The 288,358-nt window shown below is 43.5% G+C and overlaps 10 protein-coding genes and 2 pseudogenes across 23 annotated transcripts in view; 9 read left to right on the top strand and 3 right to left on the bottom strand.

Moving 5' to 3' along the window:
* The window catches only part of crbn (cereblon), a 20,547-nt gene extending 14,064 nt beyond the window's left edge, over nt 1–6,483 (top strand). The window contains exons 9-11 of the mRNA XM_045691655.1: nt 1,034–1,098; nt 2,227–2,358; nt 4,773–6,483. Of these exons, the coding sequence (XP_045547611.1) occupies nt 1,034–1,098; nt 2,227–2,358; nt 4,773–4,956 (381 nt within the window). The 3' untranslated portion in view covers nt 4,957–6,483. The remainder of the gene's footprint in view (nt 1–1,033; nt 1,099–2,226; nt 2,359–4,772) is intronic.
* Nucleotides 6,484–26,581: 20,098 nt separating this feature from the next.
* LOC106565540 (oxytocin receptor) lies at nt 26,582–32,349 on the bottom strand. Of its 2 annotated transcripts, XM_014132785.2 has the most exons (3): nt 32,164–32,349; nt 30,953–31,865; nt 26,582–29,133 (listed from the first exon to the last, which is right to left on the bottom strand). In XM_014132785.2, the coding sequence occupies exons 2-3, from the start codon at nt 31,815–31,817 to the stop codon at nt 28,928–28,930; spliced, it is 1,071 nt and encodes a 356-aa protein (XP_013988260.1). In that variant the 5' UTR covers nt 31,818–31,865; nt 32,164–32,349; the 3' UTR covers nt 26,582–28,927. The 2 variants fall into 2 exon arrangements, with proteins under 2 accessions (XP_013988260.1, XP_013988261.1); XM_014132786.2 differs by having other exon boundaries at nt 30,953–32,349.
* Nucleotides 32,350–42,184: 9,835 nt separating this feature from the next.
* Nucleotides 42,185–49,051, top strand: vhl (von Hippel-Lindau tumor suppressor). The gene is given in 3 exon segments (NM_001173591.1): nt 42,185–42,515; nt 46,663–46,785; nt 47,126–49,051. Coding segments are annotated over 3 exon segments (528 nt in total). The 5' UTR covers nt 42,185–42,319; the 3' UTR covers nt 47,335–49,051.
* Nucleotides 49,052–58,014: 8,963 nt separating this feature from the next.
* Nucleotides 58,015–64,511, top strand: tatdn2 (TatD DNase domain containing 2). Of its 8 annotated transcripts, none has more exons than XM_014132790.2 (8): nt 58,015–58,118; nt 58,549–58,608; nt 58,839–59,172; nt 59,351–59,782; nt 59,940–61,049; nt 61,159–61,286; nt 63,283–63,466; nt 63,605–64,511. In XM_014132790.2, exons 3-8 carry the CDS (start codon nt 58,849–58,851, stop codon nt 63,743–63,745), a joined length of 2,319 nt encoding a protein of 772 aa, XP_013988265.1. In that variant the 5' UTR covers nt 58,015–58,118; nt 58,549–58,608; nt 58,839–58,848; the 3' UTR covers nt 63,746–64,511. The 8 variants fall into 8 exon arrangements, with proteins under 8 accessions (XP_013988265.1, XP_013988262.1, XP_013988267.1 ...); XM_014132787.2 differs by having other exon boundaries at nt 58,549–58,661; XM_014132788.2 differs by lacking the exon at nt 58,015–58,118 and adding an exon at nt 58,127–58,219 and having other exon boundaries at nt 58,549–58,661.
* Nucleotides 64,512–65,847: 1,336 nt separating this feature from the next.
* On the bottom strand, nt 65,848–69,066 carry ghrl (ghrelin/obestatin prepropeptide). Of its 2 annotated transcripts, none has more exon segments than NM_001139585.1 (5): nt 65,848–65,996; nt 67,536–67,647; nt 68,483–68,578; nt 68,718–68,863; nt 69,043–69,066. In NM_001139585.1, coding segments are annotated over 4 exon segments (327 nt in total). In that variant the 5' UTR covers nt 68,832–68,863; nt 69,043–69,066; the 3' UTR covers nt 65,848–65,991.
* An 848-nt stretch (nt 69,067–69,914) lies between these two features.
* ccdc174 (coiled-coil domain containing 174) lies at nt 69,915–73,757 on the top strand. The gene is given in 10 exon segments (XM_045691652.1): nt 69,915–70,295; nt 70,383–70,646; nt 70,782–70,877; nt 71,014–71,090; nt 71,198–71,328; nt 71,512–71,571; nt 71,574–71,602; nt 71,764–71,908; nt 72,062–72,160; nt 72,453–73,757. Coding segments are annotated over 7 exon segments (573 nt in total). The 5' UTR covers nt 69,915–70,295; nt 70,383–70,646; nt 70,782–70,826; the 3' UTR covers nt 72,142–72,160; nt 72,453–73,757.
* Nucleotides 73,758–103,179: 29,422 nt separating this feature from the next.
* Nucleotides 103,180–170,054, top strand: fgd5b (FYVE, RhoGEF and PH domain containing 5b). Its single transcript, XM_045691651.1, is given in 22 exon segments — nt 103,180–103,458; nt 113,413–116,167; nt 126,282–126,435; nt 126,521–126,579; nt 126,759–126,789; nt 131,396–131,547; nt 132,389–132,545; nt 144,073–144,163; nt 145,674–145,724; nt 151,305–151,363; nt 151,647–151,718; nt 152,267–152,335; nt 162,317–162,400; nt 162,684–162,763; nt 163,164–163,260; nt 163,500–163,637; nt 163,813–163,915; nt 164,138–164,277; nt 164,634–164,714; nt 164,716–164,760; nt 168,586–168,740; nt 168,967–170,054. Coding segments are annotated over 22 exon segments (4,665 nt in total). The 5' UTR covers nt 103,180–103,403; the 3' UTR covers nt 169,004–170,054.
* A 15,968-nt stretch (nt 170,055–186,022) lies between these two features.
* Nucleotides 186,023–216,255, top strand: prkcda (protein kinase C, delta a). The gene is made up of 18 exons (XM_014132799.2): nt 186,023–186,231; nt 196,264–196,399; nt 196,630–196,829; nt 196,906–196,975; nt 197,380–197,539; nt 199,715–199,746; nt 199,947–200,032; nt 202,664–202,793; nt 202,887–202,987; nt 208,646–208,739; nt 209,131–209,261; nt 209,489–209,662; nt 209,959–210,050; nt 213,801–213,863; nt 214,133–214,271; nt 214,459–214,647; nt 214,767–214,895; nt 215,166–216,255. Exons 2-18 carry the CDS (start codon nt 196,285–196,287, stop codon nt 215,322–215,324), a joined length of 2,064 nt encoding a protein of 687 aa, XP_013988274.1. The 5' UTR covers nt 186,023–186,231; nt 196,264–196,284; the 3' UTR covers nt 215,325–216,255.
* A 2,066-nt stretch (nt 216,256–218,321) lies between these two features.
* LOC106565601 (protein RFT1 homolog) lies at nt 218,322–226,954 on the top strand (annotated as a pseudogene).
* Nucleotides 226,955–230,908: 3,954 nt separating this feature from the next.
* On the top strand, nt 230,909–251,093 carry LOC106565546 (scm-like with four MBT domains protein 1). Of its 5 annotated transcripts, none has more exons than XM_014132801.2 (21): nt 230,910–231,024; nt 234,339–234,434; nt 234,510–234,598; nt 234,745–235,009; nt 236,612–236,700; nt 236,858–237,104; nt 237,291–237,385; nt 237,454–237,555; nt 238,269–238,428; nt 241,832–241,914; nt 242,181–242,307; nt 242,526–242,639; nt 242,751–242,793; nt 242,939–243,000; nt 243,079–243,218; nt 244,774–244,883; nt 245,139–245,314; nt 245,484–245,656; nt 247,184–247,414; nt 249,081–249,209; nt 249,343–251,093. In XM_014132801.2, the coding sequence occupies exons 2-21, from the start codon at nt 234,410–234,412 to the stop codon at nt 249,481–249,483; spliced, it is 2,601 nt and encodes an 866-aa protein (XP_013988276.1). In that variant the 5' UTR covers nt 230,910–231,024; nt 234,339–234,409; the 3' UTR covers nt 249,484–251,093. The 5 variants fall into 5 exon arrangements, with proteins under 5 accessions (XP_045547605.1, XP_013988276.1, XP_045547606.1 ...); XM_014132800.2 differs by having other exon boundaries at nt 230,911–231,024; nt 234,507–234,598; XM_045691649.1 differs by having other exon boundaries at nt 230,909–231,024; nt 234,339–234,598; nt 242,187–242,307.
* A 5,548-nt stretch (nt 251,094–256,641) lies between these two features.
* Nucleotides 256,642–266,329, bottom strand: ruvb1 (RuvB-like 1). The gene is given in 11 exon segments (NM_001140347.1): nt 256,642–257,086; nt 257,179–257,270; nt 257,413–257,515; nt 257,647–257,845; nt 258,038–258,101; nt 258,355–258,504; nt 263,904–263,993; nt 264,224–264,375; nt 265,361–265,493; nt 265,768–265,854; nt 266,029–266,329. Coding segments are annotated over 11 exon segments (1,371 nt in total). The 5' UTR covers nt 266,170–266,329; the 3' UTR covers nt 256,642–256,926.
* Nucleotides 266,330–273,555: 7,226 nt separating this feature from the next.
* Nucleotides 273,556–285,525, top strand: LOC106565549 (selenocysteine-specific elongation factor-like; annotated as a pseudogene).
* The last annotated feature ends 2,833 nt before the right edge of the window (nt 285,526–288,358 follow it).

The raw sequence follows: 288,358 nt of genomic DNA, 5'->3' as shown, positions 1-288,358 counted from the left end.
CCACTTGCGAGCTAGGACCACCCACTGGGGAGCCAGGCTCAGCCAATCAGAATCAGTTTTTCCCCACTAAAGGGCTTTATTACAGACAGAAATACTCCTCAGTTTCATCATCTGTCCGGGTGGCTGGTCTCAGACGATCCTGCAGGCGAAGAATCCGGATGTGGGGGTCCTGGGCTGGTGTGGTTAAACGTGGTCTGCGGTTTTTAGTCCGGTTGGACGTTCTACCAAATTGTCTAAAACAACATTAAATTCTCTGGCAACAGCTCTGGTGGACATTCCTGCAGTCAGCATGCCAATTGCACGCTCCCTCAAAACTTGAGACATCTGTGGCATTGTGTTGTGTGACAAAGTTGCACATTTTAGAGTGACCTTTTATTGTCCCCAGCACAAGGTGCACCTGTGTAATGATCATGTTGTTTAATCAGCTTCTTGGTATGCCACACCTGTCAGGTGGATGGATTATCTTGGCAAAGGAGAAATGCTCACCAACAGGGATGTAGACAAATTTGTGCACCAAATTTGAAAGAAACCAGACTTTTGTGTGTATGGAACTTTTCATGAAACATGTGACCAGCACTTGTTTGGTTTTATATTTTTGTTCAGTATTTTTAGCCACTGCCTATATACTGTATAGTGATGATAATTTCCCCTCTGAGTCGGTGGGTCGGAGATGCTGCCTTCCTTTGTGAACTCTCTGATGCATTGAGAGCTGTTACAGTGCTACTTCCCTAAACCCTACCTCCATCATCACCCTCATCTCCACTCTGACCACTCTGCACCCCCTGCTATGATTTCATCACTCTGACCACTCTGCACCCCCTGCTATGATTTCATCACTCAGAGCCTGCACCACTGCTTGAAGATAATTAGCACTCTCATGCTGCTGCCTGGAGAAAGAGGGTTATAAAGAGAAACACCTGGCCCTTCTGAGGTGCTTGTTAGTACAGGCAATAACTACGGGGATGTTTGCTTCTGCTACAGAAGTCTGGTGGATTGAACATGAAGTCACATTAGTTGTCTTTTTTTCCTACAGTGCACCTCGCTGTGTTGCAAGCAGTGCCAAGATACAGAGATCACCACCAAGAACGAGATCTTCAGGTGAGGGAGAGATGCACCTAGACTCTGAATAGTGTCTGTCGAGTAGTCTAACACTAGTTGTTAGAGTGAGATGGTAGTGTTGCGATAAACAGGCACCCAAAAGCAGAGGCAATGAGCTTCTCCAGACCCATTTCTGGTTCTGTGCAGCCCTACTAGGGAACGGGCAGCTATACACTGAGTATATATAACATTAAGAACATCTTCTCTTTCCATGACATAGGCAGACCAGGTGAAAGCTATGATCCCTTATGTCACTTGTTAAATCCACTTCAATCAGTGTAGATGAAGGGGAGGAGACAGGTTAAAGAAGGATTTTTAACCCTTGAGACAATTGAAAAATGGATTGTGTATATGAACCATTCACAGGGTGATTGGGCAAGACAAAGATTTAAGTGCCTTTGAACAGGGTATGATAATAGGTGCCAGGCGCACTGGTTTGAGTGTGTCAAGAACTGCAACGCTGCTGGGTTTTTCACGCTCAACCGTTTCCGGTGTGTATCATGAATGGTCCACCACCCGAAGGACATCCAGCCAACTTGACACAACTGTGGGAAGCATTGGAGTCAACACAGTCGAGCGTCCCTGTGGAACGCTTTCAACACCTTGTAGAGTCCATGTCCTGACAAATTGATTCTGTTCTCAGGTCAAAAGGGAGGGTGAAACTCAATATTAGGAAGGTGTTCCTAGTGTTTGGTATACTCAGTGTACATAACTGATGACTGATGTGTTTAATACAGTATACGTTTCAAACACACTAGATTAATGATGCTGCAGGTGCGTTTGTACTCTGCTCAAATGAGAGCGATGAAGGAAGGATTAAGCAGAAGTTGTCTCTTGCTTGACATTCATCTAGTTAGGTTTCATAACCATCTTTCTGTCTACTGTCCCATTCAGTTGGGCTAAACTGTCTGACCTGTACCTTACCACAGCCTTAGCCACCTGGCCTGGGGATCATTGTAGTATGTTTGTATAATTTTAGAATATTTGTAGTTTTAGTATATTTCTATACCGGTACTTAAAATGTTTGCATGTCATTTTCTACAGTCAATTCAGCTGCTATTTGTACAATGTGGTTTAGACTAACTTTTTTTTAAATCTCTACCATGTCTCCTCTCTCTTCTCCTGCAGCCTGTCTCTGTACGGCCCCATGGCAGCCTATGTCAACCCCCACGGCTACGTCCATGAGACCCTGACCGTCTACAAAGCCAGCAACCTCAACCTGGTCGGTAGGCCGTCCACGCTCCACAGCTGGTTTCCAGGGTAATGCCTCTCTATACATGACACGCACATATACAGTACCAGTCAAAAGTTTGGACACATCTACTCATTCCATGGTTTTTCTTTATTTTTACAATTTTCTACATTGTAAAATAATAGTGAAGACATCAAAACTATGAAATAACACATATGGAATCATGTAGTAACCAAAATAAGTGTTAAACAAATCAAAATCTATTTTATATTTGAGATTCTTCAAAGTAGTCACCTTTGCCTTGACGACAGCTTTGCACACTCTTGGCATTCTCTCAACCAGCTTCATGAGGAATGCTTTTCCAACAGAGTTCCCACATATGCTCAGCACTTGTTGGCTGCTTTTCCTTCACTCTGCGGTCCAACTCATCCCAAACCATCTCAATTGGGTTGAGGTCGGGTGATTGTTGAGGCCAGGTCATCTGATGTAGCACTCCATCGCTCTCATTGGTCAAATAGCCCTTACACAGCCTGGAGGTGTGTTTTGGGTCACTGTCCTGTTGAAAAACAAATTTTAGTCCCACTAAGCACAAACCAGATGGTATGGTGAAGATGTAACATTCTGAAAGTAGCCAATTGGCTTCAGTTGGCCGGTGTGTGACCATTGCAAAAGTTGTTTGACTTTGGATACCCTATCCTAACTAGCCCCATAGGGATATCCAAAGTTAAATCAAATTTAGCACGGTCAGTGTGCGTTCCAAACCCATGTGTTTAGTGGACATTACGATTGGGTCGTGTGCAGCTGCACTTCAAATTCAGTGTTTCCCCTATATTCATTAAGCAGCTGTGATCCACCACTGCTAAATTGTTGCCGCCGCTGCAAAAAAGTATGTAAAGCATGTAATAAATAAAAAAAAAACATGTCATGTTTGTAAATATATATTTCTGCCGAGACGCGATAGCCGTGGGCTCAATGACTGGAAGTCTATGGGAACAGCTAGAAATAGCAATGCACCCCCGATGCGCTGGATTTGTTTTTATGGGAAACACTTCAATTGATGATTACTTGGGTGCTGCCAGCTGTGGACATGTGGGCAGGATTGAAATAAAAATAAACCCAACCCAAGGAAAGCTTACATCTCGCAAATCTCAGTTTGGGACGATACTGACTTTATGACCAAAATTATCCTACTTACATTTTGTAATCCATTTTGACACTAGAATGCATGTTTCTGACTCATATTATGCACACAGGCCGTTTTCAACCAGAGAAGTATTTTTTTGGTTAATTTGCGCTTTAATACCTTATTTGGTCCAGGAATAATCTAAGCTGCTAAAGACTTGAAAACAAAAGTGTCTGGCCCTTTGGTGTACTGTCATTTATGGTATTGTTTGTCATTTTTGGTATGTCGTCAATATGCTAAATGTATATATATTTTTTGACATAGTTCTCCTTGCGGGGATACCTTACACATACAGCAGCTGTGTGTGCGGGTGCCTGGGTACATAACATCAGGCTTGACCGAGGTATTGACGTAGAACCTGAAGTGTTTGAAGAGAAGTGGAGCGCTCCACGGGCTTCTCAGTGGTTCTGTAACGTAAGGGCCCCTTCAACCAACGCCGCTCCTCATAAATGGTCTCCAGTATGCATTTTCTGCATGAGACAATGCATTTGTGCCGGTGTTAGCCTCCAGTAATAATAATGACAGTAATAACGGCCTCCACTTATTCTCCTCGAGGGCTGGCACTGGTCAAGCTGAGTCTTATTCAAGTCCTCTGAGTGGAGGTATGGAGGGGTAGCGGGAAGAAAGGGCTTTTGCTCCACTCAACCTCTATGTGCCACACTGCTTTTCTGGGGAAGGGTGCTTTTACAGCCTGTTAGCATAAGGTGTTCTGCGAAGACTTGTTGTAGAGAGAGCAACAGACCCACAAGATGGCAGTTTTAGGCTGTATACTGGTGTTTGTCAGTATACAGCCGATTTGAATTGCCAGTGCTGCTGGGTGATACTTGTCATGCAGCCACTTCAAATGGTATGCTATTGCCAAGAAGAGAACACTGGGATACGTCTTCATTTGACAGGTGTCAGATGAGAGCCTGGAGGGGAGTGGTTTGTCTGTGTGCCTTGCTTCCATCTCCTGCCGCCGTTCCCACGTGAAAGCCAACAAAGGCTTTGGTCTGAGGAGGAAATGAGGCTGGAACAAATAGAGAGGAGATGCGAGTGGATTGTATTGATTAGACACACACTCTGTTCTTTCTCAGTGTAATATCTGGGAAGGAGAGCCTCCGAGAGCCTTAGGCCTCTATTAGCTGATGATTAGAACAATACTATCTGGTATGCCATATATGTTGAGGGGGATTTGAAAGACAACCAACTAGGGTATTAGTTTCTGTGTCAGGTGCCTTATGACAACAATAATAAGAAATGTGGCATGCAGCACAAATGCATGAGGACTAATATGTTCTTTCTGTTTTTCCTCTCTAGGTATGCCTGGACAATCGCTCAGTGTCGTACCTGTGCTTCACACATGGGCTGGAAGTTCACAGCCACCAAGAAAGACTTGTCCCCTCCTCGTTTCTGGGGCTTGACCCGCTCGGCCATGCTGCCCCGCATCCCCCAGACTGAGGGTGAGGAGGGGGACGAGGGCTCCCGCCTGCTCTGCCTGTGACAACATGGGGACCTCTCCTCCCCACCCCCCATGTCCTCAACGGGTCTTCGATCGCCCCACCCTGTCCACTGGGCAAGGGTCTCTATTTTAGTCATTGATGTGTCCCGCCCAACCCCCTGACAGCCATGGCAGCACATTCATCATATTAGTGTAAAGGTCATCCTGCTTTAAAATGGCATTTTCTAACATGGGGGGGCGAGAGGGAGCAAGGAGGAGGTGGGAGGGGTGTTTTGTTCCTGACTGCAGGGACACTGGTGATGGAATGCGTTGCACATCGACAGATAGATGTGGGGAATGGATCAAGAGATTAGTTCTGCAACACGGCATATCTTCCCCATAGCATGCTACTCTTGTCCTGTCTGTATGGCTGTCTACTGTGGTCTGTCTATCCAGCTTCTATGCTATTTGCCACAGACATGGCACGCACCAGTGCATTGCCACTTGCTGTTAAACATAGTGGGTGTGACTTTGCATGCGGTATCCAGCTAGGTGTATATAGTGTTATAGACAGCCATCAAGAGGACCTTCAGTCCCCATAATCTATCTCTAAACAAACCAATCAATAGGAAGCCACTTGTGATTCAAGTCCACCGTTTGTCCTTGATGTGTTTCTCAGAGAAGCTCAGTTCTGCTGGATCGGGTCATGGAGAGTTAAACCATGTCAAATCCACGGTTTAGACGGTGTACGTACATATGAAAGTATACTGCTTTTACAAGGATGTATCATGCCTTTGTTTCATATGCCCGTTGAATGCATATGATGGAGGAATTCGGAACATGAACAATGTAAGGAAGCTATTGCTTTATTTTGAAATGCGTGGAAATATATTATTTGATTGGTTTTCATATTTTCACATTGTCTAAAATGTACAGTATATGTAATACACATGTAGAGATAGAGGTTTCTATTTTGAAACGGGTGGAGGCCCATTGAACTGCAAGAGACTGTTCCTCTGAAGACAAGGAGTACCTCTGGTTAGTGAAGACTAGAGTTGGTTTGATGCCTGGTGTAATATAGACTTAGATAGCAGGGCACAAGGCAGTGGAGCCAGAGAGACTAGAATTTCAGGCTTTCGCCATGGTTCTATATGTGATGTTGCTGCACTAAGGGCATGGCTGGATGGCGTGCCTATGGTCCAAATCAATGTCTAATGAGCCACACAATTAAATGGGACATTGTGTTAATTAACCTGTATTGGTTGAAAATGGCAACATCATATCAAGTGTTGTTACCTACATAACTATATTTTTGTTTAGATCAATGTATTTGTTTTAAATTAAGAATTGTATTCCTTGCTGATGTACAAGGTTATTTTGGCTCATGTTTGTAAGTAACCAATAAGAATCAATGATAGCAATTCTGCTCTGATATAACTGATTTATCTATGTAGAACCTCAACACACTTGCCCCTCCCATTGCTGTGTATTTCCATTTTAGAACATGTAATACATGATTGATTTGTTCAGCTCAATTGTCAACATTTGAGTAAAGTAATTCCACGCAATAAGAAATGTTCTACAATACGATTGAGATTGTCTTTTTTCTTTTTTCCCTTGAGTTTTGTTAAGATACATTTTTAAAAAGTGTTTATATGTGATGTCCCAGTGGGTAAACCTTAAAGGTCCAATGCAGCCATTTTTATATCAAAACATTACGACCAGGAATGTGACTTTCCCAAAGCGCATCCTTTGTTGGCACCTCCCAGGGCATTAGAACTGATTCCAGAGGCCGACCCAAAGCAATTCCGCCAGAGGAGAGGGTGCCGGAGCGGTCTTCTAGTGAGGCTTCGAATGCGTGCACATCACCCACCGCTTCTGTGTATATTACTCGCTAATGTTCAGTCCCCAGTTAACAAAGTCAACGAAATCAGGGCAATAGTTGCTTTCCAAAGAGATATCCGGGATTGTAACAGTGTGTTTCACGGAAACATGGCTAGCTTGGGACATGCTGTCGGAGTCAGTACAGCCAACGGGATTTTCAGTGAATCGTGCCAATAGGAATAAACATCTCTCCTGTAAAAAGAAGGGCGGGGGTGTATGTTTCATGATTACTGACTCGTGGCGTAATTGTAACAACATACAGGAACTCAAGTCCTTTTGTTCACCTGACCTAGAATTCCTCACAATCAAAGGCCGACCGTATTATCGCCCAAGAAAACTCTCCTCGGTTGTCACAGCCATGTATATCCCCCGCAAGCGGATACCAAGATGGCCGTCAAGGAACTTCACTGGACTTTATGCAAACTGGAAACCATATATCCTGAGGCTGCATTTATTGTAGCTGGGGATTTTAACAAAGCTAATTTGAGAACAAGGCTACCTAAATTCCATCAGCATATCGATTGCAGTATACGAGCTAGTAACACGCTTGACCATTGCTACTCTAAGGCCCTCCCCCGCCCTCCTTTTGGCAAATCTGACCATGACTCCATCTTGTTGCTTCCCTCCTGTAGCATTCGCGCAAAACTGAAAGCATGAACCACCGCATTTAATCATGGCAAGGCAACTGGGAATATAGCCGAATACAAACAGTGTAGTTATTCCCTCCATAAGGTAATCAAACAAGCAAATTGTCTGTAGAGAGACAAAGTGGAGTCGCAATTCAACGGCTCAAACACGAGACATATGTGTCAGGGTCTACAGACAATCACGGATGACAAAAAGAAAACCAGCCCTGCTGCGGACATCGTCTTGCTTCCAGACAAATTAAACAACTTCTTTGTGCGCTTTGAGGACAATACAGTGCCACCGACTCGTCCCACTACCAAAGACTGTGGGCTCTCCTTCTCCGTGGCTGACGTGAGTAAAACGTTTAAAAGTGTTAACTCTCGCAAGGCTGCCGGCCCAGACGGCATCACTAGCCGCGTCCTCAGAGCATGCGCAGACCAGCTGGCTGGTGTGTTCACGGACATATTCAATCAATCCCTATCCCAGTCTGCTGTCCCCACATGCTTCAAGAGGGCCACCATTGTTCTTGTACCCAAGAAAGCTAAGGTAAATGAGCTAAACGACTATCACCCCATAGCACTCACTTCTGTCATCATGAAGTACTTTGAGAGACTAGTCAAGGATCATATCACCTCCACCCTACCTGTCCACCTAGACCCACTTCAATTTGCTTACTGCCCCAATAGGTCCACAGCCGATGCAATCGCCATCACACTGCACACTGCCCTATCCCATCTGGCCAAGAGGAATACCTATGTAAGAATGCTGTTCATTGACTACAGCTTAGCATTCAACACCATAGTACCCACCAAATTCATCATTAAGCTTGAGTCCCTAGGTCTTGACCCCGCCCTGTGCAACTGGGTCCTGGACTTCCTGACGATCCGGCCCCAGGTGGTGAAGGTAGGAAACAACATCTCCACTCCACTGATCCTCAATACTGGGGCCCCACAAGGGTGCGTTCTCAGCCACCTCCTGTACTCCCTGTTCACCCACAACTGCGTGGCCATGCATGCCTCCAACCCAATCATCAAGTTTGCAGACAACATAACAGTGGTAGGCTTGATTATCGACAACGACGAGACAACCTACAGGGAGGAAGTGAGGGCCCTCGGAGTGTGGTGTCAGGAAAATATCCTCTCACTCAATGTCAGCAAACCAAAAGAGATGATTGTGGACTTCAGGAAACAGCAAAGGGAGCACCCCCCTACCCACATCGACGGGACAGCAGTGGAGAAGGTGGAAAGTCTTTTTAAGTTGCTCCGTGTACATATCCCCGACAAACTGAAATGGTCCACATACACAGACAGTGTGGTGAAGAAGGCGCAAAAGCGCCTCTTCAACCTCAGGATGTTGAAAAAATGTGGCTTGTCACCAAAAACCCTTACTAACTTTTACAGGTGCACAATCGAGAGCATCCTGTATCACCGCCTGGTACAGCAACGGCACCGCCCACAACCGCAGGGCTCTCCAGATGGTGCGGTCTACACAACGCATCACCGGGGGCAAACTACCTGCCCTCCAGGACACTTACAACACCCGATGTCACAGGAAGGCAAAAAGATCATCGAGGACAATAACCACCCGAGCCACTGCCTGTTCACCCTGCTTCCATCCAGAAGGCGAGGTCAGTACAGGTGCATCAAAACTGGGACAGAGGGATTGAAAAACAGCTTCCTTCTCAAGTCCATCAGATTGTTAAACAGCCATCACTAGCACAGAGAGGCGGCTGCCTACCTACAGACTTTATCATTGGACACTTTAAAAACACTAGTCACTTTAATAATGCCACTTTAAGAATGTTTCCATATCTCGCATTACTTATCTCATAGTGTAGGATACAGTATACATATATATTCTATACTATCGATTGCATCAGCCGCTCTGTCACTGCTCATCCATATATTATATATTTATAAATTCTTATCCCATTACTCGATTTGTGTTGTGGAATTTTAAGATATTAGGTTTTGTTGTGGAATTGTTAGATATTACCTGTTAGATAATACTGCACTGTTGGATCTAAAAGCATAAGCCTTTCGCACTACTCGCAATAACATCTGCTAACCATGTGTATGTGACCAATACAATTTAATGTGATTTGAGACTGACCAGGTGAAAGCTATGATCCCATATTGATGTCACCTGTTAAATTCACTTCAATCAGTGTAGATGAAGAGGAGAAGACAGGTTAAAGAAGGATTTTTAAGCTTTAGACAGTTAGACCTGGAGTGTGTATGTATGACATTCAGAGTGAATGGGCAAGACAAAAGATTTAAGTGCCTTTGAACGGGGTATGGTAGTAGGTGCCAGGCACACCAGTTTGAGTGTGTCAAGAACTGCAACGCTGCTGGATTTTTCACACTCAGTAGTTTCCCGTGTGTCTTAATGGTCCACCACCCAAAGGACACCCAGCCAACTTGACACAACTGTGGGAAGCATTGGGGTCAACATGGGCCAGCATCCCTGTGGAACAAAACAAAGTAAGTTTGAATGACACGGAGGGGCAATGCTGTTACATCCAATGCCTGTTTCCCTGAGGCTGATGCCGCGCAGGTGCTTGTACGCGTGTACACATACATATACACACACATACAGTTGATGTCAGAAGTTTACATACACCTTAGCCGAATACGTTTAAACTAAGTTTTTCACAATTCCTGACATTTAATCCGCAGAAAATTCTCCTGTCTTAGGTCAGTTAGGATCACCACTTTATTTTAAGAATGTGAAATGTCAGAATAATAGTATAGAATGATTTATTTCATCTTTTATTTCTTTCATCACATTCCCAGTGGGTCAGAAGTTTACATACACTCAATTAGTATTTGGTAGCATTGCCTTTAAATTGTTTAACTTGGGTCAAATGTTTCGGGTAGCCTTCCACAAGCTTCCCACAGTAAGTTGGGTGAATTTTGGCCCATTCCTCCTGACAGAGCTGGTGTAACTGAGTCAGGTTTGTAGGCCTCCTTGCTCGCACATGCTTTTTCAGTTCTGCCCACAAAGTTTCTATAGGATTGAGGTCAGGACTTTGTGATGGCCACTCCAATACCTTGACTTTGTTGTCCTTAAGCCATTTTGCCACAACTTTGGAAGTATGCTTGGGGTCATTGTCCATTTGGAAGACCCATTTGCGACCAAGCTTTAACTTCCTGACTGATGTCTTGAGATGTTACTTCAATATTTCCACATCATTTTCCTTCCTCATGTAGCCATCTATTTTGTGAAGTGCACCAGTCCCTCCTGCAGCAAAGTACCCCACAACATGATGCTGCCACCCCCATACTTCATGGTTGGGATGGTGTTCTTCAGCTTGCAAGCATCCCCCTTTTTCCTCCAAATATAACGATGGTCATTATGGTCAATTTTTGTTTCATCAGACCAGAGGACATTTCTCCAAAAAGTACGATCTTTGTCCCCATGTGCAGTTGCAAACCGTAGTCTGGTTTTTTTATGGCAGTTTTGGAGCAGTGGCTTCTTCCTTGCTGAGCGGTCTTTCAGGTTGTGTCGATATAGGACTCGTTTTACTGTGGATATAGATACTTTTATACCTGTTTCCTCCAGCATCTTCACAAGGTCCTTTGCTGTTGTTCTGGGATTAATTGCACTTTTCGCACCAAAGTACGTTCATCTCTAGGAGACAGAACGCATCTCCTTCCTGAGCGGTATGACGGCTGCGTGGTCCAATGGTGTTTATACTTGCGTACTATTGTTTGTACAGATGAACGTGGTACCCTTCAGGCGTTTGGAAATTGCTCCCAAGGATGAACCAGACTTGTGGAGTTCTACACTATTCTTCTGAGGTCTCGGCTGATTTCTTTTGATTTTCCCATGATGTCAAGCAGAGGCACTGAGTTTGAAGATAGGCCTTGAAATACATCCACAGGTACACCTCCAATTGACTCAAATGATGTCAATTAGCCTATCAGAGGCTTCTCATGCCATAATTGTGGGGAATTTTCCAAGCTTTTTGAAGCCACAGTCAACTTCGTGTATGTACATTTCTGACCCACTGTAATTGTGATACAGTGAATTCTAAGTGAAATAATCTGTCTGTAAACAGTTGTTGGAAAAATTACTTGTCATGCACAAAGTAGATGTCCTAACCGACTTGCCAAAACTATAGTTTGTTGACAAGAAATTTGTGGAGTGGTTGAAAAATGAGTTTTAATGACTCGACCCTAAGTGTATGTAAACTTCCAACTTCAACTGTACATACACATGTAAATAGTACCACATGCACTCAAACGTATGTACAGTTGGCCTCGCTGTTTTGATTTTTGTTGTCCTTGATGTCTGTTTGTTTTTGCAATGTTTTTATCTCTTGTTCATATTGTTGGTGCATTGGGGGGGGGGTGGCTTGCTGGGGAATGGAGGGAGAGGTATTTTGGGGTGGTCTCAGATGGTTGAGGGTCAGCTCTCGGGGAACTATAGGTGGATCTTGGATGGTTGGTGGCCTGGCGGTTGGGAACTTGGGCCGGTGGCCAATTTTTAAGTAGCTGGTTTGGGTCCCCGTTTTGATTTGGTGGGAGATCTTGACCCTGGGTGCAGCTCAATATTAGGAAGTTGTTCCTAATGTTTTGTACACTCAGTGTAAGCTTTGTGATTACTTTAAATTGAATCAAACAGGCACGCTTTTGAGCTTATTCTATTAGATATGATAAAAACTATTCTTAAGGGTAAAGCTACTCAAATGGCTTTTTCCATTCGTGATCCAGATTTACTCTTGTCATTAATGCATCAGTGTGACCTCAAGTTCCGTTGGCAGTAACGTGACATTTATCTACAAACTCATCTTGACATGTCAATATGCCTTAACGCTGTGTGTGTGTGTGGTTGATTGAATAAAGGCAGCTAGCTACACAACCAGTGGTTGTCATCTGATTTGACCAATATGGAAAAGTTTCTATGAAGGAAATTGCTGTCCCTTTTGTGTGTTTGTTTGTGTCCTCAGTGGCAGACCCCGGGGACAGATTGTTTAAGGTCAATACAGTGTAATCCACCTGACAGAGACAATAACCATCACCATGGGACAGTATCAATAGGACCATGTCTGCTGGACTTACTATGGGGATCCTAGTCTCACAGAGCTGGTGAACACATGATTGGTATTAATTGTGGTTTAATATAGTAGAATGAAACCAATACAGAGGACATGTTTGTAGTGTCTTACCAAAGAAGTTACCCAAGAGATTCAAGATCCAAACACGGAATTCCTTTTGTCAAGTTTGGGGATAAAACTTTATCTTTAGTCAGGAGCAGTGGAGGCTGCTGAGGGGAGGACTCCTCATAATGGCTGGAAAGGAGCGAATGGACTGGCATCAAACACACGCAACCTATGTGTTTGTATTTTAACCATTCCACTCCAGCCATTACCACGAGCCTGTCCTCCCCAATTCACGTGCCACCAACCTCCTGTGGTCAGGAGCCATATTACCCAGCATCCTAGTCCTGGCTTGCCTCTAAAGTTAAGCAGGGTTGGGTTGGTCGAGGCTTGGGAGACCAGATTATGTTGGAGGGCCAGTAGGGGGCACTATTCCCGCTAGTCGAAGGACACTCCAATGCCCTTGAATGTTTTCAGTGTTCTTCTGTAGCTAAAATCAAAATAAGGAGCTGAAAACTCCACAGCGTAAGTGTTTGTTTTTTGGCACATGTGGAGGTGCACTCTCAGCATCAGAAGGGATTTTAGAAGCCAGCAGATACACTTCTCACTTTACTGTTCCAACAAACAAAGGAACACTAGGCACACTCCCTCAGACAGAAACAACACCTATAGAGGGATACAGAATGTAGGAAAAACCTCTTTAGACAGAAGGGGGTAAAAGGGAACAACGGTGAGAATGAAAAGAAGGTGGGAGGAAAAGAGATGGCAGAAACCTGGGCTGAACCTCTGTGTTTGTACTGATTATACATACAAAGTATACAGTAATTTGTGTTTGTGTGTGTGTTATAGGCATACAGGTACACGTGCACTGCTGTGTGCTGGCTTGGTCAGTGCTTTCCTGCAGCCTTCTGCCGCTGTCTCATATGCTGGCCCAGCAAGGGGCTAACCAGAGAGTGGCTACTGGGCGGGAGACTGGCCTCTCTGGGTGCTCTCCGGCACGCACCTCAACCTGCCTTAACACACTCCACGAGAGGGACGTGAGAGGCCCTCATCGTGGAAAAATTGCAGCCAGTGTAATTGTGTTCCTTTTCATGTCCAGTGTGTGACAGCTCATATCTCATAGCACTCAGTTGAGCTTGTTATAGATGCCCCCTGCTACTGTGCCTGGCTTGTCTCTTGTCTCCCTGGCTGTGAACCTGCTCTCTCTGGTCTGCATTGCTTTTATCTTGCTTGGGTTTATCTGTGCAGTTAGCCTACTACGCTCTTTGAAACTAGAAAGGACGACCTTCGTTAGATAATTTCGTGCCCTGGTTTCTTCACAATTAAATTATACATTTTCCATTGGCATGGCCATAATAAATATAATCTATGAACAATCTCTCCATGTCTCACTCTTTCTCCTCTCTTCTTACCCTCAGCCCTCTCTTTCTACCCTCTCTCTCCCTGCCATAACCTGGAGTAATTTATCCTTGAAGACAGGTATACTGTTGTGAACGATATCTTTATTGTAGGTATTTTCATATGGCTGTTAGTTTTGAGGCAGTTGAAAGAGAGAAAGCTGCACAGGTCCAGGATGTCAAAGAAAGAACAAGTAATTGTCAAATAACAATGGTAGGGAACGGTTTTCATACATGCGATTACGCTGTAGCTGAACACTGTAAGTGTTCATCTTTAGACAGACCTCACTCGTTGCGAGTGTCCTGTGTTATTCTCCACATGTGTACCAGTCCATGTGAGCATGTGTCTGCTGAACCTCGGTGAGGAAGGAATGATATCCATATTTATGTGTTTGTAAATACACAGTAATGACTGATGACTATTCATTTGGGTTGTCTACATATTATTATGATAGTCTCATCACTATCAGCACATTAAAGGAACTTGACAAAAAAACAGATGTTCTTGGTATTTCATTACTTTAACAGAAGGTTTCCTAAAGGTTTGAACATTCTTACGTTTAATTTTGATTTTGGTAATGTTCTAGGAACATTCTCCAACTGGTTTGACATTGGGAATGTTCTCATAGTTCAGAGTATTTTAAACAACGTTCTTCTTCTGTGTCACGACTTCTGCCGAAGTCGATGCCCCTCCTTGTTCGGGTGGTGTTCGGCGGTCGACGTCACCGGTCTTCTAGCCATCATTGATCCATTTTTCATTTTCCATTTGTTTTATCTTGTTTTCCTACACACCTGTTTCCAATCCCATTCATTACATGTTGTGTATTTAACCCTCAGGTTCCCCTCATGTCCTTGTCAGTGATTGTTTGTTGTTTTGCACGTGTTGTCATTTTTGGTGCGTAACAGGGTTTTGTACCCATGTTTCTTTTTTTATTGTACTTTGGGTTTGGAGTTTGTTTTACTTTATTAAACTACTCCAGTTCCACCAAGCTTGTTCCTCCTGCGCTTGACTTCTCAGCCACCTACACACACGCCGTGACATTCTGTGGGAATTTCAGTACTTCTGCGTTCTACAGGTTACTTAATGGTTCTATTTGAAGTCATGTTCTCAAAACATCAAGGAAACTTTCTATGAAAACATTTAGAAACTTTTAAAGAACATTCTAAGAATGTTATTTAAAACATATACATTCCATTCTCAGGGTCAACAAAAGGGAGGGATGAATCGGAGAGAGAAAACAAACAAGCTGTTGCGAGTCACCCACTCTGATACACTCCACTTCCATGACATGTGCGCTCAGAGACCACACGTGGACATACAGTATAACAAGCATTTTAAAGAGTGGTGAATTTAAGAAAATTGCAGAGACTGTATTTAATGATTTATGCTGGAATAAGCCAGATGCAACAGGTGAGAATTGGTGGTGTTGTTGGTTTAATGCCAGGCCATTAGTCCAATTATTTTAGTAAACATACAGCATTTGAAACACACACACACACACACACACACACACACACACACACACACACACCTCTGTCCTCCGCCACTGTTCATACAGTAGCTTCCAACAGCTGGTATATTTAGGAGCCTTTTCTTCTCTGCCTGAGATTCTCTTTTAGGATATCAGAAGGTTGTCTTTATGTCTGTACTAATTATTAACTTTCTTCCCTTCAGAAATTGTAATCGTAAGCTGCATCCAAAGAAAAATATGCCCTCTTGACGTAGGAGGCAATTCACAAAAGAACAGAATTAACCTCCAGCTTCATCCAAAACATGGATCCCCCAAAAGTTTTGTGATTGAAGAACTAGATATCAGTTCGCTTTAGTTTCAAAGTTACCGTATATTTGATTTGGCAGGAGTCGGTAATGGCAACCTACTCATTGGGTTCCGGCAGATTGATCACCACCACCCTGACTAAACCATGTTGGTGAACCTGATCCAACAGATTGTTTGCTGTCCAGGCCAGACGACTCTAAGGGGAAAGTGTAGGGAACACTCAGGGGGACCCGTTGATCTGCCGGCCTGGACATTAATCCGATAAGAGCGCTGGGAATGAGACTGCTGTGGACCCGATGTGTTGTTTGATCAAGGATTTAGTATGATGAGCTCCCTATGAGGTTTCATGCCCATCTGACTCTGCCTCCATCTCCTTGTGTCCATTGGTAGTTGTGCAAATAGGTCAAATTCGACTCAATGGGCCAGTTTCCTGGACTAAAAAACTATTTCAATAGTCATCTGTAATCTGTGTCCAGGAAACTGGCCCATTGAGTCGTTACAATAGGCCTACGTTTGATCCACAGCTGGTCACTTTTTCTTAGGAATTAATGGGAAACATATCGAGGAGGTTTTATGACTTCATGAGACTTTGCGTGGTCCTCACAACAGCACTTTTGGTTGTATCGCTCAGCATATGTTTTGTTATGAGAGAGAGTCAGTTACAACTGAATCAAGGTTTGCAGGGCCTCGTTCTCTGGTAAGTTTTAGTCACTCGCCCTTTGTAGCTCAGTTGGTACAACATGGTGCTTGCAATGCCAGGATAGTGGTTCGATTCCTGGGACCACCCATACATAAAATGTATGCATGCATGACTAAGTCGCTTTGGATAAAGCATCTGCTAAATGGCATATGCTATTATAAGGTCTTGTACTTCTCTCTCACAAACTCTGAGTCTTAAGTCTCTCCATGATCTGTAGCACAATTGCAGCTCATTAGCCAAGAGCCTAATTTGTTGCAAGGATCAGAGAGAAGTGAACACACCCTCCTGCTCTAAATCTATTATTCGTTTTGGTGATTTCACTGATTTATAAGAGTGTCGGAGTATGCGTATGTACACCCCGACCTCAGTTCACCGGAGAACTCTTGATGAGATAAGTCACAAGTGTCAGTTATTTAATTACTTTAAACCTTACCCTTGTAGCTCAACTTTGATACAGCAAAATCCACATGAAGATTGTTGTGATTGTAGTTTGCAAGAAAATTGTTAGGCCTATACATGTTTATGTGAAATATGTGAAGCGGTTCTGTTCCCTTGCTTGGATAATCATCGGTACCCACTGCACTGAAAGATGCATGCCCACAGATCCCAGACTATTTATATACTTCAGAGGTAGTTACAGTTCATGATAAGATCTTGTCCAATCACAGGAGCCCTCTCAGTCAAAACAGAACCGGGCATGGTGGCTGCCATAGTGATCTAGACAAAAACAACCTGTCCGTTGTTTCTATAGTTACAATGACATTGGCCTGCTTATGCCAATAATGCTAGAGAATCACAGAGCGATAATGAAGCTGTGTCTGTGGCAGAGATGTTTTGTGTCCACAGTGTTCTGTCATTGCCAGCTAGGTCTGTTATGATAACTGCCTTTCTCCCTGGTAGCCTAATAAGTTGGGTGGGTGCAAAGCAAAGCCACATAATTTGTTTTGGAAGAACAGGACAGTGGGGTGGCTTGAGGTGTGTTTGGTTCAAAATATGTATATGGAGATGAAATGTTATGGATTGATTCTCCATAGTCTAGTGCTCACCCCTCACAAACACATTGCTGGAGGATACATGAATTATCCAGCTCTCGCTTTCATCCCTTTCATCCTTTACTCATTTAAAAAACAAGCCTTTGATGAAGGGGGAAATAAGAGATTTAAAATAGTGGTCCAGGGGTGTAAAAAATACTTGAAAGTACTACGTTTTTGGGGGGGTATCTGTACTTTACTTTACTATTTATTACTTTTACTTTTACTTCAATACATTCCAAAAGAAAATGATGTACTTTTTACTCCATACATTTTCCTTCACACACAAAGTACACAAAAGAACAGGAAAATGATCCAACTCACACACTTAGCAAGAGAGCCTCCCTGGTCATCCCTACTGCTTCTGATCGGGCGTGCTCATTAAACACAAATGCTTCATTTGTAAATTATGAGTGTGCCCCTGGCTATCTGTCAATAAAAAAAAACACAAAAATTCTGCCATTGTCACGTTTTGACCTGTAAGGTGTTATTTGTTAGTGTTTAGTTTGGTCAGGAAGTGGCGGGGTATTTGTGTTATGTGGTTCAGGGTGGTTGTGTGTATGTGTCCATGTAGAGAGGGGTATTTGATTTATTAGTCCAGGGTTTTGGTTATTGTTCTATGTTTGTTTATTTCTATGTTCTGTCTAGTCATTTGTATTTCTATGTTTAGTTAATTGGTGTTGGGGCCTTTAGTTGGAGGGAGCTGTCTATTGTTGCCTCTGATTGAAGGTCCTATAATTAGGGGCGTGTTTGTATTGTGGCTTGTGGGTAGTTGTATTCTGTTTTGTGCTTGTCACATGACAGAACTGTTAGTGTCGTTTCTGTTAATTGTATACGTGGTTCATTTTCTTCTCCTTCTTATATATTAAAAAGAGAAGATGAGTATACACTTCCCTGTTGCGTCTTGGTCCTCCACACACGACACTCGTTACAGAACTACCCACCACAACCGGAACAAGCAACAGAACAGGGAGCAGCCAAGGAAGCAGGAGGACTACAGGGAATCGTGGTCATGGGAGGAAATCCTGGCGGGAGAAGGTCCGTGGCGAAGGAACGGTGAGGACCGGGAGAAGTACGTTGGGATGAGGCTTGCAAGGAAGCCTGAGAGGCAGCCCCAATAACATTTATTGGGGGGGCACACAGGGTGGGTGGCTGGGCAAAGGATGCCCCTGAAGCCAACACCTCGTGCTTATTATGGGGAGCACATGGAGTGGAGAGCGCCGAAGTACGAAGAGGTACGCAAGATCTCGCCCATGTGCACGCATAGTCCGGTGCGTGTGATCTCAGCCCCAATTAAAGGCCGTGCTAGAGTGGGCATCCAGCCTGGAAGGAGGATGCCAGCCCAATACGTCTGGCCACCGGTATGCCTCCGAAGTCCAGGCTACAGGACACCTCTATGCACGGCGACCATCAGGCCCCTGCATAGCCCAGTCCGCCCTGTATCAGCACCCCGAACGTGCAGGGCTACTACTGCCATCCAGCCAGGACGGGTTGTGCAGGAGGTGAGCTCGAGACTTCCAGTACTCACCCAAGGCCCGGTGTATCCTACTCCTGCTCCTCGTAGAAGCCCACAGGTGCATGTCTCCAGTCTGGCTCCTCCGAAGCCAGCACCGCGCACCAGGCTTTCCGAGCGGCAGCTCAGTCCAGCTCGACCTAGCCCTGCTCCCGCACAAGCCTACAGGTGCGTGTCTCTAGTCTGACTCCCCCGAAGCCAGCACCATGCACCAGGCTCCCAGTGCAGCAGCCCAGCCCAACTCGTCCTACTCTTGCCCCTAGCACTAGCCCTGAGGTACGTGGGCCTAGTCCGACGTCCCCTACGCCAGCCCCACGTACCAGGCCTTCAGTGCACACGCCTCGCCCAGATGGCACAGCGCCTCGCCCAGCGACAGCGCCTAACCCGGAGTGCCCGACGACAGTGCCTCAGTCCGAGTGTCCGGCACCTATGCCCGAGAGAGAAGTGTTCCACAGTCCATGGCCAGAGTCGCCCTCCAGTCCGACGCAGCCAGAGTCGCCCTCCAGTCCGACGCAGCCAGAGTCGCCCTCCAGTCCGACGCAGCCAGAGTCGCCCTCCAGTCCGACGCAGCCAGAGTCGCCCGTAGCGAGGATCCCAAGTCCGAGGTCGACAAAGAGGGACCTCGCCCCAGAGTCTGCAAAGAAGAGGGGTGAGCAAGTGGCGGAGCGAGGAATACGTCCCGCTCCAGAGCCACCTCCGTAGGGACTAGTATGCGGGAAGGGGGGAGCGTTGCAGAGGCAACGTTGGTGACGGTGGCCGCCCTCCCTTCCCTCCCATATAAGCTGGGAATTTTTTTGTTTTGGGGTTTATTTTAGTATTTTCTTTTTGTTAGGTGCATCCGGGGTTTGCACCTTTGGGGGGGTACTGTCACGTTCTGACCTGTAAAGGTGTTATTTGTTAGTGTTTAGTTTGGTCAGGACGTGGCGGGGTATTTGTTTTATGTGGTTCAGGGTGGTTGTGTGTATGTGTCCATGTAGGGAGGGGTATTTGATTTATTAGTCCAGGGTTTTGGTTATTGTTCTATGTTTGTTTATTTCTATGTTCTGTCTAGTCATTTGTATTTCTATGTTTAGTTAATTGGTGTTGGGGCCTTCAGTTGGAGGCAGCTGTCTATCGTTGCCTCTGATTGAAGGTCCTATAATTAGGGTTGTGTTTGTATTGTGGATTGTGGGTAGTTGTATTCTGTTTTGTGTTCTTCACCTGACAGAACTGTTAGTGTCGTTTTCGTAATTGTATACGTGTTTCATTTTGTATACACTTCCCTGTTGTGTCTTGGTCCTCCACACACGACACGCGTTACAGCCATCTGGTTTGCTTAATACTTCAGAATTTGAAACCAAATACTCAAGTAGTTTTTTACTGGGTGACTAACCTTTACTTGAGTAATGTTCTATTAAGGTATCTTCACTTTTCCTCAAGTATGACAATTGGGTACTTTTTCCACCACTGGTTACGTCAGACCTTTTAATTTTTTACTTTTATTACCTGCTTGACTGTTATATCTACGATAAACAGTAATTGTTTGTATCAAAAGGTGTGTGCTTATGCCTGCCTGTCTGTATGCATAAGTGCACATGAATGAGCCTTTGAGTGTTTCAATAACTCAGAAGTTAGAGGAACAATACAACTTTGCCACTAACAAGCCATGATTATAGGACCTAGACTGATGTTGTATTTGTGTTAATTACAAACAGTTGTCATTTATCACACCAACAAACTGCCCTCCCTCTCCCCACATTAGGACACTGTGGATACAATCAGCACATATGGAGTCCTCTGATTAGTCATCATATTCCAGTCTAGGTTTGTCCAAGTTTCAATATGTTAGCCTAAAAAATGAAAAAATGTCATCTTGAATTTCAGCATATTTAGATCCACGGGTACACAGGAATTAAGTTCAATCCCAGTGAAAGAGCCTATAAGCCTATAAATCCTGTGTCTAATTGTGAAAGGTTCCTAATGACAGAGTATTACTTTGCCATTTAGAGAATGTTGAGACCCTGGCTGGCCTGAGGCACAGAACGCGTTTCTAGGGCAGGACCCCAGATCGTTTTCAGTTCACAACAATGTCTGTCTCAGGCAGGGGTTGAAACAAAATGATTTTCAAATGGTTTAATTCTGAACAGAACCATTCTTTTTTTTGTTCAGTTCCACTGTTCCGACCAGAGAAATTAAGTTCTGAACTAGTTCGAACCCCAAAAAAGTACCAGTTTATATCGTTCCTTTTTAAACCTCTGAAATATAGCCTACCTTTTTTTACATTTAGCTCAACATTAAATTACTTCACCAATCAGTGCAGATATAGCAGCTTGCTGTGTAGCAGGTAAGAGATTTAATCTTTATCGGAAAGTCGTTAAGAGCAAATTGTATTTTGCAGTAAAAGCATGGTTTAATCATAATGAAAGACAAACTTTCGAAGGTGAGGAGAGTGCGAGAGAGGATGAAGGAAGCTTGCCTTGAAGCCCTGGGCATCTTGTTATGACATGCATTATCTGAATTAGGCCCACAGAATTATACCTACGGAGGATTGGCTTCCATGGAGGAACTTTCAAAGTCTTTGAACTTCTGAGTGTGTTTAATGTTGGACCAGAGTAAATGCTAGCTAACTAGCTAACAAGCTTGTGTGTGTGTGCAGAGCAGCAGTAGAATTAAAAACACGTTTGACCTTTTTTGTAGTTAATGAATACAATGTGAAAAGTGATAACTATAGTATCCTTAACTAGCATTGAAACATTAATTCCATTCTTCTGTAATTAAACATCTCTCCCTAATTTCTGAATCACGCTTGTAACGTTGTAAATAGGCTACAGCGACCTATGCTTCAGAGGGGCAGGTAGCCTACGCACACCCATTGTTGATGTCCCTGACATTATTGTTGTAATAGACGTTTTTATTCTGATACCTGTTATTTTTGTACTTTACTACTTATTTTATTCTATTGAATGAAAGGTTGTTGTAATACGTTTCTGAGTTACAGAGTGAGGGCTTTGCATAGGCGCTTTGTTGCGATTTTTGTTGGACTGGAAAAAAATGCCTGGAATGTAAAGTTATTAAGTGTACAAACATTTGAATCAACACATGAGTGAAATGCATCAGAAAGGTATTGGAAAGTGCAAGAAAACATCAGGGAAGATTGTCAGGTAATAATTATATGTAGAAAAAAAGATCTGCAGTGTTTTAAATAGCAGTTTGTCACCATCTCTTCTATGTCCTGCGTGGCCTGTGAGCGTCATAGAGAGAGAACTAATAGTCCCAACTGTTTGAAAACTAGAGCCAATTTCAGAGGAAGAAACCCGATCAGAGGTTACCCACGAGCTGAGGAGGGCCTTGAGTGGAGGAGGAAGGCAAGATGACAAAATTATGTATTATTAAACAAAATTATGCCACGTTAACGAGGCCCCTGAGGATGTGAGGCCTCAGGCAATTATCAAGTTGCCTAATTGTAAGAATGCATTGCACACACATTAGCTGTGATTGATTGACAGGCTGTCACACGGTACAGACTGGTTTCCCAGTGCGGCACTGACAGGCCCTGGAACAGAACAGCTAATAACAGCTTTCTGATAAATGTGTGGAGCTATGGAACACTACTGACATACAATTCTGCTGATATCCATTCCCTTGGCAGGCCATATTATATTTCATCACCTATTCATACCTTACAGTATGGCTATATTCAGGGAGAAACTATGTCAACCAGCTCTCATAACGATACAGAGACCGGTCTGACAGGCTCCTACAGTGCCTTGCGAAATTATTAACCCCCATTTTTCCTATTTTGTTTTCTTACAACCTGGAATTAAAATAGATTTTTTGGGGGTTTGTATCATTTGATTTACACAACATGCCTATCACTTTGAAGATGGAAAATATTTTTTATTGTGAAACAAACAAGAAATAAGACAAACAAAAAAAACTTGAGTGTGCATAACTATTCACCCTCCCAAAGTCAATACTTCGTAGAGACACCTTTTACAGCAATTACAGCTGCAAGTCTCTTGGGGTATGTCTCTGTAAGTTTGGCACATCTAGCCACTTGGACTTTTTCCCATTCTTCAAGGAAAAACTGCTCGAGCTCCTTCAAGTCGGATGGGTTCCACTGGTGTACAGCAATCTTTAAGTCATAGCACAGATTCTCAATTGGATTGAGGTCTGGGCTTTGACTAGGCCATTCCAAGACATTTAAATGTTTTCCCTTAAACTACTCAAGTGTTGCTTTAGCAGTATGCTCAGGGTCATTGTCCTGCTGGAAGTTGAACCTCCGTCCCAGTCTCAAATCTATGGAAGACTGAAACAGGTTTTCCTCAAGAATTTCCCTGTATTTAGCGCCATCCAACATTCCTTCAATTCTGACCAGTTTCCCAGTCCCTGCCGATGGAAAAACATCCCCACAGAATGATGCTGCCACCACCATGCTTCACTGTGGGGATGATGTTCTCGGGGTGATGAGGGGTGTTGGGTTTGTGCCAGACATAGCTTTTCCTTGATGGCCAAAAAGCTAAATTTTAGTCTCATCTGACCAGAGTACCTTCTTCCATATGTTTGGGGAGTCTCTGACACGCCTTTTGGTGAACACCAAACTTGTTTACTTACCTCTTTCTAAGCAATGGCTTTTTTTTCACCACTCTTCCACAAATCCCAGCTCTGTGGAGTGTATGGCTTAAAGTGGTCCTATGGACAGATACTCCAATCTCCGCTGTGGAGCTTTACAGCTCCTTCAGGGTTATCTTTGGTCTCTTTGTTGCCTCTCTGATTAATGCCCTCCTAGCCTGGTCCCTGAGTTTTGGTGGGCGGCCCTCTCTTGGCAGGTTTGTTGTGGTGCCATTTTCTTTCCATTTTTCAATAATGGATTTAATGGTGCTCTGTGGGATGTTCAAAGTTTTTTTTATTTTTTATAACCCAACCCTGATCTGTACTTTAACACAACTTTGTCCCTGACCTGTTTGGAGCGCTCCTTGGTCTTCATGGTGCCGCTTTCTTGGTGGTGCCCCTTGCTTAGTGGTGTTACAGACTCTGGGGCCTTCAGAACAGGTGCATATATACTGAGATCATGTGACAGATCATGTGACACTTAGATTGCACACAGGTGGACTTTGTTTAACTAATTATGTGACTTCTGAAGGTAATTGGTTGCACCAGATCTTATTTAGGGGCTTTATAGCAAAGGGGGTGAATACATATGCACGCACCACTTTACTGTTTTTTTATTTTCACTTCACCAATTTGGACTATTTTATGTATGTCCATTACATGAACTACAAATACAAATACATTTCAGTTACAGTTTGTAATGCAACAAAATAGGAAAAATGCCAAGGGGGATGAATACTTTTGCAACGCACTGTAAACCTAGCCTGGTCTCAGATCTGTTTGTGTTCTTGCCAACTCCATTGCTGTCATTGTCAATCCAATCATGTTTTGCATGACAATGAGTGACAAGGAGTTGGCATGATGGCACAAACCGACTGACACTCAGGCTATCCTAAACTCATTGTCATCTAGAACTATGTCCTTACATCACTGCCAAATGTGACCAGTCTGTTCCATGTCTACATAGCTGTCGTTATTGTCCCTGCTGATTAGTATTTGATTGCAGTAAATGCCATTCCACCTAATGTATAGTCTACAGAGGACTCCTGAAATATGCAATGGCTTAGTTGAGACTGTCAGTGCATGCAGAATTTGGAGAGCATGATATCCATAGCAATTTAAAATAATATACACTGCTCAAACAAATAAAGTGAACACTTAAACAACACATCCTAGATCTGAATGAAAGAAATAATCTTATTAAATACTTTTTTCTTTACATAGTTGAATGTGCTGACAACAAAATCACACAAAAATAATCAATGGAAATCCAATTTATCAACCCATGGAGGTCTGGATTTGGAATCACACTCAAAATTAAAGTGGAAAACCACACTACAGGCTGATCCAACTTTGATGTAATGTCCTTAAAACAAGTCAAAATGAGGCTCAGTAGTGTGTGTGGCCTCCACGTGCCTGTATGACCTCCCTACAACGCCTGGGCATGCTCCTGATGAGGTGGCGGATGGTCTCCTGAGGGATCTCCTCCCAGACCTGGACTAAAGCATCCGCCAACTCCTGGACAGTCTGTGGTGCAACGTGGCGTTGGTGGATGGAGCGAGACATGATGTCCCAGATGTGCTCAATTGGATTCAGGTCTGGGGAACGGGCGGGCCAGTCCATAGCATCAATGCCTTCCTCTTGCAGGAACTGCTGACACACTCCAGCCACATGAGGTCTAGCATTGTCTTGCATTAGGAGGAACCCAGGGCCAACCGCACCAGCATATGGTCTCACAAGGGGTCTGAGGATCTCATCTCAGTACCTAATGGCAGTCAGGCTACCTCTGGCGAGCACATGGAGGGCTGTGCGGCCCCCCAAAGAAATGCTACCCCACACCATGACTGACCCACCGCCAAACCGGTCATGCTGGAGGATGTTGCAGGCAGCAGAACGTTCTCCACGGCGTCTCGAGACTCTGTCACATCTGTTACGTGCTCAGTGTGAACCTGCTTTCATCTGTGAAGAGCACAGGGCGCCAGTGGCGAATGTGCCAATCTTGGTGTTCTCTGGCAAATGCCAAATGTCCTGCACGGTGTTGGGCTGTAAGCACAACCCCCACCTGTGGACGTCAGGCCCTCATACCACCCTCATGGAGTCTGTTTCTGACCGTTTGAGCAGACACATGCACATTTGTGGCCTGCTGGAGGTCATTTTGCAGTGCTCTGGCAGTGCTCCTCCTGCTCCTCCTTGCACAAAGGCAGAGGTAGTAGTCCTGCTGCTGGGTTGTTGCCCTCCTACGGCCTCCTCCACGTCTCCTGATGTACTGGCCTGTCTCCTGGTAGCGCCTCCATGCTCTGGACACTACGCTGACAGACACAGCAAACCTTCCTGCCACAGCTCGCATTGATGTGCCATCCTGGATGAGCTGCACTACCTGAGCCACTTGTGTGGGTTGTAGACTCCGTCTCATGCTACCACTAGAGTGAAAGCACCGCCAGCATTCAAAAGTGACCAAAACATCAGCCAGGAAGCATAGGAACTGAGAAGTGGTCTGTGGTCCCCACCTGCAGAACCACTCCTTTATTGGGGGTGTCTTGCTTATTGCCTATAATTTCCACCTGTTGTCTATTCCATTTGCGCAACAGCATGTGAAATGTATTGTCAATCAGTGTTGCTTCCTAAGTGGACAGTTTGATTTCACAGAAGTGTGATTGACTTGGAGTTACATTGTGTTGTTTAAGTGTTCCCTTTATTTTTTTGAGCAGTATATTTGAACTGGGACTGAAATTTGCACTTATACAGTGAGCAGTTATCAGTAATAGGCTGGAGAGACATTTTATATGACATATTTCTCGGAAGTCATATTCACACTATGATCTTCCTTTCTTTCAGTCATTGACCAATTAAGGCAAAGGGGATGGTTGTGTTCTTCGTGTTTTCATGACCAATTACTGAAGTGATGTCTTCAATAATATAAAACAGAACATACTGTACTGCTGGTGTTATTGTATACTGTGGTGGATAGATATAGATAATTGGAGATGCATCTGAAAAATGTATGTCCATGTCACTAATAGATGATTGACTGTTTGAAAACACAATCAAGCCTGACTCATGTATGGAAAATGTAACACTTTATTCATCATACATAATAAACTGTGCAAATGATAAAGACAAAGAAGGGGAACATGATTTACAAACGTACAAATGCTTTATGGAATAGCAGTGCAGCTAGACACACAAATTCAATTTAGCTCATTAACCAGCAGCTAATTTTCTGTCATTCTATTAGCTGTATGATTGTGGTTGTGTACCATAGACTAAAGTGACATGTTTAGACTTTAGGCTGGATGGTTTTTGATTGTGTACTTAACTAGACATTTTATCCACTGTGGTTTATGCTGTAGCCGCAAGTAGGATATACGCTGCTGATTATGTTTGTGCATTGGTGTGCTTGGTCTCACTCTTTGTTAATGACAAAATAGATACTGAGGGATCTGTTTTAAGAAGAGAGATCATTAGAAATGTTGCATTTCTGCAATTGTACAACAGACACCCTCTTACTAATGGTGCCCAACTCAAACAGGAAAGGGAATTGAATAAGAATTCCTTAACTCCAAGAAATCTCCCAGAAACAGCTCTGTTGCAGAACAAAAATAAAATGGCTTCCAGCAACTTTATGGGCTTAATTTCAAATGGAGAACATCTACCCACAAAAATGTGGTCGTTTATTTTACAGTCAATTGCACTACAAAATCATTAGTCTTTGTCAGTTTTCAACAGACCTAAACTTTCAGGCTTTCATACATCATTTTTGGTTTAAACAAAGTTTTCCAAAAATCTGTCTAGTCTTTCTGAAGTTAAGTTAGTTTATTAATTTGACCATTTTAAATAACAAGCACACAAAACTAGAAAAAGCCACACATGCACATGAGTTAAATCATGGAGGATATCACACAAAGTCTGGGACTTATTTCCATTGCTAAATCATGGAGGATAACACACAAAATCTGGGACTTATTTCCATTGTGGTCCTCTTGAGACAAGATGGCTCGGCAAGATCAAACACAGTTGAACACAGTATGACTGCGAGAAAATAAAACAAAGAAGAAGAACATCTATCTCATCATTGCAGTTACATCATAGGGGTCATTCATATGGGTACAGAAGACATCAAACAGTTGGCTTGTATTGTGTTAGGTTACATCAACATTGGACTATGTCTGTGAACACACACCTTCTATTTTGTAACTGCTTCTTTCACCACGTCTCTGGCGTCATAAAAGCACCAAACAGCTGAAGATGATCATTTGATTATTGTAAACAATCACTGGCAGTAAATGCAGTCTACACTATACAATCAAAAAGTTTGCAGGTGTTAACTGGTGGTGTTAGATTAGATTTAGACATTTACTCACAAAAAGGTAGGACACTAATCAACCTCGAGTACCCCCAAAAGCACACATTTTGTTGTATCCCTGGACAAGCACACCTGATTCAACTTGATAACTAATCATTAAGCCCTCAATTAGTTGAATCAGGTGAGTTTGTCTGGCGCTACAACAAATATGTATGTGCTGTCGTGGGTACTCGAGGACAGGAGTTGGGAAACACTGCTCTGCGCAAATATTGATATAATAACCATCATATCGAAGTAAACTTGGAGTCACGTAATGACATGTTGTGTGGTCCCCCCCACTACGACTCTTTGGGAAAACATGCAGTTTATTATGCTACAGATTAAATAAATGATGAAGTTCCCAGGGTGGTGAAAGTGCAAGGTGATGAGCTTGATGCTCCTTTCCAATAAATATCGAGGGTTTTCTTCTGGTGACATGTTAATCAATGCTTGGCTGCCGTTTGACAAATATAAATAAGATAGCGCTGTTGGCTAGAAAACCATCAGTAGAGTTGAAAATGTGCTGGAAACTCATTTAACTTGTATTTTTTCTTGGTTCCATTCGGTATTTAACCGCAAAAGGTATTTTATTAGCCCTAAGTCACCACGCGCACACAGCCTTTTATCTGCATCAAGTCAAACAAGTACATTTGATGAAAACACACCTCTGGTGGGAAATGCACATTTTGTTTTTATGTGGATTTTAGAATATTCACATGAAAACTGTCAGAAATCTATGTTGTCTGCCAGAGGTGTTACAACCGTGATATATCTCCCTATGACACCCAGTGCAAGCCCACATCACAAGCCTCCATCCATTAGTGGTGGCTTATCCCCCAGTATTTAGCGTGTATTTGCGCACATACACTCTTAGAAGAAAGAGTACCAAAAGGGTTCTTCGGCTGTACCCCATATGAAAACCCTTTTTGGTTACGGGTTCTACATGGAACCAAAAAGGGTTCTTCAAAGGGCTCTCTTATGGGGACAGCCAAAGAACCCTTTCAGGTTCTAAAGTGTGCCTTTAGTTACTTGCTTCCCCATACCGGGAGAATATGAAAACCGTGTGTTCTATTTGGAGTCGGAGATGCTTTTGAAGCTCATGTAGAGCGAGCTGACCACTGTGGCCTCATAGTTAATGGAGTCTTTCCCGTTGGAAGGCCTTCGGCACAGCACCGTCAACTTATTGGGCAGCTGGCCACTGAAGAGCAGGTAGATGCAGGGGTTTGCGCAGCTGTTCAGACTTGCCAACAGCATCAGGATGGTGAACGTTGCGGCTGCAATGACAACACAAGGACAAATTACGCACATTTACTGCGCCCTACGCCTCGATCACACCGACAGTGTCATTGCGTTTGGATACACCAGAAGTACATTAATTTCCAATGGAACGCTGCGTTTGCCTTGCAGCATTGCGTTGCAGACAGTGGACAAGTAATTGGGTGATTGAAACCAGGTGTGTAAGACAAAGACAAAACAAATGGAAAATGAAAAGTGGATCGGCGATGGCTAGAAGGCCGGTGACGTCGACCGCCGAACGCCGCCCGAACAAGGAGAGGGACCGACCTCGGCAGAAGTCGTGACAGAGGTCAGAATGCTTGCATCAAGCTTACTCCTCTGCCTGAGCATCCAGTGTGCGCTCTGAACGCTCCGAGAGCAAAATGCACTGAATTTATGAACGGACAATCTGACTGCACTCAGCGCACTCTGACACTCCAGAGTGAATTTACAAATGCACCCTTTGTCAGATATTAGTTTAGAAAGACTTGAAATTGGCATGAGAGTGAACTGTTAACTAGCTAGCAAGCTACTTATCAACGGTAGATAGCCTAACTGGTTAATTTGACCCAAAAATCCTCCAAACTATTTCTCAAAATTACTGCTAATTATTTTCATCATGCTTTGAGATTGATACACACGGTTTTAGCCTGTTTTAGTCCACACGTGTCACCCTGTCACCTACCTTGATGGACTATAAAATTGGCCAAGATTTTTTGTCCTACCAGATCCGCAATAAGAATGTTCTAGCTAGTGTATCCCTCTGTCCTTCAACCTTTCTTGGATGTTGTTGTCTGGTTTATCAGGACCCAGGCACCCGTGACTGTTGTGATTATTTATTAACAAGTTCATTACAATTTGCTTTAGCGACATCTATACCTGACAGAGCAGATCTAGTCTCACATGCAGAAAGAAGTAAACCGTCTGGCATGAGAGACTCATTGGGAGAGAGACTAGAGCAGACTCAGAAGTTCTGACTGAACGGATGCAAATTTTAGAGCCCATGTCAGTCCATTTACTTTGTGCTGTTATAATTTATGCTATGGGCAGTTCCCCCTCATAGCAAATAGCTGGCTGGCAAAACAATACAATCATTGAGGGAGTTATTTTACGCTGGCTCGGGTTAAAACGGGTAAAGGCCTGTCACTTCATGAGGCGAAAACGGGGAGGGAGGACCATCCTTGTCAAATGGAACAGTAATCTGTGCCGCTCTGTCATTTTGTTAACAAGGCAGCATGTACATCGTCCAGAAATCTCTTTTCCATAAAGTACCCGTTAAAATGTTCTAACTAGTTTTCATTGGGAAGGCAGATAAAGCGTTTTTTTTCCAAAAGCAACCACTTTTGCATGGGAAAATACAGAATCCTATTAATAACTACACATGCTGAATTACATCACTTTTGTTTTGAGACTACTTTGCTGTCGGACAGAGCGGGCACCTGGTTCATGCAGTCAACTTTAAGCCGGTGCAAAACAAGCCTACATGTGCGCCCGGGCGAGGTTAATCAAACCCCCTCAACATTCAGCATGGCCTATGCGCCCACCGAGGCGGTGCTGATGCAGGCTGCTTGCAGTCGCTGAGGAGCAGAGTAGTAACTGAACAGCTTGTTCTAAACAATCTATTTTTGAAACAGGAAAATGTACACATCTACCCCACTTTTATGAGCATTTAAAACACAATCCATGAATGATATAATATATAGGCTTATATATATATCGTTTTATCACAAGTGGGGCGCCACCCCTAACACCCTGTTGACAGTCATACTTGGGAACTTTATTATACAGTTATAATAAGATTGATATCCGTGTTCTTACTTTCTGTTGGCGCGTCCTTGTCCCACACAGACCAAAGCTGGACCGTGAAGAACGGAGTCCAGCAGATGATGTAGGCAAGTACGATAACCACTGTCATCTTCACAGTCTTGATTCGTGCTTTGGACACCCCGGCCACGCTGCTGGTTCTGGAGGGCAGCTGAAAGGCAACCCCGCTACCCCCATCCTGGTGCGTCTTTAAGTAAAGGTTATTCTGGATGGCTCGACAGATTCGCACCTGGCACACCACCACGGTCAAAATGGGCAAGACAAAGATAACCAGCGTGGTCCAGGTGATGTAGGTCTTCAAGCCCCAGGGCTGGATAAAGTCCGCCCAGCAGTCGAACACCCCGGGCGCCACCTGGACCCGCGAGAAGATGAAGATCTGAGGCAGGCCGCCCACGAGGGAGATCGCCCAGGCGATGCAAACAGGGATGTTCCAGCGCTTGCGCCTCCTCTGAAATTTGACCATAGGGTTGCAGATAGCCTGGTAGCGGTCAATGGTCATCACTACGATCATGTAGGTGGACGCAAACATGCCTACGACCTGCAGATACTTCACCAAGCGGCACACAAGGTCCGGTCCGATGAATCTGTCCGTAATGTCCCACATGAGCTGCGGGCACACCTGGAAAAACACCACAACCAGGTCCGCAACGCAGAGGTGGAACACCAAGACACGCATCTTGGATACCTGTTTGCGCCGCTTCCACAGAACCAGCAGTAGCCCTGTGTTCAGGATAGCCGCACTGACGAAGATGACGCTGAGCAGCGCGATCTCTACTTTGGCCAGGTTCTCATCCCGGGGCATGTCCGCAGCCTCCATCATCAGACTGAAGTTACTGAGACTGCCATTAAACGGGTACATGGTTCAGGTTTGGAGAGCGAAGAGGCAACTTTACGCACGAGCGATCTTCTGCAGAGAAACAAAGACAAAAATTGATACACTGACTAACAGAGATACTTTGATATGCTATTACACTAATGTTATGATATACCTACCATATCTGATCTAAAACTACTGACTTAGTAAGATGCGTTTCAGGCTAATTTAATTTTCAAAATTACAATGCATCAATACTGACTTCATGTCCGAGAATTTGAATTAACCTAAATATCCAAATAACTAATACCCAATGATTTCAAACCATCAAAAACATAGGACCATAGGATAAATAAACTTAGGCCTATAACTTAAACAAATACAACTTAACTGATATTTAGTTTGCGCAGGAGAAGTTGGGGAGGGGTCGACATGAGCTGCAGCCTAGTAGTCTATTGACGAGGTGTTGCATCTGTTGCTCTGGGTTTTATATTATTTGCGTGGGAGCAGGGTGGAGCTATCCTTCAGCTCCATATGTTCGCGCGCACAGCGACTGCCACCTTTCATGATAGTGAGCCCTGTCCACTCTATCGAGAAGTCTCAAATATCAACACGTTTATCAAAACTTTTTATGTAACTATTGATTTGTTTTTTAACAACGCTTTCATTTTTTATTTACAGTTCGGTCATAGGCTAGAGTGCTTCAGGCTGCTAGGCTGTCTGTATAAGCTAACGGATGTTTACATTGGACTGCGCGAGGTATACTGTTTACATAGGCACCAAGTGTTCGGAAGTTGTCTCAGCCTTTCAAGAGAGTTTCCCTTTCCATAAAGAGCTCTATAAAAGACTGTATAGTATGAGAAACTATGTGGCTCCATGTTTATAAAGAATAATTGCAGTCATTATGTATTAGCTTCCTGGGATAATGAGAACAGCCCAATTTAGACAGAAATTAGCTTCCTGAAACCTTAACCCCAAATGAGCAGGTTATATAAAAATCTAATAAACAACGTTTTTTTTTATTGATACAATTATCATAATTCATAGGCCTACAGTATGCCTGGTAGTGGGTGGCATTGTTTAAAAATTGAATGAACATAACGTTTAAATAATAATAATAATATTTCTATGAGTGCACAATTGGACATCACCAGCCACTTACTGTAACTTTCAAGATGTCGATTATTCCCATTTGACCAGGGTTCAGATCCTGCCCGTGCAAATGCTCTATGTTCCATCCACAAAATGGAACAATACTGACAATAAATGCACTCCTCTAATAACAATCTACCCTAATACCCTATGACCTATAGTCTCATCCTCCCTATATTGGCTTATCCAGACAGACACATCACAGGGCATGGGAAATGTGCCAATGTTCCTGACAGCCTCCAGATGTTCTGAAACAGACAGTGTTGATTACAGACACACAGTTGACTCCAGCTGGTTACAGATGTTTTCTCTGGAAACACTGGAGGATAAATTACTCTTACACGTTTGTACTTGGGGTCCCTCTTGCGAGAGGCCTATCAAAAATATCATACTTAAGTATTAATGTGCACAACAAATTGGCCAGTGTTTTTTTTTTTGTGTTACATTTCTAGTGTTGATTCAGGAGTTAAATTCACTCTGTAAGAGTGACATTAACACTAAGTGGTGTAAAATAACCAACAGTGTTGGTGTTAATTGTCACGGTTGTGTGGAGAGACGGACCAAGGCGCAGCTCACGTAGAGTTCCACATCTTTATTAAATGAAACTAAAAAAAAACAATAAAGAGCAACGAACACATGAAGCTATGGAGTGCTCACAGGCAACTACACAAAAACAAGATCCCACAAAACAGTGGGGAAATGGCTGCCTAAATATGATCCCCAATCAGAGACAACGATAAACAGCTGCCTCTGATTGGGAACCATACCAGGCCAACATAGAAATAGAGCAAACTAGATTACCCATCCTAGTCACACCCCGACCTAACCAACATAGAGAATAAAAGGCTCTCTATGGTCAGGGCGTGACATTAATAGTTTCAAAAGTGTTATACACCAGTACAATGGGACTCATATGTTCACTGAAAAAAGTGTACATTTAACACTTTCAGAGTTAAATGTACACCATTGATTTTGCTGTATGGAACACACAAAAGATCAAGAAAATTATATCACTAATAACTCTCATTGGGTCCTTAAAAAAAATTATGTAGCTCTGACTGATAATAACATGAGAATTTGGTAATCAGCTCAGCCTCCGTGCCCAGCATGTCCTGCTTCTCTCTCTGACTCCCTCAACATATTCCCCTGTATCAGAATCCCTGGGAGCTGCAGGTCCTCCTCTGGCGTTATGATAGACATCATCATAGTCACACATCATTGGGTTTTACCCACTAAAGGGGAGGCAACTTCCACACAGCCTCCTGGATGTCCAGACTGTATGTCTTCCATGGGTAGAGAGATATGGAGAAGGTGGGATCAGAGGACCCGTGTTGTCAATAGAGAGTAAGTTACCTCTATAATGGGAACAATCTTTGAGTCTAACCAATTGGAGATTGTAACGGCCGTCGGAAGAGAGAGTAGACCAAGGTGCAGCGGAGTTAGTGTTCATCTTCAGGAATTTATTAAACAACGTGAACACTATACAAAAAACAAGAAAACCGACAGCCAAACAGTACTGTCAGGTGCAAACACGAAACAGAAACAATCACCCACAAAACCCAAAGGAAAAATAGGCTACTTATGTGTGACTCCCAATCAGCAACAACGAACTTCAGCTGTGCCTGATTGGGAGCCACACACGGCCCAAAACAAAGAAATACAAAAACATAGAAAAATTAACATAGAACGCCCACCCAATGTAACACCCTGGCCTAACCAAAATAAAGAACAAAAACCCCTCTCTATGGCCAGGGCGTTACAGTACCCCCCCAAAGGTGCGGACTCCGGCCGCAAAACCTGACTCTGAAGGGGAGGGTCCGGGTGGGCCTTCTTACGGCGGCGGCTCAGGTGCGGGACGTGGTCTCCTCTTCACCATCGGCGTCGCCCACTTAGGTGGCGCCCCTGGCCGGGCCGGAGGACTGGTGGGCGACCCTGACTGCGCCCGCCTGGTGGGTGATTCTGGCTGCGCCCAGCTGGTGGGTGTCCCTGGCTGCGCCCGGCTGGCGGGCGACCCTGGCGGCTCCGGGCTGGCTAATGGCCCTGGCGGCTCCGGGTTGGCGGGCGGCCCTGGCTGCGCCCGGTTGGCGGGCGACCCTGGCGGCTCCGGGCTGGCTGATGGCCCTGGCGGCTCCGGGTTGGCGGGCGGCCCTGGCGGCTCCGGGCTGGCGGGCGACCCTGGCGGCTCCGGGCTGGCGGGCGACCCTGGGGGCTCTGGCCCAGGATTCACCAGGCTGGGGAGACATGAAGAAGACCTGGCCCTGGGAGCAGGCACAGGACTCACCAGGCTGGGGAGACATGAAGGAGGCCTGGCCCTGGGCGCAGGCACAGGACTCAGCAGGCTGGCGGGCGGCTCTGGCGGCTCCGGACAGGCGGGCGGCTCTGGCGGCTCCGGACAGGCGGGCGGCTCTGGCGGCGCCGGACTGGCGGGCAGCTCTGGCGGCTCCGGACTGGCGGGCGGCTCTGGCGGCTCCGGACTGGCGGGCGGCTCTGTCCCAGGATTCACCAGGCTGGGGAGACATGAAGGAGGCCTGGCTCTGGGCGCAGGCACTGGACTCACCAGCATGGGGAGACCCACTGGAGGCCTGGTCCGTGGAGGAGGCACAGGATAAATCGGGCTGTGGGGGAGCACTGGAGTTCTGGCACTTAGGCCATTTACCCACACTCCAGGCTGAATGCCCACTTTGGCCCGGCATGGGCGGAGCGCAGGCATTGGGCGAACTGAGCCCTCCCAGTGCCCTGGAGACACAATGCGTAGAGCCGGCGCAGGATAACCTGGACCGAAACGGCACACTGGAGACCAGACGCGCTGAGCTGGCACAATCCGTCCTGGCTCGATGCCTGCACTCGCATGGCACTTGCGGGGGGCTGGCCTATAGTGCACCGGGCTATGCACGCGCACTGGAGACACCGTGCGCTTCACAGCATAACACGGTGCCTTACCAGTACCACGCTGCTTCCGGTAAGCCAGGGGAGTTGGTTCAGGTCTACCGCCTGACTCCGCCAATCTCCCCGTGTGCCCCCCCCAAAAAATGTTTTGGGGTTGCCTCTCGTGTCTGCTGCGCTCCCTCGCTTCATACCAGCGCCTCTCAGCTATCGCCGCCTCGATCTCCCACTGCGGGCGGCGATACTCCCCAGCTTGAGCCCATGGTCCTTTACCGTCCAGCAATTCCTCCCATGTCCACGACTCCCGATAGCTCTTCTCCTGGTTCTTCTCCTTCCTCCGCTGCTTGGTCCGTTTTTTGGTGGGTGATTCTGTAACGGCCGTCAGAAGAGAGAGTAGACCAAGGTGCCGCGGAGTTAGTGTTCATCTTCAGGAATTTATTAAACAACGTGAACACTATACAAAAAACAAGAAAACCGACAGCCAAATATGAACTGTCAGGTGCAAACATGAAACAGAAACAATCACCCACAAAACCCAAAGGAAAAATAGGCTACTTATGTGTGACTCCCAATCAGCAACAACGAACTTCAGCTGTGCCTGATTGGGAGCCACACACGGCCCAAAACAAAGAAATACAAAAACATAGAAAAATTAACATAGAACGCCCACCCAATGTAACACCCTGGCCTAACCAAAATAAAGAACAAAAACCCCTCTCTATGGCCAGAGCGTTACAGAGATAAACACTCAATACTGTATTGGAAAGCTAACACATCGCTGTGTTTTGTGCATCTTACAGTAAACATATTTCCAAAGAGGACCTTTACATCCCACTGATTACATGGAGGCCACCGGGCACTAACTTGGATTAATCCTGATCAGAGAGAGACAGGCTTTTGAAGTCAGTCCATTTGTTTGACTATATGAGAGAGAGCGAGAAAGAGATATCCATTGATCTGATTGATCAGTCTATGGTCTGGGCCTGGGGGCCGGGTTCTAATGTAGGCTAGAGCATTCAACTCAGGCCTTGAGTAAACTTACAAACTTACAAGAGGTTATTAAGCACACAACACAGACGGCAAAAATAATTAATGAAACATTGCTTATGTCCCTATATTACCGATGCTTCCGGGTTGCCTCGGACCACTGGTATTGGACACCCTGCAGTCCCCACAAGGAGGGGTAGCCCACGAGCCTGTCAACAATGTCTACATTTGAATTTTATTACATATGCATCGTTTTGACATTAACCCTCAAAAGTCATTCATAAACCTTTTTAATTTCCATAAGTACTAGGAAGATACATGTTTGTTTATTGGGCTTGAGGAATGTAACTGGAAAATTGCCTTAGGCCTTGAAAAATAACAAATTAAACTGATTGAAAGAAAAAGGGGATATCGGTAAACATATACCGTGGTTAAGACTATGACGGCGCTAGTGCAACGAGTGGAGGTTACTCAAGTGTTCACAAGTGCATATCAGACCGAGAGCCTAATGCTTCTATGAGTTTTAGTTTAGAAAACTACCTCTCCGCAGAAGCGACATGGATGGTAAAAACAGCTTGATTGCCGTAGCAACATCACGCAAACAGAGGGGAGTGGTGCTTCAAATACAGCAGTTCTGCAACATCTTTAGCCTAATTGAGCCTCTCATTCTCCTTAATTGCCGGTGTTGAAAATCTCCCCCCTGACAGAATTCTTCCCCCTTCGCGTGACGTCTATAAATAAATCTCTGCAAAAATTCGTCATCTCTCCCATGTCTTATTCGACTAGTAGTTGTTCTGAAATGTTTATTGCTTGCCAACATTTTACTCCCTCTATGTTTAATATAACACATACATTAATTATTAATTTCGGTTGCCTATCCTGACATGAAGTTTGTTGTATAGAAAGTATTTGACTCCGATGTGTGCCACAGAAAGTATATGACTCTAGTGAAAGAATTAAGGAAATTAGAAGGGGGGGGGATTACGGCAAGGCCATTTTCTTGCCTGCCGAAATCCCCCCCCTCCTTCTATCTTGGAACTTCAAGGCCTGGCACACTTCATAACCATATTGGTAGCTCATATTGACCAGTAGTGTATGCCACAGAAAGTATTTCACTCTAGCCCCAAAATTAAGGAAATTAAAAAGGGGGGCAGGCAAGAAAATGGCCTTGCCTTGCCGAACCCCCCCCCCCCCCCCTAATTTCCTTAATTTTGTGGCTAGAGTCAAATACTTTCTGTGCACACATCAGAGTCAAATACCTTCTATAGAACAAACTTCATGTCAGGATAGGCAACCAAAATTAATAAGTAATTTGTGGTATATAAACATAGAGGGGGGAGTAAAATGTAGGCAAGCAATAAACATTTCAGAACATCTACTAGTCGAATAAGACATGGGAGAGATGACAAATTTTGTCAAAGAGATTTATTTATAGAATAATACTGTAATGAGGTGCGTACTGGCGGCAGAGAAGTCAGGCACAGGAGAGCGAAAACTGATTTACAACGATGTCGTTTAATAATCATAAACCACCGTCAACAGAACATTACATGAAATGGGTCAAACAAAACCCAGTAAACCAGCATACCGTGCACAAGCACTACAAGAAACAATTACGGACAAGGACATGGGGGAGAACAGAGGGTTAAATACACAACATTTAATTGATGGAATTGGAACCAGGTGTGATGGAAGACAAGACAAAACCAATGGAAAATGAAAAGTGGATCGGCGATGTTTAGAAGGTCGGTGACGTCGACCGCCGAACGCCGCCCGAACAAGGAGAGGGACCAACTTCGGCGGAAGTCGTGACAAATACACTTGAAACAAATAGCTAAACTGAAAATTGCAGACATTACTAGTGCCTCCCCCGTGATCAAACCGCCATAAAAAAATAAAATGAAACGCAGCCTAACGTGATCATTGACAGCTGCTTTGAAGGACACAAATAAAAAATGCTTTCTGCTACTAAGACCAGTGAAATGTAGGCTGAACTGACAACGGAGTGAAGAGCAGAAATCTCAACTAGCAAGCATGTCGCAGCAACGAAGAATTGAGTGTGTGTGCGTTCACGCGAAGGGGGGGGGGATTCAGCAGGGGGGAGCTTTTCGGGCACAACACCGGCCTCAACACATTACAAAAAGAGATAAACCGTATAAGATGCTCTGGGGACAGGAACAGGGTATGATAATAGGGGCCAGGCACACAGGTTTGAGTGTCAAGAACTGCAACACTGGTGGGTTTTTCATGCTCAACAGTGTCCCGTGTGTATCAAGAATGGTCCACCAGCCTAAGGACATCCAGCTAATGTCAGGCCAGTGGTCAAAAACAGGTCATTGATTAAAGAGGAAAAAGGAGCCTGCTACGAATTGTGCAGAACAACAGGCGGGCTACAGTTAGTCAACTGACAGTCTAGTACAACATGGTGCCCAAAGACCATAAAATAATGCCCAACTCATCGTATCTTGACACGAATGTGGTATGGCAGCCGACGACGTTACAGAGTTCCACTTCTTTCAGCAAAAAACAAAACTGCGATTGCAGTGCGCTAAGGAACAAAAACACTGGACGCTGGAGAATTGGAAAAACATTGCCCGGTATGATGAATCCCGGTACTTCTGTTTCACTCTGATGGGATGACTAGGGTATGGAGAAAACCACGGGTACATCCATCATGCCGCGTGTCAACATTGCAGGCTGGTGGTGGTGCTGTGGGGTGTTTTCATGCAAACATTGGGCCCCTTGATAAAAGTGGATCAATGTTTGAATGCCACAGGATATCTGAACATCATTGCCAATCAGGTACATCCCTTCATGGCAGCAGTGTATCCATCTGCGAATTGATAGATGCACTGCTCTGCACAATTCATGTCAGCCTCCTTTTTCTCTTTCATCAATTACCTGTTTTTTGACCACTGGCCAGCCATTGCCTGGATGTCCTTTGGGTGGTGGACCATTCTTGACACACAAGGGAAACTGTTGAGCGTGACAACCCCAGCAACGTTGCAGTGCTTGACACATTCAAACCGGTGCGCCTGGCACCTACTACCAAAACCCGTTCAAAGACACTTAAATCTATTGTCTTTCCCATTCACCCTCTGAATGGCACACATACACAATCCATGTTTCAATTGTCTCAAGGCTTAATAATCCTTCTATAACCTGTCTCCTCCCCTTCATCTACACTGATTTTCGAAGTGGATTTAAAAGGTGACATCAATAATGGATCATCGCTTTCACCGTGATAGTCTGTCATGGAAAGAGCAGGGTTTCATCATGTTTTGTACACAGTAGTTTAAACTACTATACACACTACATGACCAAAATCATGGACATGAATATGGAGTTGGTCCCCCCTTTGCTGCTATATCGGCCTCCACTCTTCTGGGACGGCTTTCTACTAGATGTTGGAATATTGCTGCAGGGACTGACTTCCATTCAGCCACAAGAGAGTTAGTGAGGTCGGGGACTGATGTTGGGCGATTAGACCTGGCTCGCAGTCTGCGGGCCATCCCTAAGGTGTTCAATGGGGTTGAGGGCTCTGTGCAGGACAGTCAAGTTCTTCTACACAGATCTTGACAAACTACTTCTGTATGGACCTCACTTTGCACATGGGGGTATTGTCATGTTGAAACAGGAAAGGGCCTTCCCCAAACTGTTGCCGTAAAGTTGAAAGCACAGAATCGTTTAGAATGTCATTGTATGCTGTAGCGTTAAGATGTCCCTTCACTGGAACTAAAGGGCGTAGCCCGAACCATGAAAAACATCCCCAGACCATTATTCCTCCTCCACCAAACTTTACAGTTGGCACTATGCATTGGGGCAGGTAGCGTTCTCCTGGCATCCGCCAAACCCTGATTTGTGCATCGGACAGCCAGATGGTGAAGCTTTACACCACTCCAGCCGACACTTGGCATTGCGCATGGTATTCTTAGGCTTGTGTGCGGCTGCTCGGCCATGTAAACCCATTTCATGAAGCTCCCGACGAACAGGTCTTATGCTAACGTTGCTTCCAGAGGCAGTTTGGAATCCGATAGTGAGTGTTGCAATCGAGGACAGGTGATTTTTACACGCTACACACTTCAGCACTTAGTGGTCCCGTTCTGTGAGCTTGTGTGGCCTGCCACTTTGCGGCTGAGCCGTTGTTGCTCCTAGACCTTTCCACTTCACAATAACTGCACTTACAGTTGACCGCAGTGCTTTTATTCAACTTTCCCATTTGTGCAGGACTGTGCACCTTGTTCTTGGCCTTTTTCTGCACTTTAGGAACTCCTTTGTCAAATAATGGCCCAATTATTCTGCAAACACAAGATGAGTATCTGGCTGCTGGTGTTGTTGCTGCGCTCAATGTCTGGGAATGCAAGCATCAGGCTCTGCCGTAAGGGCTCTTTCAATCTGGCTTTATTAATCACCTCTCCACTTCTGGTACGGTCGTCCATTAACATCTTTTGACTATTTTGAGGGTTTGGCTATAAGCATTCATTTTTCACATTTCACAGAGACAGCAACTTCTAGAAAATGGGAGTGGGGGCAGCTGAATAGTGTAATAAGTGTAATAATATGTACACAGTCAGCATAGGGAAATACAATACGATCTAAACAACACATTTTATAAAATACAGTACAACACTCAGGCTGCACTCCAAATCCATTCACACCGAGCCATGTGGCTTATTGAAAATGAGTATACAGTGTATGCCTGATAAAGTGTCGGTCATTTAGGTGACTCAAATGCCTGTTTATGTACCCAGTCAGTGCCTTTTGTGATGAAGAAAAAAAAGAAACATGAGGCACTGCAAGTGCTGCCAGGAGAGGTATGTTGTTGGCCTGCTTGTAATGACAGACATGTCAAACTGTATTCACTACAAAAATAGATACAAAATTGCAACAATCATAAGAGCAATGTCAAAAAGCTCCCTTCGCTTCTAAAGAGGGTAATTGTGCAAACATTTTATTAACCTCATCCTTAGGCTCAATTGCTAGAGCATATAGAGACAACTCAGAGCCAGCTGGTTGGACGAGATTACCATTTTATTTGCATCCATCTACATCGTCTTCTCTGTGTGTGAACTGCGTTTAAAAAAAATCCACTGTCGGGTATAAACAAATGCTGCTCATTTAGAAAACAACTTAACAAGATTTCTGCTTTACAAGTCATAATATTTCTGCTTTACAATTCACACGATTTCTTTATTCCCAATAAGTAAGTAATAATAACTAAATAGACGTCAGAAGGTATTCAAAAATATACATTGTGTGAGATACGTAATTGGTCAGGAGCCATTGGTTGACAGTAAAACGGACCACTCAGTGAAGACATTCTTTCCACGCCCTCCTCAACCGGAAAAGAATTACATAACAAACACAAGCGACTTGCTGGCATGAAAAGGCAAGATATAACAACTTTAAATAAGTTACCTTTATAATTATCTATATGTTTATCATACTTTCTCCAAGACATAACTTCTTAGCTACAGCTGCTAGATCAATTTATATATATATTTTTTGCTAGCTAACGTCAAGTTATGCCTCAAGAGATTCAAGGGGGAGAAGAACAGCTCCCGTTGGTAAGGTCTCTGAAAAGCAGAATACCGTCGATTGCAGTGTTTTGTAACCGGAGTCCTCGAATCATGCGACCAGTATGGATTAATTTCCGCGGGGAACCTCAAACCTACGATATTTTACAGCCAGGAAGAGGAATGAGAATGAACACCTTCGTAGGTAGGTAGAAGCTTGGCTAGCACCAGTTAGCAAATAAGCCACAGCGAGTAACGTTAAGTGTAAGATTTTCTGTTAATTCAAGAATTGGTAATCAATAGCTGTCAATAAACCAAGTATACATTAAGGTGTCTGTAGTAATTTAATTGTTAATAAAGGAATTCATATAGCTTCCAAAATATTGTTTTACAATGGAGTAATGTTACCAAAATGTTTGCGCAGTGGCTTCAAAACAGCGCCCCCCCCCTGTCAGTCTTCTTTTCTGGTATTATGTCGGTCCGCAAACAAACGTTAACAGTGCATGCCGCCAACTGCTGTACGTGTAGTGAACGAAAAAAAATATAGGTGAAATGGGGAAAATAAAAATACAATATCAATCCAAAAACCCACACCACTCTTTGTCATAGTCCAAATCACATCCCCGAGCCTGTGAGGACGTAACATCTGTCGACAGGATTCCTTGTATTGTAATGCCTCTGCTGTAAAACCCCATAGGCCCAAAACACTTTAAGCCGCGCGCGCAATGCCTTTTTTTCTCAGACTGCGCTGTGCAGTTTATAACCAATGCAATAAACAATACAAATTCCACCTTTTAAACATGCAACATATCAGAATCCTGTTGCCGAGTAACATGTCCTGCTTTCTCTAATCCAACTACCATGATTTCTTCAACGTTCTTCCACTTGTCTCAACGCCTCGAGATAGGACGTCTCCTTCACCCTAACAGGGCACTTCATGAATCCGGGCACATGCTCGCCACCACAATTGCAGCATTTCGCCTCAACTGGCATAAGATACTCCTATTGTCTACATACACTTGACACATGCCCAAATAGTTTACATTTATCACACTGCAGGGGTTTGGACACATTCCTATCTGGTAAATAGGGGTATGGTTAGATGATAGGCGTTCTTTTAAAAAAACATGTTACTGAATTGGGAAAAAAAAGCTCAAATTCAAGATAGGGTTCCTTTACAGAAACAGGGCTTGTCTGTCCTTTGTAAATAGGAAACAAATTGTGCAGGCTACTTTTATGTCCGTTTTAGATTATGGTGATATCTATATGCATGCATCGGCAAACACATTAAAACCACTGGATGCTATTTACCATTGTGCACTCAGGTTTATCACGGGTGATAGTTACAAAACTCATCACTGTATCCTTTATCAACATGTGGGTTGGGCCTCTCTATCTGTGAGGCGAGAGCAACATGCTCTCTTGTTTATTTATAAAGCACTTCTTTTAAAACTACCTCCATATATATCATCATTAATTTCCACTAGATATACACATTTTAAAACCAGATCACAGATGTGGATTACATTAGAGACTCCTGCGGTCTCCACAGAGTTGGGTAGGACTGCCTTTAGTTCCTTTGCACCTTATTTATGGAACAAACTGCAGATCCAACTTAAGTTAGACACTCTGGTGTGCCTTGCCCATTTTAAAAATGTTATGGAGGATCAATATGATGTTGTCTGTGATTGTTTCTGTTGAATTGTGTCCTTGTTTTGTATGTTTGAAATGTTCTTGTCTGTATGCCTAAAACTGTACATGTCAACATGTTTACACAGGGCACAGCCGTAAAAGAGATCCAGGTCTCAGTCTGTTTTCCCTGTTAAAATAAAGATTTAAAAAAAATATATATTTGCAAAGCACGCTCCTTACGCTTTCTTGTTATCCTCTCTGACGCAACCTTATCCAATGCATCTATAATATTCATCGAGACGTCAAACGGATCTCCCAGATAACGCCAACGGTTCAAACCAACTTAAAAAAGAGTCAGAGCAAGGCTTGGCTTTACTAGAGTCACAATCACTTCTCACGTTTTCCTTCCTGTTCGCCACTGCAGTCAAATCCTTCTTACTCTCATCTCCACTCTACGCGCCATCAGTTTCAAACAAAACATCCACCATCTTCTCCCCTGTCAGTCGTCTAGGGTTCTTCAACTATGGTATTGTGGCGGTCTACAAATATTGGTCCACATTTTTATTTTATTTGACATTTGTCATTTTTTGCAGATGCTCTAATCCAGAGTGATTTACAGTAGCAATTAGGTTTAAGTGCCTTGCTCAAGGGCAGATTTTTCACATAGTCAGCTTTGGGATTGGAACCAGTGACCTTTCGGTTACTGGCCCAACTCTGTTAACTGCTAGGCGACCTACTGTGTGGGCTGTGACCGCCTACTCTTATGGAGTGTAAATTCATTACACTTTGTGACACAAAAGGGGAGGGTACCCTATATCCATTAACCTCACCACTATTCCACTACCTGGCCCTATCTGATCCTACACCAGGCCGGCAGCCTGGGAGGATGGGACGTTATCGTTCAGCACACAATGTAACTCTTCTGCAGTAAAATTTTGTACCCTCAAGTACTTCTCCGCAGCTGCCACCACAACATCTACACTGCTCAAAAAAATAAAGAGAACACTAAAATAACACATCCTAGATCTGAATGAATGAAATAATCTTATTAAATACTTTTTTCTTTACATAGTTGAATGTGCTGACAAAATCACACAAAAATAATCAATGGAAATCCAATTTATCAACCCATGGAGGTCTGGATTTGGAGTCACACTCAAAATTAAAGTGGAAAACCACACTACAGGCTGATCCAACTTTGATGTAATGTCCTTAAAACAAGTCAAAATGAGGCTCAGTAGTGTGTGTGGCCTCCACGTGCCTGTATGACCTCCCTACAACGCCTGGGCATGCTCCTGATGAGGTGGCGGATGGTCTCCTGAGGGATCTCCTCCCAGACCTGGACTAAATCATCCGCCAACTCCTGGACAGTCTGTGGCGTTGGTGGATGGAGCGAGACATGATGTCCCAGATGTGCTCAATTGGATTCAGGTCTGGGGAACGGGCGGGCCAGTCCATAGCATCAATGCCTTCCTCTTACAGGAACTGCTGACACACTCCAGCCACATGAGGTCTAGCATTGTCTTGCATTAGGAGGAACCCAGGGCCAACCGCACCAGCATATGGTCTCACAAGGGTTCTGAGGATCTCATCTCGGTACCTAATGGCAGTCAGGCTACCTCTGGCGAGCACATGGAGGGCTGTGTGGCCCCCCAAAGAAATGCCACCCCACACCATGACTGACCCACCGCCAAACCGGTCATGCTGGAGGATGTTGCAGGCAGCAGAACGTTCTCCACGGCGTCTCCAGACTCTGTCACGTCTGTCACATGTGCTCAGTGTGAACCTGCTTTCATCTGTGAAGAGCACAGGGCGCCAGTGGCGAATGTGCCAATCTTGGTGTTCTCTGGCAAATGCCAAACGTCCTGCACGGTGTTGGGCTGTAAGCACAACCCCCACCTGTGGACGTCGGGCCCTCATACCTGACCGTTTGAGCAGACACATGCACATTTGTGGCCTGCTGGAGGTAATTTTGCAGGGCTCTGGCAGTGCTCCTCCTGCTCCTCCTTGTACAAAGGCGGAGGTAGCGGTCCTGCTGCTGGGTTGTTGCCCTCCTACGGCCTCCTCCACATCTCCTGATGTACTGGCCTGTCTCCTGGTAGCGCCTCCATGCTCTGGACACTACGCTGACAGACACAGCAAACCTGTGTCTGTTGTCTATTCCATTTGCACAACAGCATGTGAAATGTATTGTCAACCAGTGTTGCTTCCTAAGTGGACAGTTTGATTTCACAGAAGTGTGATTGACTTGGAGTTACATTGTGTTGTTTAAGTGTTCCCTTTATTTTTTTGAGCAGTGTATATTCTGAATTTAATTCCATTTCTGCAGTACAGTTGATAACCATGGTTATGAACGCCAAGAAGCCAACCTTACTGAAACACATGTTATTCCTATCACTCTTTATTGGCCTCGGTCTACTCACAGGGAGCCTTCATCTAGGCTTAATACATATCATTGGTTCAATCCCGATGCTCTGTCTACACGCAAATATGCCTCACTTTTGATACTATTTTGGAAGCCTTTTGGAACTTAATTTTCAAATAAGTGAGAGAATCTTTCAAAAAAGAAAGATATACCCTTACAGTGTGCAGTTTAGCAAAGTTACGCCTGGTTGTTTTCACACAAACGTTACACATATGCGTTTGTTTGTCATGCTGTATTTGCTCTTCTTGGTGTTTATCTATCGTCTTTATGCCTTTCAATGTTTTTATTCTATCAGGTCATCCTTGGATGTTCAGAGATGCAGAGACAGATGAGGCGCTGAAGGCGAATAGTAAAGAGATGTTCCTGCCCAAACCAATGGAGAATGGACAGGCTGTCCAGGTTAACATCACATTACCAGGTTAGAGAGAAACATCAAGTTTGTATTCTCCTTTGACCTATACAGATCATCTGTACACCAATAATAGTGTAGCCTCCCTGTATGTGGGCATCTCTGCTAAGAGGTTTGGACCTTTTATGGGACTTTAGTCTGATTGTACTCCCTGTGTAACAGCAGGGTCACTGGTGATTATGACTGGTAGGTCATTGTTCTGTGTTTTGATCAGCACACATTATTATTTTAATTACTACTACTACTACTACTACTACTACTACTACTCTGCACCGAGAACACACATAAGGACTATTATTCTGTAATCTAAAAACTATGTCATATCTGTGTATGTGTGTTCTCCCCTCAGTCCTCAGCTTGAAGGAGCGTGCCCTCCAGGTAGTGCGGCGCCTGGTCCGTCCAGAGGACTACAGGAGGCTGGAGATTGCTCGGTGTCTCCATGAGGAACTGGAGGACCGTCCCAGCGTGCTGAAGGACCTGATGCGTATCGCCCAGCGCGTGGAACAGCGCCTCCTAGAAGACAGGCAGCAACCCCAGGATGCATGCGGAGCAACTTAGAGTAGGAGTTCTTATATAGATATCGCTATATGGCTCTGAAGTTGATGTTTCTGAATCTATCAAAATAATAAGATAACAGAATGTAAGATGGTTTGATTGGACACTAGGAGGTCAGGGTTGAATTCACTGCTGTAGCGACTACCGAGGGTCTTCTCCATCATTTTTTGTTGTTGTTGCAATTGTTTAATATGGTCTTTGTAGCTTAGGAAAAAAATGTGTAAACCAATTCAGTGGTCTGACTTTAGAGAAGGGATCATCAACATGATTCAGCTGCTGGCTGTTTTTTTTGTTGTTGTTGCAGATTGTCAGGTGGTTGGAACATAATTACAATTCATTTGTTGACTGCAAAATCACTGCAAGAAGCACAAACATATATAATATTTGACTAAAGCATAATAATTTCAAACCTTGCTTACATTTGTACACTGTCACATATCTCTCTTTTATGCCACATTGGAATACTTTGGAACAGATTTCCAAAATTTCAATCACTTGGAGCTGATTTGATGTTTTTTTGTTTTTTTTACATTTTATGTCCAACTAATATATATATATATATATGTCATCAAGGCAAAGGGTGGACACTTATATATATTATTTTTGCTCAGAAAACTTGGCTGACCAAATAAAATCCCCCACTGGTTGGGGAACCCTGCTTTAGAGCGTTTAAGACTTTCAAGCAGGTTTTGCTCATCAGCTTGTTAATCAAATTTACTGGGTTTGGAATAGATTAAGTAAACCAAAATATATTGATTTAGCTTGATTTACACGTTAGCGTGTACACGTTTTTTATTTACATACTGTAACTTTATAATGAACAACCTCCAACGTATTTATTGATCATAAAATGTAAAGATGTGAGAAAAGATGTACAGGTTTGAATGAGGGATGGGTCAAAGTAACTATTATAAACTGGGTGGTTCGAGCCCTGAATGCTGATTGGCTGACACCTTTGGTATATCAGACCAGATACTACAGGTATGACAAAACATTTATTTTTACTGCTCTAATTTCGTTTGTAACCAGTTTATAATAGCAATAAGGCACCTCGGGGGTTTGTGGTATATGGCCAATATACCACAGCTAAAGGTTGTGATGCGTCATGCCTACGAACAGCTCTTAGTCGTGGTATATTGGCCATATACCACACCCCCTCGTGCCTTACTGCTTAAGTATAGGAATATATACTGAGTGTACAAAACATTAAGAACATCTTCCTAATATTGAGTTGCACCCCCCGGATGCCCTTTTGTTGGTGGACCGTTCTTGATACACACGGGAACCTGTGGAGCATGAAAAACCAAGCAGCATTGCAGTTCTTGACACAAAATAGTGCGCCTGGCTCCTACTACCATACCCCGTTCAAAGGCGCTTACATTTTTTTGTCTTGCCCATTCACCCTCCGAATGGCACACGCAATCCATGTCTCAAAAATACTTATTTAACCTGTCTCCATCCCTTCATCTACACTGATTGAAGTGGATTTAACAAGTGACATCAATAAGGGATCATAACTTTCAGCTGGTCAGGCTCATGGAGCAGGTGTTCATAATGTTTTGTACACTCGGTGTATATTGCAAACAACCTTTGAGGCTACGTGAAAAATACATACTGTATGTATCTAAGTGCCTGTTTTTTTTGCAGTGTTTTCTATTTGTAATATATTACACATATGCAAAAGACTGATACATAAACCTAATAAATGTTTATGTTCTTGGCCTGTTCCAATTTTTCTTAAGACAGTAAGTTTCACACTTCAAGGGAATGGACTAACGGACGTATAAGTCCTTACCGTTGCACGGCTGGTCCATGTCTCCGCCACAAATACAGTAGAATGATAAAAATAAATGCAACATGCAACAATTTTAAAGATTTTACTGAGTTAAAGTTCATATAAGGAAATCAGTCAATTTAAATAAATAAATTAGGCCCTAAAATATGATTTCACATGACTAGGAATACAGATAGGTCACAGATACCCTTAAAATAAGGTAGGGCGTGGATTAGAAAACCAGTCAGTATCTGGTGTGACCACCATTTGCCTTATAAAGCCAGCACATCCCCTTCGTATAGAATTGATCAGGCTGTTGATTGTGGCCTGTGGAATGGTGTCCCACTCCTCTTCAATAGCTGTGCGAAGTTGCTGGATATTGGCGGGAACTTGAACATGCTGTCATACACGTTGATCCAGAGCATCCCAAACATGCTCAGTGGGTGACGTGTCTGGTGAATATGCAGGCCATGGAAGAACTAGGACATTTTCTGCTTCCAGGACTTGTGTACAGATCCTTGCGACATGGGGCCGTACATTATCATGCTGAAACATGAGGTGATGGCTGCGGACGATTGACACGAGAATGGGACTCGGGATCTCGTCACGGTATCTCTGTGCATTAAAATTGCCATCAATAAAATGCAGTTGTGTTCGTTGTCCGTAGCTTATGCCTGCCCATACCAAATCCCCACAGCCACCATGGGGCAATCTGTTCACAACGTTGACATCAGCAAACTGCTTGCCCACACGACGCCATACACGTGGGCTGCGGTTGTGAGGCCGGTTGGACGTACTGCCAAATTCTCTAAACTACGTTGGAGGAAGCTTACGGTAGAGAAATTAACATTACATTATCTGGCAACAGCTCTAGTGGACATTTGTGCAGTCAGCATGCCGATTGCACCCTCCCTCAAAACTTGAGACATCTGTGACGTGTTGTGAGACAAAACTGCAAAGTTTAGAGTGGCCTTTTATTGTCTCCAGCACAAGGTGTACCTGTGTAGTGATCATGCTGTTTAATCAGTTTCTTGATATGCCACACCTGTCAGGTGGCTGGATTATCTCGGCAAAGGAGAAATGTTCACTAACAGGGATGTAAACAAATTTGTGCACAAAACTTGAGAGAATTAAGCTTTTTGTGTGTATGAAACATTTCTGGGATCTTTTATTTCAGCACATGAAACATGGAACCAACACTTTACATGTTGCATTTATATTTTTTTCAGTGTATAATTCTATAGCCTCAGCATTCAGATGGGGTTTGCTGAAATAATACCACTCAAAAGGTCATTTGAATATAAGACTTCTCAGTGCTGGATCTCTGTTGCCTAGTTTATCCCCCTCTTATTACCCCTCTCTCGTGTCAGTTCGTACCGCACTCCCCGTTGCTCATTGTTTCTGCACCAGCTTCTACCTACCAAAGCTAAGTACCAGAACTTCTAATAACACACCTGATACATTCCTTTTAGGTGGTAATACAAAAAAGCTTCCTGATAAATGCAAAAAGCATAGTGATTATATCAGTGGAGGCTGCTGATGGAAGAACAGCTCATAACAATGGCCGGAACAGTGCAAATGGACTGGCATCAAACACCTGGAAACCATGTGTTTGATGTATTTGATACCATTCCACTGATGCCGCTCCAGTCATTACCACAAGCCTGTTCTCCCCAATTAAGGTGCCACCAACCTCCTGTGGATTATATACTACAGTTTTCTTCTACTAAGGACAAACAATTAGGTTTTTTTATGTTCAGATCTATGGATGTTCTGTTCGTGTATGTTAGGTATGTACCTTTCTAAAGTGTCTATAGGTGTGTGTGTGTGCATTCTATGCAGCTTCACATCAGAAGATGTGTGCTACAGATATTAAATTATAGTGGAGGACCTGTTGCTAGGCTACGAAGAAACACAATATGTACCTGTCTTTGTGAGAATAGTTGCAGAAACATGCAGGCCAAGGATAAAAGGAAGAACACTTGGGACCCCAGTCACTTCAGATGACAACAGGGAGTCCAATCATCTCTCTTCTTTCCTTCACTATTGGACCATTTCACTCTTATCGCAATGCCACAGCTAATTTGCCTGACATGTCCCAAGTGTGGGAAAATGTATCTACCACAGGGTTACATGTAGACAGAGCTAGATTAGGTAACGCTACATTGGCCATGTTTTAATAGTGATTCTCATACCAAAATAGTATGCAATAAGCTGTCGTGTATACATGCATGCACTTTTCTGTAGGGAGGCACATCCGAAAGTCTGTATCTCATGGGTGAAAATGTGGAAATATCTTATGCCACCAAGTCCTTTACGTGGATAAACAACCCAAAAACCCAGCATCACAGACAAAGATCGAGTGCTCGCTTTGTGGTGGATGTTTATCTGCCTTCTATCTTGATTTCCACCTTTAAAAACCCTGGCGACCATTTGTAGATTGCCAATGACGTCAATCAGATATAGAATAGAAGAGGAACGGTTTCCTGCAGGCTTTCAGTCTAGCATGCATATGTCATGTGAATTTGTGCATTTATCCCATTAGTAAAGATTACACTGTTTCATAACACACTGATGCAGTTCTGGTTTACTTCAACATTTTATTTTTAAATCTCTTGGTCCTACATGAATAATTCAGTAAAACAATCATATAAACTCATCCCTTAGAATGATTTGTAAATCACAATGTTATATTCATGCAGGTACCCACCTATCTGCTCTCAATGCCAGCTGCCATGGTGACAGAGAATTGTGCTGTACCCCTGAGCAAACTAATTAAACATATGACAAGATTTTCTCATAACTGTTCATGCCAGCAATCATCGTATGTAATTTAAATGTGAAATAACATTCAATAAACAAGTCTCTCTTCCAAATTAAGTTAAGCAATGCTGATGGAATGATTGAAGTCTGAGTATCCTATTCCTCCATTTCGAAATGTCAGCTAACATACAGCTTGATAGGAATACTATCTTCTCTGACCTGCCGACTTTGCAGGGGATTTGATTGGTGTCTCCATAAAAGTGTTTTTGACTGATTCACAGAGAGGCCCAAAGCAGTACCTATATTTTAGAGTAACAGCATGACTCTAAATTGTGATAGAATAGATTGCCTCCCTGGAGATGATGTTGACCTTATCACCTACCCAGGTGACTGGTGATGATGTAGCTCAAAATGTTCTAGGTCATGAACACAGATTTGGAGCCAACAAAACCCTGGGATTACCAATAGTCTGAAGAAGGAGAATCTGTTGCTAATTTCAATGTTTGAAGTTTGCTAAATCATTCTTGCCTTTCATGTATTCTTGCTACTGTGATCCAGTGGTGGAAAAAGTATCCATTTGTCATACTTGAGTAAAAGTAAAGTGCCTTAATAGAAAATGACTTGCATAAAAGTGAAAGTCACCCAGTAGAATACTACTTGAGTAAATGTCTAAAAGTGTTTGGTTTTAAAAATGCTTACAGTGCGTTCAGAAAGTATTCAGACGCCTACCCTTTTTCCACATTTTGTTACGTTACAGCCTTATTCTAAAATTGATTAAATAAAAAATTTTCCTCATCGATCTACACACAATACCCCATAACGAGAAAGTGAAAACCGTTTTTTAGAAAATTTTGCAAATGTACAGTTGAAGTCAGAGGTTTACATTCACCTTAGCCAAATTCATTTAAACTCAGTTTTTCACAATTCCTGACATTTAATCCTAGTAAAAATTCCCTGTTTTAGGTCATTTAGGATCACCACATTATTTTAAGAAAGTGAAATGTCAGAGTAATAGTAAAGAGAATGAATTATTTAAACTTATTTCTTTCATCACATTCCCAGTGGGTCAGAAGTTTACATACACTCAATTAGTGTTTGGTAGCATTGCCTTTAAATTGTTTATCTTGGGTCAAACGTTTCGGGTAGCCTTCCATAAGCTTCCCACAATAAGGTGGGTGAATTTTGGCCCATTCCGCCTGACAGAGCTGGTGTAACTGAGTCAGGTTTGTAGGTCTCCTTGCTCGCACATGCTTTTTCAGTTCTACAAATTTTCTATGGGCTTAAGGTCAGGGCTTTGTGATTGCCACTCCAATACCTTGACTTTGTTGTCCTTAAGCTATTTTGCCACAACTTTGGAAGTATGCTTGGGGTCATTGTCCCTTTGGAAGACCCATTTGCGACCAAGCTTTAACTTCCTGACTGATGTCTTAAGATGTTGCTTCAATACAGCCACATCATTTTCCTACCTCATGATGCCATCTATTTTGTGAAGTGCACCAGTCCCTCCTGCATCTAAGCACCACCACAACATGATGCTGCTACCCCCATGCTTCACGGTTGAGATGGTGTTTTTTTGGCTTGCATGCATCCCCCTTTTTCCTCCAAACATAACGATGGTCATTATGGCCAAACAGTTCTATTTTTGTTTCATCAGACCAGAAGACATTTCTCCAAAAAGTACGATATTTGTCCCCATGTGCAGTTGCAAACCGTAGTCTGGCTTTTTTATGGCGGTTTTGGAGCAGTGGCTTCTTCCTTACTGAGCAGCCTTTCAGGTTGTGTCGATATAGGACTCGTTTTACTGTGGATATAGATACTTTTGTACCTGTTTCCCCCAGCATCTTCACAAGGTCCTTTGCTGTTGTTCTGGGATTATTTTGTACTTTTTGCACCAAAGTACGTTCATCTCTAGGAGACAGAACGCGTCTCCTTCCTGAGCGGTATGACGGCTGCGTGGTCCCATGGTGTTTATACTTGCGTACTATTGTTTGTACAGATGAATGTGGTACCTTCAGGAGTTTGGAAATTGCTCCCAAGGATGAACCAGAATTGTAGAGGTCTACAATTTCTCTTCTAAGGTCTTGGCTGATTTCTTTAGATTTTCCCATGATGTCAAGCAAAGAGGCACTGAGTTTGAAGGTAGGCCTTGAAATACATCCACAGGTACACCACTAATTGACTCAAATTATATCAATTAGCCTATCAGAAGCTTCCAAAGCCATGACATCATTTTCTGGAATTTTCCAAGCTGTTTAAAGGCACAGTCAACTTAGTGTATGTACATTTTTGACCCACTGGAATTGTGATACAGGGAATTATAAGTGAAATAGTCTGTCTGTAAACAATTGTTGGGAAAATCACTTGTGTCATGCACAAAGTAGATGTCCTAACCGACTTGCCAAAACTATAGTTTGTTAACAATAAATTTGTGGAGTGGTTGAAAAATTTGTTTTAATGACTCCTAAGTCATGTAAGTGTATGTAAATTTCCGACTTCAACTGTAGGTCCTGGATGGCAGGAAGCTTGGCCCCAGTGATGTACTGGGCCGTACGCACTACCCTCTGTAACGCCTTACGGTCGGATGCCGAGCAGTTGCCATACCAGGCGGTGATGCAACCTGTCAGGATGCTGTCGATGGTGCAGCTGTCTAACTTTTTGAGGATCTAGGGACCCATGAAAAATCTTTTCAGTCTCCCGGGGGGAAAATGTGTTGTCGTGCCCTCTTCACGATTGTCTTGGTGTGTTTGGACCATGATAGTTTGTTGGTGATGTGAACACCAATGAACTTAACTGTCCGATACAGCCCCGTCGATATGAATGGGGGCATGTTCGGCCCTCCTTTTCCTGTAGTGCACGATCAGCTCTTTTGTCTTGCTCACGTTGAGGGAGAGGTTGTTGTCCTGGCACCACACTGCCAGGTCTCTGACCATCTCATTGTTGTCGATGGGTGAACAAGGAGTACAGGAGGGGACTAAGCATGCACCCCTGAGGGACCCCCGTGTTGAGGATCAGCATGGCAGATGTGTTGTTGCCTACCCTTACCACCTGGGGGCAGCCCATCAGGAAGCCCAGGATCCAGTTGCAGAGGGAGGTGTTTAGTCCCAGGGTCCTTAGCATAGTGATGAGCTTTGTGGGCACTATGGTGTTGAACACTGAGCTGTAGTGAATGAACAGGATTCTCACATAGGTGTTCCTTTTGTCCAGGTGGGAAAGGGCAGTGTGGAGTACGATTGAGATTGCGTCATCTGTGGATCTGTTGGGGCGGTATGCGAATTGGAGTGGGTCTAGAGTTTCCAGGATGATGGTGTTGATGTGAGCCATGACCAGCCTTTCAAAGCATTTCTTAGCTACCGATGTGGGTGCTATCTTAGTCCTGTATTGACACTTTGCCTGTTTGATGGTTCGTTTGAGGGCATAGTGGGATTTCTTATAAGCGTCAGGATTAGTGTTCTGCTCCTTGCAAGTTGCAGTTCTAGCCTTTAGCTCTGTGTGGATTTTGCCTGTAATCCATGGCTTCTGGTTGGGATATGTACGTACGGTCACTGTGGGGATGACGTCGTCAATGTACTTATTGATGAAGCCAGTGACTGAGGTGGTATACTCCGTAATGCCTTTGGATGAATCCCGGAATGTATTTCAGTCTGTGCTAGCAAAACAGTCCTGCTGCTTAGCATCTGCATCATCTGTCCATTTCCGTATTGAGCAAGTCACTGGTAATTCCTGCTTTAGTATTTGCTTGTAGGCAGGAATCAGGAGGATAGAATTATGGTCAGATTTGCCAAATGGAGGGCGAGGGAGAGTCTCTGTATGTCGAGTAAAGGTGGTCTATATTTTTTCCCCCTCTGGTTGCACGTGACATGCTGGTAGAAATGAGGTAAAATGGATTTAAGTTTGCCTGCATTAAAGTCCCCGGCCACTAGGAGCACCGCTTCTGAATTAGTATTTTCTTGTTTGCTTATGGCCTTATACAGCTTGTTGAATGCGATCATAGTACCAGCATCGGTTTGTGGTGATAAATAGACAGCTCAGAAAAATATAGATGAAAACTCTCTTGGTAGATTGTGTGGTCTACAGCTTATCATGAGGTACTCTTCCTTAGGCGAGCAATACCTCGAGACTTCCTTAATATTAGACATTGTGCACTAGCTGTTATTGATAAATAGACATACACCCCCACCCCTTGTTTTACCAGACAGAGCTGTTCTGTCCTGCCGATGCACTGAAAACCCAGCCAGTTGTATATTATCTGATTCGTCGTTCAGCCACGACTCGGTGAAACATATGATATTACAGTTTTAATATCCCGTTGGTAGGATAATCTTGAATGGAGATCATCCAGTTGATTCTCCAGAGATTGCACATTGGCCAATAGAATTGATGGTAGAGGCGGGTTACCACTTTGACGACAAATTCTCACAATGCACCCCAACCTCCATCCCATGTTTCCGTCTTTTCTTCATTGAAGAAAAAAATCTTCATCCAGTTCGAGGTGAGTAATCGCTGTTCTGATGTCCAGAAGCTCTTTTCGGTCATAAGAGATGGTAGCAGCAACATTACGTACAAACTAAGTTACGAACAATGCGAAAAAACACACAAAATAGCACATTTGGTTAGGATGGCATCCATCCCCTCCAGCGGCATTATCAGTTCATTTTCTTGTTTTTATTTATTTATGGATCACCAGAGGCACTCGGACATCATTAACAAACGAAGCAGTTGTGTTTGTGAGTCCGCCAAATCAGCGGCGGTAGGGATGACCAGGGATGTTCTCTTGATATGTGTGTGAATTGGACCAGTTTCCTGTCCTTCTAAGCATTCAAAATGTAACGAGTACTTTTGGGAGTCAGGGAAAATTTATGGTGAAGTAAAAGTTGTCAAAAATATAAATAGTAAAGGACAGATACCCCAAAAACTTCTTAAGTAGTACTTTAAAGTATTTTTACTTAAGTACGTTACACCACTGCTGTGCTCAAACATTTTATTTTTCTGTCAGTACTTTCAAATACTATTACTGACCAAGTGTGAATTATGCACTCTGATGGTTGAATGAAACAGTGTTTGTAAATGAGAAATGATGAATAATATTAAAGGACTTCAAAGGTAGATTCTGTTATTGAGAGGTTTATTAAGTTTCCCCAGAAATCATATTCTGAAACTGTCAATCACTATACATGACGTTGCCAAGATTGTACATTTCCAAGTACCATTTTTTCAGGTTTTATTCCCATTTATCAACCGTTATGAGAGAGTTGAATTATACATACTAATTGTAACCAACTTATCTTGTCAATCATAAAATCTTGGCAATAGCTAAATATCTCACCTTTGAACAATCTGATATGTTTATTCCATCAAGAGCATGTGGACATCTTGAGCTTGCCTTATCTGACCCGAATATTGGCTTATTTGTATTGGGTCTCTTGTATAATTACATTGTAGTACACCACTACTGATGACTGATACAAAGTCAAAGGAGAGAGGATTGGGGGACAGTAGTAATTGCAGGAATAGAAAAACATATTTATTCTTATGCAACAGTCTAACTTAATCAGTTCTTAGAGGTTAAGAGTGTCAACATAGATAAGCCTGCTTGTATTGATAATTGTTTTACTAGAATTCAGTCATATGAAACTAAAATGTAACGTTTGAGCTGTATGGTGGGTGGGGTCTCTAGATCTGTCCAATTAACCTTGACATTTAGATGGATGGCATACATAGCTATACCTTTAATAATTGTTATACCTGGTACCAACCAGACTGACAACATAGTGGGCTAAGATATGATAAATTATTGACTACTACGACCTACACTAGACTGTTACAACCATGACTAATTGAATCTGTGCAAAGAATATTCATGCATTTATTCATTCATCCGAGTAGTAACAACACTGCCATCAAGTGGAGTCTTGCAAATGGCAGGGATTGAAAGATTTCATATGAACTCGCAAATTGTCAGGTCTAGGATCAGTTTACCTTTCCAGAAACAATTAGGAAACGACGCAAGATCTGACCTTAGATCAGTTTGTAGGGTCAATCATCCTCCCCCACATTGTGCCCTTGATTTTGGGATGCCTTGAAGAATATTTGCTTGACATACATTTTTTTCTCATCACCAAAGACCCCAACCAATGAATCAATCACAAATGCCCTTTGACGTCTAATCAGTCACGTGGATTTGCTCATCAGTGCGCACGTGGCTGTTTTACAGTTAACTAGCTACTTTCTGTCATCAGAATTCTAATAGAAGGTATAGTTGTTAAACTAGCTAGCTATATAGTCTGATTGAATTGCATTTCGAATAAATGTTTTGTTAATATTTCATCAGTCTTATATCAGATGTTATAATAGGTAATGTACCCATTTTGATGATAACAAAGTGATGTGATCCAAGCTAACATATTAAGCTAGGTATCTAGGTAGGTAACATTAGCTAGCTAGGTTAGGTAGTAACTGAGTTAACGCATGGTAGCAGAACCCTGCAATTTACATGTCAGACCGAGTTTTACTAGCCACAGAATCCAGACCAGAGAAGTGGCTAACATGTGAGAAAGAAACCCATGTTGATTTCTGAAGGTTCGTTATGTAGCTAGCTAACAAGCCTGTCTGTAGTCGAACACTTCACATCTTAAAACAGAACGGAAACTTTGTTATCTTTTTTCCTTCTGTGATTTCATTAGGGAGAGATGATGCCTCTGTGCTCACCCTCTTGGAAAGACAAATGGAGAACAAAGTTTCAGGTCTGTTTCTACAGAAAATAACATAATTCGTTTGGAAGAAACAGCTCTGCAGGGTAAAACTTAACTTTAACAAATTGTTGTTTATTGGTGTTTTTCAAATTGTGATGTCTGATACATTGGGAAGATACAAATCACTGAACCCCATGCTTATTCTGAAGACAATTTGAAGGTATTGTTTGACTTGAGTGACTAATAATGCAGACATCTTTTTTACTTGTATATTTGACTAGGGTGTCTGATATGGACAGCAACAACAGAGAGAAGGTGAAGTTTGACTGGCTACGGACAACACTCGGCTCGCCTACAAAATTCCGCAAGAGCAATGGTGAAACACCCGAGCCCACCCGCTGGAGTGTGTCGCCCAGTGAGGTTTTGACTTCCCCTGATCTGGACGTGTCGGCTGGTCTGGGAGAGCTGGAGGACATCTCCCTAGACACACCCAAGAGAAAGGAGGTCACCTCGCAAGACGACCCCAGCGGGAGCAACCTCTTCACAGGGAAAATCAAGGGGCTCAGGAATCTCTCCAGAAAATGTCTGAAAGATCTCACTCCCTCCGAGTCCAAGGTAAATCATGACTGTGGACTCTGCTAAGCAATTCAATGCACGGACCATTGCTCTGTTCTCCGAAATGTCATATTTTTTTGCCTCCTCTCCTACATGAACTCAGATGGCCAGTGTTACATGTTATTTACTGGTGTTGCTTCCATTGGATATATCTATGTCAATTTTGTTTTTTCCTTAGGCGATACTCAAGGACACATCCCAGTCAGAAAACCGTGTCTCCTCACCTACACCTTCAGCCTGTGGTCTGAAGAGGAAAGACCGGACACCACAGGAGGGGTCGAAGGCCATCTACCTGAAGGCTTTGACCGCTGCTATCAGGGGAAGAGGAGAGAAGCAATACCCGGCCAAAGCGACCGCCGAGATAAGCCCTTCTTTCGCCAAGAAGTCATCCACAAAAAAGAACCAGTCTTTGGACACAGCCAACGACGACATGCCCAGTTTGGAACCAGATGACTGCATGGCTCTTGACTTAGACTGCTGCTCAGCCCAGTCAGAGAACGAGTCAGAGGACATGGCTCCCCTCGAGGGCGGAGACTACTATTTCCGCCCAATGGTGTTTGAGGAAACAGGGACACAGGATGAGAACATGGGTCTCAAAAAAGACACAAGGGTGAGTCACAGGAAAAAAGGTTCCAAAGGTTGGTTAGCAGGAATTTACATGTTTAGTATGGATAATTGGTTGGGGGGGTGAAGATGAATATTTTGTTCCGGAACCTATATTATTATTCAATAGAGATATCTCCCTATTCTCTCCTTTTCCATCTCAGAGTGTGGTTCTGAAAAGGGATGACTCCCCTGATTGGTCAGATGTTGAGTTCCCTGTGGTGGTGGAGACCTTCTCCCAGGAGGAGTCTCCATCGCATTCCAATGCCAAGGTGGAGCCCAAGAGAGAGGTCAGCAGCAGTGACTCCTCCTTACCTGCTCTGGACTACATTCCTAACTCTCTACTTTACTTCACGAAGCCTCAAACATACCACCCAGACACCTGGAAACTCAACTTTCCTGCTGTGAATGCTCAGAGTGGTAGCATTACAGCGCCCACTCTCTTCTCCCCCTCTACAAACAGACTGAATGATGTTGTTCAGCCACCCAGTGAGAGCCCAGCACAGCCCTTCCCTCAGTCATGGAGGACGGTGTTCATTTCCTCCAAGCAAATCCCCCCAGAGAAGCCGAACAGTGCACAGCCACCTCCCCCCGGGACACCCAGGACTGGCATGGGAGGCATCGGTGCCCCGCACTCCCCCAGCAGTGTCTCCTCCTCCCCAGACCCCTTTGCTCTGTGGGTGCCTGCTATTCGCTCCAGCAACACTTCGCCTGCTACACACAAAATCCACCACCTGTTCTCCAGCCCCTACTGCCCCTGTGAACAGACCTTCCGAAGGTACTCTGACGGAGGCCCCTCCTTTCCCTCTTCCTCCCCCTCCAGGTGCTATGACAACAGCACCACCACCAGGAGAATGTCAGTGGGGGTAGAGCCTATCTGGGCATGCGACCCCTCCCAGCGGAGGGCGAGCCAACATGGCTTCGTGGACACCCACTGCCACCTGGACATGCTGTGGGGCAAGCTGGGCTTCCGGGGCACCTTTGCCCGCTTCCGCAGCCTGCACAAGAGCAGCTTCCCGACGGATTTTCACGGCTGCATCGCCGACTTCTGCAACCCTCGGATCATGGTGCGGGAAGCGCTGTGGGAGGGCCTGCTGGCGGAGGAGCTGGTCTGGGGGGCGTTCGGGTGCCACCCCCACTTCGCCAAGGAGTACTCTGAGGCCCACGAGCATAGTATTCTAATGGCCATGCGACACCCTAAAGCTATAGCCTTTGGCGAGATCGGCCTGGACTACTCCCACAAGAACTCCACCAACACATGCAGGCAGAAAGAGGTATGGTCAGAGCTTCATTTTCTCCCTCTCATTCAACTGACCCATTTGAAGTAGTTAATAAGCTGCTGCTTGGTTGAGGTAGTGATGTTGTGTTTGGCGCCCCCTGTAGGTGTTTGAACGTCAGCTGAAACTGGCTGTGGCTATGAACAAGCCTCTGGTGATCCACTGCAGGGACGCAGACGATGACCTGCTGCTCATCATGAAGAAGTGTGTGCCCCAGGACTACAAAATCCACAGGTCAGTGTCTGCATGTGTGTGATACTGTTCATGGGGGAATTCCACAGTAACAGAATTACAATTTGACTGTTTTTTTTTTTCACTTTTAAATGTGTGCCGAACAAAAACCATTGATTTCAAAGTTTAACAATCCATACAACTCTGTAGATGGGTTAGCATCAGGAAAACGATGCGCATGCTTCAGTGGGGCAGAAGCCTGTGTAGTGATTCTGGATGGCCAGATGGCTATCAACAATGACAAGAAGCTGCCATGTAGGTTTCTTGTTCTTGATGCCATGTCTTGTTTTGACTGATGTCACGTCCATGCCAATATGGCAAAACAATTTGCTAGCTAGATGAGCAACAACTAGCAATGTATTTGAGAAGTGCTCATTCCGCAAATGTATGTTTTCAATAAACACTGGAGACTATCTATAGTTGACATGTTGTCAACAGTCTTAAGCCAACCTCGTCTGTTTTGCCCCACGTCGGTTTTGTTGCTAAACAACCAACCCGTCTATACACAAGGACTACTTTGAACAACTTCCACAGAAACATTTACAAAAACTAATTTAGTGGAAGAACTGTGCAGATGATAACTTTGCTAACAGAATTATGGTAAAATCTCCTTTAGTGTTTTATGCGACCACCTTTTCCAAAAACGTAAATATCTGCTTTGTGTTTTAACTACAGTAAGTGAAGTGGATTTACATCATAGGTCCCTGATCTGTACTACACAGAAATGCATATGAATTTCATTCTCCATGTTTCACAAGTTTGGATATTGCAGCACAGTAGAGTAAGAGTGCAGTACGGTAGAGTGGATTACAGTATAATTTAGTACATTACAATATACTGTACTCTACTTTTCTTTACTGTATTGTACTAATGTATTGGATTGTACTCTACTGTGCTCTCACTGTACTATGCTGTCCAAACTTGTGAAACATATCTATGATAGGTTCAGATTTGGTCCGGTCCATCTGTGGACGTTAACATTAACGTCAGAGTGGACTGACCAAATTTCAACTACTTTTCAATGTCAATGGTCGACCGGTGTCGGTCAGTGCTCAGTGGGTGAGGATGCTGGTAACAATAAATGGAGAAAGAGGAGGCTCATGGGTAGGTGTTGGTAAGAACTGGGGGAGTAACATTCACTGGAGAGGGAGTGGTTGTCGAGACAGACGGTTTTAACACCTGGTTTAACACGAAGCAGCCACAAACCAAACAGTTATGAGCTGAACATAACAGTATGCCAGTGGAAGGGAAAACAGTAGCAGGTGACACAACTTGTGGTTTGTGGCTGCTATGATTTCCCATTGTAGCCAATTCAGTTTCTGTAATTCCATTACTGTTTTGGTAATTCTGTTACTAATTTTGTAACAGAATGACGAGTTTTAATCACGTAATAATTTATAAGAGAACTTGATATCAGTAAAATCACTAACTAATTGGTAGGTCTACCATTACTTGTTATAAGTCTGTGAACTTTCATTATCTTCCCTCATGAGGGAGAGAAATAAGAACATATCTTAAAGGGATTCTCCAGTACTTTTGTATTATTTTTAGCCAGTAGTTCTGAAAGTAGCACCCACGAGCCAAAAGTGGTCCCTGAAAAAAGTCATATGTGCACCGTGTCATTGCTCTCGTTCTCGATCTACTGTGTGTGATTCTTGCTAGCTGTCACTCAAATGGCGAGGGGCTGAATCTCATTGGCTGGTCCACATGGGGGGGAAATGTAGGGGAAGTGGTGCAACACAGCTTCCAGAAAACAGTCGCTTTCAAACTAAGGATTTCGTGGCTAATTGAGGTAAATCAGTAATTCTGCTCATAGATTATGCATGTATGAACTACACATTGTGGCATCCAGCCTAAAGCAGGAGGTAAAAAAAAATATACTTACTAGTCGCCAAAGTACTGGAGCATGTCTTAAAACATTTGTTTTTGGTAACAGAATTACAAGGCACAAGGCAATGTTTCTTAAACTTAGACTTACATTTGCCTTTCTTTTCCACAGACACTGTTTCACCAACAGTTACCCGGTGATCGAGCCCTTCCTGAAGGAGTTTCCCAACCTGTGTGTGGGCTTCACAGCTCTCATCACCTACCCCAGGGCATACGAGGCCCGTGACGCGATCCGCAAGATCCCCCTCGACCGCATCCTCCTGGAGACAGACGCACCCTATTTCCTGCCCCGACAGGTACACACAAACACCACACGACAACACACATTTGGGAGGTTCGACGGGCACCGATTCACAAGCTAGGCGTATAGAGGTGAAAGTTTAAGGCTGACAGTACATGTATGTAAATCGTTTCTGTTCTCTGTGTACCGGTAGGTTAGTAAAGATGTCTGTAGGTTTGCCCACCCAGGCATGGGTATTCACACCCTGCGTGAGATCAGCCTTCTGAAGGGAGAAAGCATCACCACGGTGCTCACCACGATCCGACGCAACACCACCCAGCTCTACGGCATCTGACCACCACGACGACAGGGAAGGTCACCACGGAGGCCATGACTACCACCCTTACAGGCATGGAAAAAACAAGGTGTAGCTGTCGTAGTGACCTGACACACACTCGGTCTCCTCAAACATAGGCAGCCTCATGGAGGAGAGAATTGTGTTATCGACGGTTCACATTAAATAGTAATCGTAAATCAATATATAGAATAAATCAACTATGTTTTCCAAACTGGTTTTGTTTGCAGCCTGTGGCATTTAACGTCTGAAAATATATTTTTGGTAGTTAACGCATTGCAGAAAAATGTATATAAGAGAAAAAAGGATGTAGTTGTCGAGCTTTGTTTTAGCTGGCCCCAAGCCCTTGCATATTTTTAGGAGTTAAGTCTGAAACAGAGGCTAGCAGGCTTTAGGAGCATGAAATGCTCAGTTTGAGCTTCACTCTGTTTTAAAAGATCCCAATGGTTCCAGCAACTATGATCTCACCCTGAACATAAGGCTCCATATGCGTTGACTGGAATCCAAATCTGTATTTTATTTTTACATATCTTTTTTATTAGATTTGATGGAAGCTTTAATTCGTTTAATTTTGGTGTTTGTAATCATTTAACTCTACCTTTTTGTTCTGCATTTCTTTTCCTCCTGTCTGCATGTGTTGTTTTGCTGACTTGTGAAATGGTTTGGTTTTGATTTAGCCGATGTAGAAGCCTTCCTTCCCTTCCTGGTTCCTTCCTCACTATCAAAGGCTGTTATGTACTCAATTAAAAGCTTATTTTTACTTTCTCATGGTTTTCTGTGAATTGATACATGAGCACATTGGTCCTTTGAATACAGCTCTTTCTCTCCAGCGCCCCTCATTAAATTCCTCTCCTGTCAAGAACATGGAGTCTGCTGCATTAGGCCAATTTACTCTCAACAGGTAAATACCTCTGAGGGTGCTGGTGTACTCAGTGGTTGGTAATGGTAGAACAAGCCTGTTATGTGCAAAGGCATTTTTTTTTTTAAAGGTTAATACTTTACTCTTGAACTTATACCTTAGTTCCACGGGTGTCACTTCAGTCAGTGTTTATGTGTATTTTGATGGGAAGGAATTGTGTATGCTTCAAGTCTGATACACTATAAGGAAAGATGTTAAGCATGTAAATGGGTTGCAGGGGTTTGTATAGACTAGAGAGAAACTGAGTAGAATGTCTGTATAGGGCCTTGTCTTATACAGATTTCTGTAGTGTTTTGTATGGGGGGGGGGAGAGAACCAGGCTGAACTTCTCTGGCGTTAGGGAGAAATAAGGTTGATTTTATTTCCAGATTTAATTGAGACATGAAGTGGCTGAGTGGCTTGTCCATTAGCAACTTCCTGTGAGCAGTCAGAGATGGGTTAAGAAAGAGAGTTTAGCTTCAGCACTTCCATTTGAGAATGATTGACAGGAGCACCCAGTGACACATCCAGAGAGACACTACCATCACACCAGATCAAGGTGGAAAAGCGGCTAGGACAATGGGTTCAATGTGTGAATGGTACCTCTACTGAACCCAGAGAAACTCATGATTTTGAGTTATTCATAGACACGTCTCCCATGTAATTGTTTTGTGTTCTACTTGAGCCTGTTGTATATAGGTCCGGATATGCGAGTACACTCTTGTAGGAAGGGCAGCCTGGAGTTGCAGAGAGACGAGGCCTTCTAATACAACCTAATTAAACACGTGGCCCACAGTGCACTGCCAGAGGTGCCCTAGTTCCCCAGGTCTGAGTAGCAGCCGTTTCAGCTGACCTGAAACAGATATTAAACAAGATACTAAGAGAGGAGGGTTCTTTCCTTCAATGAATACATGATCATAATTTAGCATGTTTCACAGGGTTATGTCAAGCGTCCTATTCACTGCACTGTGACTAATCTGACCAGAACAAATGAGTTATACTTGCAGGAAACAGCTGAGGGGACTTATAAGAATAATTATTTCTGGCAGATTTAGTGAGCTCGATGGGCTGTTTCATATTCTCCTGACGCTCAAATTCAGATTTTTTTGCCATTATGAGCCGCGACCTAAGAAAGTCTGGTTACTAGAGAACTCTGAAGATTAAGATGAGAGATCTGTTCAAAGACCCAAAATGACCCAGGGAGTAATGAAGCAGTGTTATTTTATTCATCTTTTACAATTCAAACGATGTTCACACAGTTAATCAGGTATAAGACAAATCGGGAAAAGAAAGTTGGAGAACAGGAAATGGGAGGTTCTTTGTATTCCGTGTCTATGCCAAGTTGTGATCATTCTGAAACACAAAAACATGATTTTAAACAATGCTGCTCTGGAACATTTAACGCACTCTGCTGTCTGTCTGATGGTTTAGATTTGACAGAGGACTGTTCTTTGGCTCCAAATATGGTTCATTCCAAATATGTGCTAATGAGTTGTTGTTATAGCTACCATCATGAACAGACAGTGTATCTCTATCCAGTGGCAACCTGTCATTCAGGGCAGGTGGCTCTGAGCCCCACCTGGTTAGCAAAAAAATGAATATACACTACCGTTCAAGCAAATTCTTTGTCCATTAAAATAACATCAAATTTATCAGAAATACAGTGTAGACAGTTAATTTTGTAAATGACTTGTAGCTCGAAACAGAGGCCCATTATCAGCAACCATCACTCCTATGTTCCAATGGCATGTTGCATTAGCTAATCCAAGTTTATCATTTTAAAAGGCTAATTGATCATTAGAAAACCCTTTTGCAATTATGTTAGCACAGCTGAAAACTGTTCTGATTAAAGAAGCAATACAACTGGCCTTTAGACTAATTGAGTATCTGGAGCATCAGCATTTGTGGGTTCGGTTACAGGCTCAAAATGTCCAGAAACAAAGAGCTTTCTTCTGAAACTCGTCAGTCTATTATTTTTCTGAGAAATTAAGGCTATTCCATGTGAGAAATTTCCAAGAAACTGAAGATCTCGGTCAATGCTGTATACTACTCCCTTCACAGAACAGTGCAAACTGGCTTTAACCAGAATAGAAAGAAGAGTGGGAGGCCCCGGTGCACAACTGAGCAAGAGGACAAGTACATTATAGTGTCTAGTTTGAGAAACAGATGCCTCACATGTCCTCAACTGGCAGCTTCATTAAATAGTACCCGCAAAACACCAGTCTCAACGTCAACAGTGAAGAAGCAACTCCGGGATGCTGGCCTTCGAGGCAGAGATGCAAAGAAAAAGCCATATCTCAGACTGGCCAATAAAAATAAAATATTAAGATGGGCAAAAGAACACAGACACTGGACAATTGTTCTGAATTCTGTTGCTGTACATTTTAAAAGTACTGAACAGATAGTTATATTGACTACGTCTGTCTTAGCTCGCTCATTAATGTCTTACTCGAAATTACGCATTACCTCTTATCCGTTCCCTTGTATAATAGTATGTACATCTCAATTGTCAGTAGAAACCACATTTGTTTAAGCAAGTCAGCCATATCAGCTGTTTTTAAAAAATATGTAGCAAATGAGGCTGAATTAACTGTTTCGCTGACAGACAAGGCTCAGCTGATAACCAGGTGTAGCAGTGGTAAGGTGTTGGGACTGCTGTTGGGACTCTGCTGTTGGGACAGCTTTATGTAGGCACTAACAGTTTGTGGGCACCGTTTGTCACCGTTATAGTGCAATTAATATCTTGTTTAGTGTTGTGTAGTGGCTTTGCTGGTATGCATTAAATAAAAAGTTGAGTTTGCCCCACCAAGATTTACAGGCTAAAATCACCACTGTCTCTATCCAACTAGAGTAGTAGTGCTTTTTGTAAGTTCAAATGTCATCGCATGGCACCTGCAGTGGCAGTGTCTCCCAGGACATCCTGCAGGATCTTCTGCAGCACGGCACCATACTCCTGAAACTCCTCCTCACTCATGGTGATGCCCATCTCAAAAGGAGCCTTGATCTGAGAACAGGGAGAGCTGATCAGTATCCAAATTAAACCTAGCCCTTAACATCCCTTGGCATGTTATGTAGTTTTGAAAGCAATAGATAGGGATAAGCAATATGTTAATAAAGCCATTTTAGACCCTTTTTTTAATTTCACCTTTATTTAACCAGGTAGGCTAGTTGAGAACAAGTTCTCATTTACAACTGCGACCTGGCCAAGATAAAGCGAAGCAGTGCGACACGAACAACAACACAGAGTTACACATGGAATAAAGAAACGTACTGTCAATAACACAATTGAAAAAAAGAAAGTCTATATACAGTGTGTGCAAATGGCGTGAGGAGGTAAGGCAATAAATAGGCCATAGTAGCAAGTAATTACAATTCAGCAAATTAACACTGGAGTGATAGATGTGCAGATGATGATGTGCAAGTAGAAATACTGGTGTACAAAAGAGCAGAAAAGTAAATAAAAACAATATGGGGATGAGGTAGGTAGAATGGATGGGCTATTTACAGATGGGCTATGGACAGCTGCAGCGATCGGTTAGCTGCTCGGATAGCTGATGTTTAAAGTTAGTGAAGGAAATATAATTCTCCAGGTTCAGCAATTTTTGCAATTCGTTCCAGTCACTGGCAGCAGAGAACTGGAAGGAAAGGCAGCCAAGGGAGGTGTTGGCTTTGGGGATGACCAGTGAGATATACCTGCAGGAGCGCGTGCTACGGGTGGGTGTTGTTATCGTGACCAGTGAGCTGAGATAAGGCGGAGCTTTACCTAGCAAAGACTTATAGATTACCTATTTTTAAGAGGTAAATCCATGTGCATCAGCAACCTTCTTTGTGTCACTTACTGTATTGTGTTTGTCTTCCTGGTGAAGGGGACCCTCAAACAGCTCAGCAAAGCTTTCAATGTCTCGCCGACCAACTCGAGGGGGCTTCCCTTTACCCTGCAGGGCCAGGCCACGACAGTGAGTTACACACTACCTTATTCACACATTTACTATAACATTACTCACACACATTTTACACACAATTCATAAACCTTACTCACAAACACACACGTCTGCTACACCTTACCTGTCTTACCTGTGGTTTCTGGGAGGGGCTGAGGAAGCTGGACCCTCCACTGACTGACTTGGCCCACAGTGCCAGAGTACACAGCATCAGTATCATGAGACCTGTGTTTCTCTTCAGTAGCATGATGGATGGCTGTCTGAGCTTCGTGGAGAGAACTCACCAAATACAAAGTAACAACATTTTAAAGCACTGTATATTGTGATGCTTTTACCCAAAGCATTCCTATGGCACAATGTAAATTACATTTAGCTTGTGTTTAAATTAATCGAGATACCAAACCTAAATATAATCTCCCCTGACATCTTATTTATTGAAAATGAATTGCTATACTCACCAGATATACCTTTGACATTGATATGGTTGGACTATGGCCTCTTTTCACCTTATATACCTATTCTGATATTTACCTCTGAGACATTTGGAATCCAAACACATATTTGCTTCCATGTTTGCACATTAAAGCAAATACAGTCATGGTTGATGGAACTGGCAATAGATGGATTGTTCAAATGTTTGAATAGATAAAAGAACAAGAATAGCACAGTTGCAACCTGATAACAGAAATGTTCTTGCTGATTATCACCTTTAATCATACCATTATGATGACACCACACTGTCATGTGGGCTTTAGACCCTTTTAGAATGTGTACCCATACCTGAGCAACTGTTTGCTGGTCCATCAACAGAAACATTCTGCATTTCCTGAGTCTACAATAGACATATTCACTGTCCTATGTACTGAAATATGCCAAGAACACATTATCTCAACTTTCAGTTATTCCGTTCTTTGTCAGCTGTAATGGGCAGAATGTTGTGCATCATTATAAGCATCGAAATGGTATATTTATGGTTATAAGATATATATATATTTTATTTTTAACTCTGCATTGTTGGAAAAGAACCAGTAAGTAAGCATTTCACTGTTAGTCTACGCCTGTTGTTTACAAAGCATGTGACAAATAACATTTGATTTGATACCTGAGACATAGTAAAAGAACAATCTCTGTCTATACTTGCAGTCTGATATACATATACATATATTACATAACTGCATGTTCAAGAGCCTAAATCCATTATAACCAGAAACGAATTATGCCAACATTGAAAGCATCAATATATTTTTTAAAGAATGCCAGTTGCTTACTCCACACCGCTAGGTGGCAGTCCTGAATCTACTTAGCTAGTTACCCCTAAATTATCACGTGACCCAAACAACACGGCTGCTTCGGAAGTTGTAGATTGGTTACCTTTCGCTAGCTAGCTGACTTTGAGCTAATATATCGAAATCTAACAACCATGGATAAAAAGAAAAAGCAATATGCAGTGACTGCTTCATCGTTGACCTGTTTACAATAATTATTATTGTGACATTTTCTGTCAGCAGTGTGTAAACCAAAGCTAGCTGGTTAGATAACGCCGGTAACTTATCTAGCCAGCACGCTAACACATAGCAAGCTAGGATACTGTAGTATACTCTTTTCTCAGCAGCTGGTTGATCTCAAAGCTGAACTCTACAGGAAACAAGAGCAATTCAAACATGAAAAATGCCAAGATGCTGGGACTAGTGCCAAATCCCCCAAAAGCAAGGTATGTATTGAACTTTGTACAGTACAGAGACACGTAATCAACCTACTTCGCCTCCATAACGTTCATTGGGTTATTGTCACTGTGTAGAAACGTAATGTATGGATCAAACAGAATGAGGGTGTTTCAGCTCAGGAACAGAAAGATGTGGAACAGGTGGCAGAGGAAGAGAACAACCTTGACAAAGCAAAGGGAGTACAAAGTGATGTACTTCACACCGACAACATATTTTATACACCATCACTGCCTTCTATTAGAGCTCATTGCTGTTTGCCATGTCTCTCTTTGTCCACAGCTGCAAGCTAGAAGAGAAAGCTAAACTGTATGTGCAGATGACCAAAGGACACTTTCCTGGTATAGTTTTGTAATTTGTTACACTGGTCAATTAATGCTGTCATATTCTGTATGTAAGTTTGCCATGTGAAGGCCCTGCATAGGCCATTTGTATTTCTCGCATTGGAATTACAGTCCTCTTTTCCATTGTGTCAGATGAGGAGACAGAGGGATTTTTCCTGGTGGATTTGACCCAGAATCATGCCCAATGAGAGAGCGAGAGAGCTCCTCCCCCAACCCACCCAAGGAGTGGTAATGTCTGCACAGCACATGAAGCCCCAAACTACTGTATCTCTCATCTATAGCAGAGGCAGAGTATTGGACTGTAGATGTCATTGAGTGGTCGAGGGTTAGAAATTGAAGAAGCTGTTGTCTGATTCCTCCTTAGGGTGGACGATCTTGGAGATGCATGAAGAAAGACCTACCAGGGTTCAAGAAATTGGACCAAGACTTTCAGGGAAAAGGGTATATTTTACTCTGATCAAACATGGAAGTGAATGTAAGTTTGTTCATAGAAGAAGATGTTAGTGACAATACTGTTCTGAGCTTCTTTTTTTAATGTTTGTACTCAGACTTGACCCGGCTGAGAAGGACCGACTGTCAGAGGACATGCATAGAGAGCTGCAGAGGCAAGCCTGGGAGAGGGAGGAGGCCATGAACAGGCCTGTGGGACGAATCCACAACGAGGACATCAGGGAGCAAGGTTGGCATGGCACTGGTTTCATAAATACAGTAATCAAACTGTATTTACTGTACTTTTTGAACCAAACCCTGAGAGGTGTGTTCTCTGTAGATTGACTTGTCTCTTCTCTGATCTCTCGCCTCTTCCTCCATCTCTCACACTGCTACTTTTCCTCCCTGTTCTCTCTCTGTCTGTCCATGTCAGAGGCCCGTGAGCTGGGTGTGGGCTACTTTGCATTTTCTCAGGACCAGGAGCAGCGCAGGAAACAGAGACTCTGGACATGCTCAGATACCAGGTGAGTTACTCTCAGCCTCCGCAACCCCTGAGATTAGGATCTTCTTATATTACTTATCAGTTAATTTAAATGACCGAGTTTGAAGCAGATTGTCAATATTTATTCCATTTTTTATTTAGATGAGTTATCTCTCTCCTTTTCTCTCCCTCTCTTTCTCTCAGATGACAGACCAGCGCAGTAAGAGGGAGCAGTTGAAGGAGAAGAGGAAGGCTCTGCTGAATGCTCAGTTGGCCAAGGTGAGGCAAAGGAAGATGAAGACTAAGCTGGACGGAACACAGGACGACCAGGGAGCTGGACACAACCAAGGTTAGAGGAACCTCCCACAATAATACAGCACTGGGGACAATGATACCTGATCACGCTAGATTGTATGGCTATGACTGTATACTGCTCTATGTATATACTTTGGACTGTAGTGAATGCTGTTGTAAGTGTTGTCTCTTATATTGCTTCCTTCAGAAGAGGCCCCTGCAGTGAAGGAGTTGGAGGTAGAAATCCAAGAGAGGAGAGACACCAAGTCAGGAGTACCCCACGTCTGAGAGTGGGACAGGGGCAAAGGTAAACACTACTCCTTGTTTCTGGCTGACACGATTGGCATGGATATTTTTTAGAATGAATGGTGATCACTGATGACTCACTGCCACCACACTGGCATAACATGTATAACAGGGCAAAGTAAAGCAGGAAAGATCCAGGTTTAACCAAGGACCGCTCGCTGTAATCAAAGCCTGTCAGATCATCTCTGGTAATTTCCTCCAGTGAGACACTAAAGAGTGTTATGCTGCCTGGAGGGTTAGATCATTAACTAACTGTCTTCTCTTTTTTCAATATGACAACACTCCTTTCCTAGTGGACTAGTTTGGCGAGTGGACGAGTCGGCGGCAGGATGATAGGGAGTCAGAGTTCACTCCTCCCTCTGTGTACTTCAGCGACGATAAGAGACAGGGCTACGGGAAATGGGCCAAACGGGAGCAGGACAAACCCAAAATGGCCTTCAAGTGGTCAGAGGGGCAGCGTGGAGGGCATATGGAGCCACCCCAGGCCAAGCCCAAAAGTAGTTATTTACCCCAGCCCCAGTCAAGTACCCCGGTACCCTCTCAACCCACACTATCCCCTGGTCAGCCCCAAAATGCACCTCCAGCCCCTCAGTGCCCCCCTCAACCCCCACCTCAGTACCCTCCCAACAGCCCCAACCCCAATACACACCACCCCCACAACACACCCTCAGTTTGCTTCCCCATTTCAGTCCCAATTTGCACCTCCACCCTTTCACCTTCAGTATCTTTCTCCACCTCAACTTCAGTATGCAGCCCCACCTTACTGCCCATCTCAGTACCCCCCCTCCCCCCACACAGCCCCAAACTCAGCCCCAGTGCCCCCCTCAGCCCCAGCTCCCTTCCCAGAGCCTGGATGACATGCTGTCCTTCAACAAGAACTCTGCTAGATACTCACAGTCCGGCCTCGCATAGGTGACACACACACCTGTATTAAACTAACCCAAACACACAAACAACGTCGATGTGTGTTAGACTATAGTGACGTTACCATGATCTTTAAACCCCACAGAGGGCACCAAAGAGAAGGACCCATTTTCGTAATCTGATCTTGGATTTAGACTGGTGATCTTGTTCATGTGTGGTGATTGTGTGTTTTGAGTGACAGGACAATACCGAGGATCAGCCACGATGTAATAGGTCTTTTCTGGGTAAGTACAGGCATTGAGACGTCTCTGGAAGCTTGTCATTATATTCAAACATATGCAATTACCTGTTATCATTTAAATGGATCTATGGAATATATATTCAGGGTTGGACATAGCTTTAAGTGAGGAAGGTTTGACTGACATGCTCTAGGTGGCGCTGTGCCCCTTTACCATTGTTTTATGAGCCACCAGACTCCGTGTAGGTGTTTTCAGAATGTGTAATGTTGAATGTTTTAAACATTTTTCAATCCAACGGAGTACTCACTGGCCTGGCATGAACTCCTCTGGTCCATTTCATGCACTTGATAAGGAGGCAGGTATGTTTGTCCCATCAGGAAGACAGGTCAGGGAAATGACACTGACGTGGAAAATGTTTAGCTTCTTCAAACAGTGAATGAAAGGGAACTTTAATATTTCTGATCATTAGATTGTATTAAATAGTTATTTATGCCATGTGAGTTTATTATTTATATATATACATATACACACACACACACACACAGATAATCACAATCATATAAACTTTACCAACAAGGCTCTGTAAGCAAGCCAATGTTTAAATTTTGTACCACTTATTCCATGTTTAACCCGTTTTGAATGCACCTCTGAAGTACTGTAGATCAGGTAAAATCACCACTGTTTTTCCTTTTGCAAATGACTTTTTTCCCCCTCCAACTTTTCATATTTTTATATATCTTACCACTAAAAGGCAGTGTAATATGTGCTTACTGCTTACACGTAATTCCTTTAATTTCACTATGCCAATATGAATTATGAGGACAATTATTTTAATACCCTAAAAATATATTTTACATTTCAATCATTAATTTAATTAAATGTTATCGATGCAAATGGTTCCCTATAATTTCAGTATTCATTAAAATAAGCATATTGCAGTAGCAGGTAGGCCACTGATGACATCATCAAGTAACAGGATTTCAATGATGGGTGCTTTCGTAAATTCCCTCTGCCTGTGTACTCTGATTTCAGAGCACTCTCGTCTGAGTGTGCCAGAGCGTGGACTTAACTGATGAATTGACGAACGCTCAACACCCGTTGAATATGGCCGGTGTCAGTAAACGTCAACAAAAAAGTGTAATTAAATTGTTGCCAGCAGCACAGGTACAGTCACAACGCTCTGGATAACAGCCTAAACAGCTCTGCTAGGGCGAGTAAAATGGTCAGAGTGATGTGTTCTGTAAATTGTGTCTGGAAGTAGCTAGCAAGCTAGCCAACGTTAGCCAGTTAGCTTGGGTGCTTGACCGCCGTTGTGAGGTCAGAACGCTCGGATCAACCCTACTCGGCCAGCCCAGTGTGCGTTCTGAACGCACCCAAAGTGAAGCGGTACAACGGCACAGTGCGCGTTCTGGCACTCCAGAGTGAATTTAAGAACGCACCCAACATCACAAAAGTTGTCTCAAATATGATTAGTAAAGTACAGATACCCCAAAACACTACTTAAGTAGTACTTTAAACTATTTTTTACTTAAATACTTTACACCACTGCAAATAAATGGCCTTTGTCTTAATATTGTGCTGTGTTGTTTCAACAAACGAGGGAGCAACATGGCGCCAAGACCAAGAAAGGGGGTGAAAAAAGACCATGCAGGAGGTAGAGAGAAGTTTGTTGGAAGGCCCAAGGAGGAGCATGCCCAAGAAGACCAAGAGAGAGTTTAGTTTATTAGCATCCCCATAAGCTTCTGCACTTTTTTAAAACCTTTTATTTCACTAGGCAAGTCAGTTAAGAACAAATTCTTATTTTCAATGACAGCCTAGGAACAGTGTCATTCTGCCCTTGTTCAAGGGCAGAATGACAGATTTTTACCTTGTCAGCTTGGGGATTCAATCTTGCAACCTTTTGGTTACTAGTCCAACGCTCTAACCACTAGACTACCTGCCGCCCCACATGCAGCAGCTACTCTTCCAGAGGGTCCACATAAAACATACATAACACACATAAGATATGACATTAAATTCAAAGTAAAAGTTGTACTATTTACACACTTCATATTCTTATATACAGTACAGTTAAATGAGATTTAGAAAGAGGAGAGGCGCTTTGATACAATTGGTTGTTTTTAACTGTGTTTTTAAAGCTAAACTTGCTTTAAAAAACATTAACCTCTGGTGGCAGAGCATTCCATGATGACATGGCTCTATAACTGAGTGACGCATTAAATCTGTTTTTGGTTTGGGTACAGTGAAGAAACCCATTGTGGCGTGTCTGGTTGGGTATATATGTCTGAAGTGTATGCAAATCTACTGAACAAAAATATAAACAACAATTTCAACGTTTCTCCCCACAAAAGGGCTTTATTACAGACAAAATACTCCTCAGCATCCCCCCCTCCCCCGATGATCCGGCAGATGAAGAAGCTGTCTGTTGAGGTCCTAGGTTGGCGTGGTTACACGTGGTCTGCGGTTGTGAGACTGGTTGGACGTACTAACAAATTCTCTAAAACGACAGAGGCAGCTTATGGTAGAGAAATTAACATTTTCTGGAAACAGTTCTGGTGGACATTCCTGCAGTCAGCGTGCCAATTGCACACTCCCTCAACTTTAGACATCTGTGGCATTGTTTGCGTGACAAAGCAACACATTTTAGAGTGGCCGTTTATTGTCCCCCAGCACAAGGTGCACCTGTGTAATGATCATGCTCTTTAATCAGCTTCTTGATATGCCACACCTGTCAGGTGGATGGATTATCTTGACAAAGAATAAAATGCTCACTAACATGGATGTAAACAAATTTGTGAGAAATAAGCCTTTTGTGTGTATGGAGCATTTCTGTAATCTTATTTCCAGCACATGTTGCATTTGTATTTTTGTTCTATATATATATATATATATATATAATATCAATCAAAATGTCTTACCTGCATGTGACTCTGTAGGAGGATTTGGAAAAAGTCACGTTTTGGTGCTTCGGAAAAAGACATGTCCTCTTTAAAACTGCTTTAGGACTGTTCGAAATTTACTGGGGTTGGAGTGCTTGTCCAAAATAGTGAATTTTATGTTCAACATTTTGCAGGTTTTTCTATATAATGTCTTCCATATAGCCACATTTCCTCATCTGCTTGCATGCACCTCCCCTATAAAGATGTTTTGGTACCTCCCTTATGCACTACTCTTTACCAGTCAATTATCTATCCTGTCCTCTATCCATAGTGACAATAGTGGTAGGTGGATCGTTTCTCCAGATCTGCAGGATGCAAACTAGCATCAAAATGTTGAAAATCTCATTTCCTCCTAGCTGATCATTGCCTTTAGCCGGCTCTGATTGTAGTGTAATCAAATCAAACTTTATTTGTCACATGCACCGAATACAACAAGTGTGGACCTTACTGTGAAATGCTTACTACAAGCCCTTAACCAAAAATAACAATGATAATAAAAAGTAACACAATAACATAACAATAACGAGGCTATATACAGGGGGTACCGGTGCCGAGTCAGTGAGCGGGGGTACAGGTTAGTGGAGGTAATTTGTACATGAGGCAGGCAGGGAGAGTGAGCTTGACCGTAGGGGTCAGCAAACCCTCAACCTACTGGCCCGTTAGCCCTGCATGGCATTGACTATGCCACAAAACTATGCTGAAGCGGTGAAGTCAATATCCACATATATAAACACAGGGTTCTTACAGTTGTTATTTATGGTAGTACATTTTTGTTGAGGCTGGTGTTTATATAATTTTACAGTACAAGGAGGGTTTTTAACGTTGGAGAGAGGGATACATTTATTTTATGACACCTCGACTTGGACCAGCACCACTGGTACATAGATGTCTGTTGCTAGGCCTGTTAGGCCTCTCTGTTAGGCCTCACCTGTTAGGCCTCTCTGAAATGTTGTTTTCTCTTTAATGTCTACTTATGGGCAGACAGCCCAGAGGTTCGAAGACCTGCAGCATTCCTGTGGATATACTTTTTGGTTTGAAGCATTACCACCATTCATGACACCAGCTATTCTGTTGTTGTTATACAGTATTATACATTTTCTGTTTTGTCTGAGATTTTATGTTTGTCTTTCTGATGTTCATGGCTGCTACTTTCAAAGATTGACCTGATGCCACAGACCAGCCATCAATGGATGGTCCCTCGGAGAATATCATGAAACGTGGTTTTTATGTTGAATCATAACCGCCTATTAATAAATCATGACTCACCGTTTAACGTGTTCTAGAACTATTTTGATTGTTACCAACATGTTCCTGTTGAAGAGCCATGTAGAGGGTTAGATCATTGAGGTTTCTGCATTATATCAACCCAGAGCATATCGGATTGCTTTTCTCCACCATATCTCCCGATTCCTGTCGCAAGCTCTAAACCTTTACTCTGGATCATCGCAGTTAGCTAGCTGCTATCCGAGTGGCTACTCCTGGCTAACGTCTCTGTCCCGAAGCAAGCACCAGTTAGCCTGGAGCTAGCCTCGAGCTAGGCCCATTCTCCCGGCTAGCCGAAGAGATCTATCAAGCAATTCCTGGGCTTCAATTGCCTCTTTTTCCAGTTGGCCTGGACCCTTTTCTGTCGACACGGAACCCCGCCAATCTATCACGACTGGTCTACCGACGTAACCGTCCGAGGGGGTTTCTGTCCCGAAGCAAGCACCAGTTAGCCTGGAGTTAGCCTCGAACTAGGCCCATCTTCCAGCTAGCTGAAGAAATCCATCAGATAATCGCTGGGCTTCAATACCTATTTGCCAATTGGCCTGAACCCTTTGCTGCCGAAACGGGGCCCCGTTAGGACATCTACTTTGTGCATGACACAAGTAATTTTTACAACAGTTGTTTACAGACAGATTATTTCACTTATAATTCACTTCATCACAATTCCAGTGGGTCAGAAGTTTACATACACTAAATTGACTGTGCCTTTGAACAGCTTAGAAAATTCAAGAAAATGATGTCATGGCTTTAGAACCTTCTGATAGGCTAATTGACATCATTTGAGTCAATTGGAGGTGTACCTGTGGATGTATTTCAAGGCATACTTTCAAACTCAGTGCCTCTTTGCTTGACATCATGGGAAAATCAAAAGAAATCAGCCAAGACCTCAGAGAATAAAATTGTAGACCTCCACAAGTCTGGTTCATACTTGGGAGCAATTTCCAAACGCCTGAGGTTACCACATTCATCTGTACAAACAATAGTATGCAAGAATAAACACCATGGGACCACGCAGCCGTCATACCGCTCAGGAAGGCGACGCGTTCTCTCTCCTAGAGATGAACGTACTTTGGTGCGAAAAGTGCAAAATAATCCCAGAACAACAGCAAAGGACCTTGTAAAGATGCTGGAGGAAACAGGTATAAAAGTATCTATATCCACAGTAAAACAAGTCCTATATTGACATAACCTGAAAGGCCACTCAGCAAGGAAGAAGCCACTGCTCCAAAACCGCCATAAAAAAACCAGACTACAGTTTGCAACTGCACATGGGGACAAAGATTGTACTTTTTGGAGAAATGTTCTCTGGTCTGATGAAACAAAAACAGAAATGTTTGGCCATAATGACCATCGTTATGTTTGGAGGAAAAAGGGGGATGCTTGCAAGCTGAAGAACACCATCCCAACCATGAAGCAGGGTGGTGGCAGCATCATGTTGTGGGGGTACTTTGCTGCAGGAGGGACTGCTGCACATCACAAAATAGATGGCATCATGAAGCAACATCTCAAGACATCAGTCAGGAAGTAAAGCTTGGTCGCAAATGGGTCTTCCAAATGGACAATGACCCCAAGCATACTTCCAATGTTGTGGCAAAATGGCTTAAGGACAACAAAGTCAAGGTATTGGAGTGGCCGTCACAAAACCCTGACCTCAATCCTATCGAAAATGTATGGGCAGAACTGAAAAAGCATGTGCAAGCAAGGAGGCCTACAAACCTGACTCAGTTACACCAGCTCTGTCAGTAGGAATGGCCCAAAATTCACCCAACTTATTGTGGGAAGCTTGTGGAAGGCAACCCGAAACATTTCACACAAGTTATGCAATTTAAAGGCAATGCTACCAAATACTAATTGAGTGTATGTAAATTTCTGACCAACTGGGAATGTGATGAAAGAAATAAAAGCTGAAATAAATCATTCTCTCTGCTCTTATTCTGACATTTCACATTCTTAAAATAAATTGGTGATCCTAACTGCCCTTAGACAATTTTTACTAGGATTAAATGTCAGGAATTGTGAAAAACTGAGTTTAAATGTATTTGGCTAATGTAAACTTCCGACTTCAACTGTATATCACTCCAGTATTAATGCTAAGTTGTAGTTATTTTCGCCTCTTTGGGCTATTTATTGCCTACCTCCCTACTCTTCTACATTTGCACACACTGTACATAGATCTTTCTATTTGTATTTTATTTTGTGTTATTGACTGTACGTTTGTTTATGTGTAACTCTGTCTTGTTGTTTTTGTCGCACTACTATGCTTTATCTTGTCGCAGTTGTAAATGAGAACTTGTTCTCAACTGGCCTACCTGGTTAAATACAGTGAGGGAAAAAAGTATTTGATCCCCTGCTGATTTTGTTCGTTTGCCCACTGACAAAGAAATGATCAGTCTATAATTTTAATGGTAGGTTTAAAAAAAATCCAGAAAAACACAGGTGCGGGCAGCGATTGGTTGAAGAGCATGCATTTAGTTTTACTTGCATTTAAGTGCAGTTGGAGGCAACGGAAGGAGAGTTGTATGGCATTGAAGCTCGTCTGGAGGTTAGTTAACACAGTGTCCAAAGAAGGGCCGAAGTATACAGAATGGCTAAATGAGAATGGTCTCATTTAACATGAGATCCGCTCTAAGCTTTACAGGAATGTGGCTCTGAGTGCCTTCGGAAAATATTCAGACCCTTGACTTTTCCACATTTTGTTACGTTACAGCCTTATTCAAAAATGGATGAAATAAATAAAAATCCTCAGCAAACTACATACAATACACGGTAATGACAAAGCGAAAAAAGTGAAATAAATGTAGAAAATGATTAATTTACATGACACTTCAACAGTCTGTGGCATTCTTGTTAGTTCCCATTAACATTACATGGGGAATGTGTGAATGCTCTGTAACTGAATATTTTTCCATCTATCTTTCTGTCTGGTTAGGAGGATCAGTGTCTATTATAGCTTCCTGGAGCCTGGGGGTAAGACCATGGTACTCCAGACTGGCACCAGGCCACAGGCTCTGAAGACAGTGAAGCTCAAAAGCTTCCTGTGTGATATTAAATGCCTAGGGCACATGGTGAGAGTGAAACCATAGATCTTCATCATGGAGTGGGACTGTTGTGGATTGGGGGGGTTATACAGAACCTGACACCATTTGGCATTAGCCTCATTCTACATTTCCTGCTACTAGAATCTTCTAAGAACTAGTTTGTCTTTCAGGTCTGTATCTTTATGGAGGTCACAACTGGATGTATGCTACGCTACACCTCTGCAGATGGACTCGGCCACGAGCCTGGGAGACACAAGGCCATCCTACTGGTCATCATCAGTGTTGCCATTTTCTGTGGCTTATGGGGATTTGAGGACTTCGGATGATAGGCCTACGTGATTTCAGTTCCTCATCAATCCACGGAGAGTTAACCATTTTTAGAGTCATTTTATTAATGGGTGCATGCTTATAAGTAATGGGAATAAGCAATTTCATAAATGTGTCAAGTGCAGCGTCTGGTTGCTCCTCATTAAACACTACAGCAAATATTCTTTACATCGTCAACATAGGAATCACAAAAAAACGTATTGTATGACCTTTTATACACTACAGTTGTGGCCAAAAGTTTTGAGAATGACACACATTAATTTTCACAAAGTTTGCTGCTTCAGTGATATTTTTGTCAGATGTTACTATGGAATACTGAAGTATAATTACAAGCATTTCGTAAGTGTCAAAGGCTTTTATTGACAATTACATGAAGTTGATGCAAAGAGTCAATATTTGCAGTGTTGACCCTTCTTTTTCAAGACCTCTGCAATCCGCCCTGGCATGCTCTCAATTAACTTCTGGGCCACATCCTGACTGATGGCAGCCCATTCTTAGATAATCAATGCTTGAAGTTTGTCAGAATTTGTGGGGTTTTGTTTGTCCACCCGCCTCTTGAGGATTGACCACAAGTTCTCAATGGGATTAAGGTCTGGGGAGTTTCCTGGCCATGCACCCAAAATATCGATGTTTTGTTCCCCGAGCCACTTAGTTATCACTTTTGCCTTATGGCAAGGTGCTCCATCATGCTGGAAAAGGCATTGTCACCAAACTGTTCCTGGATGGTTGGGAGAAGTTGCTCTCGGAGGATGTGTTTGTGCCATTCTTTATTCATGGCTGTGTTCTTAGGCATAATTGTGAGTGAGCCTTCTCCCTTGGCTGAGAAGCAACACGACACATGAATGGTCTCAGGATACGTTACTGTTGGCATGACACAGGACTGATGGTAGCGCTCATCTTGTCTTCTCCGGACAAGCTTTTTTCCTGATGCCCCAAACAATCGGAAAGGGGATTCATCAGAGAAAATGACTTTACCCCAGTCCTCAGCAGTCCAATCCCTGTACCTTTTGCAGAATATCAGTCTGTCCCTGATGTTTTTCCTGGAGAGAAGTGGCTTCTTTGCTGCCCTTCTTGACACCAGGCCATCCTCCAAAAGTCTTCGCCTCACTGTGCATGCAGATGCACTCATACCTGCCTGCTGCCATTCCTGAGCAAGCTCTGTACTGGTGGTGCCCCGATCCCGCAGCTGAATCAACTTTAGGAGACGGTCCTGGCGCTTGCTGGACTTTCTTGGGCGCCCTGAAGCCTTCTTCACAACAATTGAACCGCTCTCCTTGAAGTTCTTGATGAGCCGATAAATGGTTGATTTAGGTGCAATCTTACTGGCAGCAATATCCTTGCCTGTGAAGCCCTTTTTGTGCAAAGCAATGATGACGGCACGTGTTTCCTTGCAGTTAACCATTATTGACAGAGGAAGAACAATGATTCCAAGCACCACCCTCCTTTTGAAGCTTCCAGTCTGTTATTCGAACTCAATCAGCATGACAGAGTGATATCCAGCCTTGTCCTCGTCAACACTCACACCTGTGTTAACGAGAGAATCACTGACATGATGTCAGTGTAACAGTGTAGGTTCCGTCCCTCTCTTCGCCCCAACCCGGGCTCGAACCAGGGACCCTTGCACACATCAACAACTGACACCCCACGAAGCATCGTTACCCATCGCGCCACAAAAGCCGCGGCCCTTGCAACGCAAGGGGAAACCCTACTTCAAGTCTCAGAGCGAGTGATGTCACCGACTGAAACGCTATTAGCGCGCACCACCACTAACTAACTAGCCATTTCACATCGGTTACATCAGCTGGTCCTTTTCAGTTAATTTGCATGGCAAAGAGGGACTTTACAATTAATTACAATTCATCTGATCACTCTTCATAACATTCTGGAGTATATGCAAATTGCCATCAAACAAACTGAGGCAGCAGACTGTGAAAATTAATATTTGTGTCATTCTCAACTTTTGGCCACAACTGTATATTAGGCCCAGCCTTTGGAATTGAGATTTTCCTAGATATGGCTACTGTTACAGACCTATATATATCCTACCCTGCCTTTCTAAGGTCTTCAGAAGCCAAGTTAACAAACAGATCACTGACCATCAGAGCAGCTCACAGATCATTGCACCTGTACATAGCCATCTGTATATTGCCCATCCAACTACCTCATCCACATATTGTTATTTAATTTTTTTGCTCCTTTACACCCCAGTATCTCTACTTGCACATTCATCTTCTGCACATCTATCACTCCAGTGTTTAATTGCTAAATTGTAATTACTTCGCCACTACAGCCTATTTATTGCCTTACCTCCCTAATTTTACCTAATTTGCACACACTGTATATCGATATTTTCTATTGTGTTATTGACAGTACGTTTCTTTATTCCATGTGTAACTCTGTGTTGTTGTTCGTGTCGCACTGCTTTGCTTTATCTTGGCCAGGTCGCAGTTGTAAATGAGAACTTGTTCTCAACTGGCCTACCTGGTTAAATAATGACAAGTCGAGGATCGGTAGGATGGTCAGTTTTACTAGGGTATGTTTGGCAGCATGAGTGAAGGATGCTTTGTTGCGAAATAGGAAGCCGATTCTAGATTTAATTTTGGATTGGAGATGCTCTCTGGAAGGAGAGTTTACAGTCTAACCAGACACCTAGGTATTTGTAGTTGTCCACATATTCTAAGTCAGAACCGTCCAGAGTAGTGACGCTGGACGGGCGGGCAGGTGCGGGCAGCGATCGGTTGAAGAGCATGCATTTAGTTTTACTTGTATTTAAGAGCAGTTGGAGGCCACGGAAGGAGAGTTGTATGGCATTGAAGCTCGTCTGGAGGTTAGTTAACACAGTGTCCAAAGAAGGGCCAGAAGTATACAGAATGGTTAAATGAGAATGGTCTCATTTAACATGAGATCCGCTCTAAGCTTTACAGGAATGTGGCTCTGAGTGCCTTCGGAAAATATTCAGACCCTTGACTTTTCCACATTTTTTACGTTACAGCCTTATTCTAAAATGGATTAAATAAATAAAAATCCTCAGCAAACTACACACAATACCCCGTATCGACAAAGCGAAAACAGAATATTCAGACCTTTTGCTAGGAGACTCGAAATTGAGCTCAGGTGCATCCTGTTTCCATTGATTATCCTTGAGATGTTTCTACAACTTGATTGGAGTCCACCTGTGGTAAATTCAATTGATTGGACATCATTAGGGCTCCTGAGTGGCGCAGCGGTCTAAGGCACTGCATCTCAGTGCTAGAGGCGTCACTACAGACCCTGGTTCGATCCTGGGCTGTATCACAACCGGCCGTGATTGGGAGTCCCGTAGGGCGGCGCACAATTGGCCCAGCGTTGTCTGGGATAGGTTTTGGCCGGGGTAGGCCATCATTGTAAATAACAATTTGTTTTTAACTGACTTGCCTAGTTCAATTAAGGTTAAAAAAAAAGTGCCTAGTTAAATCAAGGTTTTTAACAACACCCGTGCCAATACATCCTCCAGACATCAGCTTTTCTGGCATTATGACTTAATTATGTTTGTGACAGAGTTCTCAGGACCTGTTCAGGCGGGTGAAATACGACATAGACACCACTTCTTGACCTGGTCCAGAGGCACGGCGTGGGACCGGGAACACTTCTGGTATACGACAGGGGTGGGGGCACAAGGAGGAACAGGGGGTTTGGAAGGAGTTGATGATGGTTGGGACAGTGTATGACATCACTGTCCTACTGATGGCTAGGGTGCTATAGTTGTCTCTTAACAATTTTGACATTCTCTCCTTGTGTCCTGTCCTGCATGATCACTGACCTGGCAACACTTGAAAGGTGGAGGCAATATGGTGAAAACCTATCCAGTTCTCTCATGAAGGAAAGGAGACAAAGAAAATGAGTCTGTGTTATAGTATTGAGACACATTCTGTGTGTGTTTTGTGTATCGCCTGTATGGGGCTTTTCCTGGTTTGGTTGAGGGCCGACTCCCATGTGACCTTGAACGTGTGTTTTCCCACTTCTTTTTCCATTTGCCTCTGGTGAGACCGGCCCAACAGACTGGGAAACACTCACCATCTCTCTCTGTGTGTGTGTGTGTGTGTGTGTGTGTGTGTGTGTGTGTGTTTGCAATGTTTGTTACTGTTTGTGTGTGTGCAGCAAACAACACTTGCACTTGACACCCCCCCCTTCTTGCTCTGACTTTGTTGATAACTACTTTATTGAGGAAAAGTGTACTTACTATGCCTGTGATATGTGGTTGTCCCACCTAACTATCTTAAGATTAATGAACTAACTGTAAGTCTGCTAAATGGCTCAAATTTCAAATGTAAATGTGTTTGTGTGTGTGTGCGTGTGGGACTGTGACTGTCTGTCTGTGTGTGTGTGTGTGTGTGTGGGACTGTGACTGTCTGTGTGTGTGGGACTGTGACTGTCTGTGTGGGACTGTGTGTGTGTGTGTGTGTGTGTGTGTGTGTGTGTGTGTGTGTGTGTGTGTGTGTGTGTGTGTGTGTGTGTGTGTGTGTGTGTGCGTGCGTGTGGGACTGTGTGTGTGTGTGTGTGTGTGTGTGTGTGTCGGTGTGTGGGTGGGACTGTGTGTGTTTGTCTGCACTCCCATTTATGAAGATGGGTTTATGGGTTGCTGCCTGGGCACATTTCAGAAAGAGCAGAGGGAGGGGGGGATGCAGTGACAGGACCCCACAGAATGATGCAGGGAAATTTAATATGCACATTCATGAAAATATGATGCAGTGCAGGGCAGAACGCACACAACAATAAAGAAAAGGCCACTTAATGAAGGTTATGACTGAATAATTCAACCTAATAAGAGCAGAGAGTGACACACACAATGACCACACTGGGCTCAGATGAAAAACAACAAGCCATATGGCTTTTTTTTGTTGATACGTAAATAAGGTGTGTTTCTGTGTTATTGTGCAGATAGATAAAGACACAGTGAAATTATTTTCTCTGTACTATTATGTACTAGATTGACCACGCAATAAGACTCAGTATTTTGCCTTAAAGTTGTAGGCTATAACCAAAACCATATTAAAATGTTTAATTTTCCTCTATTTTTATTTCTCTTTACCAACCTTACACGCTTTACTGTCTTCTCTCCCTATGTGTGCAACGGGTCATGTGTTCACAGATGTACGCAGCGGGAAAGTAGATTTTCGGAGACAGTGCCCACATGAAAAAAATACAATAGTATTCTGTTTTTGCAGACTTTACCGTGGTATACTGTAGGATTTACAGTTAACTATAGTAAATACTATAGTAAATTAAAACTGTAGTATATACTATAGTAATTGATGTAGTGCTTTTACAGACTGTAGTATACTGTAGTATTTACTATAGTGTTTTGTTTTATTATGTTTGACAAATACTAAAAGAGTACATTTTCTATAACCTGTAGGTAGGTCGATAGGTAGGACAGCTAGTTCAGCACTTCAGCTCTTTTCTATAATCTGTATGGAACACAATATGGTCTATTCCTGGCATGTAGGTTTCTCACTTACGGGTGGCACAGATTGGGATATGGGGAGGGGAATGGGAAGGGTATCAGCAAATGAAATATTGTAGTATTTAATATAGTTAAAAAAGTGTAGTGTTTTTGCGTACTGTAGTGTTTTTGCGGACATTACTGTAGTATTTACTGCAATCTTTTTTGTGGGTATGATACTGTAGTATTTACTCTAGTATTCTACAGTATATTACAACATTATATAGTATGTACTACACATGATAGAGGGATGCTACAGTGTGTACTATAGTATTCTACAGTATAATAGAGAATTCTATAGTTAGTACTGTAGTATTCTATAGTAATGTGGGTGCTCTGATTGGCTACGGCTTCAGGAAGACCAACATCCTGAAGGAGATTGCCAAAACCCAGAGTGACCATGCCAAGGACAACTTCCTGCCCCACAACTAAAAACTGGGGTGTCTGGCATAGAACCACATAGGACCCCATCACCTTGCTCACTGACTGGTCAAACAGCCAAGGGCTGTCCCAGATTCTGCATGTGGGTTCACATGACACATTATTCCAATTTTTTGGCTCAGTCAGTGTGATCATTTAACATGTTTTGTGATAAAATCAATACATTCCCATAGGCCAATGGACACGTGTTAACACAATAGCACAGTCCAGCTCTTAAAGCAAAGGCATTAACAGGAGAGTGAAGGATTGTGTGTATTGGCAACAGAAAGAGTGTGTATGTGTTTGAGTGTGGATGTATCAGTGTGCTTGTTTGAGTGTTTATAGGGATTGGGCTGTTTCAGATCAATGCTGTGATGGATTAAATGGAAAACAGTACGCGAGAGCCTCCACTTGGCCTGTAAAGCCAGCAGGCCTGTGACCAATGACTTCAAGTGGACTGTAGCGTTAGTTTGTCACTGAGCTCTGCTTGAGCGATGCAGGTGCTGGGAAGCGTCCTGCTCAGAATCAGCCAGCAGGACACAGTAAAGTGGATCGACCCGATCCTCCTGCTTCGACTACAAGGAAAAATATTCCCTGATCTGCTGTAAAGAAACACACACACACACACACACACACACACACACACACACACACACACACACACACACACACACACACACACACACACACACACACACACACACACTTGTTTGTTTTACTATCCTTGTGGAGACCAAACAATTGAGTCCGATTCCAAATCCTATTTTCCCTAACCCTAAACTTAACCCGAAACCCTAACCCTAACCCCTAAGCCTAAAATAGCCTTTTTCTTTGTGGGGACCGGTGAAATGTCCACACTTGTCAGAATTTTCCTTGTTTTATTATCCAAGAATAGTAAAACCAAACACACACACACACAAAGGGCACAGTGGTGTTGGTTTGCGCTTCTTTATTGAAGACACTCGTCGCAGTTGGTCTGTTTTAACGTCTGTCCCATCCGGACCACAACAGGAGCTAATGGGGCCTTTATGAGTGGGGGATATATGGAGATGGGATGGGGGGCAGCCAGTATCTGACACATCTACCCTGGTAATCCCCCTGTCTTATGTCCTCTAGCATTGAGCAGGGACCACAATCAATGGCCTCTTTATTGCGGTGCAGGGAAGATGGGGGCAGAAGGAATATGTTTCCAGTATGGCTGCCCCTCGTGAATGCCATTTCACAGACATGAGACGCAATAAAACTAGCAATATGAAAGTACATGGAGCCAAAATGGCTGAGGTGGTAGTCGTAATAAATGCTGTGAAAGCCAAAATGGCTGATCATGACATGTTGTGTCTCCAAAGCTCTTAAGAAAGGGGGAAGAGCCCAAACTACAGGTCATCTATAACGTGCATATAAAACATTAAATAGACACTAAAATTATACATGATGTCACCATTGCATACATCTGCCTACTCTTGTTATTGAAATAATGCCCTCGACGGTCCCCCCGACGCTCCCCTCATATTGTGGCACATCTCAGGTACTATCACTACAGAATCATAAGAACATTTGGCAGGTAATGTCATAACACTACACAAGGTTGTATTCACTGAAGTGTCAAAGCACCCAGATAAGACCAGAGGGATCCTGATGGACCCAGCGACCACTGGAGGTAGAGAGAGATAGAGGGATGACTTCTACTGCAATGCAGGTTCTATGAAAGAGCCTGGAGACATGTCTGATGGATTATGTCAGCATTGATCCACCTGACTTAAGCGTTTCCTCGTTTTGCCCTTGGTTTTTCCAACACTATTTACAACCAGGGTTAGCATTGATAAGGCGAGTGGAGCAGGGGCACTCTGGGTTAGTGGTGGTGTGTGTCTTCAGTGTGACCTTGTGTCTAGCTCATCATAGGTCAGTAGAGTCACACCGTAGGCCACGTTATCACAACAGGGATCACTTCTTTGATAGACTTAATGGATGTCCAGGATGGAATTCCCACATGCCAATGCAGGTTGATGTTGCAATGTTTTGATAGAGGGGCATGGGTGTGTCAAAGGGCATGGGTCATAAAGGGAGACCCCTGTGTCTAACCAATTTTAGGTTTCTAGGGATGGAATGGGATCCTGTCAAAGTCTCAGAGACATAACACTGGACATGGTGTCAGTGAGATTTGCCATTATATTTGCATGCCTTTGAAAGTTGGCTGGTTAGTTTGTGTTTTAATTCATCTCAATTATCTACTCCTGTATAGTAACTCTTCAGTCATTATCTCCATGCCAGAAACAGTGGTTACCTCTAGTTGAATCGTCTATGGGAACTGTAAGCTAAATGCTACAACAGCTTTGGAGCTAACCTAGCTCCCTGTCTCATATAGGCCTATCTCATGAGGAGGGTGACCCAGAAACACTTGGAGGAGAGACGTCCAGGCAGAAATGAAAGGGAGGGCTCAATTAGTGTGACCTGGAAAAACCTGTCCCAAACCGAGTGTGATGGAGGACATTTGTCAACATCCTATGTTCCATAGGAGCCAAGAGCTTAAGTCAAGTAAGTCATGAGGTGGACGGGCATGGTTTCCTTTTGCAATGCCAACATCCATACATCTGGTTGGGGTCACACCCATTTGACATCTACCGTATCTTAGAGAAGACTATAGGGCAAAGGGGAGGATTTCAGTGTTATCATCTAGTGCCACGTATTCAGATAAACCGAAGGGTATCCTTGCTGACATTGGACATGCCCCACATCATCAGATGATAAGCAGGTGGACAATGGGGACTGATATCTCACTGAGAAAAGGAAAGATAAAGAAAGGGAGAAAGAGACGGTGAATGCAAATCGATGCAGGGTATAAATCAGACCTTTTCAGGGAATGCCCCATGGGAACAGTCAGTCAGGCAGGAGGGCAGTAAGTCGACATAGCACAAAAATGTATGCACTCACTACTGTATGTCGTTCTGGATAAGAGCATCCCCTAAATGACAAAAATGTAAATGTAAGCATGTACACATGCATTCACATACCCTGCCAATCACACACATCCATTCATCACACTCTTACATAAACAGTCATAAAACGCAAACACGCGTCCAGCGGCAATCAGCCTTGGACAGAGGAGAAGAATAAAAAAGTATTTATCACTACAGATAAGAGTTGCTTTACTAAAGTAGTTTAAGTGTTGTCACAAAAGTTTCTGCAAACGTTCATTCCAGTCATGTCCCACTAAACACAAACTGGTTGAATCAATGTTGTTTCAACGTAATTTGTCAATGTATTGTGACGTGGAATCTACGTGGAAAATACATTGCATTTCAAAAAAGTAATTAACTGTTGTTTTGAGGGTGAAATTTCAAGCACAGGATTATGTCGTCATGGTAACCACATTTCAATATAGACAAACATTGTTTTTACCTTTAAAACAACGTCAGCTCTTCAATATTATATTCACTATCAGACAAAAATCTATAGGTTGGGCAGCACCTCCTACTGGAAAATTAATCTATCTACACCTGTTGTATTCGGTGCATGTGAGAAATAAAATTTGATTTGATTTGATGGCATTTAGGCCTATATAGCATTTGCAAGTCATCAACAGCTATTGTTTCAATTCAACCCAGAATTCAACGAAAAATAGACAATACAATAGGCCTAGGGTTTCAAGCACTAGTTGATTTCAAATGTAATTATATTTAGTGATAGACTAAGTCAGTGGCACAGATGGAACTATGCAAGCAGAAGATACATCTCCTTGACATGTTGATATTTGGTTTTATAAAATATATATATATATATATATTTTTTCAGCAAGCCATGACACCCACCATCTCAGATTGTTTGGACATCGCTTTTTTGTAGTTAGAAATGACTAAGATTTGCATTCCTGAAACATTATTTTGTTCACATTTTATTTGTTCTCGGAGAAATTAAGCAAATTGAGCAAATTGGCCATATTACTTTAAATAATGCAAGTGACTTCAATGAGTGATTTCTTTAAACAGGGGAAAAAACATCACCAGATTCATAGGGAATACATTACATAGTATGGAGAAGATGCAATACTCCAAGTCACAGCTTCATGCTACTTGTCAAACATAGAGAACTAATACTGTATACTGGTTGTTAGGGTTTGATTGGCATGGGCTGTGGGGGTCCGTGGTTGGCTTTTGACAATTATTTTTACTCATTGGTAGTCAAAGAAGTTTGGTCCAAATTGGATGTTGGGTACTTTATTTATTGAATATTATCTGAATTCTATAAATTCAAATGGCCAATTTGGGTGCAATTAATTAGCTTAATTTCCAATTATATATGAAATGATATATCAACAAAATAACGTTTCAGGAATGCTAATCGTATCTGTTACTAATCACAAAAAACTATGAAGAACGATCTGAGATGGTGGGTGTCGAAAACCACTTTCTTGTGCTTTTTGAGGTGGAACGACTCAGAAGATAAACATATACATTTCTTCTTATGTAATCATATAAAACGTGCATGTCCAAGATAGCATGCATAGGTCGTCGCAGGTCTGTGGAGATTTTCACAATTTATGTAATAACCTGCGAAGAATCTCGAATGGCATTGATCACTAGCACCATGTAATCTAAACTGCAATCCAGGTCATTTGGTTCTGCTATTAGATGAAGCACAGTGATAAAACAATCTGTTGTATAAATAAACAAAATATCTGACATTGTATTCTCATTTGAACTTTGCTGTGGTTTTAAATATTTTCAAAGCCCAGTGATAGACATTTGGGTGACAACTAAACCAAAAATCAGACATTGTTTTTCCATTGGAATATGGTTGTGCTTTTAGATGGTTGAAAGCATAATGATAACACATTGGAAATTCAACTCACTTTTGGCTGTGTGTGTGAATATAGGCTGAAATATCATTGATCAACGTCTCAACCAAATATTACCCAATTATCAACGTTGAAATGGCATGGTGTGCCCACTACATACTGCAGGTCCTCTAATTACTGGTTCAGCAGGCGGTCCAGACCTTAAGGATCTGTCCCTCCATCACCACACAGAGAGTCATAATAAGTTAGAAAGAGCAACACAGGCTAATTCTCCCACAACCGCTGTGACTCTCCAGCCAGTATGGAGGCTCACCGTAAAAAGACTCTCCTGCTGTGTTGGTGTAAAGCCAACTAGCTCCCACAGTCTGACATCAGAATTAGACGTTCATCCATGTTTCTCAAATGTCAAATTTCAAAGTGCTTAAGGTTAAGTTTAGGCATTAACTCCACACTTTTTAAGGTTACTGTTAAGTTCAGGCATTAACTCCAAACTTTTTAAGGTTACTGTTAAGTTTAGCCATTAACTCCGAAATCTTTAGGTTAGGTATTAACTCCAAATGGTTAAGGTAAACCTTTCAAAAACAACTTTCTATTGCTGGATTTGAACATGCAACCTTTGGCACCAGAGGCAGATGGATTCAGAGATGCAACCTTTGGCACCAGTGGCAGATGGATTCAGAGATGCAGCCTTTGGCACCAGAGGCAGATGCTTTCGCCCATCCGCCATCCCGTCCACAACACCCTAGCAAAATTGAAACCTAGCTGAACGTAACATCACTCACTGTTGCCCCTAGTGGACAGTTTCATCTACCGACGTCCTCAGACATGAATGGACGTTGAATAATGACTTGTACCACGGGTGACCTGGCTGTGTAAAGCAGCCTAAAATCAGCATATGTAATGCAGGCTGGCACCACTAGGGCTGATGGCAGATCTGCAGCGGGGTCTCCCCAGTACATCCCAGTAGCAGATGGATCAGAGCGAGACAGAGAGCAAAGGGAAAAGAGGCCCTGTGGATAATGTGATGAATCCATTTGGCTATGATGCAACTCACAGTGTGAGGCTGCTGGATTCATGTAGTAAATAATGCCTTCACAGTTTGATAAACATTTCCTAGTGTTTTATTTCTCCTCACTGGTTCTGTTGTTCGCTCTGTGGGGTGAGGAGGAGCAGGATTCCCCAACCAAGGCACTAGCCTAAGATCTTCAGTTCCTATACTGTGGCTTTGTAAGGAAAAGTGAGTCATTTAGCCCTTTTAAACCTTTGTTGCCTACAAATGAGATCCTGCACTCGTGAATGATATGGTAAGGACGATTCCAAGAATAAAAACTGGTTTCAATTGATCCCCTACGTACATGGAAATCAATCCAAAAGAGAGCAGTTAAGGTGTTTAAACTGAGATTAAACAAATTGCAGAAAGAGCGTTTGTATACTTCTGTGTTCAGCTGAAATGGGAACTCGACAGGCCGTTTCTCTTCCAGGTGCTGTATCTGTCGTCCTTCGCGGCCTGTTCCTCACGCTGGCAGATAAAGAGATTAGCAGAGTGCTGAGCGCTGTGGGCACAGCACGCACGCTCGTAATGGACTCGTAAATTCTGCTGACGTAAAAGAAAAAAGGCAAAGAGAAAGAGAGGAGGAGGGGTTGAGGGAAGAAGAAGAAAACCGTCAGTGCGCTCTCTCTCTCTCTGCCAGCTGGTGTTTCTGGAGAGGCTAAGACCTTGGTTCTATCTTCCTTTAATTAGCTCATGATGTGTCCAAACACAGAGGCCAAGACAAGGAGACATGAGCTGTGTTGAGATGACACGAGGGATTTGATGTTGCAGCAATGTTAAAGTGTGATTAAAAAAAGTTATAGTATACTGTTTTGGGCTCTCTGATGCCTTAGAATGTTTTTGGCACCCTGAACAGCAACATTGCTAGGCTACTCTGGAGGGTCTATTATCCTTTTCACACTATAGCGCCGACCCAAACCAAACTGTGCTGGCTTGGATATTTTCTTTCTAAAGAATTGTCTTTTTGGGCACAGTTCCAGCAGATACGGTGGATGCGTAACCAGGCCAGCTTGGTTTGGCTCAGCTCAGTACTGTGAAAAGCCCTTAAGACGAATAGTGATAGATGAATGTTCAATTGCACCAATGACATGACTCAAATGACTGTGAGTTTGTGTTTAATGTAGGTTTAGTGCTACAAGTAAAAGCAGAGTTTAGTCTAATGGTGACATACACTGAGTACTCTTTATGACAGACTGACCAGGTGAATCCAGGTGAAGCTATGATCCCTTATTGATGTCACTTGTTAAATCCACTTCAATCAGTGTAGATGAAGACAGGTTAAATAAAGATTTTTAAGCAACTCAATATTTGGAAGGTGCTCCTAATGTTTGGTATACTCAATGTAGATGCCAGACAGTGGCACTCTCTCATGTTGCTCCCTCTCAGGCAGATGGATGGGAGCCCAGATATCGATCTGCTCTTTATTCCCAGCCTGCATGGCTTTATTAAGGCATTCCAACACGGTTTTCCCAGGGAGAATCCCAAATGAGGTGCAGATGAGGAGGATCCGTGACTAACACCTCATGGCAGTGATAATGTGGCTCCTACAGGCCCAAAACCAATATTGATTGTGAAGTCTGAAAGCAGTTTTATTGTGGTTTGCATCTCAATGTGTCTTTCAGGGGGAGATTAATGGTGCCTCTATGAAACTAACAACCAAATATAATGATAATGAACAGCTGCACCAACACCGACTAGGACTCCCTGCTGCTCTTCTCTCTCTATCTCCCTTTCATTGTCAAAACAACCTGAATGTCACTGACAGAACCAACCGAAAACAGTTTAAACATTCGATGCCAGGAAGTTTAAATGGAAATAGTATTTTCCTTATACTGGGTTGGGTGCCATTCATGGTGAAGTAAAGTCGATAACTAATGAGTAAATGGTTGGAAAACATCAGATAATCTGCCAATGTACTGAGTTCTCCTCCGCTTGGCACAGAGGGCATCTCTGATTCAATTAACCCAGGAAGTACACTAGCTGACCCATACCACAACTGATCTCAATTTCTCTAGGCTTACCAACGTAGCCCACTGTCATGGCATTCTACGACTCTGGCGAGCATGGCAACGGGGTTATCTCCTCCAGTGATAAAGCCAGTGAGGGAAGCCTATGAATGCATTTAAAAGTCAGTTTGATTATCTTGTCTCTGTGGTCTCTATGGGAAAACAGTAGGTCTATAGGCTACCGGTGGAACTAACCCCATGGTGTCCTCCGTTGGAGATAAAGAATTTGTAGAACTCACTCCATGAATATGCCAGGATTAATCCCACCTGTCCACTGCTTTTGGCCGCTCTGCTGTACTTAAAGGCTGGGCTCTATAGTCCTTATGGAGCAGCAGGGATTTTGATTATCGTCTGGATTGGACATCCATTACTTCAGCGTGATAACTGTCTGGTGCACTTCTCCGCCTCTCTGCATCCCAAACACACACGCACACACACTCAGATACACTTGCACATGTAACTGATGTGAAATGGCTAGTTAGTTAGCGGGGGTGCGCGCTAATAGCGTTTCAATCGGTGACGTCACTCGCTCTGAGACCTGAAGTGGTTGTTCCCCTTGCGTTGCAAGGGCCGCGGCTTTTGTGGTGCGATGGGTAACGATGCTTCGTGGGTGTCAGTTGTTAATGTGTGCAAGGGTCCCTGGTTCGAGCCCAGGTTGGGGCGAAGAGAGGGACGGAACCTACACTGTTACACACGTACGCGCACATACACATATGATGAAAGGTTAGCTCGGGTTAATCCACTGCATTTTTATTGGCCACTGCTCACAACAACATGCTCAAGTCAGAGGCCATATTGTGTAAATGAAGAGTTGTCACTTAAATCAATTGTGATGAATTAGTTAAAAGTGATGTCCCTTGTGAAGATCATACTCAAGGCCAGGTTATGACCCTAGTCACAAGATCCAAGGCCTCGTGTTCTAAAGCAGAACCTTTACCATAGTCTCACCTGCAAATTTAATTAGTATTTTAACCATGGATAATTGTTGTGTGTTGAGAGTTGATGGTGCCGGTGAAGGCTCATCACTCAGCCAAGCACCACAGGCCCAGTACAACACTTATGAGAGGACAGGCCCAGTACAACACTTATGAGAGGACAGGCCCAGTACAACACTTATGAGAGGACAGGCCCAGTACAACACTTATGAGAGGACAGGCCCAGTACACCACTTATGAGAGGACAGGCCCAGTACAACACTTATGAGAGGACAGGCCCAGTACAACACTTATGAGAGGACAGGCCCAGTACAACACTTATGAGAGGACAGGTCCAGTACAACACTTATGAGAGGACAGGCCCAGTACAACACTTATGAGAGGACAGGCCCAGTACAACACTTATGAGAGGACAGGTCCAGTACAACACTTATGAGAGGACAGGCCCAGTACAACACTTATGAGAGGACAGGCCCAGTACAACACTTATGAGAGGACAGGTCCAGTACAACACTTATGAGAGGACAGGCCCAGTACAACACTTATGAGAGGACAGGCCCAGTACAACACTTATGAGAGGACAGGCCCAGTACAACACTTATGAGAGGACAGGCCCAGTACAACACTTATGAGAGGACAGGTCCAGTACCGAAACCATTCCAAGGACAAGCAGCTACAACCGTAACTATGGTCTGTGATCTTTCTCTGCCCCCCCCCCCCCCCCCCCTCCACACACACACACACACCACACACACACACACAAATACAGTTTGACCTTTCTTAGTCCATTGTTTATTGTTCAGGCACACCATGCTGTTTTGTGGTTGCTATTTTAGTACTTTACTTTTCCTGATGCTATTTTGTTTGCCTTCCATAATTTAGTGCAGGAATGTTTTAAATCAGCTTTAAAAATAACATTCATTTGCAATTCGAAGAATGCGCCTGACAGACATATGTGTATGTTTTCACCATAACCGTCATTTATGAGGGTAAGCAATGTTAATAGGTCAGGAAATTGTCTCTGTAAGGTTTCTTGTTTAATTAACAAAGCCCCTTCAAATCAAGTGTCATTCTTATCTGTGACATAGATTATTTCATCCTGATACCTTTTTCCCATGTGTCAGGGGGTCCGCTGTAATTCAATAAGGTTATATTTATCAAAAACTATTCTGAGGCAGCTGTTTTTCTCACCAGTAGCCTAATCAGAACATTTTTTGAAAAACATATTTGCTGAAAAATCCAGAGAGAAAGAGAGGAAAGAGAGCAAGGGAATGTCCCATGGTCATTGTACGAAGGTCAGGAAGGTATTACAGAAGTACAAAAACAACAACCCAGCTGTGTTTTCTTCCTTAGTTAGCCGTGATGTGATGTGAAATTATATTTAGCCCACCATGACACAACTAGAAGTTCAGTCAGCACCCCTTTACTCTCCCCACAGCTGACAGGACAGACATCTATGCTACCATTACTATTCCCACTGTAAACCTGACAGGACAGACATCCATGCTACCATTTCTATTCCCACTGTAAAGCTGACAGGACAGACATCCATGCTACCATTTCTATTCCCACTGTAAAGCTGACAGGACAGACATCCATGCTACCATTTCTATTCCCACTGTAAACCTGACAGGACAGACATCCATGCTACCATTTCTATTCCCACTGTAAACCTGACAGGACAGACATCCATGCTACCATTGCTATTCCCACTGTAAACATGACAGGATAGACATCGATACTACACTCAGCATAGCTGTGCCAGCCAAGAGCACAGTTCAAGTAGAACAAACATGTTTTCATTCAGTTTGTGTGGGTGTCTGTATTTATGTGCGAGCATGAGTGTTTGCTTACATTGTTACATAAATATTTTCAGTCATTTTCAATACTGCGAAAGTGTGACTGTGTTTTATGTTTAGCGTGGCCCGGTGGGAAAATATTTGAATAGACTCCCAGGCTCACACAATAGTTATGATGACAGATAAAAGCGTATTTACAGGAACACTCTTCAACCCCTTGACACACTTTTGTCCCCACCTGCAAAACAGTTACTGTTGAATCACGGCTGGTGTAATCCACATCAACTACTTGTCAGAGCGGTTTTAACAGAAGTAGTTTGTTGTTAGCACTGTAAATGACTACTTGTTATTATCTTTCTTTTATAACCAGCACTTCTTTGTGACACTTGAAATATTTAGAAATGTAACTGTTATATCATAGACTGAGGGACCCAATACATTACTGCTCTGGCCATAACTATCACATGTACAAAAGCTATTGGTTCAGATGAAAAGAAAAAGGAAGAGATAAAGAAAATATGTTTACAAGTTTGGAATCCATACCCTCTCTCAATCCTTGCCCAATTTGTCTGATAGATGTGAAAACAGTCACGGGAAAGAGTCAATCAAGAGGGAGTTCTTTTTTAAAGACACATTGTTATTGTTTTCTCTCAGAGCAGGAGAAAGAAGAGGTACGCACCCTCTCCCTCTTCCCCCGATATGGCCTGATGCAGACAGGAGACAGATAGCCAATGGAGTGTAGTGCTGAGGGAGACACACACACACACAGTGGAGGGATTCCCCCACTTTATCATATATGTTAGCTCTGGAATGCTTCAGCATCAGACCATTGTGCATAGTATGATTAAGCTAAGCCAGAACACCGAGCATGGTGCTCATGTGCCTCTTCGATGCATGGCCTGAAATCCAGCTGAGTGAACGAGTGATTTCGCTGGCTCTTGGTTGGACTGTGCTCTCATTGTTTTTCAGTGGCTCTAAATAACAGCTGTTCCTACAAGATGGTGATTATTGTAAAATCCTCCCACGTGATTGTTCTATAAGGCTGGTTCACTGTAAGTCTTTCCTGCTCTTAAAGAGAACAACTCAAAACCATCAATGTAACATTAAAATCCCCTGGTAACATATTGTGCACAAATAAATGCCATTTGGTGGGGTCAGTAGGTCCCTTCCATTACTACCAGGAGAACAAGGCTTTGTAATAAAGGGCAGTTTTATTGATGGGGTTCATGAGCTGTCCTCCCCTCTATCTCTTCTCCCCCCCTCTCTCTATCTGTCTCTCTCTCACACCCTCTTTTCCTTACTTTCTGAATCTAAATGCTGATTTGCAGGTGTACCTAATCACTGTATGTGGTGTAGCAGCCAGATTGAATAGGTCTGTCCATTAATCACTCTGCTCCTCCCACCTCAACAACCTGCTCTGTAACAGCACAGCTGGCTGCACACAGCACACCCCCAACAACCTGCTCTGTACCAGCACAGCTGGCTGCACACAGCACACCCCCAACAACCTGCTCTGTACCAGCACAGCTGGCTGCACACAGCACACCCCCAACAACCTGCTCTGTAACAGCACAGCTGGCTGCACACAGCACACCCCCAACAACCTGCTCTGTACCAGCACAGCTGGCTGCACACAGCACACCCCCAACAACCTGCTCTGTACCAGCACAGCTGGCTGCACACAGCACACCCCCAACAACCTGCTCTGTAACAGCACAGCTGGTTGCACACAGCACACCCCCAACAACCTGCTCTGTACCAGCACAGCTGGCTGCACACAGCACACCCCCAACAACCTGCTCTGTAACAGCACAGCTGGCTGCACACAGCACACCATCAACAACCTGCTCTGTACCAGCACAGCTGGCTGCACACAGCACACCCCCAACAACCTGCTCTGTACCAGCACAGCTGGCTGCACACAGCACACCCCCAACAACCTGCTCTGTACCAGCACAGCTGGTTGCACACAGCACACCCCCAAAAACCTGCTCTGTACCAGCACAACTGGCTGCACACAGCACACCCCCAACAACCTGCTCTGTACCAGCACAGCTGGCTGCACACAGCACACCCCCAACAACCTGCTCTGTACCAGCACAGCTGGCTGCACACAGCACACCCCCAACAACCTGCTCTGTACCAGCACAGCTGGCTGCACACAGCACACCCCCAACAACCTGCTCTGTACCAGCACAGCTGGCTGCACACAGCACACCCCCAACAACCTGCTCTGTACCAGCACAGCTGGCTGCACACAGCACACCCCCAACAACCTGCTCTGTACCAGCACAGCTGGCTGCACACAGCACACCCCCAACAACCTGCTCTGTACCAGCACAGCTGGCTGCACACACAACACCCCCAACAACCTGCTCTGTACCAGCACAGCTGGCTGCACACAGCACACCCCCAACAACCTGCTCTGTACCAGCACAGCTGGCTGCACACAGTACACCCCCAACAACCTGCTCTGTACCAGCACAGCTGGCTGCACACAGCACACCCCCAACAACCTGCTCTGTACCAGCACAGCTGGCTGCACACAGCACACCCCCAACAACCTGCTCTGTACCAGCACAGCTGGCTGCACACAGCACACCCCCAACAACCTGCTCTGTACCAGCACAGCTGGCTGCACACAGCACACCCCCAACAACCTGCTCTGTACCAGCACAGCTGGCTGCACACACAACACCCCCAACAACCTGCTCTGTACCAGCACAGCTGGCTGCACACAGCACACCCCCAACAACCTGCTCTGTACCAGCACAGCTGGCTGCACACAGTACACCCCCAACAACCTGCTCTGTACCAGCAGAGGTGTTCCACAACACTGGCCTCAGACTAGTTTGTGGAGCTGGCATGTTGACCAGAACACTTCACATCCGTCCCTGTGAGAGGGTTGTGCTCCAGCCCTGAGATCAGCAGCATTGGACTTAGCAGCCTGTTATCCCTCTTTCAGATCCGTTTCCCTTCAGGAGGCGGGGATGGCTGTGTGTGTGTGTGTGTGTGTGTGTGTGTGTGTGTGTGTGTGTGTGTGTGTGTGTGTGTGTGTGTGTGTGTGTGTGTGTGTGTGTGTGTGTGTGTGTGTGTGTGTGTTTTTGTATGAGCCCAAAATTGTTTTCATGCTCCACATCTGCAGCCCCTTGTTTATCAGGAGATCCGTCATTATTCTCTCACGCCACAGAGCAGGGCTGCTCTCTGAGCCCACCTCCCTGCCTTTCATTGAGTCAATATAAAAACATACTTATTGGACCAACAAAAGGGGTCAAAGGTAACAACATTTAATGTTTTTAAATGAGCAGAACAATCTGTGCTGCTAGTAACACTATACTTAGCCTCGGTTGGGGGACTTTGAAAACAGAGGTGTCATGCCAAGATTCGCTTCATATTATGTGGACTGGTTGTCTGTGCATGCACGACACCACTGATTCAAAAGTACAAACAGGAGAATTCTGCAGATATACAGTTGTGGGGTTTTGGTCATTGGGCACTCAAGGATGTTTTAGTTCATGTGTTAGAGGATCAGTGTGGGTGACATATTTGGGCAGGTCTAACTTAGTGGAACCCAGCGGCGGTGCCTCCTCTAGTTTGAGCCTGGGAGCACTCGACTGGGCTTGATATCTTTTTTTCTTTACCAGTCAGGTCTAATGTATTTTTTTCTGCTGTGCCCTGATGTCTGTCTCGTCTTGTAATGCTTCCAGCAATGGGACTTATTTATGTATTTTGCATGTTGAATTATATCTGCAGAAATCCCCAGGCCGGCTGTGATGTGGACAGATTTTTTTTACCTTTCAGTGTTGTGTGTGTGAGAGAGAGAGGAAAGATGGTGCACCATGGCCCTTTCTCAGGCCAAGGCAGTTTATCCAATATCCAGCCATGTGCAATGTCACAGCAGGGGGGAATGGTTGTTGGGAACGCTGTAATCCTGGCATTTCCCTTTGGTGGCCCTGGGCAGAACCCAGCAATGCCTTCTGTGCAGGCGTAGCCTCTCTCTGAACCGCAAGTAACAGTGAGTAGAGACTGGGATTACCTCTGCAGCTGCACGTGTGTGTGTGTGTGTGTGTGTGTGTGTGTGTGTGTGTGTGTGTGTGTGTGTGTGTGTGTGTGTGTGTGTGTGTGTGTGTGTGTGTGTGCGCTCACGCGCTTGCAAGTCCATGTGTCACACTCTTTACCCCTGAGAGATACAGAGTGAGGTAAAGTCAGTTCAGTACACATGAATCAAAATAGCTGCAGTTAAAAGAGATGGTTTAATCATGATAATGCTGAATGTGGTTAATAGGTACTCTATATCAATTTGTACCACAATAGGAAAACACATTATTTCATTGTTGTAATGGAAAATACATTATTTTTGGTGTATCCTATCATCAGGTGACTACTTTAGGAGACAAAATATGTTACCTCATCATGTTTTTAAGTTTCAACTCTCCAATGGGTTAAAATGTGCCAGTTTTGTCCATCAGTTGCTAAGGAAGTGGAGCCTCGTTGTGCAGGAAACAGGGAGTGCAATTTCCTGTTATGCAGAAATGTTTTAAGGGACTTCTGTCCTCCAATCAGACTTCAGATGTATGGGCAGGAAATCATGTCCAAATAGCAGCAGTCTCTGGGATCCCACACATTCTGTTTTTAGCTGGATGTCTCTGAGCTGCCAGGATTCAAGAAATATTTTATAATTAGCTTACAGTCACACTAGTCTGGCTAACACATAACTCGAAGTCCTCCTGACTTCAGAGTCTGGAAAGAATATTTCTATGTTGTCTGCATGATGAGTCGATAATGAAGGGATGTGTCTTTTGATTGGTTCGGCTCTGTGTCTTTCTCACTCAATCACCCACATAGACAACCACACACCTCCAATACAACTGTTTCTTTTCAAAATCCAAATAATGTGAGGCCTTAACCCCCAAGGAAACAAAAAATCTTTGAGAGAACCAATCAAAGCTCAGCATATTCACACACGGACAATGTGGTGAAGAAGGCACGACAGCGACTATTCAACCTCAGGATGCGGAAGAAATTCAGCCTGTCACCGTCACCGAGGGCCCTCACAGTGTTCTACAGGAGCACCATCGAGAGCATACTGTCGGGCTGCATCACAACCGGGTACAGCAACTCCACTGTTGCAGACCGCAAGGCACTACAGAGGGTGGTACGCTCAGCCAAATGCACCATTGGATGCACACTGACTGCCCTCCAGGACAAATACAATACCAGGTGTTGCAGGAAGGCCAAGAAGGTCATCAGGGACCCCAGCCATCCAAGCCATGGCTTGTTTTCCTTGTTTCCAATAATCAGATGTGGGCAGTATAGGAGCATCATCACAACAAAAAAAACGTAAAACTGGCCAATAGATTATAGATTAGATTAGATTCTACTCCCAGACCATCAGGCTGCTGAATACACCACTAGTCAGCTACCTGCTGACTATCTCCCCAAGACTGGTGGAGAACTCTCAACAATAATTTTTATGATATCACATTGGTAATATCATAGCTAAGCAGGGCTTGGTTAAAACCCTGGATGGGAGACCAAAGTGGAGCTGCAGATAGATACATTCTCCAGTCAGAGGTGCTGCCCAACTTATTGTTTATTTTTCTGATTGTGGATATAATGTTGAAGATTTTATGTTGTTTTAAAGGTACAAATTCAACAATTTATACAAGGTTTGTCTATGTTAAAATGTGGTTACCATAATGAAATTTCACCCTCAAAACAACAGTTGCCATTAAAATCCAATGCATTTTCCACGTAGATTCCATGTTACGTTGACAAATACGTTGAAACAATGTTGATTCAACCAGTTTGTGACCAGTGGGTTCCTCAGGAAACGCCAGGGAACACCTCCTGCGCTCAGCTCCCAGCCTCCTGCATCTGTTCAGTCGCGACTCTCACCACATATACACGCGCCACCAGTCGAGGACCGCTACAGCTGGAAAGTAACTTGACACAATAAAAATGACATAAAACTGAGGTTATTGTTTTATCATTCTGGTCTTTGAATAGCTTTCCTTTCTGTTTCTACGTGTGGATACGTGTGGTCTGGAATATAGCCTACGGGATGCTGTTTCACACAAGGATTAATGAACGATAAATGGTTCGGGTGCTCGCGCGGATGGTTCCTGAAAATGGATACAGGTATGAGAGCACTTTGATTTGAACAAACGTAGCCTACTAATCAAATATCATAATAAAACGCTGCATTGTCTGAGTTGTTTTATCCCGACAAAAAAAGGGACTGTAAGAATGTGTTCTACCCATAACAAAACGGGAAAGGGACTCTGTGTGAAGGGAGGGGGGCAGACTTGTGCTGCCTACAATTTGTGGAAGTTGACAAAACCTGGGATCATAATGCCACAGACTGGGATAGCCTATAGGCGTGGTTGGCTAGCCAAATAGAGGACAAATTGTTGTTTAGATATAGAATTGGTAATGCAATTCCAATCTTATTATTTCAATCATTGAAATCCCAAGTGTGAAAAGAGTCACTAGGTCTTTAGTCTATATCTGAAACTGTGGACAACTACAGTGCAGTAGTTAGGCTTTCTATGGTGTAGTGTTAAGGGAAAGGACTGTTGGTGGTCTAAAAATATATCTAATATATAGGATAATCGAGTTATCTAATATCGAAACACATGAGTGATTATGAATTTATGGACACCAGATATTCTTTTGATAATGCGCATGATGGATTTTTGACAAGGTTGACAATGGCATTGTTCTGTTGTAATTATGGGGACATTATACAAGGAGTAAGCCTGTATGATGCTTGTCACATTGCTGCTTTGTTGAGAATCTGATTGGTTCTTCAAGGTACAGCCAGGGGTGCTGTTTTCCTCAGGTTATGTTGAGGAGATCATATCACAGGAGGCTGGTGGCACCTTAATTGGGGAGGACTGGCTCATGGTAATGGCTGGTGCGGAGTTGGTGGAATGGTTTCAAATATGCCATTCCATTTACTTCGTTCCAGCCATTATGAGCCGTCCTTACCTCAGCAGCCTCCACTGGATCATATAGCCAAAATGTAATGTCCTTATGTAATGTCCTTCTGTGTCCTGTTTGACCAATTATGTTATCATATGTTTTATTTTGTCTTTAGTTTTTTTGTCCCTTGAAACGCACAACCCCAAAGGAGCAAAAACAGTCTATGAGAGGGGCTTCTCTCCAGTGAATTGCAGAAAGTGACTTGGGGAAATCCTTTAGTGTTAACTTGTGTCCCTCTAAGCAAAGTGTCCATTGTCAATACGCTTCCCAGGTGCCCTAGTCCAGCGGATAGGGGAAATAATCATGCATTTTATGATAAAATTATCAAACTTGGTACACTAATTCTAGATACCTTAAAGGGACAATCTGCAGTTGAAATGATAACACAGGGTCCTCTCTGCCCCTGTTTCGATTAAAAGCTGAGGGATGGGGCTGGAGAAATGTAACCACTCTCAAATTCATAGACTGAGCTATGGATGAAAGGGCTGACCATCCATGAGATGAAAATGATAGTTTTAACTATGTTTGAGCCTATACAATGTTTGTTTACATTTATTTTGTTTACAAACATTGGAGTAAAACAAGAGTATATTTTGGGTTCTGATGGGGTACGACTGTTGAACTTAGCTCATGAGGCATTTATTCATTCATTTAGAAAACCAAAAATGGATGTAGCAACTGCAGATTGCCCCTTTAAGTAAGGAACATTTTAATGATTGGAAGCAGTCTGGGAAGCAAAATTTACATTTGTAGGATAGCCGGAGGCAAAGTAATTAATATTCATAAGTTACGTTGGGTGATTGGTTGAGACAGTAAGAACCGAACGACTTGAGAAACCTACCTTCAGCTTAATTACTTGGGAAATAAATGAAAGCCTCACCAATCTATTTAAGTTTCACTGTTCGATCATTCATAAGACGAGTCCACTAATCCTTATTTTTACATTTACACAAACTGTCTGTTGCTTGATGTTATCCCAAATGTATCAAAGAATAGGAAATCCACGATTAATTGGAGAGTAATGGCTATTGCCTGGCCAGTGAGCTAGCTAGCTACATTTAAGTAATTTAGGTACCCTAAATGTGGTGGTCAGTGGATAAACTAACTATGACTTGAACATATTTGTCTGAAAACAAACTAGCCAATTATTGTTTCCCATGGTGTTATCATGTGTAACCAGTTTACTATTGTAGCCCGTGTGCCCATGAGCTCCCAAGTCTAGCTAGCGTTGTCATTTGGTGTCCACGATAAGCTAACTGTTAGCTAGCTAGTTGGCTACTGCACGGCCAGTGTGAGCCAGCACGTTAGCTAGCTAGCTACATTTCAGTCGGTAGCTATCCTTCTAAATGCAGTGGTCACTGGATAAACTAGCTATGAGTTGAATATACACTGCTCAAAAAAATAAAGGGAACACTTAAACAACACAATGTAACTCCAAGTCAATCACACTTCTGTGAAATCAAACTGTCCACTTAGGAAGCAACACTGATTGACAATAAATTTCACATGCTGTTGTGCAAATGGAATAGACAACAGGTGGAAATTATAGGCAATTAGCAAGACACCCCCAATAAAGGAGTGGTTCTGCAGGTGGGGACCACAGACCACTTCTCAGTTCCTATGCTTACTGGCTGATGTTTTGGTCACTTTTGAATGCTGGCGGTGCTTTCACTCTAGTGGTAGCATGAGACGGAGTCTACAACCCACACAAGTGGCTCAGGTAGTGCAGCTCATCCAGGATGGCACATCAATGCGAGCTGTGGCAAGAAGGTTTGCTGTGTCTGTCAGCGTAGTGTCCAGAGCATTGAGGCGCTACCAGGAGACAGGCCAGTACATCAGGAGACGTGGAGGAGGCCGTAGGAGGGCAACAACCCAGCAGCAGGACCGCTACCTCCGTCTTTGTGCAAGGAGGAGCAGGAGAAACACTGCCAGAGCCCTGCAAAATGACCTCCAGCAGGCCACAAATGTGCATGTGTCTGCTCAAACGGTCAGAAACAGACTCCATGAGGGTGGTATGAGGGCCCGACGTCCACAGGTGGGGGTTGTGCTTACAGCCCAACACCGTGCAGGACGTTTGGCATTTGCCAGAGAACACCAAGATTGGCAAATTCGCCACTGGCGCCCTGTGCTCTTCACAGATGAAAGCAGGTTCACACTGAGCACATGTGACAGACGTGACAGAGCCCGGAGACGCCGTGGAGAACGTTCTGCTGCCTTCAACATCCTCCAGCATGACCGGTTTGGCGGTGGGTCAGTCATGGTGTGGGGTGGCATTTCTTTGGGGGGCCGCACAGCCCTCCATGTGCTCGCCAGAGGTAGCCTGACTGCCATTAGGTACCGAGATGAGATCCTCAGACCCCTTGTGAGACCATATGCTGGTGCGGTTGGCCCTGGGTTCCTCCTAATGCAAGACAATGCTAGACCTCATGTGGCTGGAGTGTTTCAGCAGTTCCTGCAAGAGGAAGGCATTGATGCTATGGACCGCCCGTTCCCCAGACCTGAATCCAATCGAGCACATCTGGGACATCATGTCTCACTCCATCCACCAACGCCACGTTGCACCACAGACTGTCCAGGAGTTGGCGGATGCTTTAGTCCAGGTCTGGGAGGAGATCCCTCAGGAGACCATCCGCCACCTCATCAGGAGCATGCCCAGGCATTGTAGGGAGGTCATACAGGCACGTGGAGGCCACACACACTACTGAGCCTCATTTTGACTTGTTTTAAGGACATTACATCAAAGTTGGATCAGCCTGTAGTGTGGTTTTCCATTTTAATTTTGAGTGTGACTCCAAATCCAGACCTCCATGGGCTGATAAATTGGATTTCCATTGATTATTTTTGTGTGATTTTGTTGTCAGCACATTCAACTATGTAAAAAAAAAGTATTTAATACATTTATTTATTTCATTCAGATCTAGGATGTGTTGTTTAAGTGTTCCCTTTATTTTTTTGAGCAGTATATTTGTCTGAAAACAAACTAGTAGCCAGTTATTGTTGCCCATGGTGGAATCACATCTGCAGCTGGCTCCTGAAGCCTATGATGTGTCCATGAGCGACGGCTTTGTCTAAAAGGGATACAGCTTTTTTCAAAATTGACTTTTCGTAGCAGGTTTAGGAGAATTAAGATAGTAGGATAATTAGGTTAGAAAAAAGGTTAGGGTTAGCAAAAAAGCAACAACTTTTTACGTCAATTTGACAAAAGCTGCATCCCATCTAGACATGACCATGAGTTCCCAAGTCTAGACGCAGTCTAGCTAAGGTTATCATAAGAAAACGGCTGAGGTAACTCAAACCCTGTAGCTAGCTAGCAAGCCCTCCTTTGCGACAATCTTATTGGCATGCGGGAATATTAGATATGTATTTTCATTTTAAGATAACTGTCCTTAAAGTTGTTGGTTACTACTGGTTTTAGATTCGAGGTGAGATAAATTGTCTGCGATGTCTTTTGTGTTTTGGTAAGGGCTCGGAGTGTTGTCACACATCCAAGAAGGCGCAGACAATCACCTGGCAGATAATGACTTTGCCTCTGGCTATCCTACAAAAGTAGATTTGCATCTGGGAAGCCAGTGGGGGGTGGTTAAGATTTTTGTTTTGTCGAACAAGCTCTATTTTGGTGGTCTCTGGTACATTCTAATGCTAGATTGTATTGTCAACCAGTAACTATCAGGAAATTTACATTTACATTTACATTTTAGTCATTTAGCAGACGCTCTTATCCAGAGCGACTTACAGTAGTGATTGCATACACTGATCACATGTTTTCACACTTTTACAACTAACACTTTTACAGTGTTAGTTTCATCAGCTGTTGTACAATTAAGCAATAAGGCCAGAGGAGGTGTGGTATTTGGCCAATATACCATGGCTAAAGGCTGTTCTTACGCGCAACGCGGAGTACCTGGATATAGCCCTTAGCCGTGGTATAATGGCCATATACCACCAACCCCTGAGGTGCCTTATTGCTTTTATAAATGGTCCTGCAACAGTCTTCTCCTGGATATTCAGTGGTCTTCACCCTGGCTTGTCCTTTGTTGGAGCCATCTTGGTTTTTGGTTAAGAGAAAAAAGTCCTTTAACCTCTACTCAGTGCCCTCTACTGGCCATCCCACCACTGCCGCCATATGAAGGGGATGAACAAGGAGGCAACGAAAGACAACTGTGTAGGAGTGAAAATATGAAGGATTTTATTTTACCAAACTTTAAGTTGTTTACAAAGTAAGAGAAATCAAAACCATAGTGCATAAAAAGAGTACTCTAAGGTCTGTAAAATATAAACGTAAAACTGTTCTAACACCTCAAACATAGCTAAATGTATAACTGCGGTCTACATTGCAGAAAAGGCGCAACTCTCAGGGTTAACTGAAGCCATAAGGTTAGCACATAGAATATAAAGTGAATGGCCAGTTCCACATTTCTCAGGCCGGTAGGCTACAAAGACACACGTAAATGATTAAGCCTCTACGCCTTACATTTTTAGCATTAACATGATTTTAAGCATTAACATGATTAGTTGTAAATACAGTATATCAATTTTAAATAGAAAATTCTAGCATATTTTAACCTGGGGAAATCCGTTTTCTCTATGCTGGATGCAGGTGGTATCTCCGACACACCCTTCCATGTCAGGATAATAGAATGTGCCAATTAGCAGCACACCCTCTAACAAGCACACCTGGCCACCAAGCTGTAGACAAGGCACCAGAAAAGAGCTGAAATGGTAAAAAATGTAAAACAGATTATTAATAAAGTTGCAAATATAAATCTATGAGCATGCACTCAACTTAGAATTAATATATGCAAACAGTAAATAAACAATGCAACAATTCAATAAAGGTGTGTCTTTGATATTTGAAATTAAAAACATTATTTTATTTGACACTAAATATTTGGTGCAAAGGATAGGGATATTTAGTTCCGCGGCTACATGCAGCCAACAGTTTCCATGTGTTTGATGCCATTCCATTTGCTCCGTTCCAGACATTTTTATGAGCCATCCTCCCCTCAGCAGCCTTCTGTGCCAATGCAGATTTAACCTCACTAGGGGGTGTGGGACGCTAGTGTCCCACATGGCCAACATCCAGTGAAATTGCAGAGTGCCAAATTCAAAAACAGAAATACTCATTATAAAAATTAATGAAACATACAAGTGTTATACATGGGTTTAAAGATAAACTTCTTCTTAATCCAACCACGGTGTCAGATTTCAAAAAGGCTTTACGGCGAAAGCATACCATGCGATTATCTGAGAACAGCGCCCAGCAGACAAATCATTACAAACAGTAACAAGCCAAGTAGAGGAGTTACACAAGTCAGAAATAGTGATAAAATGAATCACTTACCTTTGATGATCTTCATATGTTTGCACTCACAAGACTCCCATTTACTCAATAAATATTCATTTTGTTCGATAAAGTCCATGTTTATATCCAAAAACCTCTGTTTTGTTAGCGCGTTTTGTTCAATAATCCACTGTCTCAAACAACATCCGGTGAAATTTCAGAGCGTGAAACTCAACAAAACAGAAATTCTCATAATAAACATACATAAAAGATACAAATGTTATACGCCAGCTTAAAGATAAACTTCTTGTTAATCCAACCGCTGTGTCAGATTTCAAAAAGGCTTTACGGCGAAAGCAAACCATGCGATTATCTGAGAACAGGGCCCAGCAGACAAATCATTACAAACAGTTAGCAGCCAAGAAGAGGAGTAACAAAAGTCAAAAATAGCAATAAAATGTATCACTTACCTTTGATGATCTTCATATGGTTGCACTCCGAAGACTCCATGTTACACAATAAATGTTAGTTTTGTTCGATAATGTCCCTCTTTATGCCCAAAAACCTCAATTTTGTTGGTGCATTTTGTGCAGCAATCCATTGGAACAAAGCGCGGTCACAACAGACAGACGAAAAATCCAAAAAGTACAATAAAAGTTCATAGAAACATGTCAAATGATGTTTAAAATCAATCCTCAGGTTGTTTTTGTCATAAATAATCAATAATATTTCAACCGGACAAAAGCTTCGTCAATAGAAAAGGAGAAACAAGATAGGCGTGCTCCCGATCGCACGCTGGACTCATGTCTGGAAATTTCCACTGTCCACTCATTGAAAGTGCTGTATCTCCCTCATTTTTCTGAGTAAAAGCCTGAAACAATGCCTAAAGACTGGCCACATGTAGAAGAAGCCATAGAGATTGGGAACTGGGTCCTAAGTCTTTGTATGGTGGATAGGCTTTCAATGGAAAAACAGCCTTTCAAAATAATAGTACTTCCGGATTGATTTTCCTCAGGTTTTCGCCTGCCATATCAGTTCTGTTATACTCACAGACATTATTTTAACAGTTTTGGAAATTATATGCATATCCTAGCTTCTGGGCCTGAGTAGCAGGCAGTTTACTTTGGACACGTTTTTCATCCAAAATTCCGAATGCTGCCCCCTACCCTAGTGAAGTTAACCTATTATACTCTAAAGGACCAATTTTCCAAAATGACTGCCAACCAGCTATATTGGTTCTAATTGGACAGGGTTCACATTGCCATATTGCCATAAATAACTGGTACATAAAGCCCAATGATATCTTAAAATGTTTTAAGTGATGAGGAGAAGACAATAAAATAACCCAACTATGGCATATATTGTATATCTGTCCTTAAACTTTATGCAAAAATGTGGTAGAAATGTGCTCTCAAATTACTGTTCTGTAATTTGAATTGGCCATAACTTCATTAGTAAATGGTATATTAAGCCTAATGACGGCTTAAAATGTTCCAGGTAGTGTGGAAAACACAATCAAATGGATCATGTATGTTTTTAACGTTTAAAAATGCTGTCCAAGTCACAGATTGTTGTTGATATTTTGATCCCTCCATTGAGAGGATAACATTTCAGGAAGTTTACATACACCTCAGCCAAATACATTTAAACTCAGTTTTTCACAATTCCTAACATTTAATCCTAGTAAAAATTCCCTGTCTTAGGTCAGTTAGGATCACCACTTTCTTTTAAGAATGTGAAATGTCAGAATAATAGTAGAGAGAATGATTTATTTCAGCTTTTATTTATTTCATCACATTCCCAGCGGGTCAGAAGTTTACATACACTCAATTAGTATTTGGTAGCATTGCCTTTCAATTGTTTAACTTGGGTCAAACATTTTGGTAGCCTTCCACAAGCTCCCCACAATAAGTTGGGTGAATTTTGGCCCATTCCTCCTGACAGAGCTGATGTAACTGAGTCAGGTTTGTAGGCCTCCTTGCTCGCACACACTTTTTCAGTTCTGCCCAAAAATCTTTTATGGAATGAGGTCAGGGTTTTGTGATGGCCACTCCAATACCTTGACTTTGTTAAGCTATTTTCCACAACTTTGGAAGTATGCTTGGGGTCATTGTCCATTTGGAATACCCGTTTGTGACCAAGCTTTAATTTCCTGACTGATGTCTTGAGGTGTTGCTTCAACATATCCACATAATTTTCCTGCCTCGTGATGCCATCTATTTTGTGAAGTCCACCAGTCCCTCCTGCAGCAAAGCACCCACACAACATGATGCTGCCACCCCCGTGCTTCACGGTTGGGATGGTGTTCTTTGGCTTGCAAGCCTCCCCCTTTTTCCTCCAAACATAACGACGGTCATTATGGCCAAACAGTTCTATTTTTGTTTCATCAGACCAGAAGACATTTCTCCAAAAAGTACGATCTTTGTCCCCATGTGCAGTTGCAAACTGTAGTCTGGCTTTTTATGGCGGTTTTGGAACAGTGGCTTCTTCCTTGCTGAGCGGCCTTTCAGGTTATGTCGATATAGGACTCGTTTTACTGTGGATATAGATACTTTTGTACCTGTTTCCTCCAGCATCTTCACAAGGTCCTTTGCTGTTGTTCTGGGATTGATTTGCACTTTTCGCACCAAAGTACGTTCATCTCTAGGAGACAGAACGCGTCTCCTTCCTGAGCGGTATGACGGCTGCGTGGTCCCATGGTGTTTATACTTGCGTACTATTGTTTGTACAGATGAACGAGGTACCTTAAGGCATTTGGAAATTGCTCCCAAGGATGAACCGGACTTGTGGAGGTCTATCATTTTCTTTCTGAGGTCTTGGCTGATTTCTTTTGATTTTCCCATGATGTCAAGCAAAGAGGCACTGAGTTTGAAGGTAGGCCTTGAAATACATCCACAGGTACACCTCCAATTGACTCAAATGATGTCAATTAGCCTATCAGAAGCTTTTAAAGCCATGAAATCATTTTCTGGAATTTTCCAAGCTGTTTAAAGGCACAGTCAACTTAGTACATGTACATTTCTGACCCACTGGAATTGTGATACAGTGAATTCTAAGTGAAATAATCTGTCTGTAAACAATTGTTGGAAAAATTACTTGTGTCATGCACAAAGTAGATGTCCTAACCGACTTCCAAAACTTTAGTTTGTTAACAAGAAATTTGTGGAGTGGTTGAAAAATGAGTTTTAATGTCTCCAACCTAAGTGTATATAAACTTCCGACTTCAACTGTATATAGCATTCTGTTGGTGGCAAGAATTTTATATAATAATTTAAATTGAAAAAGTCAAGTGTCGTTTTTTGTACCGGTTCAAAACCATGTGCCATGGTATTGATACATCAAAAATCTCCTCCCATTTACTTTGCAACCTGTATGGTGTAGCTGTCAACATTTTTGTTCTCAGATGAAACTGGTATATTTTTCTATTTATGCCGGTTCCTTTCAGCCAATTTGTATCTGTATTATATGGCAGGCAGACAAGTTCCTTACCCTCTCCCTTTTTCACTTGCCTTATCCATTTTTGTGGTATTGCTGCAATCAATTGGTTGTAAGTTTGGATTGAACAGATATTTCCATATATTTTCGATAACTGCATATGTGACATAACTATTCGTTATATCATGAATAAATATTATACAATTTTTAAACATTTTTCCATGAAGAATGTTTTTTTATTAATCAATATATTTGAGTTTAACCATAACACTTGTTTTTTGTGCTGACCGCTAACCTCATGATTTCCCCCTCTGTACGTTTTGAATAATCCGTTATCTCTTTTGGATATATCTAGTAGTAGCTCATGATGATGTCTTTTGTTTTGTTTTCAGATTTTAAGAAGCCTCCTCTTGCTCCTAAACCAAAACTTGTGAGTCACCTCACCTTCAAGCTGCCTTCCCCCCTCATGTCCCGGCCCTGCTCCTTAGCTAGGGGCCCCAAACCTCCCATCGCCCCCAAACCAACAGTACCACATGACCCTGAGGAGCGCGACTCCTCCCTGCTCTGCAACAATGCCCAGGAGGGGTACACCAACGGGGACCTAATTTCCTCAGACGAGGACCTGGACCAGGAGAACGAGCCAGAGGACTGTCTGAGTGGAGGGAAGGGGCTAGAGGAGGAGGAGCCAGTGGAACCTCAGTATGACTCATACTCTCTCAGTTCAGGGGCCAACGATCCTGAGAATGGTTATGAAGAGCAGAGGGAACAGGAGGAGGAGGAAGACTGGAGGTTAACTGACAGCATTCAAACAGAGGAGGTGGATTCTCTGGACACACTTGGGGTCAGTGATGCTGGATTCACAATTTACTCAGTGGACTCGGTGGAGATAATCGACACAGACATCGCTGATGAGATTGACGCAGAGGGCTGCTACGCGGGCGAGGCGCTGGCCGACACAGATGGTGTCTCTATCACCAGCATTGAGGAGGAGGAGGCAGCATGCTACCTCTGTGAAACTTGGCCTGGGAAAGAAAAGAAGGAGAATGAGGAGGAAGAGCACCAAATAGAGGAAGAAGAAGCAGAAGAAGAAGCAGCTGATACCACAGCAGATGCAGTAACAGAATCTCTCTCTGAGGAACCCATAGATCTCCTCGTCAAAGACAACATTGAGGAAGACCTTTTTACCCAAGAGCCTTCATCCTTCAAGGAGGAGGATGAGGGGGAAGTAGAGGAATCCTCATCTTACCCTGGTAGTCCTACCAATGTCCTACAGGAGGACTTAGGATATGATGTCATTGGTCCCTCAGAGGAGAGAGCAGAAAGGTATCAACCATATTCCATAATTGATGAAGAGCCCATGACTATTCAGTACAGTATGGAAGAGGGTGAGCGCCAACACAGCAAACATAAAGCGAAACAACTTTTCAACACAGAGGAGGAAGCAGTTGACCCTAGCCTCGAACCCTACTACATCTCAACTGAGGACATTGTGGATCCAGAGCAGAGCCCTGCAGAGGGCATAAGTGATGGATCAGCAGAGAGTGAGATCACACCGGAAGAATCTTCACTGGTCACAACAGAGACCACGGAGCCCAGTGAGTACGCAGCCATAGGTGATGATGACTCGCTGTGTGAGGACATGGGGCATATTGAGTGTGTCTCTTCTGAGGACTACGTCGAGATAGGAGATGACAATGATGACGATGATGACGACAGGGAGAACATGACAGGTTCATGTCAGAGAAGGATGCCTGTAGTCCAGAGGGTGGAGGCTTTCTTGAACCAGAGTAACAACCAGCCCCGCTTCAGGTTGGTGTCCATCTCAGTGCCAGGGGACACAGACACCTCCCAGGCCTCATCGTTCTCTGACAGCAAGCTACTCTCCCCAGATGACTCTGATGTGTTCAGGGATGAGGAGGACCTAGAGGGCCACATCATTCCCTACCTGGATGAGACCACCGACACAGAAGGTAACCTTAGTGATGAGCATGTCTACGAAGAGGCAGGCCTGGACTCAGAGGGGGAGAATTTCCTGCCTTTTGACAGAAAGTCCATTGTGACCAGGTCCCGGTCGTTGTCAGGGAAAGTGTCTGGTTACGTGCCTGATACGGTTCCTGAGGAGGCGGGCTCCGAGTTCCACCTTCAGAACTACTGCGAGGTGGAATTGGACCGGAGCGGACCCGCGCTGAGCAGCAGTCCCATGTTAAACTCAACCCGGGCCAAGAGCTCATCCAAACAACATCGCTTTCTCCTGTACCCCCGCTCCTTCTCCATGGAGGGACGGGACCTGCCCCTGTGTGTGTACAGGGAGGGCCAGGGTTCCCCGGGGGAGAGGAGGGAGGACAGCCTCTCCCTGCCCTGTGTCATGGGTTCTTCTGGAAGCTTCTCCCAGCAAAGTCCCCTGCCCTCCAGCGGCCTGTCCACCCCTACTTCGATGGTGGACATCCCTCCTCCCTTTGAGCTAGCATACATCACCAAGAAGCCCATCACCAAGAGCTCTCCATCCCTGTTCATCGAGGGGGACTCCCCAGACAGGCAGAAGAAGAAGAAGTCCTCCTTCAAGCGCTTCCTGATGCTGAAGTTCAGGAGGAAGACGGAGAGCAAGCTGCTGGTGGACGTCAATGTGTCCTCCTCCAGGTCCTCCCCTGAGTCCAGCCACCACGGCCCCGCCAGGGTCCTTGATTTAGACAGGCGCAGCACAGGCAGCTCCCCGCAACTCAAGTCCCGGATGGTCAGTAAGCCCCAGCGCTCTCCGGACTCCCCCTCCACCTTCCTGTTCTATAAGGATGGGAAGAGAAAAGGGGGTTCCGTGGCCTTCCTCAACCGCAGTGTGGCCCGGGTGGAGTCCTTTGAGGACCGCTCCCGCGCCCCCTACACCCCCCTCCCCCTGACCAAGCCCCGCTCCATCTCCTTTCCCAACACTGACATGTCAGACTACGAGAATATCCCTGCCCAGACCCTCAGCTCCGACTATGAGAACATCCAGATCCCTTCCCGGAGGCCTGTACGACCGGGGACCTTTGCAGAGTTCTTTGACCATACGAGTCGGGTGCTGTCCTCTGCCAATGACACTGATGGTTACGTGGATATGAGTAGCTTCCCTGGGTTTGAGAGAAAAGCTCAGTCACCTGAGCAAGAGCCTGAAAGGTATGGGTAAATTTGAGTTGAACTTAACTTTTACATCTGCCTTAGATCTCAAGGTGTATAGTTTGCACTGGTAACACACTTGTAACATTCATGTGTGTATGCGTGCGTGTACTTTTTTTAATATGTGGTGTGTTATGTGTGTACTGTATGAGAGTGAACCACTGAAGTAGATAGATGCTCCCGGTTGTGATATTAGTGATCCCTGCCACCTCTTATACAGAGCACTAGCCTTTTTGATTACTTTGTCCCCGTTGTGTGTGTTTACTACTCCCTAGGGATAAGGGATTTATAACTGTTTCTAAGGGAGGGTCCCTTACTGCCATGACAACACAGTGGTCAGTCACACACACACACACACACACACACACACACACACACACACACACACACACACACACACACACACACACACACACACACACACTCAACACTATCCCTATAATCATCATTAAGCATTATAGTCATCATATAGCACATGACATAAAGGAGACCGTGGGGCCGCTGGACTGGTGGAGACTGCTTGGAAGTTGTACTTAGATGTTCAGTCACATACAGTATGAGTTAGTTCATCATTGAGGAATGCATATATCAATTAATTTTGGCAGATCATAGTTTTTCTGCTTTGGATGGCTACCTAAGGTATTATACAGACCTCCCCGGATGATTCATTTTCAGAACATTTTGGACTCTTCCTTCCAGTCAGCCAATCAGAAAGAAGATTGGGAGATGCAATCTCAGTGTTCCGTTAGCTCTATGATGTGTTTCCCTCAGCAATGCAGTATAGTAGCCATGTTTACTATTCTGGAGGTGTATGGGAGTTAAACACAAGGGTGTTTTGATACACAGGACTCTGGGAATCCTCTGAATTGGTGATGCTGTTGCATCACAAGCATCCAAAAGATGTTCAGTTCACATTAACTCAGGGGTGTCAAACATACGATCCAGTCCTCAAGGAGGTCCAATCCGGCCTGCAGGTGGTTTGAGTAAAAATCTCAATATACTTTAAAATGACTAAAACCAAATGGAAACTGTGTAGAAATGATAATGGACCTATATTCATACAGTTTCTTGACTGTGTCCAGCTCGCTAATAATTACCCAAATGAAAGCTAGACAGTCAGGGAGCATAGAAAATTCAAAAAATGACGGATAGAGGACTATTTTTGCAAATTTGTACGGCAAGGAAATATTTAAAAAATCAGTGCGGCCCTCTGGACCTCGTTGAAAACCGAATGCGGCCCCTAGTGCAAAATTTGTTTGACACCCCAGCATTAAGGTGACATATTGGTGCACTGCACATTTTAGATTACAATTTTAACACCCTCATTATTCAATTGAACACTTTCTTAGTGTGTATAATATGACCCACCAAAATAGTGTTAAACTAACACTTTTCAGTGTTGATAAACTAACACCCCAAGAGTGTTGAGTCCCTAACACCATGGGAGTTGCAAATTCCGACTTAAATTAACACTTTTTTAGAGCTGATGCTGTTCATAGTGTTAGGGAATTAACACCTGTGGTCTTACAGTAACTCGTTTTGGGGTGTTGTTTTAACACTGTAGGACAGGGATCATCAACTAGATTCAGCCACAGGCCGATTTTTTTCTTGAGTGGATGGTTGGGGGGCCGGACCTTAATGACAAATAATTTGTAGACTGCAAATTGACCACAAGAAGCCGAATATAATGTTTGACTAAAACATTTCAAACCTTGCTTACCTCGAGTCCCTTTATTATGCGTGGGAATACTTTGGAACAGATTTCTTATATTAAAATTACTTGGAGCTGATTTCCTGGTGTTTTTAAAGTTTTTTTTTAATGTCCTTTGGAAAGTATTCAGGCCCCTTGACTTTTCAACATTTTGTTACATTACAGCCTTATTCTAAAATGGATAAAGTTTTTTTTCCCTTTTTCCCTTTTTTTCCCTTCAGCAGTCTACACACAATTCCCCATAATAACAAAGCGAAAACAATAACTTTTTTATTTTGGCAAATATATTAAATATAAAAAACAGGAATACCTTATTTACATAAGTATTCAGACCCTTTGCTATGAGACTCAAAATTGAGCTCAGGTGCACCCTGTTTCCATTGATCATCATTGAGATGTTTCAACAACTTGATTGGAGTCCACCTGTGGTAAATTCAATTGATTGGACATGATTTGGAAAGGCACACACCTGTCTATATAAGGTCCCACAGTTGACAGGTCATGTCAGAGCAAAAACAAAGCCATGAGGTCGAAGGAATTGTCCGTAGAACTCAGAGACAGGATTATGTCGAGGCACAGATCTGTGGAAGGGCACCAAAACATTTCTGCAGCATTGAAGGTCCCCAACAACACAGTGGCCTCCATCATTCTTAAATGGAAGAAGTTTGGAACCACCAAGACTCTTCCTACAGCTGGTCGCCCAGCCAAACTGAGCAATCGGGGGAGAAGGACCTTGGTCAGAGAGGTGACCATGAACCTGATGGTCACTCTGACAGAGCTCCTCTGTGGAGATGGGAGAAACTTCCAGAAGGACAACCATCTCTGCAGCACTCCATGATAGACTGGCCAGACGGAAGCCACTCCTCAGTAAAAGGCACATGACAGCCAGCTTGGAGTTTGCCAAAAGGCACCTTAAGACTCTCAGACCATGAAAAACAATATTCTCTGGTCTGATGAAACCAAGATTGAACTCTTTGGACTGAATGCCAAGCATCACATCTGGAGGAACCCTGGCACAATCCCTACGGTGAAACATGGTGGTGGCAGCATCATGCTGTGGGGATGTTTTTCAGTGGCAGGGACTGGGAGACTAGTCAGGATCGAGGCAAAGAAGAACAGAGCAAAGTACAGAGTGATCCTTGATGAAAACCTGCTCCAGAGCGCTTAGGACCTCAGACCGGGATGAAGGTTCACCTTCTAACAAGAGAACGACCCTAAGCACACAGCCAAGACAATGCAGGAGTGGCTTTGGAGCAAGTCTCTGAATGTCCTTGAGTGGCCCAGCAAGAGCCCGGACTTGAACCCGATCGAACAGCTCTGGAGAAACCTGAAAATAGCTGTGCAGCAATGCTCCCCATCCAACCTGACAGAGCTTGAGAGGATCTGCAGAGAAGAATGGGAGAAACTCCCCAAATACGGGTGTGCCAAGCTTGTAGCGTCATACCCAAGAAGACTTGATGCTGTAATCGCTGCCAAATGTGCTTCAACAAAGTACTGAGTAAAGGGTGTGAATACGTAAATGTGTAAATTATGTAAATGTGATATTTCCATTTTTTATTGTAATACATTTCTATAAAATGTATAATTTATAAAATCCTGTTTTTGCTTTGTCATTATGGGGTATTGGGTGTAGATTGATGAACAATTTCATACATTTTAGAATAAGGCTCTAACGTAACAAAATGTGGAAAAAGTCAAGGGGTCTGAATACTTTCCGAAGTGTGTGTGTGTGTGTGTGTGTGTGTGTGTGTGTGTGTGTGTGTGTGTGTGTGTGTGTGTGTGTGTGTGTGTGTGTGTGTGTGTGTGTGTGTGTGTGTGAAAGCATTATTTTCATATTTATTTCCAAGGGTGCCTTTTGAGTGAATTTTAGAAGTAACAGTACCACCCATGACTGTGTTTGCTAGTGACAGAGACATGATTGTTAAAATACTTTGACAGCCTTATTTTTACCTTAACACAGTGGTCTGAAACTCCTGGTTTGCAAGCCATATTATGAAGGCTTGCAAATTGTATCATTTCTATTGGAATCCAGCCAGTATTAGAATATCCAACAATTGAAACTTTTAACCTCTATGGGCTAGGTGGGACGCTTGCGTCCCACCTACTCAACAGCCAGTGTAATCCCGTGGCGCGATTTTCAAATTCCTCAAAAATGCAAAAACTTCAACTTTTCAAACATATGACTATTTTACACCATTTTAAAGACAAGACTCTCGTTAATCTAACCACACTGTCCGATTTCAAAAAGGCTTTACAACGAAAGCAAAACATTAGATTATGTCAGCAGAGTACCCAGCCAGAAATAATCAGACATTATGTTATACAATACATGCATGTTTTGTTCAATCAAGTTCATATTTATATAAAAACCAGCTTTTTACATTAGCATGTGACTAGCATGTGACTAGCATTCCCACCGAACACTGCCGGTGAATTTACTAAATTACTCACGATAAATGTTCACAAAAAGCATAAATTATTTTAAGAATTATAGATACAGAACTCCTCTATGCACTCGATATGTCCGATTTTAAAATAGCTTTTCGGTGATAGCACATTTTGCAATATTCTCAGTAGATAGCCCGGCATCACAGGGCTAGCTATTTAGACACCCAGCAAGTTTTTGCCCTGACCAAAGTCAGATTTACTATAAGAAAAATGTTATTACCTTTGCTGTCTTCGTCAGAATGCACTCCCAGGACTTCTACTTCAATAACAAATGTTGGTTTGGTTCAAAATAATCCATAGTTATATCCAAACAGCGGCGTTTTGTTCGTGCGTTCAAGACACTATCTGAAAGGGTAAATAAGGGTGACGAGCATGGCGCAATTCGTGACAAAAAATGTCTAAATATTCCATTACCGTACTTCGAAGCATGTCAACCGCTGTTTAAAATCAATTTTTATGCAATTTTTCTCATAAAAAAGCGATAATATTCCAACCGGGAATCTGCGTTTAGGTAAACAGACGAAAGAAAATAAAGCATGGGGTCGACTCGGGCACGCGCCTAAGCCCATAGTACTCTGATCGGCCACTTGCCAAAAGCGATAATGTGTTTCAGCCAGAGCCTGCCTCGATATCATTCAGCTTTTTCCCGGGCTCTGAGAGCCTATGGGAGCCGTAGGAAGTGTCACGTTATTGCAAAGATCCTCAGTCTTCAATAAAAAGAGCCAAGATGAAACACAACTTGTCAGACAGGCCACTTCCTGCATGGAATCTTCTCAGGTTTTGGCCTGCCATATGAGTTATGTTATACTCACAGACACCATTCAAACAGTTTTAGAAACTTTAGGGTGTTTTCTATCCAAAGCCAATAATTATATGCATATTCTAGTTACTGGGCAGGAGTAGTAACCAGATTAAATCGGGTACGTTTTTTATCCGGCCGTGTCAATACTGCCTCCTAGCCCTAACAGGTTAATCACTGCAGTTAGAATGACTGCCAAGGTAGGGAAGAATGATAAATGAGACTACTTAAACCGTCTAAACTGGTACAACCATCTCAATAACGGGAAAATGTTATTTATCTTTGTGTAGTATAAGATCAATTACGCAATTAACGTGCATGCAGAAACATAGATGTTAAAACAAGCTATTTCTAAAAAGCAACCTGCAACAAATCATGCTGGGAAATATGATACTATAGCCCCTCCCATGTCTTTTTCACTCTGAGAGGTAGCGGAAATGAACTCAACACAGTCGAGTAACACCTGGTTAACACTTCATTTATTCACCGCAGATGGCGTCAATTTCAATCCCACTGATGTTAACCCCACTAGAATCAACACTCAGATATAACACTCACAAGACTTGTTACCTCAACACAGAGATTATAATACCTACACATTTGTTGTGTGCTTTTAAGGAATTTCTAATGAAATTGTTTGCAAATAAAGGGTCAGAGATCCACTGCCTGTACCAAACACATAGGGTCTTACTGTTTTCTACTCTCACATTTGAATTGATATGGTTTTAGACTGCACATATTGACTGTCTTTACTTTCCATAGCAGGCTTTTGGCTATTAATCAGTTTGTCATGGTCAGGAGAATTACACTGTAAGTTGTAGCTGAAGGTTGGTGAGCAGTGGTCAGGGGATCTGCCTGTAGGTGTTGGCTAAAGACAATACAGACTCAAACTTGAATTGATGTTCGACAACTCGCGACGCATTTGGCAAGGACTACAGACTATCTGGACACCACCCTGGGTCTGGGCACCACCCTCTACAACTGGATCCCGGACTTCTTGACGGGCAGTCCACAGGCTGTGAAGATTGGCATCCACACCTCCTTCACACTGATTCTTAACACATGGGGCGTGACTTTGCATGACACCAACTCCGTCACCAACTTTGCTGACAACACCACTGTTGTAGGCCTGATAATCAACAACAATGAGTCAGCTTGTAGGGTGGAGGGAAGTTAACTGGCATTGTGGTGCCAGGACAACAACCTCTCCCTCAACGTCAGCAAAACTAAAGAGTTGATGGTTCATTTCAGAAAGCAGAGGAGGGAACATGCCCCAATCCACATCAACAGGACTGCAGTAGAGAGAGTGTAGCAGTTTTACGTTTCTCGGCATCCAGCCCTATCGTTTCGTTCTGAACAGAACCATCATTTTTTCCGTTGCATTCACTGTTCCAACCAGCAAAATAATGTTCTACACAGGTTCGAATTTTGGCAATTTTTGTGGGACTAGAAAAAAATGCCTGGAACGTGAAAGTACGTTATTAATCAGTTCCCATGCGTTAAAAAGAATTGTTCTGTTCCGAAACAGTATATAATATTTACATTTTCGGTTCGGGTTCTGTTCCTCAAATAATTTGTTATTTTATAGTTTTCTGTTCTGTTCCCCGAGGACTTGACATGGACCAACAACACCACTACTCTTGTCAAGAGGGTGCAACAGCATCTCTACTTCCTAAGGTGGCTGAATAATTATTCTCCAAATACTACTGCTGCACCATTGAGAGCGTCCTCCTGACCAGTTGCATCACGGCCTGGTACGGGAATTGCTCCGTCCACGACAGCAAGGGCCTCTAGCGGGTGGTGAAGACAGCCCAGTACATCACTGGACCGTGCTCTCACCCATCCAGGACATCTACTCCAAACGGTGCCTGAGGAAGTCCCGCAGCATCGTCAAGTACACCACACACCCCAGCCAAGAGCTGTTCACTCCCTTACCGTCGGGCAGATGATATCAGAGCATGAGGTCTGATACCAACAGGCTCAGAGACAGTTTCTATCTACAAACCATCGGACTGCTGAACACTTGAACTGGACTGACCACACATGTGCTCACTCACTCACTCACTCACTCACTCACTCACTCACTCACTCACTCACTCACTCACTCACTCACTCACTCACTCACTCACTCACTCACTCACTCACTCACTCACTCACTCACTCACTCACTCACTCACTCACTCACTCACTCACTCACTCACTCACACACACACACACACACACACACACACACACACACACATACACATTCATGCTACATACACATCACAACTGCTGCTACCAGAATCTTATTATGATTTCTAAATACTGCACAATTGAAACACTTGCCCCCCCAATTTCCCCTTCCCCAAAACATATATTATACGTATGCTAAAATGTTTATTATATTCTACTGAGCCGTTTACTGTATGTTCTTATTCTTATGTTTTCTTATTTCTTATTGTTGTTGAATTTATCGAGAAGGAACCAGCAAGTAAGCATTTCTTTGGACGGTGAATACCATGTGTATCCCGTACATACGACAAATAAAACTTGAACTTGAAACTTGAGGTTGGTCAACAGTGGTCAGGGGCTCTGCATGTAGGTGTTGGCTAGAGGTTGGTCAGCAGTGGTCAGGAGCCCTGCCCATAGGCTAGGTGTTGGCTACAGGAAGGCCTGGGTGTGGGGCCTGTGAGGTCATTGTCAGGTCATCCCTGGGGAGGAAGTGTCCTGCCTTTGAGCGTCCACTTCCCTGTTTACGGGAAATGCCGGAGAAGGGGTGGAGGACTTTAAAGGGCTTACAGTACATACAGGTCTTGACTTGTTTGTGGTGATGAATGCAGAAACAGTCAAGCATCGGGTTACACCTCTTGTGATAGCATTAGCAGCACAGCACTGAACATACTGAGGCACAATTATTTGTTACCCCGGTCTTCTTCACAGGTATCTTTACTAATTTCGCCACTAGAATAATTACTATCCGAGAAACCAAGTCCTTCAGAATATTTGAGGTCACTGACCAGTGGATACTCACCCTTCCACTATCAGCAGGACAAACAAATAATCTTCAAAGAGCCTGGGGAAGCGGGGAAGTATCATTTGTTATCCCCTTTTGTAATTTGCCATTGTAGATTTGTTCTTTGGCTGTAGTAAAGCATTATAGCACAGAGGCTGCAGAGACCGGATGCTATTGCCATGGTTAAGGGACAAAGTTGTAACATGCAGAGATTAAGATGCGTTTTTGGTTGGAAATTATTTGGAAGCTGAAACCTGGGAACTAACTCAATCGGTTCCTTTGTTCCGATTTAGTCGAGGACACTACTATTAACTGCATCCCATCCCATTGATGCTGGGCCATGGCCTGGGTATGGCTGTGTCGCTGGAGGCACTCTAGGTTTATTGGTGGTCTTTCCCCACACTAAAAAGACCTCTCACCTCTTCTCATAATTTCACGTTGTCGCTCTCCATATGTCTGATGTTCCTCCATATAACCTGCTATTATTACAGCAGTATTGAGGCATATAAAGTCAACTCAGTTGAGTGCTATTCTTCTGCATCATATATCTCACAGATAAAGGTTTATGGAGGGAGGAGAGTGGCACTGCTCTCACTAAGAGCCAAATTATGCAGAGAAAACGGAAATATTGATACAACTTTATAGACTTTGTATACACTGAGTGTACAAAACATTAGGAACACCTTCCTGATATTTAGTTGCACCCGCTTTGGCCCTCAGAACAGCCTCAATTCATCAATATATGGACGCTAAAAGGTGTCGAAAGCGTTCTACAGGGATGCTGGCCATGTTGACTCCAATGCTTCCCACATTTGTGTCACTTTGGCTAGATGTCCTTTGAACCCAGCAGCGTTATAGTTCTTGACACACTCAAACCGGTGTGCCTGTCACCTACTACCATACCCTGTTTCAAAGGCACTTGAATATTTTGTCTTGCCCATTCACCCTCTGAATGGCACACATACACAATCCATGTCTCAATTGTCTCAAGGCTTAAAAATCCTTGTTTAACCTGTCTGATCCCTTCATCTACACTGAAGTGGATTTAACAAGAAACATCAATAAGGGATCATAGCTTTCACCTGGATTCAGCTGGTCAGTCTATGTCATGGAAATAGCAGGGAGTCCTTATGTTTTGTACACTCAGTGTAAATGTACTGTAAATGCTGTATAAAGATAATACTTCATGTTGTGGTCTGTAGATAAAGACATTCATGATGGAAATGCCATACTGTACATTGGAATGGGCAGATAGAATCTTGAAAAATGTCTCGAACAATGTCATTGTTCTCTTCCTGAACAAATGGTTTTTAATTTGTTTCCCTGAGAGACTGAGTTGTATTAGCCATTCATCATGGCAGAAGGCCTGACACCGTGACCTATGAGAGATCACTCTGGGGTTGATTAATCCTCCTTTCCATTGATCAGACATGTTCCTCCTCATTTCCTATAAAGAAGCGTTACCAGCCCTCTCTGTGTTGGTTTGGAAATGGACCCTAGCTGAAGACAAGCTGTCTCACTCTGTCTCCCACCTTCATATTCATCTCAAGGATGGTTTTTATGTTTTGTTATTTTTTTTATCTTGCTAATGATCAGAGTTTGGGATTTTATGAATTTGTTCCACTGCCCATCAGATGAGTTACAGCTTCATAATGCCTCCCTGTAAATGTCCTTTGGTTTAGTAATATCTTTGATGGGTTTATTGTCTCTCCTCTCTCTCCTCTCCTTCCTTCCTTCACTGGCTCACCCTCATCATCTGCCAGATTTCAGAAAACTGCACTGACAAAACTGTCACGGTATGGTGTGTGTGTGTTTGTTAACATACATATGTTGATGTTTGAATGTGTATTTGTGGACATGTATGTGTGAACTACAGTAGGATCTTAATTTGAGCCAGATTGCTACAGCAGGAAAATAATCCTGCAGCAACAGGAAATGTGGATTATTATGTGTATTATAACTGATGATACATTTTTCGTAAGAGAAAATCAAGTCTGAATTTTGTAAGTGGAAATTACAAACTTCAGAAGCCTTTTTTAACCTCAAATACATTACATGTTTTACATTTCCTGCATAGCAGGAAAGTTCACCTGCAACAGGGTGATCAAATTAAGATCCTACATCTCTATACTGATGCTCTTATCTGGTCCTGTCCTCTCAGTGCCTATACAGAAGCCTACACCGTGTGCGCCATAGCTGTTGGTTCACCTGGCGGGTCAGGGGTTGAGGCGGGGGGCGGGACAGCGGAGGAGGAGGACCAAGAACAAACCTCTGAGGAGGAGGAGGGAGGAGCAGATAACACATATGACAGACGGGTAAGTTTTCAAAACCAAGATATTGTTATTGTATTATATTTGCTATTCCATAGATATTTGTTACTGATAATGTTGTTCTTTACAGACCGACGGTCGATCCAGAGCCTTCTACATTGCCAAAGAGCTGGTGGACACTGAGAGATTGTGAGTGACCTGAGTATCACATATAACACTACTTATCAGCATCATTGTAACTCTTTAACTCTATAACATTGTTGTGTACTTTTCACCTTGTTGTTTCACCTTAATACCCTGTAAATTAATGCATTTTTACATTCATCTGCACATGTAAACCTGACAGTGCCTCAATTCTTTCTCTGCAGACATGTGAAAGCCCTCAAGCTTCTCCAAGAGGTAGGTATCAAGAAGTCTCTGAACCAGACATGTATTTCTAGATGGATTGGATTTCCTCTCACCTACATGGAGCAAACTCTGCTCTAGGAAAGCTCTCTGTCATTGGGCGTTTAGTGCCCCTATGATACAGAAGATGGATCGGAGAGGCAGACAACAAGATTTATACAAATCCCCTCTGTTGCAATCCCAATGCTAGGCTATAAGCAAGGGGAAATAATGTCTAGATGCTTTTTACAGTGGAGATCAAGTTTATGAATTGCCTGGCTGGGCTGATGGGACAGTGGATGTGCAGTGATTTCTCAGATAGAACAGTAAACAGGCATTTCGCCATCATAGACATGGGTTGTTGTGTATAGATAACAGTTGGAAACTTGGCTTGGGAGAGAGGGAAGGAAGGATGTATCTATAATACAATGTAATTGTATTTATTTTTGTGCCTTGCAAACCTGCTGTAAAATGAATAAGAGTTCTGGACAAATTAGGAGAGGATGTCGAATCATTATTATTCCTTGTTTGCCATTATATCCAATGGTGGTTATTGGTGAGAGTGGAGATGGGCTCTATCCGAGGGCCAAGGTGGCTAGGAGGGCATCAGACACTTCCCTGAAGTATGTGTGGTGCCTTCACTCATCTCACTTTTGTCTCTCTGTGAACCACTTTCCCCACGTAGAGCCCCACCAACCACTATACTTTAGTTTAATTTTGAAGGTATTACAAACTGATGTTGTGACTTTACTTTCATTAATCTGATGACTTTTATTTATCGAATCAACTAACTATGTTTAATTGTTACCCGATTAAATTAATAATGTAACAATTAACTCATTAGGAATTTGGGGCACCATGAGAGCAGTTGTTAAAAGAGTTACCATCTCCCGAATTAAACTCTAAATGTCTTTACCTATCACATCCATAAAACAGTCAATGTATTAATGATAACCTCTTATCATATCGTCATTCTGAACAGTCATATCCTTCTTGGATCTGCAAAAACCCCAGGCTCACATATGATTCAATCCTACACAAATTGGTTTAATTATTTATTTTATAGCTAAATAAATAATAACACAGAATAAACATACACACTCAATACATGAGAAAAGGTCCCTAGTGGACTGACACAATATGGTAGCTTTTTACAAAACAACATGGAGAGGGAGAGAGAGAGAGAGAAAAAGAAAGCGAGACACATCGTTTATACATTTTAGAAACTATTCCCACAGTAATCATGTACTTTGCACAAGAACCGCCACCCCTTTAGAATTAGAAATCATGAATGTATTTACGCGTGTATGCCTTCGCTCGCCATTTATCACTGTCGGAACCAGCCCTCCTTAGCAAGGTTGTTGGCCTTTCAGCGCACGCTTGTATAGCTCTGATTGTCCGAATGTGGTCTCCCCTTTCCCGTCTTCTACTGTTGTTCACTCTGAAAGATGCTCCGTGGAAGATAGGGTAGCCAGCCGTGTCGACGGTTCCCATTGGTGATGAAAGTAGTAGGATGCGGGGATTTGAGAAGAGTAGTAGGATGGTCCCACTTAAATTTGCTTTTATAGATATTTGAGTTAGAACAGCTAGTCAGCCGTACCAGTGATTGTCTGGAAGGTGAGCTTCTCGCCTCTTCCGCGTGTTGATATTCAAGGTTCAAACCACTCTGGACGTGAGCTGCAGCTCTACACACGTCTCTGGTCTGGGAGGTGAGTTTATTTTCTTCATCTCGTGTTGAGGTTCAAAGTTCCAACCATTTCGAAAGTGTAACTACCACTTCACATTTTCTGGTCTGCTGTTAATTTCTCCACCAATCCTTTTATGCACTGGCCGAAGGGGATGGCTCCATCTGGCTGACACGCTCTCTGACCTCACTCGGGGTGTGGCTACTTACTATTCAAAGATTTTAGGAGACTAATTATCTTATGGTACCTAAAATCACATTCCTATCTTAACAAAAGTATTTCCATAATTCGTCATATTTCCTATACAACGTTAAGTATGGAGACTTCATCTATGTAGTGTATATACTTTTCCAGTTACAGTATTTCCTTTATAACCTTTTTAATAACATCACAAAATAATAACAATTTGACATTAGTTTTCTATAGACCATCTCTGACCATTCCCCACGTTCTGTTGTTAGAAATATTGTTTCGGTGGGGAAAAGTCTGTTAACAAAGCACATTCCTTGGTGGATTTTGGAGAGGGAGATCTCTCTGGATCTCCTCTCCTTTAATTTATGACAGGGTGTGAGCTGTCAAACTGGCCCAGTTCCCTCCTCCCCTCTTCTGTGGATGAGAGAAGGACTGGTTACTGTCATCCATTGCCAAGCTGATCTGACCCATTTGAATCCTCACAGGACAGTCATGACACTGAACACAGTGTTTAAGAAAAAATAATAACTCATGATCTACAGCAATCCTTTAAGTGGACCATAAAAAAATATGAAATGTTTAGGATGCTTAATAAGTGACAATAAACAACAAATATATAAAGATAACTTCATGGAATAATCTTCCCATAAATCTTACAGGTAGAATAAACCTCTTTGGAATGGTATGGTTCCCAAAGCTTTTATATTTATTTTCGGTAATACCAAAGCCAAAGAAGACATTCTTTAAAAACTATACTTGGCCATAACAGACGTTATATGGACAAATATAACTCATAGAATAAATAGGAAAGTTTTACATATCCCTAAATCTGAGGGTGGTTTAAAGCTTCCAGACTTGGAATTGTATCAACTCGCCACCCAATGCTTTTATTTGCAACATATTGTTAAATGCACTAAAGAGGAACAATGGGTGCATATTGAAGATGTGCATGCTCATCCCCAGAATCTTTTCACATGTCTGTTTTCAAAAGATGGAACTAAGAACATGAACAACTTCATAGGTAGCAATTTCCTGCTATTTCCTAAACTATTGGAACCGATACTTAAAAATAACTGATATTGGCACTAGATGGAGGGAGTGTTGGAAAATAACTAACGAAATTACAGTTCATGAAAATGTGTGCTTAATTCAGTATAAACTAATGTACAGAATGTATTATACAAAATAACAAAATTCACAAATTCTACAGCACAACAGCAGAGTCATGTCTTAAGTGTAAAACTAACAGTGACTCAATGATTTATGCCTTTTGGGAGTGCTATAAAGTCAAAAAGTTATGAGCGGAGGTAGAACGTTGGCTGTTTTACGATATAAATGTACTTTTAATCCATCTATCTGCATATTTTAAGACATGGCATATGAGGGTGGGGTGAGATACCCATTGGGTTGGACCATACTTTTCATGTCAATCATTTTGAAAAAATAATTGTTTTAAAACTGGAAATCAAATGACCCTCCATCATTAAGACAGTGGATAAATCAAATACATTATAGCTACATTTTGAAAAAAATGGGCTAGAGAGACAAACAAAATAGTCCAATTTGAAGCCATAAAATATTACAAGCACTGGAGATATTTAAAGAATGAGTAAGGAGAGAAAATGAACGCGTAGGTCTGAGCAAGTGTGGTGTTAATGTTTGTAGAAATCAATGTACATAAATGTTAAGTTGTCTACTGTCTTTGTCCATGTATAGATTTTGTAATTTTTTTTTGTATTGTAAGAAAAATGAAATAGTAAAAAAAAGAACACTGTTTTAACCAATCAGCATCCAGGATTAGACCCACCCGTTGTGATATGGTTGGTACAGTAATAGGTACACAAGCAAAAGCATGTTCAGATCTTGGCAGACATGTTTTTTGTCTGTGGTGAAGTCAAATTGTGTGAATCACTCAGACAAGATAGAATCATTGGGATGGCTTTGAATTATGTAATGGAGGGTTACCTACAGACTGGAGAACAGCACTGTCTGCATTAGCTGTGTGGAAGCGTTTTCAGCAGCAGAGAAGCCTATCCTATTTTGGGGGAGAGTAGGTGGTTCAATGCACATTTCAGAGAGAAGGCAAGGGATTTGGAATGCAACCCTTCTGTGGTCAAAGTTAATCTCGGTTCACTTCTCGCTGCATTACATCACAAGGCCTTGTCTGTCACCTCTTTCCTGAGAAACCAGGCTTGGATTGGTATGGCGCTTTAAAAAGTGGGTCAGCTCTTCCTTTGGGACTGATTCAACATTCCAACGTGGTTAATGGAATGACACAGCAATTTTACACTGTATTATTTCTAAATTAATGGTTGAGAACAATTGTTGTGATCAATGAGACGTAATTGTAAGATGTAATGAAAATTCCATCACAGAATGTGGTAATGTCCCTCTCCCAGTCATTGACAGGGTGCTGTACTATGCTGTACATAGGGAAGATAGGTAAACATACCGTAGAAATTCTACGTAGTTCTCATGGCATATGGAGATAATCTAATGTTCTGTGCTCTGTACATTATATGTTAACTGGCTACTTCATGCAGTCATTTACAGTCAGTCTAAAAATAGACATCATAACACAGACAGAATGCTCACTGAATTGGAAGTTATAATTTTAGTTATGTGAATGGAGGAGTCGTCCAGCCATAGGACTGGAAGCACTTTTCGAATTCATACGATGAGTGCATATCATGTACAGTTTATTAATAACACATATGACGAAATGATCTTTGTCTCTGTGTCAGGACTTCAGGGAGGCGGTGGGGGCTGCAGTAGGGGATGAGGGGGATCCTGTGCTGGAGGAGGAGAGGCTGAGAGAGATCCTCAATGAGCTGCCCGATGTTTACACTCTGCACCGCAGAATCCTCACCGAGTTAGAGAATCGCATCCGACAGTGGTGAGACATTGACTGCACACCATACACACAAATCAAATCAAATTGTATTGGTCACATACACGTGTTCAGCAGATGTTATTGCGGATGTAGCTAAACGCTTTTGCTTTTAGTGCCGACAGTGCAGCAATATCTAACAAGTAATATCTAACAATTTCGCAACAAATACCTAATACACACAAATCTAAGTAAAGTAATGGAATTAAGAGTACATAAATATTTGTCAGAGCGGCATAGACTAAGATACAGTAGATAGTATAGAATACAGTATATACATATGAGATGAGTAATGCAAGATATGTAAATATTATTAAAGTGACTAGTGTTATATTTATTAAAGTAGTATGCTGGCTACTTTAGTCCACCTCCACTACAGGAGCCTCAGCTGACATATACACAACTCAGGGGCTGACAAATCAAATGTTGTATGTCACATGCGTAAACTAACAGTGAAATGCTTACTTATGGGCCTTCGCAACAATGCAGAGACAAAAATATAGAAAAATATTAGCACAAGAAATAAATACACAGTAAGTAACGATAACTTGGCTAACGGGATACCAGTACAGAGTCGATTTGCGTGGGTACATGGTAATTGAGGTAGATATGTAAACTGTACATGTAGGTAGGGGTAAAGTGACTAGGCAACAGGATAGATAATAAACAGTAGCAGCAGCATATGTGATGAGTCAAAAGAGTTATGGCAAAGAGGGTCAATGCAGATAGTCCAGGTAGCTATTTGGTTAACAATTTATTAACAATTTAGTAATGTGTCTGCTGCATACTGAGCCCAGTGTCTAGTGTGCACTCCATCATTTCACTCCCGTTCTTTCTCTTCCTTCAGGGAGGAGAGCCAGAGGATTGCGGATGTCATCCTATCCAGGAAGTCAGAGTTTGTGGTCTTTACGACTTACATCGGTCACTACGACCGTAGCATGAGCCTGCTGGACGAAAGCTGCCGTACCTCGCCCACCTTCTCGGCAATCGTCCGCCAGTATGAGGTCAGATGTCAAAGTCAAGTCAGAACTGTTTATAGCAGATAGATTGGGTTGAATAAGATCATAGGTGACAAGAGTGCGTTTCTCCAAGTCTGGCTGTATGTACAGTGGGGTTTGAAATGATTGACACCCTTGATAAAGATGAGCAATAATTACTGTATAAAATAAATAATTGAAATTCAAGATCATAAGACCAAGACATGCTAACCTCTCAACATCACCAATAACAAGGAAGGGTAGCATGTTTTGACCCTCTAACTTTCTCACTCATCATTATTCACTATTCAACCAGGATTATCCATAATCATGGTAGCATCCACATTAATGTAGAAGTGTTTATAAACATATTATATTCTTATTTACAATAAAAGTGACTCCAAAATGACACAATACATTCATTTTTGAGAAAAAAGTATTACTTGTTAAACGAAATCTCTTTCTCTGAGCAATTGTATTAGTATAAAATAATAAGATACTAAGATAAAATAAGATACTCAACTAGTCTAAAGAAGGCCCGTTTTATTGCTTCTTTAATCAGGACAACAGTTTTCAGCTGTGCTAACATAATTGCAAAAGGGTTTTCTAACGATCAATTAGCCTTTTAAAATGATAAACTTGGATTAGCTAACACAACATGCCATTGGAACACAGGAGTGATGGTTGCTGATAATGGGCCTCTGTACGCCTATGTAGATATTCCATAAAAAAATCTGCTGTTTCCAGCAACAATAGTAATTTCCAACATTAACAATGTCTACGCTGTATTTCTGATAGATTTGCTGTTATTTTAATGGACAAAAAATGTGCTTTTCTTTCAAAAACAAGGACATTTCTAAGTGACCCCAAACTTTTGAACAGTAGTGTAGCTCAGTATTTGAATTATTTATTTTATACAGTCGTTATTGCTTTATCAAGGGTGTCAATCATTTTAGAACCAACTGTATATATGCAGGCCCTGAAGCTACTGTGAATTATTTGGTAGCCAGTGTTAGATGAGTGTGAGAATGTCATGCTACTGTATGCCACTTTAACCACATCCTGTTTCAGAGGACCGTAGGCCAAAATGTTGTCTCAACACTGGATAGAATATCATTATTACTTTTAATCAGGTGTATGTTGATTCAATTATGTAATTTCCTTCTATTATTCTATGCACCCATACCCATGGTACAGCCAGCTATAATGAAAAACAACCCAGTCTTAGACATAGCCTAGTGTTTACATAATTTACTTGTTTCAAAAGAGCACTCAATACAATAAAAGCCATATGTTTAGAGAAAGTTGATGACAGCCACATAACTTGGGTTAAAAAGGACACATATCATTAAGTAATCTACAAGTACAAAACTGAAGATAGATAAAAACATGGAATACAGTATTATAGAACACATATAAACATCACATTTAAGACACAGCTTTTTCCCCATAAATCTAAAGAAGCATAAAAAAACTGCTAAATATGCAAAATGTAGGCATATTTTAAAGCTATCCACATTTGTGTAAAAGAGTTCCTTCTTAAATTGTATCATAATGTTCTTATGGAGTGGATATATCATAATGAGTATGAAATGATATACTGGCACTTACAGTGCCTTCAGAAAGTATTCATACCCCTTGACTTATTCCATATTTTGTTGTGTGACAGCCTCTCACCTATCTACACATAATACCCCATAATGACAAAGTGAAAACATGTTTTTAGTAATTTTTGCAAATGTATTGAAAATTAAATACAGAAATATATCATTTACATACAGTGCCTTCAAACGGTATTCACACCCGTTGACACAATACCCCATAATGTCAAAGTGGAATTATGTTTTTAGAATTTTTTACATATTAATAAAAAATGAAAAGTGGAAATGTCAATAAGTGTCAATCCATGTTTACTCCTGAACTTATTTAGGCTTGCCATAACAAATAATTATTGACTCAAGACATTTCAGATTTTCGTTTTTTGATTAATTAGTAAAAAATTCCAAAAACATAATTCCACTTTGACATTATGGGGTTTTGTGTGTAGGCCAGTGACACAAAATCTAAATGTAATCCATTTAAATTCAGGCTATAACACAACAAAATGTGGAAAAAGGCATTGTACCTTCGGTTGTGGTTGGTGGTTGGAGTTTGGTGGCTGGGGTCCTTTTGGTAAAGTGGTTGTTGTTGGTTGTTGTTGGTTTTTTGGTTGTGGTTGGTGGTTGGAGTTTGGTGGCTGGGGTCCTTTTGGTAAAGTGGTTGTTGTTGGTTGTTGTTGGTTTTTTGGTTGTGGTTGGTGGTTGGAGTTTGGTGGCTGGGGTCCTTTTGGTAAAGTGGTTGTTGTTGGTTGTTGGTTTTTTGGTTGTGGTTGGTGGTTGGAGTTTGGTGGCTGGGGTCCTTTTGGTAAAGTGGTTGTTGTTGGTTGTTGGTTTTTTGGTTGTGGTTGGTGGTTGGAGTTTGGTGGCTGGGGTCCTTTTGGTAAAGTGGTTGTTGTTGGTTGTTGGTTTTTTGGTTGTGGTTGGTGGTTGGAGTTTGGTGGCTGGGGTCCTTTTGGTAAAGTGGTTGTTGTTGGTTGTTGGTTTTTTGGTTGTGGTTGGTGGTTGGAGTTTGGTGGCTGGGGTCCTTTTGGTAAAGTGGTTGTTGTTGGTTGTTGGTTTTTTGGTTGTGGTTGGTGGTTGGAGTTTGGTGGCTGGGGTCCTTTTGGTAAAGTGGTTGTTGTTGGTTGTTGTTGGTTTTTTGGTTGTGGTTGGTGGTTGGAGTTTGGTGGCTGGGGTCCTTTTGGTAAAGTGGTTGTTGTTGGTTGTTGTTGGTTTTTTGGTTGTGGTTGGTGGTTGTTTGGCGGTTGTTATTGGTATGGGTTGGTCAATTCCTGTGAGAAGAGATTATCGAGGATTTTACCCAGGGCAGAAACACTTATACAGAGGCACTGTTATAGTAAGTAGGTGTGCACTTTCTAGATGCAATATATTTGAATGCCATTCAAACATATACACTTTGTGATACGTGTTTATGAAGACACTGGTTGTTCTAACAGGCTACATACAATGCTACTGTCTGTATGTTTGTGTAAATGAATGTAATCTGCAGCAGTGTTTTGTAATCATAATGTCCTGACTTTCATGAGGAGTTTGTATAAAATGTATTCTCCTAAAGGAGATGACTACAATGGAATGTTGAAAAGATGGTAGATCAGAATCAAATGTCTTACCTTTAACAGTGAGGCTGATGTCTCTGTATTCTGTGTCACTGATTTGACACCTGTCCCAACCCTGATCCTCCTCAGTGAGGTGTAAGAGGAGGACAGAGAGGTTCTCAGGAGAGTTCTCAGTAAACAGCTTCACTCCGTCTCTGTAGAGAATACTCTGGGTTCACTTCTGAATTTAGTTCATGTGAGTCTGGGAGGTTTAGCATGGGGGTCAGTCCAGGAGCAGGCCAGGAGCACACTGGCCCGAGTAGGCATTGATCTCCTTCAGAGAATAGTAAGTGCCTGACAGAATACAGCCTATAGAGACACAGAGCACATAAACCTTAGATGTAGTTTTCTTACGAACATTCGGGATTCGTTTTGAATGTACAATATACACCATCATTTGTTTTATTCATAACAAATTTACGCTGACGATCAAACCTACATTTTAAGCTATTGCAATTAACCAGTTAACCATAGTTAACTAACAGTTCAACCGTTAGGTCATGTTGTTTCTGAAGTACTGACAAACAATGAGACAGATCTGAAAATGTGATTGTGGTGAATGTAAACACACTGTAGGACTCACCTTCTTGACCTGCAGTGATATGAAGGACTGAGCTGACATATAGATTCACATGTGACTGTCCACATCCAGGAGAGAAACACACTACTTATCCAGAGAGTTGAGACACTTGGGTTGTGCACTTCTCTGGGTACAAGCCCAGGGCTGTGGCGGTCAAGACATTTTGTCAGCCGGTGATTGTCAAGCAAATATCGAATCAAATCAAATAACTGTGTTTGTCACAGTAATGGACCGTTAATTAACATAAACACATTTTGCATTTCCTGGCTTCCACACATAGCCTACAAGCCACTGATGCAGACCTTTGGAACATCTACATTTTAAAAAGTCTAATAAATCCATGTAATATAGCGTACATCTTCACAATAAATCCATTAATTATTTTAGACAGCTCTAAAGAAGCATGATATGAAGAAAATGTAGTCTATTTCAAAAGAAAACTAGTGGGCTACACTAGTTCATTTAGCAGACAAGATTTGCTTTGAATTCCATGGCATTATTTGTATTTATTTTTTATAGTATGAAGAATACAATTGAACAAAGCTGAATAAAAGATCAATATTTTCTCCAAACGTTTTGAGGGAGTGTGCACATGCAGCTATTCTGTGTTGAGTGGTTAAGAAAGAAACAGGTACTCTCCTATATGCTTAATTTATAGTTATTAATGTAACTTTAGTTCTTCAACAAACATTGTGCTATATGTTTTGATGTTTAATACATTGTAAGGCTGCATGATGAGACTCTAATGATGATGTTTTTAAAGTTGAGGACAGCCAGTTTATGCCACAGGGAAGATGCCACCAGGTTGTTGATTATCAGCACCCTCCCTCTATATGACACTTGAGACAGGAGCCACCTCCACCTGGCCAGTCTTGACACCACTGCCTGTGACAGCCCCTCCCAGTTCTTCCTGACCCACCTTTCTGAGCCCAGGTACACCCCCAACACTTTAAGCCCTTCACAACCCCACTACAAACCCCCTGGAAGCAGAGGAGGGGCCCTATCCCCCCATGCCCCACATAACAGAGCTTTGCTCTTGCCCCATTTACCTTAGCTGACGAAGCTCCCTCGTACACCTTCAGACTAGTCTCTAGTGCCTGCATATCCTGACCATCCCTGACCATCACAGAAACATAATCTGCATATGCTGACACTGCTATGCCTCTCACCACACCCATGCCTGTCCAGCACACTCCCTGCAGTCTCCTGCGTAGCAGGCCCAAAAAAAGGCTGCTACGCTGCTAACTGCCCCGATAGAGGGCATCCTTGTCTAATTCCCCGTCTCACCCAGACTGGCCTACTGAGCCCCCCTCCCACCTTGACCATACATGACGCCCCAGCATACAACAGCTTCACACAGGTCAAAAAACTCTTCCCAAACCCAAACACAGACATCACATTAAACAGATACTCATGGTCCACTCTATCAAAAGCCTTCTCTTGATCTAAAGAGACCAGTCCAAAGTTCACATTAGAACCTCTCGACAAGTCCAACATGTCCCTGATTAAGAACAAGTTGTCTGTGATTGAGCGTCCCGGAACACAATATGTTTGAGTCCAGATGGGACTTCAGTCTGTTAGAGAGGACCTTGGCAAATATCTTGTAGTCCGCACAGAGTAATGCCACAGGCCTCCAGTTCTTAAGTTCACACAAGTCCCCTATTTTGGGCAGGAGAGTCAGAGCCGACTGACAGCAGCTCATCGGCAACTCTCCTACCCCTAAGCATTCACGCAACACACAAAAGAAGTCCTGTCCAATTATTCCCCAGAATTTTTTATAAAACTCCACTGGGAGTCCATCGACCCCCGGTACATGACCGGGGGAAATCTGGGTTAAGGCCTCTGCCAGTTCATGGGACAACAGAGGAATGTCCATTTCATCCCTCTGTGCCAGAGAGAGCTTAGGTCACCCGCCCATCAGACAGCCGTAGACAATGCCTACCCTTGGCTTCACCGCTCTGTCTTTCCAAACCAAAGAAGAAGGAGCTGGGAGCATCCATCTCCTTGAACATGGAGAACCCAGCTCTTACAAGTGCTCCATTTGCTTTAACCTGGAAAAAACTGCCCAGGTCCCTACGTAATTCAGCTAAATTAGCCTGGAGGCCTACATTGCCTTGCCCCACCATCTCTACCTCCATCTCACTTATACAACACTCTAGTTCCCCCAATACTCTCCTAGCCTCTGAGGATGAGAGAGCTGTATACTGTTGACAGAAAAGCCGAATTTGGACTTTCCCCACATCCCACCATTGACTCAAGAGACTCATACTCCTCTCTTCGCTGCCCCCACCTTTCCTTAAAGGTCTGGAAACCTGAGCAAAAAGTGGCATCTTGTAAGAGCTTTACATTAAACTTCCAATCGGATGCCTGCCGGGGCCCTGGCGAAATAGACAGTCGAGCCATGGTTATGTGGTGATCCGAAAACCCCACCGGGAGAATGGTAGCACCCAACAGCCTATTGCTCCGATTCCTGGACATGTAAAACCGATCAAGTCGGGCTGCACTCACCCTAGCCCCAAAAACCTTCACCCATGTATACTGTCTTGTGTTGGGATGTTTAGTTCTCCAAACATCCACTACGTCAAACTGATTAATGATGTCTTTAACACTCAAACTGACACTGAAGGAGGCTCTTCCCCATTTCTGTCTTTCGTAAAATCCATTGTATAGTTCCAGTCCCCGCTGACCACCAGCGTCTCCTCAGGTGCTAACTGTGAGAGTTCCTGTCTAAGACTCCCAAATAGAACCCCACTCTCTCTCCCTGTATTAGGCACATACACATTTATAAAGACAAAACCCATGTTGTTAATTTCTGCTTTTTCAACAAGCAGCCTACCCCTACACACCGCCTTCGAGGAGCACATTTTTACAGACAGACCCGGTACAAAAAGGACACTCAAATTTGTCCCATGGCTCAACACACTTGCCCCTTTCCACCAGAGCCCCCAATTGACTTAATTCAACACATCACGATGCGTCTCCTGCAGAAACAACACCTGTACTTTTTTTTGTTTTACATATTCACCCAACACACTCCTCTTCCCCGCATCTCTGGCGCCATTTATATTGAGCGAGCCTACCCGAAGAGTCTCCATAAGGAGTGGGAGAAAAGCCAGCAAAGAAAGCCCCAGTGCCAGAAATAAACTATACATCTAAAGAGTGTCTGAAGGTAGACCCTTACGCACTGTTGTGACCCACTTCCTCAACCTAAACCGTTTCCTGGGTGAGAGGACACCATGCCCCTCATTTTTCATAGCATGTTGTGCTGATCTTACAAACTTTCTCGGATCAGAAAAAAAAGCCTCAAGATTAACTTTTTTCCCCTTGGTCTCATTCAGGAACCTTGTCAGTTCCCTCAACGTGAACTTTGACCCTTCTGCTTGACTGGCTGTCAGCTCCGGACCCATCGAAGAGGAGTCTGAAAAAAAATAACTCCTCATCGTCCTCTTCCTCAGACTCACTTTCCTCCTCATTTCCATCTCCCATCCTGACCACCTGCCCTTCCTCTCTGGTCATTTGATCATCCGTAATAAACTGAGGCAAATTTGCAACTACCACCCTTGTCGAAGGGGTAGAAAGAGGTGAAATTGGCACCAACACACCCCTTACAAATATTTCACTAGCAATTAGCCTACCAACCAAATCTGCTCTTTTCATGAACACAACCACAGCTTTGTTCATTCTAGAAGCGGAATGTATAAAATCAGCTCCTACCTGTTCACCGACTGCAAGCAGAACCTCCTCCACTTTAACTCCATTCTCAGGAACCCACCTGAATCCATGCCGTATCGACAGCGTCTCCCCGGCGCTAGGCTGAGAAGCCATCGCGCACACCACACCTTTCAAACCTCAGGAAACTAACTCTGTCCTCTTCCACCCTAACTTTGAAAAAACCTGTGGATACCGCTAAAACAAATAATGCATTAGGCCTCCACCATAGAAAATAAAATTGAAAGAAAAGACCAAGGACAGAATCAAGAAAGATAGTTAGGACAGAGCCCTCCACACCAAACAGCAAACTCCAAAACTCCCAGCATGCACTGAGAGAGAGAGAGAGAGAGAGAGAGAGAGAGAGAGAGAGAGAGAGAGAGAGAGAGAGAGAGAGAGAGAGAGAGAGAGAGAGAGAGAGAGAGAGAGAGAGAGAGAGAGAGATGATATGGTCTATGTTACTGTACAGTAGGCTATGACTGTGTGTGTGTTTGTCTTTGGTTACATTGCTGTTGTCTAGCTGCTGGTGAAGACGATGAGAAAAGCTAATTAGCAGATAGTCAGTCTTTACAACTCCCCTATCAAATCAACATATTGCTCTGCCAGGACTTTGGCATTGATTTGTGACCCATGCCGTATGTGTGGGGAAGTGTGATCGTGGATGTGTGTGTGTGTGTGTGTGTGTGTGTGTGTGTGTGTGTGTGTGTGTGTGTGTGTGTGTGTGTGTGTGTGTGTGTGTGTGTGTACATGTGCGCTTGTGTGTGTGCACTTGCATGCATGTGCATATGTGTTTGTGTACATGCTTGTTTGTGTGTGTAAAAGTGCAAGTGTATAGGGACGTTTCTGGAGGGCACTGTAGGGACTGGACTATAAGTGCTGACCAGCATTATGTTGAGATATTGGCCCTGGCTCGTCACATAAGTGACTTGTAATTCTTCTGAAACTCTTAGAATTAGTGGTGACTTGAGGAAACCTGGAGATCCTCAAGGAACTATTGCTAGTAGCTTCAATGAAGGTATCAGAGGCGAATGAGTTCTTCAAGAGCCTATTCAAATCCCAAAGTTGGAATAGTTAACACTTTATTACTGTATGTACGCAGCAATGTTAATATTATATTAGAATGTTTAATATGCATAAATATTCAAGGAACGTTTTAATTTGCAGTGTACCAACTCAACATGATAAACAAGAATAATCAAAAATAACTCTGCCACACCTCCAATCTGATAGACTGACACCTCTACAATATATTATTAAAAGTCCTGAACAGTCATTCCGATTCCCATCTACAGCTGAAGTGGGAAGTTTACATACACTTAGGTTGGAGTCATTATAACTCGTGTTTTAACCACTCCACAAATTTCTTGTAAACAAACTATAGTTTTGGCAAGTCGGTGAGGACATCTACTTTGTGTATGACACAAGTCATTTTTCCAACAATTGTTTACAGACAGATTATTTCACTTAGAATTCACTGTATCACAATTCCAGTGGGTCAGAAGTTTACATACACTAAGTTGACTGTGCCTTTAAACAGCTTGGAAAATTCCAGAAAATTATGTCATGGCTTTACAAGCTTCTGATAGGCTAATTTACATCATTTGAGTTAATTGGAGGTGTACCTGTGGATGTATTTCAAGGCCTACCTTCAAACTCAGTGCCTCAAACTCTTGCTTGACATCATGGGAAAATCAAAAGAAATCAGCCAAGACCTCAGAAAAAAATTGTAGACCTCCACAAGTCTGGTTCATCCTTGGAGCAATTTCCAAATGCCTGAAGGTATGTTCATCTGTACAAGCAATAGTACGCAAGTATAAACACCATGGGACCACGCAGCCGTCATACCGCTCAGGAAGGAGACGCGTTCTGTCTCCTAGAGATGAACGTACTTTGGTGCGAAAAATGCAAAGCAATCCCAGAACAACAGCAAAGGAACTTTTGAAGATGCTGGAGGAAACAGGTACAAAAGTATCTATATCCACAGTAAAACAAATCCTATATCGACATAACCTTAAAGGCCACTCAGCAAGGAAGAAGCCACTGCTCCAATACCGCCATAAAAAAGCCAGACTATGGTTTACAACTGCACATGGGGACAAAGATCATACTTTTTGGAGAAATGTCCTCTGGTCTGATGAAACAAAAATAGAACTGTTTGGCCATAATGACCATCGTTATGTTTAGAGGTAAAAGGGGGAGGCTTGTAAGCCGAAGAACACCATCCTAACCATGAAGCACGGGGGTAGCAGCATCATGTTGTGGGGGTCCTTTGCTGCAGGAGGGACTGGTGCACTTCACAAAATAGATGGCATCATGAGGCAGGAAAATTAGCAAGGAGGCCTACAAACCATTCACTGGGAATGTGAAAAGCTGAAATAAATCACTCTCTCTACTGCTCTACTATTCTGACATTTCACATTCTTAAAATAAAATGGTCATCCTAACTGACCTACGACAGGGCATTTTTACTAGGATTAAAGGTCAGGAATTGTGAAAAACTGAGTTTAAATATATTTGGCTAAGGTGTATGTAAACTTCCGACTTCAACTGCAAATAGCCTTTTGACTGACTAAAATATCGCCCATTATGTTTTTGTGAAAAAGTACTTTTCTCTCATTGCTAAGTACCAGGAAGTTTGAAAAGACAGGCTTAGTGGGTGGGGGGCTTTTATTCATGAGCTCACCTAGACTCACAGCTCTTTGAAATGCCTATGTCAAGAAACTTGGATGCAGTGTTGCAGTAAAATAATTTCAAGCAAGTTTGGCAATACACAAAACAACTCAAACAACATTGAAATTGCATCAATTATGTATTTTATATATATATATCTCCTGTTTGGTATGTGTCTTCGGCTGTGGTTCACATCACTGACGGATGTGTTGACATGACAACTCCGTCAGAGTTTTGAATGACCCTCCTCCCCTTTTGTTCCATGCTGGCTGGAGATCTAGCTAGCCTGTAACTAGCTAACATTAAACACAGATGAAAGGGGAAACATATGCATCTTTGCCGTATATGAATAGGGTAAACGTTTAATTATATTTTCTGACACCCTACAGACAGTTTTTGGCACCAGTAGAGTAGCGTTCTAGCTATATAAGCCCCACCCCTCTGCAAACACGCCTTCTCTGATGTTGGTTACAAGGTGCTACTTATTTGAATTGGGTAAGAGAATATCATGTTACCATTGGTGTATTCACATTTTTGAGTTAGGATTACATCATCCTATCCCCTTAACAACCCCGCCTCCTGAATCAATGTGTTCATACTTTGGTCATCATACTTTGATCTGGTTTCATCCAAATATCATTACGTTTCATGATTTTGACTGTTCATGGCCTGTAAAAAGGTTCAACATTGAACTCCTCCCATCACAGGAAGGTTTGAACCTTTACACAGGGGTTTCTCGAGGATCCTTTTCAGAGGGGTTCTTCAAGGAACCTTTTTAAAATGGAAAGGTTCCACCGGTATGGCAACCCAAAAGGTTCTTCCAGGCACCATTACTTTTAAGAGTGTGGAGTGCAATTTACACAGCTCTGTTGTCAAAAACGTGATGAGAGACGGACCAAGGCACAGTGTGATTAGAGTTCCACATCTTTTAATAAATAGTGAAACTTCATCAAAACAATAACGTAACGTGAATGTAGTGGTGCTACCTGCACATACACAAAGCAATATTCGACAAAGCAGGTGGGAACAATGACACCTTAAGTATGATCCCCAGTTAGAGACAACGAACATCAGCTGCCTCTAATTGGGAACCATACCAAGAGCACCAACATTGAAATGAAAAGACTAGGACACCCCCTAGTCACGCCCTGACCTACTACACCATAGAGAACCAAGAGCTCTCTATGGTCAGGGCGTGACATCTGTCCTCTTCCCACCCACTCATTTTCTCCCTTTCTTTTTATTTTCTCTGTCTGTCTACTCATCTGTTGGTGCAAAAGCTCATAATTTGGTCAACCTTTCTCTTACTGTAACAGTGAAGACTTTTTGGAAAGATATGGATATAGGAAATAGCTTTGTGTTATGTGTAGGCTATCAGTAACATGTCTGTCTGTTTTTCCCAGCAGCAGAGTCCGGCAGGAGACAATGTCTCTCTCAAACACCAGCTTCTGCAGGTCATCGTACGGGTGGCTCAATACTGCATGCTCCTCAACGGTAAGTGTGCGTGCACGTGTGAATCATTTTTGATTATATACAGTACCAGTCAAAAGTTTGGACACACCTACTCATTCCAGGGTTTTTCTTTATTTTTACTATTTTCTACATTGTAGAATAATAGTGAAGACATCCAAACTAAAATAACACATATTGAATTATGTAGTAACCAAAAAAGTGTTAAACAAATCAAAGTAAATGTTATAATTGAGATTAAATAAGCAAAGAGAAATGACAGTCCATCATTACTTTAAGACATGAAGGTCAGTCAATCTGGAAAATTTCAAGAACTTTTCAAGTTTCTTAAAGTGCATTCACAAAAACCATCCAACGCTATGATGAAACTGGCTCTCAGGAGGACCGCCACAGGAAAAGAAGACCCAGAGTTACCTCTGCTGCAGAGGATAAGGTCATTAGAGTTAACTGCACCTCAGATTGCAGCCCAAATAAATGCTTCACAGAGTTCAAGTAAGACACATCTCAACATCAACTGTTCAGAGGAGACTGCGTGAATCAGGCCTTCATGGTTTAATTGCTGCATAGAAACCACTACTAAAGGACACCAATAAGAAGAAGAGACTTGCTTGGGCCAAGAAACATGAGCAATGGACATTAGACTGGTGGAAATCTGTCCTTTGGTCTGATGAGTCCAAATTTGAGATTTTTGGTTCCAACCGCCGTATCTTTGTGAGACGCAGAGTAGGTTAACGGATGATCTCTGCATGTGTGTCTCCCACTGTGAAGCATGGAGGAGGAGGTGTGATGGTGTGGGGGTGCTTTGCTGGTGACACTGTCTGTGATTTATTTAGAATTCAAGGCACACTTAACCAGCATTGCACCACAGCATTCTGCAGCGATACGCCATTCCATCTGGTTTGAGCTTAGTGGAACAATCATTTGTTTTTCAACAGGACAATGACCCAAAACACACCTCCAGACTGTGTAAAGGCTATTTGACCAAGAAGGAGCGTGATGGAGTACTGCATCAGGTGACCAGGCCTCCATAATCACCCGACCTCAACCCAATTGAGATGGTTTGGGATGAGTTGGACCGCAGAGTGAAGAAAAAGCAGCCAACAAGTGCTCAGCATATGTGGAAACTCCTTCAAGATTGTTGGAAAAGCATTCCAGGTGAAGCTGGTTAAAAGAATACCAAGAGTGTGCAAAGCTGTCATCAAGGCAAAGGGTGGCTGCTTTGAAGAATCTCAAATATAAAATGTATTTTGATTTGTTTAACACTTTTTTGGTTACTACATGATTCCATATGTGTTATTTCATAGTTTTGATGTCTTCACTATTATTCTGCAATGTAGAAAATATTTAAAAAATAAGAAAACCCTTGAATGAGTAGGTGTGTCCAAACTTTTGACTGGTACTGTATATCAAAAACATTTATACATAAAAATGTTATATGGTGAAAATGATCTCATTCTGTCTCATCTTACTGTGGTTCAATCAATGGCCATGTATCTTTTCTCAATTGCTGCTGTTTGTTTTCCTCATCCTCCAGATTACCTGAACAACCTCTCCCCAGACTCTAAAGAATACGAAGATACACAAGGTACAGTGGAGCTCTGCTATAAGCACTAGCCATGGTATAGTTAAGCAATACGTCCCGAGAAGGTGTGGTATATGGCCAATATACCATGGCTAAGGGCTGTTCTTATGCATGACGCGACGCGACGCAACGCAGAGTACATGGATACAGCCCTTAGCTGTGGTATATTGGCCATAAACCACAAACCCTGAGGTGCCTTATTGCTATTATAAACTGGTTACAAAAGTAATTTGAGCAGTAAAAATACATGTTTTGTCATACCCGTGGTATACGGTCTGATATACCACGGCTGTCAGCCAATCACCATCCAGGGCTTGAACCACCCAGTTTATAATACCTCCTTAGTCTGTATTGCATTATTCACAAGAGGGCCATGTCGGCTCTGTTTGTATGTGTTTAGAAGGGATTTATTTGGGCTCGTTTGGCATTTTGAGTAACTCACAGGGGAGCCATTTTACCCTATGTTTTTCTTTGTGTGTGGGTAAGTCACTAGGGAGACATTTTGGCTGTCTTGTCTCTCTGTACTGTATGTGTAATTCACGAGTGGGTAGCTACTGTGCTATCTCTGGCCCCTCTGGTCTGTGTGTGTCTGTGCACAGCAAATTCTCCAGTGTTAAATCAGGTCCACACTTTTAAGTGTTAAATAACACTGTGCTTAGTGCTGATGCTGTTACACTTTATCAGTGTTAGGGAATTAAACCTTTCAGTGTTGTGCAATAACATCTCATATAGTATTTTTTATTATTACACCCCAAGGTCTATATTTCAGTGTTGGAATTAGGACAACACAATAATATTTAGTTTGCATTTATGATAGCATTTAGAAAGGCATCATCATTTACCTTTATCTTGGCCAGGTCGCAGTTGCAAATGAGAACTTGTTCTCAACTAGCCTACCTGGTTAAATAAAGGTGAAATAAACTTAGCAGCAAACATACTCATTCTTTAATTAACACAACCATAGACCAGATAAACTGCTACAACACTTCCACTCATGGGTGGCCAAAAATAACTAGTTGAAAGCCATGCCCCCAGTAAGCCACGCCTCCAATCTAATTGCCTTTTAGAGTGAATTGTAAAGTTACCAACCATGACTGTATTTGTTAGTGACAGAGACATGGTTGTTGAATTCATTACTTTTCAATTCTGTGGACTTTCCCAAGTGTGTTACTACCGTAGGTTAATGTTATCAGTAAACTGTTTATAGAGTTTTATGTTCCTTGTTGTCCACATGACCAACAAATTATCATGGTCCAAACACACCAAGCCAGTTGTGAAGAGGGCACATCAACACCTTTTTCCCCTGAGGAGACTGAAAAGATTTGCCATGGGTCCCCAGATCCTCAAAAAGTTATACAGCTGCACTATCGAGATCATCCTGACCGGTTGTGTTACTGCCTGGTATGGCAACTGCTCAGCATCTGACGGGAAGGCGCTACACAGGGTAGTGCATATGGCCCAATACATCACTGGGGCCAAGCTTCCTGACATCCAGGACCTATATAAGTTGGTGTCAGAGGAAGGCCCAAAAAAGTGTCAAAGACTCCAGTCACCTAAGTCATAGACTGTTCTCTGCTACCGCACGGCAAGCAGTACTGGAGCGCCAAGTCTAGGACCAAAAGGCTCCTTAACAGCTTCTACCCCCAAGCCATAAGACTGCTGAATAACTAAACTAATCAAATGGCCACTTGGACTATTTACATTGAACCCCCCTCCTTTTGTTTTTACACTGCTGCTACTCGCTGTTTATTATCTATGCATAGTCACTTTACAAATTACCTCGATTAACCTGTAGCCGCGCACATTAACTCGGTACCGGTACCCCCTGTATATAGCCTCGTTATTGTTATGTACATTTCTTGTGTTACCTTGTGATTTTTATTTTTTACTATAGTTTATTTAGTAAATATTGTATTAACTCTACTGCTTGAACTGCATTGTTAAGAGCTCGTAAGTAAGCATTTCACGGTAAGGTCTACACCTGTTATATTCAGCGCATGTGGCAAATGACATTTGATTTGATTTGAAATTTGTTTATGACAATACAGATATCAGGTGTTTTGGTTGTTTTTTGGTGTTTTTTTCTTTTACTGGTATTTCCAGCGGTATCCACTTGATTTGCTGTAGCCAAAACATCCTAGGAAATGCTCTTTAATTGACTCAAACTGTCTCCAATCAGTCATTCAATTTCTGGTTGTACCTGAGTATTTGGTGGGGGTGTCGCCTAAGCCAATGGAGGGGTAGCTCTACGGATCTTAATTGCACAAAGCCTATTATTTGGCAGGGAATGCTATTTGTAGATCAGTGATTCTACACCTCACTATTCTCAAGCTGATCCTCTCCAACAGACTCAATCTTTGATCATCGGCGGTTATAAAAATGTGGCAATTAGGACAGTTAAAGGGGAGAGACTATGAGAGAGTCTATGAATCCAACCAGAAAGTATAAAAAATTCGAAATCAGAATATCACTTGAAAAACAAGCGTGCCAATGCCCCGCTGGGAAGATCTTTGCAGATTAGAACAATATATTCTACAAAACCTGCAATTTAGCATTAGATCATAAACGGAAAGACAGGATAGGCAGCCATCTGAAATAATAGCAAATTACATTACGGTGTCTCAGAAGAAGGCTTCTACCAAGACAATTTAGATTTCCTAACGAATACGTTATGAAAAATATTTCACAATAATACACACAAATCTAAAGTAAAGGAATGGAATTAAAAATGTATAAATATTTGGATGAGCAATGTCAGAGAGGCATAGACTAAGATACAGTAGAATGGAAAAGAATACAGTATATACATATGAGATGAGTAATGAAAAATATGTAAACATTATTAAAGTGACAAGTCTTCCATTTTTAAAGTGGCCAGTGATTCGAAGTCAATGTATATAGGGCAGCAGCCTCTAATGTGCTAGTGATGGCTATTTAACAGTCTGATGGCCTTGAGATAGCTGTTGCGACTTCTTCACCACACTGTCTGTGTGGGTGAACCATTTCAGTGTGTCAGTGATGTGTACGCCGAGGAACTTGAAGCTTTCCACCTTCTCCACTGCGGTCCCATCGATGTGGATAGGGGGGTGCTCCCCCTGCCATTTCCTGAAGTCCACGATAAGCTCCTTTGTTTTGTTGACGTTGGGTGAGAGGTTATTTTCCTGGCCCTCACCTCCCCCTGTAGGCTGTCTCGTCATTGTTGTTAATGAGGCCTACTACTGTTGTATGGTCTGCAAACTTGATGATTGAGTTGAAGGCGTGTGTGGCCATGCAGTCATGGGTGAACATGGAGTACAGGAGGGGGCTGTTCTGTTAACAATTCTGTTAAGACCACAGTATTTGGAGAGAAATGCTTCTCCACCTTCACAAAGCATGTGTAAAAGCACAGGTACTCGCATAGGCGAAATTGCCACGGAGGATATATTCAGAACAGGTCGATTCATCCCCCTCAATAATTTCTTAAAAAATATGGTCCCCCCCAGATAGCATATGAACACATCATAAGCAATGGCAAAATGTGTAGAAATGAGCTTTAACGGTCGACATTGGGCACGAAAAACTGTCCAACTTATCCGCTTTCTCAATTTTCAAAAGAAATGGGGTGTGCCTTTGGTGGTTCATCGATGTGTCTTTCTGGTCATGCACGCCACAACCAACGTAGCTAGTTTGTTAACTGAACTAGCCACTTGTAGCTAGCCAGTAACTCCTCCAGTATGTGTTGACGTCATTTCACATGATTTGTTTTTGGACGGAAACTGTAGAGATTGGTAAGAAATGGTACTTCTGTAGTCAAATATCTTATTCATAATTTTTTTTTAAACATTAAATGACCTGGTATGATGGTGCATTGATCAGTTATATAGTTGAAAGTTATTTTTGCATTTTTGGCCAAAGTTTATCTTTAAAGTATGTGTCCAGTGCCTCCCGAGTGGCGCAGGGGTCTAAGGCACTGCATCACTAGAGGCGTCACTAGACGACCGGGTTTGATCCCTGGCTCTGCCGCTGCTGTCCGCAACCAGGAGATCCATGAGGCGGCGCACAATTGGCCCAGCATCGTCCGGGTTAGGGGAGGGTTTGGTCGGCCGAGATGTCCTTGTCCCATCGTGCTCTAGCAACTCCTGTGGCGGGCCGGACGCATGCAAGCTGACATGGTCGCCAGTTGTACGGTGTTTTGGCCAAGACATTGGTGCGGCCGGCTTCCAGGTTAAGCGAGCAGGGTGTCAAGAAGCAGTGCGGCTTGGCAGGGTCGTGTTTCGGAGGACACATGGCTCTCAACCTTCGCCTCTCCCGAGTCCATACGGGAGTTGCAGCAATGGGACAAGACTGTAACTACCAATTGGATATCATGAAAAAGGGGTAAAAAAAATATTTAAAATGTATTAAGTGTCCAGTGTTTCCGGATTTCTATTAAATATGACCGATAATTAATTACAATATGAGTGAAATAGTTTTCCTTAATTATGTTAAAAAGCAGCTTTTCTGTGTTGGAATGGTGTGGGCGTACCCCAACATCAGAATGGTGTGGGCATATACCGGTCATAAAAAATATTAATGCGAGTAGAACACTGATTGGCCAGCTCATCCTCCTCAGGAGGATGACATCATCCTCTATGAGGAAATATCAAGCATTTTTTAAATGGTCTGTTTGAGATACAAGTTTGAGGTGATTTAAAAAAAAAAAATCTCCAATTTATGCTTTGGCCACAAATACCAGTATTGGATGAGTCAACAACATTATTTGGATGAGTTAACAGAATATGACATTTTAAAAGTGAGATTTTCACTGGACAGTTACTTTAAAACAAAATGTTCTTTCAGCCTCATGGAAAAATGTGTAGAGTAACAGGAAATTAGCTTTGAAACTGCAAAATGTTCTCTCATCCTCATGGCAAAATATGAAGAATAGTATGACATGAATTGCACATTCTTCTCTCTGCCCCATGGCAAAATGTATAGAATTGCAGAAAATAAATTCTGACTAATTTTTTTAATATAGGAAATGTTGTGAAATCAAGGAAGTTAGCTGTTCCCCCCTCTCCCCCAAAATATATTTTCCCTAATAATAATAATACAAAATATTATTTTTCAAAATACTCATCCATATACCCCTGAAAACACCCCTCATCCCCCCAAATATCTACATCACAATTTCCCCCTTGATGTACTGACACTGTTGAATAGTACACTGCCTGCAAATACACTGTATCAGCCAGCTCTCCTACAGAATATGGTCTTGTGTGTCAGTGGATTCTTCCGTTATTATGGAGATTCTTTCAGGGGTTTTTACCAGACTGCACCTCTGTTCTATAGGCTACATTTGTGTTAATGAATGAGTGCATTTTGTCAACGTTTTCGAAAGGGATGTTGACGCTTGCAAAATAAATGTACGTTTTTATGTATTTCTATAGCGAATGAAAATGGCTACTTTGTTCTGAAATAGGCTACATTTTCTTAGATAAAAGGGTGGACATGTACACGTCATGAAAGATGAGAATGGTCTCTGTCCCTCTGGTTCTCTGTACATTTTGATTTTTGTTTTAACACCCCTCTACTTCTCTGTTTTCACTGTCTCCTCTCTCTCAGCCGCACTGGTGATAGTATCAGACGTTGCGGATCAAGCCAATGACAGTTTGAAACATGGGGTGAGTTTCAAGTGCGAAGACAAGTGTTTGTGACAGTTCCTCCAACATGGTGTGTGTACAGTATGTGTGCATGAGTGCTTGTGTACATTCCTGCCTGTCTGTCTGTCTATCTGCCTATTTGCCTGCCTGTCTGCCTGTGTGTGTGTTACCGTGTGCAGTCAGTGTTGTGGGATGCACAACGTTTTATCTTTTAGTTATTGTTATTGTTTAACATGGAATGTTGGCATAATCTCTCATACAAGCTCTCTCTCCCTTCCTCCCCCCCCCTCTCCCTCTCTCTCAGGAGAACCTGCTGCGTCTGGTCAACATAGAGTACAGTGTTCGAGGCCAGAGGGATCTGCTCCAGCCTGGCAGGGTGAGCTCCGTCCTGCCTGATAACACCATTGTTTCTACCCAGGGCTCCGGGCACCCTCCACCTCTCCATCCCACCCGTGTCGCCCTTTATATAATCAGTCAGCTGGGAATCCCCTGGCCCTCTCTTTGTGTCTAGGTGGGGTGGAGTAGAGCAGGCACACACTCTTAAAGGACTCTTTAAAAGCCCTCTCTCCAACTTTCTTGATTCAATGTTAAAACTGCCGAATACTTCCCATACGTGGAACACTGACTGCCCCCAATTGCTATTTAATCTACTTTGTCTAACTAGGGTTATAAAATTCTCCAAAAATAAATAAATAAATGTTGAATAAATTCCCTGGTTTTCCAGAAATCCTGGTTGGAGGATTCCGGATTTCCTGCTTATTTTCTATGAATTCCGGGATTCCTTCGACCAGGAATTTTGCAACCCTATGTCTGACCGTGTGTGTGTGTGTGTGTGTGTGTGTGTGTGTGTGTGTGTGTGTGTGTGTGTGTGTGTGTGTGTGTGTGTGTGTGTGTGTGTGTGTGTGTGTGTGTGTGTGTTCTCAGGTGTTTGTGAAGGAGGGCACTCTGATGAAGGTCAGCAGGAAGTTCAGACAGCCACGCCACCTGTTTCTGGTAAATGTCACTTCCTGTTTGGTGGGAGGGTAGGACACTCACCAGCACAAACCTATAGATATACAACTGACAGAACAAGAAATGGGGTTTTTACGCTAAAAATACCATTGTTTAACAGAATTTTCAATCACAATATGCTCTAATTTTAACATGGTCACTGCACTTGTCATTATGACTACACAACAATGCACCATCTTCTGCCATGTAAATGTGAAAAGGAGAAGCAGCAGTTCTGTTCTGTTTGCGCTATATCTATGGCCTGGTCCTCCCAGACCCTGCTATTGAGAGAGCAGTTTCCTGGCAGGATGTTTCTGAATGGGCGCTTCCTGAGCTGCTCTTTACTGACGGGACAGGGAACCTCAGGAACACTCCTCATACACCCACATACACACTAGACCAGATACTCATTCTTTTGAACAATGCTGATTCAGCCATACACACTAAACCTGGTCGTTTTTCTGTTCAACACTGCTGATACAGCCACACACACTAGACCTGGAGAAAACTCTATTTAAACCTCTTTATGTTAGTTCGTCCAGTCATAACTGTCTTTAAGAAATAGAGCGAGATAGAAATGTGTAATACTTAGTATGTAGATCAGTAGATGTTCACATGGATGTCCTGCTATTGTTTTACCACACCGTGTTAATCAGAAATTGTATCATTACTCATTACCGTCCCCACCTAGATACTGTCATCTTTCTAAAAAAGAACATCCGCGTCCTAAGCAACCCTACATCTCCACTCATGATATGGTAGTATGGGTCACCTATCTGGGGTAGGAGGGGAGGAGGAGGAGGAGGAGGATAGGGAGGGTGTAATTTATAAAGACATAACTCTAAGTAGAGTAACGACTTCAGACAGGCCATTCTTTAGCAGCCTGGCAGCGCTAGCCCCCTCTGTAACCATGCCAACAGAACACTCTGACTGTGCCATCTCAAAGTGAGAGAGAGGCATGTGAGCAGAAGAGAAAGAGCATAAAACAAGGAATGGTTTACTATGACACATAATTACAGAATAAAAGGGGATTTCGATCTTATTTCAAATGTCCAGCCCTCTCAGTGGCGGTAAACAAAGATGCAGAGAAGAGTTACAGAGTTAAAGGGGCAATCTGCTGTTGCTACATCCATTTTGGACATATAAATTAATGTTATATACATACTGATTCTTGAAGAATATATCACTTATATATAAATGCCTCATGAGCTTAGTTCAACTGTCAACTCCTCCAGAACACCAAATATACGCTTGTTTTACTCCAATGTTTGTAAACAAATGAAATGTAAACAAACACTATATCCTCAAAACATTTTGATCTCATGGATGGTCAGTCCTTGCATCCATAGTTCTGTCTATGAATTTGAGAGTAGGTACATTTCCCCAGGCCGATTGCCTTTTACCAACAGAGACGTGGGGTTGGCTTTGTTATTGTTTAAACTGCGGATTCTAGCTTTAAAGAAAGACAAATATAACCTGAAAATGTAAAGCTAATCCCAAATTATGCCTATCCTCGAATGACCAATGACCTTTATTTACATCTACTTATACCCCAGTATTAGTCAACTTTTATGTTTTATAAGTCACTGTTGTCAAACTAGAGGGATTAGTATTAAGATGATTTACTCAATCATATTTGGAAATATTATCCAACAGGATAAAACTTAATTTCAAATCTTATTGGAAAAGCTGTAGGAACTGCTTGTGGGAAATCCCTTTAACATGTAAGAATAAAACACTGAAGCTATAAACTGTCAATCCCCTCATGATGACACACACAGCTATAATCATCCATTTAGTGTTTTTCTACAACATAGTACTCTCGCTTTGTCAAAGAAGTGGAGTTATGGTGTGCTCAGGGTCCTAGTGAAGTGATGAGTAGGGCACATGTCATGCGATCAGAAAAACGTACAGTTATGAATATAACTACAGTTCTCTGTAGGAGGGAACGAGGTATAACATACTATGGGGAGTCAACTGCCAATCATATTCACCTGAAGTGTCCAGGTTGGTGCCATAGGCTTAGACACTGTTCTGAGCTGACTCACGCCTTTCAGGAACCGCACCGAACAGAGGATGACACCTTGGGGTAGAGCCTCAATTCATCGGGACATGGACTCTACAAGGTGTTAAAGCATTCCACAGGGATGCTGGTCCATGTTGACTCCAATGCTTCACACAGTTGTGTCAAGTTGGCTGGATGTCCTTTGGGTGGAGGACCATTCTTGATACACACAGGAAACTGCTGGGTGTGAAAAACCCAGCAGTGTTGCAGTTCTTGACACAAACTGGTGCAACTGGAATTTACTACCATACCCCATTCAGAGGCACTTACATTTCTGGTCTTGCCCATTCACCCTCTGGATGTCACACATACACAATTCATGTCTCAATTTCCTCAAGGCTTGAAAATACTTATTTAACCTATCTCCTCCCCTTCATCTACATTGATTGAAGTGGATTTAACAAGTGACATCAATAAGGGATCATAGCTTTCACCTGGATTCACCTTGTCAGTCTATATTATGGAAAGAGAAGGTGTTCTTATGTTTTGTATAGCCTCTTGTAGAGGGTGCACGTGACGACTGTATAGTTGTATTCACGTTTGAGGGTAAACCCCTAGCCGTCAAATTCAACCTTCAGGGGCCAAACCCACAGATCCCATATCTGCGTTCGTGGGTGCCAAACTTTCCTGTGAGCCTGGGACAATAGATCCCGATGACACGGAACCCTCCATGGGTTCCCGCCCAACAGACGTATGATCTCTAGGAACCAGGGTTGTCTGGGCCAACGGGGTGCCACCAGAATCAACAACAGACCATCCTAACGGACCCTCTCCACGGTGGCCTGAATCAGGACCACTGGAGGAAACACATAGAGCAGGGTCCCAGGCCACTGATAAGGGTCCGAGGCGACCAAAGCATTCGTTCCTAACGGAGTGCCAAGATCCCTCATTGAGAAGAACAGACAACAATGCGCATTTTCTCGTGACGCGTAAAGATCTGCGTCGGCCCTGCCGAACTGGCCCCATATCTGGGCAACCACCCAGGGGTGCAGTCTCCACTCCGTAGAGATAGGACCCCCCTGGAAAGTAGAACCGCTCCCACATTGAGAAATCTGGAAAGATACTTGCCCTGCCCGAGAGGAAATGCGCGCTGCTCCATACGAGCCGATAATGGGCCAGGTTTAGGAAAGAGAGAGACCACGTCCCCACCTGCCTGTTGATGTACGCCACCCATGTCCTGTTGCCGGACCTTACCAACACATGCTGGCCCTCCAACATTGGACGGACACGCCTCAGCGCTAGCAAACCAGTCAGTAGCTTTAGGTAACTGATATGCAGTGCCCTTTGTGCTATTGACCAAATCCCTTTTCCCGAGTAAACCACACATAGTGCTCCACACCACAGTAAGGATGCGTCTGTCGTGATCACCCTTTGGGACGCTATCCCGCCTATAAGATCTCCCTGCAACAGCAGTCGATGGTCCGTCCAAGGAGTCAATGCCCTTAGGCACGAGGAGGATACCTTGAGCAACCAATGGCAGTGGCGAGATGCATCCATATGTGTAGCAATCACCCAGAGCTGAAACAGACGCATCAACAGAAGTCCAAGAGGCACCACAGCTATCATAGGGGCCATCAGACCCAATAAACACAGCCACAAGCGAACCGTGGCAGACGGAGCCGGATGCATGATTCAGAACCGAGTCCACAACAAGACCCAGAAACGGAATGCACTGAGCGGAGTCAAACTCATTTTCTTTTGGCTCACTATGAACCCCAGAATATGAGAAACCAGCGTGGCAGTGTGGAGCTCCACCTGTTCCCTCGACTCCACTACGACCAGCCAATCATCCAGAAAGGTCAATACTCTGATCACCTGGCACTGCATCGGTGCCAAAGTCGCCTCCACCACCATTTTTTATTTTATTTTTTATTTCACCTTTATTTAACCAGGTAGGCAAGTTGAGAAAAAAGTTCTCATTTACAATTGCGACCTGGCAAAGATAAAGCAAAGCAGTTCGACAACATACAAAAACACAGAGTTACACATGGAGTAAAACAACATACAATCAATGATGCAGTAGAAAAAAATAAGACTATATACAATGTGAGCAAATGATGTGAGATAAGGGAGGTAAAGGCAAAAAAGGCCATGGTGGCAAAGTAAATAAAGTATAGCAAGTAAAACACTGGAATGGTAGATTTGTAGTTTGAAGAAAGTTCAAAGTTAAAATATAAATAATATGGTGCAAAGGAGCAAAATAAATTAAATAAATAAATACAGTAGGGGAAGTGGTAGTTGTTTGGGCTAAATTATAGATGGGCTATGTACAGGTGCAGTAATCTGTGAGCTGCTCTGACAGCTGGTGCTTAAAGCTAGGCGAGGGAGATAAGTGTTTCCAGTTTCAGAGATTTTTGTAGTTCGTTCCAGTCATTGGCAGCAGAGAACTGGAAGGAGAGACGACCAAAGGAGGAGTTGGCTTTAGGGGTGACCAGAGAGATATACCTGCTGGAGCGCATGCTACAGGTGGGTGCTGCTATGGTGACCAGTGAGCGGAGATAAGGGGGGACTTTACCTAGCAGGGTCTTGTAGATGACCTGGAGCCAATGTGTTTGGCGACGATTATGAAGCGAAGGCCAGCCAACGAGAGCGTACAGGTCGCAGTGGTGGGTAGTATATGGGGCTTTGGTGACAAAACGGATGGCACTGTGATAGACTGCATCCAGCTTGTTGAGTAGGGTATTGGAGGCTATTTTGTAAATGACATCGCCGAAGTCGAGGATTGGTAGGATGGTCAGTTTTGCGAGGGTATGTTTGGCAGCATGAGTGAAGGATGCTTTGTTGCGAAATAGGAAGCCAATTCTAGATTTAACTTTGGATTGGAGATGATTGATGTGAGTCTGGAAGGAGAGTTTACAGTCTAACCAGACACCTAGGTATTTGTAGTTGTCCACAAATTTTAAGTTAGAACCGTCCAGAGAAGTGATGCTGGACAGGCGGGCAGGTGCAGGCAGCAATCAGTTGAAGAGCATGCATTTAGTTTTACTTGTGTTTAGGAGCAGTTGGAGACCACGGAAGGAGAGTTGAATGGCATTGAAGCTCGTCTGGAGGGTTGATAACACAGTGTCCAAAGAAGGGCCAGAAGTATACAGAATGGTGTCGTCTGCGTAGAGGTGGATCAGAGATTCACCAGAAGCAAGAGCGACATCATTGATGTATACAGAGAAAAGAGTTGGCCCAAGAATTGAACCCTGTGGTACCCCCATAGAGACCATACAAAAGGTGCGGGGCAATAGGGAAAGCCTGAAAAGCAGGACCAGAAACACATAGGCCACACCCTCGAAAGGAAACCTCCGAAACGTTCTGTCGGGAGGATGTATAGCCACATGACAATACACATCCTTCAGATCTATGGACGTCAACCAATCACTGGGATGCTCCGACTTCAATAGCTGGTGAAGTGTGAACATTTTGAACATGCAAACTTTGAGGTGCTTGTTTAAAACAAAAACAAAACAATGTGCTTTCATGGTACCGCCATTCTGATACCCAACCCACACCAGGTTTGGGGACTTCCGCAACCAGTAACTTTTCCCGAAACCCGGGACAGACGCAGCACAAAATCAACCATTGCATAGATTTTCTTGAGAAACAATGGAACCGGCTTCGCCACCTCCACAGTCCTATTCAGCTGCAGCAGCAAATCGATATGATACATCTGCATCATTGTGACCACATTCAACGACCACACCCTCAGCCTGGTACACTTGTCCAGCTGATCGGCCGGCACACCATGCTAGGATTGGCCCCCTTGTTAGCCTCTGGAGCTAAGCAACTCGCCAGCTTTCCATCCATCGGTGGTGTGCAAACAAGCCCCGTCTCCTTCATACCTTCTACATTCATGAACTTGTCATAACCTGGTAGCACCAGCATGGCTGAATGAGGGGAATCCCGGGTTACCTTTAGCTCAGTGAAATCTTTAAACAGGGGTATGCAACGCTTCACCGTTGCAGGGACAGGAGGTAAATACCTTACACCAAACCTGGAGGAACTCCACTGTGAGGGAGAAGATCTGGTGATCTGCCGCCCTACGACACAGGCGCATTAACCACCAATGGTTCACTCTCCCCCGACAAATCCAAAGCCGTGGCTTTAGGCTGCCCAGTACTGATGTCATCCAATTCACACACTGGAAACCCTCCAGATACAATCAGGGATAGTATATTCGGAATCCGGATTCTAAACACTGCCAGAGAAACTGGAATGAGCCTCACTCGGCTAGGATGACACCCCTATCAACACTGACCACCGCTGTTGCTCTCTCCCAGCCTCAGACAACCCCATTCGCTTCACTGGAAGAGCCTTTGCCAGCAGCCCCAATCTTTCTCACAAAGTCAGCTTGACGCCCAATGGAAGTTGAACCCAGCCGGAGACATTAGTCACACAAACTGCTCTGAGCCTTCCACCCCAGGCAAACAGGACATCACTCGTGAGTATGTTTAATTTTCATTGTGAAACCACATGCCCTTGGGCACGGTTGGAGGTTCAAACTCAGCTGGTTAACCTTTTTGAACTTACTCTTACCACTGACCATCCTACCCAAGCAAGGAAGCATTAGCTACACAAGCAGAGCAGAAAGTAGTTGGCTTTTAGTCAACTCAAAAACTGATACCAAGACCCAAAACTCGCAACATCTAGGGCTCTCAAACTCAACTCTAAACCAGAAGGCTCCGGAGCTCGTAATAGTTGAATACCCCTGATCTAGAGGGACGAGTACTCTCTCCCCACTAATAGACACCTAAGTCGGAGACGAATCTTGTAGTCTTTGTGTGCTTGAAACGTTTGTAAACTGCGTGACACGTTCTTCCTCCAGGCGAGCTGAAGAATTGAGGAAATGAATGCGAGCCCCGGTATTATAGCCAGGAAGGCAGGGCTTCCGACGGCAGGCTCGGCATCCATTGGCCTGTTGGGCGTGATTTCATTTTTCTTAAGGTGAATGTGATTGGTCGCTTACTCCCCAGAGTATGTTATACCAAGTGACTGACTGAAAGGGAACAGGGAAACATCTTGAGTTGTGACATTGGGCGCGTTTGAGTGGTAAGACCAAAGTAGCCGGCTGTAGACGGAAGTCGACAAGTAATGTTGGGGGAGGTACATATGCACAGACAACAAGTCGGACAACTTCTGCTGTTTCTAGGAAATGGCAGACATGGCATTCGCTTTTGCTATTGCCGATGAAGTGGATGCTATTGATATTCTACTTCTCCTACACGAAGCACAACATGATCAACATGGTCCAAGGAATGAATATCCTGATAAGGAAATTAGATATCATCCCAAGCTCTTTCTAACATTCACAAGACTTGTTTTGTATTTTTGTGATGGTTTTCTCAAAATATAACCAGTTGGTGAGTGCATAGGCTACTAGAATGAGAACATATAGGTGTTTTTGCAGCATATGGAATATGCTCTGTTGTTTCCCATTACTTCATGCCCTTGTACCTTCCTCATTATTATTTGTGATTGTGCAACATGGAATTGTAACAGATGTGATTAAATGGAGTCCACCAAGATTCTTACTGTATGCTAAGTGTTTGCATGTCAGCATCACATTATCCATATGCTGCAAAAACAGCCTTTCGGCAGGTAGCCTAGTGGTTAGAGCATTGGGCCAGTAACCAAAAGGTTGCTGGATCGAATGCCTGACCTGACAAGGTAAAAATCTGTCGTTCTGCCCCTGGGCAAGGCAGTTAACCCTATGTTCCCCAGGCACAGAAGACATGGATGTTGATTAAGGAAGCCCCCCGCACCTCTCTGATTCAGAGGGGTTGGTTTAAATGCGGAAGACACATTTCAGTTGAAGGCATTCAGCTGTACAATTGACTAGGTATCCCACTTTCCCCTAAATCTTAATCTGTATGTTGCTTTTGTCATTAAGACACATTCTGTTAAGAACAGAATTTGATTAAATCACATGAAGGACAAAACACTCACTGTACAGAAAAAGATAACACAATACGTATACACCAGTTCACATTAGTTACTGGTTAAACAATATGAAAAGGATTAGACTACATGTACATCAGTTCACATCAGTTACTGGTTAAACAATATGAAAATGATTAGACTACATGTACATCAGTTCACATCAGTTACTGGTTAAACAATATGAAAAGGATTAGACTACATGTACATCAGTTCACATCAGTTACTGGTTAAACAATATGAAAAGGATTAGACTACATGTACATCAGTTCACATTAGTTACTGGTTAAACTATATGAAAAGGATTAGACTACATGTACATCAGTTCACATACCGGGTAAACACTATGAAAAGGATTAGACTACATGTACATCAGTTCACATACTGGGTAAACACTATGACAAGGATTAGACTACATCTACATCAGTTCACATAAATTACTGGGGGAACAAAATGAAAAGGATTAGACTACATGTACATCAGTTCACATACTGGGTAAACACTATGAAAAGGATTAGACTACATGTACATCAGTTCACATAAATTACTGGGGAAACAAAATGAAAAGGATTAGACTACATGAACATCAGTTCACATACTGGGTAAACACTATGAAAAGGATTAGACTACATGAACATCAGTTCACATACTGGGGAAACAAAATGAAAAGGATTAGACTACATGAACATCAGTTCACATACTGGGTAAACACTATGAAAAGGATTAGACTACATGTACATCAGTTCACATACTGGGTAAACACTATGAAAAGGATTAGACTACATCTACATCAGTTCACATAAATTACTGGGGAAACAAAATGAAAAGGATTAGACTACATGTACATCAGTTCACATACTGGTTAAACACTATGAAAAGGATTAGACTACATGTACATCAGTTCACATACTGGTTAAACACTATGAAAAGGATTAGACTACATGTACATCAGTTCACATACTGGGTAAACACTATGAAAAGGATTAGACTACATGTACATCAGTTCACATAAATTACTGGGTAAACACTATGAAAATGATTAGACTACATGTACATCAGTTCACATAAGTTACTGGGTAAACACTATGAAAAGGATTAGACTACATGTACATCAGTTCACATAAGTTACTGGGTAAACAATAAGCCAAGCGATAAGCCAAGCAGTCAAATGCACTTGGTATTAACCCTACGACTGGTGTCTGGGCTACTTGCTCATTAATATTGAATTCATTTATGTTAGAAATGTAGATCACATGTAGGCCTATGTACATAGATTGAAAGGATGTTAGGTTACAGATGTATTTAAGCTCTAAATAGTCATCCAACCAAAACAGTAAACATGCATCGCTAATAACCAATGACAGGTGGCGACATCAACCATTTATGAGCATGTAGTGCCTTTTGAGTCCAAAAAAACAGAAGAAGGTTGTGTCCCACAATGCTTCAGTTCCTACTTCAAGTTGCAGTTGGTGTGGAGCAACTGCAGAAATTTCCAGTTGACTGCAGTTGAAAGTTTATGACCTTTGATCACATGGTTGTTGTAAAGGTCATGCAGTCGACATGTAGTCGCAAGTGGAAAAATGTGTATACCCATAATGCAACACATTTTGAAGGGCAGTAACCAACATTGGTCAACGTCTTGACAAAAGTGATCCGCTCGAACGCGCTCAAATCTGATGAAATTATGAGCACTAAAACAGCCCATTTCCTCCTTAAGGAACTGACCGTTTCCTCTTAGTTTAGACCGCCATCATGTGGTCAGTTAGCATGCAGGCATAATGTCAAAAGGATTTTTAGTACTGAGAATAAGTCCATGTATGCATTTCACATTGTTTAATTTCTCCATAATTTCTCCCTTGTTCTATCCAACAGCTGAATCAGTGTAATGTTTGTGTACAGTATTATCTTGTGCATTGGCTTTGAGGATAAAGAATGAGAGTACGTTTGATTCTGAGGCTTGTCAGTGAATAATGAGTGTGTTTGTGTGTTAACAGATGAATGATTTGCTGCTGTACACCTACCCTCAGCAAGACGGGAAATACAGACTGAAAAACACCCTAATACTGACTGGGATGAAGGTCAGAGTCCTCCTCCCCATCACTCATTCCCCTCTCTCACATTTTTTCCCCACTCGCCCCCTCTCTCGAACTTTGTCTCTGTCTTTTTCACTCCCTCTCACTTATTGTTTGTCCCTCCCTAATATCTCACTTTGCCACTCACCATCCCCTCTCTCCCTCTCTCCCTCTCTCTCGCTCTCTCTCCATCCTCTCATTCTCTCTTCCCTTTTTAAACCTATCTGTCCTCTCTCTCACTGGTTCCTCATCAGTCTATGTCATGTGCTTTTGATGATTGATGTTCCAGGTCAGTAAACCCATCATAGAGGATGTGCAGAACGCTCTGAGGATCGAGGGAGCAGACATCTCCATCACCTTGGCAGCCAGGTGCGTCACACTAATACATACACCTTGGTCGGTATAATGATTGGGGTTCACAGTTCTCGTGGTCACCAACTTTACTGTCTCAACAGTGAATGAAGTATAGTTACGCCTCTTGTGCCAGGATTCTAGGCTCTTTTACAAGTAGTGTCAGTGTTATTTTCCTGACCACGTATCTAGACCACTCCGGCCATTTCTACCTCTAAAAGTAACGTAGTCAAACACCCCACTGGACACACACTGGTTGAATCAAAGTTTCCACGTCATTTCAATGACATTACGTTAAATCAACGTACTGTAGAATAGATGTTGAATTGACGTCTGTGCCCAGTGGGACATTACTGCTAAATGAGACTCCGTACAGTAAGAGGGCTTAATGACCTGTGCTCTGTGTGTCCGTGTGCAGCTCCTGTAGTGAGAGAGAGGACTGGTTCCACACTCTGAGTCGGACAGTGTCTGACCACGCCAGAGGACCTGGAACTTTCAGCGGCTGTTCTGGAGAGGTGAGGAGGACTTTGACTGGGAGACAGTGCTTACATAAAAGTTATGTTAGCAATTTTAGCAATAACATAGTTATGCTCCCCACTCAATGACAATAGCAAACCAATTCTCATACATTTACTAAAGTTACATAGCATTGCAGGTGTCTGTAGGCTACATTGCAGCCTGTTTCCTCAGTGTGACTGTGAAGTCTAGTGTGGTAGCTGCATGTTGAAACTATATTGTCCTTTCTCTTTCCCAGGCCAGAGAGCGTCTGTGGCTGTCCCTGGGGGAGAAGGCTCCTACTCTGGTGCCTGTATCCCATGTGATGATGTGTATGAACTGTACCTCAGACTTCAGCATCACACTGCGCAGACACCACTGCCACGCCTGCGGGAGGGTGAGTCTCTCTCACACACACACATAGAATGAAAATGTTTTAAAGGAATGGCTATGTTACCTAGAAGCATAGTTTTGTGCAGTATGATGTGGCTGGAGTGTACGGTAGTCTATGGTCTGACCTGTGTGTGTTTTAGTGTTCTGACATGTCCTAGTCTTGGTCTTGCTTTACTCAGATTGTGTGTCGGAGCTGCTCCAGGAACAGATACCCTCTGAAGTACCTGAAGGACCACATGGCCAAAGTGTGTGACCACTGTTACAGCGAGCTCAAGAAGAGAGGTACACTACGCCTCCTGCCTTTTACTGTTTTGTATTGTACTAAACTGTACTATACTGTACTATACTATAATGTGTTGTACTATACTGTACTATACCATACTGTACAATACTGTACTATACCATACTGTACTGTACTGTACTATACTGTACATGCCCCCCTTGACTACTGGAGCACATTGAATGTGTGTGAGTCCAGTATTAAGGTGTTCTCTGTCGCCATAGGAGGAGATGTGTCTGGGGCGAGTGGTACTGACAGTCCTCGTTCTAACCGCCGCTCCAGCCGCCCAATCTCTGCCGTCTTCCAGAACATTCACCCTCCCAGCCTGTGGAGACACCGCAAGGGCACCGCATCTCTGAGCCAGGTATCCACACACACACACCACTCCTATTCTACCAAATGAACAGGGAATTGGTTGAGGTTGACATTGACATTGCGAAAGCCATTGTCCACATCCTGCTGTAGCTACATTACTCAGTCCTGTACTGTTATCCATTTGAAAAGTACTCCTTTATTATTGGACCCAAATTACGATGTTAGAATTATAAGATAACTGTAAGAATCTATCATTGTAGAAAATTATTATCGAAAATTCAGCAAAAATATCAATCATTTTGGTTTTCAATTCATGCACCTTGGTTGTACTGAGTAAGTGGCAGTATAGGTTTCGCTGTGCACTGTTATGTATCTAACTAATGGCAGTTCCTGTGTTGTCTCCAGGTGAGTGTGTCAGAGGAGGCCTCTATGAGCGGGACTCAACAGCGCAGTAAGAGGAGCAAGAGGAACTGGAAGAGGCTGTGGTTTCCAACTCAAAGACAAGGTGCTTTACACCTACCAGGCCCGCGAGGTGAGGGGGAAAACACGTTCCCCTTAAACCTGAACCCTCACACACATCACACCCCTACTACACCTCTCCCTGTAAATCTGTAACTTACACATACCCAACTCAGATGGAGAAAGAGCATTGGGTTTCTCTAGTATAGCTCTATTTTCTTAGTTTGTGAATGCCCACAAAACTAGGGGACTGTGGTACATGTATTCACAAAACTAGGGGTGTAACTACTTGTATTCACAAAACTAGGGGTGTAACTGTACTTGTATTCACAAAACTAGGGGTGTAACTGTACTTGTATTCACAAAACTAGGGGTGTAACTGTACTTGTATTCACAAAACTAGGGGTGTAACTGTACTTGTATTCACAAAACTAGGGGTGTAACTGTACTTGTATTCACAAAACTAGGGGTGTAACTGTACTTGTATTCGTAACGAACTGTTCGGTATGGGGACATCAGTTCGGTCCGCCCTGTGAACCCGAATGAATACATAAAACAAATATTTTTTAAATAAAACCCTAGGACTATAGGCTATGGCTAAACTGCTGTAAATCTGATCTGAAAAAAAGAATTAGAGCCTATGCGCACTTTGTAATCAGAATTTCAATATTAATTGCCGGATTTCAAATGATCCTTTTGTGAGGTGGAGCCGGGAACTAGTTCTGTATGATGGAGAGTGGTGGGATCGATAAACCAGGAGGATCCTCCATCATCGTTTAAATCTCCAGTTTGGGAACATTTTGGCCTCCAAGTAGATTACAACAGCGATGAACAGAGAGATTACGTCGCCACTGCTCAACCAGAATAGCCTATGCAGCTACCAACACATTTATGCCGACATCACCCCAGTATTCCTACCACCGGATCCAGACGGAAACGCAAAAAACCCATCAACATAACATTTTCTCTATACTCTGCATTCAAGCAGCCCTTCTCAACTGATTCTGACCAGGCCAAAGAAATTACAAGAGAGATAGGTATGTTTATAGCCGCGGAAATGTGCCCATTCTCTTTGGTTGAGAATAGGGGGTTTCAGCACTACTGGCACACTGGACGCAAGGGAGGGGTGGGGAGCGGGGGCTGCCCCCCACCCCTGAGGTGCCCATGCGCCTGTCATTGGTCATAATGCTTCTTAGGTAGTTCGTTATTAGTTTTAGTTCTGCAATATCTTTAACTGAGCCTCTCATTCTCCTTAATTACCGGCCTCAACATGTTACGGAAAGAGATGAACCGTATAAGAAGCTCTGGGGACATGTCGCCTGGCTAGTGGACAGCCAATACATTGGCAGATGTAAACAGATTATCATCTTTAGCGGGCAACAGTTCTTGAGGGCTCAAACAAAAAGATCCCAGTTTCGTTCATGCTGGTGAACCAGCGTTTGAGTTGTGTGGTTGTAATATCAGCAGTTCCTTATCTCTGCTATAGTTTAAATTGTGTGCAGCACAATGGACATTTAATACACAATGTCTCAGGAAAGACTGTCTGGGTTGTCAATACTTAGTATAGAAAACAGTCGGGCTGCAACCTACGCCTACAGGCCGTGGTTTGCACACAAGAATTCAAGGCACTGCAGTAGCATACTGTAGCTACTATAGCCCTCTACATAGAAAACAAATAGAGCGAGACAAGCACAGAAACTGATCAACTTTTTTTTTTCTTCAAGAAAGAAAGTGAAAAAGAGACACAGACACAGAGAGAGGCAGCTAGGAATACTTCAGGAGAATTGTTAGGCTATTTTTTTTTTTTTAAGTGTATAAATAGCAGCTAAATACTGTATAGCTATAGGATACACTGCGTAATGAAACAATCCCTAGTAAGCTAATGTTTTGAGGGTGGACTGACTGTACTATTTGGCATTAATAGACTGGTTTTATTCACAACAACTTTCTATCCAAGCTGGAAGAGGAGGACTCATGTCATACAGGTTCAGATAGCCTATACAGGTCACTTGTATATATCATTTAAAAAAATCGATTGGTAGCTGATTAGTTTGCTGTTGCATCGAAAATACATTTTGCAATCTGCATTGTTTGAATTTCCAACTTTTAATTACTGAACAAGTAATTACATTATTGCCACCAGCCAGTAGTCTAAATGGCAGCATTGTGACACCGTGTATAGCTTCGTGAAATGTTAGGCTTAACATGAGAAAATGTGGCAATAAACATTTATCCATTAGCTAAAGCAAAGCTATAGGCTATATGCCCTGGAACAACAGAAAGCCTATCGTCGATTCGATATGCAGCTACATAGACATGTTGCAATTTCAGCACCATGGACAGCGATCGGTAGTCTATACTTTGTGAGTAGCTGTCTGACTGACACATTCGATTTTGTATTTTAGGAAAGGGGTAGGGTCCAGAGAAATTGCGTTACGCCAGTGTTCAGCGCCTCATGAAAGTGCTTGAGCCACGTAACAAAATTAGCTCTCTCGCACCAATTTCAGCAAACAGATAGTATATAAGCAAGCTAAAGCCAAAGTTGTCATTGAATTGGCCAATGCACCATGGGTTGCGCTTGCTACAGATGGATGAACCTCCAGGGCTATAGAGAGCTACTTAATTAAACCTCTCTAAGGATCGGCCCCTTTTTTCAATTTTCACCCAAATCTAACTGGCTGTAGCTCTGGCCCTGTAGCAAGGAATGCATATTCTTGGTACCATTTGAAAGGAAACACTTTGAATTTTGTGGAAATGTGAAAGGAATGTAGGAGAATATAACACATTATATCTGGTAAAAGATAATATAAAGAGTAAAACAACCGTTTTTTGGTATTTTTTTTGTACCATCATCTTTGAAATGCAAGAGAAAGGCCATTATGTATTATTCCAGCCCAGGTGCCATTTATGCAAAGTTTCAGACTGATCCAATGAACCATTGCAATTCTGTTAAAAATGTTCTATCAAGACTGCCCAAATGTGCCTAATTTGTGTGTTAATAACTTTTCATGTTCAAAACTGTGCACTCTCCTCAAACAATAGCATGGTATTATTTCACTGTAATAGCTACTGTAAATTGGACAGTGCAGTTAGATTAACAAGAATTTAAGCTTTCTGTCAATATCAGATATGTCTATGTCCTGGGAAATGTTGTTGTTACTTACAACCTCATGCTAATCGCATTAGCCTACGTTAGCTCAACCGTCCTGCAGGGGACCCACCAATCCTGAAGAAGATTTATTTAACAGTGACAGCCCATCACATTACCCCGGAGTGGTAAATGAGAATTACCGCGCTAGAGACACGCCCCTTTATGAGAGTCACACAAGTGCCAGTCTTTTTCTCTTTGTACGAAAACATAGCATAGGCCTATACAATGTCTGAGCCATGTTTACATATTGATTTCACATGCATATTGTTTTTTATTTTTGTGTTGTTGAGTAATCTTGTATTTTCATTTAAGAAAATACAAAGTGTTGATGTTCCTGATTGTGCTCTCATCAGGCATTATATGACTCATGATCATATATGGAATCAGGAATACCAACACTTTGTATTTGATTAAATAAACAACAATTAACTACAGTAACTGTTGGCATTTCATTTTGTACCGAAACCGTGACCCCAAAACCGCAATACGTACCGAACCATGGGTTTGGCGAACCGTTACACCCCTACACAAAACCCCCACAAACTACACCCTGAAGACTATGCGGGTCTCTTTCTCTCTGTATTACTCTCTGTCTGTCCTCTCTCTCCTCTCTCTCTTTCTCTCTCTCTCTCTCTCTCTCTCTGTCTCTGTCTCTCTCTGTATTACTCTCTGTCTGTCCTCTCTCTCTCCTCTCTCTCTCTCTCTCCCTCTCGCTCTGTCTCTCTCTGTCTCTGTCTCTGTCTCCAGGAGAAGGTGGCATCTGAGAGTTTGCCTCTCTTGGGCTTCACAGTGAAGCTGCCTGACAGGCCAGGTGGAGAGGAGACAACCAACGTCTTTGAGCTGTACCACAAGAAGTCCCTGTACTACACCTTTAAGGCCGAGAACAACCACACTGCTGAGAGGTGAGCTCTGCACTGCACCTTTTATGGCCACATGATCTGACCAGGAGAAACTATGGGCCCAAGTTATAGCCTTTATCCTTTTACATAGTGAGGTAAAACTCCTGGCCCCAGTTACAGGCCTCATTCAGTAACCTCATAGGTGTGACTCACATTGACAACAGCATCAACACAACAAACATATTGTTATTACAATGTTATTACAGTCAGCACTTTCTTCTCTGTCCAGATGGGTGAATGCCATGGAGGAAGCCACAGTTTTATAGCAGTGGCCATCTTGGGTGGTTTGTTGATACTGTGGTTGCGTTCCCCTGCTCAGACGTTGCATGTATCAACCAATGATTGCGTGCCACGTCATCAACTGTGTCATCGACTGACAGATTACTTTAACATATGATGTGGTTAGCTGATACATAAAATACCTATCCAGGCGTTATAAGATCTGGCAGGCGTCAGCAACGCCTGGACAGAGGAACACACCCTATATCTCACCTTTCAGACTTACCCTGGAGTCCTCGCTGCCACTCTCCTACTACACATAGCCGTCCCTCAGAATGCCTGAATGTAAAACAAAAAGGGAAGAAGAGGAAGAAGGATGAATATGTTCACTTTGCCTTTAGTCAGCTGTGACGGTTGTGTCTTACTGTGTGGACTGGGAGAGGAGAGAACAAGACATGGTGTTCTTAAAGGAGGGGACACGCTCACCTACTTTGTCATCTTCCAACGTCCCCATCCCGCTGCTACAGCAGGTGTGATGCCTAGAGCCAAGAGAGAAGCTGTCCCAGATACGTACCCTTCTGGAAAATTCCACCAAGGCTACCTATGACTCTCCCTCCAGTTTTTCATGGCATTAACCACTCTGGATTACTTATACAAATGGAATGAAAATTACATTCACATTTTTTTGGGATATTTTATTTTATTTTAAGAACACTGTAAAAACAATGTAGTTGTTTCAACTAGTTATTATTAAATAACAGTTTCCACAGACTTTTCGGGCAGAGTGTTACCTGAACCCACATTTTTTTGGGGCACAAACTTGATTACATTTTGCATGTTCATTTATATAGGAATTCATATAAAATAAAATAACATTTTATTGGTCACATACACATGGTTAGCAGATGTTAATGCGAGTGTAGCGAAATGCTTGTGCTTCTAGTTCCAACAGTGCAGTAATATCTAACAAGTAATCTAACAATTCCCAACAACTACCTAATACACACAAATCTAACAAGTAATCTAACAATTCCCCAACAACTACCTAATACACACAAATCTAAAGGGGTGAATGAGAATATGTACATATAAGTATATGGATGAGCGATGGCCGAGCGGCATAGGCAAGTTGCAGTAGATGGTATAAAATACAGTATATACATGTGATTTGAGTCATGTAAGATATGTAAACATTATTAAAGTGGCATTGTTTAAAGTGACTAGTGATACATTTATTAAAGTGTCCAGTGATTGGGTCTCAATGTAGGCAGCAGCCTCTCTGAGTTAGTGATTACTGTTTAACAGTCTGATGGCCTTGAGATAGAAGCTGTTTTTCAGTCTCTCGGTCCCAGCTTTGATGCACCTGTACTGACCTCGCCTTCTGGATGATAGCGGGGTGAACAGGCAGTGGCTCGGGTGGTTGATGTCCTTGATGATCTTGTTGGCCTTCCTGTGACATCGGGTGCTGTAGGTGTCATGGAGGGCAGGTAGGGCCCCGGGTGATGCGTTGTGCAGACCGCACCACCTTCTGGAGAGTCCTTGCAGTATTGAAAATGTCCTCACCTGCGATTTGAAGTCACAACCTCTTACTGCACTCTAAGCCACCATGTCTGTGTCAATGACTGATTTCCCCTGTATTGCTACACTTTGCACCTCAAAGTACATCTCAGCTCTATTAAAAGTACACTCAAGAAAAAATATTTTATTTATCATAGTGATTAAGTCAGGGTTTCCCAAACTCACTCCTCGGGACCCCAAGGGGTGCACGTTTTGGCTTTCACCCTAGCACTACACAGCTGATTCAAGTAATCAACTAATCATCAAGCTTTGATCATTTCAATCAGCTGTGTAGTGTTAGGACAAAAAACAAAACGTGCACCCCTTGGGGTCCAGAGGATCGAGTTTGGGAAACGCTGGATTAAGGAGTAACATTAAAACAGAGTAATATACCCCACCAACATTAAACAACCAGACAGAAAACCCTCAAATGGCTGAAACAAGTCAATCAAATCAATGATGAGAGAATAGTCAGATTAACTGAGAACTGACACAGACATGGTGGTGTAGCAGGAAGATTGGAATGCCATGAACCAAAAGGTTGTGCGTTCAAATCCCAGGTGAGCACATTGAATAATGGGGACGTGGGGTTGGCAGGTACCCTAGCAGTTGAGAGCGTTGGGCCAGTAACCGAAAGGTCACTGGTTTAAATCACCGAGCCTACTAGTTGAAAAATCTGTCAATGTGCCCTAAAGCAAGGCACTTAACCATAATTGCTCTGGATAAGAGCATCTGCTATATGAATCATTTCTGTATAAATGAACATGCACAAGGTAATCATGTCAACATGTGTCAAATATGTAAGTTGAAAACATTGCATGTTAAAAGCACTGTGTTGCCCAGGTTTTTTTTTTAGTTAAGATGCCCAAATAATAATTTAGATTTAAATTGACAGAATTTTTGCCTAAGTTTTCTCAAGTTGGAGCTAAGTTTTGGCCAACAATTTTTGTTGTTTTTTAGATAACACGAAAAGTTGAGTAAACAGAAAAAAGGCTGTGGAACCAGTTACTTAATAATAATTAGTTGAAACAACTAGATTGTTTTCAGTGAACAATAACAGTAAATGTTATTAAACTGCATGTACTACTAGGGTATAGCCGACACCCAGAGGTTATGAACATGCTGAATCTGTTATTAATACACGTCGATCACATGCCAACGTGACCGTTGTTTTCATTTGATGTCAGAAGCATAAGAGTGGCTCTCCATGTTTTATTACTTCATCCGCCAAGGTTTGAGATGGTGGGTTTACTCAACCCCCTCCCATTTGACCCAATATGTGCTGTCATGTTCACAGTCCAAGACAGCCTTTCTAAACCAATATGTCAGTACTTACTGAATGAATTCTCTATTTCTTTATTTTATCAGAACACTTTCCTGCACTCGACTTAGCCAGCTTCACGTACCTTAATGCCTGACATTTTAAAACACAGGTTCAGAATATGACTGTTCATGGGTGGCACCTCATTCGGTCGTTGGCATTATTATCAACGCTGTTAGATCTCGCAGCATATTGATGTCCGACTGATGGTTAATGGTCAGTCTTTCTGAACGAGGGCTAATGACTGTTTCATGGAAATTACGCTATAGAAGCCTGGAAATACGATGACATTGCTAAAGTATACAAATAATTTGTAGAAAACAACTTTGCCATCATGATGATGTCATCAAGTTTCCTTTAGAGAGATGGCAATGTTGCCTTGAGCTAGCAAAGTTTGTTCCCTCCGCCCTATGTTCTCTGGGCCCTATGATTCCTCTACCTATGTTCCCAGAGCCCTATATTTCCTCAGCCCTATGTTCCCTGGGCCCTGTGTTCCCTCAGTCCTATGTTCCCTCAGTACCCACTGAACCAATTCCAATCAAAATTGGCATAAATGCTTATTGTCCAAATAATTTGTATTGTAATCAAATACCCAGTGTGCTTTGTAAGTGTTAATTTTCACATAACATTTTGGTAATTTAGCAGACGTTTTTATCATACCATAGTGCCATCACACTTCTGATACAAATGCAGTACATTTGGGGTGATAGGAGCCCACAAAAGTGTGAGTCGCTATGACAAATGGTATAGAAAAGTATTTTGTATTTTGAAATTGTGTAACTTATTGCAAAATACATTTCTTTGTAGTTAAGGCCAGTGGAATACAAATTACACTAAATACTCAAAAGTAACTGAAATACACTACCGTTCAAAAGTTTGGGGTCACTTAGAGATGTCCTTGTTTTTTAAAGAAAAGCACAGTTTTTGTCCATTAAAATAACATCAAATTGATCAGAAATACAGTGTAGACATTGCTAATGTTGTAAATAACTATTATAGCTAGAAACGCCTGATTTTTTATGGAATATCTACATAGGCGTACAGAGGCCCATTATCAGCAACCATCACTCCTGTGTTCCAATGGCACGTTGTGTTAGCTAATCCAAGTTTATCATTTTAAAAGGCTAATTGATCGTTAGAAAACCCTTTTGCAATTATGTTAGCACAGCTGAAAACTGTTGTCCTGATTAAAGAAGCAATAAAACTGGCCTTCTTTAGACTAGTTGAGTATCTGGAGCGTCAGCATTTGTGGGTTCGATTACAGGTTCAAAATGGCAAGAAACAAAGCACTTTCTTCTGAAACTCGTCAGTTTATTCTTGTTCTGCGAAATGAAGGCTATTCAGACATGGTCCCTCATGCTAATATTAGCTAGCAAAAATGTCGGTGCTCTCTCCCCAATATTAGCTAGCTAGCTAAAGTTATACTATATCTCAAGTCAATCTGGTGACATCACAATGATGACAAAAGTTTATCCTACTAATTATTTGCCTCCTTTTGAAATGTCATCATGTTTCCAAGCCACAGTAATGCACTTTAGACAAAATCTTAATCAGCACCTACACTTTTAGAAAAAAGGGTTCTAAAAGGGTTCTTTGGCTGTCCCTATAGGAGAACCCTTTTTGGTTCCAGGTTTAACCTTTTTGGCCTTCAGGTAGAACCATTTTGGGTTACATGAAGAACTCTCTGTGGAAAGGGTCCTTCATGGAACCCAAAAGGGTTCTACCTGGAACCAAAAAGGGTTCTTCAAAGGGTTCTCCTATGGGGACAGCCGAAGAACCCTTTTAGCTTCTAGATCGCACCTTTTTTCATAAGTGTGTATTGAGACTGCATTGCATAGAATGCTCAGCTGGGCTTCAGTCCTGAAACGAACAGTCCTGAAACAAACGTTAAAAACAATATTGTAATTAAATGTGCAACCCATGATTTGTCTTTTTCTTTTGTGCATTTTATGTGGTTCTTTGCTATGCATTTTTGTCATGTACTGTATTTTCTGAAATGGCCTTGCATACAGCAACTAGTTAATGTAAATACATATAGATTTTGATAGCCAAATATTGTTTTGCTTTATTTGCACTGATAAAATGAGAATGGAACTGAAAGTGGAATGTAAGTGCACTCTTCTCCTAAATGTTATTCTTTAATCCTGTGTCTTGGTCGACCTGTGCCAAACTTACTAAGCCCAGTGCCTGGAGTTAGCTAACCATGGATATATCAGTTATATTAGATCAATGACAAAAAAGAGACTTCAACATTAAGTTACATAACATGTCAAATTCCTATTTGTATCAAGCCACAGCTCAGCCTTATAATGAGGGTGGTTTCCCTGATGTGAAACCCTGCTATTAGCCATAACTACTGTAGTGGACTTTGTACTGGGCGAGTTATTTATTTCAAATCGTGGGGGTTTCTCAGACAAGTAAAGTGACTAAGGTCGGATATCCTTTGCATGTGTCAGTTTGTGTGATTTCTTCTAATTACTCTGTGCTAGGGTTGCAAAGCTACCGGTAATTTACCAAAGTTCCCAAAATCTTCAGTAATTTAGGTAATTAACAGGTAATCTATGGCAATCTATGGTAACTTTGATAATTTGGACTTGAATAACTTAAAAAAAAAATGTATTCATATATAGTATTCATTTTTTATATCTGTGTCCATATGGCCCATGAGTTTCTAGTGGATAAACTATATGGTCCATGTGTTTCTAGTGGATAAACCATATGGTCCATGAGTTTCTAGTGGATAAACCATAAGGTCCATGTGTTTCTAGTGGATAAACCATATGGTCCATGTGTTTCTAGTGGATAAACCATATGGTCCATGTGTTTCTAGTGGATAAACCATATGGTCCATGTGTTTCTAGTGGATAAACCATATGGTCCATGAGTTTCTAGGGGATAAACCATATGGTCCATGAGTTTCTAGTGGATAAACCATATGGTCCATGAGTTTCTAGTGGATAAACCATATGGTCCATGAGTTTCTAGTGGATAAACCATATGGTCCATGAGTTTCTAGTGGATAAACCATATGGTCCATGAGTTTCTAGTGGATAAACCATATGGTCCATGTGTTTCTAGTGGATAAACCATATGGTCCATGTGTTTCTAGTGGATAAACCATATGGCCCATGTGTTTCTAGTGGATAAACCATATGGTCCATGAGTTTCTAGTGGATAAACCATATGGTCCATGAGTTTCTAGTGGATAAACCATATGGTTCAAGAGAAAATTGCCTAATTCATAAAAAAAAAGCATCTAATCAACAATGGCATTATTTTCAAATAACTCTGCAACTCCCACCAGTTTGGCGCCAAAACATTTGCAACAAAGACATATTGACATACAGTAGTAAAATAACAAAAAGTGTGTAAAAAAATTATAATATACAAATATTTCTCTCTGTGCGCATCCTGACTTTAAACTTAAGCATGAGAATAGTGTGCTGTTCACCTGAATGTACTGTACATGTGCTCAGGGAGACGGCAACCTTACCGTGGTCCAGGACCAGCTCTGTCTCTCTTAAACTCTTGGTCGACCAGTCCAAGTGGATTATTATTTGTTCAGATGATGATGAGAACGTAAATATGTACAAAAAGGAAAAAAACAAAAGGCTTGCCCAAACAAAAGACTCAAAAATAAACGAAAGTCTCTGTGGGCTATTTATACTCCCACACGTATTTCAACTGTGTCTGTGTATAACTGTAACTGCAGTAATAAAGCAGAAGTGCAATGTATCTGGTTTCAGATCACTGAGGGCTTCAGCAGAGTGAGCAGCAGGGCCTGGGTGATACAGACAGACAGACAGCAGTATGCAGTATAGGAGAGTAGGGCAGGAGAAATGGCAGCACTGCTCTGTTCCTTACCTCTCCCTTGAGGCTTCCTGACCCAGAATAGTGAGGGGGGGAAAGTTTGTTTTCTGGGGTAACTGGAAGTTGCAGACACCTTGTTCTATATAGGCTGGATCCTTCATCATCCAGTGCTCTCCTTATTTCCCTCTCCCAGGGTCCCTCTCTTTCTCATTACTTTCTTCAACAGTATCCCCCATTATTTCAACTCTTCCTCATTCTTTTTGTCTAGCTCTCTTTCTGTTTCACAACGTATCCTGTTTCTCAGTTGTAAGGCTGTTGGTTAGGTCCTCTTTAGTTCATGCAGGTCTCATCATACTTACTCATACCTATTACATAGGGCCAGGGGTTTTTCCAGATCTGAGCAAGAAACACTCCATGCTCTACTCATACTGCATACCACTCCAGTCATTCCTACTCTTTTTGACTAATGACCATTCACTTGCTCCAGTTCTTCCCCCTCTCTAGATACAAACCCCTCCCCTGGTACCTGCTGCCCCTGTTCCTATTATCCAGCTTGGGGGTTGAGTAAACACTTCATTAGCAACTAGGTTGTGCTAATAGATACTGTTGATGCTGTTACTGTACTTCAGTTATTATTCACAGTACTGATCATTTTCTCAGCAGATGTATCAATCATGAGGCAGGCATGTACATGATCAAAGAGGGAAGTGTTTGTATTGTATCAATACTAAAAATGCTATTTTTGTATTCCATACGCCCAAACTGTCTCAAAGGAGACACTGAATGTGAGAGATTAGTGATCATCACAATAGAGACGGGACAGGACAGGACAATAATAAACAAGGCAATATAACAATTGTGGTGTCTGTACAAGTAAGCAGTAGTGGGGTGGAGAAGTGAGACCTAAAAAGAGAGAAGAGGGAGGTCAGTTCTAATACAGATGTAGGCTCTTAATTTGACTTGTATTGTCACAGCAAAATAATATAAAATATTGCCTGCAGAAACAGGATTTGAACATTTAGTCCATAATGTTGCTTGATTGGTGTTTAGGCTATTAGCTGGCCAAAATTAGGCTACATGAAAAGTGCAATATTGTTAACATAACCATGTGTTAGTGAGGGTTTTTTGTGAATTTATGTAAGGCGCAGGAAAATTCTCAGTAACAAAAGAGTGATCAAATTAAGATTCTACGTCTGTAGACATCTTAGTTTTTCTCTGTGTCCTCATTACTGACACTGACTGAGTGTTGAGTACACTGCTTGCTTTAGGATGGAGGTCGAGGGTGGGAGGATACGCTGTTATAGTGGGATGGTACTGTAGCAGCGTCATAACCCAAACACACACACACACACGCCCCAGGCATGAGGCACAGAGAGCGAAGCATGCGACTCATCAATTCCACAGAACTGAACAGCTCAATAAGGTCAGCTGCCCTCAGCTCTAATTGTCTCTCAAATGCACAGCAAACTGTTAAAGATTGCTCAAATATCTATAAGGAAGTAAACATATTCAACTATTCCTTCTGACCTTAGTGAATGACAAAGTGAGAGCTGCCCTGTGTGAACTCATGGCCAAATTCACGTTGACACACACATGATAGCAAGGATAAGCTTTCTAAGGCACTCACCAGAGAGGCGAAAGAGCCGTGTGTATCTGTGCACTAGCTTCAAATGCAGTTCTGAAACTCATATTGCCGTTGGTTACCATATACACCCTCATCTTCCTGTGTGTTAAGTATTGCACAAATGTGTTCTTTCTGCTGCTTTATGTTAGTAAAGAGAAAGCATCATCAGTAGGGATGTAGGAGGTGGTTTAACCTATTTACAGAGACTTAAAGAGCCACAGAACTGGAGCTGTGAAAGAGAAAGAGAGGAAAGAAAGAGATTGAGAAAAAAAGAGCAAATACATCCTCATGACATTAGCTTGACATTTCTGGGTCTGCACCTTGTCCCATGTTCCTCCGCAATGCAGTGGCGAGAGAGAGGAGAACAGGAGAGGGTAGGAGAGGTAGAGGAGGGTGGAAGAAGAGAGGGACAAGCTGTATGTCCCACTTTAGCGACTCTACATGCGGCCCACACTGACAAGTCACTGTTACACCTCTTCCTCTCCCTCCATTCCGCCATCCTTTCACCAGTCCACTTTTAGAATCCTCCCTCTCTCCCTCCCTGAACCAAACAGACAAATAGGAAGAAAATAATCCCCTCAACTCCCCGGCCCTGTGTTATCTATACATGGAGTGTGTCATGGTTTCCATACTCTGTTTCAGCAATGTTGGTCTGCAGAGAGAGAAACCTGATGGACGCCACTAAAGATCAGATAAGTTAGATAAAATATACTTCAGCTTTCATCTAACACCCCCGATATACACACAAACACACATTAAGTTTAAAGCCCAGCTCTGAGGACAGGCGCCTGTGTCTATGGTTGTGACCCAGATGGCACCCTATTCCCGAGTGCACTACTTTTGACCAGGGTTCATAGGGATCTGTTCAAAAGTAGTGCACTATACAGAGAATAGATTGTTATTTGAGACTCATGCTATGTCTGTCTGTAGTGGTGCTGGGTGGTATTAACTGTCCCTGTGGGGATTTACGTAAGTATCCTATTGGCTGGGGGTCATTATCATTAGGAATTGAATGTCTGGCTTTCATAACAACGCAAAGGGTCATTACGCGCACCATTATGACAGGGCTTCCTCTCCAGTCAATTTAATCAAACAATGAATCACTGATCACATTACCACAGAGCGACTCTCATTAACTTACCCAAGAGACTCGGTATAAATACTATAGAAGAGATAGTAGTGCCACGAGTCAGAGGCAGAGGAGTCAGAAAGTACATCATGGACCCTCTGGGTGTGATTGTTCCCAGTAACCATGCTTATGTCCCAAATGGCACCCTAGTCCCTATATAGTGCACTACCTTTGACCAGAGCTCTATGGGCTCTGGTCAAAAGAAGTGCACTAAAAAGGAATATGGTGCCATTTACCTCCGCCTCTGTGACCTCGAGCTAGCTGTGACCTATTAGAGCATTAGAGCCATGTATGTCAGTGCAGAGCTGGGGGAGTCAGCTGTGTGGAGCCAGATCCATCAGGAAGCCAGTGCTCAATGTAATCTCCACATGCTAAATTTACCTCCATGTTCTGCACCCCAGAGTCAGAGTCAGAAGCTGAGTTCCACACACCCACAGAGTTGTGTAAGGTGAGGAATTCCCCAGTTCTGTCATGAGTCAGGATCTCCCTGTTATGTAATCATGATTGGAGTAGAGCAGTGACACATACCTGTACCTCCCTGTCCCACAGAGGTCTCATCTTACATCTTACCCCCCCCACACACACACACACACACACACACACACACACACACACACACACACACACACACACACACACACACACACACACACACACACACACACACACACACACACACACACACACACACAAACACACACAGTTTAATTAATCCATCTATAATTAAGCCTCTATGTAGGGCTAATAGACACATTTATACTGCCGAAATACTCTGCGCTAATCTCTGTGATGGTCTTTAGTAGTTAATGGTGTGTGTGTGTGTCTGTGTGTGTGTGTGTCTGTGTGTGTGTGTGTGTGTGTGTGTGTGTGTGTGTGTGTGTGTGTGTGTGTGTGTGTGTGTGTGTGTGTGTGTGTGTGTGTGTGTGTGTGTGTGTGTGTGTGTGTGTGTGTGTGTGTGTGTGTGTCTACGTGCATGCGTCTGTGTGTGCACTTGCTACTGCATTGCGTGTGCGCATATGAGTGTGGGGAGTATCTGCACTTGAAGCATTAACATTGGATGATGTTCAACATTTTACAGTTTGGTGCCAGTTTAGCCTGAGGTACAGTGGTAGCCTCAGCAGCAGCCAAATCTACCACCTCCACATCCTCAGAGTTCTGCCCAAACCAGACTACCCCCGCAGCCGAGCCGCGTGATCCAAACCCACACACACCAGGACTTTATGTAAAACTCAGCCCAGGTCTTTTTCCCACACAGAAAAAACACAAATTCCAGATTGTCTACACGTGATCTTGTGTGATCTCATGTGATTTAATGTGAAGTAAATGTGATAACATGTGAAGCAACATGTGATAACATAACACTACACATGTGACAACATGTTAGCACATGTAAGAACATGATCTCATGTGAAATTAATGTGAAATACATGTGACGACATGGGGATGCAAAATCTCAACATGTGATACCGTGAAACTACATGTGACAACAGGTGAACACGTGAAAACACGATCTCATGTGAAATAAATGTGACAACATGGGGAGGCAAAATTTCAACATGTGATACCCTGACACTGTATTTTTACAACTAAATGAAGGTGTTAATGTGAAAGGACAGTATGATGCTGTATGTTGATTACTTGGGACTCAACCTCACTTGGGATTTGAACTCACAACCTCTTGGTTGCTAGCTTCCTGAAGTTCCTGCCACCAGTGCATTTGGAAAGTATTCAGACACCTTCACTTTTCAAGGCCTACTGTCAAACTCAGTGCCTCTTTGCTTGACATCATGGGAAAATCAAAGGAAATCAGCCAAGACCTCAGAAAACAATTGTAGACCTCCACAAGTCTGGTTCATCCTTGGGAGCAATTTTCAAACGCCTGAAGGTACCACGTTCATCTGTACAAACAATAGTACGCAAGTATAAACCCCATGGGACCACGCAGCCGGCATACCGCTCAGGAAGAAGACGCGTTCTGTCTCCTAGAGATGAACGTACTTTGGTGTGAAAAGTGCAAATCAATCCCAGAACAACAGCAAAGAACCTTGTGAAGATGCTGGAAGAAACAGGTACAAAGGTATCTATATCCACAGTAAAACAAGCCTTATATCGACATAACCTGAAAGGCCGCTCAGCAAGGAAGAAGCCACTGATCCAAAACCACCATAAAAAAGCCAGAATACGGTTTGCAACTGCACATGGGGACAAAGATCGTACTTTTTGGAGGAATGTCCTCTGGTCTGATGAAACAAAAATAGAACTGTTTGGCATAATGACCATCGTTATGTTTGGAGGAAAAAGCTGGAGGCTTGCAAGCCGAAGAACACCATCCCAACCGTGAAGCACGGGGGTGGCAGCATCATGTTGTGGGGGTGCTTTGCTGCAGGAGGGACTGGTGCACGTCACAAAATAGATGGCATCATGAGGTAGGAAAATTATGTGGATATGTTGAAGCAACATCTCAAGACATCAGTCAGGAAGTTAAAGCTTGGTCGCAAATGGGTCTTCCAAATGGACAATGACCCCAAGCATACTTCCAAAGTTGTGGTAAAATGGCTTAAGGACAGCAAAGTCAAGGTATTGGAGTGGCCATCACAAAGCCCTGACCTCAATCCTATAGAAAATTTGTGGGCAGAACTGAAAAGGCGTGTGTGAGAAAGGAGGCCTACAAACCTGACTCAGTTACACCATCTCTGTCAGGAGTAATGGACCAAAATTCACCCAACTTATTGCTGGAAGCTTGTGGAATGCTACCCAAAACGTTTGACCCAAGTTAAACAATTTAAATGCAATGCTACCAAATACTAATTGAGTGTATGTAAACTTCTGACCCACTGGGAATGTGATGAAAGAAATAAAAGCTGAAATAATTCTCTCTACTATTATATTCTGACATTTCACATTCTTAAAATAAAGTGGTGATCCTAACTGACCTAAGACAGGGAATTTTACTCGGATTAAATGTCAGGAATTGTGAAAAACTGAGTTTAAATGTATTTGGCTAAGGTGTATGTAAACTTCCGACTTCAACTGTAAGTGGGGGCAATGTACTAGTAGGGAACATTAGCATATTTCGAGGCATGGTGAAATAAATGTGCATTTGTGCCAACCGTCAGTGGAAGTGTTGAAGCAGTTGGTTATGGCGATGCAAATATTCACTTCTTTTGATACTGCCTCTTCTGCAAACTTTTGTAAGTAAATTAATGGCAATCTTTTCTGTGAATTTGTCATTTCTTACCTAGTAAGTCATTGTAAAATTCACAGTAATACTGGCAAAACTTTGCCAGTAACCTACAAGACACACACTGCTACTAACAATCCTTGCCAGTAACCTACTGTACCTTCACTGACTCTTCTGTTGACAACATGCACATCACCTGCTGATTGGCAGCATACTGTAGCAGCGGCAGAAGATTGCAGGTGTAGCTTATTGGAGATGTAGCTTTTAGGTAACACTTCTTGGCCTCCCATTAAAAAGGTGTGTCATCCAAGTTAATGTACTCTGCTGCGTTATTTTCATAAACACAGAACTGTCAGTTCTGCAGCCTTGTTAAAGGCTGACATAAGTACTACAAAACAGCCATAAAATATTTAATTTGTCATTGTAATACCCAGCAATTCGTTGTTGTCATCTCTAGTGGACATCAGTTCTTGGTCCGTATCTCAGAGGCCATACAAGCCACTGTATTAAGTCATGTTGTCCCTTTGAGAGACATTCTGGGCTTTTCAATGATATCACATTGTGGGGGAGAGACCTTGGCCACTTTATCTTCCTGGTTCTTAACGAAATGGCTGTCAAACTTAGCACATTCTATGGAAATTTGAAAAGAAGTGTGTGTACAGTAATTATTATAATTTTTGTGAGTTTGGTATTCAAATTGTTTCTAGTAAGTGAAAATCTCAGGAATAGTTAAGTGAGTTGTCAGGACCGTGCAATACTTTTTTCACATTAAATAAGACACCTGGATTCCGCAACTATTTTTTTCACCTACTGTACCTATTGACTGCAATGTACAATTTTTCATATTTACGTCCTAATGACCACTCCGGAGGACAATTTTGCACATAAAATAAAATCTTGGTAACATGTTTTTTCACCCCACACAGTTGCAGGTCTCAGGAGTATACTCACTTGCCTACCAGACCCTCAGGTCAGTGAGTGTAATGGGTTAGCTACAGGTAAGTTACTGTGAATTTTACAAGAACCCGCTTGCAACTTGTTTACAGTAAGTTATTGAAAATGAACTTCTTGTCAACCAGCTGGCATTAAGCTACTGGAAAATGCACAGCAACCTTGTCACACTGCAGCTCTTTATTGTCACAAGTTCTTACAACAATTACAGAACTGACAGCGTATGACTGAAAGTTTATAACGTAGGTGTACGCAGGTCGAGAGACAAATTTGAGTGTGAAATTCCATACCGCCTTGCACACTCTTTCCTGCATCTTTCTGATATAGGATGTAATCATTAGTCCAACAGTTGCAAACAAGAGTTTCTATTGGAGAAATTCAAGTATGTTTATCTCCGTTTTGTTCCGATTGCTTCCATTTAAGAAACTTTTTTTTTTTACCTCTGACGTGCGCTCTCCTCCTCTCACCTCTTCATTTCCCTTGTGGACTTCCATGCACATAACACAGCCTACATTATTGTCACCATATTAGCTAAAGTAAAGTCATAGTCAGCATAGCTAATAGAACTAACGCGTTAGTAAACAAGCTACAATCATGAAGTAACATTACAGTGTAAGCAGTTGCACCAGCGGGCCTGGTGGCAATACATGTGTAAAACCAAAAGCTTACCTTGACTTGAAAGAGTTCCAGTGTTGTGTTGGATAGTCTTAGCCAGCTAGCTAACATAGCATCCCTCTGTTTGAGCAGGGTGTTTCAGTAGGCTAAACTCGCAAGCTGCATTTGCTAGCTAAGTAAGTGAAACTGAAAGTGAAAAAAAAAAAATTCTCTCTTGCTTCTCCTTCATTTTGGACAAAATGTATTTATTCAAAACTGATCAACTTTTGTCTTTCTCTCTCTTTGAGTCAAATACTCACCACATTTTATGCACTGCAGTGCTAGCTATCTGTAACTTATGCTGTCAGTACTATATTCATTTTCTGATCCTTTGATTGGGTGGACAATATGTCAGTTCATGCTGCAAGAGCTCTGATAGATTGGAGGACATCCTCCGGAAGTTGTCATAATTACTGTGCAAGTCTATGGAAGTGGCTGAGAACCATGAACCTCCTAAGTTTTGTATTGAAGTCAATGTACCTAGAGGAGGACTGACGCCAGCTGTCCTCCGGCTACACCATGGTGCTACTCAACAGAGTTCTGTTGAGGCTACTGTTGACCTTCTTTGCAAAATAGTGTGTTTTAATCAATTATTTGGTGACGTTTAGTATAGTTTTATCTGAAAAGGATAACTTTTGAAATGTTTTACTGTTATAATTTTTTATAAAATTCACTGAGGGAGATGGTCTTCAGCGTGTGTTCTTAACCAAGTGGGAAGTGGGAATTTATACCCTGATGAAGACAGCTTGTCTGTCGATACGTTGGTTAATAGTTTATAAAATTATTGCATCTGGGTGTGCGGCTCTCCTTTTCTTTTGAAAGTGGGAATTAACACATACAACGGAGAAATCCATTTGAACAGCCCTCCAACTGGTAATTACTAGTGGCAAACTTGTCTATCATCCTGAGCTCCCACTTCTCCCACATGCTGACCTCTGATGTCAGCTACTAAGGAAATTACCTTTATAACGTCATTTTCGGGCAGGTAAAATGCAACAATACAACATTATTAATAAAAAGCAATATATTAATATGTTTTTTGAACACTGTAATTTGTACTTTTAGTTTATGGTTTATGCAGCTTGTTAGCCATTAGGCAATCAGCATTTCTCAACAAGTTCAAAGCACATGAATGCATCCCACTGGTATTTACGACTTCACAACTGGTAAATTCTCACCTCCCAAATTGTTACGAATGCAGCATTAAATTGAATATTTTGGGTAGAAAAATGTACTATTATGCAAGATTATCCGCACATGTACAGTACCAGTTAAAAATTTGGACACACCTACACATTCCAGGGTTTTTCTTTATTTTCACTATTTTCTACATTGTACAATAATAGTGAAGACATCAAAACTATGAAATAACACATATGGAATCATGTAGTAACCAAAAAAGGGTTAAACAAATAAAATAAAAATCATATTTCAGATTCTTCAAAATAGCTACCCTTTGCCTTGATGACAGCTTTGCACACTCTTGGCTTTCTCTCAACCAGCTTCACCTGGAATGCTTTCCCGACAGTCTTGAAGGAGTTCCCATATATGCCGAGCACTTGTTGGCTGCTTTTCCTTCACTCTGCGGTCCCACTCATCCCAAACCATCTGAATTGGGTTGAGGTCAGGTGATTGTGGTGCCCAGGTCATCTGATGCAGCACTCCATCACTCTCCTTCTTGGTCAAATAGCCCTTACACAGCCTGGAGGCAACTTTTTTTACATGTGCAATTTCATGTGTTATCGCTATTCAGCTAAAGTATGACCCCACCTAGAATTTGAACTCACATCCTCTAGATTTGAGGTACACTGACCTTTCTGCTGCGCTACAAAGTCTGAATACACATCCAATACATCTCTTCACTTACATTTATTTATTTCCTCAATTTGAGGGTTTTCTGTCTAGCTGTAAAATGTTGGTGGTGCATATTATTCTTCTTTAATGTTACACTTGAATCCCTACGATAAATAATACTTTTTCTTGAGTGTATTTTTATCAAAGCTGGGATGTACTTTGAAGTCCAAAGGTGTAGGAATAAAGGTGAAATCAGTTGTAGACATGGTGGGATAGCAGGTCGATCGGAATGCAGTGTACCAAGCATTTGTGAGTTCAAATCCCAGGTAAGGACATGTTAAATAGTTATTACTGTAAACATATTCAAAGTGTATCAAATATGTTTAAAAAAAAAATTAAAAGCACTGTGTGTGTATCATAACAACTATATTTGATTGCATGGCATCACCTGTGAAATGTATAATGTGAAAATGTTTATTAATTAACTTGTGAAAGGTTATGCGATCACATGTGAAACTTCATGTGAAATATCATTACATTTGAAGTTTTCCAAAAACACATGGTTTCACATGTGAAGTGTTCCAAAATCACATTGTATTGGATGATTTCGCCTGTGCAAAACATGTGGAAATGTCACATGTGAAAAGTGTTTTGTCCATAACGGTCCCCCATACAGCGATCTGGAACAGACATACTCATCCCACATACAGCGATCTAGGACAGACATACTCACAGCGCTGCCAATATTGAGAAACGCTTAAAAAAGTCACAGTAAAAAAATGTAGAATTCAATAGGGGAGTGGAGGCAGACTTGACTAAGCACTGCTGTAAAGCCAAGAGTTGAAGAACTTGGAGTTAAAAGAAGGCAATTCATTATTATCACCAATTGGCACAAATGTTTTATGATGCCTTTACAATGGATCCTTCAATGTCACACAGGAGTCAGGAGATGACCAATAATCAGTGAAACCAAAAGAGGACATGGACCCGTGTATTCTGGGTTGCCGCAAAGACTTCTGCATCCGCAGTGCAGTGCAGTACAGTGCGTGCGTGTGTATGTATGTGTGTATGTGTGTGTATGTGTGTGTGCGTGTATGGTCGACGTCACTTCGCTACAGTCTGCGGAGAAGCCTGAGAGCAAGCGAGCAGTAGCTTACTTCCTCGATCGACGGAATCACAGACGAGAAACTGAAGGGAAGACAAGAACAAGAAAACTCACGAAACAAGAAATAATCCTCACGTTTGCAAGACGAGGTAAGTCAACGGAAAATGACTTTCGGTCAACTAAGAAAATATATTTTTGTAACTTTTTGGGGTTTTGTTGCGTTTTGCAAAGTACTTGGATAAGTTTTTCAGAGTTGATTATTGAACGCTTAAATAGCTTTTATACTTTTTACTAGTAGTTGCGCTTGCGCGAATAGCGTACAAGTATTTCGGGTACTAGCCTACAATTGTAATGTTATCTGTTGATTATGGCGGGCACATTCCAGATAAAAAAAATTGCACTGTAGCTTACAGTTTCATGACGTGCAAGAGACGAATGAATCCTTCAAGAGAACGTTGGCCTTGACGAATACTTCAAATGTTTCTAAACTGTAAACGCCGGGGTCTTTTTATGAACAGACTGTCATATAAATCCAGACTTTTCTCAATTATGAGACATCAGGAAACAATTATTTTCTATTTGTAGAAAAGAGTGATGATACTGTACATAATAGCCTACCTTGCTTCCAAAGCGCTCTGGGGTTTCTCAAGATCACTACACGTTGAATTGACGTCTGTGCCCGGTGGGAAGGCATTGATGGAGAACCGTTTTAAAGGCTTCCACTTATCATCACTGTTCAGTTAATTTCCCAATTACTTTACATTTCACGACCAATTCTGCATGTTTGTTGTCGGCTAATAACTGGGTTGAAAACAACAAAGGTACTTGACTGTGAAACTTTGGTCCCCAGGGCCCTTTTGTATGCAAGTTTGCCTGCTAAGGGAATCCCCTTTCATGTTGCATTGCATTGTGAGTCACCGCTGTGCCTAATCATAATGCCAACTGAATTTGGTGAACCACATCCACATCCAACTAACAGTGCAAAGATGAAGCAAGAAGCCATGATCTCTGCACACCCAGCTGTTGACCAACTTGAACTGATCAGATGATGATGTTGCAGACACTGATCTCATTCTTCTCAAAAGGAAGTGTGTGTGTGTGTGTGTGTGTGTGTGTGTGTGTGTGTGTGTGTGTGTGTGTGTTGTGTGTGTGTGTGTGTGTGTGTGTGTGTGTGTTCTGGCACATGGAGTAAAGTGACCCTTTAATATCCTATTCTGTTGTGTCCCACTATAAAGACTGGACTGATCATTGTGCTGCATCCTCCATCACAGAGAGTGATCAGCTTTATCCATACGCTTCGCTTTCATTGCCTGGAGTGTAGCCCATTGTGTGAGTGTGCGTGCGTTTTTATTTGCGCTGCTCAACGATCAGAAGATCAAACCCCCACTGGAACATTGTTCAGCTCACTAGCTGCATGGCTTCGGCTGTGACTGCACTGGAGATGTTATGTCATAGAGTAACAGGCTGAATAGTGGTCACTTTGAATGGCCCCATTAGAGTTTGAGTTATGAGTCTGTGTAAGAAGGCTTGTAGTCATTACCGCTCGCTCTCCGTTCATCCATCTTTCCCTCTCTCCCTTCATCTCGGTCTCTCTGTTAGATCATAAGTATTTGTTCTCGCCCGTTGGTTTGTTAACAGACTTCAACTTTATAGGATAAATTGCACTATAGATAGAAACAAAAAAAGTGGACAGGGACATATATATATTTTTTTATCAGGTCAGATGAACACTCCAAACAGCCTACCAGACCGCTCTGAGGCGTCCGCATGGTCCTAAAGCACACCCTTGCCTCGTTTTGTATCACATTTCAATGATAAACCTGGGGGGGGGGACAAAAATGCAATTTCAGAATGTGGGGGGGACATGTCCCAAGTGAAAGTTGCACCCCTGAATTGTACGGTACACTAGTGGCCCAGTAGCCTTGAGTTACGAAGGAGGAGATTAGAGTCCAGGTCCTCTACAGTCTACTACAGGTCATGTCTCCTGCAGGGTCTACTAGAAGTGGTCTGCTGTGAAAGAAATAACCATGAGTGCCATAGATAGTAGGGGCTTGTTCCATGACTGCTGTCTCACTAGTGTGTGTGTGTGTCAGAGGGGTTGTATGTGCTTCTTTATGCTTACACGTGTGTGACGGGCTCTCAGCTATTATAAGTGTTTGTCTCTGTGTACGGTGTGTGTGCTTGTATGTCTACTAGCATGAGTCTACCGTTGTTGCGTTGTATGATCTCCACAGGGTGATGATGCAATGATGCTTCACTTCCCTGTCCTGATCTGTATTCTCTACATAAAAGTTTGGACCAACACACAGTTTCACACTCCACCCACACACGCGGGCACGCACGCACGCACGCACGCACACTAATAGTGTTCGGTTTAAAGCTGGAATCCGCATTAGGTGAAACAGCGCCAATAGTAACTAACACGTTTCCAGTCTGCGCTAGTCATTAACTAAAAAGCTCTGCCACATTTTGCCAGGCTAAAGATGGCCAGTGTACTGTAGCACAGCTGTGTGATGTCATTGTCTGAGGTGCTGTCAGTCAGCTGTCTGTGAGTCAGGAGGGGATGATGTGTGAATCCACGACTGCATTGGGACAATATGCATACGTTTATTCAGCTGTCCTACTGTGAAACACAGTTGCTGTGATTCACTAGATTGTCATACTGTAAACAAACAAAGTGTTTGGCGAGGGAGGTGGACAGTGCACACAGGCGATGGGAGAGGAGGAAGAAAGAAAACGATATGGAAAGGAGTATGAGGTCACAGCCATAACCTCGTCTCCAGGCTCATTGCTACCACATACAGAGAGAGAGAGAACCGGCTGGTCGACAGGATTATAGTTCTGAGCGATTAACCGAAATCTCAGTTCTTTTTAGTTATTTAAACAACTAATTGACCAACCTATTTGAATTCCATTTCGTTGTTTTTTTTTAATGTGAGCTCAATGTGCCCACTGCGCTGCACTTTCTCTGGAGATAAATTAGATCATGCCAGAACTGTGCGATATAGTAGTGAGTTGTAGTTTCCAACAGGCCAATGTTTTACATAGTTCAGCGCAGAAAACATGATAATTAACTACAATGACCATTATCCATTTTGCGTCTACTTGTGCAGTCTGTGTTTATTTTACTCCTGCTACGTAAGAGACGGAAGAATGTGCGATCAGGAGGAAACATAGCAGAGCAGTTTACATTTACATTTACATCATTTAGCAGACACTCTTATCCAGAGCGACTTACAGTAGTGAATGCATACATTTCATACAATTTCATACATTTCATACATTTTTTATCTGTGCTGGCCCCCCGTGGGAATCGAACCCACAACCCTGGTGTTGCAAACACCATGCTCTACCAACTGAGCTACGCTCACCCATCACTCACATGCTACTAATGTACAGAGCAGTTTCTTGGTGAGGTGTCTCTACCTGAAAATACATGATCTAAGTGATTGCTAGTAGGTATTCAGCAGTCATAAAGTATGCTTTATTTACTTTGAAGAACTAATAAAATAGTGATTTTGTCAGACCGCTGGTGTATAGAGATGAGATGATGACTTGGAATGAAATAATAAAGTCAGCAAATAAAACAAATGTAATATATACAACAACTGAACTATTTTATTAAAATAAGTTAATGTGAATAATTGATGGTTAATAAGTGATAAGCAGTAATGGGCAATCACTACCATCATGGGACTTTATTCATTGTTTTATTCTGTGTTGTTACAGCATTCAACCCACATAATGCATAGAGCGTTTCATGTTTTAAAAAATGATCGGGCCTTCTGAGTGGCTCAGCAGTCTATGGCACTGCGTCACAGTGCTAGAGGTGTCACTACAGACCTGGGTTCGATCCCAGGCTGTATCATAACTGGCTGTGATTGGGAGTCCTATAGGGCGGTGCACAATTGGCCCAGTGTCGTCCAGGTTAGGGGAGGGTTTGGCCGGGGAAGGGGGGGGCTTTACTTGGCTCATCGTGCTCTAGTGACTCCTTGTGGCAGGCTGGGTGCCTGCAGGGTGACCCTGGTCGTCAGTTGAACGGTGTTTCCTTCCGATACATTGGTGCGGCTGGCACCAATCTCTGTGATTGCCTGGTAACACAGGCACGCACACACACACACACACTTTATTATTGATCAACACCCGGAATCATCACAGCTCAAAGCGTGAACACATCGACTCCTGCTTTAATACATGCTGAATGTCATTCCTCTGTCTGTCATTTTTCTGTGTCTTTTCTGTCCTCTCTTACTTTTTCGCTTTTTTCTTTCCTTGTTTTTGCCATCATTTCTTTGTCTCCTGACATATCTTTGACGTGTATGGGTGGGGGTGTAAAGCTGGGGAACAGAAATACAGGAATGTTGTTGAGGAGCCCTCTTTAGACTTTGGACTTGTTGAGTCTTGCTCCCTCCCAGGATGCAGGGAAATATCTTCACTACCAGAGCTACAGTACACTCAGAGAGAATCACAGAGATCACACACACATTCTTCAACACCTGCTACTATAATTTCACACCATACACACATTCTCACTGACAAAATTATAAATGAAGCTGTTCTTGACAGAAGTGCTTAAATGCCATGTTTTCTTTGTTCCTATTGTAGGCTATGTGTGTGTTGGTTTGGATAGGGTTATTTTAATGTGAGATTGAAACATCAGAGTTTAAGTTTAACCTTTGGTTTACAGTGTCAGTAAAGTTAAAGTCACATGTGGATGTGAGATATGTGAGAAGGGCGTTGTTTCTCATTAGTTGGTTTAGGCCTGTATCACAGAAAGAGTTTCTGTTTGTTTAGGTGACTCAGAATATCTTTATTTCTCATACACACCCATACTCTCACTCGCTAACTAGAGTCACTCACTCACACACTCACTCACACACATGAATATACTCACTCACATAAATAGTGGCTGGTTGCACCACGGGTGGCTGGTGGCACCTTAATTGGGGAGGACCGGCTCATAGTAATGGCTGGAATTGTCACGGGTGTCGTAGGGTTTAGACCAAAACGCAGCGGGAAAATGTATACTCATCTTCTTTTATTAAAGGACAAAGAAGGAAAACCAAAACAAACACGTATACAAAAACACGACGACAAAGCACAGGCCGGTAAAGCACAAAGCTATACACAGCAACCATCTCCCACAAAATCCCATGACAAACAAACTCCTGAATATAGGACCTTCAATCAGAGGCAACGATAGACAGCTGCCTCCAATTGAAGGTCCAACCCCAATTAACTAAACAAAGAACTACAATAGACTAGACAGAACATAGAAATACACTAACATAGAACATAGACTAACAAACCCCAGACCACATAAACCAAACACCCCTCTACCTAAATACATAGCCCGAACCACATAAAACAAACAACCCCTGCCACGTCCTGACCAAACTACAATAACAAATAACCCCTATTACTGGTCAGGACGTGACAGTACCCCCCCCCCCCCCCCAAGGTGCAGACCTCGGATGCACCTCACACCAATAACCAAAAATAACCCCCAAAACAAAATAAATCCCAAAATTACATGGGAGGGAAGGGAGGGTGGCCACCGTCACCGACGGTGCTCCTGCAACACCCCCTTTCCCCAATACTCCCCCCTCAGGAGGTGGCTCAGGAGCTGGACGCAGAACCCGCTCCACCCCTGGCTCACTCCACTCACATAACATCTCTACAGCGATGTCCCTCTCCGTCGACCCCAGACTGTAGGGCGACTCTGGGAGCTCCGGACCGTAGGGCGACTCTGGTAGCTCCGGACTGTAGGGCGACTCTCCTGGTTCCGGACAGTGGGCCGTCTCTCCTGGTTCCGGACAGTGGGCCGTCTCTCCTGGTTCCGGACACTCTGGACGAGGCACTGTTGCCGGACGCTCTGGACGAGGCACTGTTGCCGGACGCTCTGGACGAGGCACTACTCTGGACAAGGCACTGTTGCCGGACACTCTGGACGAGGCACTGTTACCGGACACTCTGGACGAGGCACTGTTGCCGGAAGTTCTGGACGAGGCACTGTTGCCGGACACTCTGGACGAGGCACTGTTGCCGGACACTCTGGACGAGGCACTGTTGCCGGACACTCTGGACGAGGCACTGTTGCCGGACACTCTGGACGAGGCACTGTTGCCGGACACTCTGGACGAGGCACTGTTGCCGGACACTCTGGACGAGGCACTGTTACCCGACACTCTGGACGAGGCACTGTTACCCGACACTCTGGACGAGGCACTGTTGCCGGAAGTTCTGGACGAGGCACTGTTGCCGGAAGTTCTGGACGAGGCACTGTTGCCGGACACTCTGGACGAGGTACTGTCGTCGGAAGCTCGGGACTGGGCTGACGCACTGAAAGCCTGATGCGTGGGGCTGGTAGTGGAGATACCAGACTGGGACACGCACCTCAGGGCTAGTGCGAGGAGCAGGAACAGGACGTGTTGGACTGGGCTGACGCACTGGAAGCCTGGTGCGTGGTGCTGGTTTAGGAGACGCCAGACTCCGCACCTCAGGGTCAGCACGAGAAGCAGGAACTGGATACACCGGGACATGAGTAAGTACTGGAGGTCTGGAGCGCACCTCTTGCACAACCCGTCCTGGCTGGATGGTAATAGTAGCCCTGTACGAGCGGAGTGCTGGTACAGGGCGAACTGGGCTGTGCAGAGGCCTGATGGTTGCCGTGCGTAGAGCAGGCGTAGGGTAGCCTGGGCCTAGGAGGTGCACTGGTGGCCAGATGCGCTGTGCAGGCATCCTCCTTTCAGGCTGGATGCCTACTCTAGCACGGCACTTGCGAGGGGCTGGGATCGCTCGCACCGGACTGTGCGTGCGCATGGGCGAGATCGTGCGCACTACCGCATACTCCGGCGCTCTCCACTCCAAATGCTTCCCATAATAAGCACGGGGAGCTGGCTTAGGGCTCACCCTTGGCCCAGCCAAACTACCCGTGTGCCCCCCCCAAAATAATTATTGGGGGTGCCTCTCGTGCTTCCCCATCGGCGCGTACAAAGCTTCATACCGGCGCCGCTCCGCCTTGGCTGCCTCTATCTCCTCCGATGGGCGACAAGATTCCCCAGCCTGGTGCCATGGTCCAGCCCCGTCCAGAATTTCCTCCCATGTCCATGATTCCACTGGGCTCTGTTGCTGCTCCCTCCTCCGCTGCTTGGTCCGTGTTTGGTGGGAGATTCTGTCATGGTGTTGTAGGGTTTAGACCAAAACGCAGCGGGAAAATGTATACTCATCTTCTTTTATTAAAGGACAAAGAAGGAAAACCAAAACGTATACAAAAAACACGACGACAAAGAACAGGCCGGTAAGGCACAAAGCTATACACAGCAACAATCTCCCACAAAATCCCATGACAAACAAACTCCTAATTATAGGACCTTCAATCAGAGGCAACGATAACCAGCTGCCTCCAATTGAAGGTCCAACCCCAATTAACTAAACAAAGAACTACAATAGACTAGACAGAACATAGAAATACACTAACATAGAACATAGACTAACAAACCCCGGACCACATAAACCAAACACCCCTCTACCTAAATACATAGCCCGAACCACATAAAACAAACAACCCCTGCCACGTCCTGACCAAACTCCAATGACAAATAACCCCTATTACTGGTCAGGACATGACAGGAATGGAATTAATGGAATGGTATCAAACACATAAGAGTACATACATAGTTTTACCTTCGCTAAGAAAACAAAATCTACTTAAGATTTTCCCATCCTAGATAAAGCAAATACATTTTATTTCCATAGTTGAGTTAAATGAACTGTTATTCACTATTAACCAGTTATAACTTGTTAACTGTTATAACATAGAACCATTATTGTAAAATGAATAGCTCTATGTGGTTGATACCATTCCATTGACTCCATTCCAGACATTATTATGTGCCGTCCTCCCCTCAGCAGCCTCCTGTAATATACACACATATGGATACGTACAGTACCAGTCAAAGGTTTGGACACACCTACTCATTCAGGGGTTGTTCTTTATTTATTATTATTTTCTACATAGTAGAATAATAATTAAGACATCAAAACTTTGAAATTTCACATATGGAATCATGTAGTAACCAAAAAAGTGTTCAACAAATCAAAATATATTTAATATTTGAGATTCTTCAAAGTAGCCACCCTTTGCCTTGATGACAGCTTTGCACACTCTTGACATTCTTTCAACCAGCTTCACCTGCAATGCTTTTCCAACAGTCTTGAAGGAGTTCCCACATATCCTCAGCACTTGTTGGCTACTTTTCTTTCACTCTACGGTCCAACTCATCCCAAACCATCTCAATTGGGTTAAGGTCGGATGATTGTGTTGGCCAGGTCATCTGATGCAGCACTCCATCACTATCCTTCTTGGTCAAATAGCCCTTACACAGCCTGGAGGTGTGTTTTGGGTCATTGTCCTGTTGAAAAACAAATTACAGTCCCACTAAGCGCTAACCAGATGGAATGGTGTTTAGCTGTAGAATGCTCTGATAGCCATGCTGGTTAAGTGTGCCGTGAATTCTAAATAAATCACTGACAGTGTCACCAGCAAAGCACCCCCAACCATCACACCTTCTCCTCCATGCGTCATGGTGGGAACCACACATGTGGAGATCATCCGTTCACCTACTCTGCATCTCACAAACACACGATGGTTGTAACCAAAAATCTCACATTTGGACTCATCAGACCAAAGGACAGATTTCCACCGGTCTAATGTCCATACTCATGTTTCTTGGCCCAAGCAAGTCTCTTCTTATTATTGGTGTCCTTTAGTAGTGGTTTCTTTGCAGCAATTCGACCATGAAGGCCTGATTCATGCGGTCTCCTCTGAACAGTTGATGTTGAGATGTATCTGTTACTTGAACTCTGTGACGCATTTATTTGGGCTGCAATTTCTGAGGCTGGTACTCTAATGAACTTATCCTCTGCAGCAGAGGTAACTCTGGGTCTTCCTTTCCTGTGGTGGTCCTCATGAGAGCCAGTTTCACCATAGCGCTTGATGGTTTTTGCGACTGCACTTGAAGAAACTTTCAAAGTTCTTGAAATTTTCCGGATTTTCTGACCTTCATGTCTTAAAGTAATGATGGACTGTCATTTTCCTTTGCTTATTTGAGCTGTTCTTTCCATCATATGGACTTGGTCTTTTTATAACGACACAAGGCGAGACCCAGATGGAGACCCGGGAGGCAGATGGTTTGAGCTCTGATATTTATTATAATCCAAGGAGTAGGCAAAAGGCAGGTCGGGGACAGGCAGAGTTCATAACCAGGTCCAAAACTTTACAGGGCAGCAGGCAGGCTCGAGGTCAAGGGCAGGCAGAATGGTCAGGCAGGCGGGCTCAGAGTCAGGACAGGCAAGGTTCAGAACCAGGAGGACGAGAAAAACAGACTGGGAAAAAACAAGAGCTAGGAGAAAAAACGGTGGTTGACTTGACACACAAGAAAAACTGGCACAGACAGACATTAAACACAGGTATAAATACACAGGGAATAATGGAGAAGATGGGCGACACCTGGAGGGGTCGGTTGAAACAGATCAGATCACTTTTACCAAACAGGGCTATCATCTGTATACCACCCCTACCTTGTCAAAACACAACTGATTAGCTCAAACGCATTAAGAAGGAAAGAAATTCCCCAAATTAACTTTTATCAAAGCACCCCACATGAAACTGGTTGAGAGAATGTAGTGAGTGTGCAAAGCTGTCATCAAGGCAAAGGGTGGCTACTTTGAAGAATCTCAAATATAAAATATATTTTGATTTGTTTAACACTTTTTTGGTTACTACATGATTCCATAAGTGTTATTTCATAGTTTTGATATCTTCTACAATGTAGAAAATTGTAAAATAAAGAAAAACACTCAAATGAGTAGGTGTGTCCAAACTTTTGACTCATACTGTATCACAGAGGGGTACTTTAAGCTTCGCTTATACTTTATTAAGAATGAAACAATGAATGAAACAATTATCCACATTAGTAGCATGTGACTGATGCTGGTGGATGTGTGTGTGTGCATGCGCGTGCCTACGTGCGTGGTCATGTGTGCATACCCCTCATAACAGATGGTGATGTTACTGAATCACGGCTGTCATGTACGTATGAACAGGAGGTTGAGTGACGGACATGTCACTACAAATATGTTGCCGTGGTTACATTCTGCTTGGCCATGTCTTTGAACAGGTGGCCCAGTGACACATCACCATGGCGTCCTTCTTGCGGATCGCCTTCAACTCCTACGACCTCGGTGTGCTGTCTCCGCTGGCCCCTTCTGATCCCCCCTTCTGTGCCATCAAGATGAAGGAGGCCCTCACCACCGGTGATAATCTGGCTATTACTGTACATATTACTGTGTTATAGTAGGACTATTTTAGTCCCATTGTCCCATAGAATCACATTGTAACCTGTAACCAGTGTGGTACAGATATGCAAATGTTTTGATTGTTACACAAGAGTATGAAAAATCAGTCTCTATCTGACTTCTATTTTTAACCTCTATCTAACCTGTCTCTCTCCTTCCCCCTCTTTCCCTCTCTCCCTCCTCTCCAGAGCGTGGTAAGACCCTGGTTCAGAGGAAGCCCACCATGTTCCCAGCCTGGAAGGCCAGCTTCGACGCCCACATCTACGAGGGGCGTGTCCTGCAGGTGCTGCTGATGAAGACTGCCGAGGAGCCATTGGCCGAGGTCACAGTGGGCGTGTCCGTCCTTGCCGAGCGCTGCAAAAAGGGCAACGGCCGTGCTGAATTTTGGGTAAGAGGGCTGCAGTCTGATTCTCTAGCGTCTTGGCTGAATTATGTGTCTAATTTACAGATGATTGTTTGTTCAGGTGGACCTGCAGCCCTCAGGGAAGGTGATGATGGCAGTGCAGTTCTTCTTGGAGGGAGCAACTGATACAGGTGAGAGTCAGGAGGACAAAGCCCACCTCTCTTCTTCTCATCCTCCACTTTTCCCTTCCTACCTGGCCTGTTTTGGATGTATCTTTTATGTGTCATGTTTGTCACACTGAAGCCTTCTGTCTGTTCCCTTGGTTCTCATCTGTTCACTGCACTTGCTTCTTGAATACAGACAGAGCAGACTGCACAGCACACACATTCTTGCAGACATGTACAGGTCTGGTATATGAATCCCGGTTTTCTAAACATAGTTCTCTATACTTGGCTTTCCTATATAAGGTTTTGCCTGTTTTCTCATACCAACAGTGGACCAAGCACTCCAAATGTTGTCCCTACTTTTCCTAACGCTACATTAATGTTTCTAAACTGTAGCGCTCCACTGACGCTTCTCTCCCTGTCACCCATAGAGGGCAAGCTGCCCATGAAGGAGGAGGAAGGGGGGCCCACCATAAACCGCAGGCGAGGAGCCATCAAACAGGCCAAGATCCACGAGGTCAAATGTCATGAGTTCATCGCCACCTTCTTCAGACAGCCCACCTTCTGCTCCGTCTGCAGAGAGTTTGTCTGGTCAGTTATTCAGTCTGTCCAGCCATCTGGCTCTTTACTCCTAGCTCTATTATCTGTTAGCTTTATGCTAACAGAAGTGATTCAATATTTACAAGTTTTATTATCAGTTCCATTCATCTAATTTAAGTGGCAGCGTCTTGGTCGGTCTACTTTATGCTGAGAGACTGAGTGGGGAGATAAGATTAGACAATGTCTTAGTAATCTCCTCCTATCTATCTAAATTTAGACCTAGAGTTGGTGGCTCAGGAAGCGGGTCAGAAATGCTGCATTGTGTGGAAATACCAGCACAACATTTAGCAGTGTATTTGCAAAATCAGCACAGCTTCCACTGCTAGTCATTTATTTTCCAGTGCTGTAGTGTGTTGTGTTCTACTAGAATAGCTGGTGTCTGTAGAGATGGTGACAGAGTCTCTGTTTGCTGCTGTATAAACAGTGCTCACCTGTCAGCTACGGTCACAACCACAATTATTGGCAACCTTGATAAAGATTAGCAAAAAATACTGTACACTCTTAGAAAAAAGGGTTCCAAAAGAGTTCTTGTCTCCATGGGAGAACCCTTTTTTTGTTCCAAGTAGAACCGTTTTGGGTTTCATGTGGAACCCGATGTGGAAAGGGTTCTATGTGGTTACCAAAAGGGCACTTCAAAGGGTTCACCCTTTTACAGTACTTGTAGACAGCACCTTTTTTTCTAAGAGGTAATAAAATAAACAGTATACAAATACTGAGCTATATTGTATGCTCAAAAGAATACTAATACAACAGCTCTGAGAAAAAGATAGGTATCCAAATTATTGGCAGCCCTGTTTTCAATACATTGTGCACCCTCCCCTGGCAAAAATAACGGCACTGAGCCTTTTTCTGTAATGTTTTATGAGATTGAAGAATACATTGGGAGGGATCTTAGACCATATCCTTCGGTCTGCGCTTATGGACTGCCCAACAAGGGCCCCATGACCAGTGGAAGCAAAACAGCTTCATTTGGAAGAAAAACAGCCTCGCGTGGAAGCAAAACAGCCCCATAACATCAATATACCATATTTTACAGTAGGCATGAGGTTATTTTCTGCATATGCATCCTTCTTTCAAGGCCAAACCCACCACTGCTGTGTGTGGCCAAATAGATCTATTTGTGTCTCATCTGACCACAACACCCGGTTCTAATCCAAGTGCCAATGCCATTTACCAAACTCTAGGCATTTACACTTGTTGGTTGCTCTCAATAAAGGCTTTTCTATGGCAACCCTTCCAAATAGTCTATTGGCATGGAGGTGGCGTCTAATTCTAGATTTGGAGACTTGGCAACCCCAGGATGCGACCAAGTTCTGTAATTCTCCAACTGTGGCCGTTGGTCTTTTCTTTGCCTCCCAAACCATCTTCCTCACTGTGCGTGGGGACAAGATACATGTGGGTTCTCTTCCAGGCAAGTTTACCACTGTTCCAGTGGTTTTAAACTTCTTCATTGTTGCCCTAATATTGGTAAGTGGTATATTTGTTTTTTTTCCAGTCGTTTTTTGGTACACATTGCCTGATTTATGAAAGTCAAAAAGCATTTGTCTCTTTTCATTAGCGAGTTCTTTGCCTCTCCCCCATGGTGATGGATGACAAACGGACCAACGTTTTTTAACCCCAGTGAAACAGGAAGCCCTGAAAGGCCACAATACAGTTCCTTAAGCAGAAATGAACTTTAAACAAAGATGAATGTTAATGCAGATTCAATTCTGTTACATTTTATTCATAAGAATCGTTAGGGGTGCCAATAATTCTGCCAAGTATCTTTTTTAGATTTTCTTTTATGACAAAAAAAAAGGTTTTCTCTGAGCAATTGTATTAGTATGAAATAATATAATTTCCCCATATGTTTTGCATACAAAATAGCTCAGTATTTATGTTCTTTATTTTATACAGTCTTTGCTCGTCTTTATCAAGGGTGCCAATCATTTTGGTCGTGACTGTACAGTATGTACTCCGTTCTCACTTAATCTCCTTTCATCATCTGCACAGCACCTAATCATTAGGTGATCATCATCTGCACAGCACCTAATCATTAGGTGATCATCATCTGCACAGCACCTAATCATTAGGTGATCATCATCTGCACAGCACCTAATCATTAGGTGATCATTATCTTCACTGGCCCTCCATAATCTCTCACTCCTATACCTTTGTATTCTACAGGGGCCTCAACAAGCAAGGCTACAAGTGCAGACGTAAGTGTACAATAACATGGACAACCTACTGCTATACAAACCAATGCACACAACATCATAGATACACATTATAAACACTGTAGTTATGAACACTCCCACAATGCAGAGCAGACTATACAGCACTACCAGTGACTTTCATATCTGCCTGTATGAACGGTGCTCACCTGCCATCAATGTACTCCATATCCCTTCTCTCCCAGAATGCAATGCAGCCATCCACAAGAAATGCATCGACAAGATCATTGGCAGGTGTACGGGCACGGCCGCCAACAGCCGGGACACTGTGGTACGTCGGGACTACTTATTCATTCATTAATTAGGACATTTATTCATTTCCTTATTTACTTGTCCTGTGTCAGTCCAACGTGGAGTTTTCTAACCTCTCCCTGCAACCGTGAGTGTGAGTGTCATTCCAGTTGATCTAATCTGTTTAGTTAGGCTACTACATGTTATACACTGATTATACAAAACATTAACTACACCTGCGCTTTCCATGACATAGACTGACCAGGTGAAAGCTATGATCCCTTATTGATGTCACTTGGTAAATCTATTTCAGTGTAGATGAAAGGGAGAAGACAGGTTAAAGATGGATTCTTAAGCCTTGAGACAGTTGAGACATTGATTGTGTATGTGTGCCATTCAGAGAGTGAATGGGAAAAACAAAGAAATGTAAGTGCCTTTGAACGGGGTATGGTAGTAATCAAATTTCAATCAATCAAATGTATTTATAAAGCCCTTTCTACGTCAGCCGATGTCACAATGTGCTGTACAGAAACCCAGCCTAAAACCCCAAACAGCAAGCAATGCAGGTGTAGAAGCACGGTGGCTAGGAAAAACTCCCTAGAAAGGCCAGAACCTAGGAAGAAACCTAGAGAGGAACCAGGCTCTGAGGGGTGGCCAGTCCTCTTCTGGCTGTGCCGGGTGGAGATTATAACAGAAGATGGCCAAGATGTTCATATGTTCATATGTTCATAGATGACCAGCAGGATCAGATAATAATAATCACAGTGGTTGTAGAGGGTGCAACAGGTCAGCACCTCAGGAGTAAATGTCAGTTGGCTTTTCATAGCCGATCATTCAAAGTTAGCGACAGCAGGTGCGGTAGAGAGAGAGAGTCCAAAACAGCAGGTCCGGGACAAGGTAGCACGTCCGGTGAACAGGTCAGGGTTCCATAGCCGCAGGCAGAACAGTTGAAACTGGAGTAGCAGCATGACCAGGTGGACTGGGGACAGCAAGGAGTCATCAGACTAGGGAGTCCTGAGGCATGGTCCTAGGGCTCAGGTCCTCCGAGAAAAGAAAGAGAGAAAAAGAGAGAAAGAAAAAGAGAGAGAGAATTAGAGGAAGCATACTTAAATTCACACAGGACACATAAGACATGAGAAATACTCAAGATATAACAGACTGACCCTAGCCCCCCGACACATACACTATTGCAGCATAAATACTGGAGGCTGAGACAGGAGGGGTCGGTGCCAGGCTCACAGGTTTGTGTCAAGAACTGCAACGCGGCTGGGGTTTTCATGCTCAACATTTTCCTGTGTGTATCAAGAATGGTCCACCACCCAAAGGAAATCCAGCCAACATCCCTTTGGAATGCTTTCGACATCTTGAAGGTGTACAGAGGGCAAAAGGGGGGATGCAACTCAATATTAGGGCGGTGTTCCTAATGTTTGGTATACTCAGTGTATATGACTATGGCCAGTTACTGTGTCTGTAAAAGACTCACGTATGGCCTTGTGTCAATTGAGAAGTCAGTAGTTCTCAATGATCTCCTCATGGACCCCCAGCCGTTCCAGAGCTAGCACACCTGATTCAATTTGTTTTTAAACACAATAATAAAACCTATGGATTTTTTACAATATGATATGGCTATAACACCAAAATAAATTGTAAAAACTCCCTGGTTCTACAAAGAATCTTTGAGATTGAGAAAGGTTCTTTGTAGAACCATTCTCCATAAAAAAGGGTTCTATATAGCCCCAAAAAGGGTTGTAACCATAGCGGGGTTTCCCAATCTCGGTCCTGGGCCCCCCGCTTGGTCCACTTTTAGTTTTTTGCCCTCGCATTACACAGCTGATTCAAATAATCAAAGCTTGAGGATTAGTTAATTATTTGAATCAGCTGTGTAGTGCACAGGCAAAAACAAAAATGTGCACCAAGGGGGGCCCAGGAACGAGTTTAGGAAACCCTGCTTTATAGAACGTTAGGAAAGGGTTCTTTATAGCACCATACAGATTATATTTAGAACCTTAACCATGGTACTTTATAGAACCTTCAACAAAAGGTTCCATATAGCACCAAAAAGTGTTCCGGTATGGTTACAGCCTAATAACCCTTATTTGGAACTATAAACCATTTGTTTTTAGTGTGTAGCTGTGATGCTGTCGAAGTGTCATAGGGTCAGAGTCCAAACTAGCAGGCATCAATCAGACCTGCAACCAATCAGATGAGGTCCCCTCACATTCCAGTCAATATTAATCAATAGAGTGGACAATAGAGCACAGATAACTGAGCTTAGTTACATTCAAAAGTGAGGGATTCTGCATTCACTCACACCTGAGGAGTGGTGAGAAGGGGCATGTTCTGAGTGAGAGAGGGGCTTAAATAAGGCCATCTGTAGACTAGAGATAGAACAGGAGAGGAGACCAAGAGGAAGTGTGTCTGTCAGTCTGTGGCCTTCTAAGGAACCCCACTGACACTACTACAGGAAGCATCACACCACGGGATGCAAAACAAAAGGAGAGGGGGAGAGAGCATGGAAGGAGAGAGAGAGACAGAGAGAGAGAGAGGAAGAGAAATGGGGATGATGAGACAGGTGCGCAGGGCCATAAGGTACCCTCCCAGGCGGGTGTTTTGCCCCCAACTGGTACCGATGGATCTGGGTGTTGATGAATTCTGTGTGTGTCCATCACAGTTCCAGAAGGAGCGTTTTAAGATTGACATGCCACACCGCTTCAAGAACCACAACTACATGAGTCCTACCTTCTGTGACCACTGTGGCAGTCTGCTGTGGGGCCTGGTCAAACAGGGCCTCAAGTGTGAAGGTAGGGAGCTGTGTTTGTGCTGTGTCTGTTGTGTTTGTGTTGTCATTGTATTTACCTATACGGTATACTGTAACTCTTTCTATTCTCTTGTAGATTGTGCCATGAATGTGCATCATAAGTGTCAGGATAAAGTGGCCAACCTTTGTGGAATCAACCAGAAACTACTAGCTGAAGCACTTACTCAAGTCAGCCAGGTAAGTGCGAGAGTTTGTTGTGTGTATGTGCAAGCGTGCAGGCATATATGTATGTGTGAAAGAGTGCAGGCGTGTGTTCTGTGTGTCCCGTGTGTGTGGACGTGCGTTCTTGCAAGCGATTGCAGCCAAAGCAGTCATCTCGCTGTGATGTTCTCAGATGGATTTAGAGCTCTCAACATGTAAAAATACAAAATCATTTTGTGGAATTGAACAAGACTGCTTTCTCTTGGTTACAGACAGCCAAAATCAATGTGTGCTTAAAGCTGCATCGAGTCAGCAGGCATTTGAATGGCGTCTCTGCGTCGCTCAGAGGATGCTGGACAGGAAATGCTCTGTCGTCAGTTATATGAAATGGTGCCAATTTTCTACTGTCACTAAGTATGATCATATTTATTATACAGTTATAAGACAGGTGAAATATTATAGTAAGTCATTTAGAATTAGATTGTTAGTATATTTAGAAAGAATTTCAATCATTTCAATCATTTCAAGCCCTAGTCCCCTACTTTTGTTCAATAGGAAAAGAATCGTACATGATTTTTCATATTTTCATATTTTTATCATATTTGTACTGTGTACTTGAGCTTGTGTCCTCAAAAGTGACTACACATCACCGATGTATCCATTTTTTTTACCAGAAAGGTGATATTTGAATCTTTCTGAAAGTATAAGAATTGTTTGTATTTATTATCAATCTCCATTAGCTGCTGCCAAGGCAGTAGCTACTCTTCCTGGGGTCCAGCAACATTGGGGCAGTTATACATTTTAAAAACATTACAATACATTCATAACAGATTGCTCAACATATTAAGTGTGTGCCCTCAGGCCTCTACTCTACTACCACTTATCTATAACACAAAATATATGTGTATGTGTGTGTATAGTGCGTATGTTATCATGTGTGTATGCATGTGTCTGTGCCTATGTTTGAGTTGCTTCACAGTCCCCTCTGTTTCATAAGGTGTATTTTTATCTGTTTTTTAAAATCAGATTTTACTGCTTGCATGAGTTACTTGATGTGGAATAGAGTTCCATGTAGTCATGGCTCTATGTAGTACTGTGGACCTCCCATAGTCTGTTCTGGACTTGGGGACTGTGAAGAGACCTCTGGTGGCATGTCTTGTGGGGTATGCATGGGAGTCCGAGGTGTGTGCTAGTAGTTTAAACAGACAGCTCGGTGCATTCAACATGTCAATACCTCTCACAAATAGTAATGAAGTCATTGTCACGTCCTGACCAATATAAGTTGTTATTTTCTATGGTAGAGTGGTCAGGGCGTGACAGGGGGTGTTTTTGTGTTTGTTCTGTTTTCTATTTCTATGTTGTAGTTCTAGTTTGTCTATTTCTAGGTTGGGGTTTATTGGGTTGACCTTCAATTGGAGGCAGCTAGTCCTCGTTGCCTCTAATTGGAGGTCATATTTAGTAGGGGTGTTTCTCATTGTTGTTTGTGGGTTATTATCCTTTGTGAGTGTGTATGTTCCTCCTGCGTCACAGTCTGTTGTTTTTGTTAGTTAAAGTGTTTATGTATTGCATTACATTTCACGGTTATAATAAACATATGGAATGAAAACGCTGCATCTTGGTCCGCTCCTTATAACAACCGTGACAGAATAACCCACCAAAGAAGGACCAAGCATTTGGACGGAGAAGGACCCTGGAGTCAGGCTGGGGAGTATCGCCGACAGAAGGAGGAACTTGAGGCAGCGAAGGCAGAGCGACGATACTACGAGGCGTTATATGCACCGAAAGGCAAGTGTGAGAGGCAGCCCCCAAAAACATTTTTAGGGGGGCACACGAGGAGGTTTGCTAAGTCAGGATGGAGACCTGAGCCAACTCCCCGTGCTTACCGTGGGAGCGGGTGACGAGGAAAGCACTGAGCTATGCAGAAATGCTCAATGTATCGCCCATACGCATTCAAAGCCCGGTGTGCTCGGTGCAAGCTCCTCAGTGTTGCCATGCTAGAGTTGGCACTCAGCCAGGAAGGAGTGTGCCTGCTCAGCGCATCTGGCCACCAGTGCGTCTCCTCGGCCCAGTTTATCCTGCGCCTGCTCTACGCAGGGCAGCCCTCATTCCCCAGCACAGCCCAGTTCGCCCTGTGCCAGCGCTCCGCCCGTGCCGGGCTACAGTGACCATCCAGCCAGGACGGGTTGTGCAGGCCGTGCGCTCTAGACCTCCAGTGCGTTTCTAAGACCCAGTGTACCCTGTGCCTGCTCCGCGTACTCTTCCTCCAGTGAGCCACCATAGCCCAGTACGTCCTGTTCCTGCTCCCCGCACTAGCCTGAAGGTGCATGTTACTAGCCTGGCGCCTCCCATGCCAGTCCCACGTAGCAGACCTCCAGTGCGCATCCATAACCTGGTACAGCCAGTGCCTGCTGTGAGCACTCGGCCCTTAGTGCGTCTCCCCAGTCCGGTGAGACCGATTCCTGCTCCTCGCACTCTTTCTCCAGTGCGCAGCCATAACCTGGTACAGCCAGTGCCTGCTGTGAGCACTCGGCCCTTAGTGCGTCTCCCCAGTCCGGTGAGACCGATTCCTGCTCCTCGCACTCTTTCTCCAGTGCGCCTCTATAGCCCGGAGCCTCCAGCGACTCTCCTCAGCCCGGATCCTCCAGCGACGCTCCTCAGCCCTGAGCCTTCAGTGGCGGTCTGCAGCCCAGAGCTTTCAGTGGCGGTCTGCAGCCCAGAGTCTTCAGCGGCGGTTTGCAGCCCAGAGTCTTCAGCGGCGGCTTTTAGCCCAGAGTATTCAGCGGCGGTTGGCGGTCCGAAGCCTCCGGCGATGATCCATGGTCTGGTTCCTCCGGACATACAGAAGCGGGGGGATCAGCGGGCGGTGAGGGTACTACGCCCGGAACCAGAGCCGCCGCCATAGACATTATTCACCCAACCTACCCTCCCTTTGTGTTTTTTTATTTTTTATTTTATTTATTTTTGGGGTGGGGGGTTGTTGTTTATTTTTTTGTTTTTTTTGTAGGTGCATTCGGAGTCTGCACCTTTGGGGGGGGGGGGGTACTGTCACGTCCTGACCAATATAAGTTATTTTCTATGGTAGAGTGGTCAGGGCGTGAGCGGGGTGTTTTTGTGTTCTATGTTTTCTATTTCTATGCTGTAGTTCTAGTTTGTCTATTTCTAGGTTGGGGCTTATTGGGTTGACCTTCAATTGGAGGCAGCTGGTCCTCGTTGCCTCTAATTGGAGGTCATATTTAGTAGGGGTGTTTCTCATTGTTGTTTGTGGGTTATTATCCTTTGTGAGTGTGTATGTTCCTCCTGCGTCACGGTTTGTTGTTTTTGTTAGTTAAAGTGTTTATGTATTGCATTACGTTTCACGGTTATAATAAATATGTGGAACGAACACGCTGCATCTTGGTCCGCTCCTTATAACAACCGTGACAGTCATTCTCTCCTCCACTTTGAGCCAGGAGAGATTGACATGCATATTATTAATGTTAGCTCTCTGTGTACATCCAAAGGCCAGCCATGCTGCCCTGTTCTGAGCCAATTGCAGTTTACATAAGTCACTCTTTGTGGCACCTGACCACACAACTGAACAGTAGTCCAGGTGTGACAAAACTAGGGCCTGTAGGACCTGCCTTGCTGATAGTGCTGTTAAGAAGGCAGAGCAGCGCTTTATTATGGACAGACTTATCCCCATCTTAGCTACTGTTGTATCAATATGTTTTGACCATGACGGTTTACAAATCAGGGTTACTCCAAGCAGTTTAGACACCTCAACTTGCTCAATTTCCACATTATTCATTACAAGATTTAGTTGAGGTTTAGGGATTAGTGAATGATTTGTCCCAAATACAATGCCTTTAGTTAGTACAGATTGAAAAAAAGTAACGGGCCTAGACAGCTGCCCTGGGGAATTCCTGATTTGCCTGGATTATGTTGAAGAAGCTTCCATTAAAGAACACCCTCTGCGTTCAGTTAGACAGGTAACTCTTTATCCACAATATAGCAGGGGGTGGAAAGCCATAACATATACGTTATGGCTTCCTTAAAGGGGTCCCACCCTGGGGTCCCACCCCACCCTGGGGTCCCACCCCACCCTGGGGTCCCACCTTAAAGGGGTCCCACCCCGGCACAAGGTGCCGTTTCGAAATTGGTTAGCACATCAGTTTCTCTTGTCATGTTAGTCATTTCATACCATAAGAGAGCTATTACTTGTCAGAAATGTCCAGATCAAGTTTGGTACAGCAAATTGGCCAGTGTTACCTAGTGTTGATTTTTCAGTGTAACATTTCTAGTGTTGATTCAGGAGTTGTTGTCTAGTGAACGGGTGCGGTGTTGGGGTTGAGATTTGGGTTAGTGGGGTTGGGGTTGGTGGTGATGGCCCTTGCCCTGCCGGTGTAGGAAGCGGCCCCTTTTCTAGCACAGGTTGCAGCGGCGTGTAGACATACAGTCTGAGGTGGGATGGATGTCTTTACAGATCTTACAGATGATGGCTGTGCAGGTTGCGGCCAAATGGCCCAGTTGGCCGCAGTTCCTGCATAGTTTGGGCATGCCGTAGTAGTGGACAGAGCACCTGTTGTTCCCAAGAATGATGGTTCTGGGGAGGTGTTGGACTCCGCCCACTCCATTTGATCCGGTCTTAACTGGACCAGCCATTTTCGTGTCCCAGTCCAGACATTGTTACCTTTCCTTCATCCATAAGCCCTTCAGCTGTCGGGTGGACTGTGAACTGGGGAGTCAGGTCGGGCCGCGGTCAAGCCACTGTTACCTTTCCTTCTTCCCCAGTCCTTCCGGGTTGTCGAGTGGTCATGGACTAGGGGAACAGCACCAGCCGCAGTAAAGCCACTGTTCGAAAGAAAATCAAATACAAGAGAGATAGATAGAAAAAGATGGTAGAGAGAGGGATACAACCCCAGGACATCCGCACCACACAGGGTTGGGCGTAATAAAGAGAAACCAGAGCTGTAAATGGTTACATTTTAGGTCCATTTATTTGGTTATTTCAAAATTCATTACATGTTAAAATTTCAAATCAAATTCCAAATAATAAACAATTCAAACAACAATCTGAGGAGCAAGCAGCCATGGAAGGACCTCGAGACCCAGAGGTCAATTGTGTCACTCCCCTGTGGTCCGCTCGCTCCTGGTGAAGGTCTGGTGTTTGGTGTCTCCTCGTCTGGTGGTGGGACTGGCCAATTGGTTCTGGATTGGTTCTGGGACTGGTGCTGGATCTGCAGAGGGGAGGAATGACAACCTGAGGAGCAAGCAGGCACACAAGGTAGCCCTAGATCCAGGGGTCAGTGATGGCATTCCCCTGTTGTCCGATCGCTCTGGGTGAAGGTCGGATGTTTAGCCCCCCCTCCTCCCTCTTGTGGTGGTGGCTGGTTCCTGGTTGTGGGCTGGTGCCGGTTCTGTGAGAGTGATAGTGGGAGGTAGGGGTAGAGAGAAATGGAGAGAGGGAGAGAAAAGAAAGGGGGGGTTGGGAGTAGAGAATGTGTCCATTGGCCTTGGCTGGTTTGGAAAGTTTACCGACAAATTTGCTGTTTCCATCAGACTTCACTCGCATAGAAAAGTTGGATGGAAACGTGGTTAGTGTTGATTTAAGACTGAAGAATTTGCTGTGTGGATATGTCAGTGGTGATGCTTCTCCATCTCATCACCCTTTTGTAAACGTATTCTCTCTCCCTCTATCGCCTGTATGTCTTTCAGAAATCCTCCTCTCGGCGCTCAGACCCAACCCTACTTGACCCAGATATAGGGGTCTATGAGGAAGTCATTAGGAACTCCATTGGTGGTCTGGATGGTCAGTGTGTGTCTGATTTTATAAACATATTTTATGATGATGTGTGTTGTTATATTCGCTGAAATCAAGTTGGTGTAAATGGTTTGAAGACAAGTATGTTTTTATATATACCCTTACAGAAAAAACACTATTTAACATGTGAAAACGTGTTTTGGGAGCACTTCCCATGCAATCATGTTTTCACATGTGCAGTTTGAAGTTATCACGTTGCTTTAAATGTTGTCGCATTATCACAATATCTTCACATAAGATCCCGTGTTTTTGGAACACTTCACATGATCACTTGTGAAATTCGTGTGGTTTTTCCGTAAGGGTAATGTTAATTATAATAATTCTGATGATAATGACGTTTGGGATGATGACTTTATAATGACCTGTGTGGGTTCCCCAGACGGCCCCTCCTATGCCAGGCTGTGGGAGGGCTCAAGCCCTCACCCCCCATCTCGCCTCACCCACTTGACACGCATCAACGTAGACAACTTTGTCTTTCACAAGGTCCTGGGCAAGGGCAGCTTTGGCAAGGTAAGCCTGGTACAGCAGACAGTCAGGGTCCTGGAGCAGCACAGTTCACATACTGAACACCAGTAGACACAACAAGCTTTATGGGAGGATATTACCACCAATATAATATTTAAATCAGGTTCACCCCTCTTCTTTTGTTTTCTCTTGTCTTCTTCTCTTCTTTCCTTTATTCTGTTCTTATCCTCTCATTTTATTCCCCCTACTGTCCCCCACCCTTCTCTCCCCAGGTCCTGCTGGCAGAGTTGAAAGGTCAGGGGGAGTGGTTTGCGGTGAAGGCTCTGAAGAAAGACGTAGTGCTGATGGATGATGATGTGGAGTGTACCATGGTGGAGAAGAGAGTCCTGGCCTTGGCCTGGGACAACCCCTTCCTCACACACCTCTACTCCACCTTTCAGTCCAAGGTACAGACTGTAACCCTACACACACTCCTTGATCCCCTTACTGTGTGTCATTCTGGTTATTTCAGCAACATATAGCATTGTGATGTGCTGAAGAGAAGCAAAAACACACCAGAAAGATTAGCCGTTGTTTTTTTATGATTAGCATTAGCAAAAGATAAGTGTCTACAAAAGCTGTCTCCAATAAGAAGTGATATAAACGCATAACAAACTCGCTTTCATAGCTTATTACACTACTACTGTACTAGGTACTATACATGATGTGTTATGATGGCTGATGTTGACCGTGTTATCCACAGGAACACTTGTTCTTTGTCATGGAGTATCTGAATGGAGGAGACCTGATGTTCCATATTCAGGAGAAGGGACGCTTTGACCTCTACAGAGCAACGTGAGTTTCACCTGTCAGAAAGACTGATAGGATATAGATTCAGATAGTTTGAGTGAGGTCAAACACAGAGGAGGTACAGAGTCTCGTGGCTGTTGAGCCCTTCTGAGTGTGTATCTGAAACTGGATGTTAAACTAGCTGGTGCTCAGTTTGGGATTATGAAGATGTTCAGTCCTCGGGAGCATGTATAGCCTCTGTGCTCAGGACAGGTGAGATGAGAGGAGACATTCACTTCGACACGGTTGCCAACGATACCTGATCCAGCATGGGCTAGACAGTTTCAGAGAGAGAGAGAGAGAGAGAGATATTCACCCTCTCGCTGTATTAATCATTAACCAATTGTGCTTGTGTATGTTTGCACACCACACAAGCTGGTAGCGCAGAATGGAGTCTTGGTTTGGTTTCTTGGACAGATTGGTAAACTGCTGAGTTTCCAATGAGTTTCACTATCTCAGAACATAATGAACCTGTTTATCTATTCACTGACTGACCCTAACCTTTTAACCCATTGGCACAGACACAGTGGGCCACGACCAAAACACACTTAACACACAACAGTAAATGCACACTGTTTCTTACTGAGTTGCCTCTTCACCATTTGGCATGTATTGTGCAGTTCCCTCAGACACACTGTGTGTGTGCGCACGCGTGCGTGCGTGCGTGTGTGTGTGCATGTGCGTGTGTGTCTACATGCATATGTGTGTGCCCACATGAAAAACTGCTGCCTACATTGAGACTCAATCACTGGCCACTTTAATAAATGGATCACTAGTCACTTTATACAATGCACTCTAAATAATGCCACTTTAATAATGTTTACATATCTTACATGACTCATGTCACATGTAAACTCAGCAAAAAAAGAAACGTCCTCTCACTGTCAACTGCGTTTATTTTCAGCAAACTTAACATGTGTAAATATTTGTATGAACATAACAAGATTCAACAACTGAGACATAAACTGAACAAGTTCCACAGACATGTGACTAACAGAAATTGAATAATGTGTCCCTGAACAAAGGGGGGGTCAAAATCAAAAGTAACAGTCAGTATCTGGTGTATCCAGCTACATTAAGTACTGCAGTGCATCTCCTCCTCATGGACTGCACCAGAGTTGCCCCCGTTCTTGCTGTGAGATGTTACCCCACTCTTCCACCAAGGCACCTGCAAGTTCCAGGACATTTCTGGGGGGAATGGCCCTAGCCCTCACTCTCCGATCCAACAGGTCCCAGACGTGCTCAATGAAATTGAGATCCGGGCTCGTCGCTGGCCATGGCAGAACACTGACATTCCTGTCTTGCAGGAAGTCACACACAGAACGAGCAGTATGGCTGGTGGCATTGTCATGCTGGAGGCTCATGTCAGGATGAGCCTGCAGGAAGGGTACCACATGAGGGAGGAGGATGTCTTCCCTGTAACGCACAGTGTTGATATTGCCTGCAATGACAACAAGCTCAGTCCGATGATGCTGTGACACACCGCCCCAGACCATGACGGACCCTCCACCTCCATAATCAATCCCGCTCCTGAGTACAGGCCTCGGTGTAACGCTCATTCCTTCGACGATAAACGCAAATCCGATCATCCCCCCTGGTGAGACAAAACCGCGACTCGTCAGTGAAGAGCACTTTTTGCCAGTCCTGTCTTGTCCAGTGACGGTGAGTTTATGCGCATAGGCGATGGAGCGATTGTGCGTTCCTGGTGTAACTCGGGCAGTTGTTGTTGCCATCCTGTACCTGTCCCGCAGGTGTGATGTCCGGATGTACCGATCCTGTGCAGGTGTTGTTACATGTGGTCTGCCACTGCGAGGAAGATCAGCTGTCCGTCCTGTCTCCCTGTAGCGCTGTCTTAGGCTTCTCACAGTACGGACATTACAATTTATTGCTCTGGCCACATCTGCAGTCCTCATGCCTCCTTGCAGCATGCCTAAGGCACGTTCACGCAGATGAGCAGTGATCCTGGGAATCTTTCTTTTGGTGTTTTTCAGAGTCAGTAGAAAGGTTTCTTTATTGTCCTAAGTTTTCATACCTGTGACCTTAATTGCTGTCACGTCCTGACCAGTAATAGGGGTTATTTGTTATTATAGTTTGGTCAGGACGTGGCAGGGGGTGTTTGTTTCATGTGGTTTGGGCTATGTATTTAGGTAGAGGGGTGTTTGGTTTATGTGGTTCGGGGTTTGTTAGTCTATGTTTTATGTTAGTATATTTTCTATGTTCTATCTAGTCTTTTGTATTTCTATGTGTAGTTAATTGGGTTTGGACCTTCAATTGGAGGCAGCTGGTTATTGTTGCCTCTGATTGAGGGTCCTATAATTAGGAGTTTGTTTTTCATGGGTTTTTGTGGGAGATTGTGCTTGTTTAGCTGTGTGCCTGACAAGACTGTCCAGTTTGTTTGTGTTTTGTATACGTTTATTGTGTTTTCCCTCTTCACCTAGTAAAAAAGAAGATGAGTATATATTTTCCCGCTGCGTCTTGGTCTTTACCCTACGACAACCGTGACAATTGCCTACCGTCTGTAAGCTGTCTGTGTCTTAACGACCGTTCCACAGGTGCATGTTCATTAATTGTTTATGGTTCATTGAACAAGCATGGGAAACAGTGTTTAAACCCTTTACAATGAAGATCTGTGAGGTTATTTGGATTTTTACGAATTATCTTTGAAAGACAGGGTACTGAAAAAGAGACGTTTCTTTTTTTGCTGAGTTTAAATACTGTATTTTATACCATCTACTGCACCTTGCCTATGCCGCTTGGCCATCGCTCATCCATATACTTACATGTACATATTCTCATTCACCCCTTTAGATTTGTGTGTATTAGGTAGTTGTTGGGGAATCGCTACAGTCGCATTAATATCTGCTAACCATGTGTATGTGACAAATACAATTTGATTTGATTTGATTTAGCATACTATGGTATAAATACTATAGTATTCACTGTTGTTTTTTTAAAGACTTTATTGTAGTATTCACTGTATTTTTTTGTGGATATTAAAAACAATCGTTTAAAAATCTAGTTGCAGTAGAGTATTCTGGGAAATCTGATAATGATGAGCATGGTTTTGATGGGAATGTTTTACTCTCCACAGAGTAAAACTGACACAATCACAATCTCACACTCAACACTAGTTATTAACACCAACACTGTTTTTTTATTACACCACTAGTGTTAATTTCACTCTTAGAGTTCATTTAACTCCTGAATCAACACTAGAATGTTACACTGAAAAATCAACACTAAGTAACACTGGCCAATTTGCTGTGTACTTGTTAGTGATTGTGAGTGCTGAGTGAGAGTCAAGGGAGAAACCTGTCTGCACAAAATCCACTTCCTGTCAATCAATCAGTCTCTTAATCCTAATCTCTCCATCCATATCAAGGCCCAATCAGTTCCCCCACCCTAGAGGTGAAAAGAAAAGCAGGTCAGAGATAGGCCAATCCTTTAGCTGTGGCTAGGCTGGGGCCACTGGGCCAAGAGCATCTCTCAGGTTTCATTCATCCTTACAGTATGAAGCCATTGTTCAGCTGTCTCCTCTGTGTACCACTCTATACAAATGGCATCTTCAGTAATGCAGCTAGCTACACACTGGACTGGAGTCCTCAGGGACAGACATCATTGTTCAGGGGCCAACTCAATAGGGAGATGGATAGATAGAGTAGTACTCTGCTGCCAGCTAGCTGGACCTCTAGACTGTGTAGTGATGTTTATCTTTCTTTTTCCTCCCTCCCTCCTTTCTTCTCTCCCTCCCTCCAGGTTCTACTCTGCTGAGATCATCTGTGGCCTTCAGTTTCTGCACTCCAAAGGGATCATTTACAGGTAAGTCACAAATACCACCATCGGGCACTCTAATGTACACTCACTAACCTTCACTCACTCAATCACATTACCATACAGATAAAAGAAAATGGCCAGAGCCCCTCCACCAAGGATTGATATAGTGATAGTATCACATTGTGGGACAGTGAGTATGTGATTATTAGCTGTCATAACTCTAGTCACCCTCTCACCCTTTCCCATCCACATCTTCCTTCCCATCCTATCTTTCCTCCTACTCTCCCTTACTTGTTTTGTCTCTCTGCCCTCAGAGACCTGAAGTTGGACAATGTGATGTTGGATCATAGTGGTCACGTAAAGATAGCAGACTTTGGCATGTGTAAGGAGAACGTGTTTGGGGAGAACCAGGCTACAACTTTCTGTGGGACGCCTGACTACATCGCTCCAGAGGTATGGAACACAGACATATACATGGCTGCATCATCTCGAACGACACCCTATTCCTTATTTAGTACCCTGCTTTTGACCGGAGCCAGAGTAGTGCACTTAATAGGGAATAGGGTATTATTTGAAAAACAATCACTGTGAGGGTCTCACTATGATGATGTCACTCACCTTGTCTTCCTGTCACTTTTAGATCCTGCTGGGTCAGAAGTACTCCTTCTCTGTGGACTGGTGGTCGTTTGGAGTGCTGCTGTACGAGATGCTGATTGGCCAGTCCCCCTTCCATGGTGATGATGAGGACGAGCTGTTTGAGTCTATCCGTACAGACACGCCCCACTACCCTCGCTGGATCACCAAGGAAGCCAAGGACCTGATGGAGAGGGTCTGTATGCCCCCCCCACCCCCCATACATTGTCCCAATTCTGTCTCTGAGTCTGTTTCTCTCCTTCTTCATGTGTTTTTATCCCTTTCTCATTGTGTTTCTCTCCTCCGCCCCTGTAGCTGTTTGAGAGAGACTCCACTCGCAGGCTAGGCATCGTGGGAAACATCCGTGTTCACCCCTTCTTCAAAACCATCAGCTGGCCCGCCCTCGAGAAAAGGGAGGTGGAACCCCCCTTCAGACCCAAAGTGGTACGGTCTAGACATGAGGTTTTATAGTGATGATATAGGACAGTTGTAATAGGCCTACCATAATATAACATATTTGGGGTAGTTTCAAAGGGGAGAAGAGGCTGTCACTGACAGCCATTCGTGTATCAAGTCAAAGATCTACAGTAATTCAACTACTGAATGCTCTGTAGAAATCAGGCATGTGCTGTTTATTATTTGATTCATCACTTACTATCTCCATCTATCATGTATTCTCTCTTCTGATTGGCATATCTCTTCTGCCAATCACAGAAAGCCCCAAATGACTGCAGCAACTTTGACAGGGAGTTCCTCAGTGAGAAGCCCCGCCTCTCCCATGGTGACAAGAACTTCATGGATTCCATGGACCAATCAGCTTTCGCCGGCTTCTCCTTCATCAACCCAGAGATGGAGCACCTCTTGGAAAAGTGAGGGGAGGGGCCTCTCACCAATCCCCATGCTCTTAGTTCTCAGTGACATCACTGGGGTCATAGGGGAAAGGTGAAGCCAGGATTACATTACTACTGTTTTAGGGTCACTTTGTCAAGGTGTCCTCATTCATGTGATCAAACCTTCAACTTGAGTGAGCTGTTCTACGTTCAGTATTTGTGACTGTAATAGAAACACAAGTTTCCTCTTCGGGTACTTACTTAGTGAAATGATAAGAGTTAAACTTATACAGGAATTGGCCTCTGGTGTACAGATCGGTGTTATTGTTTTTGTGTGCATGCTAGAGTGTCCAGGTGTACTGGAGGCCTTATATTTTAATGGTCAGACTTGTATTGGAGTTGGAGTGTGTGTGTGTGTGTGTGTGTGTGTGTGTGTGTGTGTGTGTGTGTGTGTGTGTGTGTGTGTGTGTGTGTGTGTGTGTGTGTGTGAATGTGTGTGAATGTAAATGCAGGGGGTTTGTGTGAATGTGCTGTTTGCATGCATAAAGACCTCATACCAACACCAACCACCTCTCAATCTCAACAACCTCTGAATGTGTGTCACGTACTCTTGAAAGATTAACTGAATCAAAGTTCAGTTTGTCACTGCATGGGGAGCCCTTGCATCTACTAGCCAAGTACGAGGGAGTTGTGGTCATTTGGACTGTTTGCCATAACAAGACCAAGTTCAGACTGAGCAACTACAGGTATCCCTGCCATTTCATGTAGCTTCATCTGGGACAGGGACAGATGTGGTGTAAGTGAATAAGTGCTTATTGTGTATGATGCTATATGAATGTCTTTATTTGAGTGGTACTTAGCCAGATTCTGTATATAGATCTATATGTATATTGTTGTTACGTATATTATTGGTGCGCTAAGGATGAGCTTTTTTTACTGTCTCCATTTTACATCTTAATAAAAAATCATCAACTCCCAGTGTCTTTAGTCACTCTGTGATGAACATACGAAACACAGTGATGTTTTATAAACCACACTCTCAGTGAACTCATCAACAAATTGCCTATTAGCAAGATTAACCAATCAAATACCTTTGCTTTCTGCAAATTGTGAACTCTTTTTTTTATTGTATGTTTATTTGTATGTGATGTTGAATCTAAATTAAATTCCCATGAGAATTTACCTTCATTTCTGATTTAGTTCTTGTATCTAAAAATCTATATTGGAGTGACCATGCCTCCTAGCGGGCCACTTGCATTAGGTACACAAATCGTTCTGGCGACATAATGGGTCTTCACCATAGATATTTGTCGTTACTAGTTACCACAACCACAAAGTCATAAACCCGCCTATTTACCCTTTCACAGAGAAATCTGAAAATAAACTCAATCATTGGTTACAAAGGGATTTGTCTCTGAACGGTAGAATATTGCTCACAAAAGCTGAGGGTATTTCCAGGCTCACTTATACTGCATGTCGAAAATCAGATAAGCAAGAACATTGATAAGATGCTTTTTAATCTTGTATGGAAGAACAGGACACATTATTTCAAGACATCTGTGATTATGAAGAGGGTGGTCTCAATTTTCTTGATTTTCCCACTTTGAATAACACTCAAGATTAATTGGATTAAGCAATTCCTGAAGAGTCCTAGCTGTATATGGAATTGTATCTCTCTGTATGTTTTTTTCCCATTTAGGTGGCCTCAAAATGTTCCTAATGTGTAATTACATTATTGAAAAAATCCCGAATAATTTATCTAATTTCCTTAACAATTCTTTTTAGCATGGTCTTTGATCTACAAGCACAATTTTTCTCCATACAGATATTCTATCTGGAACAATAGATTTAGGCATCTTATACAAAGGCAAGTCCTTGTTTTTTGAGAAATGGTTCCAAAACAATCTTCTATTGGTGAGTCAACTGTTCAATGATAAAGGTGTTTTCTTTTATTATGCCAAGTTGTTTAGCTTTTCATAAGATACTGATAACTCCAAAGGAATTTACTGTAGTATTTTATGCAATCCCCTCTGAAGTTATTGTACTTTTTAAGGATGTAGCCAAATCTATGCCCTCTTCTTTACCATCTCTTGATCTAGCTGACTCACCAGCAGGCAAGATATGTTTCTCTCCTACTGTTTTTAACAACGTTAGGAAAATACGTGCCTTATTTCAATGTGATATTGTTTCAGTCCCATGTCTTTCTGGAATGGGCTTTTAAGAAATAGTCATTTCAAAAATGTTTGGTCTCTCAGAAGTTTCTTTTAACTAATAAATTAATCCACAAGTGCTACCCTACTGAACAGTATCTTTAAAAGTTTGAAAAATACATTAATATTTATTGTACATTCAATAATTAACAACCGGAGACTGTTTTACATTTAGTTTGGCTTTGCTCTTACACCCGAAAGCTGTGGCAAGATACAGTATCTGTAAATTTGTTTTAGATATATACATGTTAATTTTTCTCTTCTCCTTAATAATATGATATTTGGTTTTACAAAGTAAAGCAAAGTCTACGCAAAGCCTTTCTTTTTAATCCAAGTCATTGTTATTTTAGCTAAATTCCAGATTCACAAATGTAAATGTATATGTCAAAAGCCTCTGTTTGTTATTTTTGAGAATTAAATTGAACAATATATAAACACAATTTCTTCTTTCATAACATAAAATAAATAAAAACTTTGAATGTTTGTCATTTTTACAAGGTCTTTATATAATGTATTGTCTTTAATCCCTTGACTGTTGTTTGTAATGTGTGTATACTCTGTTGTACACTCTGTTTGTTTTTCTATATTATATATTTGGAATTGCTTTACAATAAAAAAAAATAAACCTGCATATTTATAAAATGTATCTTCTTAAAATGTGATTTTAAACCTTAACCACATTTCTAACCTTATGCTTACCCTTATCCTTAAATGAAGACAAAAAAAATAAAATTGTTTTCATACATTTTTACGATATAAATTAACTGCACTATGTAGTGAAATCGACGTAATGACATTCCATGTATACGGAAGTTGGGTGCATGAAGCAGAAATCTCTCTAACTAGCTATAGTCAGATATGTTCAAACCAGCCACCAGAAAAGACCAATAGCACAAAAATTGCAACAGATTTTAACTGTCCGTATCTTTGATTATGCCCCTTTTCACGGTGCACTTTCAGGAGAAACCTCATCATACAGGCAAGTAAGGAGGAAGACTAGTTAACTGTTAGTTGCAAGATGAGTTCCCAAGATGTGCTGAAGAGTGCCTCTACTCTCGCATCATACAATGTCTTGCTTCAGGTAATGTAGTTATTATATTTAGCTATGAAGTCAAACTCATTTTTGCACTTAATAATAGCTAGCTAGTGTCCTTGCTGAAATTCCCTATATCCACTCCCTCAGAGTAATGTGTGGGGGACAGTTTTAAGTGTGTTGTAGAAGAAAGATCCGGCTTGTGTAGCTACTTTTTCTGAATGCATAGATTGTGTAGCAGTTGTTGATTTGATTCGTGTGTGTGTGTTGCCCTGAGGCATTGAGTCGTAAAAAATATTAAAGTGTCAGAAAGACATCTACAGAGCAATCTCGATTCCACAGTTCACTGATTACGTTTATATATTTTATATTTTATATCAATTTGTGTGTGACTGAATATGCTCCTGATGATATTTAGGTCATGTTTCGTGCACTCACCTTTCTGCTGAACGTGTTCACGCTGCGCTTTGTGTCCAAAGAACTGATTGGCGTGGTTAACGTCAGGTAAGACTGGTTTACTACACCTGGGGTGTATTCATTACCCGGATTCTGTTGCAAAACGTTTGGCAAGGGAAACTGTTTACTCCAAACAGAAAACATTTTACAACGAAAACAAGAGTTTCTATAGGACAAATTTCAGGTAGGTCCCTCCCCGTTTAGTTCGTTTGCTCTTTTTGCTTCCATTTGTTTCTTAAACAGTTACCATAATGAATACACTCCTGCTGCAATATGAGCTGCTGTGAACCTGCAGTGAAACAAATACTAACACCACATACTGTGTGTGTGTGTGTGTGTGTGTGTGTGTGTGTGTGTGTGTGTGTGTGTGTGTGTGTGTGTGTGTGTGTGTGTGTGTGTGTGTGTGTGTGTGTGTGTGTGTGTGTGTGCACAGGTTGACACTGCTGTACTCCATGCTGGCCTTGTCCAGAGAGGCCTTCAGGAGAGCCTGTTTGTGTGGCGGAACAGATCACAACTGGAGACAAGTCATCAACCTGCTATGGCCGCCACGAGTGGGACTATAGGGGAGCTACTGCTGCACAGTGTTGTTGGCACTTTCATCAGCACTATCTGCTCTACATCTTCTCTGCTGCTCAGGTACAGGTTGGATGATGCAGCCTCATCCCCTACACACTGATCTTATGTCAGTTTTGTCTACATTAGGATTTTGGGTAGTGTAATCTGATGCTTCGTTGAGCACTCAGGTACAGAGTAGGAGGGACAGGGAAAGAGGATAGGTGCAGAGGGTGTAGTCAGAGGAAGCTGTAGACAGTGAAAGAGAATATATACAGTACCAGTCAAAAGTTTGGACACACCTACTCATTCAAGGGTTTTTCTTTATTTTGACAATTTTTCTACATTGTAGAATAATAGTGAAGACATCAAACCTATGAAATAACACATATGGAATCATTTTGTAAGTCGCTCTGGATAAGAGCGTCTGCTAAATGACTTAAATGTAAATGTAAATGTAAATGTAGTAACCAAAAAAGTGTTAAACAAATCTAAATATATTTTATATTTGAGATTGTTCAAAGTACCCACCCTTTGCCTTGATGACAGCTTTGCACACTCATGACATTCTCTCAACCAGCTTCATGAGGTAGTCACCTGGAATGCATTTAAATTAACAGGTGTGCCTTGTTAAAAGTTAATTTGTGGAATTTCTTTCCTTCTTAATGCGTTTGAGCCAATCAGTTCTGTTGTGACACAGTAAGGGTGGTATACAGAAGATAGCCCTATTTGGTAAAATATCAAGTCCATAGTATGGCAAGAACAGCTCAAATAAGCCAAGAGAAACGGCAGTCCATCATTACTTTAAGACATGAAGGTCAGTCAAGCCGGACATTTTCAAGAACTTTCAACGTTTCTTCAAATGCAGTCATAAAAACCATCAAGCGCTATGATGAAACTGGTTCTCATGCGTGAATCAGGCCTTCATGGTCCAATTACTACAAAGAAACCACTACTAAAGGACACCAATAACAAGAGACTTTCTTGGGCCAAGAAACACAAGCAATGGACATTAGACCAGTGGAAATCTGTCCTTTCGTTCTGATGAGTCCAAATTTGGGATTTTTGGTTCCAACCCCTGTGTCATTGTGAGACACAGAGTAGGTGAACGGATGATCTCCGCATGTGTGGTTTCCACCGTGAAGCACGGAGGAGGAGGTGTGACGGTGTGGGGGTGCCTTGCTGGTGACACTGTCAGTGATTTATTTTGAATTCAAGGTACACTTAACCAGCATGGCTACCACAGCATTCTGCAGCAATATGCCATCCCATCTGTTTTGCGCTTAGTGGGACTATCATTTGTTTTTCAATAGGACAATGACCAAACACACCTCCAGGCTGTGTAAGGGCTATTTGACCAATTAGGAGAGTGATGGAGTGCTGCATCAGATGACCTGGCCTCCACAATCCCCTGACCTTAACCCAATTGAGATGGTTTGGGATGAGTTGGACCGCAGAGTGAAGGAAAAGTAGCCAACAAGTGCTGAGCATATGTGGGAACTCCTTCAAGACTGTTGGAAAAGCATTCTTCATGAAGCTAGTTGAGAGAATTTTTGAGTGTGCCAAGAGTGTGAAAAACTGTCATCAAGGCAAAGGGTGGCTACTTTGAAGAATCTCAAATATAAAATATATTTTGATTTGTTGAACACTTTTTTTTGGTTACTACATGATTCCATATGTGTTATTTCATAGTTTTGATGTCTTCACTATTATTCTACAATGTAGAAAATAGTAAAAAATAAAGAAAAACCCTTGAATCAGTAGGTGTGTCCAAACCTTTGACTGGTACTGTATTTTTAACCTTTATTTTATCAGGGAGTCATACTGAGACCAAAGTCTCTTTACAGATGAGCCCTGAATTACAGAAATTAAGGGAAATACACACATCAATATAAATACAAAATGCAAGCAGAAAGAACCACATGGTAATAGAAAACAAGCACATTCATCAGTAATAAGGTCCTCAATTAGCCTTTTGAATTGTCTTAGAGGCACCAAAACATCACATTTAAGAACATTTTGAAGATTGTTCCACAAATAAGGTGCAAGAAAACTAAAAGGATAGGTGCAGAGGGTGTAGTCAGGGAAAGAGGAGAGGTGCAGAGGGTGTAGTCAGGGAAAGAGGATAGGTGCAGAGGGTGATGTCAGGGAAAGAGGATAGGTGCAGAGGGTGATGTCAGGGAAAGAGGATAGGTGCAGAGGGTGTAGTCAGGGAAAGAGGATAGATGCAGAGGGTGTAGTCAGGGAAAGAGGATAGGTGCAGAGGGTGATGTCAGGGAAAGAGGATAGGTGCAGAGGGTGTAGTCAGGGAAAGAGGATAGGTGCAGAGAGTGTAGTCAGGGAAAGAGGAGAGGTGCAGAGGGTGATGTCAGGGAAAGAGGATAGGTGCAGAGGGTGATGTCAGGGAAAGAGGATAGGTGCAGAGGGTGATGTCAGGGAAAGAGGAGAGGTGCAGAGGGTGTAGTCAGGGAAAGAGGATAGGTGCAGAGGGTGATGTCAGGGAAAGAGGAGAGGTGCAGAGGGTGTAGTCTGATGAAGCTGTATTCAGTAGGATGCGCTGGTTACAAGGGAGTATGGTTAAGAGGGTTGTGTTTACATAGAGGGTATGGTCATGAAGTAATATTAACTTTATAATAAGTAATGTTGTGAGTAAATATTAATCTGTATAGATGAAAATGGAATTTCATGATGCAACCCTCATAAGTAACTGTGGAAGAGTGTCTATTAAGCGAACTGTTATTAACTGTCCTGTCCTTCGTAGCTGGTGTACACAGGGTTCCTGGTACTGTGCTACATTGTATACTTCCTGTGTTTCCTGGGCTATGGGGAGGCCAACAGGAAGTTCTTCCACCTGCAGCGTGTGGCAGACCTGCTGCCCTCCAGAGTGGAAGGAGAGGTAACATTCACCACAACAAGCTTAAGCCCTAACCCTTTCACTCACCGCATACACTCCTCACAGACCTAGTATACAGAATACCCAAAACCAATTGGCCATAATAACTGACATAAATGTGTTGATTGATTTGGTTCTTTCATTCATATACTACGTCGGGTCACAACTGTGTTTGTGATGTCATCCCGCTATGTGTGTTTGTAGCCGGTGATTGACTGGACGTTGGCCAGGCTGACGTGAAGCTTCTTCAAGCAGTCATTCCTAAAGCAGATCCTGACGGAGGGCGAGCGTTACGTCATGACCTTCCTCAATGTGCTGAGCTTCAGGGAGCAGGGCGTGTACGACATCGTCAACAACCTGGGCTCCATGGTAGCCGCTTCATCTTCCTGACGATCGAAGAGCTTCTATGTCTTCTTCGTCAAAGTCCTTGAGAGGGGACAGGATGTCATGCAGCAGAAACAGGTCAGAAAGCAGAGTCGGCCAATCAAATACCTGTCATTCATTTCACCGTTTATAAAGTTGGCTATTACACACCTAATAGCTCATGCATGTGCATTGATGCTGCTTGCTGATTGGAGGAGATTGCCATAGCAGCTGAGGTTCTGGAGTGTCTGCTGAAGCTGGTGCTTGTGATTGGTCTGATCATCACAGTGTTTGGTTACGCCTACTCTCACCTGGTTCTAGACCTCTATTTACATTTACATTTACATTTAAGTCATTTAGCAGACGCTCTTATCCAGAGCGACTTACAAATTGGTGCATTCACCTTATAATATCCAGTGGAACAACCACTTTACAATAGTGCATCTAAATCTTTTAAGGGGGGGGGTTAGAAGGATTACTTTATCCTATCCCAGGTATTCCTTGAAGAGGTGGGGTTTCAGGTGTCTCCGGAAGGTGGTGATTGACTCCGCTGTCCTGGCGTCGTGAGGGAGCTTGTTCCACCATTGGGGTGCCAGAGCAGCGAACAGTTTTGACTGGGCTGAGCGGGAACTGTGCTTCCTCAGAGGTAGGGAGGCGAGCAGGCCAGAGGTGGATGAACGGAGTGCCCTTGTTTGGGTGTAGGGCCTGATCAGAGCCTGAAGGTACGGAGGTGCCGTTCCCCTCACAGCTCCGTAGGCAAGCACCATGGTCTTGTAGCGGATGCGAGCTTCGACTGGAAGCCAGTGGAGAGAGCGGAGGAGCGGGGTGACGTGAGAGAACTTGGGAAGGTTGAACACCAGACGGGCTGCGGCGTTCTGGATGAGTTGTAGGGGTTTAATGGCACAGGCAGGGAGCCCAGCCAGCAGCGAGTTGCAATAATCCAGACGGGAGATGACAAGTGCCTGGATTAGGACCTGCGCCGCTTCCTGTGTGAGGCAGGGTCGTACTCTGCGAATGTTGTAGAGCATGAACCTACAGGATCGGGTCACCGCCTTGATGTTGGTGGAGAACGACAGGGTGTTGTCCAGGGTCACACCAAGGCTCTTAGCACTCTGGGAGGAGGACACAAGGGAGTTGTCAACCGTGATGGCGAGATCATGGAACGGGCAGTCCTTCCCCGGGAGGAAGAGCAGCTCCGTCTTGCCGAGGTTCAGCTTGAGGTGGTGATCCGTCATCCACACTGATATGTCTGCCAGACATGCAGAGATGCGATTCGCCACCTGGTTGTCAGAAGGGGGAAAGGAGAAGATTAATTGTGTGTCATCTGCATAGCAATGATATGAGAGACCATGTGAGGATATGACAGAGCCAAGTGACTTGGTGTATAGCGAGAATAGGAGTGGGCCAAGAACAGAGCCCTGGGGGACACCAGTGGTGAGAGCACGTGGTGCGGAGACAGATTCTCGCCACGCCACCTGGTAGGAGCGACCTGTCAGGTAGGACGCAATCCAAGCGTGGGCGGCGCCGGAGATGCCCAGCTCGGAGAGGGTGGAGAGGAGGATCTGATGGTTCACGGTATCAAAGGCAGCAGATAGGTCTAGAAGGATGAGAGCAGAGGAGAGAGAGTTAGCTTTAGCAGTGCGGAGAGCCTCCGTGACACAGAGAAGAGCAGTCTCAGTTGAATGCCCAGTCTTGAAACCTGACTGATTAGGATCAAGAAGGTCATTCTGAGAGAGATAGCAAGAGAGTGGCCAAGGACGGCACGCTCAAGAGTTTTGGAGAGAAAGGAAAGAAGGGATACTGGTCTGTAGTTGTTGACATCGGAGGGGTCGAGTGTAGGTTTTTTCAGAAGGGGTGCAACTCTCGCTCTCTTGAAGACGGAAGGGACGTAGCCAGCGGTCAAGGATGAGTTGATGAGCGAGGTGAGGTAGGGGAGAAGGTCTCCGGAAATGGTCTGGAGAAGAGAGGAGGGGATAGGGTCAAGTGGGCAGGTTGTTGGGCGGCCGGCCGTCACAAGACGCGAGATTTCATCTGGAGAGAGAGGGGAGAAAGAGGTCAAAGCACAGGGTAGGGCAGTGTGAGCAGGACCAGCAGTGTCGTTTGACTTAGCAAACGAGGATCGGATGTCGTCAACCTTCTTTTCAAAATGGTTGACGAAGTCATCCGCAGAGAGGGAGGAGGGGGGAGGGGGAGGAGGATTCAGAAGGGAGGAGAAGGTAGCAAAGAGCTTCCTAGGGTTAGAGGCAGATGCTTGGAGTTTAGAGTGGTAGAAAGTGGCTTTAGCAGCAGAGACAGAAGAGGAAAATGTAGAGAGGAGGGAGTGAAAGGATGCCAGGTCCGCAGGGGAGGCGAAGTTTTCCTCCATTTCCGCTCGGCTGCCCGGAGCCCTGTTCTGTGAGCTCGCAGTGAGTCGTCGAGCCACGGAGCAGGAGGGGAGGACCGAGCCGGCCTGGAGGATAGGGGACAGAGGAAATCAAAGGATGCAGAGAGGGAGGAGAGGAGGGTTGAGGAGGCAGAATCAGGAGATAGGTTGGAGAAGGTTTGAGCAGAGGGAAGAGATGATAGGATGGAAGAGGAGAGAGTAGCGGGAGAGAGAGAGCGAAGGTTGGGACGGCGCAATACCATCCGAGTAGGGGCAGAGTGAGAAGTGTTGGATGAGAGCGAGAGGGAAAAATTCCTCTATGGGGAATCAGCAATGATTTGAATGATCTAATTCCTCAAACTACTGTTTTTTTTTGTGATTGTTTGTGTGTAATAATATGTGTGTTTATATTGAAGGGCCCAGTCATATGTATTCCTGCTGGCCATTAATGGAGTGACTGAGTGCTTTGTCTTCACTGCCATGAGCAAAGAAGAGGTCTGCGTATCATCCTCAGCCTTCTCTACTTCCTGTCCAGCCAGTGGATGCCCCTGCGCGGCTTGAGGCCCTCCTCTTTCGTGCTACTGGCTCTTGCTCTAAGCGCAGTCTTCCCCGCCCTCTCTGAGGTACCACACTAGAACTGCTCTCTTCACTGCTTTGCTGTACACACCACATCCTGTATAAACCAACCAAACACATATCAGCCAATCACACTTCTGTCTTTCACAGTTAATAAAATGGTTATTGTGTCTATCTTACCACCATAGAAATGGGAGTTAGAATATAAACTATATGTCTATGCTTACCACATACTCAGAGATTATAGTGAGTCAGATTCTTATTTTTGTGTATTTCTTTACCATAGAATCAGATTCCTCTCACTCCCATCTGTTTGTACTCTGTTGTTTCAGGGTGTGTTCTGTTGTGATGGAGGATGGTTACTAAGTCTGGTTCACATCGCCGTGGGGCCCGGGTGTCTACTGAGTGTGTTTGTCACCGTTCTTCTTACGGACACAAAACTTGTTCAATTTGTTAAGAATGAGTTGTTACCTCACTATGGGAAGAAACACAGCTAATCCTGCCCAGCAGAGAAAAGATAAGGACCTATATTAACTTGCCAGCTATAATGGCAGAGAGTAAAGGCAAGAGAGACAAAATGGCAGGATGGTTAGAGCTTGGAAGAGAATATGGAAACAGCTGCAATCCTAAGTAACCTTGTTATTATGGACTGAGGGTGAATTCAGAATGAGTGGCTCATTAGCCAAAAACGATTTAATTTTTCCTGAATGTGCTTGAGTGTTTGTATTTGTGCGTATGCATAGGTAACTGCCAAAATAAAGGCACCTTGGCATATATTATACAAGTGTCTGGAACTCTATTGGAGGGATGTGACAAATGTTCCCTCTAAACTCCACACGGGTGCGCAGCTCCACTGGACTGCTGCACAGAAGAAATATCAGTCCGCGCAGAGAAGCCCAAGGTTGAACTTCACTCAACTTTCTACAGTTTTCCCCGTTAACACTATCAAAAGGCCCCTTTACTGTGGGAAGTGTGATTGAATCAACACAATATAAGCCACTTTCAGTGCAACATCCAGAAACAAAATGAACTATGTAAGACTTAGTATGCAAGTGGCCTCCCGAGTGGCGCAGTGGTCTAAGGCACTACGTCACAGTTGCTAGCTGTGCCACTAGAGATCCTGGTTCGAGTTCAGGCTCTGTTGCCTATGAGGCGACGCACAATTGGCCCAGCTTCATCCGGGTTAGGAGAGGTTTTGGCACATTGTGCTCTAGCAACTCCTGTGGCAGGCCGGGCGCATGCACGGTCGCCAGGTGTACGGTGTTTCCTCCAACACATTGGTGTGGCTGGCTTCCGGGTTATGCAGACATTGTGTCAAGAAGCAGTGCGGCTTGGTTGGGTCATGTTTCGGAGGACGCACGGCTCTCGACCTTTGCCTCTACCGAGACCGTACAGGAGTTGCAGCGATGAGACAAGACTGTAACTACCAATTGGATACCACAAAAAAGGGGTAAACGTTAAACAAAAAATAATCATTAAATAAATTAGTATGCAAAACTTGTTTTTATTTTTTTTATTTCACCTTTATTTAACCAGGTAGGCTTGTTGAGAATAAGTTCTCAATTGCAACTGCGACCTGGCCAAGATAAAGCAAAGCAGTTCGACACATACAACAACACAGAGTTACACATGGAATAAACAAACATACAGTCAATAATAAAGTAAAAAAAAATCTATATACCGTATGTGCAAATGAGGTAGGATAAGGGAGGGGATGAGGTAATTGGATGGGCTATTTCAAGATGGGCTATGAACATGTAACCGATGTGAAATAGCTAGCTTGTTAGCAGGGTGCGCGCTAATAGCGTTTCAATCGGTGACGTCACTCGCTTTGAGACCTTGAAGTAGTTGTTCCCCTTGCTCTGCAATGACCCAAAACACATGGCCAAGGCAACAAAGGAGTGGCTCAAGAAGAAGCACATTATGGTCCTGGAGTGGCCTAGCCAGTCTCCAGACCTTAATCCCATAGAAAATCTGTGGAGGGAGCTGAAGGTTCGAGTTGCCAAACGTCAGCCTCGAAACCTTAATGACTTGGAGAAGATCTGCAAAGATGAGTGGGACAAAATCCCTCCTGAGATGTGTGCAAACCTGGTGGCCAACTACAAGAAACGTCTGACCTCTGTGATTGCCCAACAAGGGTTTTGCCACCAAGTACTAAGTCATGTTTTGCAGATGGGTCAAATACTTATTTCCCTCATTAAAATGCAAATCAATTGATAACATTTTTGACATGCGTTTTTCTGGATATTTTTGTTGTTATTCTGTCTCTCACTGTTCAAATAAACCTACCATTAAAATTATAGACTGATCCTTTCTTTATCAGTGGGCAAACCTACAAAATCAACAGGGGATCAAATACTCCCCCCCCCCCACTGTATATGGGGCTTTGGTGACAAAATGGATGGCACTGTGATAGACTGCATCCAATTTGTTGAGTAGAGTGTTGGAGGCTATTTTGTAAATGACATCGCCGAAGTCGAGGATCGGTAGGATGGTCAGTTTTACGAGGGTATGTTTGGCAGCATGAGTGAAGGATGCTTTGTTGCGAAATAGGAAGCCGATTCTAGATTTAATTTTGGATTGGAGATGCTTAATGTGAGTCTGGAAGGAGAGTTTACAGTCTAACCAGACACCTAGGTATTTGTAGTTGTCCACATATTCTAAGTCAGAACCGTCCAGAGTAGTGATGCTGGATGGGCGGGCAGGAGCGGGCAGCGATCGGTTGAAGAGCATGCATTTAGTTTTACTTGCATTTAATTGGAGGCCACGGAAGGAGAGTTGTATGGCATTGAAGCTCGTCTGGACGTTAGTTAACACAGTGTCCAAAGAAGGGCCAGAGGTATACAGAATGGTGTCGTCTACGTAGAGGTGGGTCAGAGAATCACCAGCAGCAAGAGCGACATCATTGACGTATACAGAGAAGAGAGTCATCCCTTGAATTGAATCCTGTGGCACCCGCATAGAACTATAGAGTACGACTCTGCCCGTACTCTACACAGACCGGTGCGGCATAACCAATCAGAACTGTAGTCGGCCTATATGCTTATGGACCTGTGCCATTCACTTTGAACTGGACTGTTTACAGCATGAGCGGTCGTGAGCAATGCACTTGTTTTGAGATCAAAGTGAGAACTGCATGTAGCCACATGTGCATATTTGTTCATATCCTTTGCTAGCTAGTGAGTTATTAGTCCAGTTATAGATCATGTGTAGTGAGCAATGGGGGAGTGATTGCTTCCTACAAGAGCTGAAAACGTGTACATTTTTAGACATCTTTGAAAAGTGAGTCAGGCAAAGAGCTTTTTTTGTCTTAAAGGGGCAGTGTTGTATTTTGAGACAGGTTTGAATAAGCTAAGTAGCCAATAGGTAGAGGGTAGCATCATTTGTTTGATTATCTGTAATAATGGTATAATAATAATGCATTTTATTTTGTAATGGGGTTTCTTGCATCAAACGACACATTTTCAGTGACTTTGTCTGAAGGACAAGTGGATAAACAGGTTAATGTCAAGTCCTGCATGTTTTTAAAAGTCTTGTAGACTGAATGAGAGAACAGCAATTTCCATGTTCAAATGTTATGGTATGCATTTTATCCATTGTTTTTGATGGAAGGCAACTCTGATAGGCCTACAGTATGATCAAGTAGCCTACTTCAACACTGTCTGACACTGTAACTTAAAGCTGGTACAGCCTGTGTTCACAGAAAACGTGCACTGGAAGTTGCACAGACCTGACATTTGATCAGTGGTAAAAAAAAAAAAAAACTAGGGAACATTGGATGCGGCCACATACTTCCACGAGAAGGTGGAAAACGCTGTCTCAGGCGCCGCTCCAGAATCTCCCATAAGTGTTCAATTGGGTTGAGATCTCATATACACACCCCCTTTTGAGACCCCTCTTTCAAAGTCACTGAGATCTCCTCTTTCAGCCATGGTAGCATGATGGGATTGCTTATTTAACTCAGGAACCACACCTGTGTGGAAGCACCTGCTTTCAGTATAATTTGTATCCCTCATTTACTCAAGTGTTTCCTTTATTTTGGCAGTTACCTGTGTGTGAGCAAGTCTAGTCATTGGAGCAAGCACTAAAACACTGTTTCACCTGCACGTTTTGTAATGCTTGAGAGGTATGTTGTATTTATTTAATTTTTTATTTAACTAGGCAAGTCAGTTAAGAACAAATTATTATTTACAATGACGGCCTACAGGTGGATTTTGGCTGATTGTTTTGTTGTAACCTAGGCCAGATTAGATACTTGTGCATTAGGGCATCTTGTCGTCCCATATTGTCAAAAACATAGCAAAATAGTACATTTTTAGTTTTGTAGAACGCACATGTAATGTAATGTATCTACCAATTTACTCTGCATGATGGCAGCGAATATTGTCTAGTATAAATAATGGAAATTCAATGAAAGTATTTGCGTCGAGTTTCCCACCACCCCACATCTATTCTTTAGTGCGTCTTTGGTGCTGTTGCCATGGAAACGGAGCAGACCTAATTACTGCTTGAGTCTCCACCCTGCGAGAGAAAAAAAAGTCTATAGTCATATGGAATCTAAGTCCTACCTGCCGAGTCTAAACCAACGTAGTCTTTTGGCCTACAGAAATATACCATACAAATGAAAAGTTGCCTTTAGTCTAAAGAGAATTCGATGCAGACAAGTCAAAAGATAGGGTATTGCATTGTTTGCATTAACTAGGTAGCTAGTTAGTGTGCTGTATAATTTATTGCCCGGCACAGTCAGAAGAGGACTGGCCACCCCTCAGAGCCTGGTTCCTCTCTAGGTTTCTTCCTAGGTTCTGGCCTTTCTAGGGAGTTTTTCCTAGCCACCGTGGCTTCTACACCTGCATTGCTTGCTGTTTGGAGTCTTAGGCTGGGTTTCTGTACAGCACATTGACATTGTGACATCGGCTGATGTAGAAAGGGCTTTATAAATACATTTTATTGCATGGCTCACGACGACAGCCTGTGTAGGTCTATTTTCTTTTGCTTATCCTTGACCGCGTGTCGTTGTTTGTTTTTGAATTGATCTAGATATGCTGTTGTAATTGAAACAAAGACAGCACAACGTTTTGGGCAGAGTATGTTCATATTTTTCCTCTAATCGCTGAAATATATGAACAAGTCCATCCGTGCGGGACGCCTTTTCCTCTTGACAGCCCCAGGTTGAGAAAGTGAATGACCGAGCATGCGCAGTTGAGGTTTGTGACATATTGCAAGGAAGCAGAGAACAAGAGGCAGGCGAGGGAGACGTTTTAAATTTACTTGGAAAAACTAGGAAAAGCTGAGATTCACGTAAGTGTATACAATACTTAGTACATTGTAAATATTAGCTAACGGGCAAACGTATTTTCAGCTGCCTTAGTGGCTCACGTGTGTTTTTTTCCTGGTGTCAAGCTGTGTTGTGCTCGATTGAGTACGCAGCGCCATACTAATACTTGACATTTCAGCTGCAAACTTGCTCGTGAACAGTGGAAACGGTGTGCAAGCTTCGCGCACCCGATCATTTTCATTGCACAGATTGATATCCACGATCAACATTGCAAAACCGCCAGAGGCACGCCAGGTTGCGTTATTCTCTTTTCAATGTTGCGAATTCAATTTTGATCACGACCACAACATAGAATTTAAAGTTGAGCTGGGCGCATGACGCCCTTGTCTGCAAGATTGTGTCAACAGATTGTCATATTGCTGATGCTAACACAAACTTTCCCTGAAAAGTCTGACTAGTTTTTTCTGTAGTCAAGATATGTTTTATTTCATGGTTGTTTAGCTTGCGATGAATCATTGCAAGCGTCTAATGTAACATTGTAAAATAATTTACAGTGTAGCCTATTACACGGTTTCACGCTAGTCTGTGGCAAACAGTAATTATACTGTTAATTACAACCATTTTAGCAACCTAACATAAAGTATTAACATATGTGTAGGCAGGCTTTAGCATGTTTGTGCTGGTTTTTTCACGCCATGGTCAACCAACCCCTTTTCTGAGATGGGACGTCGTTAACCCACTGGCGGGAACACCTGTCACTGCAGGCGGGAGAGTATGCTATAGATAGGGCAGTTTATAACCTAGAAATTACACACTCATCGTTTGATATCACTGCTTTGTCACGTTGACGTTATCGGAGGATGGAGTCAGGCAGGGATTTCTCAGGATGAGTTCAGTTAATGACTCCTTAAATGAATAAAGATGTCAACAACTCAAAAGGCTGATCGAAGGCTGTGTGTGGTAGGAATGGGTCTAGGCCAGATGCACCTGCACTAAGCAGGACACTAATCCTTCCTGAGACTGATCACACCTGACAGAAAGGGACAGAGATGGACAGTCTATTGAATTGAAAGAACGGCAGGGCCGGTCTTTGACGTTGAAAAGACGTCTAAAATATTTTCCAGTTTAGGTTCTGAATTATGGGGGAAAATAAGTATTTTCCAGGACGTTGAAAAATACATATATTCCGGATGTTGAAGTCAGGTTCATTTCTGGTTATGAATAAAAGTATAAAATACGTGTTTCCCGTATGCTGAAAATACCTATTTTCCACACTTTTAAAATAGGTATTTTTCGCACGTTGAAATCCGGACCGGACCAAAAATCTATGTCCGTGGATGTTGAAATCAAGGCTGGTCTGGACCGCACCAAATCTGAAGCAAACATAGACGTCTATCCAAAAACCATTGTCCTTGGAAATCAAGGCCGGTCCAGACTGCAACAAAAAAACGTCCAAACGGCGACGGCATAAGTGGTAAGCCTACAGTTTGTAAAACACCAAAAAAAGAACATCCGAACAGGACCAAAAAACGTCGGTTCCTGTTTACTTGGGTGTAGTCTATCATGTCTTACCCACAATGGAATTTTATGAATGCCCATCCATGTGGTAGGCGCACCATTTGTAAAACAGGCCATTGCATTGGCTTTATTAGTCCTTATTCCTGTGATAAATCAATTTGGCTATTTTAAGCTCTGAATACCAGCTACCCAACTTTTTAGGAGTTATGGTAAGCCTATTTGCAATGTGTTTACACAGCAGGAAATGCAGAACTATTTTATTTTTCGCATGATCAGCTTGTCAAAAATGTACAGATACAAACTTGAAACCACTGATCATGACAATGGGGTGAAACTCCTGGACAACAGTTGTGAATGGCCATTCCATATTGTCCATTTTACTTTGACCTGGCCTGTTTTTTTGTTAACATATCTTTTATTTGATTGGGCAGCATTTAGGTTAGGCTATTTGATTGGAGAAACCTGCATGATGTAAAAAGTCAGTCTCAATACAGTCTATCTCCAGCCTGTAGGCTACAGAAAAGGCCATAAACTCTTTCTACCATATCCTGTATCTGCTACATGATTTATGTTAGACTGCATCCAATTTGCTGAATAATCTATCACAGTGCCATGCCATCCGTTTTGTCACCAAAGCCCCATATACTACCCACCACTGCGACCTATATGCTCTCGTTGGCTGGCCCTCGCTTCATATTCTTCGCCAAACCCACTGCCTTATCTCAGTTCACTGGTCACCATAGCAGCACCCACCCGTAGCATGCGCTCCAGCAGGTATATTTCACAGGTCACCCCCAAAGCCAACTCCTCTTTGGCCGCCTTTCCTTCCTGTTCTCTGCTGCCAATGACTGGAACAAATTGCAAAAATCACTGAAGCTGGAGACTCGTATCTCCCTCTCTAACTGTAAGCACCAGATGTCAGAGCAGCTCACAGATCACTGCACCTGTACATAGCCCATCTGTAAATAGCCCATAAAACTAACTCATCCCCATACTGTTTTTTTTTTCTTCTCCTTTGCACCCCAGTATCTCTACTTGCACATTCATCTTCTGCACATCTATCACTCCAGTGTTTTAATTGCTATATTGTAATTATTTTGCCACTATGGCCTATTTATTGCCTTACCTCCCTTATCTTACCTCATTTGCACACACTGTATATAGACTTTTCTATTGTGTTATTGACTATATGTTTGTTTATTCCATGTGTAACTCTGTTGTTTGTGTCGCACTGCTTTGCTTTATCTTGGCCAGGTCGCAGTTGTAAATGAGAACTTGTTCTCAACTGGCCTACCTGGTTAAATAAAGGTGAAATCAAATGTTGGGGTGGAGGGCCACAGCGATGTGTCTCCAACAGCATCCTGGAGGGGCATGCTGGGAATGGACAACCAACATATTTTGCACCCCTGCCTTTGACAAAGTGGGCACCACTTATCACAGGGTGGCATCAACGCTCATCTAAAAAGCCCATATGCCACTGGTTGAGAGAAATTGTCATTGTTTTGTGGCAGAATGAGGTTTGATGTTTTGTTGTTGGAGGTGCGTCTTTCTCAGTTTAGCTCAGAAAATGCCGCCCTTGTCAATCTGCCGCCGTAGGCAGATGCCTAATGAGCGGGCCGGCCTGCCGTGCCTAAAGGTCCCACATTCAAAACGGACAGCTTTCCAAATGCAGCTCTCCTGTCAACCTACCTAAATCTTCATGAGTGCTAACCTTTTTTTTTGTCTTGGAAGTGGAACTGTATAAGTGTGTAGTAGCCACTGAGTACCAGGCCCTAAACACAGACATGTTTATTTAATGACGTCTTTGTATCTTTTTCAGTTGGATCAAAGTGGTTTTAGCTACTGCTAATACAGTCTTCTGGGTGGTGTTGGGAACACAGTGGGGGCATCATGAACCCCGAGGCACAGGAATTTGGTGAGTCTCACAATGGTTCAATGGCAGTGGTGTATTTTTCTGTCTTTATCAATGAGTTTGTGTGTCTTTCAGCAGGGGGCTCTGAACTGGAGTCTGACTTCAACTGGGATGAGTATCTGGAGGAGAATGGGGTATTGGCGGTTCCACATCACGCCTTCAAACATGTATGTCTTATTTCACTGCATCAGGGCCCATTTGCAGATATGGTACTTATAGTTAGGGCACAGAGTTTTTCCTGGTCAGGTCCCTATTTATTGTATATCCACTCACGCATGAATTATTGTTGTCTTTCCCCTTCCCTCCCTGTCAGGTGGACCGTAGCCTGCAGACAGGGCTGGCCCCAGGGATGATGCTGGAGGTGTGTGTGCGTTCGGAGCCTGACCAACCCTACTGGGTGGCCACCATCATCACTGCCTGTGGCCAACTGCTGCTGCTGCGCTATGAGGGTTACCACGACGACCGACGAGCAGACTTCTGGTCTGACATCATGACCTCTGACCTCCACCCTCTGGGGTGGGGTAGGCAGCAGGGGCGACCAATGAGACCACCCGACGGTGAAGAGGGAGTGATATGGGGTTAATGGCAAATATGTTTGTGTTGCTTAGCCAAATACATTTGAACTCAGTTTTTCACAATTCCTAACATTTAATCCGAGTAAAAATTCCCTGTCTTAGGTCAGTTGGCATCACCACTTTATTTTAAGAATGTGAAATGTCAGAATAATAGTAGAAAGAATGATTTATTTCAGATGTTATTTATTTCATCACATTCCCAGTGGGTCAGAAGGTTACATGCACTCAATTTGTATTTGGTAGTATTGCCTTTAAATTGTTTAACTTGGGTCAAACGTTTCGGGTAGCCTTCCACAAGCTTCCCACAATAAGTTGGGTGAATTTTGGCCCATTCCTCCTGACAGAGCTGGTGTAACTGAGTCAGGTTTGTAGGCCTCCTCGCTTGCACACGCTTTTTCAATTCTGCCCACACATTTTCTATAGGATTGAGGTCAGGGCTTTGTGATGGCCACTCCAATACCTTGACTTTGTTGTTCTTAAGCCATTTTACCACAACTTTGGAAGTATGCTTGGGGTCATTGTCCATTTGGAAGACCCATTTGCGACCAAGCTTTAACTTCCTGACTGATGTCTTGAGATGTTGCTTCAATATCTCCACATAACTTTCCTTCCTCATGATGCCATCTATTTTTGTGAAGTGCACCAGTCCCTCCTGCAGCAAAGCACCCCCACAACATGATGCTGCCACCCCCCTGCTTCACAGTTGGGATGGTGTTCGGCTTGCAAGCCTCCCCCCTTTTTCTCCAAACATAATGATGTTCATTATGGCCAAACAGTTCTATTTTTGTTTCATCAGACCAGAGGACATTTCTCCAAAAAGTACGATCTTTGTCCCCATGTGCAGTTGCAAACCGTATTCTGGCTTTTTTATGGCGGTTTTGGAGCAGTGGCTTCTTCCTTGCTGAGCGGCCTTTCAGGTTATGTCGATATAGGACTGGTTTTACTGTGGATGTAGATACTTTTGTACCTGTTTCCTCCAGCATCTTCACAAGGTCCTTTGCTGTTGTTCTGGGATTGATTTGCAGTTTTTGCACCAAAGTGCGTTCATCTCTAGGAGACAACATGTCTCCTTCCTGAGCGGTATGACGGCTGCGTGGTCCCATGGTGTTTATACTTGCGTACTATTGTTTGTACAGATGAACGTGGTACCTTCAGGCGTTTGGAAATTGCTCCCAAGGCACTGAGTTTGACGGTAGGCCTTGAAATACATCCACAGGTACACCTCCAATTGACTCAATTTATGTCAATTAGCCTATCAGAAGCTTCTAAAGCCATGTCATAGTTTTCTGGAAATTTCCATGCTGTTTAAAGGCACAGTCAACTTAGTGTATGTAAACTTCTGACCCACTGGAATTGTGGTACAGTGAATTATAAATGAAATAATCTGTCCGTAAACAATTGTTGGAAAAATGACTTGTTTCATACACAAAGTAGATGTCCTCACCGACTTGCCAAAACTAGTTTGTTAACAAGAAATTTGTGGAGTGGGTGAAAAACGAGTTTTAATGACTCCAACGTATGTGTATGTAAACTTCCGACTTCAACTGTATACAGGAATTAACAGCCTAATGATGTACACTATTTATGAATGTGATGTGGGTCCAGGTGTCCGTGAGAAACATGGTGACTGGGAGGCTCTCCTAGAGGAGGCTCTGGCTCAGGGAGGGAGTGCACCAGCACACCTACTGCAGGGGGTGAGTCTGGGGGAGGGAGGAGTGGGGACACCAGGACCATAACTATAGCTAGGACCTATTCAACATTCTACACATGTCAGAAAAGCTTGATTCTTTTTTACATTTATTTTTATGCATTTAGTTTTTGTATAAAAAATGTCAACATGTCCTGGCTCAGACAGGGGGAGGCCCAGCAGACCTGTTTCCCATGGGGTGGTGTGTGGAGCTGCAGGACAGTGTGGACCCAGGGGTGGCCTGGGGGGCGCAGGTGGAGGACAACATAGGGGGCCGTCTGTGTCTGCGCTACGCTGGGACAGAGGGGCTCACCCAGTCACTGGCCAGGCGATGGGTATTCTACCTGGACCCCCTCCTGCACCCACCTGGCTGGGCTGAGGAGAACAGCTGCTCTCTCACCCCACCTGCTGGTAAGGAACAGAACTGCCTCTGCATCTTGTGATACTGCTGACAAACCCTGGTCCTTGAATAAGGTGTATTAATGCTGGGCTGGTTGCCTGCTGACCACTTTTGTAGTGTGTTTGTTTGGATGCTTTGTGTGTCTGTTTAAGTATTAATGAGAGTTACTTAGTGATAATGTATCTGCTGTGTTTCAGTGCTTCGTGGTTTGCGCAGTGAAGCAGAGTGGGAGGAGGTGAGAAAGACCATCAGACAGCCTAAAGAAGAAGCCTTCAATCGAGACTTCTTTAAGGTATGCTTTACATCTCCCTCTCTCTGCCCTCGCTGTCTCCCTCTCACATGTCTTCTGTGTGTTTGTAGGACAGGCCAGTCCTCTCTCCTCACTGCTTCTCTGAGGGGATGAAGTTGGAGGCAGTGAACCCTGCTGCCCCCTTTAACATCAGCCCAGCTACTGTCACGAAGGTAACGCCCCCATGTCACCAACAGACGTTAAACACTTTTTTGCATTGGAAGTGTATAGACTACCACTGTAAGCAGTAGGCCTACTGTAGACAATGTTTCACAATTCGCGGGCAGTGCAGCATATTTAGGTTTGGGAAAAAGTAAATACAAAGTATTATTGATATATCAAACAATATTTTTACAGGTCCTCAACCATTTGCAATTGGTTTTGTCTTTCTGACATGGTCAGACACAGAAAAAGTCACTGCAAAAGAAAAGATTCTGCCAACCTCTCCAAAGACATTTGATTAAGTTCACCTTGCATTGCTATTTCCTTAGATACTGTCTTGGCCTAATTCCAATACTTCCAAAGTATACAGCAAATAAGGGCATTATTGTCACCATAGAAGGTGAATAATGGGCAGTTTTCAGGTGGAGTTATAATGCTCGTTCACGCACAGTTTCACGACAGGTCTGATTTATAACGGGAAACGTGTTTGTATGGCGTGCTCCCAAGTTTATAAATCTCAATATTTTTGTTCGTGCACTGTCTTTTCAGAAATAGCACACGGCTATTTAGTGTTACATTTGCACAATGGTTTATAAATGAGGCCCTGGTCACCACGGTAACACCCACACAGCTTCTTCCATGTTTATCAATTACATATAGTGTGTGATAGGTTGCACCAAGTTGTATGGGGCTGTAACAGTGATGTCATCATTGTGTTTCCTAGGTGTTGAGTGAACAGTACTTCCTGGTGCAGATGGACAGCCTACAGGGAGACAGTGAGGGGGCGGGGCCTGGATCATCCTTCCTCTGTCACCATGGAAGCACTGAAATCTTCCCTGTCCAGTGGAGCCTTAAAAATGGGGTACCCCTCAGTCCCCCTCCAGGTAAGGCAGAATAAACCAGAGGTGTGGACTCGAGTCACATGACTTGAGACTCGACTTGATAGAAAATGAAATAGCTTCAGACTTGGAGCATCAAGACTCGTGACTCGACTTTGACTTGAGACTGAACTTATCTGGCCAGGGTTTTGTCTCCGGATATTCAATATGTGCTTTTTTAAATTTTTACCCATCTAGCAATAGGTGCTCTTTGTTGCGAGGCATTGGAAAACCTTCCTGGTCTTTGTGGTTGAATATGTGTTTGAAATTCACTGATCGACTGAAGGACCTTACAATTATCTGTATGTGTGGGGTACAGAGATGAGGTAGTCATTTAAAAATCATGTTAAACACTATTATTGCATACATACAGAGTGAGTCCATGCAGCCAAGTCTTTTAAGAACAAATTCTTATTTACAATGACGGCCTACCCTTGGCCAAACCCAGACTACGCTGGGCCAATTGTGCGCTGCCCTATGGGACTCCCAATCACGGCCCGGGTGTAATGCTGCCTGGATTCGAACCAGGTCCTGTAGGGATGCCTCTTGCACTGAGATGCAGTGCCTTAGACTGCTGCGCCACTCAGGAACCCATTATGCAACTTGTTAAGCAAATGTTTACTCCTGAATGTATTTAGGTGTGCCATAACAAAGGGGTTGAATACTTATTCTCTCAAGACATTTCAATGTTTCATTTTTAATTAATTTGCCAAAATGTCTAAACGTAATTACACTTTGACAGTACGGGGGATTGTGTGTGTAGGCCAGAGACACAATCTCAATTTAATCCATTTCAAATTCAGGCTGTAACACAACAAAGTGTGAAAAGTCAAGGGGTGTGAATACTTTCTGAAGGCGCTGTATAGTCTACCGTTTGGATTTTATATTTATTCCTTTGCTTATTCAATCTGGCCACTAACATAGACCTACGGCATTGCACAAAATTCTTCTTTCAAAAACATCTAATCTGTGCTTCAGAACCAAAAAGTGGAGCATCTTGACTGTTGACCAGTCATCAGCATTGGCACGCGAAGACGGGCTCACACTTCCAGATTAATGACCAGACAGCACTTTCATTTTCTCAGGTTTTGCCTTGCACTTTCTTTGTTCTTCATATAAAATACCGTTTAGCAATCTGCTACCCACGCATCTTTACCAGAACAATAGACTAGCTGTATATTTCAGATGGGACTAGTTTGGATGGGTTAGTTATATACCTCAGCGGTGGGTAGGACTTCTGGCTACAGATAGTGGGATGAAGATGCAACATATTCTGGCTAATTAATTATGATATTTGTGAGGAAGAAACAGTCTACAGACAAACCATGCTTTCCATCCGATCCTGCAACCTCCTCTGGATACAGGTAGGCCGTACGATCCTGCAACCTCCTCTGGATACAGGTAGGCCGTACGATCCTGCAACCTCCTCTGGATACAGGTAGGCCGTACGATCCTGCAACCTCCGCTGGATACAGGTAGGCCGTACGATCCTGCAACCTCCGCTGGATACAGGTAGGCCGTACGATCCTGCAACCTCCGCTGGATAAAGGTAGGCCGTACGATCCTGAAACCTCCGCTGGATACAGGTAGGCTGTACGATCCTGCAACCTCCTCTGGATACAGGTAGGCCGTACGATCCTGCAACCTCCTCTGGATACAGGTAGGCCGTACGATCCTGAAACCTCCTCTGGATACAGGTAGGCCGTACGATCCTGAAACCTCCTCTGGGTACAGGTAGGCCGTACGATCCTGCAACCTCCTCTGGGTACAGGTAGGCCGTACGATCCTGCAACCTCCGCTGGATACAGGTAGGCTGTACGATCCTGCAACCTCCTCTGGATACAGGTAGGCCGTACGATCCTGCAACCTCCTCTGGATACAGGTAGACCGTACGATCCTGAAACCTCCTCTGGATACAGGTAGGCCGTACGATCCTGCAACCTCCGCTGGATACAGGTAGGCTGTACGATCCTGCAACCTCCTCGATACAGGTAGGCCGTACGATCCTGCAACCTCCTCTGGATACAGGTAGCCGTACGATCCTGAAACCTCCTCTGGATACAGGTAGGCCGTACGATCCTGCAACCTCCGCTGGATACAGGTAGGCTGTACGATCCTGCAACCTCTGCTGGAAACAGGTAGGCCGTACGATCCTGAAACCTCCTCTGGATACAGGTAGGCCGTACGATCCTGAAACCTCCGCTGGATACAGGTAGGCCATACGATCCTGCAACCTCCGCTGGATACAGGTAGGCCGTACGATCCTGAAACCTCCGCTGGATACAGGTAGGCCGTACGATCCTGAAACCTCCGCTGGATACAGGTAGGCCGTACGATCCTGAAACCTCCGCTGGATACAGGTAGAACGTACGATCCTGAAACCTCCGCTGGATACAGGTAGGCCGTACGATCCTGAAACCTCCGCTGGATACAGGTAGGCCGTACGATCCTGAAACCTCCGCTGGATACAGGTAGGCCGTACGGTCCTGAAACCTCCGCTGGATACAGGTAGGCCGGAAGGTCCTGAAACCTCCGCTGGATACAGGTAGGCCGTACGATCCTGAAACCTCCGCTGGATACAGGTAGGCCGTACGATCCTGAAACCTCCGCTGGATACAGGTAGGCCGTACGATCCTGAAACCTCCGCTGGATACAGGTAGGCGGTACGATCCTGAAACCTCCGCTGGATACAGGTAGGCCGTACGATATCCCTAGTTGATATTGACTGCTAACGTGAATGACTTTCAGCTCCAAGTGCAGGTGTATCTTGTGTTTTTGAAAATGCCACACCGTTTATATCTGAAATGACAGGCAACGACATCTGAACAGCAATTGTGTGCACGTGCGGGGGTGTCGCAAGCTTTGAAACACTCCGTTTGAGAACCACTAAGCTAGCGAACAGATGGCTGATGTCCTGGCCAGCTGAAGGATAGGTGCAGCACAAACTGCACTTCGTAGGGAGAGAGGATTGCCATAATAAACATGCAGCTCCAAAAATAGTTTGATCAAGAATATTAACGGTTTACTTTGCAAGCTCACCAGTAATGGGGCATCAATCAACAATGACTAACACAGGACTACTGGTCTTTTGGTATGTCGAAATTGCTTGAAATTGATCATTTACTCACGAAGCTTGCATTTGGTATTTGTTGTTAAGTTAACTATTGCATAATCAAAATATGCTGTAGACCAAATAATGAAAAGGGCTGTCTGGTAGCCTATTGTTTTTAATAAAGATTTGATTTGTTTTTGACTTGTGACTTGACTTGCCCTTAGAATGCACAACTTGGACTTGACTTGAGACTCGGACCTTGTGACTTGGTCCCACCTCTGGAATACACTCATCTCATGCACTGTACTGCTGTCACCAGTGACATTTTACTGTGTTCCTTGGTATGTGGGTGTGTAGGTTACCAGGGTCAGGACTTTGACTGGGCGTATTACCTGAAACAGTGTGGCGCAGAGGGAGCGCCAGAGAGCTGTTTTCCTGTGGTGAGACACATACATACATACATACATACATACATACATACATACATACATACATACATACATACATACATACATACATACATACATACATACATACATACATACATACACATATATGCATACATACACATATATGCACACATGCATACATGCATACACACATGCATACACACACATACATACATACATACATACATACATACATACATACATACATACATACATACATACATTAATTATACTGATGACAGGTGTTTTTCCTCCAGGAGCAGAGTGATCATGACTTTGTTGAGTTCATGAGGCTGGAGGCGGTGAATCCCATCTCTCCTAAATACATCCACATGGCAACTGTAACCAGGGTCAGAGGTCAGCACATCTGGCTGGGTCTAGAAGGTGAGGACAGAACAGCTGTAGGAGGGAGAGGAAGTGCTGGGTCGGAGAGATGTAAGGGTTTTGGGGGAAGGATGTTGATCTTGTGAATATTATCACTACGACCAAGTCAGTTTTGGGTGGTAATTTCAGCTACCTGAATTCTCAGTGTTCTATTTACAAAGTGTTTACGTGTTCAGCCACTCATAACCTCCTCTCTCTGCTCTCTGTGTTCTCTCCAGGGTTGAAGCAGACTCTGCCTGACGTCATCACGCATGTGGACTCCCTGGACATCTTTCCAGTCAGCTGGTGTGAGAGTCACGGCCACCCCCTCCAGCACCCCGCCAAAGCTACAGGTCAGGCTCCAAACAAGACCCTCCTGTCCATTTTGGGGATTGGTCTATGTCAGTGTTTTATCTGACGTTTACTGGCAAATGTAGTTCGACTTTTGACCTCTTCTGTTGCAGCTCCGAGGAAGAGCTGTGTGGTCGTGGTGCAACCAGAGAAGCAGTGAGTTTTTGCAGACTGCATATTACAGAGAGAGCGTGGGAATCGAAATGAAAAAGCTGAACTTACTTCCTCTACTCTTACCCAACTTTGACTTGTCAGTTTTTATTTCTAACTGTATGTGTATTTGGGTTTGATCCGATGGCAGATCTCAACTTAAAGCCACACCCCATGCAGCGAGGCAGCAGGATCTGAGCCAATCAGAGAGCGGTGAGTGTAATACCTTGTGAAAAATAATTTGTGCAAAAATAATGCGTATGAGAATCTCACGTCTGTGTCTGTCAGCAGCTCAGGGGAACGGAAAGTACAGCTGCCCAAAGATCTTCTTCAACCACCTCTGTTTCTCTGGCCCCTACCTGAACAAGGGCCGCATCGCAGAGCTGCCCCAGAGCATCGGCCCCGGCAACTGTGTCCTGGTGCTGAAAGAGGTGAGAGAGAGAGCAGCACACATCTACAAGCTCCTCTCAATCTAAAAATATCAGGCCAACATCCAATCTCCCCTTCCTCTCCAAGGTTTTAGAAAAAGTGTCTGCTGTATAGCTCCAGGACCATCTCAGTCTGAACAACCTACAGGATTTGAGAAGTTCCAGTCAGGTTTCTGGCCGGCCCACAGCACCCAAACGGCCCTACTCAGGGTCACCAACGACCTGCTGGTGCAGGCTCCCCCTGTCTCCTGATCCCCCTGGACTTGAGTGCAGGGTTTGACACTGTCGCCCACCCCATCCTACTGGAACGCTTCCTGGACGCCCCTGGACTGTCTGGACCAGCTCTGAGCTGGTTCCACTCCTACCTCTCACAGGACATGAGTATGTGTTGCTAGGTGGGCCCAGATCGCGGGCCCAGGACCTGGACCCACCATGTCACCTGCGGTGTACCACAAGGATCTGTTCTTGGACGCATCCTGTTCGTCCTGTACATGCTCCCCCTGGGTCGTGTCATTACCCGGCATGGAATCTCATTCCACTGTTAAGCTGATGAACAAATGCCTTGAAGGAAAACGTCCTTCAACTGAACAGCAGCAAAACCGAGGCCCGACATGTTGGCACCTCCCTCCAGGTCCAGCACCAATAACACAACTCAACATGGCAGGACAGCACATCCCTCTCTCCCCCTCAGTTTCCAATCTGGGTGTAAAGCTTGATTCCTCCCTGACCTTTGACAGCCACGTAAAGCGTCATTCTATTGCCCAAGTCCGTCCCACCCTCACTCAGTCTGATGCAGAGAAGCTCATCCATGCCTTTATCTCCTCAGGGCTGGACTACCGCAACGGACTCTTCATCAGGAGCCCTGGCAGGAGTCTTCAGAAGCTCCAATACATCCAGAACAGTGCTGCTAGGATCCTGGTCAGTGTGTGGAAACACCATCACATCACCCCCAACATGGCATCTCTGCACTCGCTCCCCGTCTTATTCCGGATTGACTTTCCGGTGTGTTCATGGCAATGCCCCTCCTTATCTCAAAGAACTGCTCTCCCTCCAAAACCCCACCCGTACCCTCAGGTCAAGCCATAGCCTGCTCCTACACGCCCCCAGGATTAATCTCCACTCCTTGGGGGGATTAGGCTTTCATCTCGGCCTCTATAATGTCCTTCCGGACCACCTGTAGACAACACACTGTAAAAGGGGCCGAAATAACTTTCTCTTTAGGAAGGATGTCAGTTGATAGCTGTGCTTCTTGGTGTCCATGTCTCTTGTAGCGCCAGCTGTGTTCTTTGTGTCAGTTTCCCTGTCTAGTTGTGTCCGTTTTTTTTATTTTATTCATTTGGTTCATTTTTTTTATTTTATGCACTTTTAAATTTTTCTGTATAATGAAAAGCGCTTTACAAATGTAATGAATTATTATTAACACACGCACTACTGTAGATGACTTCTCACTGATATCACCATACAGATACATAATCCATTCTAGTGTCCTGTTTTAATTCTGTGCTGTATCCTACAGTGTGTACTTCTAACCCCTGTCTCCTCCTGTCCTGTGGTCCAGGTGTTGACGCTGCTGATCAGCTCGGCCTACAAGCCCAGCCGGGTGCTGAGGGAGCTGCAGCAGGACCCAGAGCTGAGGGGGCACGGCCAGGGAGAGACTCTCAAGGCCAAGTCAGTCTACCCAACCAATAGACAGACCACAGTATAGACCATAACACACTAACATGGTAGTGATACCATGACGGTTTAGATTGTACAGTATTGGGATAAAATGAGAAATGGTACACGCACTAATCCGTACAGAGTTTTCTGTATGAGGTAGATTTGCTCTGGGACCTGGGAGAGATGCTCTCTGCCACATTGGTCTCTGACAGACCGTATTAATGGGTGTACCTATCCTGCTCTGGACGGTGTTGTGGTGTGTAGGTACAAAGGGAAGAGTTACCGGGCCACTGTGGGGATTTCCCGTACGGCTGACCAGGTGGCTGAGTTCTGCAGGAAGACGTGTGTGAGGCTGGAGTGCTGCCCCAACCTGATCACACCTCACATGGTGCGGGAACACTGCTCAGAGAACTGTTCCCTGTTCACCAAGACTAAATACAGTATGTGCTACCTTACACACACACACACACACACATGTATGCACGTATAGACAGACATACAGATTGTATTTACAATGTACTTATCAATATTTAGCTATACAATCATGAATAACACCTGTTATTATTTTTCTAAGATAGTTTCCTTGGTGTCTGTCTATGTACTCTATAGCTCATTACTACGGTAAGAAGAAGACCAAGCGCATTGGCCGTCCCCCTGGCGGTCACACTAACCTGGATATCAGCACCAAAGAGGGGAGCAGGAGGAAGAAGAGGAAGCCCCTGTCTGTCTGCAAAACACGCCTGTTTACCTCTGTGGACAGCACCCCTGCTTGCTCCCCACTGGTACTGCATATACTGACATTCAACACATTAAAGTAACTGTCCAGTGAAAATCTCACTTTTAAAAGATTATATTCTGTTGACAAGTGGCGTTGATGCTGTTTAATATTTTTTCATGAGCCTTATTTCTATTACAGCATATTGACTGTCATTCATATTCCATTCACCCAGTTCAGCTGGGTGAATGGAATTAGGCTACTACATGATACTCTAATTTTCCCTATACCCATCATGAGGTTGCTACAACTTTTCCTATGAATGAAAGTTTACAACGTAGGTGCATACAGGTCGAGAGACAAATTTGAGGTGACATTCAATACCGCCTTGCACACTCTTTTGACTGCATCTAGCTGATATAGGGTGTAATCGTTAGTCCAACAGTTGCAAACAAGAGTTTCTATTGTATTCATTCCGCTAATTCTGTTGTAAAACGTTTCTCAAACGCACACAGAACAAAACAGGGATAAACAAACCTGGATTTGTCTATCCCTGTTTTGTTCTGTGTGCGTTTGAGAAACGTTTTACAACAGAATTAGCGGAATGAATACATCCCTGATCACACGTGAACACAGTTCACTTTCATAGCAGCCACGTTGTATTCCTTCTCACTTCTATGCGCTCTCCTCCTCTCACCTTGTCCCTTTGCTTGTGGACTTCAATGCACAACACATCAACTGTATGTGACCAGGCAAGAACCTTTCCAAGCCAAACCATATTAGAACAGTTACACACAGCCTACATTGTTGTCACCATATTAGCTAAAGTAACGTCATAATCAACATAGCTAATAACCAATTAGTAAACCCACTACAATCATGCAGTAATGTTAGTGTACAGTTAGTAAGCAGTTTAGCAGTTACACCAGCGGGCCCCGGTGGCAATAAATTAGTAAAACCAAAAGCTTACCTTGACTTGGAAGAGTTCCAGTGTTGTATTGGATAGTCATAGCATACCTCTGTTTGAGCCTAGTGTTTGAGTAGGCTAAACTAGCTAGCTACATTTGCTAGCTAAGTGAAACTTAAATAGATTTTTTTTTTTTGAAATATCTCTCGCCATCTCTTGCTTCTCCTTCATTTTTGAAGAAATTAATTTGTTCAAAACTCTTTCTCTTTGAGTCAACTACTCACCACATTTTATGCTGTGCTAGCTAGCTGTAGCTTGTGCTTTCAGTACTAGATTCATTCTCTGATCCTTTGATTGGGTGAATAACATGTCAGTTCATGCTGTAAGAGTTCTGATAGGTTGGAGGACGTCCTCCGGAAGTTGTCATAATTACTGTGTAAGTCTATGGAAGGGGGTGAGAACCATGAGCCTCCTAGGTTTTGTAGCTGTCCTAGCTGTACATTTTTGGAAGAGAAGCTAGAAGTTTAGTTTCCCCCAACCACTGGTCCAAGGTCAGAGATTTTTGAATAGTTAAGGTTAGGATTTGGGGTAGAACGCAGTGCAATCTGATTTTACATCTGATCTTATGGGCAACTTTTATATGGGAAGTAATTAAACTCATAACTGTACTCTTTCTTTGTACCCCAGGGTAGTGGAGAGGAGGAGGAGGACCTAGATGAGGACTACTCTCTGAGTGAGGAGGACTCAGGCTCAGAGCAGCAGGGTGACTCTGAGGTGTTAGAGAGGAGGTCCCAGCCCGCCTCTCCCCGTCCTACCCCTACAGAACCTCGCCCTCGGGAAGGACCCCGCCGCCAGTGCAGGAAAAAAAAACAATTAACCTCCTACTCAGATGATGAGAACCAGCCCCCCTCACCTACGGTAGTGGCTGTTGCATAATTACACACACACACTGATCCTAGAACTACACTGCTCAAAAAAATAAAGGGAACACTAAAATAACACATCCTAGATCTGAATGAATGAAATAATCTTATTAAATACTTTTTTCTTTACATAGTTGAATGTGCTGACAACAAAATCACACAAAAATAATCAATGGAAATCCAATTTATCAACCCATGGAGGTCTGGATTTGGAGTCACACTCAAAATTAAAGTGGAAAACCACACTACAGGCTGATCCAACTTTGATGTAATGTCCTTAAAACAAGTCAAAATGAGGCTCAGTAGTGTGTGTGGCCTCTACGTGCCTGTATGACCTCCCTACAACGCCTGGGCATGCTCCTGATGAGGTGGCGGATGGTCTCCTGAGGGATCTCCTCCCAGACCTGGACTAAAGCATCCGCCAACTCCTGGACAGTCTGTGGTGCAACGTGGCGTTGGTGGGTAGAGCGAGACATGATGTCCCAGATGTGCTCAATTGGATTCAGGTCTGGGGAACGGGCAGGCCAGTCCATAGCATCAATGCCTTCCTCTTGCAGGAACTGCTGACACACTCCAGCCAAATGAGGTCTAGCATTGTCTTGCATTAGGAGGAACCCAGGGCCAACCGCACCAGCATATGGTCTCACAAGGGGTCTGAGAATCTCATCTCGGTACCTAATGGCAGTCAGGCTACCTCTGGCGAGCACATGGAGGGCTGTGCGGCCCCCCAAAGAAATGCCACCCCACACCATGACTGACCCACCGCCAAACCGGTCATGCTGGAGGATGTTGCAGGCAGCAGAACGTTCTCCACGGCGTCTCCAGACTCTGTCACGTCTGTCACATGTGCTCAGTGAGAACCTGCTTTCATCTGTGAAGAGCACAGGGCGCCAGTGGCGAATTTTCCAATCAAAGTGTTCTCTGGCAAATGCCAAACGTCCTGCACGGTGTTGGGCTGTAAGCACAACCCCCACCTGTGGACGTCGGGCCCTCATACCACCCTCATGGAGTCTGTTTCTGACCGTTTGAACAGACACATGCACATTTGTGGCCTGCTGGAGGTCATTTTGCAGGGCTCTGGCAGTGCTCCGCCTGCTCCTCCTTGCACAAAGGCGGAGGTAGCGGTCCTGCTGCTGGGTTGTTGCCCTCCTGCGGCCTCCTCCACGTCTCCTGATGTACTGGCCTGTCTCCTGGTAGCGCCTCCATGCTCTGGACACTACGCTGATAGACACAGCAAACATTCTTGCCACAGCTCGCATTGATATGCCATCCTGGATGAGCTGCACTACCTGAGCCACTTGTGTGGGTTGTAGACTTCGTCTCATGCTACCACTAGAGTGAAAGCACCGCCAGCATTCAAAAGTGACCAAAACATCAGCCAGGAAGCATAGGAACTCAGAAGTGGTCTGTGGTCTCCACCTGCAGAACCACTCCTTTATTGGGGGTGTCTTGCTAATTGCCTATAATTTCCACCTGTTGTCTATTCCATTTGCACAACAGCATGTGAAATGTATTGTCAATCAGTGTTGCTTCCTAAGTGGACAGTTTGATTTCACAGAAGTGTGATTGACTTGGAGTTACATTGTGTTGTTTAAGTGTTCCCTTTATTTTTTTGAGCAGTATATATATGTGGAACTCTTTATTTTTGTGTTCTGTCTCAGAGTGGGCGGGTGGAGGTGCAGGAGAAGCTGCATCTGGACAGCAGTCCTCTGGGCTGGAGCATCACTGACGTGACTCACTTCATCAGAACCACTGACTGTTCCCCGCTGGCACGCATATTCAGGGACCAAGTAGGAGTGACACACCACCCACACACATACACACACACACACACACACACTTCGGTGTGGAGAAGGCCATACACATGTGTACACACATACACACGCACAGTGCACTGAGCCATGTTGTTGTGTGTGTTGACAGGAGATAGATGGCCAGGCCCTGCTGTTGCTGAGCCTGCCCACAGTACAGGAGTGTATGGGGCTGAAGCTGGGCCCTGCCATCAAACTGTGTCACCTTATAGAGAGGGTCAAACTGGCCTTTTACCAGCACTTTGCCGGCTGATGAGTGTGTGTGTCTGTGCGCACGCATTATGCACACTGTTGTTTTCAATGATGTGTATAAACCCTGGATGACTGATAGGGGGCGTTGTATTGAAGCCACCCCACAGCCATCTCTGTACATCTCCATTGTAAAAAAGATGTTGAAAGCTATAGAATTGTTTTTGACATGTGGCCAATACATAGCATCAGCAATCCAGGGTTTATATACATCATTGGTTGTTATGTACATTATATGCTGCTCCAGGATGGACACAGCTTATAGCCTCAGCTGTTCACCCCTAGAATATGTGACTGAATTCTGTATCTTTCAGGGATTTCATGTTCGTTTGTACACAGTGGAGGGGAATTGAAAAGCACAAGATAATTGTACAAATTCATGGAATTATTGTCCATCCATTCATCAATTAAGACTTTGGTTGAAATGAAAACCCAAGGTAAAGCATATAAACAAAAGAGATCTGGATACCTGTTTAGGTACTAGTTCACCTCTTATTAATGCAAAGCCCCCTCATTGTGAAACACTAGACATGTTGAATCTGTATAATGTGAATAACAGCACCTTATGTTGGGAGACATATTTGCACTATCATCACCAGGTGTTTACATCGGTCTACAAGGTTAGGGTAATCGATTTCACTGACTTTTGGGGACGGTTTCCATACAGATTAAGCCTGGTCCTAGACTAAAAAGTATCTTCAGTGGAGATTCTCCATTGAAAATGGTTCTTAGTCCAGGAATAGTCTTAATCTCTGTCTGTGAAATGCAAGGAATCTTAAATGCAGATTCTCAACGGGTTAGGCTGTTCTTGACCTTTTTGTCTTTATGATGACTATGACCACTTTAGTTGTGTGTACTATAGTAAGTCAGTCACTAGTTGTGTGTACTATAGTAAGTCAGTCACTAGTTGTGTGTACTATAGTAAGTCAGTCACTAGTTGTGTGTACTATAGTAAGTCAGTCACTAGTTATGGGTGTTCATGGGGTGGTCGACAGGGTTATAAGATGGTCCTGACAATTATGGGCGTCTCCGATCAAAAGGTATTTTATTATTGAGGACCTGTTTGGCCTCATTTTACCTCTTGTATATTGCAGCTTGATCAAAGTATAAACTGAACCATTTTTAAAGTATTTCTAAAGATTCAATGTCAACTATGTTTTAAAGCATTTTGCAGATTGCTTTGAGTAAAACATTTATTGATTTATATTTAAAAAATGTACAGTAAGTGACTAAAAAAACAATAATGTAGGATAATAATGTAGGATAATTCTCATGCTATCTCTAAAAAATGAACTGAACTCAAGGCAGAACTATGCCATGTTTGAGACATTCCCTGTTATTTATGCTCATTATCACCTTCCACATCAGCTTGTCGTTTCATTCAGGGCTGTCATTGAAAGTCTTCATGTTTCTATTCCCGTTCACTTTATCGATTACTTGATTTTACGTTCCTGTTGCTCATGTTGAAAATAAGTTTGGGTAGATAAGTCAACTAAAGGGGTTTCTCATGAAACAATCTGAAATGTAAATAGTTTGTGGATTTCCAATGTGAATATGTTTACAGAATGATTGTTATTGCTTTTAAAAGTAATAAACTGCAATTTTATCATCTTATCTTCTTACCAGTGTTGTTTTTTTATCCCAGGAAGCTATCTTCACTGAATGATCTCATTCATATTTAGTGAAATTAGGGTCCACCTTCGAAAACCATTTCCTAGCAGCACTGAATGATAATATGAAGATTGTATTGGCTCTCAGATGGAAGGTGGAAAATGTCTATTGTCGCTCCAGCTGTTCTCTCCATGATTCAGTGTTAAAGGTCCTACCTACAAGGTTTTATAATGGACTTCTCTCAGCCCCCCTCATCCAAAATCCAGAGGAACAGAATAATAACAGAACAGGAACGGCGACACATCTCCGTTGCCATGTAAGTTACTTGTTTGACTGTCGAGTGTTGAGCGTAACCATTAGATTGGTCCCTTCAGTTGTTACTGTTGAGGACAGAAAGATGTGTCTTGAACTCATTTCATTTTTGGCCTAGTGACAAGTAGAGGACGAGGAGGGCCATGAGAGAATGTGATCATAGTGGAGTTGAGTTTTAGACTTTGATTTGTGATATTTTATTAGTCTGTGAGGAGTTGCTTTAAAAGAATGCAAGACCATTCCAACTGTAGACGAGATCACGTCATTCACTCCCCAATGATCATCCCCACATGCTTCACTGTGGGGATGTTGTTCTCGGGGTGATGGGGTGTTGGGTTTGCGCCAGACATTGTTTTCCTTGATGGCCAAAAAGCTCAATTTTAGTCTCATTTGACCGGAGTACCATTCTTCCATATATTTGGGGAGTCTCCCACATGGCTTTTGGCGATGGGGGAGGTTTGCAGCTCCTTCAGTGTTATCTTTGGTCTCTTTGTTGCCTCTCTGATTAATGCTCTTCTTGCCTGGTCCGTGAGTGTTGGTGGGCGGCCCTCTCTTGGCAGGTTTGTTGTGGTGCCATATTCTTTCCATTTTTTTAAATAATGGATTTAATAGTGCTCCGTGGGATGTTCAAAGTTTTGGATATTTTTTTTATAACTCAACCCTGATCTGTACTTCTCCAACTTTGTCCCTGACCTGTTTGGAGAGCTCCTTGGTCTTCATGGTGCTGCTTGCTTAGTGGTTTTGCAGACTCTGGGGCCTTTCAGAACAGCTGTGTGTGTATATATACTGAGATTGCGCACAGGTGTACTTTAACTATGTGACTTCTGAAGGTAATTGGTTGCACCAGATCTTATTTAGGGGCTTCATAGCAAAGGGGGTGAATACATATGCACGCACCACTTTTCCATTTTTCGAATTTTTGATACAAGTTATTTTTTTCACTTCACTAATTTGGAATGTGTCCATTACATGAAATCCAAACAAATCTATTTAAATTACATGTTGTAATGCAACAAAAAAGGAAAAACACCAAAGGGGATGAATACTTTTCAAATGTATTTATAAAGCCCTTCTTACATCAGCTGATATCTCAAAGTGCTGTACAGAAACCCAGCCTAAACCCCAAACAGCAAGAAATGCAGGTGTAGAAGCACGGTGGCTAGGGAAACTCCCTAGAAAGGCCAAAACCTAGGAAGAAACCTAGAGAGGAACCAGGCTCTGAGGGGTGGCCAGTCCTCTTCTGGCTGTGCCGGGTAGAGATTATAACAGAACATGGCCAAGATGTTCAAATGTTCATAGATGACCAGCAGGTTCAAATAATAATAATCACAGTGGTTGTCGAGGGTGCAACAGGTCAGCACCTCAGAAGTAAATGTCAGTTGGCTTTTCATAGCCGATCATTCAGAGTATCTCTACCGCTCCTGCTGTCTCTAGAGAGTTGAAAACAGCAGGTCTGGGACAGGTAGCACGTCTGGTGAACAGTTTAGGATTCCATAGCCGCAGGCAGAACAGTTGAAACTGGAGCAGCAGCACGACCAGGTGGACTGGGGACAGCATTTAGTCATCATGCCAGGTAGTCCTGAGGCATGGTCCTAGGACAGGGCCAAACAGGCAGGATATAACCCCACCCACTTTGCCAAAGCACAGCCCCCACACCAATAGAGGGATATCTTCAAACACCAACTTACCATCCTAAGACAAGGCCGAGTATAGCCCATGAAGATCTCCTCCATGGCACAACCCAAGGGGGGGCGCCAACCCGAACAGGAAGATCACGTCAGTGACTCAACCCACTCAAGTGACACACCCCTCCTAGGGACGGCATGGAAGAGCACCAGTAAGCCAGTGACTCAGCCCCTGTAATAGAGTTAGAGGCAGAGAATCCCAGTGGATACAGTGCATTCGGGAAAGTATTCAGACCCCTTGACTTTTTCCACATTTTGTTACGTTACAGCCTTGTTCTAAAATGTATTCAATTGTTTTTTTTCCCTATAATTATTTGTTTTTTTAGCAAATGTATTAAAAATAAACTGATATCACATTTACATAAGTATTCAGACCCTTTACTCAGTACTTCGTTGAAGCACCTTTGGCAGCGATTACAGCCTTGAGTCTTCTTGGGTATGATGCTACAAGCTTGGCACACCTGTATTTGGGACGTTTCTCCCATTCTTCCCTGCAGATCCTCTCAAGCTCTGTCAGGTTGGATGGGGAGCAGCAGAGGACAGCTATTTTCAGGTCTCTCCAGAGATGTTTGATCGGGTTAAAGTCTGGGCTTTGGCTGGGCCACTCAAGGACATTCAGAGACTTGTCCCGAAGCCACTCCTGCGTTGTCATGGCTGTGTGCTTAGGGTCGTTGTCCCGTTGGAAGGTGAACCTTCGCCCCAGTCTGAGGTCCTGAGCTCTGATTGTACTTTCCCTTGATCCTGACTGGCCTCCCAGTCCCTGCCGCTGAAAAACATCCCCACAGCACGATGCTGCCACCACCACGCTTCACCGTAGGGAGGGTGCCAGGTTTCCTCCATACATGACGCTTGGCATTCAGGCCAAAGAGTTCAGAAAATCTTGTTTCTCATGGTCTTTAGGTGCCCAAACTCCAAGCGGGCTGTCATGTGCCTTTTACTGAGGAGTGGCTTCCGTCTGGACACTCTACCATAAAGGCCTGATTGGTGGAGTGCTGCAGAGATGGTTGTCCTTCTGGAAGATTCTTTCATCTCCAGAGTGGAGAGGAACTCTGGAGCTCACCACCCTGACCAAGGCCCTTTTCCCCGATTGCTCAGTTTGGCCTGGCGGCCAGCTCTAGGAAGAGTCTTGGTGGTTCCAAACTTCTTCCATTTAAGAATGATGGAGGCCACTGTGTTCTTGAGGACCTTCAATTCTGCAGACATTTTTTGGTACCGTTCCCCAGATCTGTACCTCCACACAATCCTGTCTCAGAGTTCTACGGACGATTCCTTCGACCTCATGGCTTGATTTTTGCTCTGACATGCACTGTCAACTGTTCAATCTTTTTATATAGACAGGTGTGTACCTTTACATTCAATTGAATTTACTACAGGAGGACTCCAATTTGTACAGGAGGACTCCAATCAGCTTTGATGTTTCTCAATTTCAAGTCCTATAGTAAAGGGTCTGAATACTTATGTAAATAAGGTATCTGTTTTTTATTTGGAATAAATTTGCTAAAATTTCTAAATCTGTTTTTGCTTTGTCATTATGGTGTGTTGGGTGTCGATGGATTCAATTCAATTTTAGAATAAGACTAACTTAACAAAATGTAGAAAGTCAAGGGGTCTGAATACTTTCCGAATGCACAGTATGGAGAAGTGTTATAAAACAAGAAGAAGTTAGTGTGAGCAGAGTTCCTTACCATGATTACATTTCCACTTAATATACAGCACAGTTGAGGATGGTCAAAGACCAGAGGGAGACGCACTTTACTGTCAAACACTGTGCCTCCCTCCCCTCTCCCTGCTGCATGAACTATAGATGTTCATACAGTACATATCCACAGTCTAACATCACTATTTGACTGGAGCTACTTGACTTCAGTGCGAGTGGGTGATGAATCTACAGTATGTTGTATTGACAGAGCGAGCTTGTAAAGTTGCCCCGTCTGTGTTCAATGGAGCACATTCAGGGCGAGAGAACGCCTTCCACCATCTCCAGGGTCGACTAATCAGGAAGTAGCAGAGGCAGCAAAGCCACTTCTTATACTCCAGCCTGGCCTACATTGAAAACTACACTGGTGTGACAATGTGTCTTATTTTGGTCAAGTATTTCTTAACTTTCTTATTAAAAGCTTGAACCCTCCTGTTAGACAGATTCCATTTGGTTTCTCAAGGGGAGGCTGTGCATTCTTGCCCTCTACCTGTGTCCGTTCAGATAGGACAGGTTAACCTTTATACACTGGCTATTTCTTTTGGGCTATTGGCCGTGTATATTTAGCATGATATGCGCTTTCACTATTGGATCACCAAGACCTGTAAATAAATGTACACTGAGCATGTCAACCTGCCTTGCCTTCTGCTGATTTCACACCCTTAATCTGCTACAAGGTTCCCATGACAATTACATAGGCTAATCAACATTTTTTTTAAATATTTTTTTATTTCACCTTTATTTAACCAGGTAGGCTAGTTGAGAACAAGTTCTCATTTGCAACTGCGACCTGGCCAAGATAAAGCAAAGCAGTTCGACACATACAACAACACAGAGTTACACATGGAATAAACAAACATACTATCAATAATACAGTAGAAAAAGTCTATATACAGTGTGTGAAAATGAGGTAGGATAAGGGAGGTAAGGAAATAAATAGACCATGGTGGCGAAGTAATTACAATATAGCAATTAAACACTGGAATGGTAGAATGTGCAGAAGATGAATGTGCAAGTAGAGATACTGGGGTGCAAAGGAGCAAGATAAATAAATACAGTATGGGGACAAGGTAGTTGGATGGGCTATTTACAGATGGGCTATGTACAGGTGCAGTGATCTGTGAGCTGCTCTGACAGCTGGTGCTTAAAGCTAGTGAGGGAGATATGAGTCTCCAGCTTTAGTGATTTTTGCAGTTCGTTCCAGTCATTGGCAGCAGAGAACTGGAAGAATTGGCTTTGGGGGTGACCAAAAAGATATCCATTTTTTTTGTGTATAACATGTGTTGACAAAATAATGAAAGGGCTGTCTGCAGCCTCAATAAATAGACAAAGATTTGTAGTTAAACAAGTCGTTATTTTTTTACTTGACTTGAGGCTTGACTTGCTCTTAGAATGCATGACTGGAGTCTTGACCTGTTCTACTTGGTACTCGACTTGAGACTTGGACTTGCTAGCGACTCAAATGACAGTGACTTGGTCCCACCACTGTTAATGATCATTCTGTTTAATCAGCTTCTTGATATGACAGGTGGATGGATCATCTTGGCAAAGCAGAAATGCTCACTAACAGGGAAGTAAACAAATGTGTGCAGTTTGAGAGAAATAAGCTTTTTGTGTGTTCTGAACATTTCTGGGATCTTCTTTTTCAGCTCATGAAACCAACACTTTACATGTTGTTTATATTTGTTCAGTGTATTTACCTTGTGTTCATTTAGAAGAGAATGTTCATCATTGTGCTATGTAAGAAGCATCTGTCATTCCCAGTCCTTACAGTATCAGTTAGCTCTAGCTAGTGCAGTATATTTCATCTAGCAGTGTATCTGAGAATAAGTCTGCGAGCAACAATGACAAACAAATCCAATTTTCCATGTTTTCCTTTATTGAAAAAAATGTATTAACAAGCAAAGAACCTACATTTTTTTATTAGAATGGTACAAACCATTACAGTCTGAGTCACAGATGGGACAGCTGAACAAGAGAAAGGATGTAATACAGGACAAAAGAAAGAAGCGGGATAAACTTTACATGGAGAACTGGGAGATAAAACAACTGCCAGGGAAAACATGATGCTTAGCCCTGTGGTAGAAACTGCAGCTGAGGGATGTAGAGAAGGGTGGATGAACTGGAGAAGGGTGTTAGTTCTTTATTTCATGTACTTGTGCTGCTGGTCCTGGAGGATCTTAGCGGAGGACTTGGCATCGTAGAAGAGTTCGTTGATCTCCTCCACCTGCTCCCTCTCTACTCCCTCCTTCCCCTGGACTCTGCCTAACAGACTGGCTGGGGTCAGCAGCTGCGCCGCATACCTGACAGAGGGGTAGGTGAGTCAATACACACACACGCGAGACAGGTGGAGTGTGTGCACACATGCGCAGAGTAACAGATTGGTGAGTGTTACCTGAGGGTGGTCTTGGTTCCAATCTCTCCCAGGTGACTGAGGGCCTCCTCACTGATGTTGATCCCCTCAGTCTGAGCACGGATTTTAATGATCTACAGAGACCACACACGCTGTCAGCATTACACCAGTGACCACACACTTTACATCTAAACACAGCATCTCTTAAACACAGACTTCATATATAGGAATGCCATCTCAGACATGAGAGGCGCACACACTCGCACACACACACACCTGCTTCATCTCCTGTGGTGTGTAGAGCATGGTGCGGATGATCATGACTCTGTCCAGCAGGTCCAGAGGAATGCCATGAGGAGAGCTGATGTCCTCTGTCCCCCTGAGAAACCAACCACACAGAAGGGTCAGTGAACAGAGCAAAGTTGGCTTCCAAAACAAACAGATTGTCACAGTGACTCATATTCAAACTGACTGAGTTGCAATCACGTGCATGCACATTAGCACGCCCACCTGATGAGGCAGTTGCCCCTGTTGGAGGCGAACACTACGATGGGTGCGATGGTGCTCTCCAGGGCTCGGTGCAGGTAGGTGAAACACTCAATGTCCAGCATGTGCACCTCGTCCACAAACAGCACCCCAGGGACCAGCTCAGCCACACCCTGGTCAATGTAACGGTTTACCACCTTGTTGATCTCAGCTCGCAGCTTGTCTAATGGACAGCAGGAAGAGCCAATGAAGAGCCAGGGGTCAGGCATGGGAGCCAATCAAAAGGTAAGGAGAGAGCAGAAAGAATGGGTTTCTTTTGAGTGATGTTTATTGGGAGGGGGGTGGGGTTTTGAAAGTACAACAAGGATATGGGACGTGGGTTTTTAACAAGTTAGACTAGTTGTTCAGGTCTTACCTGTGATCTCTGTCTTCTTGGGCTTCATCAGTTGTCCCATCATAGACAGGATATCTTGACCTCCCTGAGGAGAGAAACCACACTTTATTCCTTAAGAGTAAGTCGTGGGGGGGGGGGGTCATACCAACGATCATTTAGATTTCCATTGGGCGCAGAAATAGACTCTAGGTGGTTAACAACCAAAGATCAAGTGTGTTTTTTTGTTGTTGTTGAGCATAATTGTTTTCAGAGCAAGAGTTATTTTCCCAAAGTGTATATCTACAGTGCAGTCTTATTCACTAACCAGGCTCTAGGAGACTGTGTGTGTGTGTGTGTACCTGTGGTCTAGCGTTGGCAATATCCAGGTCGTGTAGCGTGACGTCTTGGATTATCTCTTTCTTCTTGTGGACGTCCCCCTTGGGCAGCGGCACGTACTCCTCAGCCTCCAGGTCAAACTCCGTGGCAAATGTGTCACACCGACCTTGTCTCTGCGCACACGCCACACACAGATGGAATGGTTAAACACAGAACACAAGCATACTGAACAAATATATAAACGCAACATGTAAAGTCTTGGTCCCATGCTTCATCAGTTGAAATAAAAGACCCCAGAAATGTTTAATACGCACAAAAAGATTATTGCTCTCAAATTTTGTGCACAAATGTTTACATCCCTGTTAGTGAGCATTTCTCCTTTGGAAAAATAAGAATAAACAGCATTATCATTACACAGGTGCACATTGTGCTGGGGACAATAAAAGGGAACTCATATTTTGTCACACAACACAATGCCATAGATGTCAAGTTTTGAGGGAGTGGGCAATTGGCATGCTGACTGCAGGAATGTCCACCAGAGCTGTTGCCAGATAATTGAATGTTAATTTCTCTACTGTAGACCGCCTATGTATTTTTAGAGAATTTGGCAGTACGCCCAACCGGTCTCAACCACAGACCGCGTGTAACCACGCCAGCCCAGGAACTCCACATCTGGCTTCTTCACCTGCAGGATCGTCTGAGACCAGCCACCCGGCCAGCTGATGAAACTGTGGGTTTGCACAACCGAAGAATTTCTGCAGAAACTGTCAGAAACCATCTCGGGGAAGCTCATCTGTGTGCTCGTCGTCCACACCAGGGTCTTGACCTGACTGCAGTTTGGCATTGTGACCGACTTCAGTGGGCAAATACTCACCTTCGATGCCCACTGGCATGCTGGAGAAGTGTGCTCTTCACGGATGAATCCCGGTTTCAACTGTACCTGGCAGATGGCGTCGAGTGGTTTGCTTATGTCAACGTTGTGAACAGAGTGCCCCATGATGGCGGTGGGGTTATGGGAAAGCATAAGTTCGACACAATTGCATTTTAACGAAGGCAATTTGAATGCAGAGAGATAACGTGATGAGATCCTGAGGCCCATTGTCATGCTATTAAGCTGCTGCTATCACCTCATGTTTCAGCATGATAATACATGGCCATGTCGCAAGGATCTGTACACAATTCCCGGAAGCTGAAAATGTCCCAGTTCTTCCATGGCCTACACACTCACCAGACATATCACCCATTGAGCATGTTTGAAATGCTCTGGATCGACGTGTACAATAGAGTGTTCCAGTTCCCATCAATATCTAGCAACTTTGCACAGCCATTGAAGAGGTGTGGGACAACATACCACAATCAACAGCCTGATCAAGTCTATGCGAAGGAGATGTGTCGCGCTGCCTGAGGGAAATGGTGGTCACACCTAGGGCTGTGGTGGTCAGGACATTTGTCAGCAGGTGATTGTCAAGCAGATAACTGTCTCAACGGTAATTGACTATTAACATAAACACATTTAGCATCTCCTGGCTTCCACACATAGCCTACAAGCCACTGATGCAGACCTTTGGAACATCTACATTTTAAAAAGTCTAATAAATCCATGTAATACAGCCTACATCTTCACAATAAATCCATTATTATTTTAGACAGCTCTAAAGAAACAGGATATGAAGAAAATGTAGTCTATTTCAGAACAGAATAGCATACTGAGTTGTCCTTATGTTAGGCCCTGATCTGGCTATGCCATATGACTGTGGGCTACACTAGTTCATTTAGCAGACAAGATTTACTTAGAATTCAGTGGCATTATTTTATAGCATGAAGAATACAATCGAACATAGCTTAATAAAATAGAAAGGATATTTTCTCCAAACTATTTCAATAGGAAGTGTGCACATGCAGCTATTCTGTGTTGAGTGGTTAACAAAGAACTGGTCCTCCTACATGCTTAATTTAGAGTTATTAATGTAACTTTAGTTGTAATACAAACATTGGGCAATATGTTTTGATGTTTAATACATTCTCAGGCTGCATGATGAGACTCTAATGATGATTTGAGAAAAGTCACAAGCTGCACATACTTCAGTCTCTCGTTCACAATTTGACAAGCACTTGATCATATTCTTACCAAGCCTCGAATTTCCCGGCGGCCCACCTTGGGTGGCCATAATGCCTCCTAAAAAATCCATGAAATTTGCGGCCACTTGTTGTGCCCTTTGGCTGATTATAATAGGCTAATTATATTTCCCTTCTCCCGGCTGCCGTGCTCCACAGCACCCCTCGCTCACATGGCGCTCTCAGATGTAGCCAATGCCAGTCACGTGATCGGATCCTTCTCACAGGCATTTCAGCTAAGTAGGCTACCGACGCATCCGGGATGCAACTGCTCGCGTCCCTCTTATCGAATTCCCAGGCACATATTGAAGATGTTAGAACTGTCCACATTTAGCCTACTTTTCGTCAGCCATCAAGATGAGTAGGCTAACGAACAGCAAAAGCACTAGCCTGTAAATCTAATATAGTAGTATAGTACAAAAGTTGACGTATTCTATTGGTCAATTTGGCCTCTGCAAGGAATAAATATTCCAAACATACTCTGGGACAGCAGGGGTGAGGCGCGATAGCCCAAATTAATACCACCACTTGCATAAAAAAAAACGTTTAAAATCAATGAGGCTGATCGTTTAGGTTAAAATGTTGATAAACTATTAGGCAAATTTTTTTTCTTCACATTATAAGCGCAGCAATGCGAATAGAGCAGTAGGCTATTAGCGCGAATGTTCCAAAATGCAATCAATTAGCGGGAAAACACCGTTCTCGAAAGTGAGGGCAAATGCGATTATGCATGCAATGCTTTATTTTAAAGGTACATTTTTAATGGTGAAAATGATCTTCCCCAAACTTGAAACTCATGCGCAGCCTATGTGCAAGATAGGCTCTAAACCGGTTAGAAAGCGGATTAAATAAAGTGCATCATTTTTTAAAGTTATTTGGCCACTTTAGTTGTGATACAAACCTAACAAAACAAATAGGACTATGATTTCAAAAAGTAGCAACAAAAAAAAAAGTATGAGCTGTTTCTTGCCTTAATGCAGAAGCTGGGCATCATTCACAAGTGATAATACATAATTCACAAGTGATAGGCTAATAGTATCACCCATCAGACTATTCTTAACGTAATGTTGTCTTTACATATAGTATATAATATTTTAGTTTTGATTTAGAATGGGCCATTATAATGCACCTGTCTCAGAACAGGGGCACGAAGAAAAAAAAATATGTCATCTATGCACTTAAAAAGCGAATGGAGGACACTTTTCACGTGGTTCATTTTCATGCCAGCCAGGTAGGCTATGCTCCTGTTGTAAAAAAAAGCAATGTCCTTAATATTAGGGAAGTTGATGAATAAATATAGTAGACCTAGCCCATAGAAAGCTGATGGGATCCTCCTCTTTTTAATAGAGGCCATCTTTTCTCACACAATTGCATAGCCTATAAAAATCGTGTGCAACATGAGCTCATGAAGCGTTTGATTAGATTTTTGATCACATTTGCATTGATGGGAGAGAGATTAGAGGGACAATAACAGCATCAGAGCTTGGAAAAGCCTAATTACTTTGACTAAACGGTCACGTGGAATTTGACTGCGTTCGTGACTCATGACCGCCGGTGTGACGGTAATACAGGACCATCCATAGTCACACCAGATACTCACTGCTTTTCTGATCCACACCCCCCTACTTTTTTTATAAGGCATCTGTATTCCCAGTCATGAGAAATCCATAGATTAGTGCCTACTGTATGTATTTTAATTGACTGATTTCCTTATATGACCTGAACTAACAATCTTTGAAATTGTTGCTTTTATATTTTTTGTTCAGTGTACTAGCTCAATCCCATCAGAGGTGGACTGGTGGCTGAAACTAGGCCCATCACTTCATAGGGGAATAAGATGAACGGAGGAGGGGGAAAGCAGGGGTATGATTGGACTCAATGCCAACTCGAGGAGGGCATGAAAGAGGCGGGGGGGATGAAAGAGTAAGATTCAGGGAGGGTCCTACAAGGGCTGTCAACAGCAACAAATGTAAGGACCACCCCTCCCCCCGGCCCACCTGCAACCTCGGCCCACCTGCACCAATTAAAGAAGCCGTCAACACACGTGTCAACACAGGCCACGAGGCCCGTCCACCAGAACAGAGGGAGAGATGGAGAGATAGGGGGAATAAAACCCGGGGCCGATGAAGAGCTGGAAGAATTCCAGTGTACAGTTGAGAGATGAAACAGAGCCGGAGGTCTGACGGAGATGAAACAGAGCCGGAGGACTGACGGAGATGAAACAGAGCCGGAGGACTGACGGAGATGAAACAGAGCCGGAGGACTGACGGAGATGAAACAGAGCCGGAGGACTGACGGAGATGAAACAGAGCCGGAGGACTGACGGAGATGAAACAGAGCCGGAGGACTGACGGAGATGAAACAGAGCCGGAGGTCTGACGGAGATGAAACAGAGCCGGAGGACTGACGGAGATGAAACAGAGCCGGAGGACTGACGGAGATGAAACAGAGCCGGAGGACTGACGGAGATGAAACAGAGCCGGAGGACTGACGGAGATGAAACAGAGCCGGAGGACTGACGGAGATGAAACAGAAATGGAGGACTGGGGCATAAGGGCACAGCGTTTAGTGTGCCCGATCCTGTAGGTTCATGCTCTACAACATTCGCAGAGTACGACCCTGCCTCACACAGGAAGCGGCGCAGGTCCTAATCCAGGCACTTGTCATCTCCCGTCTGGATTATTGCAACTCGCTGTTGGCTGGGCTCCCTGCCTGTGCCATTAAACCCCTACAACTCATCCAGAACGCCGCAGCCCGTCTGGTGTTCAACCTTCCCAAGCTCTCTCACGTCACCCCGCTCCTCCGCTCTCTCCACTGGCTTCCAGTCGAAGCTCGCATCCGCTACAAGACCATGGTGCTTGCCTACGGAGCTGTGAGGGGAACGGCACCTCCGTACCTTCAGGCTCTGATCAGGCCCTACACCCAAACAAGGGCACTCCGTTCATCCACCTCTGGCCTGCTCGCCTCCCTACCTCTGAGGAAGCACAGTTCCCGCTCAGCCCAGTCAAAACTGTTCGCTGCTCTGGCACCCCAATGGTGGAACAAGCTCCCTCATGACGCCAGGACAGCGGAGTCAATCACCACCTTCCAGAGACACCTGAAACCCCACCTCTTCAAGGAATACCTGGGATAGGATAAAGTAATCCTTCTAACCCCCCCCTTAAAAGATTTAGATGCACTATTGTAAAGTGGTTGTTCCACTGGATATTATAAGGTGAATGCACCAATTTGTAAGTCGCTCTGGATAAGAGCGTCTGCTAAATGACTTAAATGTAAATGTTAAATGTTTGTAAGAATATTCTTCGTTTGTGTACTTGTTAGTTAGTTTTTGTAGTATGTCAATTACTTTGACTTTGAATTGTTTGAGCCACTGTAAATGTGTAATTTGTGTATGGGAGCCTTTTCAAGGTGAGCGTTTGTATAGAAGTGTATTAAATAGGTGGAAGTGTATTGATACCTTGACGGCTCCACTGTTTGATTCAATGTAGATGACATCCCCTGCCTCCACACGCTCCTTCTGCAGGCTCTCATAAATACTGGGATCCAGCTACACACAAACAACACAGACAGTTAGATAAAAATGAGTGTTTTTACAGAGCGCTTCATGCCCTTTCATGAGTAGAATGAAGTTGTCCCTAGACACTGAGCTAGGGCCAGTTGTGTCCCCCACTCTCCCTAACTGTTATAGCTGGGATTTGGAGAGGCTAAGCTGATCCTAGATCTGTGTCTAAGGCCAACTTCTACATGGACTGGTCTAGCCTCCGACAGGTGCCTGACCTTGAGCTGCTTGGTGCCCTTGCCCGTCTTCAGTCCGATGATGACATGGCTGATGGTCTTCCCGTAACCACCCATGGGGTTCTCCGTCTCACAGGGGGTCAGCTCTGTAACCTCCCCCTCATACACCTCCTTGGTTTCCTTGATACGCAGCCCTGGAGGAGGGAGGACAGGGTCACACATACTGAATGAAGACTCTGTAAAGCCTTTATTCTCCTGAACCAATAAAACCACCCTTTATTCTACCTGGCAGATCATTTATTGGAGAATGTGAGACTGTGAGAGGAGAGTGAGTGTGTGTACAGTGCATGGTCCTCTTTCTGTGTAATGTGATCACAATGTAGCCCTTGTTCCTTCTGCATACAGCCTCTCGGTGTGTGAGTGGGCTACAGGTGACTGGGCTATTGTTGGGGGGGTTGGTGAGCTCCACGCTTCTGAGGGAAAGGCTGTTTTTCAGAGTGCACTTATCAGGGGGGGTGTCGACATGCTCAGAATGTACCCTGCCCTTTCCCTCCATCGTAACACTCATGTTCTGTGTCCTGGGGGGGGGGGTGTTGACCACCACCTCTCAACCCAAGCTCCATTCCCTTCTCTGTGACAGTGAATAATAATAATTTGGCATGGTGCTTATATGTGTCCTGCTACACACAATTGTGTAATGTAAATTAGTTTTTTTGCATATTCCAACTCTCCCCGAGACACCTGCAGGGAGTGGGGGGACGGCCATGGCCACCAAGTTAAGTGCTTTGTTCAAGGGCACAGCAATACATTTTTCACCTTGTCGGCTCCAGTATTCGAACCAGCGACCTCTTGGTTACTGGCCCAACGCTCTAACCTCGAGGCTACCTGCCATAATGTTAACACTCGAACAAACCCCTTCCCCCAATGCCCCTTTCAAGCGTTTTCCCCAGTGTCAACAGCCACACTGATCCCCTACCCTAGTCAGCCTAGTAGGAGAACCCCTGGCTCTGGAGTCTATTCTGATGGTGGTGTAGTTGGTGAATGAAGGGTGCAGCGTTATCTGGTCTCCAATTGACCCAGGTATGTGTGTGTGTGTGTGTGTGTGTGTGTGTGTGTGTGTGTGTGTGTGTGTGTGTGTAATCCATTCCCAGTGGCCCGTGTTTGTGTGTGGCCCCTCACCTATTGCCCTCCTGAAGTTCTCCATCAGCACCTCTGTTTTCTTGATCTCTGAAGAGTAGACCTCACTACCCACCATGGGGCAGAATGGCACCTTGTTGCCCAGTTCCTGTGCCATAGCCAAAGCCAGGGCAGTCTGCAAGGGGGAGAGAGATGGTGCAAAGTAGGGTTGGTTAAAGTCTCATATTATTTCTATTCATGTGGAGGCCAAAGGTATAATCATCAGTCCAAAAGTATGTTTTGCAACAAAAAACAAGTTTCTATTGGACAAACTCAGGTAGGTCCCTCCCCATTTTGTTCACTTCCATTTGGTTCCTAGTGAATACACCCCTGGAGACACAGCAAGCATATTAGACATTTCACAATTACTTTCGGGTATCATTGAAGTACTGCAGTAACATTTTGTCTACCTTTCCTGTACCTGGAGGTCCAGCCAGTAAAACTGCCCTTCCTGACATCTTCTTTGAGCGGATCAGTTCCACAATAATACCACAAGCCTTTTGACAGAAAAAACATAATTAACATAAAATATTGAAAGACATAGAATAAAGAACATTCCAAAGGACAAAGACCTGCAAAGTCACGTGATATCAGAAATACCGTGGCTAAATAACTAAAGTAGCAAACTCCAATAATTACGTTCACGTAACTAGCTAGCTAGGCTAACTTACCTCTCTTGCAGCCTCCTGCCCCACAAGACCTGACGCATTTTGCTTTGCATTCCCGGCCTCGTCTAGCCCGAGTCCTTTCACATGGCTGTGAGAGGCGACGCGCTGCGTTTTCGTGGTGCTTTTCACTTCCTCGATCTTCATGACTGTGTTATGTTTATTAAACTATTATAAGTAACCAATAACATCTAACAATAATGCCCCCTTACTCGTTATTTCTTCAATGTTTGAATCTGTTATAATCGGCGCGTTAACTCCAAACACACATAGAGCCGGTCTGTTTCCATGTGGGTTACCAAGGAAGTACAACCGTAAAGTGTTTTGTTCTGGGGTACACTATTGGACAATTATGCTCTTCTGTTATAAAGCGATTGGATAGAAGCACTGTCACTCTCACTCATAAGAAAACACCACGCCTCTCTTTGTCTTTTATTTCCGCTTGTGTTTACGTCATTTTGACGTTACGGAAAATGGTACAGACTTTGAGATTGGTTCCGCCCGATGTGCATTCCATCGCCTACAATCTCTTATCGAAGTTCTAGACGGATATTTCTTCACATCTCACATTTATTTTGTAGCCTATGCTTGCGAGAGGGACTAAAACGTTACTCCAACCGGCATATTTTCCAAATTACTGTTTTTATTGATACACAGTTTACAGTAAAGTTTCGTGTAATTCGACAGCTAACGTAAACTATATTTCATAAAAATATGAATGAATTGTAAGATTAAGAGTTTAATGAATGACGGTTAGTTTAACGTAAAAGTAGTCAATTGTGTTACGTGTAATTACGGAAAGTAAACTAGAGTTCAAGGTCCAGCCACGCTACGTGCTGAGACTGGTTGCGACAGGAACATATAGCTAGTTAGCCAAAACTACCAGTCATGGCAGACTCGAGCAACAACCACCCGAAGACCCACAATTTTAACGTGGGGGTACTTGGGCATGTCGACAGCGGGAAGACGTCGCTTGCCAGGGCTCTCAGCAGCACACGGCTGCCTTTGACAAGAACCCGCAGTCCCGAGAAAGGCATCACCCTGGATCTTCTCCTCCTTCACCATGGACCTCCCAGAGCAGCTGCTGGCGGTGTCCGGGTGCCGGGGCTATGACAATCTGCAGTTCACGCTGGTGGACTGTCCGGGACACGCGTCCCTCATTCGCACCCTCATTGGGGGAAAAGGAAGCGAATGAGGGTGGTGTTACTGTTTTAACTGCATAAATACATCTATTCCCTAACAACAGTGGCAGGACAGCAAATGCTCAGGTGTTGACACTTGTCACATGCTTTGTAAACAAGTGTAGACTAACAGTGAAATGCTTACTTACTGGCCCATCCCAACAATGCTGGGTAAAATAAATAAACATATATATATATATTACACACACACTACATGGCCAAAAGTATCCTCGTTGAACATAGCATTACAAAATAATGGACTTTAATATAGAGTTGGTCCCCCCCCCCCCCTTTGCTGCTTTAACAGCCTCCACTTATCTGGGAAGGCTTTCCACTAGTTGTTGGAACATTGCTGCCACAAGAGCATTAGTGAGGTCGGACACTGATGTTGGGCGATTAGGCCTGGCTTGCAGTCGGTGTTCCAATTCATCCCAAAGGTGTCAGATGTGGTTGAGGTCAGGGCTCTGTTTTGGCCTGTGAAGTTCTTCCACACCGATTTCGTCAAACTTTCTGCACAGGGATATTGTCAGGCTGAAACAGGAAAGGGCCTTCCCCAAACATTTGCCACTAAGTTGGAAGCACAGACTCGTCTAGAATGTCATTGTATGCTGTAGTGTTAAGATGTCCCTTCACTGGAACTAAGGGGCCTAGCCCCGAACCATTAAAAACAGTGACACAATGACTTCTTACGTTGAAAGTCACTAAGCTTTTCAGTAAGGCCATTCTACTACCAATGTTGGTCTATGGAGATTGCAGGGCGGTGTGCTCGATTTTATACAACTGTCAGCAATGGGTGTGGTCCACGTACTTTTATTTATATATAAACATGAAGAATAAATACACAATTAGTAACGATAACTTGGCTATATACACCGGGTACCGGTACCGAGTCAATATGCAGGGGTACGAGGTAATTGAGGTGGATACAGTGCATTCGGAAAGTATTCAGACCCCTTGACTTATTCCACATTTTGTTACGTTACAACTTTGTTCTAAAATTGATTAAATCGTTTTTTTCTTCATCAATCTACAAACAATACCCTATAATGACAAAGTGAAAAAAAATAAAAACATTCACATTTTAAAAATAGAACCTTATTTACATAAGTATTCAGACCCTTTGCTATGACACTCAAAATTGAGCTCAGGTGAATCCTGTTTCCATTGATCATCCTTGATCATTCTGTGGTAAATTCAATTGATTAGACATGATTTGGAAAGGCACACACCTGTCTATATAAGGTCCCACAGTTGACAGTGCATGTCAGAGCAAAAACCAAGCCATGGGGTCGAAGGAATTGTCTGTAGAGCTCCGGAACAGGATTGTGTCGAGGCACAGATCTAGGGAAGGGTACAAAAAATGTTCTGCAACATTGAAGGTCCCCAAGAACACAGTGGCCTCCATCATTCTAAAATGGAAGAAGTTTGGAACCACCAAGACCCTTCCTAGAGCTGGCCGCCCAGCCAAACTGAGCAATCGGGGGGAAAGGGCCTTGGTGACCAAGAACCCGATCATCACTCTGACAGAGCTCCAGAGTTCCTCTGTGGAGATGGGAGAACCTTCCAGAAGGTCAACCATCTCTGCAGCACTTCACCAATCAGGCCTTTATGGTAGATTGGCCAGACGGAAGCCACTCCTCAGTAAAAGGCACATGACAGCTCGCTTGGAGTTTGAAAAAGGTACATAAAGGACTCAGCCTATGTGAAACAAGATTCTCTGGTCTGATGAAACCAAGATTGAACTATTTGGCCTGAATACCAAGCATCACGTCTGGAGGAAACATTGCACCATCCCTATGGTGAAGCTTGGTGGTGCCAGCATCATGCTGTGGGGATGTTTTTCAGCTGCAGGGACTGGGAGACTAGTCAGGATCGAGGGAAGATGAACGGAGCAAAGGACAGAGAAATCCTTGTTGAAAACCTGTCCCAGAACGCTCAGGAGCACAGACTGGGGGGAAGGTTCACCTTCCAACAGGACAACGACCCTAAGCACACAGCCAAGACAATGCAGGAGTGGCTTTGGGACAGGTCTCTGAATGTTCTTGAGTGGCCCAGCCAGAGCCTGGAACTGAACCTGATCGATCATCTCTGGAGATGAAAATAGCTGTGCAGCGACGCTCCCCATCCAACCTGACAGAACTTGAGAGGATCTGCAGAGAAGAATCGGAGAAACTTGCCAAATACAGGTGTGCCAAGATTGTAGCATCATACCCAAGAAGACTCAAGGCTGTAATCGCTGCCAAAGGCGCTTCAACAAAGTACTGAGTAAAGGGTCTGAACATTTCTAAAAACCTGTTTTTGCTTTGTCATTATGAGGTATTGTGTATAGATTGATGAGGGGGACAAAAACAATTTAAGCCATTTTAGAATAATGCTTTAACGTAACAAAATGTGGAAAAAGTCAAGGGGTCTGAATACTTTCTGAATGCACTGTATGTACAGTGTAGGGGTAAAGTGACTAGGCAATAGGATAAGTAATAAACAGTAGCAGATGCGTGTGTGATGAGTCAAAATAATTATTGCAAAGAGGGTCAATGCAGATAGTCCGGGTAGCTATTTGGTTAATTATTTAGTTGTCTTATGGCTTGGGGGTAGAAGCTGTTCATGGTCGTGCTGGTTCGAGTGTTGGTGCATCAGTACCGCTTGCCGTGCGGTAGCAAAGAGAACAGACTGTGACTTGGGTGGCTGGAGTCTTTGAAAAGTTGTAGAACCTTCCTCTGACACCGCCTTGTATAGAGTTCCTGAATGGCAGGCAGATCAGCCCTAGTGATGTACTGGGCCGTACGAACTACCCTCTGACACCGCCTTGTATAGAGTTCCTGAATGGCAGGCAGATCAGCCCTAGTGATGTACTGGGCCGTACGAACTACCCTCTGACACCGCCTTGTATAGAGTTCCTGGATGGCAGGGAGATCAGCCCTAGTGATGTACTGGGCCGTACGAACTACCCTCTGACACCACCTTGTATAGAGTTCCTGGATGGCAGGCAGATCAGCCCTAGTGATGTACTGGGCCGTACGAACTACCCTCTATAGCGGCTTGCGGTCGGATGCCAAGCTGTTGCCCGTCAGGAAGTCCAGCATCCCGTTGCAGAGGGAGGTGTTCAGTCCCAGGGTTCTGAGCTTAGTGGTGAACTTCGAGGGCACTATGTTGTTGAACAGCTGGGTTTCTTTTTGTAATCTGTCATAGTTTGCAAGCCCTGACACATCAGATGAGTGACAGAGCTGACGTAGTAGGATTCAATCTTAGTCTTGTATTGACGCTTTGCCTTTTTTTTATGGCGCGTCGGAGGTCATAGCGGGATTTCTTATAGGCGTCCATATTAGTTTCCTACTCGTTGAAAGCGGAAGCTTTCGCTCAGTGTGAATGTTCCTTGTAATCCATGGCTTTGGTTGGGAAATGAAACGGGCCAGTCAGCTGTCTGACAGCTGGCACTCTAGCCCTGAAGTTTGACGGTCAGGTACAGGAATGGCAAGTGGCAACATACAATGACTTTATCAGATAAGGACAACATGTTCATGGATAATTGATTGAGGGTGGTAACTTCCGATACTGTAGAGCTTACTGTATTGTCTGTGAAGTGCTGTCAGAGTTCAACTCCCGATCCAGCCAGCAGAGGGCGAATGAGGACTGCAGAATATAGACTACACAAACACCCATACAAATACAGTACCAGTCAAAAGTTTGGACACATCTACTCATTCAAGTTCTTTTCTTGATTTTTACTATTTTATACATTGTAGAATAATAGTCAAGACATCAAAACTATGAAATAACATGGAATCATGTAATAACCAAAAAAGATTGAAACAAATCAAAATATATTTTAGAGTCTTCAAAGTAGCCACCCTTTGCCTTGATGACAGCTTTGCACACTCTTGGCATTCTCTCAACCAGTTTCATGAGGTAGTCACCTGGAATGCATTTCAATTAACAGGTGTGCCTTGTAAAAAGTTAATTTGTGGACTTTCTTTCCTTAATGAGTTTGAGCCAATCAGTTGTGTTGTGACAAGGTAGGGGAGGTATACAGAAGATGGCCCTATTTGGTAAAAGTCAAGTCCTCATTACTTTAAGGCATGAAGGTCTGTCAACTCGGAAAATTGCAATCGCAAAAACCATCAAGCGCTATAATGAAACTGGCTCTCATGAGGACCGCCACAGGAAAGGAAGACCCAGAGTTACCTCTGCTGCAAAGGATAAGTTCATTAGAGTTAACTGCACCTCAGATTGCAGCCCAAATAAATGCTTCACAGAGTTCAAGTAACAGACACATCTCAACATCAACTGTTCAGAGGAGACTGTGTGAATCAGGCCTTCATGGTTGAATTGCTGCATAGAAACCACTACTAAAGGACACCAATAATAAGAAGAGACTTGCTTGGGCCAAGAAACACAAGCAATGGACATTAGACCGGTGGAAATCTGTTCTTTGGTCTGTTGAGTCCAAATTTTAGATTTTTGTTTCCAATCGCCATGTCTTTGTGAGACGCAGAGTAGGTTAATGGATGATCTCTGCATGTGTGGGTCCCACCGTGAAGCATGGTGGAGGAGGTGTGGGGGTGCATTGCTGGTGTCACTGTCAGTGATTTATTTAGAATTCAAGGCTACCACAGCATTCTGCAGCATTATGCCATCCCATGTGGTTTGAGCTTAGTGGGACTATCATTTGTTTTTCAACAGGACGATGACCCAACACACCTCCAGGTTGTGTAAGGGCTATTTGACCAAGGAGAGTGATGAAGTGCTGCATCAGATGACCTGGCATCCACAATCACCCGACCTCAACCCAATTGAGATGGTTTGGGATGAGTTGGACTGCAGAGTGAAGGAAAAGCAGCCAACAAGTGCTGAGCATATGTGGAAACTCCTTCAAGACTGTTGGAAAAGCATTCCTCATGAAGCTGGTTGAGAGAATGCCAAGAGTGTGCAAAGCTGTCATCAAGGCAAAGGGTGGCTACTTTGAAGACTCTAAAATCTATTTTGATTTAACACTTTTTTGGTTACTACATGATTCCATATGTGTTATTTCATAGGTTTGATGTCTTCACTATTATTCTACAATGTAGAAAAATAGTATAAATAAAGAAAAACCCTTGAATGAGTAGGTGTGTCCAAACGTTTGACTGGTACTGTATAATTTATTTCTCAAATCAACCATGCAAAGCAGCCATTACATGGTTAACGCACACTGACTGACTGGCCCCTCCACTATCCTGTGGCTTTGCAAGGAGAGAGAGAGGTGGAATGGGTAGAACTCTCCAGGAGGACGAGAAAGATTTCCTTATCCTTACGGCTCAGTTGAACTCTGCTCACTCATTTCCCCTCTCTTCTTTCTAGCTACTACCCCCCCCCCCCCCCTCCACCCCCTCCAATGAGTGTTTGTAGGGTTGATCCACTTTGTTTAATTATTTCTATTAATATCAGGAGTTGACAATATGTATCCTGTAAGAGGAGACTGCTTTGACAGGCCTGAGAGGTGAGGGTGAGCAAACTGGGCATTGGTGGGAGAAGAGAACAGGGGGAGTCGCAGTAGAAGGAAAGTAGGATAAGGGGAATACACAGACACACACACACACACACACACACACACACACACACACACACACACACACACACACACACACACACACACACACACACACACACACACACACACACACACACACACACACACACAGGAGTGCAGCCTGAGTCAGTGTATATGGCTGGTAGTTTGCTATATAAAGCCAGTGTGTCTCTGTGGATGGCACATGCTGTGGATTAGGGCGGAAGGAAGGTGTGGGGAACGGGGTATGTACTAAGCTTCCCCTCCTATCCCCAATGGGGAGAGCACAGGAAAGAAAGGGAGCCAAAGAGAGGCAGAGCAAAGAGGGGAGCACAGGAAAGAAAGACTGCCAAAGTGAGGGAAAGAAAGAGGGAGGAAAGACAACCAAGCGAGCTGGGTCTCTAATTTCAGCCCTCTAGCCCTTCTCCCTTCTTTACATCCCTTTGTACCCTCCCTCCCTCTTTCCCTCTCTTCTTGTTCTGTTGTTATTCTTGGTTGTCTGTTTCTGTTCCTGTTGCTCCATTGGTTGCTCAACTTATGAATTTGGTCATATGGCCCTCCAGGAGTCCTGTGTAGAGGAGCTGTAACCATGCAGTGCTGAGTGTGCACAATCATTTCACTGCAGTAGTTTTGGACTGCGGTGTTTATTATTGACAAGTCATATAGCATAAATGAAAGTATAATTGTGCGTGTGTGTTCCAGGGGCTCAGATCATAGACCTGATGATGCTGGTGGTAGACATGGTGAAGGGGGTCCAGACCCAGACAGAAGAGTGTCTGCTGATAGGAGAGCTGACCTGCAACCCGCATGGTGGTCATTCTCAACAAGACTGACCTGCTGCCGCCCAACAAGAGACAGACCGCCATCAACAAGATGACCAAGAGACTGCACAAGACCCTGGAGAACACCAGGTACCACACACACACACACACACACACACACACACACACACACAGTCATTCTAACCCGTTTCATCCCCTGTTGGCCAAATTTAAAGACTGTCTTGTGATTGCCGTGGCAGCGAAGCCTGGGGGTCCTGAGGCCCCTGAAACAGAGGAACCCTAGGGAGTGCCTGACCTAATGGAGGTAAAGACCCTGAACACACTGGTGCCCCAGGATGTGCCTGCACTATTAGCGGTATGGGTTAATATTCTGACTAGACAGGACAAACCCGTTTTCCCAATTTCTGGTATATCATCAAGATAAATTATTCACAGCACGTTTTTGGAGACATTCAGCAGTTTGTACCTGGTTAATTAGAATGTTGTTGGAAATTAATGTTGAAAGCAAACATTTTGTATTCCTAAAACATACATTGAAAATTATGCTATCGCTGATTCCTGTTGACAAGAACTTTTCATAAATGGGCCAATGTCAAAACACAGTTTTGAAGTGTCCAAATCAATAATCAATAGATACAAAAACTATTTGTGATATTGAAAACCTAAACATAAAATGTACTACCTACATATACAGTTGAAGTCGGAAGTTTACATACACTTATTACACTCACTAAAACATTTTTTTTTTTATTTCTTGTTAACAAACTATAGTTTTGGCCAGTCGGTTAGGACACCTACTTTGTGCATGACACAAGTAATTTTTCCAACAATTGTTTACAGACAGATTATTTCATTTATAATTCAAGGTATCCCAATTCCAGTGGGTCAGAAGTTTACATACTTGACTGTGCCTTTAAACAGCTTGGAAAATTCCAGAAAATGATGTCATGGCTTTAGAAGCTTCTGATAGGCTAATTGACATCATTTGAGTCAATTGGAGGTGTACCTGTGGATGTATTTCAAGGCCTACCTTCAATCTCAGTGCCTCTTTGCTTGACATCATGGGAAAATCAAAAGAAATCAGCCAAGACCTCATAAGAAAATGGAGACCTCCACAAGTCTGGTTCATCCATGGGAGCAATTTCCAAACGCCTGAAGGTACCATGTTCATCTGTACAAACAATAGTACACATGTATAAACACCATGGGACCAGGCAGCCGTCATACCGCTCAGGAAAGAGACGTGTTCTGTCTCCTAGAGATGAACGTACTTTGGTGCGAAAAGTGCAAATCAATCCCAGAACAACAGCAAAGGACCTTGTGAAGATGCTGGAGGAAACAGGTATAAAAGTATCTATATCCACAGTAAAACGAGTCCTATATCGACATAACCTGAAAGGCCGCTCAGCAAGGAAGAAGCCACTGCTCTAAAACCGGCATAAAAAAGCCAGACTACGGTTTGCAACTGCACATGGGGACAAAGATCATACTTTTTGGAGAAATGTCCTCTGGTCTGATGAAACAAAAATAAAACTGTTTATGTTTGGAGGAAAAAGGGGGAGGCTTGCAAGCTGAAGAACACCATCCCAACCGTGAAGCACGGGGGTGGCAGCATCATGTTGTGGGGGTACTTTGCTGCAGGAGGGACTGGTGCACTTCACAAAAATAGATGGCATCATGAGGTAGGAAAATTATATGGATATACTGAAGCAACATCTCAAGACATCAGTCACGAAGTTAAATCTTGGTCGTAAATGGGTCTTCTAAATGGACAATGACCCCAAGCATACTTCCAAAGTTGTGGCAAAATGGCTTAAGGGCAACAAAGTCAAGGTATTGGAGTGCCCATCACAAAGCCCTGACCTCAACCCTACAGAAAACTTGTGGGCAGAACTGAAAAGGCGTGTGCGAGCAAAGAGGCCTACAAACCTGACTCAGTTACACCATCCCTGTCAGGAGGAATGGGCCAAAATTCACCCAACTTATTGTGGGAAGCTTGTGGAAGGCTACCTGAAACGTTTGACCCAAGTTAAACAATTTAAAGGCAATGCACCCAAATACTAATTGAGTGTATGTAAAGTTCTGGGAATGTGATGAAAAAAAAAAAAGCTAAAATAAATTATTCTCTCTACCATTATTCTGACATTTCACATTCTTAAAATAGTGATGATCCTAACTGATGTAAGACAGGGAATTTTTAAGAGGATTAAATGTCAGGAATTGTGAAAAACTGAGTTTAAAGGTATTTGGCTAAGGTGTATGTAAACTTCCGACTTCAACTGTACATGTGCCCAATAGTAATATATTACTTGTATTATAATTTTTTATGAGCACCTTATAAACTGCATATGCACCAAAAACCCTTTTGGTTTGACAAGTGGCAATAAATCCCTCGTATTGATTGGGGGGGAGATCAGGTTATTTGCACAATAAAAAACACACAGGAACTGTAAATATTGTTTACATCACTGGTTAGAGGACAAGCTGTTGAGGACAGCCTGCTACGTTTTGGAGTGATGCATTTTGATTTGGGGCTCGCCAAAACAGAAAGAGAAACACAGCTCTTATTTGCCAGTCACTCATAATCGATATCGCGTTGAAATCAATAGAACGAGAGGGGGGAGTCAGGTTGCTTGTCCTGTTCGAACACTACTGAAAAACCACACTGAATCTGGGATAGTATGTATACTGTATCACTGGTTAGAGGACAACTTGTAAAAAAACATCCAGCTACATTTTCGATTGTTGCATTTTGTTTCAAGTGGATCGCCAATGCGGAAAGGTAAACGCAGCACTATTTTGTTAAAGGGATACTTTGGGATTTTGTCAATGAGGTCCTTTATGTACTACCCCAGAGTCAGATGAACTGGTGGATAGCATGCTAGTAGATACCCATAGATTTCCAGTAAATCTCTGGGGAAGTAGATGAATTGTCAACAGCCCGAAGTATCCCTTTAATCACTCATATCAATATCACATTGAAATCAGTAGAGTGAGGCAAACGTTTGGGTGGTAGGCGCTGTTTGAACTAAAACTATTCAAAGGCCACACTGAGTCTGAGGATATTTTTTTATATCACCGGTTAGAAGTTAATTTGCTAAAGACAGCGGTCTACTTATTGCTTTGTTATTTAACTTACATGAATCACACTCCTGTATATGATATCAACACTGACAAAGTTTGGCTGTTATTTCAGTGATAATTTGAATCTGGTGTGAGGCTAGCAACTTTTATATAGAGCCCACCCCAAATTCTCCATGCTGTTTGAGTTCAAAAATGAGAGCACAGTTCTAACAACTCCTGTGACCCACAGTGCTTATGTCTTAATCACAGGACAAAACCAAAGAGATTGAACTGTTTTAAGCAAATGATCTTGTACCGTCATGCTGACTATAAACTTTTATACTAACATCACCAATCTGAGGTAAAAAGCATGTGTAATTCCCCCCAATTTGATGTAGGGAAATTCCATGGTAATGGAATTACTGAAAATTGTACCAAAACATATTTACAGGAAGAACTGTGCTGATACAAAGTTTGGTAATAGAATAAAACTTAGGTTTGACCGTAATTCTGTAACCAAACTTTCCATCTGCACAGTTTTTCCAGTAGATGTGTTTTTGTACAATTTTCTGTGGAGATTGTTAAAGTAGTCCTTGTGCATAGAGTTGTACGGTTTGTTAAACTTTGAAATCAATGGTTTGGGTTTGGTATACATTGTGAAGTGAAAAATTGGAGTCTAAGAGTAATTCGGTTAACTTGGAATTGCCCTGTGGTCAGAACGTGAGCTTGTGTAATGTAGTAACACATTCTGTCCACATCATGGAAAGTAGTGTAATGTAAATTAATTAAATGTGGCATAAAAATACAATATTTTAATTTAGGATTATAGTTATAGTTAGTTAACTCACAGATTTTTACAATAATCACCATATATTTGTCACTAGTTTAACCATTTAGAGAGTTAAGTGCTCTCAAACACATTTGGACCGGGTGCTCTAGACTATAGCTTCCATAGTGTCTGTGCAGCAGCCTGAACGTTCGACGCCGCTTTTCTTACTGGTGTGAAGACCGCTTCAATGATACCTACAGTATCCTTTAATTGAAACGGTACAGTAAAAGGTAGATACCATAGAACAAAGAGGCATATGACAGACACTGTCATAGGTCAGGGGGTTCTGCCCTATGATTAAAACACAAGAGCCGCTGTCAGGAAGTCTTTATGAAACCACAGGATGCACAGACTCAACACTAAGATATGCTTCTGATTAGGACTGGCCCTCTAGTCTGTGTGTGTGTGTGTGTGTGTGTGTGTGTGTGTGTGTGTGTGTGTGTGTGTGTGTGTGTGTGTGTGTGTGTGTGTGTGTGTGTGTGTGTGTGTGTGTGTGTGTGTGTGTGTGTGTGTGTGTGTGTGTGTGTGAGACTAGCCTGAATCACACTCATGCCTACGATGACCGTACAATGTTATGACAGCAGTTTTGACTTTGCTCCGTATGCACGTCTCCCCGAGCTGTTGAGGAGCCAGACGTGCCTCCCTCACAGAGACCCGGGGGGAGCCCTGCTGATGGCGGTGGACCACTGCTTCTCCATCCGCGGTCGGGGCATGCTCATGACCGGAACCATCCTACAGGGGGCGCTAGCTGTCAATGACACCGTGGAGATCCCAGCGCTCGAGCTACGGTCACTGACCACAGAACGTTGATTTGCATGACCACTGAAAGAAGTCCTGGTCAGTGGTTCTCAACCCGCTAAGTCTATTGACCAACAACAATTATTTGTGATATTGCTGATTTATTAGAGTACGTTAGTCAGTTGAATTAGTTTCATGGCATGCTCTTAGTCCCTGCTTCCAGAAAGGTGGAGAATCGTTGTTGCAGTAGAAGAACCCTGATTCAGATGACCTGGACAGCACAAGGCTGGAGTAGAAGCTACAGAGTTCATAAGTTGACTGGAAGAGGAGGGAGGGGAAAGAGGGATGGTAGTGTGGGGGTGGAGGATGTGTGTGTGTTTTGGAAAGGGCAGGATGGGGAGACTGGGGAGGAGGGGTGGGGGTTGACAGTACAGGAGCTGACTAATTTAGACCAGATGCAGTCACTCACATTTGTTTGTAGGCCAGCCTAGTCTAAACACCAGCTTATTGTATTCAACCTTACTATCAACTGGTGTCATTATAACATCCTCCATCAGGTGGCAGCAAAAGCCTGAAAAAAACAGGGTTTTGTCTCGGCATTCAGTGCCAGAGAAGAATCGTGGTTAGGCCACAACGACCATACTCAGTCACAACACAACAATGGACTCACAACAAAAACAACACTCAGTGATGGGTAGGATAATTGGCCCTGTAACCGAATGGCTGCTGGGTCAAATCCCTGAGCCGACAAGGTAAAAATCTGCCGCCCTGCTCTTGAGCAAGGCAGTTAACCCCCAACGACAATTGCTCCCCGGGCACCGATGATGTGGACGTCGATTAAGGCAGCCCCCAGCACCGCTCTGATTCAGAGGGGTTGGGTTAAATGCGGAAGACACATTTCAGTTGAATGTATTCAGTTGTACAACTGACTAGGTAGCCCCTTTCCCTGTTCTGTTGTATATTGTACATGGTAATACCTCGTAATTTGCCAATTGCATAACTAACCTTGCACAAACATACAACAGTCGGTTAGTTTGATTGTCTCTCTGTGTTTGTCTTTTAACCCCTAGGTGACCAAGAAAGTGAAGTTGACCCAGATGTTCCGGCAGCCGGTGTGTGGGGCCATGCAGGGTGACCGCGTGGGTGTGTGTGACCCAGTTTGACCCCAAATTGCTAGAACGGGGGTGGTGTGTACCCCTGGTTCCCTACACACCCTCCACGCTGCCCTCATCTCCGTCAGAAAGACTGGCTAAAGATTGGCCACCCATGCCAAGTTCCATATCACCGTGGGGCATGAGACCGTCATGGCCAGGGTCACCTTCTTCGGTCTGCCCCCTGGGGAGACCCCCCAGACCCCTACCACGGACCCCCAGTCATCCCCCTCCGACCCCCACTCCCCTCAGCCAAAACCCAGCCCTCTGAGCACACCCTTCTCCTTTGACCCGGATTACTTCCACCAGGACGAGTATGTGATTGGCCAGCGGGAGGCCGGAGGGGCTGGCCAGACTCGGAGCAGTGGGCGCTGCTGGAGTTTGAGCGTCCGGTCACGTGTCGCTCTCTCTGCCTGGTGATTGGCTCCAAGCTGGACACAGACATCAACGCCAACGCGTGCCGGCTGGCGTTCCAGGGGCGTCTGCTGGAGGGCTTTGAGGAGAAGAGCTGCTCTGAGACTACACTACCCAGACTACGCATCTACAAGGAGGGAGCGGTGGAGAGGGTGAGTGGACGCCCTGCTCGCCTCTCTCTGACACCCTGCCCTCCCATCACCCTTCATGGATCTCTGTTCTTGCTCCTTTGCCCTCTCTCTCACCCCTCTTCTCCCTCTTTCTCTCTCTCTCTCGTCTTTGTTTGGATTTTTCATTGCTGGTGGTGCTGGAGCGTGTTGCAGGGACTGAGCTCCCATTGTGCGCACACACACAGAGTCCCTGGGGCGGTGCGGGAGGGCAGCGTGGAGAGGTATGTGGGGCCTTGACCTGTGCTGGGCTGTGACACAGGCGTGTGGTCCCCTGATGCCAGAGGCAGCAGCCAGACAGACTGGTGCTGTTTGGACACACCTGAGTGGCACAGGAATATACCCACATGGCTCTCTGCATTCCTCACGACCCGCACTCTAGCCTCTGCTCTCTCTGTTCTCTCTCTCTCTCTGTTCTCTCACTCTGTTCTCTCTCTCTCTCTCACTCTAGCCTCTGCTCTCTCTGCTCTCTCTCTGATTTCTCACTCTGTTCTCTCACTCTGTTCTCTCACTCTGTTCTCTCTCTCTCTCTCTCTCTCTCTCTCTCTCTCTCACTCTAGCCTCTGTTCTCTCTCTCTGTTCTCTCTCTCTGTTCTCTCTCTCTGCTCTTTTTTTTCTTTCTCTCTTTGTGTACTCGATCCGTCATGTTTTTTTTGTCTCTCACCTTCACCCTCTTTCTCCCTGGCTCCATCTCACTCTTGTAATATATTTCTATGTTCCTCAGTTTGTCTTTCCCCTTTTGGCTCATAAGAGTCTTATCTGCCTCTCGTTGCTCCTGTCTGTCTCTGTCTGTTTGAGTGTTGTCTGCCACCCAGCAGCAGCCAGCAGTGTGTCTGTGTGTACACGCCCTCAGTCAGGGTCGCTTACAGGTCAGAGGTCAAGTGTGTGGACAAGTTTTACTGCTGTTAGCACCTCAGGCTGTTGACAGCCAACCCCACAGTTACACTTCAGTCCTTGACCCTCTCCCTGTGAGGTCAGACTCTGTTCATGTGGGTGTGTGTGGGTTCCCCTCACATAATGAGGAAGTGCTGTTTGTTTTTTGTTTTCTAAGAGGACATATACCTGAGATGTTGGAATGTTTGAGATATGACTGTGTCTTTAAGTCATGCCTTTGTCACAATGTTGTCTGACATGTGTACCAACTGTAGCTTATCTGTGGTCACGCTTCAGTCAGAACCCAACGTCAGAGAGAGAGAAAGGGAGCGAAGGGGGAGGGTTCAGGAAAGAGTGAGGGGGAGAAGTAGAGAGAGAGAGACAGAGCGGTGCCCTCCCTTTATCGGATCAGTGACGGTTGAGAGAGTCTCAGTGATGGAGAGAAAATACAAACAACAAACAGAAGAAGAATGTGTAGAGGAATGAAAGAGGAGATACAGACAAACTGGTGGCAGGCCTAGGGCAATGTGGCTCGTTGGGTTGGGACGGGGTACAGAACAGTGTCATGGTGGGGTCAGCCACCCCCCACTATGGCGACAGAGTGGCAGCATGGTAACACGAGGTCATGTACCAGTGTCTGTTAAATCAGAGAGAGGAACATAGAAAACAAACACACACTGACCTCTCTGTGCTGGAGGAAGTTTATACTGTCAGACTCAATAAATAATTCAAGGATATGCTGGATAATTTTAGGATATTTTCCACGTGTGTTATTTGCTTTTATCAGTAACTGGAAGCTGTTCGTTGAATAATAATATTATTTAAGCTTATTACATTATAATAATTATATTTTATATTTTCTTATATGATTTCTTTGTATCTGTCATTGGTGCCCCTCATGTCTCTTTACTCATCTCTAATATTTATATATTCCTTAATTCCGTTCTTTTACTTTTAGGTTTGTGTGTATTGTGTGTATTGTTGTGAATTGTTAGATATTACTTCACTGATGGAGCTAGAAACACAATCATTTCGCTACACCCTCAATAACATCTGCCAAACACATGAATGTGATCAATAACATCTGCCAAACATGTGAATGTGACCAGTAACATCTGCCAAACACGTGAATGTGGCCAATAACATCTGCCAAACACGTGAATGTGACCAATAACATCTGATTTGATTTGGTCAGGTAACAGATGACTACACTGTGATTGGGCGAAACCTGTTTAAGAAGTAGACCAACCTGCAGTTGTTTTTGGGGTTAAAGGTCACTCTCAACCGGCGAGGCAGAGATCATCGAGGGCGGCTTCGGACAAAGTGGCAAGTTTAAGATCCGGGTGCCAGGTAAGTAGTGGTGGGGCTGGAGGTAAAGGTAGAGGTGGTGTATGAATCTGTTTAGGAAGAAAAGGACCACGCCGACGGTTGATTAAAATCCGCAGACCCATGGGCGTCCTATCACATTTTACCATCAGATATTGCAGTGGATGGGCGTCCTATCACATCTGACCATCCGATACCACCCATCATTTAATATTAATTTCCTGGCGATTCTACATGTTGATTTGCCACTGTTCGTTGACAGCAGGTGATCTACTGTGCACGGCCAACGTTCCTTATGGTGTCTCTCCTTCGTAAGCTCCATTAACAGTCAAGATAAGGACTGTATCGTTTGAGTTTGTTACTGCGTTTGTTGCCAATGCATATTCCATCTGTTTATTAGTCAGAATTATGCAATTACATTTATAGTACAACCAAAGCATGAAAGGGGCCTTCTCTGTTTTTCCTGCATCTCTCTCTCTGGTTCCCGTGCTCGCAGTACATTCGTTATCAGGATCAGGATGTGGTTAGAGTTGTGGGCTGGGAATCCCACTCCAGCATTCCCAGGATTCCTCTGGGAGTAGCTCTGGGTCCGAGGGAAGTCTGCTCCCTGTTTATTTTACCTTGTGTCTCTCCGCTCCCCTCCGACCCACAGCTAGGATCCACACCGGGCCGGGCAGGAAGAGAAACCAAAAACATTTAGAAAGAGAAGCCTACCTATATCCTCTCAACTCACTCACATTCACGTACACACTCACACACATGCTCTTACATACACACTGACATACTTGGCTAGTCACTTAAGACATTCAGTATGCTCATTGCTCATACTCATACATACTCATAGTATGACGGTGCTGTGTGATCCTTTGACCTCTAGCTACCCCAGGTGTGTTTGTGTTGTGTGTTGTGTGTGCTCCCTTTCTCTCGTTGTTGTTCTTTTCTTCTCCCCTCAGACCCCTTCATGGCACATGATTAAAGACAGAGAAAGCCACGGAGAGAGGGAGAAATGGAAAGAAGGAGGGCTAGTTAGATTTGAAGGGCTTCTTTGAAGGCCCTCCAGGCCTCTCCACAACCTCCCCCCTCTCACACAGTCACTACTGTCCAATCCCCCCGCTATCCGCCCTCCCCTGGACCTGACCCCAAACTCATCCCCTACAAGCCCCTAAAGGCCACCAGCCTGGCACCAGACAGTTATTCTGTCTCTCCAGAGAGAGATGGAGGGATAGATGGAGGGGTAGATGGAGGGAAAGGAGCAGAGAAAGATAGGGGAGTAGTGTGGTTTGTGTACGTGATGTCCGCTTGGATAGAACAAATGTTTTCATTATGTGGTTTAAATCAATACCACAGCTTGTTATACATGTGTGAAGGTGGCTTCAGGAGGGTAATTCACTGTGTGTGCGTGTTTGCAAATTAGTTGTATTTTACTCAAAACATGAACTAGATTTGACCGTTTTATTGGACACTATCACATGATTCATTCTAGTTTGTATTTACTGCTATTTATCTAAGTGCTTCCCTTTGTGTGATTGTTTGCGTGAGTGTTTGTGTGAGTAAGTGAATGAGAGAAAGCGAGAGAGAGAGAAGTGGGGTAAGGCCAAGCGAATAGATCGGAGATATCCATCCCCGTAATCCTAACAACCCTCATGCTGGCATAACCATAACAATCTCCTCGGTGGCGCCGTGTGACGCGGGTAGGCGAGGTCAGCCGATGCAGAGGTTTGCTCAGGGAACATTTCTCAGCTCCACGTGAGCAGAAAAACAAACACACACACACACACACACACACACACACACACACACACACACACACACACACACACACACACAGTACACAGGAATAGATGCCCCAGAGGAATCCACGGCATGCCCACAACCGCCTGATGACTGTCAGACACCAGTGTAAATGTCAGCCAGGACAGGACCGCCACAGAGAACCCTGACAGAGCCACGGTTCTTCTACAACTATAGGAACCGCGAGACAAGACCAGCACAACAGATCTACACTATATATACAAAGTATGTGGACATCCATTCAAATGAATGGATTCGGCTATTTCAGCCACACCCATTGCTGACAGGTGTATAAAATGGAGCACTCAGCCATGCAATCTCCATAGACAAACATTGGCAGTAGAAGGGCCTCACTGAAGAGCTCAGTGACTTTCAGCATGGCACCATCATAGGATGCCACCTTTCCAGCAAAGTCAGTTTGTCAAATTTCTGCTCTGCTGGAGCTGCCCAGGTAAACTGTAAAAGTTGAAGTGCTGTTATTGTGAAGTGGAAACGTCTAGGAGCAACACCAGCTCAGCCTCGAAGTGGTAGGCCACACAAGCTCACAGAACGGGACTGCCGATTGCTGCAAGAGTGCTGTAAAAGAACGCTACCTGCCCAAATGCATCGTGCCAACTGTAAAGTTTGGTTGAGGAGGAATAATGGTCTGGGGCTGTTTTTCATGGTTTGGGCTAGGCCCCTTAGTTCCAGTGAAGGGAAATCTTTACATTTCAGCATACAATGACATTCTGGACGATTCTGTGCTTCCAACTTTTTGTAGCAATAGTTTGGGGGAACGCCCTTTCCTGTTTCATCATGGCAATGCCGCCATGCACAAAGTGAGGTCCATACAGAAATGGTTTGTCGAGATCGGTGTGGAAGAACTTTACTGGCCTGCACAGAGCCTCAGCTGCTCTTGTGGCTGAATGGAAGCAAGTCCCCGCAGCAATGTTCTAGTCTAGTGGAAAGCCTTCCCAGATCAGTGGAGGTTGTTATAGCAGCAAAGGAGGGATCAACTCAATATTAATGCCCATGATTTTGGAATGAGATGTTCAACAAGCAGGTGTCCACATACTTTTGTAGTCATGTAGTGTTTCTGTTCTCTCTCCCATCTCCTCCATCTCTGTCATCAACACTCTAAAGAGCAGATATATACCGTTGACCCTGATTCACCAACTGAGAGCAGTCAGAACAGGTCTAGTGGTGTGGCCTAGGGTGGTCTAAGCCATTGCCTCCAGATCACATATAACGCTACAGCATGGGTACGAATCCGGCCCACTGCTATTTCAGCACACTCGCTCTTCTATATTTTCTCTCTACCTCTGTCCAATCCTTTGTTCAATTTTGATCATTTAAATTATTTATTTTTTGTATTTGTTAAATACCTATGTGACTTGTATAAACTACCAGCAATTGTAATGCTCATATGATTTCTCTTTATCTCTCCCTCTCTCTTCCCCATTCCCTCTTTCTTCTCTTCAGAGGGTCTCAGTCTAGAGACTAAGCAGCTCCTCTCCTCCACCTCCAAGAAGAAAGGAAAGGGTGGGGCTAAGGGAGAACTAGCCAAAGAGGAAGATGCCAAGATGGACACTCAGCCAATCAACATCAGCCTCCGATTCAAGAGATACATTTTTGACTTCCACAAGAAGATGGTTCAGTCTTGAGGTGCGTTCAGTTCACTTGAACGTTTGCTACGTTGTGGAGCGGTTTGTACTGAACAACACGTTTCCCCAAAACTTTCTTGTATGTTCTTGAACAATGAGTGATGAGTGATGAGTGATGTATTTAAAGGGCAGTGGTCATGCTGACAGCGTTCCCAAACCCACAACCCCTCCCCATTTTTAAACTGGTTGTTCATTACAGCACTGTTTCCGTTCAATTGAATGTTCCAGAACGTAAAAACGTACTGACCGCAGCCCTGACCTTTGCAGCAGCAGCTAGAGAATGAGAACAGAGATAGAGTGGTTCAAAGAAAAGTGGCTACACTGTTCTCCTTTTCGAGTTGAAAGTAACGATTACTATATTTTCAATATATTTTTCCATGATAGGTGAGTAAATGCTTGTACAAAATAAAAAAAGGTGTGTCAGCTGGGTTACAGTAATGATGGAAAGCGGAGAGAGTGGTTCAGAGACGCTGTAAAGGCTGGCCTCTGTATCTGGAATACATAGTGCCTTCAGAAAGTATTCATACCTCTTGACTTATTCCACATTTTGTTGTGTTACAGCCTGATTTCAAAATAATGACAAAGTGAAAATGTTTTTAGAAATGTTTGCAAATTTATTGAAAATGAAATACAGAAATATCTCATTTACATAAGTATTCACACCCCTGAGTCAATACTTTGTAGAAGCACCTTTGGCAGTGACTATAGCTGTGAGTCTTTCTGGGTAAGTCTCTATGAGATTTCCATACCTGGATTGTGCAACATTTGCCCATTTATTTATTTCAAAATTCTTTGCTAGACAGTCATTTTCAGTCTTGCCGTAACTGTTTTAAAGTCACCATTGGCCTCATGGTGAAATCCATGAGCGGTTTCCTTCCTCTCCGGCAACTGAGTTAGGAAGGACGCCTTTATCTTTCTAGTGACTGGGTGTATTGATACACCGTCCAAATGTAATTAATACACCAGAAAGCCATTGCAATGCTAGTTATAGCCTAATGTTAGCTAGCTAACTAACATTGAATCTAGTTGGTTAGCTTTAGCTACCTGCAGATTCATACTCCAGCATTTCATGCATGGTGGCTAGCTATGACAATCCATTTTGTACTGTAGCTATGGGTTGGGATTATGGTTAATTGTTTAGCTAGCTAACTAACATATAACTTTATTTCTGCTAGCTAGCTACATGTCTAAACAAAATACTCCACTTCGCAAGAGAATATTTACGTGACCCATCAATTTAGCCAGATGTGTCTGGGGGTGATTACGGACGTCTATTGTAGTTCATGAACATGTCTAGACAATAGTGATCCATCCACTTAGCTAGATGTGGCTGGGGGGTGGTTATAGCATTTATTTAACATGACCCATCAATTTAGGATCTGGGTAAGCATCATCTAATAATTCTGAAATATTTATACAATATTTTTAGCTGGACACTTTCAAGGTAAGATTAGGATATAGGCCCACGGACGAGATAAAGTGTATTGTTACCTGGAGATTTTCAATTACGTAGGCTACTACTTACACCACTTTTAGTCTTGAAATCTTTGGTTGTTTACTACACGACCTTACTCACAAATGGCCTCACATGTGAATCATTAAAGAGATGGGTGGAGCTAAGTTTTAAGAGAGTGTAAATTATGCTGAATAGGTGAAGACAAAGAAGAGCTCTCCAGTAGATGTGGGGTTACAAGTTTATCAACTGCATCCAATGTAAAAAAAAAACACCATTTCAAATTTTGCTACATTCGACCTAATCAAGGCGGTCGGTCACAAATGTGGAATAAGTCAAGGGGTGGGAATACTTTCTGAAGGCACTGTAAGCTTCCACCCTTCCTCTTCCACACTCGGACTGAGGACCCAAAGGTTTCACCTGAATCTCCATCATAGTGGCCTGCTGAGAAGCCTGAGAGAAAAGCAGAGACTGTATGATATGCGTCTGTTTAAACCACACTTTCCCTGTGACAGTAGTGTCAACTTAGGCAGCCCAGAGATATGGCTGACACCACTCCCTCGTCGTTTTGTTGGTTGACCTGAAAGTTGCTCATGTATGATGTGGCAAATGTCAAGAGAATATCCGGAGTCTCTCTCTCGCTCTCTCGTTCCTCCCCTATCTATTTCTCCTTTTTTTGCTCTGTCTCTTACAACTGTCTAAATGGGCATGACCAAATGAGATATTGTCATCAAAGCAATCATCAGTTTTACAAACATAACACATGACCACCTCTCTGCTCTCTCTCTGCCCTGATCTCATGCTCGTGTTGGGGTGAAAGGTCATCTCTTTCTGGGTTTGGACCCATTCACTCCAGGTGATTTCAATAAAGCAAACACATGCTGAAAGTCCACTTCCGCTTCTTATTGATGTGTGCATACTTGTGTGTGTGTGCATTTGTCAGTGGTTAATAACAAGTTTTTTGCAACTGCGCACGTCATTATCCAATTCCAAGGCGCATGTTGAAGATATTGGAAGAACTGTCCACATTTACTTTTCGTCAGCCAACAAGATGAGTAGGCCTAACGAACAACAAAAGCACTAGCCTATGTCAATCTACTATCCCCCGTAGTACAAAAGTTGACCTATTCTATTCTGTGCGAGAAATAAACATTCCAAACATAGTCTGGGACAGTTGTGGAATGCGATAGATCCCAAATTAACATCAAAAAACCTGTTTTAAGCAATGAGCCTGCACAACAGATGAGAACATTTTTGCTTAAAATGTTGATAAACTATTAGGCTATTTCTTCACATTATAAGCATAGCAATGCGCACATGGCAGTAAGTTAAGTGTGAATGTTTCATCAGCCGGTCCTGTGTGGCTCAGTTGGTAGAGCA

This window comes from Salmo salar, chromosome ssa12 (genome assembly GCF_905237065.1).
Source record: "Salmo salar chromosome ssa12, Ssal_v3.1, whole genome shotgun sequence".
Lineage (NCBI taxonomy): Eukaryota > Metazoa > Chordata > Actinopteri > Salmoniformes > Salmonidae > Salmo > Salmo salar.
Note: the sequence above shows the minus strand (reverse complement) of the source record. Positions and strands in the feature narration are given on the sequence as shown.

Bases quoted from the DNA above. Each gene is read 5' to 3' on its own strand.
- tatdn2 (XM_014132792.2), top strand. From the start codon at position 58,849: ATGGACAGCAACAACAGAGAGAAGGTGAAGTTTGACTGGCTACGGACA. The intron at 59,173-59,350 runs GTAAATCATGAC...TTTTTTCCTTAG, and splicing joins TCACTCCCTCCGAGTCCAAG to GCGATACTCAAGGACACATC. The intron at 59,783-59,939 runs GTGAGTCACAGG...TTTCCATCTCAG, and splicing joins GTCTCAAAAAAGACACAAGG to AGTGTGGTTCTGAAAAGGGA.
- LOC106565540 (XM_014132786.2), bottom strand. From the start codon at position 31,817: ATGTACCCGTTTAATGGCAGTCTCAGTAACTTCAGTCTGATGATGGAG. The intron at 29,134-30,952 runs GTAAGAACACGG...TTGTCATTGCAG, and splicing joins CAAGGACGCGCCAACAGAAA to CCGCAACGTTCACCATCCTG.
- ghrl (XM_014132734.1), bottom strand. From the start codon at position 68,831: ATGCTACTGAAGAGAAACACAGGTCTCATGATACTGATGCTGTGTACT. The intron at 68,579-68,708 runs GTAAGGTGTAGC...CTGGCCCTGCAG, and splicing joins AGAAACCACAGGTAAGACAG to GGTAAAGGGAAGCCCCCTCG. The intron at 67,648-68,482 runs GTAAGTGACACA...CCCTGTTCTCAG, and splicing joins AGGAAGACAAACACAATACA to ATCAAGGCTCCTTTTGAGAT.
- LOC106565546 (XM_045691648.1), top strand. From the start codon at position 234,410: ATGAACCCCGAGGCACAGGAATTTGGTGAGTCTCACAATGGTTCAATG. The intron at 237,556-238,268 runs GTAACGCCCCCA...TGTGTTTCCTAG, and splicing joins GCCCAGCTACTGTCACGAAG to GTGTTGAGTGAACAGTACTT. The intron at 244,884-245,138 runs GTCAGTCTACCC...TGTGGTGTGTAG, and splicing joins GGAGAGACTCTCAAGGCCAA to GTACAAAGGGAAGAGTTACC.
- prkcda (XM_014132799.2), top strand. From the start codon at position 196,285: ATGGCGTCCTTCTTGCGGATCGCCTTCAACTCCTACGACCTCGGTGTG. The intron at 196,400-196,629 runs GTGATAATCTGG...CCTCCTCTCCAG, and splicing joins GAAGGAGGCCCTCACCACCG to AGCGTGGTAAGACCCTGGTT. The intron at 213,864-214,132 runs GTAAGTCACAAA...CTCTGCCCTCAG, and splicing joins TCCAAAGGGATCATTTACAG to AGACCTGAAGTTGGACAATG.